Source organism: Schistocerca cancellata, chromosome 6 (assembly GCF_023864275.1).
Source record: "Schistocerca cancellata isolate TAMUIC-IGC-003103 chromosome 6, iqSchCanc2.1, whole genome shotgun sequence".
NCBI lineage: Eukaryota > Metazoa > Arthropoda > Insecta > Orthoptera > Acrididae > Schistocerca > Schistocerca cancellata.
Window position 1 is genome coordinate 63980806 of NC_064631.1, and position 288358 is coordinate 64269163.

General features: G+C 44.1%; 1 protein-coding gene and 1 non-coding gene across 2 annotated transcripts; one reads left to right on the top strand and one right to left on the bottom strand.

The window, feature by feature from the left end:
* Window positions 1-20891: 20891 nt before the first annotated feature.
* LOC126088615 (UDP-glucosyltransferase 2-like) lies at window positions 20892-163902 on the top strand. The gene is made up of 7 exons (XM_049906844.1): window positions 20892-21008; window positions 90483-90748; window positions 104922-105176; window positions 113752-114072; window positions 142183-142405; window positions 149917-150136; window positions 163074-163902. Exons 2-7 carry the CDS (start codon window positions 90497-90499, stop codon window positions 163360-163362), a joined length of 1560 nt encoding a protein of 519 aa, XP_049762801.1. The 5' UTR covers window positions 20892-21008; window positions 90483-90496; the 3' UTR covers window positions 163363-163902.
* On the bottom strand, window positions 128528-128602 carry Trnat-ugu (transfer RNA threonine (anticodon UGU)). Its single transcript has one exon. It is a non-coding gene; the product is annotated as a tRNA-Thr (tRNA).
* Window positions 163903-288358: the final 124456 nt, after the last annotated feature.

Consider the following 288358-nt stretch of genomic DNA (forward strand, 5'->3'; position numbering starts at 1 on the left):
GAATTGTGAGTTAGAAACTGTAAAAACTGAGTCTTACTGTGATTTAGCATCAAATTATTTTCCACAAGCCACGAACTTATTTCATGAACTACAGTATTTGATAATGTTTCAATATTACACACAAGATCCTTCACTACCAAGCTGGTGTCGTCAGCAAACAGAAATATTTTTGAATCACCTGTAATACTAGAAGGCATATCATTTATATAAATAAGAAACAGCAGTGGCCCCAGCACCGATCCTTGGGGAACGCCCCATTTAACAGTGCCCCATTGGGACTGAACATCATTACCACTCTCAATATTGCGGAGAATTACCTTCTGCTTTCTGTTCTTAAAGTAAGAGGCGAACCAATTGTAAGCTACTCCCCTTACTCCATAATGTTCCAACTTCTGCAGTAATATTTTGTGGTCAACACAGTCGAAAGTCTTCGTTAAATGAAAGAAAACACCTAACGTTCGCAACCTTTTATTTAATCCGTCCAAAACCTCACAGAGAAAAAAGACTATAGCATTTTCAGTTGTTAAGCCATTTCTAAAACCAAACTGTACATTTGACAGCAAAGTATGTGAATTTAAATGCTGCAGTAACCTTGTATATACAACCCTCTCGATAACTTTGTACGTCCAGTTACGGTACTGGCACGCAATTCCAGTTTCCGTCGCCGACGAACAGCAGTCAGCATGGGTGCCTGAACCGGGCGCATGCTGCCAAGACCCACGTGCAGCAACGTTCACTGAACAGTCGTTGAGGAGACACTGTTGATAACCTGCTTCACCTGGGTGGTCAGTTCCCCAACAGTTGCACGCCTGTTCTCCCGTACACATCTCCGCAACCGTACTTCGTCCTTATGCTGTGTGAGCCGTGTGTGGTTCGTGTTCCCGCCATTATGTATTTTACACCCTGTTTTTAACGTACTTCCACCTCACTACGTTAATTTAAATTACTACTGTCACTGAGTTGCTGCTTTGTCTGACCGTGAGCGGCGTTACGAGCACATATCGATATATCCCCTCTCTGAGTATCCTCGCTTGACTGCTATTACTTCCCGGTCGTTGTCTGTCGTGAGTTCAGGTCCCGTGTTCGGGCTGCCGGTCAGTTGGAACGCGTCTGGAGCACACTCCGTTCCTTCCAGTCGGGGAGTTGTAATGCGGGCACCAGTGCAGTCGGGTTGGAGCAGTGAGGTCTGGTTCGACGTGGCTAGCCCGACCATTGCCGCCAAGCATCACTTGAGCCGGCTCAAGGTCTTGGCGCATCGTCGGTCGGTCGTCCTACCGCACGACTCGTTTTGGCTCGCCGATCGTTCATCAGTCGGCTGTGTTTGTGTGCACCGACTCCCGATTTGTCTTCCTGTGTGCTTAGTTGGGTATCGTTCAGGTCTTCTTGCAGTCTTTGTCAGGTTGTATGTGTAGTTGGCGTTATTTCCACTGACGACTATTTTAGATGTTGTCGGCATTGTGAGGGTAGTCGGTTGGTTGCTACGGATCAGGGAGGATATCTCTGCGCGCTGCAGTCGCCTGTGTCTGCTGGTGGCCCCTGCGCAGTGTCGCAGCATGTGTGGAGCTGTCCGATCGCTACGAGCTTTGTGGTTCACTGACCCAGGACGTCAAAGTTGAGTGCTGGTTTCAAGTAACCGAGCCACGTCCATACATGGTATGTGGTTCGTTTCGGTGGTTCGCTATTGGAGAGCTTCTCCTGTGTGCAAAACCAAGTGTTTCTATTGCTGAAATTTAACCACCATGTGGTGTAATCAACTATATTGGCTGACTACAATTCAAGTGCACCAGCGGAATTTTCTGCCTCGCGGCCGTTAGTGTTTTGGTTATCTGCCCTGGCCACTGACGTAAATTCAGGCATTATTCCTTTTGGGTGAAGTTAACTGTACTACCGTGTTTCAAATTCAAGTGTACCAGCGGAAATTTCTGCCTTGTGGTCGTTAGTGTTCCGAATATCTGCCCTGGCCACTAACGTAATTTCAGGCAGCGACCTTTCCGCACCTATTGTCGCTGTCCAACATGATGTGTAGTTTTGACAGCTAATACATATTTCATTGTGGATAATCACGTTCGTAACCTTTTGTTTTGAGTTCTCATGTATCGATTGGTGGTAAGCAAGTCGTTTTGTCGGTCGGTTCGTGGCTGTTCCCTGGTTGGGTTCCGACGGATCAAGTGTAGTTGGGCTCACCACCTGTCTTACCTAAGTGAACGAGGGCAGACCGACCTCCCTGGAGGATTCCGAGTGCCGTTTTCTTTATTGTCCTTCTCACCGGTGTTTAATTCTCTGTTTATAATCTATCATAGCCAATGACATAAAACAATTTTTTCTATTACTGGATTTTATGTATTTTTGAATTTTGGAAAATCAATTGTGGACCTTCAGCCACTTAAGACCTTATTAAAAAAAATGTGGCCTTCTACCTTTGAAAGGTTATGGAAATTTATTTTAAAATATTGAAAATTTTACTGTGGGACTTCAGCCGTTTGTATTGCATCTTGTTTATGTTTGTCTATTCACCCTGGCCTTGAGTCTCTCATTCTCGCTGTATATACAGGGTGTTTCAAAAATGACCGGTATATTTGAAACGGCAATAAAAACTAAACGAGCAGCGATAGAAATACACCGTTTGTTGCAATATGCTTGGGACAACAGTACATTTTCAGGCGGACAAACTTTCGAAATTACAGTAGTTACAATTTTCAACAACAGATGGCGCTGCAAGTGATGTGAAAGATATAGAAGACAACGCAGTCTGTGGGTGCGCCATTCTGTACGTCGTCTTTCTGCTGTAAGCGTGTGCTGTTCACAACGTGCAAGTGTGCTGTAGACAACATGGTTTATTCCTTGGAACAGAGGATTTTTCTGGTGTTGGAATTCCACCGCCTAAAACACAGTGTTGTTGCAACAAGACGAAGTTTTCAACGGAGGTTTAATGTAACCAAAGGACCGAAAAGCGATACAATAAAGGATCTGTTTGAAAAATTTCAACGGACTGGGAACGTGACGGATGAACGTGCTGGAAAGGTAGGGCGACCGCGTACGGCAACCACAGAGGGCAACGCGCAGCTAGTGCAGCAGGTGATCCAACAGCGGCCTCGGGTTTCCGATCGCCGTGTTGCAGCTGCGGTCCAAATGACGCCAACGTCCACGTATCGTCTCATGCGCCAGAGTTTACACCTCTATCCATACAAAATTCAAACGCGGCAACCCCTCAGCGCCGCTACCATTGCTGCACGAGAGACATTCGCTAACGATATAGTGCACAGGATTGATGACGGCGATATGCATGTGGGCAGCATTTGGTTTACTGACGAAGCTTATTTTTACCTGGACGGCTTCGTCAGTAAACAGAACTGGCGCATATGGGGAACCGAAAAGCCAGATGTTGCAGTCCCATCGTCCCTGCATCCTCAAAAAGTACTGGTCTGGGCCGCCATTTCTTCCAAAGGAATCATTGGACCATTTTTCAGATCCGAAACGATTACTGCATCACGCTATCTGGACATTCTTCGTGAATTTGTGGCGGTACAAACTGGCTTAGACGACACTGCGAACACCTCGTGGTTTATGCAAGATGGTGCCCGGCCACATAGCACGGCCGACGTCTTTAATTTCCTGAATGAATATTTCGATGATCGTGTGATTGCTTTGGGCTATCCGAAACATACAGGATTGGCCTCCCTATTCGCCAGACATGAACCCCTGTGACTTCTTTCTGTGGGGACACTTGAAAGACCAGGTGTACCGCCAGAATCCAGAAACAATTGAACATCTGAAGCAGTACATCTCATCTGCATGTGAAGCCATTCCGCCAGACACGTTGTCAAACGTTTCGGGTAATTTCATTCAGAGACTACGCCATATTATTGCTACGCATGGTGGATATGTGGAAAATATCGTACTATAGAGTTTCCCAGACCGCAGCGCCATCTGTTGTTGAAAATTGTAACTACTGTAATTTCGAAAGTTTGTCTCCCTGAAAATGTACTGTTGTCCCAAGCATATTGCAACAAACGGTGTATTTCTATCGCTGCTCGTTTAGTTTTTATTGCCGTTTCAAATAAACCGGTCATTTTTGAAACACCCTGTATATATTTGCAAGTTTAACTGCATGTTTTTACCACTTGACGTTTATCTTCTTGCCTTCTTGCTTAAAGATTTCTTGTTTGGAGGCCTTCAACCGTGAAATAATTGCCTCTTTGAAACTCGTGGTTCTAAAGGTTCAGCTACGTGTCGCTTTGGATTAAAGGTGTTATTAAATTGCAATAAATTACAATTTTGAGTGAATCTGACCGACACCTTCTTTGGCCCTTTCCACAATCCTAATCACCTGCCTAGCGGGTTTAGCAGACGTTTGACTGTGTATGGCCCACGGTGGACCACAGTCACCTCGGCTTTGGATAGCGCCATTTGGCCATGCACGGTATGCTTTTAACAATAATGGCGTGCGAATTGCTTACAAACTTAGCCGTTTCGAAAATGCTTCCACCCGTGGCCCAAAAGCTCGGACGACACATAAATCGCTCCGCTTGCGCACTACGAGAACGGCTGCACTGTTTACCGCGTCCCCCCGACACGCTTTATATACCGTGCCGGCTGCGATTGGTTATTGGACATTGACGTCGAACATTGGCGGTGGTCGCATTAATATAACTGGACCATGTAGCTGCGTGATGTTTTACAGAATTACCATTTATACATTAGATACTACTCTTAAACACGGCAAAACGTCTAAGTCATAAAGTCCCTTTTTAAAACGACAAATTCTTTACCAACAGTGTATGTTTTCTTCCTGAGTCAACTCAGTATTAAGGGAAAGAGCGGATATATGCGCCCTTAAAAGGGGCGTTTCCTGCGTTGAATACGCTGATCACCACGTGCCTGGTTTATAAAAGGATCGCGCAATGCAAACTCGTGTATTTCCAGAAGAGCATTAGCGTCATTTGCGTTAACGGTTACGTTTAGTTCATTGAAATATTTTCATTGGAATTTGAATTTAATTACAACATGCCAGTGTGTAATGAAGTTAATATCAAGGTGAGCTTTTAAACCTCAGTAATTCTGTGCTTCCGAGAGAACTGGCTGCGCTTTGACTGATGGAGATCATTTCACGTAGCTCTGTTGGTACTTACGTGCTGTACGTCATAGGCGATAAATTAATCGCCATCTAAACAGGTACTCATTACTTTCATATTTTTTTGCGCGTAAACCTAAAATCGTATGTACAAAGACGAATATGACGTCGTGTCGTGTTTTGATCATCTTTTTGAGAAGTATAGTCGTTACAGATGATCAATGCTTTGAAACTATAAACAACTGAAAGGCACAGAGATTAAGATTCAACGCCCCGTAGCAGATGAGGTTATAGAGACGGAGACGGGAGATCTCGGCCCCGTCCTTTTCATCTACACCTACATCCACAAACATACACGTTCGGTGCGTGGTGGAGGGCACGTTGTTGCTCTGCTGGTGGTACACATTCTTGTCTGTATGCCTCCCTACCACTCCTGATTTCTCTTACCTTGTCTGCTCACTTATTATGATTACAATTCGTGAAGAACATCACTGATTATTTTTTTTCTAGAAAATTTGATACAAATTTGATCCACTCCCCAAGACCAAATTTGATACAAATTTGATCCACTCCCAAAGACCAAATTACAATATTATACGTGCTATGTGTAATAGCAAAGAAACGAACCATTGATTGTTTAATAGTGGGATGGAGACTTGCTTCAGAAACATGTTGGAGAAAGTGTACCACTGACCATAAAAGATGAAAACTAACTTCACTGTGTTGGAGTCCTCTCGAGTTACCAACGGAGTCAAGGCCTTGTTCTGTGGCAACGTTTCGACGAGTTTCCCATTCATCATCTTCAGGCTAAGTTCGCAACTTTTAAATGCCAACATTCAGTTTATTGAAATACATAAATAGCTGCAACCTGTCACTTTCACCAGCTTTTCCATTAAGGGTTTCATGGGTGTAGAGCTGCATCATCTCGTGGACCTATCTAATTTAAGAAAATGTAGCGAACCAAAAAATACATTAGGACACATCTCCATTCAGCAAAGCACCAAGTTGATAACACAATCATTGGTATATTTCTTGTGTCGTCCCAGGGGTAAGTGATAAGGATGAGTGGCTCTCGAACACAAAAGAACGATGAGACGAACAACACTAAGTAATCAACTCGTGATATTACTTAACATTATTCGTGGTATTCACATTTGCTACTTGAAGTTAAAATCAGAAACGCAATGATTTTTCTGTTATATAATTATTGAGAAGCCACATCAGCCACTGTAATTTACGACAAGTTAAATAAATAATTAAAGATAATTGAGGGTCACTGTAGACCATTTTTTATAGTTTTCTCTTTTATGAAACTTAATTTAAACCTAGATTATAGATGTGATATGGCATAGGTCATCCTTCGATCCATTATAGAACTTGGAAACCAATTCAGGGAATATTCGTTCACGTTTTTGTTGAACGCATTTGGTTTTTATCACCCTGTATTAAAATATTTCATTTTATCAATAGTACAATTTATAAACAATGTTTGTGAATAGAATAAAAATTCCAATGGCAAACTTAACTGCTTTTTCAACGTTATTTTACCAGCTAACTAAAAATAGGAAAGCCTTTAACCCCATCCACTAAATTTAGTTAGTATTAAGATTCTTTTACAGGGAGTGCAGTGGAGCTGACGCTGAAATCATTAAGTATTTGATCATATCATCGCTAGTCTTATTGAACTCTTCTGAACTCTACATGTCATGTGTGGTCTGGCGTCTCCTTACCAGCAACAGGTCCCAGGTTGAAACTAGTCAATTCCCTGAAAAAAACATGCTCAGAGCGCCGTTGCGCGAAAGTCGTAGGGAGACGCGACTTAGAACAAACAGACACCACGCAGAATGTTAGAAGTGTTATGTAACAAAATTAATACTGAAAGCCGACGTCATTTATCTTCAACGATAAGCAGTGACCAGCTCGCTCTCCAGATCTGAATCGCGTATATCATGTGAATGAGGTGATCCAACTATCTTCTCCAGAACTTCACTGCGCTGAGATTTGCGTCTGAAGATAAAAACTGAAGTTAATTGTGGAAGCGTGTCGTCCTCTTTCTACAGAGATAATACCCCAAATCGATAACAGCGCCACATCTCGCTCTGTGTATATACATATTCTGCTATCAGTACGTCTATGACAATAACATGTTCTTGGCGATAACACAGGAGTTGACAGCAGAAATTTTGTGTTTTCGTCGTGGATAAAAATAGGTGTATTACCATACGTTTTAAAAGTTAAAACAGAGACCGCAAACAATATAGTTTCCTTAGTACATCTAATACAACAAAAAAACAAGATGACAACAGCAAAATCTATGAGAACCTGTATGATCATTGGTGCAATACTACCTGCAAAAAAATGGCTGCTAGCGACATATAAGGCAGAATAACAACAAAAAGCTGGACAAGTGCGAGTAAGAGTGGCGCTCTAAGGGTCCCATAGAAATTTAATTACATACTGTGTATTGATGACAGCAATAATAATTTCGTGCAGCTCAACAGCCTGGCGCAAGATTTTCTGTTGGTCACCACTTCTGTGACTCGCGTGTTCCTAGCCTAATCCACTTTTAGCACCAGAGAAAGCTGACGTGGCGTTTAATGTAGAAATAGAACCACGTCTTGTTTCTGGGAATTCCTCATATGGTTGACAGGTGAAGGCTAGGTTAAAACTAAGACTAAAAAATCACTGCTCTCACCGAGATGCGACACCATGACCTCTCGGGTTCTAGGCTGCGTGGCCGTTTTTTTTGTTTTTTTCCAGTGCTATAGAACAGAAATGCAAGATTATCCTTAGCTTCCCATTTTCTCGAGGCATTTTAATAAAATATGTGGCTTCTGTGAATTTATTACTACATCAGCAAGAAAAGTCAACAAAGAGGCCTACTTTACAGAGTAGCACATACACACAGAATTGCTTCCATGTGCTGAATCTGTTCAAATGTTCAAATGTGTGTGAATTACCAAGGCACCAAACTGCTGAGGTCATCGGTCCCTAGGCTTACACTACTTAAACTAACGTATGGGAAGAACAACACACACACTCATGCCGAGGGAGGACTCGAACCTCCTGCGGGAGGGGCCGCGCGATCCACGACATGGCGCCTTAAACCGCGCGGCCACTCCGTGCGGCTGCTGAATCTCTCTTAATTGCCCCTTTGTCACGAAAGTGTCACAACAGTTGGTAAGATTAACGTGTAGCCTATTTGCTGATGAGAAGGGAAGAGTTGAAAAGTTTAAAATTTTTGATCGCGCAGGATTTGGACCAGCGACCTATGGATACCTGTTGTTCATTCCACTACTGTCCACCCCTCTACCAACCTTTTTTCTGGCAGAAAAGCTTAGATACACACAGCTTCAGGGAGGGTGGAGACAAGGCGGGCAGGGTTCGAATCCCGAGGCCTGGGCACGATGTTTACCTCCTCCCCCTCCCTCCCTCCCTCCCGCTTGTCACTGTGCTGGTCCCTCACATGGTACCGGCCGTTTTTACATTTTTTTTTCTTATTCTCTTTCTTTTTTTGAATCCTTTCATCTTAATACACAGGATAAAGAAACAGAATCGAAGTTCATCCTATATGGCTCCCCCATTTAAAATATAAAAAATAATTATTTTCCGGTTGCTGTCTGCAACACTTTTTGTTTATTTTATTTTTGTTAATTATAGAAAAAAAACAAGACAAAGAGGGCCCACAAATGAAATAAACTAAGCAACAATACTCCTGAAAAGTGACAATGACGAGAACACAGCAAGGACGGGTTAACTGAACCAGCACCTTCGCGACGAAATACATGATTCAATATTTTGGCGAATAATTCGCGATACCGTGACAGGCGCAAACACTTCCAGTATCCAGTGGCCATGTATTGGTGGAAGGCGAGTGTGTCTCTATCGCCACGTTCATCTGCACTGTAATGAACGTGGTGGCCTAATAACCATGCAATGGTATTTGACTTGACCTAGGAAATTAGGAGACTCTGGATACAATAGGATATCAACCGGACAGACAGTTTCAACGCATCGAGCTAGAAACGCTAATTGTTTTTTAAGATAGTGTCAGTTCGCTTCATGAACATGACAGGTAATTATGTTGTAGGGTGTCTATGGTGGACCAGCAGCTACACTGATCCATGTCAGTAAGTCCAATACGAAAAAGGTGCTCATTGGTGGATAACAGATTGTGTACCTCGTGATTCCACGAGGACGCCACCGCCATTGGCAGAACAGGAAGGCTACGATGAAACCACACCGGCTGCCAAGACGTTTGCGGTGATGCCCGTTCAACCGGCGTCATACAATGTGCTAGTGAGATGCTCCCTCTATAGAACATCAGCCCCGAAATAACTGACGGCAATATAAAAATCACGGACGTGTTTTAACTGGAAACTCACTGGACCGTCATCGACACACAAATCGAGACTGCCAGGCCACACAGACCGTACAATAGCCGAAACGTGATGTGAGGATTGCGGGAGAGAGAATCAGAACGGTGCGCCGAAAAAACAACAAAGACACTTTCATTTGGATATTGGAAAGTCCCAAACCACCGAGAGAACGCGTAAGAGCAACCTCCTCGTATCGTAGTCTAAAAATGTGATACTTCTATGGAATACGACTAGAGAGCTGTTTTCGGTTCCTAGTCATCATCGCGGGAAGGAGAAAGATCTGAGCGAGGTAATAGGCTTTGCAAAAGACATAGTTATCCAGAATCCGAAGTTTCTGACGCAGCTTAAGTGAACGCAGTTGATGTTCCAGGACTGCTGCTTGTATCTTCTCCGTAACCGACTTCCAATTAAGTGTAACCATTTGTTATGGAGAGCGGTCAATTATTTCTGTCTATCAACCACCGCCACCCACAAAACGATAGCATTATCGAAACACGGCAATTTCAGCAATCGACATTTGCCTTCGTCCATGCCGTCACCTGATACAAGGCAAAAGACATCCAACGTAGCCTTGAACAATGGAACCTCAGTGGGAGAACTCACAAACACCATCCCATCATCGGCGTATGCGCGCATCGAGATTGTCACTCCCAAGAGTGTCAATCCTTGTAACTGAGCGACGGTTCTTCGAAGAAGGGGCTGAAGTGAAATAACAAACAATGACATGGAAAGTGGACTTTCCTGAGGAAAACCCCTACGGATGGCAATAGGGGTGTCAGTTGGCCATTGACAGTCAACACTGCTAGGATACCTGTAAACAAACTATACTCGACCCTGCGCGCGTCGATTGTGAACCCAACGCCTTCCAGTACGTGCAACAGGAAGCCGTGACTGACGGTCGAATGCCTTGTCAAAATACAAAAATGGCAGAGGAGCAAAAGTAACACCACCTGTCAATACAATACCATGACTTTCTGCTGCTGGGGTCAGAATAGCACGGCCAGGAATACAGCTTTGATGAACAGCAACAACTTACCCCAGCAACGCATACAGCCGGCGATTCACCACCTTCCGCACTATCTTAGAATCGAAATAATTTAATAAGGTATCCGGGCGAAATTTATGAATTGTTGCCGATCAGTACTTTTAGGAATTAACACCATTTAGCTAACTTTAAACGAGTCGAGCACAAACCGTCCTCTTAACACATCGTTCAAAAGCAGTATAAAAGTAGAACAGTACCCAATAAAGACCAAAATCGTACATGAAACTCCATAGACAGAACATCTAACCCCGGCGATTTGCGAGAAGGTCATAGATATCTCCATATTGAAAAGCTTCTAAAAACGCAGCATTGTGAGCATGTGAAAGTCTACGACCCAGAGCATGAACAAATAAATCAGATGGCCTATCGGCAGGAACTGTATCCTCATTCAGCCCAACTGATCTAGAGCATGAAAGATGTCCTTTTGTGCAGTCACAACATTGCCGTCTCTGTCTTGAGAGACGTGATACACAAACGTCGACGACGTGTATGATGTCGAATTACATGATGTAAAGAAGTCAATTCAACCGCTACCACGAATGTGCTTTGGATCGCAGCCTTAGCCCTTCCATTTGACGCTGCTTCGACCGTAATAATTGCACCTCAAGACGCCTGACGCCTGCAATCCGTAGCGGAGTCCGATGAGCACTCTCATAAATATCGCATAAGAGAGAGTAGCAGAATTTATGAAACCTCTGAAATTCGCGAGCTGTATCAGCGCAGAATCGTATCAGCGTTGGCCTGAGCTTCGGATTTGCCAGCTGATCCCCCCATTCCAAAATAGAGGCGTGCCAGACAGTTGAACGGAGACAACAGTCCCACACTTCCCGTATCACGTCATCCAGAGGGGGATCCTCCAAGTGCGCCACATTCAGCATCCAAGGCGATTTCACTGACTGTCGCGTGTGATTTAAAGTGACAGTCAGTGCTCAGTGGTCAGTAAAGCTGAGGGGATGGCGTCGACAGCCAAAATCCTACCACACTTCCTAACAATAAACAGAATCTGTCAAGTCTAGTGCTAGAAGTAACAGTGAAATAGATATATTTGACAAGAGTCGGCTATTTACAGACCCAAACATCTTGCAGTTTCAAGGAACGAACTAAATCATGCAGTTCCCGACAGAAATTAAATTTGGGAGAGTGATCTGCAGGACGCGACACACAGTTATATCATCACCTATCAAAGTATTTTGCGGACTTTTCCGTAACAAATAAATCACCTCTACCTTATGAAATCGAGAACGGTGTTACGTACGTCCGGTACCTGACGGTGGATAAAAGAGAATGAAGAAACGTACGTCCTATTGACGAATCAGAGGGGTGCGAAGAGGCTCCCATCCCCGTCTTTGGAATCTTTATTTTTCTTCTCTTTACGCCCTCTCAGTTTGGATGCGTTGTTTACATGGACTATGAGATAATACAGCATCGGCAGTCGGCGCCGTAGGCGCTTCTTGATCATGAAACAAAGTGTGTCACAATCGAGGAGCCACAGAGGTCCACGGCGTAGGATGGAATCCTTGCAATTCAGCTCGACCCATGAGAGAAGGGTCAGGCATCGCAACATCTGGGTCGACAGGTAGGATTTCAAGCCCACCAATCGCCTCCATTGGAGTAACAAGAGTTGGTCGTTCGTAACTCACCTCAATGGATGACATCAAGGGAATTTTACGAACGCCTGAATTTGCTTCTGTTGAATCAGTCAAACATCGGAAGGCTCAACGACTTCGCCACACTCCCAGAAATGTTACCTCAAGTGCAGGAGGAATATTAGGAGAAACGGTAGCGACCTCAGAAACTGTTCTCGCACTATCAACCCCATCAGGCAAGCTAGCATCAGCACAAGACACATCAATGGACAACGTCACTTCAGGGAGGGCTCGATGAAGAGCAGACGTATCCGACTCCTCACCACCCCTAGTACGACGTCTCTTACATTATACTGCAAACTCTGCCGATATGCCAACAATAATTTCAGCACCATGATGCGAGGGTGAAGGCGGAAATCGGGACCAGTAAGCACCAACCTCGCGAGCAGTAGAAAATGCGGCAAGTTGAAGGAGAGAGGGAGAGAGTGAGGTTGACACATACGTCAGAGCGTATCATATATCCTTTCTCTCGAAAATTTCTCTCATCCATACCTCCTCTGCGTTACCACATATGACGTTTCACTGATCTCATTTGTGCTAACATTGCAGCACATGCGAGGTGCCTAGTTGCTTCCACCGTCCTGAGTGTAATGCATAACAGAATGAGATTTTCACTCTGCAGCGGAGTGTGCGCTGATATGAAACTTCCTGGCAGATTAAAACTGTGTGCCCGGCCGAGACTCGAACTCGGGACCTTTGCCTTTCGCGGGCAAGTACTCTACCATCTGAGCTACCGAAGCACGACTCACGGCTTGTACTCACAGCTTTACTTCTGCCAGTATCTCGTCTTCTACCTTCCAAACTTTACAGAAGCTTTCATATCAGCGCACACTCCGCTGCAGAGTGAAAATCTCATTCTGGAAACATCCCCCAGGCTGTGGATGAGCCATGTCTCCGCAATATCCTTTCTTTCAGGAGTGCTAGTTCTGCAAGGTTCGCAGGGGAGCTTCTGTAAAGTTTGGAAGGTAGGAGACGAGATACTGGCAGAAGTAAAGCTGTGAGTACCGGGCGTGAGTCGTGCTTCGGTAGCTCAGATGGTAGAGCACTTGCCCGCGAAAGGCAAAGGTCCCGAGTTCGAGTCTCGGTCGGGCACACAGTTTCAATCTGCCAGGAAGTTTCATATCAGCGCACACTCCGCTGCAGAGTGAAAATCTCATTCTGGAAACATCCCCCAGGCTGTGGCTAAGCCATGTCTCCGCTATATCCTTTCTTTCAGGAGTGCTAGTTCTGCAAGGTTCGCAGGAGAGCTTCTGTAAAGTTTGGAAGGTAGGAGACGAGATACTAGTTTGGAATGCATAAGTTCTGAATAATGTTCACCAACCTGCAGTCCTCTACAGTTGTTGCCCCCTGTGCAGGAAACAGCACGTAGGTCGGGAATACTTTATCTTGAGGCTGTAAGAAACTCTTAGCAAGGAAGAAATATTTTAGAAAGTAATATCCAATTAGTTCATTTATACGGGATACCACTCGCTTTTTACTAGCAGAACACGAGAAACTGCCCAGTTACATTCCACTTTAGACTCACAAATAATTCCCATTCTTCAACAAAATAATGTGAACTGCGTACTTCCGTAATTACTATTACACTGTCGAAATAGCCGTACATTGCTAATAGTCTCAACCTGATGCCAACCGCGGCAGATATGTCTGTCCTTCGTCATTGCCGAAGCGGCTATGTTCCTACAGCGCAACCACTTCGCCCGCCATACAAGTTAGGCGCTATCCTATGATCACCGAAGTGCTTCGTCTGCCTTTTCGTTCAGCAGATGTTTATTATTCTGCAGGTTATTAGTGCTCGCAAAATAATGGAATGATAGCACGCTACTGAGAGACGCTTTACACTCAAATTCAAATAAATCTGCTGTTTTAATTTCTCTGACATTAACAACAGAAGATTAGCATTTTGGCGTGCAGCTTCCAAACGCAGCAGCCACTCGCGGGAAAGTTCCACAATGTAGGCGGTCTTTCTCACAAAATTGTTAAGGCTTTCGTGGCCACTTGTTGACAAACTGCCTATTGGCTTCTGTCTCGGGTTCATCGGCCGACGTTCATCTAATGATTTTTCTGACGTTTCGCCAGCACCAGTGGCTGGCATTGTCAAAGCTTCACCCTCCATTGCCGGTGGTGAACTGGAGCCGAGCTCGCGTCCGCAGACTATATGTTCCTGGCGCGCCAACATCCGAGGGCTTCTCCGCGGTCATTTCCGGTGCGGTTCTCCTCTTGCTACCTGCGACGGTCGTTCGCTGCAGTATGGGAAGCCAGGATCCGCTTACCTTAATGCTTTCCTCTTTCTTGTTCAAACTGTTCGCCAGCTTTCGTATTTCTACAGATTCTCTGAACATGCGCGTGTGATAATGCTTCTCTACAGCCAGAACTTCCGTATCAGCGAATTTTATTACGTGGTCGGTCTCATTCAGTGCGTGCTCTGCCACTGCCAATTTCTCCACTTGCCCCAACCTGCAATGTCGCTTATGCTCTTTGATCCTGGTGTTAATTGATCGTCCATTCGTTCCTACATAAACTTTTCCGCATGTGCATGGTATACGGTATATTCCCGACATTGCAAGTGGGTCTCTTTTCTCCTTCGCCGATCTAAGACACTCTTTGATCTTCCTTGTCGGTTTGAAAATCGTCTTTACGCCATGTTTGCGCAATATACGGCCGATTCCATCTGTCACTCTGGCAATGTATGGCAGAAAGGAGTGACGGACCAGATGTGAAACCTCTGGAACACGTCTGGCATGTGACAGAACGTGGCGTCAGAACTCATCGCTCCCCTTCCCAGAATTTACTGGTGACTTGTGTGGGCAGGTGTGGTACCAGCTCCTTCCAGAGATCTATTAAGCCCTCATTAGTGCTATGCCACGTTATGTCGCCGCTGTTATGCGTGATAAAGATGAACATACCGTCTATTAGGTAGGTGGTCATACTGTTCTGGCTGATCAGTGTATAGATTTCGATGAATGAATCTGCGGGTATTAAAATATGTGATGTATGTGGCCGTATATTTTTATTCTATTGACTTGTTGTTCTTGTTGTGGTCTTCAGTCCTGAGACTGGTTTGATGCAGCTCTCCATGCTACTCTATCCTGTGCAAGCTTCTTCATCTCCCAGTACCTACTGCAACCTACATCCTTCTGAATCTATTTAGTGTATTCATCTCTTGGTCTCCCCCTACGATTTTTACCCTCCACGCTGCCCTCCAATACTAATTTGGTGATCCCTTGATGCCTCAGAACATGTCCTACCAACCGATCCCTTCTTCTGGTCAAGTTGTGCCACAAACTCCTCTTCTCCCCAATCCTATTCTGTACCTCCTTATTAGTTATGTGATCTACCCATCTAATCTTCACCATTCTTCTGTAGCACCACATTTCGAAAGCTTCTATTTTCTTCTTGTCCAAACTATTTACCGTCCATGTTTCACCTCCATACATGGCTACACTCCATACAAATACTTTCAGAAATGACTTCCTGACACTTAAATCTATACTCGATGTTAACAAATTTCTCTTCTTCAGAAACGCTTTCCTTGCCATTGCCAGTCTACATTTTATCCTCTCTACTTCGACCATCATCAGTTATTTTGCTCCCCAAATAGCAAAACTCCTTTACTACTTTAAGTGTCTCATTTCCTAATCTAATACCCTCAACATCACCCGACTTAATTCGACTACATTCCATTATCCTCGTATTGATTTTGTTAATGTTCATCTTATATCCTCCCTTCAAGGCACCATCCATTCCGTTCAACTGCTCTTCCAAGTCCTTTGCTGTCTCTGACAGAATTACAATGTCATCGGCGAACCTCAAAGTTTTTATTTCTTCTCCATGGATTTTAATACCTACTCCGAATTTTTCTTTTGTTTCCTTTATTGATTGCTCAATATACAGATTGAATAACATCGGGGAGAGGCTACAACCCTGTCTTACTCCCTTCCCAACCACTGCTTCCCTTTCATGTCCCTCGACTCTTATAACTGCCATCTGGTTTCTGTACAAATTGTAAATAGCCTTTCGCTCCCTGTATTTTACCCCTGCCACCTTTAGAATTTGAAAGAGAGTATTCCAGTCAACATTGTCAAAAGCTTTCTATAAGTCTACAAATGCTAGAAACGTAGGTTTGCCTTTCCTTAATTTTTCTTCTAAGATAAGTCGTAAGGTCAGTTTTGCCTCATGTGTTCCAGTATTCCTAAGGAATCCAAACTGATCTTCCCCGAGGTCAGCTTCTACTAGTTTTTCCATTCGTCTGTAAAGAATTCGTGTTAGTATTTTGCAGCTGTGACTTATTAAACTGATTGTTCAGTAATTCTCACATCTGTCAACACCTCCTTGTTTGGGATTGGAATTATTATATTCTTCTTGAAGTCTGATGGTATTTCGCCTGTTTCATACATCTTGCTCACCAGATGGTAGAGTTTTGTCAGGACTGGCTCTCCCAAGGCCGTCAGTAGTTCCAATGGAATGTTGTCTACTCCGGGGGCCTTGTTTCGACTCAGGTCTTTCAGTGCTCTGTCAAACTCTTCACGCAGTATCGTATCTCCCATTTCATCTTCATCTACATCCTCTCCCATTTCCCTAATATTGTCCTCAAGTACATCGCCCTTGTATAGACCCTCTATATACTCCTTCCACCTTTCTGCTTTCCCTTCTTTGCTTACAACTGGGTTTCCATCTGATCTCTTGATATTCATACAAGTGGCTCTCTTTTCTCCAAAGGTCTCTTTAATTTTCCTGTAGGCAGTATCTATTTTACCCCTAGTGAGATAAGCCTCTACATCCTTACATTTGTCCTCTAGCCATCCCTGCTTAGCCATTTTGCACTTCTTGTCGATCTCATTTTTGAGACGTTTGTATTCCTTTTTGCCTGCTTCATTTACTGCATTTTTATATTTTCTCCTTTCATCAATTAAATTCAATATTTCTTCTGTTACCCAAGGATTTCTACTAGCCCTCGTCTTGTTACCTACTTGATCCTCTGCTGCCTTCACTACTTCATCCCTCAAAGCTACTCATTCTTCTTCTACTGTATTTCTTTCTCCCATTCCTGTCAATTGTTCCCTTATGCTCTCCCTGAAACTCTGTACAACCTCTGGTTCTTTCAGTTTATCCAGGTCCCATCTCCTTAAATTCCCACCTTTTTGCAGTTTCTTCAGTTTTAACCTACAGGTCATATCCAATAGATTGTGGTCAGAGTCCACATCTGCCCCTGGAAATGTCTTACAATTTAAAACCTGGTTCCTAAATCTCTGTCTTACCATTATATAATCTATCTGATACCTTTTAGTATCTCCAGGGTTCTTCCATGTATACAACCTTCTATCATGATTCTTAAACCAAGTGATAGCTATGATTAAGTTGTGCTCTGTGAAAAATTCTACCAGGCGGCTTCCTCTTTCATTTCTTAGCCCCAATCCATATTCACCTACTACGTTTCCTTCTCTCCCTTTTCCTACACTCGAAATCCAGTCACCCATGAGTATTAAATTTTCGTCTCCCTTCACTATCTGAATAATTTCTTTTATTTCATCATACATTTCTTCAATTTCTTCCTCATCTGCAGAGCTAGTTGGCATATAAACTTGTACTACTGTAGTAGGTGTGGACTTCGTATCTATCTTGGCCACAATAATGCGTTCACTATGCTGTTTGTAGTAGCTTACCCGCGTTCCTATTTTCCTATTCATTATTAAACCTACACCTGCATTACCCCTACTTGACTTTGTGTTTATAATCCTGTAGTCACCTGACCAGAAGTCTTGTTCCCCCTGCCACCGAACTTCACTAATTCCCACTATATCTAACTTTAACCTATCCATTTCCCTTTTCAAATTTTCTAACCTACCTGCCCGATAAGGGATCTGACATTCCACGCTCCGATCCGTATAACGCCAGTTTTCTTTCTCCTGATAACGACATCCTCTTGAGTAGTCCCCGACCGGAGATCCGAATGGGGGACTATTTTACCTCCGGAATATTTTACCCAAGAGGACGACATCATCATTTAATCATACAGTAAAGCTGCATGCCCTCGGGAAAAATTACGGCCGTAGTTTCCCCTTGCTTTCAGCCGTTCGCAGTACCAGCACAGCAAGGCCGTTTTGGTTATTGTTACAAGGCCAGATCAGTCAATCATCCAGACTGTTGCCCCTGCAACTACTGAAAAGGCTGCTGCCCCTCTTCAGGAACCACATGTTTGTCTGGCTTCTCAACAGATACCCCTCCGTTCTGGTTGCACCTACGGTACGGCCATTTGTATTGCTGAGGCACGCAAGCCTCCCCACCAACGGCAAGGTGCATGGTTCATGGTTCATGGTTTGACTTAAAAGGTCAATATTTTTACACCGTGAAGATACTGTAGACTTTAGTGTCTGACATAAATTTCAACTTGATACTTCTACCGATTCCTGAGAGAAAAGTACCTTAACGGTAGGATAGAGAGACAGACATGAAGACAAAGTGAACCTACGAGGGTTCCGTTTTTACCGACTGAGGTGTGGAACGCTAAAAATACTGAGGATACGGCATAAAGTGCTGAACCATATAGTAGGAAAAGGAAATTAAATGAATTCTGCGTTGCGTACTATGTATATTTTGCCAATTTATTTACACTACTGGCCATTAAAATTGCTACACCAAGAAGAAATGCAGATGATAAACGGGTATTCATTGGACAAATATGTTATACTAGGACCGACACGTGATTACATTTTCACGCAATTTGGGTGCATGGATCCTGAGAAATCAGTACCCAGAACAACCACCTCTGGCCGTAATAACGGCCTTGATACGCCTGAGCATTGAGTCAAACAATGCTTGGATGGTGTGTACAGGTACAGCTGCCCATGCAGCTTCAACACGATACCACAGTTCATCAAGAGTAGTGACTGGCGTATTGTGACGAGCCAGTTGCTCGGCCACCGTTGTCCAGAACTTTTCAATTGGTGAGAGATCTGGAGAATGTGCTGGCCAGGGCAGCAATAGAACATTTTCTGTATCCAGAAAGGCCCGCACAGGACCTGCAACATGCGGTCGTGCTTTATCTTGCTGAAATGTAATGTTTCGCAGGGATCGATGAAGGGTAGAGTCACGGGTCGTAACAGATCTGAAATGTAACGTCCACTGTTCAATGCGAACAAGAGGTGACAGAGATGTGTAACCAATGGCACCCGATACCATCACGCCGGGTGTTACGCCAGTATGGCGGTGACGAATACACGCTTTCAACGTGCGTTCACCGCGTTGTCGCAGAACAAGGATGCGACCATAATGATGCTGTAAACAGAACGTCGATTCATCCGAAAAAATGAAGTTTTGCCAATTGTACACACAGGTTCGTCGTTGAGTACACCATTGCAGGCGCTCCTCTCTGTGATGCAGCGTCAAGGATAACCGCAGCCATGGTCTCCGAGCTGATAGTCCATACTACTGCAAACGTAGACAAACTGCTGGTGCAGATGGTTGTTGTCTTGTAAACGTCCCCATCTGTTGACTAAGGGCTCGAGACGTGGCTGCACGATCCGTTACAGCCATGCGGATAAGATACCTGTCATCTGGACCGCTAGTGATAGGAGACCGTTGGTATCCAGCACGGAGTTCCGTATTACCCTCCTGAACCCACCGATTCCATATTCCGCTAACAGTCATTGGAACTCGAGCAACGCGAGCAGCAATGTCGCGATACAATAAACCGCAACCACGATAGGCTACAATCCCACCTTTATCAGAGTCGTAAACGTAATGGTACGCATTTCTCCTTCTTACACGAGGCATCACAACAACGTTTCACCATGCAACGCCGGCCAACTGCTATTTTTGTATGAGAAATCGGTTGGAGACTTTCCTCATGTCAGCAAGATGTAGGTGTTGCCACCAGCGCCAACCTTGTGCGAATGCTCTGAAAAGCTAATCATTTGCATATCACAGCCTCTTCTTCCTGTCGCTTAAATTTCGCGTCTGTATCACGTCATCTTCGTGGTGTAGCAATTTTAATGGTCAGTAGTGTATTTGTTTTTGCAAGCATGTATGTTAAGAATAGATTTAATATTCAAAACAAGATTGTTCAGTCCGAACAAAACTAATAGCACGGCCCACGACCCGTCCTCACAGCTTTACATCCGTCAGTACTTCGCCTCCGACCTTCCAAACTTCACAGAGGCTCTTCCGCGGAACTTGCAAAAAGAGCACGCCTGTGAGAAAGGGTATTGGGGAGACATGGCTTAGCCACAACTAGGGCGATGTTCCCAGAATGAAAATTTTCTCTCTGCATCGGAGTGAGCGCTGACTTGAAAGTTCCTGGCAGATTAAAACTGTGTACCGGGCCGAGATTCGAACACGTACACTCCGCACACTCGTGTTATATCCATGGGGAGGACTGTGATTCGCATCGTTGTTTAACAACAGCTTCCCTCCGAGTTCTGCACGGCAGTGTAATCCAAACAAAATCGTAGAATCGCGGGAAGGGCTGTGCCGGGGCTCGTTCTGTTACGAGGGCTCATTCTGTTACAAGAGCTTGCGTCTGAGTTGTGCCCGGCAAGTGCTGGCGAGTTCTGCTGTGCTCGGGGCGCCGTCAGTGCGGAAGGCGGACCGCTGAACTTGAACGTCTGTCGCTCGGTCACGAGAGAGAAGAGCCCAGTCGTGCCGTGTGGCCGCGCGTCCACACACGTGGTCCACATCTGCCGGCAGCGTCACGCAGTGGCGTTGCGTAAATCGCGCCTTGGCCCCCGAGGCGGCCTTGTGCCGATATTAGAAGCGAGGGTCGCGACCGGCCAGACTCGTCGTAACTGTTTTGTGCGGTCCGCAGTCGCCGCCTGCGTGCCCTGCCTCACCACACGCTCCCGCGTGCGTTCCTCAGCTGCGGGACACACGTGAGTCAACCACTCTCCTGCCGTCATCCTTACTTCACTGAGCAAACCATGTAGCTTTCTTTTGTCAGCCGCTACGGCTTCCGTACTTTATCTCGTGTACATGACATGTGCTTCCGGTTTCCAGTGCGGGGAACTATCAGCTGTGTAATAGAATGACAATGAAACTTGTGCCGGACTGGGGCCCGAACCAGAATTTCCCGCTGATCGCGAGCGGTTGCCTTGCCATTAGGCTGGACTCACGTCCAGACCCAAACTTCCACATCTCGTCAACCCTATGTCTACAACCTGTACTGGTACACCCATGATCAGTTATGTATATTCCCGTAGCATATACAGGGTGTTTCAAAAATGACCGGTATATTTGAAACGGCAATAAAAACTAAACGAGCAGCGATAGAAATACACCGTTTGTTGCAATATGCTTGGGACAACAGCAGTACATTTTCAGGCGGACAAACTTTCGAAATTACAGTAGTTACAATTTTCAACAACAGATGGCGCTGCAAGTGATGTGAAAGATATAGAAGACAACGCAGTCTGTGGGTGCGCCATTCTGTACGTCGTCTTTCTGCTGTAAGCGTGTGCTGTTCACAATGTGCAAGTGTGCTGTAGACAACATGGTTTATTTCTTAGAACAGTGGATTTTTCTGGTGTTGGAATTCCACCGCCTAGAACACAGTGTTGTTGCAACAAGACGAAGTTTTCAACGGAGGTTTAATGTAACCAAAGGACCGAAAAGCGATACAATAAAGGATCTATTTGAAAAATTTCAACGGACTGGGAACGTGACGGATGAACATGCTGGAAAGGTAGGGCGACCGCGTATGGCAACCACAGATGGCAACGCGCAGCTAGTGCAGCAGGTGATCCGACAGCGGCCTCGGGTTTCCGTTCGCCGTGTTGCAGCTGTGGTCGAAATGACGCCAACGTCCACGTATCGTCTCATGCGCCAGAGTTTACACCTCTATCCATACAAAATTCAAACGCGGCAACCCCTCAGCGCCGCTACCATTGCTGCACGAGAGACATTCGCTAACGATATAGTGCACAGGATTGATGACGGCGATATGCATGTGGGCAGCATTTGGTTTACTCACGAAGCGTATTTTTACCTGGACGGCTTCGTCAATCAACAGAACTGGCGCATATGGGGAACCGAAAAGCCTCCATGTTGCAGTCCCATCGTCCCTGCATCCTCAAAAAGTACTGGTCTGGGCCGGCATTTCTTCCAAAGGAATCATTGGCCCATTTTTCAGATCCGAAACGATTACTGCATCACGCTATCTGGACATTCTTCGTGAATTTGTGGCGGTAGAAACTGCCTTAGACGACACTGCGAACACCTCGTGGTTTATGCACGACGGACGTCTTTAATTTCCTGAATGAATATTTCGATGATCGTGTGATTGCTTTGGGCTATCCGAAACATACAGGAGGCGGCGTGGATTGGCCTCCCGATTCGCCAGACATGAACCCCTGTGACTTCTTTCTGTGGGGACACTTGAAAGACCAGGTGTACCGCCAGAATCTAGAAACAATTGAACAGCTGAAGCAGTACATCTCATCTGCATGTGAGGCCATTCCGCCAGACACGTTGTCAAAGGTTTCGGGTAATTTCATTCAGACACTACGCCATATTATTGCTACGCATGGTGGATATGTGGAAAATATTGTACTATAGAGTTTCCTAGAGTTTCCCAGACCGCAGCGCCATCTGTTGTTGAAAATTGTAACTACTGTAATTTCGAAAGTTTGTCTGCCTGAAAATGTACTGTTGTCCCAAGCATATTGAAACAAACGGTGTAATTCTATCGCTGCTCGTTTAGTTTTTATTGCCGTTTCAAATATACCGGTCATTTTTGAAACACCCTGTAGAAGTATGGGTCTTGCCGTCACTTGTGCTCGGATAGCCGAATGGTAAGGTGGCTGCTCGTGATAACCGGGAAATTCGGGTTCGAGTCCCATTCAGGCACAAATTGTCATTGTCGCTATTCCAGTATTCAGCTGTGGTTGTCCTTATTCGCAACCGCGAATAGATTTCATGTATTTCATAAAGGCTATAATCGCAACAGTGCCTGTTTCTTCGGGCATGCATGTACGGATCGTAATTTCGAATAACGCTGGCATTGCAATATCGTACTCATTTCCTGTGTCTCTTGGGGCTGGCGCTCCTTGTCTGGGTTGCGCCACTCTGAAAAGTATTTCCAACATTTCAGGATACAGTCCCATCGTTATCAGACCGTTCTCTACGGACCTGATCCACGTACTCGGTGGACGCCCAAGGTCTCTTTTCGGTTCGTTTGAGTCAAGTACTGTTTTTGTCATATAGTTCGGTTCACAGTGCACGGCATGCCCGCACCGGTGTAGGCGATTCTCTTGTAGTTCTTGCACTGTGTTTTTAGTCTCATTAAAATTCAAATGGTTCAAATGGCTCTGAGCACAATGGGACTTAACTTCTGAGGTCATCAGTTTCCCCTAGAACTTAGAACTACTTACACCTAACTAACCTAAGGACATCACACACATCCATGCCCGAGGCAGGATTCTAACCTGCGACCTTAGCGGTCGCGCGGTTCCAGACTCTAGCACCTAGAACCGCTCGGCCACTCCGTGGAGGAAGTCTCTGCCTCCAATCAGAGCGTTCAACGTCACTCCCGAACTGTTCGCCGTTGGCAAATTCTCACAGCAAATGGTTACTACACTTCCAGTTCCTCGTCTGCCCTTGTCTCTTGTTTTTGGATCCCGAATCCTGGGTCCGGCCCTTTTATTATGTATTTCATCATACTCGACAAACACACATACCATCACACAAGAAACAATCATAACGTACATTTCGTTTACACCTCTAGCCAAAGGCTACTGGGTTCTTTCGCACAAGATGCAGTTCGACTTCACATATTCAAGTATATCGCAGATATCAAATTACAGCAGGTAAACTTCATACGACGTAGCATGAAATCGAACTTTTTGAGCCGGCCTTGTGGCCGAGCGGTTCTAGGCGCTTCAGTCCGGAACCGCACTTCTGCTACGGTTGCAGGTTCGAATACTGCCTCGGGCATGGATGTATGCGATGTCCTTAGATTAGTTAGGTTTAATTAGTTCTAAGTCTAGGGGACTGATGACCTCCCATAGTGGTTAGAGCCATTTGAACCATTTTCTTCGAACTTTTTGAATGCAGCAAATGATCGTGTTGCTGGTTCTATAAACTAATAAACGTAACGTCCTGTCCTGCAAGTCGTGAATCTTGGAGGTGCATAATGTTTTTTTTAAAATTTTTATGAAAATCTCTATTATTATTTTCAGTTAATTGGTTTCAATGTAATTCTTTATTTTTTTTCCTTTGTCGCATCATTGTCAACATCGTATTGACATTTTCATTTGTTCTTATTTTTCTTCGTATAATTCATTTTTCGTCCCAATCTGCCTCTGTCACCTATAACCTGTAAATGAGTTCCAAGCATGTCTCCTCACCGGCTGGTATCGTTTCAGCTCGCATACCAAACAGTGAGATGTTACAGTTCGCTTTCGGCGCTGAAACTTAATCTTTTGTCTTGATTTTGCTCGTAAAAATTAGCTTTAGTCACCGTGAACAAAACGACTGTGATTTTAGTTCTGCCGCAGATTGCTGACCGCCCTTTTCTCGGGTACACTGCAAACATAACAAGGTAGTGGTTAGCTTAGGACACGAGTTCAGATTCAGGGCTACAAAACGCGTCGTCTGCCGCATTTCAGTCACTGGTCGCTCATAATCAGTGGTCGAGGAAGCATCTGGCATACCCCGCGGCGGCCACTTAGAACACTGCGCCCGCGTTACACCAAGTAATTTTAATCGCACAATAGCGCCTGAAGCAAACGTCGGGTGTGGTCGGTTCTTACTTCTTTTATTGTGAGTCCACCAGACCAGTCTCTGTCACCTGCAGCCCTCGTTCACCTGACGTGCGCATGACCACCATTCTGAACGGTAGGTCTTCTCGCTCGTTTTTCCTTTAACTTTGCTAGTTACTTCCACATTCAGATGACTCCTGTCAGTCACCCCCAACATAAAACAATTAATCCTTATAAGATTTTTCAGTGTCCTTATCTTAGAAGCTGTGGACGTTATCACCGATCCGAGGCACTCCAGCTGACCGATTGGTTTTATAAAGGTATTAAATGTTGTTCCGATTTGGAACTGGTAGCAGTTGATACACTGTGGCGCTACTAGTCGTAGAAGTTCTAGCGCCATGCACCAAGCATTAAAGGGGGGGGGGGGGGGGTATGCATAGTTGAAATATGTGGCAGCAAGAGATGACACACAGAATTGCTGAACTCGAGCGTGCACATTTGCAAATGCTTAACAACTGTGGCACGTCTGTTAGGAACGTGTACGGTAATGAGAATATTACGTACAGTTCATACCAACAAAAAAGCGATTCGGAAAGAGAAAACAATTGAATGTTGCATGGAACATAGACATGATCTGCCAAACGGATAGTAAATGTCGTATCTTTTTATTTATTTATTTATTTTTAAATAAAATTAGATCAATAGGAAGACCTTGTCAAATGAAGGTACGCAAGCTGTTCTACTTCATCCCGGATGACTGTGTGTGCCGTCTGAAGCGTTTGCACATCTTGTGCTATGTTGCTTACAATGTTCGGCAGTTCGGCTTGGGCTTTCTTTACTTCTGTCATTTCTGAATGTATCTTTTCGAACATTGTACCTATACTTTCTATTAAGACCTTTTCTCTTTCTTCATTTTGTTCTCTTATCTGATTGACTAGCTGGTGATTCCTCTCTTCCCTCAATCTCTCTCTTTCCTCGTTTTGTTCCCTTATCTGATTGACTAGCTGCTGATTCCTCTCTTCCCTCAATCTCTCTCTTTCCTCGTTTTGTTCCCTTATCTGATTGACTAGCTGCTGATTCCTCTCTTCCCTCAATCTCTCTCTTTCTTCGTTTTGTTCCCTTATCTGATTGACTAGCTGTTCGTTCTTTTTCTCTAATTTCCGTAAAAATTCAGCAAATGGATCCGGTATTGGTGAGCATACCGGTGTGGTAGTTGTTCTAATCATTGGAAAATTATCACTAGCCCTGCTAGTAGCACCTATCGGTTTTACTGTTTTCGTCTGCTGGCTACTTCCTGTCATATCACCGGAGACTACATTGTTTACATTTTCTCCCCCTCGATCACTATTAATATTTAGTAAGTCAGTGTCACTATCCACATCGCTCAATAATTGCACATTATTTGTAACATTGGACACATTATCTGGTTGCAAATCTAACACACGTCCAACTTTTCCCATAATGACGATAATTTTCACTGGGCTAACTACAAAAATTATTCCTAACTACAAATGCGGACTAAGTTCAAAAGTCAAACTGCTTATTGTTTCCAAAATCACACAATATTAATATCTACACCACTGTACACCATGTACCATCTATGATACTATACTTTGATGATACGGGCCTATGTAGCAAGCTTTTATGCATAGTGGTCCTTACCTTGATTTCTTTTTTCTTTTCTTTTCTTTTTGCTATCTTGTCCTCTCAGGGTCTATACAGTTCTTCTCCGCTTTCCTCGTTCAAGTTTATACATGAAATGGAATTTGATAGACATTAGAATACATACAATACATGTTAACAATTACATACATACAAACCCAAAAAAAAAATACTTTATCTCTTCGGGCCCCACGTAACAGGGCGCTATTTATTATATCTCTTATAAAAAAGTAATGTAACTATTTATTTTGAGGAAACACTCTCCTAGTAAATTCGTTTGTCCTTTGATTTATCGTGATCTGTTACTGATTTTTAGTGGAGTTAGTTTTTACTTCTGGCTTTCAAAAAAAAAAAAAAAAATACAGAAGACATATAATAAGCAAAATAATGAATTTCGTAGGTTGCCAATTACGTATTATATCTGGTTTTATCGAGCGCCAGGCTCCCTACAAATTACTGTAAATGCAATAGCGTAGTATTACTCAGCTCTGAAATTATTACTATCACAGAAAATAGACAAGTTTTAATAAAATTATTTCACTGGATTACTTCAATTAATCTCACAGAATATTTTTACTTAATTTCTTCCGCTCCGGCTATTAGACATAGTGCTGTGAAAAAATATTTTTAAATGTACCGCGTAATGGCGGCTAGTTGTTAACAGTCAGAGATTACTGTTACTCTCTCCGCAGCAGCTGGAAACATGCTAAATAATTTTCGTTAAATATTCTTTTCATAAGATAAATGTGGCGTAGGTTCTTGAAATAACACACGGAGATCACTTTATACTAATATATTCTTACTAGGACACAGTTTACACAGCCGGCCGAGGTGGCCGAGCGGTTAAAGGCGCTACAGTCTGGAACCGCACGACCGCTACGGTCGCAGGTTCGAATCCTGCCTCGGGCATGGATGTGTGTGATGTCCTTAGGTTAGTTAGGTTTAAGTAGTTCTAAGTTCTAGGGGACTTATGACCATAGCAGTTGAGTCCCATAGTGCTCAGAGCCACAGTTTACACCATTAAATATTTGCAATTACGCTACGACAGAAACAAATGCTAGCGCAGCACAATAGCTTGCGTACCTTATTCCTGCTAACACCAGAACGAACAGAACAAAACAGACTAGACCGAAGAATGAACATTGCATTGTGTTTTATACTCTTACAGAGATGATAATACTTCTTTTAATTACTTACACATTATAATCTCATACACTAAAAATAATGTCTTTTCTGCATTTATCGATATATATTGTATATTTTTACAGTTAAATCAATGATAAATCAACGTTTGCAATTCATTTTGAGTCACATACAGTCATTTTTATTTATTTTTCACCTCGATAATGGTGAATATTGCAATATATTAACTCAATTTGGCACAGTTTTCAAGGAACGTTATATGGATACACACATACGTTTTAATGCTTATTGAAGTTATACGTTTTCAGTTGTAAACAACTGAAATTTTTTCAACAAGGTGAGTACAAATGTTCCTTTTTTTGAAAAATCTTTCACAACGAAATTAATGTATGTTTGCAAATATACCATTATTACAGATATTTGTGGAACAGAGTATTGATATCTTCTTTTGCAAGAGTTTTGCAGCTCTCCAAACTTCTGTGAAAAAAATATATCAAATCTTAAGACTTTTCTCTTACACAAATGTCTTACTACTGTAGTAAATGAAAATTCCTTCCACAGAATGTTTTACTATAGTAATGACTAATTGCATGCCAAATTTGTGTACTATAATGTCAGCGGTTTGTGAGGAAAATGTACATAAAGTTGCCAAAATGTAAGTTAAGGTAAACCTGAATCTAAGGTTTGACAGTATATGTATTAGGCCTTACCTTATCTGGGTGAACTAGTGCAAACCATAGGCATTCTCCTCTTCATCTCCAGTCTTTTGTTTGTCTGTCGTCTTAAGTTAACCTGATTTTCAAACTGAGTAGCAACAATGTCAGCCGCATCGGTTCTCCTGTTATTGATTTCCTTCAGTACTGACAATGTGAAAGCTCCTAGATAAAATCCTAGACTCTGTAGAGTCCATAGTCTGCCAAGATTAGCATAGTTAGAAGAGAAGCAAGCATCATACGCTGCAACCTCATCAGCTGGTGTGGAAACAAGTGTTGTCTTGGGGCATGGTTTTCCTATCAGAGAGTTGTAACTTTCATTAGGATTTTGAGTTCTGCACACACTTTTGTCGAAGTTCTAGCTATGCTGAACACCGAAATATTGCCTACATTGCGACTGCATAAAACTGGAAGAAAACACCGTAGGAATAAATAATACGGGGAAATACAGAACAACAAAGGGGCGTGACGCCGTAGAAGCTTTTGTTAATTATTATTTTTATCACGCTTAGGTGTGGAACTGGAACGTAATATTCAGGAACTTAAATTTCAACACCGTATATCAAATGAAGATCCAATAAAAAAAATTTCACAGTTTTGGTCACTTTCGCGTACGTGCCCCTTTAAGACAGTCTTAAAATTCTGGTACATATTCTGTTATTAGAACAATGTCCTCGGCATACGAAAATGTTCACGGAGTTGATTTCTGTAGATGTTCTGTGACATAGTTCATGACTACACTGAATAGCAGGTGTCTTAATGGTTCAAATGGCTCTGAGCACTATGGGACTTAACATCTGTGGTCATCAGTCCCCTAGAACTTAGAACTACTTAAACCTAACTAACCTAAGGACATCACACACATCCATGCCCGAGGCAGGATTCGAACCTGCGACCGTAGCAGTCCCGCGGTTCCGGACTGAGCGCCTAGAACCGCTAGACCACCGCGGCCGGCAGGTGTCTTAAATCAGATCCTTGGTGGACCCGAAATTTTAACTGAACTGACACCTTCAGGGCTGACAACTTTTGTCTTGAAGTGCTCACACATGTGTTTGAGAATGCAGATGTGCCACCCTTTACGAGTTTAACTTTATGAATATCGATTATAGTTCCCACCCCGCTGTCAAAATCACATTGATTGGACGTAGTTTTTGTTATCTTATGCAGTCTGTTTGCCAGCACTCTTTTCAACGCCTTCAGTATTTGTGATGTTACCTTTATTGCATGACATCCCCTTTGTTTTTGTAGAGGGGGTTGGGTCACTTCATCCATGCACTATTCCTTTTAATAAGGTAAGATTGTTCAGCGAGCGATAATATCTTAGAGTTTAGAAGTTCAGCCGATGATTTACCAGGCTCCTTTGCTTTGCCGTTGTTCCTAGTTTTAAGTGCACTATTTACTTCTTCTGATGTTGCAGCTTTTAATGGGTAAATCATGTAATGCTTCATGGGGTACTTTTAGTTTAACAATTTCTATTATAATAGTAATTCCGTCATTCATTAATTTTATTATTGGAAGTCAGTAGTGTTCCAGAACTAGTTACAATATACTAAATGAGAAACCCGATGTTGGTCGGGTATTTATTTATTCCATTCTTCTATTAGACCATCTCCTCTTCTCTCCTATTTCTCTGTCCATTTCCCCCACCGTCTGCGCAACTCCGTCCCACTGTCTCCGTCTATCTCCTCCTACCCTCTCTCTCTGTGTATTACTTCCTCCCTTCTCCCGGTCCACCCCCTCCTCCTCCACCTCTCTATCCGTTCCACTTCTCTCTGTCAATCACCTCTCCCCCCCCCCCCTCTCTCTCTGCCACCCTCATCATCTCCCCTCTATCTGTCCATCTCCTTCCCGCCCCTCTATCACCCCTTCTGTCTCTGCCTGCCATTCTCCCCTTCCTCTACCATCTCCTCTTCCCCCTCCCTCTGTCTGTCACCCCGTTATTACCTCCCTCGCACCAGCCCTACTGGGAGGTACGTGGTTTTTAGCCCATAGTATTTGTTTCCAGACAGAAGGTAATGTGTGTACCAAGTTTGACTAAAATCGATCCAGAGGCTTAGGAGGGGACGTTGAACATATGGATGTGAGACATACCAGGTGGTTATAATGAAAGTACAGGTACACACGAAGGTCCAGTATGGGCTGTAATTATACACTCCTGGAAATGGAAAAAAGAACACATTGACAACGGTGTGTCAGACCTACCACACTTGCTCCGGACACTGCGAGAGGGCTGTACAAGCAATGATCACACGCACGGCACAGCGGACACACCAGGAACCGCGGTGTTGGCCGTCGAATGGCGCTAGCTGCGCAGCATTTGTGCACCGCCGCCGTCAGTGTCAGCCAGTTTGCCGTGGCATACGGAGCTCCATCGCAGTCTTTAACACTGGTGGCATGCCGCGACAGCGTGGACGTGAACCGTATGTGCAGTTGACGGACTTTGAGCGAGGGCGTATAGTGGGCATGCGGGAGGCCCGGTGGACGTACCGCCGAATTGCTCAACACGTGGGGCGTGAGGTCTCCACAGTACATCGATGTTGTCGCCAGTGGTCGGCGGAAGGTGCACGTGCCCGTCGACCTGGGACCGGACCGCAGCGACGCACGGATGCACGCCAAGACTGTAGGATCCTACGCAGTGCCGTAGGGGACCGCACCACCACTTCCCAGCAAATTAGGGACACTGTTGCTCCTGGGGTATCGGCGAGGACCATTCGCAACCGTCTCCATGAAGCTGGGCTACGGTCCCGCACACCGTTAGGCCGTCTTCCGCTCACGCCCCAACATTGTGCAGCCCGCCTCCAGTGGTGTCGCGACAGGCGTGAATGGAGGGACGAATGGAGACGTGTCGTCTTCAGCGATGAGAGTCGGTTCTGCCTTGGTACCAATGATGGTCGTATGCGTGTTTGGCGCCGTGCAGGTGAGCGCCACAATCAGGACTGCATACGACCGAGGCACACAGGGCCAACACCCGACATCATGGTGTGGGGAGCGATCTCCTACACTGGCCGTACACCACTGGTGATCGTCGAGGGGACACTGAATAGTGCACGGTACATCCAAACCGTCATCGAACCCATCGTTCTACCATTCCTAGACCGGCAAGGGAACTTGCTGTTCCAACAGGACAATGCACGTCCGCATGTATCCCGTGCCACCCAACGTGCTCTAGAAGGTGTAAGTCAACTACCCTGGCCAGCAAGATCTCCGGATCTGTCCCCCATTGAGCATGTTTGGGACTGGATGAAGCGTCGTCTCACGCGGTCTGCACGTCCAGCACGAACGCTGGTCCAACTGAGGCGCCAGGTGGAAATGGCATGGCAAGCAGTTCCACAGGACTACATCCAGCATCTCTACGATCGTCTCCATGGGAGAATAGCAGCCTGCATTGCTGCGAAAGGTGGATATACACTGTACTAGTGCCGACATTGTGCATGCTCTGTTGCCTGTGTCTATGTGCCTGTGGTTCTGTCAGTGTGATCATGTGATGTATCTGACCCCAGGAATGTGTCAATAAAGTTTCCCCTTCCTGGGACAATTAATTCACGGTGTTCTTATTTCAATTTCCCGGAGTGTAGTTCAAATGGCTCTGAGCACTATGGGACTTAACTTCTAAGGTCATCAGTCCCCTATAACTTAGAACTACTTAAACCTAACTAACTTAAGGACATCACACACATCCATGCCCGAGGTAGGATTCTAACCTGCAACCGGAGCGGTCGCGCGGTTCCAGACTGTAGCGCCTAGAACCGCTCGGCCACCCCGGCCTGCCCATAGTGTTAGAGAGGAATCTTATTCCCACAGTATTTTTATGCAAATAATACGTCATATATGTAACAAATATGGGTGAAATTTGACTAGGGGTTCCTGGGTAATGCTTCAATGTTACCCCCTTTTCATTCCCAACCCTATGGAATGTAAGTGGTCTTTAACCGCTCGGTGCTTCTTTCTGGATAGTAAGTAACCTGCTAACAGTAAATCCCTCTCGTCTCCCAGTCTTTAAAGAATTGAACAACCGCATATAAAACAGCATTACACTTCTGCTTCCTGTGCAAATGTATTAATGTGTTGCATAATTTACGTTACCGTGTAAGGGGGAAAAAGTTTAGAAAGGGTATGAAATGGTTTAAAGTTTGTTGGGAGTCGATAAACAGTCTCATTATCAAACACCGGATGAGTATTATTCTGTGTAATTCGCTTTCCGTTTTAATATAATCTAAAATTTCAGACTTCTCAGAGTTTATGATGTCATATCTTCTGAACTATGTGTCTCACAATAATATAATTTTGCAAGTACATGCAGTGGAACATGTGAATACCTTCTGCGAAATACGTTGCGAACAGAGGTAATAGTGAAGAAGTAAAAAAGTTAAAACGTCATGCCTGATGCGGCAGCTTTGCTGTATGAACAGCGAATGTAGTAATCGATAAATTCTTTTCTTTTCAACACTTTGTGGGAGGTGTCATCACTTTGTGGGAGGTGTCAGCGAGAAGGTGTTTTGTAAAGGTTTGCTATTACGTGTAAACTTTGTTGTAAGTCGCTACGTGCTCCAATTCACAAATACTGGATGAATATGGACTGGATATTTGTGCATCGTGCGTTACGCTTTATTTCAGCCCCCCTCCCCCCCCCCCGCTACCTCTCTGAGAGTTATTACCACTACTGTGCTTCTTTTGACATAGTAAGTGACATTGGTATCAAGTTTGGTTGAAATCGATCCAATAGTTTAGGAGGAGGTACTGAAGCTACGTAGATACATACGTGAATTTTTATAAGGTACAGATATTTATTGTGTTTTATTTGTTTTTCTGATTATTTCTAAATTTTGAGACTTTGAAAATTTTCCTCATCTGTTTCAGCTGTTTAGACTATTAGCTGGCTGTTGATTTCGGAACAGCAACTATACTCTGGGGATCTTTCTGGGTTGTATGTTATCAAGACTTTGTTAATCACGTCTAGTGATTATAAATGAGATATGCAGATGATTGGTGCTGGGCGTGGGTGAGAGTAGTGAGATTCGTGTAGCTTCACTTGTCGTTTGCAGCACGAAATTGTCACGCCACATTAGCCGCTAACAAGTCTTCCGTTTTAGGGAAAGTATCTGCACTGTACGTCAGAATAAGTGTGAGTAAATGCTTCCAGTCATATCCAACTTATAAACACTTCTCTGTTCACGATGTAGCGGTACTCAGCTAAGTATATCGTGGCAGTACCACTCCAACATTATTTACGTGCGATACATTTTACTAATGTTTGTAGAGATTTTCAGACCCAGTCATTGGTGAACTAACTCCTAAATATAAATTACTTCTGAAGGTAAATAAAAAACAAACATGAAGCTTTCACAGTAAGATCATTACGTCAAAAGACTTTCATCTTATCACGAATAGTTGACAAGTGGAATGTTTATATTGAAGTATACGAAAATGTCAGGAAAACAAAATGAATATGCACTTGAATTGCTAACTGCAGAATAATAACAGATCCACTTTTACTAATTTTACAGGAGAGACAGAAAGGTACTTTATCCAAAAACTCAAAATCAGAATTATTATACACTGTCTAAAAACATGTGGTTGTACAGTACTTTAGATAATGAACTTCATGCCCAACTGTGTGCTAGCAATAGCTTAAATTTTTTGCAGCTGGACGTGTACCCTATCATCAGCAAACAATATTGAATATAAATTAAAAGCCTCAGACTTATATCATCACTAAGGGAAGCTTTTTTGTAGAACTCTGGCCATCAGGTAATGTAATCTGTACAGTATTCTGTTTTCATGAGAAGAAAACTAAAACTGTCTTTCCTCTACGAAGAATGAAATTTGAGTTGTATCATCTCACTAACAGTATCATATAGTTCCTGTTCTGTCAGTTCCCTTCTGATTATGATAAAATCCCCATATCTCTATCACTTTTTGCAGTAACCGGCAAATTATGCGTGCTGCTAGAACCTCTTTATTGATGTGTGTAAGTTCCGTATATGCAGGAAACGATGCGGCTAACTAATTGGATTTCTTTGGTTCACAAAAAAAGAATTTTGAAAATTTTGGATATCTCCTTTCTGCACTTAGTGATTCAGTTAGTTGCAAAGGTAACTGAATATTATCTCTGCAGCAAATGTTTTAATGAAGTAAATGGGAATGGCAAATATTATTCCGTCGAATTAAGTGTCCAGCTACTCCCAATGCAAGCAAATTATGAAACTAGAAACGCTGTAAGCCTGTATTCTTCTCCCACCCCTCCGCACCCCAGGCACGTCATTCGTGATACTTGGTCAGTTCAAGGTATCGCTAACTTCACTTGAGGGTAGGTTAAAACGACGTAGATTCCGGTTTTGTGGGGTTAACCATATTAATGTTGTTGTTGTTGTTGTTGTTGTTGTTGGGGTCTTCAGTCCAAAGACTGTTCTTTTGCTGTTCTCCGCGCTAGTCTGTGTGGTGCAAGCCTCTTCATCCTGCGTAACTACAGCGGGCTACATGCATTTGAACCTGTCTTGGTCTCTCTCCACAATTTTTACCGCCCATGTCTTCTTGAAACCTCAACATGTTCCCTACCACCCGACCCCTTATTATATTCAAGGTGTACCAAAGACTCTTTTACGAAATAATAGTGCGTGTGGCATGCATGTTTGAAGGAACATTGCATCGCACTTCTTGATAACACAGGCACTGCTATTTCGTATTTATTCGCCAATACCAGGCCCTTGCCTCTCAAGAAACATATCCTTCTTGACCGTGTCTGTCAGGAACCTTAACAGAAGAACTGGCACCAGTTTCTCAAGTGACGCCAGTGGTGGTGCAGCACATTTACTACTAAACACTTCACAATATACATGCTTTGTTTATCGAATACAGCTACGTTCAGATGTCGGAGCCCAGATCAGCCACGGCGAGCGACATCTGTCGGATACCAACGATCGAAAGACACACCAACCCTAGCGACAGTAGGCATCCATATGTCAATTGACATGTGGTATGGCTGTAGATACATTACATTTTCATAGGCACATAGACGTGCAATAAGTCCGCCGCTGGCGCGCTGCCAAGATGACGTCGGCCGGTCTTATCGGCCGGGGTCAAAGGTCAACTGGTCAGTGTGATGACGTAACATGCTGTTACATACTCTATGCCGACAGGTTCTAGATGTACCCTTGTCCGGTTTTCAGCTACGCTACAGATCACTTTATTTATGAAAATACAAAGTACAATCTCCAACAAACTTTACATATTCACACACTCCTTTACCTTTAATCCAAATGAATACAGACTCATTGGCAGATATTTTTCTTTTGTTACGAGTATACAAAGACAATGCTGAAGTAGACATATAAGCAGATTTACCAAAGTCTTTATTTGCAAGTTCAGCCATATGGTAGGTACGGTAGGCAATAATGTCTCTATCAACAAAGCTTTCAAGTCCACCAACACTAGGTACTCCACTACCACCTCGTACGATGGCTACAGTAAGCCAACCATTACCGTGTGAAAATGTATCACTCAGATCAATGCTAAAGTTGAGTCTACATCCACAGAAAACACAGGGTCCGTCGACAAGTGCAGAGGCGGCAATGTTCTTCACAGCATTCTTCTTCTTGTCTGCAGCAGATGTTGATGAGAATTCAATGTTCTCGATGGTTTTATAGACTGTTTGCTTAGAGCGACGACGGTAACGTCTGTATGGCATCTTGTGACCCGATACTGACTCCAAGCGATTCAAGTAACGAATTCGCCGTTACGCCCTCAGTCCCAAACTCTGAACGACGGTGAGTACCGCCTCACACGCGGTCCCTCAGCAGACGTTTGGCGCTTGGTGACATAAACGATCGCTTTCTTCCAGTGAGGCAACACGACAGTGGACAAGCGACTGTATTCTGCCCAGACGGAACGTACTGTCTACGTACTACAACGAATGCCGTAACGTGACTTCGAGGCCAGACGTGTTCTTGCGTAGACGTGTCTGGGGACGCCCCCGACGACGGTCGGATATCAACCTGACAGCCAGGTGCGATGGTCTGAGGTGCCATCTCTCTTCGTAGCAGGACTACTTCTATTTGTCATCGCGGAACCCTTACAGCGCAGCGGTAGTCGCCGATTTTCTAAGTCCCTTTTTGTTGCCCTTCTTGGCAAGCCATCGTGGGTTTCAATTTCAGTGGGATACTGCCCAACCGCACACGGCGAGAATTTCTACTGCTTGTCTTCGTGCTTGCCGAACCCTACCTCTGCCAGCAGTGTCGCTGGATCTCTCCCCAGTTGAGAGCGTTTGGAGCTTTATGGGCAGGGCCCTCCAGCCAGCTCCGGATTCTGACGATCTAACACACCAATTAGACATCTTTTGGCACGATACCTATCAGGAGAACATCCAACAACTGTATCAGTCTATGCAAAGCCGTGTAACTACGTGCATAAGGACCAGAGGTCGACCAATACGTTTTTGACATGCTCAATTTGTAAAGCTCTTGCTCTTGAATTATGCATTCAATTTTTCTGGAATTGTAATAATTCTTTTGTCTGTACATGTACGTTAGTATACCGATTTCCACCATTCTCAGATAAGTCCTTCGTGGTACGTATATTTTTTTTTGTCTTTGAGTGTAATAATAATTAAAGTAGTAGCCGTGTCTCGGTAATACTGTTCTTCTGTAACTGTTGACCCGATACCCGATGTTGGCGATGCAGCAGCTTTTTCCATCGTCATTCGGTGAAGGTCATTGGATGAAACATGAAACATGAAACATTGCAATAAATAGCAAATCAAGTGTAGTCCCAATAAAATATTTGTGGACATTAATCACTGGTTCCTAGCCAATTCTTTGTCACTAAACTTTGAAAAAACACACTACATGCAGTTCAGAACTTGTAAGGGGTGTCCCAAGAGTATATGTCTAACATACGATGACAAGAAGATAGAAGAAGTGGACAGTGTTAAATTCTTGGGATTATATCTTGATAATAAATTCAACTGGGAGGAGCACACCACAGAACTGCTGAAGCGTCTTAACAAATCTCTGTTTGCAATGCGAATTTTGTCAGACATAGGGGATATAAAAATGAAAAAGCTGGCATACTATGCTTACTTTCATTCCATAATGTCATATGGGATTATTTTTTGGGGTAATTCATCAAGCCAAGCTAAAGTTTTCCGGGCACAAAAAGGTGCAGTAAGAATTATATGTGGTGTGAACTCAAGAACATCCTGCAGAAGCCTGTTTAGGGAACTAGGGATACTAACTACAGCTTCCCAATATATTTATTCCTTAATGAAATTTGTCATTAAAAATATATCACTTTTTCAAACCAACAGCTCAATTCATGGAATCAATACTAGAAATAAGAATAATCTTCACAAGGATTTAAAGTCACTTAGTCTTGTACAAAAAGGTGTGAATTATTCAGGAACACACATTTTCAATAACTTGCCAGCAGCCATAAAAAGCTTAACAACCAATGAAATTCAGTTTAAGAGAAGCCTAAAGGATTTATTGGTGGCCAACTCCTTCTACTCCATTGATGAATTTCTTAGTAAAACCAACTGATTTGTATATAAGTACAACATAACTTCTGCACAGTTTCAGTGCAGTAATGTGTTCACTGAAAATGTGTGTGTGTGTGTGTGTGTGTGTGTGTGTGTGTGTGTAAGTGTGTAAGTATAATCTAACTTCTGCACCATTTCAGTGCAGTAATGTGTTCATTGTAAATAAGTATTACAGTAGTTGTATTACATGTTTATTACCTTATAAATAAATAAAAAAACTTTTTTATTTTAAATTCAGTGCATTAGTATTTGTAAAATGACTCTTAGTGTTCATTAAAAAATGACGATCATTCCACTTGGGACCTGTGGAATGGTACATTAGCTTATTTGTTTTAGTTGTAAATATTTGTCATGTATTGTTGTTTTTCTGACATGTTCCACATCCTGGAGGACCTCCTCACTACGGATCAATTGGAATGAAAGTAAATCTAATCTAATCTAAAAACATTTAAATTTCTGAGCCATGTAATGATTCTTCTTCTTCCTCCACGTACAAGTCTGAGAAGCATTATACACCACTGGCCAATAAAATTGGTACACCATGCAGATGACGTGCTACAGACGCGAAATTTAACCGAAAGGAAGAAGATGCTGTGATATGCAAACGATTTGCTTTTCAGACCATTCACACACAAGGTTGGCGCCGGTGGTGACACCTACAACGTGCTGACATGAGGAAAGTTTCCAACCGATTTCTCATACACAAACAGCAGTTGACCGGCGTTGCCTGGTGAAACGTTACTGTGATACCTCGTGTAACGAGCAGAAATGCGTACCATCACGTCTCCGACTTTGATAAAGGTCGGAATGTAGCCTATCGCGATTGCGATTTATCGTATCGCGACATTGCTGCTCGCGTTGGTCGAGATCCAATGACTGTTAGCAGAATATGGAATCGATGGGTTCAGGAGGGTAATACGGAACGCCGTGCTGGATCTCAACGACCTCGTATCACTAGCAGTCGAGATGACAGGCATCTTATCCGCATGGCTGTAACGAATCGTGCAACCACGTCTCGATCCCTGAGTCAACAGATGGGGACGTTTGCAAGACAACAACCATCTGCACGAACAGTTCGACGACGTTTGCAGCAGCATGGACTATCAGCTCGGAGACCATGGCTGCGGTTACCCTTGACGCTGCATCACAGACAGGAGCGCCTGCGATGGTGTACTGAACAACGAACCTGGGTGCACGAATGGCAAAACGTCTTTTTTTCGGATGAATCGAGGTTCTGTTTACAGCATCATGATGGTCGTATCTGTGTTTGGCGACATCGTGGTGAACGCACATTGGAAGCGTGTATTCGTTATCGCCATACTGGCGTATCACCCAGCGTGATGGTATGGGATGCCATTGGTTAGACGTCTCCGTCACCTCTTGTTCACATTGACGACACTTTGAACAGTGGACGTTACATTTCAGATGTGTTACGACCCGTGGCTCTACCCATCCTTCGATCCCTGCGAAACCCTACATTTCAGCAGGATAATGCACGACCGCATGTTGCAGGTCCTGTGCGGGCCTTTCTGGAAACAGAAAATGTTCGACTGCTGCCATGGCCAGCACATTCTCCAGATCTCTCACCAACTGAAAACGTCTGGTCAATGGTGGCCAAGCAACTGGCTCGTTACAATACGCCAGTCACTGCTCTCGGTGAACCGTGGTATCGTGTTGAAGCTGCACGGGCAGCTATAACTGTACACGCCATCCGAGCTCTGTTTGACTCAATGCCCAGGCGTATCAAAGCTGTTATTACGGACAGAGGTGATTGTTCTGGGTACTGATTTCTGAGGATCTATGCGCCCAAATTGTGTGAAAATGTAATCACATGTCAGTTCTAGTAAAATATATTTGTCTAATGAGTACCCGTTTATCATCTGCATATCTTCTTGGTGCAGCAATTTTAATGGCCAGTTGTGTATGTAAATGATCTAGTAGAAAGCGTCGGATGCTCTTTAAGGCTATTTTCAGATGATGCAGTTGCCTATGCCAAAGTAGCAACTCCAGAAGATAGTATGAATTTGCAGAACGATCTGCAGAAAAGTTATGAATGGAGCAGGTTCTGGCAATTGACCCTCACCGTAAATAAATGTAACATATTGCGCATAATTAGGAAAAGAAATCCATTACTGGACACCTACACTATTGATGACAAACAGTTTGGAAACAGCGTCTGCAGTAAAATATTTAGTCGTATCTATCCAGAGCGACCTTAAGTGGAATGACCATATAAAACAGATAGTGGGAAAAGCAGATACCAGACACAGATTTATCGGAAGAGTCTTAAGGAAATGCAGGTGATACACGAAAGGAGTGGCTTATAAGGCGGTTGTTCGCCCGATTCTTGAGTACTGTTCATCTATCTGGGATCCCCATCAGGTAGGACTGATAGAGGAGACAGAGAAGATCCAACGAAGAGCCACGCGTCTCGTTACTTGATCGTTTAGGTGGCGAGAGAGCGTTACGGAGATGCTGAAGAAACTCCATTGGCAGACGTTACAAGAGAGACGTTGTGCATCACGGGGAGTTTTACTACTGAAATTTCGGGAAAGTACTTTTCAGGAGGAGTCGGACAACACATTACTTCCCCCCCACAGACATCTCGCGTATTGACCACAAGCAGAAAATTCGAGAAATTGGAGCCAATACAGAGGATTACCGATAGTCAATCTTCCCATGCACTATTCGCGAATGGAACAGGATCGGAGGGATCACATAGTGGTACCGGAAGTACCCCCCGCCACACACCGTTACGTGGCCTGCGGAGTATGATGTAGTTGTAGATGAATACTGAAGTAAGTGATTTTATGCATGCTTCCTCAAATACTTCTGTATTTGTACGGTGCGGGTTTTCGTGCAGGGGGTGCACAAAAATATGGAAAGAGCAAGAACACAAGGCAAAATCATGCCCAGTAGGATGTAAGAAACCCACCAGTATTCAAAATTGGTTTCAGACGTCTCGGAATGGGTAAATATAGGTCCTCTGTCGCGTTCAAGGGAATCTTATGTTGTGGCGTTGCAAGACAGCCACGCCACTCGGAAGTAGCCGAAATGCACGCGTACACACACGCCGGCTGGCGTGAGGTCTGAAACAGGATACTTAATGAATGCTATAAAGAAAAGTACGTAGCTGCGTTAATACTTAACTTTACTCCATCATTTGTATACAGCATTCATGATTATACAAGTGAGACTCTCTATAGAAATGGTTAATGGCGCCTTTCTAGGTCGTAGCCATGGACTTAGCTGAAGGCTATTCTAACTATGTCTCGGCAAATGAGAGAAAGGCTTCGTCAGTGTAGTCGCTAGCAAAGTCGTCGTACAACTGGGGCGAGTGCTAGTACGTCTCTCTAGACCTGCCGTGTGGTGGCGCTAGGTCGGCAATTACTGACAGTGGCGACACGCGGGTCCGACATGTACTAATGGACCGCGGCCGATTTAAAGCTACCACCTAGCAAGTATGGTGTCTGGTGGTGACACCACATCTTATGCCGTCTTTCGTGGAAAATAGTGACATGTTCAGGTGGATAAGGATCACGAGCCTTCCTCTCCAAAGCAGGCCACACGGCTCAATAATATTGATATCTGGTAATTGTGGAGGCCAATGGAGATGCGAAAATTCATCCAGTCCTGGACGATGCGAGCTGTATGAACGGACCCTCTCATCTTGGAACACAGCTAACCACTGGGGAACAAACATTGTACCATGGAATGGACTGGTCAGTCAAAATGGTCACGTAGTTATTGGCCGTAATTCGACCTTGCAGCGTAACCAGGGAGCGCATAGAATAGCACGATATGGTTGCCCTGTCCATGTTCCCCTCTTGCGACTTAAACTCGGCCAGAAGTTGGAAACAGTATGAAACACGACTCTTCCGACCAAAAGATTTTGTTCCACTGCTCGATAGTCCAGGTTTTATGACTTGGGCACCACGTTTCCCTGTTACGGCATTCGCACTGGTGAGTGGTTTTGGGATTTCAGCTCGCCCTCCAATTCCCCTCCCTGACCTCCTTTCGTGTAGTCCTGCTGCTGACAGTGTTCGCGAGTGCGACATTCGGTTCTGCAGCGACTTTTGCAACTGCCGTCCTCATATTTTTCGTCACAGTGCTCTTCATTGACTTCATTCACTCAACACACATTTTCGTTGTCGTTCTGACTTAGTGGATGATGTTTTTCCGCTTTCCTGTATGTGGTATAAATCTTCGATACGGTGCTTCTCGGAACACCAAACAGTTTGGCTAGCTTGGTTACAGAAGGACCCACCTTATGAGGGCCAACAATTTGGACACGTTCGGATTCACTCAGCTCCGATATAATGCACTCATAACTGCAAAGAACACCATTTTGATCACAGCAGACACTTGCAAGGTATTGGGGACATTGCGCAGGCTCTGTTCATTGTCAGATACAACAGTGCAACTTTAAGGCGTGGCTAACATTTGCATTTATGTTCAAGCGTGCAACTCTCGTGGTGTTTCCGCGATTGTCCAACACCTGCATATGATCTAATCGGACAAAGACTAGCCCTGAACACCACTAGTAATGTTCGCAGCCTTTTCAGTCTGCCGGTGAGTTTGTAACCTCCCCCTTACTAATCGGCCTATTCTGCTTGCGATATAAAATATGACCGTGGATCGCGTGTATACAGAATGGAATTTTTCTAATTGGAGAAGGCTATCTTTCCTGAAGAAGGAATACCGGTAAGTAGGGGGGAAAGTGTACAACGGATCTTTCTCATAGAAAAGTAATTAAAAGTAATTAAACCGAACAGGGCTACAATTTGGAAAAATTAAAGTTATTTTGTGCATACACTCACGAACAAACTGGATAGAACAGGGGTACTACTGATCATGAATCCAAAAGTTACGCTAATGAACGAAAAGGAAATAATTACGGTCGCCAGCTCACTAGGGCGATTTACAACCAAAATCCTGTACAAGACGATGGGAAAGAAAAACGTTTTTTGACAGTAATTTTAAGTGAGTATGTAATGATAAAGAAAACTGAGAAGTCACTTTTACTTTAAGTTTGTCATTAAATTTTGAAAAAGGCAATCGAGTAATGATTTGAAAATATCCACTTACACTCTATGTTAGTACTGAACTTCGTTACACGAACAATGACTTTCAGAGACCTCAACATGTCATCAAAGAAACTTAGAGGAAGGCAAGCACTTTTTACTTTGCAGTTACTTAATTTTTAAATTGGATTTCATATTATCGTCTGAACAACTGAGCCTTTTTTTACTGACTTGAACAGAATTAAATACTAGAATACGTACCAGACCAAACAGCCATGAGCTCCAAGCTACATGTAAAATAAATAAAATCTAAGCCGCTGCAGTCATGGACTGCGCGGCATGTCCCGGCGTAGATTCGAGTCCTCCCTCGGACATGGGCATGTGTGTTCGTCCTTAGGATAATTTAGGTTAAGTAGTGTGTAAGCTTAGGGACTGATGACCTTAGCAGTTAAGTCCCATAAGATTTCACACACACACACACAATAAATAAAACTTCCGCGCTCTTAATTTGTGCATTTTCTTTAGATTTGGATTTTTTCTACTGATAGATTCTCAAACTTCGGTTAGCATATAAGAAAAAAAAAAAAAAAGGGAACAAGGAGCCTGCTTGGTAACAATGTCTGGGGACAATGAGGACACAATCGCCCAGAATAACTGATTATTATTTAAATAAAGTTCATTAATCAAATCACATTCAGTTGTGCTGCTGGGTTAGCCTTTAATACTTTCTACCAATGAACAGTCTTACTTCGATGCTGTGCGTGCGACGAAACTCGGCGCCGACGGCGAATCTGTGTTGCTGGAACTGCTGCTGCTGTTGAAGACGGTAGCATCTTGTGGAGCCACAGCTAATTACAGGGACGGGCAATCGTAATTAATACAGCCCCTTCCGCCCGTCCACTGTCCATACTCCTGCTACTAGTCATCTGGCCAGAGCGCGTACATGATGCCGCCGAAATGGTACTCTCTACTGCGAGAGCGTTAACACCACACTTCCGCACACTACAAGCGCTGGAACCCGTCTCTCTCTCTCTCTCTCTCCGCGCGCTCTGCGCAACAACCCCTTACCCGAAGATTTTACAATGCACAAGCACTGCTATTATCGTTGCTAGTCGATGCAGATAACAATTCCTTTGGCTTTTCCGCAGAGCTTATAAGTTTCACAGTAAAGCACAGATAAATACAATAGAACGTCAGCAGAATTCTACCTAAATGTACACATACAGTGAAGCAATGTCCTTACTCATTAAAAGAAGCATTTAAATTACAAATATTTACATAAAATTTAAAAAAAATTATATATCGGTAGCAGGTGCCATGCATCGTGCATTTTTGGTGTAACAAGTTCCTCTTCAAGTCGTGTGGATCTATAAATATTTTTAATTACGTTCTTCTCCTGTATCGGTAGACAACAGAACAGCTTGAGAGGTGTCATTGCAAGATATACAGTGATACATAACTCGCAACATTCTGTTTCGCTGGGCCCAGTTTCGTCGTAGAGCACGCAGAGGCGTAGCAGTGAGTAATATCCGAAAGAAAATTTCTGCAAATAGTTTGAATACCGCCGGCAGGATAACGCTGAGTTAACGCTATTGCGGGAGTTTTCTCGGCAAGTTATAAGAACTAACAAGTCAGTGTGACTGTCGTTAGCTGATTGCATCACTGAAAAACAGTGGGCTGTAGGAGAACAGCATGCCTGTTTTGACAGTCAATTTTCATGTTTTGCATTAGCACACACAGCTCAGCTGGCAACTCTACAGAGCGGAAAGAAACAATAACCGAAGTTGCCCAGTGCAGCCTATAATTAGTTTTCTTTTTTATTTACTGTTTCCTTTAGCTGTTTAAGGACCTTATCCTCTTAGAATCTCCGTGAGTTAGTTTTCTGATGTTCCATATGGCGTGGAAAAGTTACTTCCGTCGATGTTCTAAGCAGAAGCAGAGAAAGCAGAAAGGTTGAAGGAGTATATAGAGGGTCTGTGCAACGGTGATGTACTTGAAGACAATATTATGGAAATGGAAGAGGATGTAGATGAAGATGAAATGGGAGATATGATACTGCGTGAAGAGTTTGACAGAGCACTGAAAGACCTAAGCCGAACCAAGGCCCTGGGAGTAGACAACATTCCATTAGAACTACTGATAGCCTTGCGAGAGCCAGTCCTCACAAAAATCTACCCTCTGGTGAGGAAGATGTATGAGACAGGCGAAATACCCTCAGACTTCAAGAAGAATATAATAATTCCAATCCCAAAGAAAGCAGGTGTTGACAGATGTGAACTTACCGAACTATCTGTTTAATAAGTCACAGCTGCAAAATACTAACGCGAATCCTTTACAGACAAATGGAAAAGCTGGTAGAAGCCGACCTCGGCGAAGATCAGTTTTTATTCCGTAGAAATTTTGGAACACGTGAGGCAATACTGACCCTACGACTTATCTTAGAAGAAAGAGTAAGGAAAGGCAAACCTACGTTTATAGCATTTGTAGACTTCGAGAAAGCTTTTGACAATGTTGACTGGAACACTCATTCAAATTCTGAAGGTGGCAGGGGTAAAATACAGGGAGCGAAAGGCTATTTACAATTTGTACAGAAAGCAGATGGCAGTTATAAGAGGCGAGGGGTATGAAAGGGAAGCAGTGGTTGGGAAGGGAGTGAGACAGGGTTGTAGCTTATCCCCGATGTTATTCAATCTGTATATTGAGCAAGCAATAAAGGAACCAATAAGAAAAGTTCGGAGTAGGTATTAAAATCCATGGAGAACAAATAAAAACTTGGAGGTTCGCTGATGACATTGTAATTCTGTCAGAGACAGTAAGGGACTTGGAAGAGCAGTTGAACGGAATGGATAGTGTCTTGAAAGGAGGGTATAAGATGAACATCAACAAAAGTAAAACGAGGATAACGGAATGTAGGCGAATTAAGTCGGGTGATGCTGAGGGAATTAGATTAGGAAATGAGACACTTAAAGTAGTAAAGGAGTTTTGCTATTTGGGGAGCAAAATAACTGATGATGGTCGAAGCAGAGAGGATATAAAATGTAGACTGTCAATAGCTAGGAAACCGTCTCTGAAGAAGATAAATTTGTTAACATCGAATATAGATTTAGGTGTCAGGAAGTCGTTTCTGAAAGTATTTGTATGGAGTGTAGCCATGTATGGAAGTGAGACATGGACGATAAATACACTCCTGGAAATTGAAATAAAAACACCGTGAATTCATTGTCCCAGGAAGGGGAAACTTTATTGACACATTCCTGGTGTCAGATACATCACATGATCACACTGACAGAACCACAGGCACATAGCCACAGGCAACAGAGCATGCACAATGTCGGCACTAGTACAGTATATATCCACCTTTCGCAGCAATGCAGGCTGCTATTCTCCCATGGAGACGATCGTAGAGATGCTGGATGTAGTCCTGTGGAACGGCTTGCCATGCCATTTCCACCTGGCGCCTCAGTTGGACCAGCGTTCGTGCTGGACGTGCAGACCGCGTGAGACGACGCTTCATCCAGTCCCAAACATGCTCAATGGGGGACAGATCCGGAGATCTTGCTGGCCAGGGTAGTTGCCTTACACCTTCTAGAGAACGTTGGGTGGCACGGGATACATGCGGACGTGCATTGTCCTGTTGGAACAGCAAGTTCCCTTGCCGGTCTAGGAATGGTAGAACGATGGGTTCGATGACGGTTTGGATGTACCGTGCACTATTCAGTGTCCCCTCGACGATCACCAGTGGTGTACGGCCAGTGTAGGAGATCGCTCCCCACACCATGATGCCGGGTGTTGGCCCTGTGTGCCTCGGTCGTATGCAGTCCTGATTGTGGCGCTCACCTGCACGGCGCCAAACACGCATACGACCATCATTGGCACCAAGGCAGAAGCGACTCTCATCGCTGAAGACGACACGTCTCCATTCGTCCCTCCATTCACGCCTGTCGCGACACCACTGGAGGCGGGCTGCACGATGTTGGGGCGTGAGCGGAAGACGGCCTAACGGTGTGCGGGACCGTAGCCCAGCTTCATGGAGACGGTTGCGAATGGTCCTCGCCGATACCCCAGGAGCAACAGTGTCCCTAATTTACTGGGAAGTGGCGGTGCGGTCCCCTACGGCACTGCGTAGGATCCTACGGTCTTGGCGTGCATCCGTGCGTCGCTGCGGTGCGGTCCCAGGTCGACGGGTACGTGCACCTTCCGCCGACCACTGGCGACAACATCGATGTGCTGTGGAGACCTCACGCCCCACGTGTTGAGCAATTCGGCGGTACGTCCACACGGCCTCCCGCATGCCCACTATACGCCCTCGCTCAAAGTCCGTCAACTGCACATACGGTTCACGTCCACGCTGTCGCGGCATGCTACCGGTGTTAAAGACTGCGATGGAGCTCCGTATGCCACGGCAAACTGGCTGACACTGACTGCGGCGGTGCACAAATGCTGCGCAGCTAGCGCCATTCGACGGCCAACACCGCGGTTCGTGGTGTGTCCGCTGTGCCGTGCGTGTGATCATTGCTTGTACAGCCCTCTCGCAGTGTCCGGAGCAAGTATGGTGGGTCTGACACACCGGTGTCAATGTGTTCTTTTTTCCATTTCCAGGAGTGTACTTGCGTGTTTAAATCTAAGTTAAAAATATTTAAGAACTGCGTGTGCAGAACTTCAATTAGAGACACATTAGAGAAAAGCACTTCCACGTGGTGAGTATAGTGTGAGTCTCAACCTATGACAATAAAAAAATAGAAGTGCTTTTCCAAGCTTTCAGTTGGGGATCCGTGTGTGAGATAATTAAAATACCAAAAATTTCCATGATGTTTTTGATTTGTGTGACGCTTGCTTGATATCCTAATTAAGATGAGTCAGCCATCTACCTGGCAACACCATGTGGGTTGCACTGCACAGGGAGATGTGCATAAATCCTCCAGAGTTTGTGGTAGGGAAATTTATTGCGTGGGTCAGTGACGTGTGAATCTGGGATGACTATTGATTTATGTGGGAAAGCAGAACAAGTAGATAACCAAACATTTAGTTTCTGAGATGTGTTTTATACTGCCAATGTGATTTATTTTGTATATTTAATCTGTGTGATTTGCATGAGACAGTAGCAAATTAGTTTCAAATACGGTGGGTCAAGCATGATTTTCCTTAGTATAGCCTGTCAGTAAATTCGTTATGTTGCTAAAGAAGGAGGTTATGAGAGTATGGAAGAGGATGAAGTAGGGGAAGATTCCTTACCAATCCAGAAAGTGCACAGTAGCAATAAACAGAAACATTACGAGACCATAGAACAGTAAAATGCTTATGTAATGTCATGCCCATTGGGTGGAGAATCCCTTGTTTAACTATTGTGTTTAAGTGTAATGCAATGAATTATGAACCATTAGCGTGAAAAAATTTATTATAATAAAAGAGGAGATATATGAAACAAATGGTGGACTTGATTATTGAGTTGTGGGTAGCCATTTTGTTGAGGCATTAGACCATAAGCTCCATATTGTGCTAGTATGTCCAAGCTTTGATTAAAGTATATGCCACAGGAAGGAAATGTGGTCTTTCCAAGGTGGAGTGAGTCCATCAGAAATGTGCACAAGCTATTAGTCAGATGCGTTATCCATTCCGTTGCGTTAAGAAGTAGAAACGAGAATAAATTACAGCTCAACTGATAGGCACTAGGGCCCTAATTTCAAGCATAGTTGCAGTGGGTATGATAAATCATGAAAATATTTCTGATGTACGAATAATAATTGCACTCGCTTGGCAGGCCACTCATCTAGTAGGCCTGACTACTAGATGCCACAGAATGGGGTAGGAACCTCCCACCTGTACTGCCAAGAGTTTTTCCTTGGTGGGTGGACTGGAACGACAAGCATCCAGCTTCTTGATCCCAGCTAAGCAGCTATTTGAGCAAGCAGCAGCGGCTCCAGGACGCGAAAGCCGGCAGCGGCCGCTAGACCGGTGCTCTCTGCGCCCCCCCCCCCCCCTGCCCACCCCCCCCCTGTACCATTGCTGAGACAGCTTTCGGTCGGTACAGATGGGTTGGCGGGTAGAGTTCACGTACTGGTGGTCACAGTATAGCGCTGCTTCAGGGATGTAACTCTTAAAAGCGCTTCTTTGTCGTTTACATACTGAAATAAGGAAAAATGGGGAAAAATGTCTTCGAATCTTGTCCAAGTTCATTTCATCACTGCTAATCTGAGTTGTGCATCTGTATTCGTAAACAAAAATTTAACGATATAAAGTTAGTGCGACATTATAATCACCTAACATTTTCAATGTTGTAATTGGCGATCTTTAAACATAGTGTTGCACTACTCTTTGTAGTATTCTTTAGGAGAACTTTTTACTCGCCGAGATCGCTAGAAAGGAAAAATCGATTACTAGTTTCAACCAGTTAAATGGCAATCTTCAGATCTGAAAGTATACAGAAGGCTATAGCTAATACTCTCAACATAAAGAATAGAAAACTATCCAGCTGACACCAATACGGAGCCTGCCAAGTAGCAGTTCAGTAAACGTACAATACTTTTACAGAACAACATAAAATTTAAAAAAAGGAGTATTTATAAATATGAAATGAAATGTAGAGCACATTACTATACACAATATCGGTCAGTGTGCCTACTTGTGTCTACTGGATAGCTTCATCCGATACTGTCAACCGACAAAATCGCTTCTTATGTTGTCTCATTATATCAGCGTGATGTATCTGTTACACTACACAATGAAATGGTGCAGAATGTATCTAATACGTATATATTGTATCCAGATGTTTGAGTTATGTCTTATTCAAAAAAATCCTTATGTTCAATTTTTTACCGAAGACTGTGGATCATTTCCAAAAATTTTATCCGACTTTATCGTACAGTTTGAAACTGTAAATGTGATTTTGACAAAGCACCTTGTTTCAGTCGATGCAGGCATTGCTTTCTACTACGTTGGATGCACTCTTAGAGCTATTATGATGTCTTTAATATCGTCTATTCTTTGTGTTATGAGTATTGAACTGTAGCCTTCAGTATACTTTCAGATCTGAAGATGGCCATTTAATTGGTCGAAACTAGTAATCAGTGTATCTTTCCTTGCGCTCTTAAGGGATAAAAAGTTTTCCTAAACAAGGCTGCAATACTAGTACGAGATTAGTGACCCGTAGCGTTTCGTTTAGAAGATGAATCACTAATCGCCAGAGTTAAAGCAGTAGAGGACCCAGCGGGTTGCTACAAAAACACAACAACCGTTTACGGCACACCGCTATGGCACCAGTTAAGTATAGCGATAATTTCGTCACTACACACTTGCGCGTCGCTAATTTGATGAGGAGGCATTCAGCGTGTCCGACAAGAGACGCTAGCGTGGAGTTGTCAGCTGTTACGGCACAACAATATTCAATATGTTTAAACTCTCTCCCTTTCAAACACGTATTTACACACTAATATCTTGCCTTGCGGCTGTCAAGGTCTGGTACACTCCTGGAAATGGAAAAAAGAACACATTGACACCGGTGTGTCAGACCCACCATACTTGCTCCGGACACTGCGAGAGGGCTGTACAAGCAATGATCACACGCACGGCACAGCGGACACACCAGGAACCGCGGTGTTGGCCGTCGAATGGCGCTAGCTGCGCAGCATTTGTGCACCGCCGCAGTCAGTGTCAGCCAGTTTGCCGTGGCATACGGAGATCCATCGCAGTCTTTAACACTGGTAGCATGCCGCGACAGCGTGGACGTGAACCGTATATGCAGTTGACGGACTTTGAGCGAGGGCGTATAGTGGGCATGCGGGAGGCCGGGTGGACGTACCGCCAAATGGCTCAACACGTGGGGCGTGAGGTCTCCACAATACATCGATGTTGTCGCCAGTGGTCGGCGGAAGGTGCACGTGCCCGTCGACCTGGGACCGGACCGCAGCGACGCACGGATGCACGCCAAGACCGTAGGATCCTACGCAGTGCCGTAGGGGACCGCACCGCCACTTCCCAGCAAATTAGGGACACTGTTGCTCCTGTGGTATCGGCGAGGACCATTGGCAACCGTCTCCATGAAGCTGGGCTACGGTCCCGCACACCGTTAGGCCGTCTTCCGCTCACGCCCCAACATCGTGCAGCCCGCCTCCAGTGGTGTCGCGACAGGCGTGAATGGAGGGACGAATGGAGACGTGTCGTCTTCAGCGATGAGAGTCGCTTCTGCCTTGGTGCCAATGATGGTCGTATGCGTGTTTGGCGCCGCGCAGGTGAGCGCCACAATCAGGACTGCATACGACCGAGGCACACAGGGCCAACACCCGGCATCATGGTGTGGGGAGCGATCTCCTACACTGGCCGTACACCACTGGTGATCGTCGAGGTGACACTGAATAGTGCACGGTACATCCAAACCGTCGTCGAACCCATCGTTCTACCATTCCTAGACCGGCAAGGGAACTTGCTGTTCCAACAGGACAATGCACGTCCGCATGTATCCCGTGCCACCCAACGTGCTCTAGAAGGTGTAAGTCAACTACCCTGGCCAGCAAGATCTCCGGATCTGTCCCCCATTGAGCATGTTTGGGACTGGATGAAGCGTCGTCTCACGCGGTCTGCACGTCCAGCACGAACGCTGGTCCAACTGAGGCGCCAGGTGGAAATGGCATGGCAAGTCGTTCCACAGGACTACATCCAGCATCTCTACGATCGTCTCCATGGGAGAATAGCAGCCTGCATTGCTGCGAAAGGTGGATATACACTGTACTAGTGCCGACATTGTGCATGCTCTGTTGCCTGTGTCTATGTGCCTGTGGTTCTGTCAGTGTGATCATGTGATGTATCTGACCCCAGGAATGTGTCAATAAAGTTTCCCCTTCCTGGGACAATGAGTTCACGGTGTTCTTATTTCAATTTCCAGGAGTGTATATTGCACCACATTGCATTTAAACACAACTTTTCGTTTGCTTCTATTACAACTAATATAGAGGGTGATTTTTTCCTACGTGTACCAACTCTTAGGATTCATCGATAAGAGGATACGGAACAAAAAAAGGTGTGATGAACTTCTGTCCGGAAATGCATGGTTTCCGTGCTAAATACCTTTAATTCAGTCATATACTGTTACAGAGCCTGCGGTCTAAACATGCGCTGTACATGCATCCACAGTTACAGTGTATCTTGAAAATGGTCTCCATGTGCCATGCGTGTACTCGCCGTAGCATGTTCTGCCTCACACATTCATTCGGCCAGGCTGCATCCGAACAGAGTCAAGGGCAGCATTAATGCGCTGCTCCTGCGTCTCCACATCTGGTATGGGCTCTGCATACATGATATTTTTGGGATGGCCTCTTAACCAGAAATTGCACGGAGTGAGATCCAGAGAACAATAAGTCCATGCAGCTGGACCCCGTCGTCTGATCCGTGGACCATGGGCCGGCCGCGGTGGCCGTGCGGTTCTAGGCACTTCAGTCCGGAACCGCGTGACTGCTACGGTCGCAGGTTCGAATCCTGCCTCGGGCATGGATGTGTGTGATGTCCTTAGGTTAGTTAGGTTTAAGTATGAAACTTCCTGGCAGATTAAAACTGTGTGCCCGACCGAGACTCGAACTCGGGACCTTTGCCTTTCGCGGGCAAGCGCTCTACCATCTGAGCTACCGAAGCACGACTCACGCCCGGTACTCACAGCTTTACTTCTGCCAGTATCTCGTCTCCTACCTTCCAAACTTTACAGAAGCTCTCCTGCGAACCTTGCAGAACTAGCACTCCTGAAAGAAAGGATATAGCGGAGACATGGCTTAGCCACAGCCTGGGGGATGTTTCCAGAATGAGATTTTCACTCTGCAGCGGAGTGTGCGCTGATATGAAACTTCCTGGCAGATTAAAACTGTGTGCCCGACCGAGACTCGAACTCGGGACCTTTGCCTTTCGCGGGCAAGCGCTCTACCATCTGAGCTACCGAAGCACGACTCACGCCCGGTACTCACAGCTTTACTTCTGCCAGTATCTCGTCTCCTACCTTCCAAACTTTACAGAAGCTCTCCTGCGAACCTTGCAGAACTAGCACTCCTGAAAGAAAGGATATAGCGGAGACATGGCTTAGCCACAGCCTGGGGGATGTTTCCAGAATGAGATCTGGAAACATCCCCCAGGCTGTGGCTAAGCCATGTCTCCGCTATATCCTTTCTTTCAGGAGTGCTAGTTCTGCAAGGTTCGCAGGAGAGCTTCTGTAAAGTTTGGAAGGTAGGAGACGAGATACTGGCAGAAGTAAAGCTGTGAGTACCGGGCGTGAGTCGTGCTTCGGTAGCTCAGATGGTAGAGCGCTTGCCCGCGAAAGGCAAAGGTCCCGAGTTCGAGTCTCGGTCGGGCACACAGTTTTAATCTGCCAGGAAGTTTCATATCAGCGCACACTCCGCTGCAGAGTGAAAATCTCATTCTAGGTTTAAGTAGTTCTAAGTTCTAGGGGACTGATGACCTCAGATGTTGAGTCCCATAGTGCTCAGAGCCATTTGAACCATTTTTTCGTGGACCATGGAAGACACGACTGAGACGCGTCCGGATGTTAACGGTGTGGTGGGCTGGAGCAGCATCATGTAGCAGCCACGTAACCCTTCAAATCATCACTGGTACTTCTTCCAGCAGCGGCAGGAAAGTCACCCGCAAGAAACGCAGGTAGTTCCCGCCTGTTAGGCGACGTGGAAGGAAGATTGCATCCAAAATACAACTGTCCCGGCCCGTACATTTCTCTGCACCGTCGCTGATGATTTGCTGTCGCCATACCATGTGGGGATTCTGCATACCGTCCCACAGATAACTGTTATTAAAGCTGAAAATACCACTCCACGTAAAGGTGGCTACATTTGTGAATACGATGGATGATACAAATCGCGGAATTGGTGATAGTCTGGTGAATAAATCAGTGACAAAACTGCTCCCTATGTGGAAAGTGCTGCCCACTCTGTAAGTGATAACGGTAGTAGCAATTGTGATGGAGAATGTTCCACACGGTCCTCCGGCTTACCCTGTAATGGCAGTTAATCACATTTTCCTCCAAGTCTGGTGTCCGAATATTTCGCGGACGTCCTTCATGATTTTCTGCTTCCTGAAACGACGCTGACCCAGACAAACGGCGAAACCCGGGGATAGGTCTCTTGTTACAACCTTGCTGTCCACCGCCCGCTGCCATTTGCCTTTCCATAAATAAACACCTTGTCGGCGAGCTCTCAATTTGAATACGGAACCATTGCGCACAAGACTGTATCACATCCAATACAAGGTGAATCAGCAAGAGAAGTGAACCGCAGGCAACATTAACAATTACTATGGCAGGAGAGGGCACTAGGGCATGACGTATGAGGAACAGTACCTCCCTCTAGGAGGAAACCAGGCACACTGTAACAGTGGCTGCATGATACAGTGCGTATTAGATCGCCGTCTGTGTAGCAAAGTGGGATTAAATAAAGGGTCTCTAGCATGGAAACCATGTATTTTCGGACGTAAGTTCATTCGCCTTTTTTTGTTCCGTACCCTCTCATCGATCAATCCATGAAGTTTGTACACGGTGGAAAAAGTCACCCTGTACTTCTAATCCTTTCGACTGTGTAGAGTTGAAGGCAGCCTATGAATATTGATTTTATAATAGGAGCAGCTAAGGCTCACTTCGTTTTCCATTTACTGTTCATGTTTTAACGAATGTACCCCCAACCCCCATTATACACTGATGTACCGAATACTATGAGCACCTGCTTAGCAATATAGCGGTTCACCTTTGGATAGCAGTACAACAGCGAATCTGCGTGGCATGGATGCGTTAGGTCCTTGCTAGTTTACCAGACGTGTTTAACCGAACTTTTGTCTAATAGTTCTTTTTGTGGATGGTATTAGTATTGTAATCAATCAAGCTTACGCACAGAAGCTGAAGATATGGTAAACAATGTTGTTAAATTGTATGACAGTATGGTATCTGTTCTTTTGGGCATGTCCGACCCCCTGCGAGAATCTGAGCGAAGCGAGCACGGAAGGCATGGACGAGGAATGCAGAAATGTGGCGCTAGGAGGGATTGATAGTCGGCTGGGAGGACTGCCAAGATAGTCCGCGCATTTGCGATAAACGCTGTGTCCAGATGCCACAGTGGTTAACGCAACTGAATAGTAAGCAGGAGATCCTGGGTTCGAACTACGGTTCAGCACACATTTCCACTCGTCGCCACTGATTCCCATAAAATTCCGGTGCAGCTGATATCAATAGTTCCGTCCCTTCCCTTTCTTTGCTCCTCCATCCTCTCCAATTTACATAGTATGTATCGCAGCTGCGGATCTTTCTAATGTGTACGAAAAACAGACACCTTGCATTCCTACGAGGGTGAGTCAAATGAAATCCTTAAATATTTTTTTTAAATATTATTTATTGTGCAGAAGTGGTACAAAGCTGTATCACTTTTCAGCATAATCTCCTCCACACTCAATGCAAGTCCTCCAGTCCTTACAAAGTGCATAAATTCGTTTAGAAAAAAATTCTTTTGGTAGTCTGCGCAACCACCCATGCACCGCGTGGCGTACGTCTTCATCATAACGTAACTTCTTTCCTCCCATTGCGTCGTTTGAGTAGTCCAATCATATGGAAATCACTTGGGGCAAGGTCTGGTGAGTATGGTAGATGCGAAAGACACTCAAAATGCAGGTCTGCTGCAACTGTTGTACGGGCAGTGTGGGGCCTTGCATTGTCATGTTGCAAAAGGACACCTGCTGACAGCAATCCACGTCGCTTTCATTTGATTGCAGGCCGCAGATGATTTTTTAGGAGATTTTTGTGTCACCCTCTGGTGACAGTGGTCCCTCTAGACATGTAATGCTCCAAAATGACGCCTTTTTCGTCCCAAAAGAGAGTCAGCATAACCTTCCCTGCTGATGGTTCAGTTCGGAACATCTTTGGTTTTGGTGATGAGGAATGGCGCCATTCATTGCTCGCTCTCTTCGTTTCCGTTTGGTGCAAGTGAACCCCGGTTTCGTCACCAGTAACGATTCTTGCAAGGAAGCCATCACCTTCTCGTTCAAAGCGCCGAAGAAGTCATTCACAAGCATGAACATGTCGTTCTCTCATTTCAGGAGTCAGCTGTCGTGGCACCCATCTTGCAGACACTTTGTGAAACTGGAGCACATCATGCACAATGTGGTGCCCTGACCCATGACTAATCTGTAAACATGCTATGCTGCAATGTCATTCAGTGTCACTCGGCGGTTTTCCTCCACTGTGGCTTGAACTGCTGCAATGTTCTGTGGAGTCAAAACTCGTTGTGCCTGACCTGGCCGAGGAGCATCTTCCACTGAAGTCACACCATTTGCGAACTTCCTACTCCATTCGTAGACTTGCTGCTATGACAAACATGCATCACCGTACTGAACTTTCATTCGTCGATGAATTTCAATAGGTTTCGCATCTTCACTACGCAAAAACCGAATAACAGAACGCTGTTCTTCCCTGGTGCAAGTCGCAAGTGGGGCGGCCATCTTTATACTGATACTGCGACGATATGAATGCATCTGCACTATGCTGCCACCTACAGGCCATTCTGCAAGCAGTTTGTATGAGGTGCATTCAAGTTCTAAGGCCTCTGATTTTCTTTCTCCGGACTGGAAAGAGATAGAAACATGCGCATTGTTTTAAAATGAGGCCGCATTCATTGTCAATACCTCCCAGAGATGGCAGCACCGTACGGCAGATGGAATTTTACCGCCAGCGCCGAGAATGAGAACTGTTTTAAATACTGAAAATGGCGACGTTTTCCTTACTTGAACAGCGTGCAATCATTCGTTTTCTGAATTTGCGTGGTGTGAAATCAAATGAAATTCATCGACAGTTGAAGGAGACATGTAGTGATGGAGTTATGGATGTGTCAAAAGTGCGTTCGTGGGTGCGACAGTTTAATGAAGGCAGAACATCGAGTGACAACAAACCGAAACAACCTCGGGTTCGCACAAGCCGGTCTGACGACATGATCGAGAAAGTGGAGAGAATTGTTTTGGGGGATCGCCGAATGACTGTTGAACAGATCGCCTCCAGAGTTGGCATTTCTGTGGGTTCTGTGCACACAATCCTGCATGACGACCTGAAAATGCGAAAAGTGTCATCCAGGTGGGTGCCACGAATGCTGACGGACGACCACATGGCTGCCCGTGTGGCATGTTGCTAAGCAATGTTGACGCGCAACGACAGCATGAATGGGACTTTCTTTTCGTCGGTTGTGACAATGGATGAGACGTGGATGCCATTTTTCAATCCAGAAACAAAGCGCCAGTCAGCTCAATGGAAGCACACAGATTCACCGCCACCAAAAAAATTTCGGGTAACCGCCAGTGCTGAAAAAATGATGGTGTCCATGTTCTGGGACAGCGAGGGCGTAATCCTTACCCATTGCGTTCCAAAGGGCACTACGGTAACAGGTGCATCCTACGAAAATGTTTTGAAGGACAAATTCCTTCCTGCACTGCAACAAAAAACGTCCGGGAAGGGCTGCGCGTGTGCTGTTTCACCAAGACAAAGCACCCGCACATTGAGCTAACGTTACGCAACAGCTTCTTCGTGATAACAACTTTCAAGTGATTCCTCATGCTCCCTGCTCACCTGACCTGGCTCCTAGTGACTTTTGGCTTTTTCCAACAATGAAAGACACTCTCCGTGGCCGCACATTCACCAGACGTGCTGCTATTGCCTCAGCGATTTTCCAGTGGTCAAAAGAGACTCCTAAAGAAGCCTTCCCCGCTGCCATGGAATCATGGCGTCAGCGTTGTGAAAAATGTGTACGTCTGCAGGGCGATTACGTCGAGAAGTAACGCCAGTTTAATAGATTTCGGGTGAGTAGTTAATTAGAAAAAAAATCGGAGGCCTTAGAACTTGAATGCACCTCGTAGTACACTTACCAACTTACAGGGTAACGACGCGAAATTTCGATTGGGTATTACAAATTTAAGGTTTTCATTTGACTCGCCCTCGTATAATTGATTTACCTCAGTGAAAAATGAATATACGACCTTCAGTGCGAAGGCACAGCTACGTTCGATCTCCTGGAGGAACCTCGAAGTAGCAAGCGAGGGGGCATGAACGGGAACTGCGGATAGCTGGCGCTAGGTGGGCGTGTGCGTCAGCTGTGAGGTATGCAGAAACAGTCCGCACAACTGCGATAGACCCAGTGTCCGGAAGGCACAGTGGTTAACCCAACTGCCCAGTAAGCAGGTGATCTTCGGTTTGAATCACAGCCCGTCACTAATTGTTACTCATCGCCGCCGATTCTGCATAAAGTTCCAATGCAGCTGACGTCAATACTGCCTTCCCTTTCCTTTCCTTTATGCCCTCTCCACCGACAATTTACATAAAATATTCTTAAAAATACTATTGACTGGTTTTCTGTGAATGGTCGCACTCTCAGACCCAAAATATTACTTCTGAACATCTAAAGGTACTACACGAACGATATGTGTAAGACAGATGGTCAGTAAATACATTTGTAACTTCACAAATAGCTTAGTTAAGCCACATTTGCACTTCAGTTCACTGGACAAATCAACAATTTGACTGTAAGGTGGCAGCATTTTCCACCATACATTTAATATTTATTGTTATTTAATATTACTTAAATTTTTTTCGATTTTTTTCAGCATTAGACCACTGTTTACGATGCACAATCAGATTGTTAATCCCAAGCTGCGACAATGTCGCGAATAAAACAGTGACCCGTATATACAATAAGTTTCCTTTTAATTTACGTCTATGGTCACAAATCTTTTGGTAACAGATTACCGGTTTCGGCGCCGGCCGTGGTGGTCGAGCGGTTCTGGGCACTACAGTCCGGAACCGCGGGGCTGCTACGGACGCAGGTTCGAAACCTGCCTCGGGCATCGATGTGTTGATATCCTTAGGTTACTTAGGTTTAAGTAGTTCTAAGTTCAAGGGGGCTGATGACCTTAGAATTTTAGTCTCATAGTGCTCAAAGCCATTTGAACCATTTGAACCTGTTTCGGTCTATAATGACTATCATCAGATCTGTTTTATAAAACAATTTCCTAATGTACATTAGGACAAAAGTTTGTGACCCTAGACGTAAATTAAAGGAAACTTATTACATTATAAATCGTTTCATTGGCGGATACTGGGTAGCACCACATACTAACAATTTCTGTAGCGCTACACGTCTGGGAATTATTCAAAGCTGAGCACTGACACAAAGGGCAACGTGAGCAACACATTCCTCAGAAACCGCTACGGGTTAAATATGGGCTGGGAGGAGTGTTGCTGTGTTCTGCAGGAGTGGACACTCACTGCCCTGAGAGAGAGAGCAGGGTTAGGAGGCGGCAGTTTGTAACGCTGGAGGCTACAGAACGGCCTTAGTGTGGACAGTATGGGTAGGAGGTTGCACTCCGGTGGGCCGAAAAATATTTAAAACAGCGTACCTGGTGGAAGAGCATCGGCGGCGGAGCAAAGCAAAAACATATCCTTTTTAGTGCAAATGAATGTGTGGGGTCGCAAACGATGGTCACCAGCTTCTCACGGTAAGAGCCAGGGCACGCTTCCCACCGAAAAGCAGAGACGTGCGTCTGATTGGCAGACTGCTAAGCATGTCGGAGGGAAAATGGAAATTGTCACACAGTCTTCCAAAATGAGTATGTGCTTCAAGTGATTGGCTCGCATATTCATGGCCTATGTAGCGAGAGAACGTTTCTCTATCGTTGTTTCTGTAACGGCCACTGGGATTCGTCACCTGAGCTCAAACATAGACGTGATGTGTCCAGGAGGTAGCAGGCGTATCAAGTGGAGACACTTTCCTGTGGGAACTGATCGAAGGCACTTCCCTCTAGGGATCGGCTTGGAAAGTTCGCTGGCGAGAGCCACAATGGAGAATGACAAGTTTAGATTTTGAGAAGTGTTGACTTCGCCACGAGGTGTGCATGGAGTCATTTCTCTGTGAACAGAGTTACTAGTCTGTTTACTTGAGTGGAGTCTGAAAGATTGAACTGATTCTTTACAGAAAAATACTTGAGTCGAATTTCTGTTCCCAGCCAGAGAGCAAACAGGAATCTTGACGTGTGTTCTATCTTGTACTGAGGTAAGTTAAGTCCTAGGAGTAGTTTTCAGACGGCACGCTGCGTCCACTGTGTAGCCATAGAATTACTGGCACGCCACTTACACCATCTGCATAGTGGCAGACAACCAAATGAGCAGATCGTCGGCGCAGTGTTAGTGCTGCCCGTACTGTGCTGTAGTTGACATGTGCACTTCAGTTCAGCGGTTAGGGAAGCACTCACAGAAAATGAGTTCCGTATGCTTGCCCACTGAGCTTTTCCTGAAAGTGCCAGTCGGGTTGCGGCTCTTCTGTTTCTCAGCACTAATCACTATCAGTCAACACTGTGTCCGTCTAACAGAATGGGATGTGGTCTAAGGAAAGTTGCCTGCCATCTCGAAATTACACTTAGGGTAGAATCCGATATCGCGTACTTCATATTTATACAATTTTTGCGCTCTACATTTTTTTTTTTTTTTTTTTTTGAGAATAAACCATTGATCATATCCAAGTTGTCATTCATTCTAGTAGCATCCCGATAGAAATAATTGGTTTGATTTCCTAAACTGAAGTGAAGTAAAACTACTGCATGATACTTATTTTATGGAAACCCATAGGCGTACGTTGTCAACGGCACTGTCTTTTTAATCATTTGAGAATTCCATTGCGGAGACAGCATTGGGAAACCATAAAGACATACGCTATACGTTACACATTTTGCATACTTTCATTCAAAAATGTCACACGGGAAAATATTCTGTGACGACTCATTTTCAAGATAGAAAGTCTTCATTGCTCAAAAACAGACTGTAAGAATAACATCTGGTGCCCAGTCACGATCATCTTGTGGGCATGTATTTAAGGAATTAGTCATTGGGACTACTGCTTCACATTGTATTCATCCCGTCATGAAGTGTACAGTAAGTAATACATTGCAGTTTGAAAGGAACAATAAGATACATAGTTACAGTACCAGTAGAAAAAATGACATTAATTACTCCATATTAAGGTTGTCTTTAACATAAAGAGGTGCACAATGCTACAACCAAAATTTTTGATAACTTACCCAGTGATAGAAAATGTCTGACAGAGAGCGAAGTAAAATTTGAAAACAAAATGAAAAAGTTTCTCCTTGACGACTCCTCCTACCATGTAGAAGAATTCCCATTATTGTAATTCGTAAAAGGTGGTGGGTAGGAATCGCAAACTCACATGTGCATATGTATATATACAGACTGACCTAAAAGTCCGTTAACGTTTGAAAATTCAGTACTTCACGGAATAATGTTGGTAGAGAGCTAAAAATTGACACACGCTTGAAATGACATGGGGTTTTACTGAAGCAAAAGAGAAGTGCACAAAATGATCAACAGATGGCGCTTCATATGATACAAAAGCAATAATTCGCATAACAATTTTTTTTTACAAAGACGATGTTCTTTATAACAAATGTGAAATGGAACATCCAGGCTATATATATCCTAAAGAGGAATGGAACAAGTTAGGGCTCTTAATTGAGGTCCGATATTAAGCACTCAAAATGTGGCGTAGACTCTCTGCAATTTTATTCATTTTTTTTTTTTTTTTGGCGTAAGTAGCCTCTACATGCTGACGAGGAAAGGCATAAGTCATTCCATAATTTAGTGCTGGTAATTCCGGGCCCAAAGCAATGTCTAACCGGACTGAAATTTCCGATCGCCTGGGCTCCTTTAAATAAAAATAAAATAAGTTAGAGAAATACAAAATCTCTTAGGAAAGCCAGCTATACGCTTTAAGTAATAAAACATGTAGAAGTACGGCACAATGCCCCGATAAATTACAGTCAAATGATAGCTTGATATTGAAGCTTAAATTCAACTCGGTGGCCGATTGATTAGAAAAATGCAAAAATCATTTAAAAAGTAATACAAACGTACAAACTTTTAAAAAAAAGATACGGCACCATGGGCCAATAAACATGTACCCAAAAAAAGGATTTAGACTTAAAACTAAACTCGCCCTAATGGCGAATTCAATGTAATTTCAAAGTCATAAATTTTTAACGAAGTATATATATAGGAGCAGTTAGAGAAATGCCGAAACGTCTGACCAAAGGGTGTCTATAGACCTTAAGTGGTAATATTTCAAAGCGTACGGCACAGTGGCCAACTATATTCCAGAAGGGAGGCTAAGTTTTAAAGTTGTTGTCAGCACAGGTGACGAAGAGTTGAAGAGAAAATTACAGCAAGATCAAATTGGAACAAGTAATGCTTTTAGACACTGAGAACATTAACGTTTTTATATTTTAGACAGAGTGGCAGGACAAATTTCAAAGTAAATTCGACCCAGACGTCAACTATGACTAACGGAATCAGCAGATCAGAAACTAATAAAACCTCCTAAAGGCTCAGGGCATGCGACACTTAAATTACAAATAGAACAACAGTTCTAATTTTCACGTTAGACACTGTACAGTTTTAAGCAAGTAATCATTAGAATTTACTCGAGGTCCGTTTGAGTTCTAAAGTTAGTCTGGCTCTTCGTAGTAATAACCTATAAGAAAACAAGAGACATACACTATACTTTAAAAATACATAACTTTCAGAGCCTTACAGCTGCTCTCTGAACCGATCCAGCATCGGTGTCCCATTCAAAACGCGTTAAATCAGGTGTTGGTTCCAATAAGACCAAAACAAGCAAGTTAACCGCCACACTCTTGACACTGAAACACACTATGCGTGCGTTTGGGGCTGCTATTTGCCGGTACCACACTCACGCACTCAGTGAACCCACAGTAAGACAACCAAGCAGACTAAAACTACAGGCACAATACGCAGTATAATCAATAACAATAATCGAAGAAAACGGCAGAGAAAATACAGACTCATTAAAATTCCATGAACACTGCTGAACACAGGCAGAAAGGTGGGACACAGTTTACCAACGACTTCATCCGAGATCGTCAGAATACGAAATATGGAGGACAAGGAGGTCGGCAATGCGATGGGGCCACATTCTTACAGACCGAATAAGGCAGTTTCCGCTACTAGGAGAAATCAACCGACACTCCCATGAAACAAATGACTCAGAATGAGGAATCTGAACCCGTCGGTCGCTATTAAGGTCACACGTTGGCAATCTTACATGTTTGTTGCCGAACCAGAAACAGCCGCCAGGCAAAACCCATAACTCACCAGGGAACATCCCCATCGCACCCCCCCCAGATTTAGTTATAATTTGGCACAGTGGATAGGCCTTGAAAAACTGAACACAGATCGATCGAGAAAACAGGAAGAAGTTGTGTGGAACTATGAAAAAAATAAGCAAAATATACAAACTGGGTCGTCCATGGCCAAGATAGGCAATATTAAGGGCAATGTGGAGCGACCAGCTCCGTGGTCCCGTGGTTAGCGTGAACAGCTGCGGAACGAGAGGTCCTTGGTTCAAATCTTCCCTCGACCGAAAATTTTAACTTATTATTTTTAGTTTATGTGAAAAACTCTTATGTTTTCATCACTTTTTTTGGAGTGATTATTACATCCACAAGAAAACCTAAATCGGGCAAGGTAGAAGAAACTTTTCACCCATTCGCCAAGTGTACTAGTTAGGTGGGTCGACAACATATTCCTGTCATGTGACGCACATGCTGTCACCAGTGTCGTATACAAAATATCAGACGTGTTTTCCTGTGGAGGAATCGGTTGACCTATGACCTTGCGATCAAATGTTTTCGGTTCCCATTGGAGAGGCACGTCCTTTCGTCAACTAATCACACGGTTTTGCGGTGAGGTCGCAAAACACAGACACTAAACTTATTACAGTGAACAGAGACGTCAATGAACGAACGGACAGATCATAACTTTGTGAAAATAAAGAAAGCAAAATTTTCAGTGGAGGGCAGATTTAAACCAAGGACCTCTCATTCCGCAGCTGTTCACGCTAACCACGGGATCACGGCGTTCCTCACCTCACATTGCCCTTAATATTGCCTATCTTACGCATGGACGACCCAGTTTGTATATTCTGCTTATTTTTTCATAGTTCCACACAACTTCTTCCTGTTTTCTCGATTGATCTGTGTTCAGTTTTTCAAGGCCTATCCATTGTGGCAACTTATAACTAAATCTGAGGGGGGTGCGATGGGGATGTTCCCTTGTCAGTGCCAAGAGAAAACCGTAAGCTCAAGCGCACACACATCAACCCGCACGCCCGGTACCGGAAGAAAATTCACTCCACGAAGGGTCGGGATCACCTTTCCACTTGTCGCCTGGACCTGAGACGGCCTCCGTCCAAACGCCGTCGTTCCTGTCACTCGCTTCTCGCCTCCGCTCCTTCCTCAGGTCGCCACTACAGAGCTTTAACCGGTACGCGGCCACAGCGCCCCTCTAGCCCGGCAGCGCCCTCTAGGAAACTCGACGTGAAGCCGCAGACTCGGGACTACGAGACGGACAATTCAAACACGAACGAGTCGGTACTGCTCAAAATACCTAACATGTCCGCCATCATTCATCAATAGTATCTGTAGTCGAGGAACAATGTTGTGAACAGCACCGTACAGAATATCACTTCGTTTCATGAGAAACTGACGTCGGATGTTGTCTCTTAGCATCCGTCATGAGGTCGGACGATCGCGGTAGATACGCGACGTCAGGTAACCCCACAACCGATAGTACGCAGATTAAGATCTGTGGACCTGGGAGGCTAACAAGGGAACCTCCCCATCGCACCCCCCTCAGATTTAGTTATAAGTTGGCACAGTGGATAGGGCTTGAAAAACTGAACACAGATCAATCGAGAAAACAGGAAGAAGTTGTGTCGAACTATGGAAAAATAAGCAAAATATACAAACTGAGTAGTCCATCTGCAAGATAGGCAACATCAAGGACAGCGTAAGCTGAGCAGCGCCGTGGTCCCGTGGTTAGCGACAGTAGCTGCGGAACAAAAGGTCCTTGGTTCAAGTCTTCCTTCCAGTGAAAAGTTTATTTACGCAAAGTTATGATCTGTCCGTTCGTTCAGTGACGTCTATGTTCACTGTAATAAGTTTAGTGTGTGTGTTTTGCGTCCGCATCGCAAAACCGTGCGATTAGTAGACGAAAGGACGTGCCTCTCCAATGGGAACGAAAACAATTGATCGCAAGGCCATAGTCAACCGATTCCTCCAAAGGAAAACACGTCTGATATATTCTATACGACACTGGTGACGGCATGTGCGTCACATGACAGGAATATGTTGTCGACCCACTGAACTTGTACACTTGGTGAATGGGTAAAAAGATTCTTCTACCTTGCCCTGTTTAGGTTTCCTTGTGGATGTGATAATCACTCCCAAAAAAGTGATGAAAACATAAGAGTTTGTGACATAAACTGAAAATAAAAAATTACATTTTTCACTCGAGGGAAGGCTTGAACCAAAGACCTCTCGCTCCGCAGCTGCACATGGACTACTCAGTTTGTATATTTTGCTTATTTTTTCATACACTCCTGGAAATGGAAAAAAGAACACATTGATACCGGTGTGTCAGACCCACCATACTTGCTCCGGACACTGCGAGAGGGCTGTACAAGCAATGATCACACGCACGGCACAGCGGACACACCAGGAACCGCGGTGTTGGCCGTCGAATGGCGCTAGCTGCGCAGCATTTGTGCACCGCCGCCGTCAGTGTCAGCCAGTTTGCCGTGGCATACGGAGCTCCATCGCAGTCTTTAACACTGGTAGCATGCCGCGACAGCGTGGATGTGAACCGTATGTGCAGTTGACGGACTTTGAGCGAGGGCGTATAGTGGGCATGCGGGAGGCCGGGTGGACGTACCGCCGAAATGCTCAACACGTGGGGCGTGAGGTCTCCACAGTACATCGATGTTGTCGCCAGTGGTCGGCGGAAGGTGCACGTGCCCGTCGACCTGGGACCGGACCGCAGCGACGCACGGATGCACGCCAAGACCGTAGGATCCTACGCAGTGCCGTAGGGGACCGCACCGCCACTTCCCAACAAATTAGGGACACTGTTGCTCCTGGAGTATCGGCGAGGACCATTCGCAACCGTCTCCATGAAGCTGGGCTACGGTCCCGCACACCGTTAGGCCGTCTTCCGCTCACGCCCCAACGTCGTGCAGCCCGCCTCCAGTGGTGTCGCGACAGGCGTGAATGGAGGGACGAATGGAGACGTGTCGTCTTCAGCGATGAGAGTCGCTTCTGCCTTGGTGCCAATGATGGTCGTATGCGTGTTTGGCGCCGTGCAGGTGAGCGCCACAATCAGGAGTGCATACGACCGAGACACACAGGGACAACACCCGGCATCATGGTGTGGGGAGCGATCTCCTACACTGGCCGTACACCACTGGTGATCGTCGAGGGGACACTGAATAGTGCACGGTACATCCAAACCGTCATCGAACCCATCGTTCTACCATTCCTAGACCGGCAAGGGTACTTGCTGTTCCAAAAGGCAATGCACGTCCGCATGTATCCCGTGCCACCCAACGTGCTCTAGAAGGTGTAAGTCAACTACCCTGGCCAGCAAGATCTCCGGATCTGTCCCCCATTGAGCATGTTTGGGACTGGATGAAGCGTCGTCTCACGCGGTCTGCACGTCCAGCACGAACGCTGGTCCAACTGAGGCGCCAGGTGGAAATGGCATGGCAAGCCGTTCCACAGGACTACATCCAGCATCTCTACGATCGTCTCCATGGGAGAATAGCAGCCTGCATTGCTGCGAAAGGTGGATATACACTGCACTAGTGCCGACGTTGTGCATGCTCTGTTGCCTGTGGTTCTGTCAGTGTGATCATGTGATGTATCTGACCCCAGGAATGTGTCAATAAAGTTTCCCCTTCCTGGGTCAATGAATTCACGGTGTTCTTATTTCAATTTCCAGGAGTGTAGTTACACACAACGTCTTCCTGTTTTCTCGACTGATCTGTGTTCAGTTTTTCAAGGCCTATCCACTGTGCCAACTTATAACTAAATCTGAGCGGGGTGCGATGGGGAGGTTCCCTTGTAAGTATGATGAAAGTGGCGGCTCATCAAGCAATCCGCTCCCAACGATGTGCGCAGGAGACCTTAAAGCGTGCAGCAGTATGGGTGGAGAGGTACCCTGCACTAGAGCCGTACCTTCCGCCAGGTGTTTACCAGCCAGGCTAGCGATACTGCTATTCTGTAACGTATGAGCGTACCTGGCTCTCGTCAGACTGACAGTTTGAAAGCAGTTCCCCACATTTCTTCGAAGAAAACGGTTGCAGTCGTGGTAGAAGTGGTAATTCCACAGCATATGTTGACTTTCTCGTCATGCGGAGGGATTTCAACGACAGTTCTCGGATTTTCGGTAGCCCAAATTCTGCAGTCTTGGGTGTTGACAGACACTCGGAGTGTAAAACGGGCTTCGTCGGTCCAGAACCCGTTAGACAACCAGTCATTATCACCCCCCTCCCCCCCCCCCCCCATTTTTTTAAAGGGCCCACACCACAAATGCTCTTCGCGTCATAAAATCAAAGGCTAATAGTTTATGATGGCACTGGATTTTGCGCGGACAGCACTGGAGTCTACGTCTGAGTGTCCTACGAACAGTAGTGCTTGGAATGCTGGTGCGACATGCGGAGATGAACCAGCTAAAGTCTCCATTAATTCCTGAACTGTGCGAACGGCGGTACACTTGTTTCTGGTCGTCCACTACAGGGCTGATCGTCTACACAAGCCGTGGCTTCGAACTCCGTGATAATTTTCTTCACAGCGACACTTGTCACAGCGCCTTCTTACGGTGATATCACCATACAGGTGCTGTAGCAGATTCTCCAGTCTGATAGTAAATCTTCACTAACCGAGCCTTTCCTAGTAAATTCAAGATGCCGCGACTGCTGGCTCATCTGTCTCCTTCTCTCACTACAGATCATTTTATTCATGATTCTTATGCGGCCTCACCGACATGTTGCAGTCTGGCACCGTCTGTTGCCACTCGTTTAAGGTTCAAATAAAACTCCATGTCACTTCAGGCATGATTGTCTAGTTTTAGCTTTCTACACACATTATTACGTGAATTGCGCGCTTTCAAATGTTTACAGACTTCAGGGTCACCCTGAATATTCTTGTAAGTGGTGAACATGTAGCCATATTTACAAGTTAAGGTGCGCTGCGTGATGTTATTGTAAAATGACACGATCCACACCATTAAGATGTATCGTTCAAATGATTCACGAAACATGAAACACCAAGCCGATGTGCCAAATCCATCTCGTCCTGTTCTTCTTCTATGCCGATGATACTGCCTTCCTCGCCCTCTACCCTAGCCTCTAGAAATCCCAGCGGTCCGTCCAGAACTAAATCAGTTCACCTCCTGCTGCAATCAGTGGCTCCTCAGAATCAACCCTTCCAAAACGCAGGCAGTAATTGTAGGCAGAGCCACCCGCAGCTTTCGCCCCCACAAACTATACCTTACCATTTACGGCCGTACGATCAAGCTAACTAGCACAGTAATTACGTCAGACTAATGCTTGATTGCCGACTAACATGGAAGCCTCATCTATCACCGATTCAGCAGAGAGCCCACAATAGACTAAGATTACTTAAACTACGAACTAGCCGAACATGCAGTTGCATCCTTTCACCATCCTCCTATGAATCGCTGTAGATTCTTGAACGCCGTTCACTCCGTCTAGCCTTTCGGATTCTTTTACCCTTTTCCCCACCCGAATCCTCCACAAACTTATAAAAATCCCCGCCCTACTCTACCATCTTGAACATCTCCGAGCATGCTACGTTACCTGTAAACTCGACACCACCTACCCGCTAGTTCTGCCCCCCCTCCCCTCCCCCCACCCCCTCCTTGTACTCTGCTGCACCTCTCACCACATTCGTCTTACGCTACACCTCCACACTCTCTACGTCCTGTCCCAACCGAAATTTAGTCTCGTTCCCTTACCCGACCATGTAACCCACCCTGATATAAAACCGTTCTACCAGATGTAGGAGAACCGATCCCTTGCTAGGCCACCCTTCCTCTTCACTCCTTTCCAACCACATCCACATGTGAGCAGAGGACCACCTTCGGCGTTTCAGATATGCTCACTCCATAGCGCCCTTTGTGAAACTCCCTTACTGAATTTCCCCATTTGTATCCGTATGATCGCTAGAACTGTTCCCCGTTCACCTCTGGTCCGCTTATATACTTCCCGTACCGTGAGACGTGTCCGCAACACCGGAGGCGGCGTTCTCCCTCGGGGTGATCATCATGTTTTGGCTCATAGGTGAATGGTGTAAAAAAATCTAAAGTATTTTGAGGGGATGAAAAGGGACACTATTTTCATGTGAAAGAAATGTCACAGATGAACCGTTTCCGTAGTAGGTGTCCGTGAAGACTTTGACGCTAGTTATGTTCAGGACGCTGATCACACAGTCGTGTGGTGATAATCGTTTTAGTAATGATGCTGAAAATCTCGTCTATTTACTGGCATGTGAGTGGTTTCTGCAGCCCAATAGCCATATCTGGAAGTTTAGAAATTCGAAAGCAAATCGTGTGTTCTACTATCAACAGAAATTCACCATAAATGTGTCAGTTGTTCAAGCATCTGATTGGGTCGTATCTTCTGCCTAACTCACTCCGTGGATGAAACTGTCGGATCTTTCTCCTTGAAGACATACCTGAAACTTAATGTAGTTTGCTGGAACAACGAAAGAACCTAGCGACTGGAAAAAAAGCGCAGGTCATTTCCTTTTTTCGAGAAGATCATAGCACAGATTCACATAATTATAGGCCTATATCGTTAATATCAACCTCTTGTTCAATTATGCTCAAAAATTGTGAGGTTCTTGGAGAACGAAAATTTGCTCCATAAAAATCAGCATGGATTCCGCAGACAGAGATCCGGCGAAACTCAGCTTGCTGTGTTCCTCCTCGAGCATTTAACGGGCGTTAGTAGGAAAAGCAAAGCGTTAATGTCCGGATACAGCATTAATAGTGTTCTGCTTAACACAGTCATGTTTAAATATGAGGGACGGGGATGCGAAGTCTGTAGTTGGAAAGGCGAATGATCGACCTCAGTTTGTTGGGAGAATACTAGGAACCTGTGGTTCACCTGTAAAGGAGGCCGCGTGTGGGACGCAAGTGCGATCTGTTCTTGATTACTGCTCGGGCACCAGGTCAGGTTAAAGCGTGACACTGAAGCAATTCAGCGGTGGGCCGCTAGATTTGTTACCGATAAGTTCAAACAAATCGCAAGTGTTACGCAGATACTTTTGGGAGCTCAAATGGGAATCCCTGCTGGGAGTGCGACGTTCTTTTCGAAGAACACTATTGAGGAAATTTATAGAACGGGCATTTGAAGCTGACTGCCGCCAACATACAAGCTGTACAACTTCGCTTCCGCCGTTTTTCCCCAACATTTGAGGCTTTAATGAAACAAATTAGTTACACATGTATCATTCAAAGTATTTCCCATCGCTGGCCACTAATTTCTCCCATCTTTCGGGCAGTGTACGAATCCCGCGTCGAAAAAATTGTTCATCTTTTGAAGCGATCCACGAATCGATCCAATTTGTGACTTTTCATGAGATCGGAAGTGTTGGTCAGTCAGGCCTTGCGCCATTGATCTGAACAGGTGATAGTCAGAGAAGTGTCTCGAGAATACGGCGGGTGGGGTAAGGCTTCCCATTTTAACGTTTCCAAGTGCGTTTTGACCTCTTTTGCAGCGTGGGGTCGAGCGTTGTCGTGCTACAAAATCACTTTATCGTGCATCTTACTGTATTGCGGCCCTTTGTCTTTTAATGCTCTGCTCAAACGCATTAATTGAGTTGTAAAAGAGCATCTGTGATTGTTTCACTTTGTTTTAACACCTCATAGTACACGACGCCAAGCTGGTCCCACCAAATGCAGAGCATGATCTTGGAGCCGTGAATATTCGGTTTGACAGTCGAAGTGGAAGCTTGGCTGGGATATCCCATGATTTTTTGCGTCTAGGGTTATCGTAATGAACCCATTTTTCGTCCCCGGTCACACTGCGTTGCAGAAATCCCTTCCGTTTTTGTCTCTGAAGCAACTGTTCACAAACACACAAACGCCGTTCAACGTCTCTTGATTTCAGCTCACACGGGACCCGAGTTCCTTCTTTCTGAATCATGCCCACAGCCTTGAGACGTTTTGAAATGGCTTGCTGTGTCACTTCCACTAATCGTGCAAATTTTTCTCGAGTTTCACACGAGTCTTCACTCAGCAGTCTCCAATTCTGCATCTTCGAAAACATCCCCTCTTCCTCCACTATGCCAGTCTACGACGTTAAAATCACCGTTCTCGAAGCGTTGAAACCACTTACGACACGTTCTTTCACTAATAGCGTCTTTACCATACGTACCTGAGAGTATTCGATGAGACTCGGCCGCTTTTCTTCATTTTGAAACAAAACAGTAACATCTCCCGCAAGTGACGAGAATTAGGCTCGCAACCTGACATTTTCAATCAAGATTTTATGATGCAGACAGAAATAGAATAATTTTTGAATGAGGTTATGTTGACCGAGGTCCAAGCGAACTGCCTGACGTCTGCGATCTGTTTCTTTCGACCGGTACTTACCGTTGTCGCCACCTATCGGCAAATGGCGGAAGCAAAGTTGTACGCCTTATACATTTCGCTTAAGGACCACGAAGATAAGATACGAGAAATTATGGTTTATATGGAAGCATATAGACAGTCGTCTTTCCCTCACTTTGCCTGCGAATGGAACAGGAAAGGACACGACTAGTACAGGGTAGTTTCCACCACACAACGTACGATGACTTGTGGACTTTATAGGTAGACGTATATGTAGATACGAGATCCATAGCGCTGTAGATAACAGTGCCCGGGTTCATATTGTGTGCCTTGACGTTAGGAATGTATTTGACACCGACAAAAAAATACGAACTTACCTAGTATGGGACCAGACCGGCGACTGGATTCAACAGTTCCTTGCAGTTAGAACTCAGCACGTAGCTCTTAACGAAACAAAATCGACAGATGTAATGGCCTGAACCGTAGTAAAAATTGCTGTTTTGAAGAGCGCGCCGCAGCGCGTAGTGTGAAGCAGTCGCCCTCCGTTTCTGGCGGTGACGCCGCTGTCGCAATCGCAGCTTTTGTGTCTCCCTCCGGTGGGAAAGGGGAAATGTTGCCTGTTCACGTGCATTTAAGGGGCGCTATGAGCTCGCCAGTGGGTCAGTCTGGGTCAGTCTCTCGTCCCCAGTTTGCTAGTCTGTCTCTCGTCCGCATTTGTTAGGCAGTTAGTGTGTGGCTGTCGTCCGGAGTGCTAGTATGTCTGTCGTTCGGATCAACCTTTAAAGCCGGGAAAATAACAGTATTTCCACTCCACCAGTAAGAGAACTCAGCGAGTGGTCGCCCGGTCGGGGCTTAGTTCCTGCATCTGAGTCTGCGCGTTAGGCCGCCAGTCTGCTCGAGTTTGCTCACGCAATGGCGGTTGGATCGGTCGGTTGGTCGGTCGCGCACTGAGACACAAGGTGACTTGTCCGTCTTGAGCGTCGGCGCATGTGAGGTCGCCACGTGAGTCCAGTCGGCCGCGGCGTATAGCGAGGGGTAGTGAGTTCGCGGTCGACACGAGAGCAACAGGAGTCAACCCACGACATCAGTCTGGCCGGTGCGAGCTGCGACGCCGTGAGACGGGAGATCAGCGCGCCTTCCTGCGTCCGTTGAAGCGGCTGGCACCGGACGGTTCGGGAGAGCGATTTGGGGGTGCTGTGCCAGGTCTTCTCGAGAAATCGCAGTTTATTAGAAGTTAAGTGATTGGTGATATGTTGTTTGATTTGCTCTTGTTAAACTCTACTTGTTTTCTTGTTGAGGTCACCAACCGTTTTGCTTTGGGGTCGTCCCACCATTTTTCTCCGTTTGCCCACCCGCGGGAAGGTGGTTGTTTATAAATTGGGTGGTCCATGTTTCCCTTGTGGAGTAGGGGCGGGTTAGAGCAACCTGCGGTTCGGGTTGTTCCCTATCAATCTACCGTACGTTAGTAGCTGCCTCTGTCATGTTTGTCAGATTTGGTGTGTTAACGAATTTATTGCTTGGAGTGTAACGGCCTAATACCTGAAATATGTTTTGATCTTTGGAAACTTTGGTATTATTGCCTATGATCTTGAGAGGTGGTGTCTGTGTACTGTAGAGCATCTTAACTATTGTTTGGCCAACCTTATAGAATTTTATATAAGATTGCATTTCATGGGCTTTTATTTAAATGATCATTTTAGTATATAAAGTTGCCACCCTTTCACCGTAAGACTTTTCTTAGAACTTAAAATCAAGTTGCACTTTCGGTGGCAAGGTTCATATTTTAATTGTTAGTGTTTTGTACCATTTCCATCGCTCATACATGGGGTGCATAGTTTGTGTGCTTGTGTAAATTGTTAAAACTCTTAGTTTAAAGTTGTCTGGTGTGTTGCAGATTTGCACCAGTGTAGTCTTTCAGAGGCCGTTGCGAGCAGTCGTAACTACGGCAGTGTCAAAAGGGAAAGGCAAGGTTCTCTACCCGAAAGCTCATACAGTCAAAACTTGTTTCTTTCCGCCTCAGAATAAATTGTAATTTTGATATGTAGAGGGTGTTTACTGATTATAATTTTAAATCTGTTTCTTTTTAAAAAATGCTTTTAGGCACTATTAAAGTGAATAAAATTCCTATTTGTTAAAAGGAATTTGGTTACGATACCATCAGTTACTCCCTGGCAACTACTTCCACGCTTACATAATGTGATTAAATGTGTTAATGTTCTTGGTGAATCGCTAGTAAATAAAATAAATTCTTAAGAATATTCTTTGAAAATAAGTCACGGTTCATGGTCATTGACGGAGTACGCAAAGAAAGTGTGATAGGATCGTTACTGTTTACAGTGTATGTTGGTTGATTTAGGGGAGGGGACCAAACAGCGAGGTCATCGGTCCCGTCGGATTAGGGAAGGATGGTATTATGTCTGCATGCTTATGAAATATGGGGTGTCTAGGAATCCTTCGTACTTGCTTTGCTAGACAATCAAATCAAACAAGTCGTATTAATCGTATTAATGAGTTTTATTACAAAAGGGAAAGAGACAATATTTAACTTTTGACAATTACACAGGTGTGTCGCAAGCAAACGGCGACATACAAAATAAGCAATCTCTCTTCAGTATAATACGAGGTGCATTCAAGTTCTAAGGCCTCCGATTTTTTTTCTAATTAACTACTCACCCGAAATCGATGAAACTGGCGTTACTTCTCGACGTAATCGCCCTGCAGACGTACACATTTTTCACAACGCTGACGCCATGATTCCATGGCAGAGGCAAAGGCTTCTTTAGGAGTCTGTTTTGACCACTGGAAAATCGCTGAGGCAATAGCAGCACGGCTGGTGAATGTCCGGCCACGGAGAGTGTCTTTTATTGTTGGAAAAAGCCAAAAGTCACTAGGAGCCGGGTCAGGTGAGTAGGGAGCATGAGGAATTACTTCAAAGTTGTTATCACGAAGAAACTGTTGCGTAACGTTAGCTCGATGTGCGGGTGCGTTGTCTTGGTGAAACAGCCCACGCGCAGCCCTTCCCGGACGTTTCTGTTGCAGTGCAGGAAGGAATTTGTTCTTCAAAACATTTTCGTAGAACGCACCTGTTACCGTAGTGCCCTTTGGAACGCAATGGGTAAGGATTACACCCTCGCTGTCCCAGAACATGGACACCATAGTTTTTTCAGCACTGGCGGTTACCCGAAATTTTTTTGGTGGCAGTGAATCTGTGTGCTTCCATTGAGATGACTGGCGCTTTGTTTCTGGATTGAGAAATGGCATCCACGTCTCATCCATTGTCACAACCGACGAAAAGAAAGTCCCATTCATGCTGTCGTTGCGCGTCAACATTGCTTGGCAACATGCCACATGGGCAGACATGTGGTCGTCCGTCAGCATTCGTGGCACCCACCTGGATGACACTTTTCGCATTTACAGGTCGTCATGCAGGATTGTGTGCACAGAACCCACAGAAATGCCAACTCTGGAGGCGATCTGTTCAACAGTCATTCGGCGATCCCCCAAAACAATTCTCTCCACTTTCTCGATCATGTCGTCAGACCGGCTTGTGCGAGCCCAAGGTTGTTTCGGTTTGTTGTCACACGATGTTCTGCCTTCATTAAAATGTCGCACCCACGAACGCACTTTCGACACATCCATAACTCCATCACCACATGTCTCTTTCAACTGTCGATGAATTTCAATTGGTTTCACACCACGCAAATTCAGAAAACGAATGATTGCACGCTGTTTAAGTAAGGAAAACGTCGCCATTTTAAGTATTTAAAACAGTTCTCATTCTCGGCGCTGGCGGTAAAATTCCATCTGCCAAACGGTGCTGCCATCTCTGGGACGTATTGACAATGAACGCGGCCTCATTTTAAAACAATGCGCATGTTTCTATCTCTTTCCAGTCCGGAGAAAAAAAAATCGGAGGCCTTAGAACTTGAATGCACCTCGTAGTTACCAAGTCTGCGTTACACAGAGTGTGCAAGCGAAGTACCGAGCGTCGACGCTTCTGTCCAAGTCACCAGTCTTGAAGCTGCCATTACACTGGGGCGTCGCCAGTCGGTCGCGGCGCTTACGTCCTCTTCACACAGGGGCCGCTGCTGCCGCGTTGTCGTCCTGCAGAGGGGTCGGTCAGCGTGCGATTGGTTGACGTCTTCTCACAGCCATATCTTCTCTCTCGATCCAGACTGGCGTGAAGGCGCTTGACTTAACGCCGTAACAGAAGGGGAAGGAAGTCGGTCGTGCCCTTTCAAAGGAATCATTCCAGCATCTGCCTGGAACGATTTAGGGAAATCACGGAAAACCTAAATGAGAATGGCTGGACGCGGGATTTGAACCGTAGTCCTCCCGAAAGCGAATCCAGACAGTGTCCGTAAATGATCTAGTACAAAGCGTTGGAACCTCTTTATGGTGGTTCGCAGATGATGTGGTTTTCTATAAGAAAGTATCAACGCCAGAAGGCAAGGTAGATTTGCGAAGGTTTGATGAAGCGCGCAGCCTCTGTCACGCGACCCTGAAGATAAGAAAAAGGTAACATACTGGGCATGTACATAGGAATAGAAGTCCACTACTGTACAACTACACTATTGACGACAAAACGCTGGAAATAATATCTACCACAAAATATCTATGAATAACCATACATTCCTAGGAAGAACCTTTAGGAAATGTAACTCATTCGCGAAGGAAGCGGCTTACTAGGCCCTTGTTTGGCCGATTCGTGTATTCTCTCCATCTTGCTGTGACCCTTACGAGGTAGGACTGATAGAAGAGACAGAGAAGGTCCAAAGAAGAGCGGCGGGTTTCGTCACAGAATCGTGTAGTCGGCGCGAAAGCACAGAGGTGCTCAACAAACGACAGTGGCAAAGGCTACTCGAGATGCGCCGTGCAGCACGGAGAGGTTTACTACGGAAATTTCGAGATAGCACTTTCTGAGAAGAGTCGGCCAACACTTTGATTTCTCCGACATGTTTCTCGCATAATAACTTAGGGCCAACACAGACGTTTGTCAACAATCATTCTTCCCACCCGCCATTCGCGAGTGGAACAGGGCAGAGGGTATAAATTAATGGTAGCAGAAGTAATATCCGCCACACGCCGTTAACTGGCTTGCGAGTATTGATGTAGATGTAGATGTAGAGTGCTGGAGAATGTCCTGCTAGCAGTCAGGCAGCTATTATGATTCCAGTATGGCCCTACCGCACTTCGCCGTTGACGACAGAAAACATTTACATCACGTTTTCCGCCATTGGTGTAGTTGTAGTGGTGGGTCTGGCCAGTAACGTGGCTCACTTCTACCAGACCTCACTCCAGCTGAGCTCTTGTTGTGCAGGAGATGAAGCGTTTGTTATAGGAGGCACCGATAGACACTCCAGATCAGATGATTACCGGTTTAGTTGGAGCTGCAGCCATTGTTTCTGAAACACGAGGTTGGTCTGAGAGTGTAAAGGAGAATCAGTTCCTTCAAGGACACCTAGCGACGGAAAGGTGCACCTGTGACATTTGTGTTACTTAACAAAAGTGTTTCTTGCTATCTCCTCTAGTACCTCAGCATATCTATGTACGTAGATTTTACTCTCTGTACGTGAAACTTTACTTACTCAAAGAAACTCTCACTTGTTATGAACACATAGCCACACTAACGCACACTACATCAGTCGTAAATTACTCTGCGAGCTCTTTGTACGCAAGAACTTAGGCTGGTAAACACACATTACATAAGTTTTACTGTTTGCTTGGCATTCTCATTTTGAATCTCTCCATCCCATCGGCTTATTCCGCTTCGCTAGTTTTAACACATAAGCCGCTTTATTCACTCAAGAGTGCTGATAACTTCGGCCTTGCTCTCTAGTTATCTTCAAGGATTGTTACAGCACACGAGCGAAGAGGACGCTTCAATAACATTTTTCTTGTTTTTATTTAGCTACCACTGTTCAAGATTTTCCGTTCCGTTTGGTCTTAAACTTTGCACGACAACGTAGTGGGCTCAAGTGTCACACAAATGGTCTCAAATATTAGCTATATTACAATTAACTTCTTTCGTTTTGATGACGATGTCTTACAGACAGAAACTCCGGTTTGTGTGGCCGAGCGGTTCTAGGCGCTACGGTCTGGAACCGCGCGACCGCTACGGTCGCAGGTTCGAATCCTGCCTCGGCCATGGATGTGTGTGATGTCCTTAGGTTACTTTGGTTTAAGTAGTTGTACCTCGCTTAAGTTATTTGGACCATACAAAATAAAATGGCGCCCATTTGAAAAAAATAGGGGTTTTTCATAGATTTTTCGACTTTGTAGGCCAAGTAAAAATATTTATAGGTGATGGATCGGAATAAAAGTGGTACAACTCCTAGACAATTTAGTCAGCTTCGTCAGAAACAAAGAATCATGCCAATCGGTTCAGTAGATTTGAAGTTACCATACCGCGCGATAAAAAGGTAGTCATTTCGAGAAAAACGCGTTTGAAGTTTTGATTACATATAATGCAATATTAGGCAACTTACGTTCAATCTGTTATTCTGAGTCCATAAAGTAGTCGTTCCTCTTTCTCATAGAGGGCGTTCTGCTCGATCTGGGCCATCCTGCGCTGCTGTACAGCCGCATGTACGGCCGGTGACAAGCGGTTTTCGGCCCCTTGAATCCGGTGGTCGTTCGAATGCTTGGCGAACTGCTTCGAATAGAAGAGTCCCAGGGTGACGTCCATCGTTGTCATGGTCTTCAGAATTGCTGAATACCCTTCGTTGAATCTGCTCCTTGCCAGGAAAGTCGTAATCTCCACAGTCTTCGCACCAGAACGCAAATGCTTGGGGGCTAGCTTCCAAACACATGCGTTCAAACTTTCATTTGTATTTTGTGTGTTTGCTCTCAAGCACCGGTGCAATAACTCGTCCTCCGAAAGAAAAAATCTGGTGCGTGAAAAAAGCCCATTTCAGGCAGGTGTATTTTTTGGTTCAACCGCGAATAACAAACATTTCCGTTCCGTATTCGGAAAACACCGTTGCAGGGTTGGATTCTAAACACTTTTATGGATCCAAAAATGCAATTTAAAAAAATAGATTTTTTGAACCAAAAGATAGTGTGGTGTGCGTACTGTAAGACCTTCGGTACACACACCATCAGATTACTTGACTTGTCGCTCTAACGAAGTAGGCGAGTGTCAGCAATATGTCTCATGGTATTATCGTGGCGTGTTTATCTTCTGCCCTTAGGTCAGACGACAGAAATGCCACTTGCACGCTTAGGCTAGCTGATTGACGGTGACCAACTTTAAACAGAACTTGATTAATCTTCACACACCTTTATTAAAATAATAACAAGCATAAAAATAACTTAACTTGGTTCTGGATGCTGTTTACAATTGACAATCTGAAGTTCCTTTGGTCTTGGTACGTTAATCTTATTCTCACATATCTCTGATACTTGACAAAGTGTCTAGTCATTTATCTTCATGGCTATGTACAGGAATATGATCATCTTATTAGGCTCAGACTGAAACTTGACTACAGACTAATGCAGACTGACTAATCGGAGGTCTGTACACTCGTTATAATACCTCGAGCGTTCAGGTATCACTGCGCGAGTGTGATCCGCGAGGAGAAAAGGTTCTACGTTAGGAGCAATCTCATTGGCTGCGTTACATATGAATACGCGGATCGGCGGAAGTAGAATTTGGTCCGTCTTTATGGGAGCGCCATCTCGTAGTGCGGAGACGGACGAGCGCTGCGCCTGCGCTGTTGTGCTTAGCGGGGCGCGCTCTAGTGGGAAAGTTGTGTACGCGCTGACTACGCGGAACTATGTGGAGGATGGTGAGGAGGAGATTAGTGTTTAACGTCCCGTCGACAACGAGGTCATTAGAGACGGAGCGCAAGCTCGGGTTAGGGAAGGACGGGGAAGGAAATCGGCCGTGCCCTTTCAGAGGAACCATCCCGGCATTTGCCTGAAAGGATTTAGGGAAATCACGGAAAACCTAAATCAGGATGGCTGGAGACGGGATTGAACCGTCGTCCTCCCGAATGCGAGTCCAGTGTGACGGAACTATGTACACAACAGATAGTAAACGTCCCCTTAAGGACTTCCACGTAGACGTACCTCAATCTCTCGTTCTCAATGGGGCGCAGTCGTCATATATAAGAGTAAGTTCTGGGACAGACTTATCTGCATGGGTTTTCGTATTTGCACTCCGAGTGTCCTAATTTTTCATTTATTGCTATTTCTGGCCAAAACTGCTCACCAGTAGTAACCTCAATTATTTTTTTTGCTTTTGTCTTTGTTGAAATGACTTTTATCTCGTCTACTGCTTCTAAGATTTTGTATCTACTTATACTTCCTAGTTTCCTCTACATTTTTTAAAGGTTTTCAACGTTCTATAAAATCTTTCTGCCCTGATCACACCTTTTCAAGGATCTCTTCAAGATCTTTTTGACCTGATTATATCCCATTTCCAACGATTTATGTGAAATAGTTTAATGGCGGTAATATTTTCCCGAGGCTTACTAACAAACTGTTCAATAGAAAGAAGTGTTTGACTGACCTATGGGTGCTCTTGAATCTACAAATTCTCCAACTGTAGTCTTATATTTCACATTGTCTGCCTCCTGTATGATTTCTACGCCTCTTGTACCAATTTCTGAATTCTGTCGCTAAATTCCTCTTTTATTTTCGTTTTGCCTTTTATTTCTGACAATTTCTGCTTGCATTAAAAACAACTAGTTGCAGCACAAATTTTCCGATATTCTGACACATTCCTTACCCTTGAGTTGTTGAGTTCTTAAATAAAAAAAGAGAGAGAGGAATACTATGCTTTGACCCGTCGATGACTAGGTCATTAGAGCGCAGCACAAGACTGGATTGTGAAAGGGTGTGGAGGACAATCGCTGTACACTTCCGATGAATGTAGCCCCGCATTAACGTTGACCATTTAAGGAAAGGCATGGAAAACCCAAATCTGTCCGGTAGCAAAGCCCAGTGAATGTTTCGCACCTGGAATTTGTAGGAACCTTCCTTGTGCCTCACAGCATTGTCCACTTAATTATTGCAGACTAAAAAATACAGTTACAAAGTGGTTTTCTTGTCTGCGTTTCGGAATAACGTCTATTTTTTTCAGGTATATTGCATATAAGGGGCGATCAAAAAGGTTCCGTTCGAAGGCCGTAAAGTCCAGATTCAGTATGGTGATCTGGAAAAATCGCCGTGAGCAGTGACACATCTGACAGAGGCACCAGGTTGAAGGTGCCCGTGTAGTAAGACAGCCCGTCCCGCTGCTTGAAGAAGTCAGTAGCTGCCTGCTGCACATCTTTGTCCGACAGGAATATTCGACCCTTCAGGGTCTTTTGTAAGGGACCGAAGGCCGTGATAATCGCATGGAGAGATGTTAGGACGGATAGGCGGCTGCTGGAGTGAGTCACACTTGAGTTGGCGTAACTTCTGCGTTACGACACTTGCGATACGGGGACGTGCGTCACGATGAAGCAGCAGAAACCCTTGGCACTCCATTACGCAACTGTGGTTTTCGACAGAAATGCTGCCTCATACATATTCTTCATTCTCCGATGGATGCATATCGGTGTTTTTCCTTCAGGAGCCAAGAAAATAATACAGTAACAAGACGCTGCTCCCGTTTGGCCGCATTTGATAATAATGTCGCCATAGTTCACATTTATGCATATACAGCGCACACGTCGTAAAGACAGGAATGCCACGCTCTTCCCTGCACACATGTCGGTGCTTATATACCCGCTTCAGAGTTGCGCTTCTTTGCATATCTACTGCAGCGACGCGGTCTAACGGAAACTTTTTTAAATCGCCCCTTGTATTTAAATAGCTCCATATTCAAACCCCATATTAAATTCGCAGGAGATCTTAATTTTAGATGGTGACAAGAACGCAGTTTTAGCATTTACAAATCACAACAGACGACCAGAGTGTTAAGCTCGTGTGCTCATGATATAACGGCCGACGTCTTGTGACAAAATTTTCTCTATAGGTAAGATTGCTACATGCAGTAAATCGTGAGCTACTGGCTTGTTTTCAAAAAAAAATTGCCGTCTTGAATACTAAGTATATTCTACCAGATCCTCTCATTTACTGTAGGTTATAAGCATCCGTTACCGGAAATTAGTCAGCCGGCCGGAGTGGCCGAGCGGTTCTAGGCGCTTCAGTCTGGAACCGCGCGACCGCTACGGTCGCAAGTTCGAATCCTGCCTCGGGAATGGATGTGTGTGATGTCCTTAGGTTAGTTAGATTTAAGTAGTTTTAAGTTGTAGGGGACTGATGAGCTCAGATGTTAAGTCCCATAGTGCTCAGAGCCATTTGAACCAACCGGAAATTAGTCGTCTGCGCGACTAACCTCGCCAGTAGCATGAGGTAGACTGAGTTCGGCGAGAGAGATTCCACGAGTCTTTCCAGGCACGTCACACGCAAATGCAAGCTAATTAGACGCAATACAGATACTTACTGCAAACAGTCGCAGACTTTTGTATGGGATCAAGATCAGACCAGACGCAATGTCATAGGGATTCTGAGTGTTACTAAATAGGAACGTATCCCTGCAGCTCTATAAGCAAGGTTGTTGTAATCTCCGAAAGTGGAACTATCCATAGCGTGCCGACATGAAGAAACAACAACAATGGTCACCAATAGAGATGAAATAAATGTTCACTGTGAAATGAGTCAATTGGTCCTTTCCCACGAAATTAAGAGTCCGCTGTAAGCAAGAACCACCGCACACGGGTTAAACACTTCAATGGAGCGTCGATGCACTCGACTCTTTGCCTTATTTGTAAAGAGTGAACGATTACCGTTCGTTTCTGATTCGCTCCTCTGCATTTACAGGGTGTTTCAAAAATGACCGGTATATTTGAAACGGCAATACAAACTAAACGAGCAGCGATAGAAATACACCGTTTGTTGCAATATGCTTGGGACAACAGTACATTTTCAGGCGGACAAACTTTCGAAATTACAGTAGTTACAATTGTCAACAACAGATGGCGCTGCGGTCTGGGAAACTCTATAGTACGATATTTTCCACATATCCACCATGCGCAGCAATAATATGGCGTAGTCTCTGAATGAAATTACCCGAAACCTTTGACAACGTGTCTGGCGGAATGGCTTCACATGCAGATGAGATGTACTGCTTCAGCTGTTCAATTGTTTCTGGATTCTGGCGGTACACCTGGTCTTTCAAGTGTCCCCACAGAAAGAAGTCACAGGGGTTCATGTCTGGCGAATAGGGAGGCCAATCCACGCCGCCTTCTGTATGTTTCGGATAGCCCAAAGCAATCACACGATCATCGAAATATTCATTCAGGAAATTAAAGACGTCGGCCGTGCGACGTGGCCGGGCACCATCTTGCATAAACCACGAGGTGTTCGCAGTGTCGTCTAAGGCAGTTTGTACCGCCACAAATTCACGAAGGATGTCCAGATAGCGTGATGCAGTAATCGTTTCGGATCTGAAAAATGGGCCAATGATTCCTTTGGAAGAAATGGCGGCCCAGGCCAGTACTTTTTGAGGATGCAGGGACGATGGGACTGCAACATGGGGCTTTTCGGTTCCCCATATGCGCCAGTTATGTTTATTGACGAAGCTGTCCAGGTAAAAATAAGCTTCGTCAGTAAACCAAATGCTGCCCACATGCATATCGCCGTCATCAATCCTGTGCACTATATCGTTAGCGAATGTCTCTCGTGCAGCAATGGTAGCGGCGCTGAGGGGTTGCCGTGTTTGCGTTTTGTATGGATAGAGGTGTAAACTCTGGCGCATGAGACGATACGTGGACGTTGGCGTCATTTGGACCGCAGCTGCAACACGGCGAACGGAAACCCGAGGCCGCTGTTGGATCACCTGCTGCACTAGCTGCGCATTGCCCTCTGTGGTTGTCGTGCGCGGTCGCCCTACCTTTCCAGCACGTTCATCCGTCATGTTCCCAGTCTGTAGAAATTTTTCAAACAGATCCTTTATTGCATCGCTTTTCGGTCCTTTGGTTACATTAAACCTCCGTTGAAAACTTCGTCTTGTTGCAACAACACTGTGTTGTAGGCGGTGGAATTCCAACACCAGAAAAATCCTCTGTTCTAAGGAATAAACCATGTTGTCCACAGCACACTTGCACGTTGTGAACAGCACACGCTTACAGCAGAAAGACGACGTACAGAATGGCGCACCCACAGACTGCGTTGTCTTCTATATCTTTCACATCACTTGCAGCGCCATCTGTTGTTGAAAATTGTAACTACTGTAATTTCGAAAGTTTGTCCGCCTGAAAATGTACTGTTGTCCCAAGCATATTGCAACAAACGGTGTATTTCTATCGCTGCTCGTTTAGTTTTTATTGCCGATTCAAATATACCGGTCATTTTTGAAACACCCTGTAGTTACGTCCGACTGTACTGTATTCCTTTGCGCCGAACACGTAGGGCGATCATTGCCAGACTGTATGAACTTGCTTCCCAATGAGGATTTCATAAAAAGCAGTCGGTCCAATATATTTATTTGACTGTTAAGTGAAGTACAAACTGTTAATCTGTGCACAACAGGAAGTGAATGAGAGGGCTCAAGCAACAAGGAAATTAGCGGATATTTGCCTTACAGTAAGACACGATATATCTTTCGTTGACTTTACCAAAAATATTTACTGATTGGTTGTAAGTCATCAGTTGAGCTAACTAATCAGGGTTCCTATCAGGCGTGAGTTTGGGGCTGAAATGTATAGACTAAGAAACAAAAGATTCTCAACTGAATGTGCAATATATTGTGGCACGGAAGCCGTGACTCATTTAAAAACGGAACATCATTTATTGCCTTTTATCGCGCTTATGGCGCCTACCTCTAACGTAGTGGTCTCGTAATTTAAAATATGCACGGGAACAGAGAAGGAATATTACGTTGTCACTGTTCTTTCTACTGCTCTCACATGCTTATCATGTCCGTCATCCATCCAAAATCTACTGGAAATTCTATGAATTAAATAGCAACTGAGCTCAATTAATGACACTATTTGATTTCGCAGGGAGACACGCGATGCAATATCATAATGTGGAACATGGGGCTAAGAAGACAAAAACATTCTTAAATGAGGCACATATAAAATTTATTACATTCTACTAAATTCTTCACACGCACGCATTTGTCCCAATATGAATTTCAACAAGAACGATCATTTTACAGTGACTATGGAGCCAACACCAAGTTGGAAGTCAAAGCGGTACACTGGAACTCACCTTTTACTATCGTTCTTGGAACATAATCAAAACCTCACAAGAGACACACGCAAATCCTAGACCGAATTACCTCAAGAACGTCCTTTGCTCATTGATATGTGCACCCAACTCTATCTGGGCAGTCGGAAGTCAATGAATCTTATGTTTTCTCACCCATGTGGAGTGTTCTCGGTTTCATTACAAGATGAACTTCATACGCATTTCCTGTCTGAACCTGCTTCAGCATACAGGTGGTGAAGTCTCCTTGCAGAACTGCTCACGTGGCAGTATGGAGAGAATGACCAGCATACCAGAAATAAAGAATTAGCAAGGAATCTCACACGCCAGTTGACTTAAGTATCTCACATAATTCACATGCAAACTCCCTAACCAGAAATCGTACTAAAATCTCTGCTATCTTTTGTTGTACGATGGCGACCACATGGTTGTGCCGAACACACTGGGTAAGGCCAATACTACAAGGAAAATTCGTTTAATATTTGGCGAACTTATTTACATTAATCATTAGAGACAAGATAATTGATGACCAATTCAGATATCGTTAAAGGCAAGATAATTGATGGCCAATTCAGACAAGCAGCTGAAAGCACCTCAAGATTGGCTTTGTATTACTGTATTGAATTGTGCCCCATGCTCTCGAGAAAATACCAGACCTCTAGCCATTGAATTTGCCTGTAAAATTACTACAAGTAGTGATCGCCACGTAATTTCACTGAAAAAGAACGGGTTAGTAACCTTAACAATAATATATTTATCCTCTTCAACTTTAGCAAACTGCATGACGGAGCCCATCACATCTTCCGTCCACCCACTAGCCACACCATGAGCCGAATCCTGAAAAATAGTAGAGCGCCCCTAACGGTCACTCTGATCTTCCCTGAGGGGGAGCGGGACGGGGATCCTACCAATCCTCGAAGACTACAGATGCGTCTTCTTCAGTTCCCTACAAGAGTTAGATTGGCATCAAAATCCAAGTACAATCCTACAGTCAAAACAAAGTCATTCTGTAATTTGTTGCAACACAATAAGGACAGGCGAAATGATGTAGATGATGAACGAAGTAGGTAAATGAACACAGTGACGTTCATCCCTTTTCAAGAGGCTCGCTGTACCATTGTAAAATTACAACAGTGACTAATTCGTCATATAAAATCACTACCACGGAGTAAAATGTGGCACAGTAATCAAGCGGAAGCGCTAGTTCCGTCTCATTATGTGTTATTTATGAAAGCAGCATATAATAATGATCTTTACCTCAGAAGCTGTAATTCACCTTTCTCATTTATAATATTTTCGATGGTTGGACAGCAGACATTATTAAAGAATTACCAAAAAATACAATAATTTGTAGTCCTGGAGTGACAAAACGAGGCAACTATAATTCCGTTTTTTAAGGCGTACTGGAATACGCAAAACCAGGAATACTGTGACGTTTGCAGATAGCGCTTGGACCTGTTCGACGGTCTTTGAAATGGTAAGCTGTGATTTTTTTATAATTCTGGTATAACATTAGTGTCGTAGGACAGTGGGCAAATTTCTAATAAGTCCAGCGCAAATAATTATGACGCACCACAGACTTTGAAACAGTATTCCAGTGCTATGTAGAACTATTCTCAAAGTTGAACTTCTATGATATCGAAAGCATTAAATTAAGGAAGGTAGCAAAAGTAAATGCCTTCATTGGAAAGCGAGTGCTTAAAGTCTGGTAATGATCTCCCTATGACTTCGACGCAAAGAAATACAGTACAGTCGGACGAAACTAAATGCAAAGAAGCAAATTAAAAACGAAAGGTAATCGTTCAATAGTTCGTCTTTTTTGGCATAGAACTGGAAATTTACTAACAAGGGGAGTCCCAGGGTTGGGAAATGAAGTTAGGAGTGGGACGGCGCGTGTTTGCAGCACTGCCCCATAGAGTTACAATGCCCCAGCCATACGGCCAGATGGCCAGCCATTCACGAGAGAAACGTTCCGAAACTTTCAGTCCTACACTATATAATACCCATGCGTCCGCTCACTGAACCGAATGGCGCGGTTGCCGATGCAATATTGGTAACAATTCGTGCTTCGTATTTTCAAAGTATCTATTTGGTTTTAGTTTTAAAAAAATGCAATGACGTCCAAATGGAAAACTTCTGTTTTTCAACATTTTCAACTTTTCCAACCAAATTATTTCCTTCAAATATGCGTTCGTATTGTATATTGAATACTGTGTGCATGGGAGAATAATATTCGTATTGTGAAGACTATGAATAATGATATGTTTATAAGCTGGATTCCGAAATTACACAAGAGCCAGAATGATATTTGTCATAAAAACACTCGAAACAAAAGATGTTTGAAGAATTTGCGCATCGAATAAATGCAGATTTTTTACACGAGCAGCGAGTTTTGAGGATATCTGTCGAATAGCAGACCTCGTAAACATTTATAAAGATGAGTGTTTCTGCGGTTAGTTTCGACGCGAACCATGCGTACTGGATCATATTGTGGAAAACAGGAGATGATAACTGATGGTGAACGAGCGAGTGAATTTTAATACAATCTTCTCATGAATTAATCCCTCGTTCCTGTTCAATTAACGTGGCTCGATTTTGCAAGAGTCGACGATGAGGAGTAACCTTTTGTTCCCAAAATAGGGCTTCAAAGATATTTTAAGGAACTCGTACGTGTTTGTAGTCAGCTTTCCAGATTTTGATGACGTCATAATGACGTTCTTGTGTGTTTTGGCGTATTCATCGATCGCCTTCTGGACTTGGGGTTCAAATGCACCTGTTGTCTCATGCAGGCATACGCAAACACTCGGCAGGACACGTCCAGAAAAAGTAATAGCGTATTGTGCTGTATATGAATGCGTAACTTTCTTCATGTCCACTCTCTTCACAAGTACGGTCTTGCTTCCTTTGTGGGTGAGAGTCCGGTTGAAAGTAGACTGGTACTGACATCCTGGATAGCAAATGAAGCAGCACGATATTTAATGACGACCAATGGAAACGTGTCAGCCCTTCGAATGAATCGCATTTAGGCTACACTAAGTCGACGCTCGTCTCCACAAACGCCGTTACCGAGGTGAACGGCTGCTCGAAACGAGCAGCACGCCACGGCCGCAAGTTGGTGGGAGCAGTCTAATGCTGTGGGAGACATTCTGTATGGGACCTGAGCCAGTAATCGAAGACACTCTTGACAGCTGCGAATCACTTGCGCCCCTTCATGCTTGATGACTTCACAGTATAGTGTCTCGGAGCCAGAAACGTTCTGCAGTAGTTTGATGAGCATTAGCGTGATCTCATGTCGATGTCTCGGCGACGAAATTCGCCAGATGTAAATCCTAGGGGACCGATCTGGATCGTTATCGGGCGCCACCACCGCGTACGCAAATCAGTGACCCGTTATTTACGCGATTTACATTACCTGTGCGTGGACAGCTAATGCCAGATGTCTCCACTAACCTACCAACAAAGAGTCGGATCCCTGATATCCCTCAGTGATAAACTTCGTTCCAACAATCTGTTAAGCAGGTGCTCATAAGGTTTTCGCTCATCGGTGTAGATATTCTTATTCATATGTACTGGGTGATCAAAAAGTCAGTATAAATTTGAAAACTGAATAAATCTCGGAATAATGTAGATAGAGAGGTACAAATTGACACACATGCTTGGAATGACATGGGGTTTTATTAGAACCAAAAAAAATATACAAAAGTTCAAAAAATGTCCGACAGATGGAGCTTCATCTGATCAGAATAGCAATAATTAGCATAACAAAGTAAGACGAAGGAAAGACGATGTTATTTATAGGAAATGCTCAATATGTCCACCATCATTTCTCAATAATAGCTGTAGTCGAGGAATAATGTTGTGAACAGCACTGTGAAGCATGTCCGGAGTTATGGTGAGGCATTGGCGTCGGATGTTGTCTTTCAGCATCCCTAGAGATGTCGGTCGATCTCCGATACACTTGCGACTTCAATAATCTCACGGACTGAGGTCTGGGGACCAGGGAGGCCAAGCGAGACGAAAGTGGCGGCTGAGCATACGATCATCACCAAACGACGTGCATCTGTCGAATATTTTGTGACCTTTGCCTTTTTTTGGTTTCTAATAAAACCCCATGTCATTCCAAGCATGTGTGTCAATTTTTACCTCTCTATCTACATTATTCAGTGGTTTATTAAGTTTTCAAATTTATACTGACTTTTTGATCACCCGGTAGATGCCGAAAAGCGTGATTGAAAAGTGGCTCTCCTGATTCCCGATACGATTTACCTGACTGATACACTGAGTCCTCCGTCCTAAGGAATATTTCGAAAAATGCAGTTTCTGCAGGCAAGCTACTCTCCTGGAAATTGAAATAAGAACACCGTGAATTCATTGTCCCAGGAAGGGGAAACTTTATTGACACATTCCTGGGGTCAGATACATCACATGATCACACTGACAGAACCACAGGCACAGAGACACAGGCAACAGAGCATGAACAATGTCGGCACTAGTACAGTGTATATGCAGGCTGCAATTCTCCCATGGAGACGATCGTAGAGATGCTGGATGTAGTCCTGTGGAACGGCTTGCCATGCCATTTCCACCTGGCGCCTCAGTTGGACCAGCGTTCGTGCTGGACGTGCAGACCGCGTGAGACGACGCTTCATCCAGTCTCAAACATGCCCAATGGGGGACAGATCCGGAGATCTTGCTGGCCAGGGTGGCACGGGATACATGCGGACGTGCATTGTCCTGTTGGAACAGCAAGTTCCCTTGCCGGTCTAGGAATGGTAGAACGATGGGTTCGATGACGGTTTGGATGTACCGTGCACTATTCAGTGTCCCCTCGACGATCACCAGTGGTGTACGGCCAGTGTAGGAGATCGCTCCCCACACCATGATGCCGGGTGTTGGCCCTGTGTGCCTCGGTCGTATGCAGTCCTGATTGTGGCGCCCACCTGCACGGCGCCATACACGCATACGACCATCATTGGCACCAAGGCAGAAGCGACTCTCATCGCTGAAGACGACACGTCTCCATTCGTCCCTCCATTCACGCCTGTCGCGACACCACTGGAGGCGGGCTGCACGATGTTGGGGCGTGAGCGGAAGACGGCCTAACGGTGTGCGGGACCGTAGCCCAGCTTCATGGAGACGGTTGCGAATGGTCCTCGCCGATAGCCCAGGAGCAACAGTGTCCCTAATTTGCTGGGAAGTGGCGGTGCGGTCCCCTACGGCACTGCGTAGGATCCTACGGTCTTGGCGTGCATCCGTGCGTCGCTGCGGTCCGGTCCCAGGTCGACGGGCACGTGCACCTTCCGCCGACCACTGGCGACAACATCGATGTACTGTGGAGACCTCACGCCCCACGTGTTGAGCAATTCGGCGGTACGTCCACCCAGCCTCCCGCATGCCCACTATACGCCCTCGCTCAAAGTCCGTCAACTGCACATACGGTTCACGTCCACGCTGTCGCGGCATGCTACCAGTGTTAAAGACTGCGATGGAGCTCCGTATGCCACGGCAAACTGGCTGACACTGACGGCGGCGGTGCACAAATGCTGCGCAGCTAGCGCCATTCGACGGCCAACACCGCGGTTCCTGGTGTGTCCGCTGTGCCGTGCGTGTGATCATTGCTTGTACAGCCCTCTCGCAGTGTCCGGAGCAAGTATGGTGGGTCTGACACACCGGTGTCAATGTGTTCTTTTTTCCATTTCCAGGAGTGTATTTGTGAAAAGAGTCGGAAGGGAACTGTTTGTGATCCGTAGGGTGAATATACGAATAACAGAAACTGTATGGCTAACCATTCACTGCCGGACCTTGCCCTCTTCCCGTGTGCATATTTCTTGCAGAGGCACTGAAGACAGCGCCTGCTCCTGTCCTCAGGTGAGCGTCCAGCCATGAGGGCGTGGTTCGTGGCCTTCAGCGTGGCGGCGGGCCTGCTGCTGGCAGACGAGGGCCAGGCGGCCAACATCCTGGCGCCCATCTGGTTCCCCGGTCTGAGCCACTTCCTCATGTTCCGCCCGCTCTTCGTGGAGCTGGCCGCCAGGGGCCACAACGTCACCGTGCTGGGACACCACCCGCCCAAGGCTCCCATCGAGAACTACAACTTCATAAGTCTCCAAGGCAGGATGCCGCAGCTGCACAACAACGTAAGTGGACACTTCTTTCCGATTACGTCCGGCAAAAATATTTGGAATTTGCACCTTTTAACCGCACCAAATGCGCAGAACGTCTACATCTACATCGATAGTCCGCGATCCGCCGTGCGACGCGAGGTGGAGGCCACACAATACCACTGCTAGTCATTTCCTGTTCGACTCGCTAACACATTGAAGAGCCAAAGGAACCGGTACACCTACCTAACATCGTGTAGGGTCTCCGTGAGCACGCTGAAGTGCCGCAATGCGACGTGACATGGACTCGACTAATGTCTGTAGTAGTGCTGGAAGGAACTGACACCATTAATCCTGCAAAGCTGTCCATAAATCCGTCGGAGGACGAAGGAGGGAGATCTACTCTAAAGAGCACGTTCCAAGGAATCCCAGATATCCTCAATAATATTCATGTCTGGTGGCCAGCGGAAGTGTTTAAACTCAGATGAGTGTTCCTGGAGCCACTCTGAAGCGATTCTGGATGTGTGGGGTGTCGCATTGTCCTGCTGGAATTGCCCAAGTCCTCCGGAATATACAGGGTGATCAAAAAGTCAGCATAAATTTGAAACCTCAATAAACCACGGAACAATGTAGATAGAGAGGTAAAAATTGACACACATGCTTGGAATTACATGGGGTTTTATTAGAACAAAAAAAAAAACACCCCATATTGCTAGACGCGTGGAAGATCTGTTGCGCGCGTCGTTTGGTGATGATCGTGTGCTCAGCCGCCACTTTCGTCATGCTTGGCCTGCCAGGTCCCCAGACCTCAGTCCGTGCGATTATTGGCTTTGGGGTTACCTGAAGTCACAAGTGTATCGTGATCGACCGACATCTCTAGGGATGCTGAAAGACAACATCCGACGCCAATGCCTCACCATAACTCCGGAGATGCTTTACAGCGCTGTTCACAACATTATTCCTCGACTACAGCTTTTGTTGAGGAGTGATGGTGGACATATTGAGCATTTCCTGTAAAGAACATCAACTTTGCTTTGTCTTACTTTGTTATGCTAATTATTGCTATTCTGATCAGATGAAGCGCCATCTGTCGGACATTTTTTCAACGTTTATATTTTTTTGTTTGTAATAAAACTCCATGTCATTCCAAGCATGTGTGTCAATTTGTACCACTCTATCTACATTATTCCGCGATTTATTCGGTTTTCAAATTTATACTGACTTTTTGGTCACCCGGCACAATGGACAAAACTGGATGCAACTGATCAGACAGGACGCTTACGTACGTGTCACCTGTCAGTCGTGTCTACACGTATGAGGTGTCCCATATCACTGCAACTGGACACGCCGCACACCATTACAAAGCCTTCACCACCTTGAACAGTCCCCTGCTGACATGCAGGGTTCTTGGATTCATGAGGTTCTCTCCACACCCGTATATTTCCATCCGTTCGATACAATTTTAAACGAGACTCGTCCGACCAGGCAACATACAGGGTTATTACAAATGATTGAAGTGATTTCACAGCTCTACAGTAACTTTATTATTTGAGATATTTTCACAATGCTTTGCACACACATACAAAAACTCAAAAAGTTTTTTAGGCATTCACAAATGTTCGATATGTGCCCCTTTAGTGATTCGGCAGACATCAAACCGATAATCAAGTTCCTCGCAAACTCGGCGCACCATGTCCCCATCAATGAGTTCGAAAGCATCATTGATGCGAGCTCGCAGTTATGGCATGTTTCTTGGTAGAGGAGGTTTAAACACTGAATCTTTCACATAACCCCACAGAAAGAAATCGCATGGGGTTAAGTCGGGAGAGCGTGGAGGCCACGACATGAATTGCTGATCATGATCTCCACCACGACCGATCCATCGGTTTTCCAATCTCCTGTTTAAGAAATGCCGAACATCGTGATGGAAGTGCGGTGGAGCACCATCCTGTTGAAATATGAAGTCGGCGCTGTCGGTCTCCAGTTGTGGCATGAGCCAATTTTCCAGCATGTCCAGATACACGCGTTCAACCGTTTCTTCGCTCACTGCAGGCCGACCCGTTGGTTTCCCCTTACAGAGGCATCCAGAAGCTTTAAACTGCGCATACAATCGCCGAATGGAGTTAGCAGTTGGTGGATCTTTGTTGAATTTCGTCCTCAAGTGTCGTTGCACTGTTATGACTGACTGATGTGAGTGCATTTCAAGCACGACATACGCTTTCTCGGCTCCTGTCGCCATTTTGTCTCACTGCGCTCTCGAGCACTCTGGCGGCAGAAACCTGAAGTGCGGCTTCAGCCGAACAAAACTTTATGAGTTTTTCTACGTATCTGTAGTGTGTCGTGGCCATATGTCAATGAATGGAGCTACAGTGAATTTATGAAATCGCTTCAATCATTCGTAATAGCACTGTATTTCCAGTCATCAACAGTCCTATGCCGATTTTGATGGGCCCAGGCGAGGCATAAACTTTATGTCGTGCTGTCATCAAGAGTACACGAGTGGGCCTTTGGTTCCGAAAGCCCTTATCGGCGATGTTTCGTTGAAAGGTTAGCACGTTGACACTTGTTGATGGCCCAACATGGAAATCTGCAACAGTTTTGCGGAAGGGTTGCACTTCTGTCATGCTGAACGATTCTCTTCAGTCGTCATTGGTCCCGTTCTTGCAGGATCTTTCTCCGGCCGCAGTGATGTCGGAGATTTGATGTTTTACCGGATTCCTGATATTCACGGTACACTCGCGAAATTGTCGTACGGGGAAATCCCCTCTTTACCACTACCTCGGACCTGCTGTGCCCCATCAGTCGAGCACCGACTATGACACCACGTTAAGGCTCACTTAAATCTTGATAACCTGCCACTACAGCAGCAGTAACCGCTCTAACATCTGCGCTAGACACTTGTTGTGTCATACAGGCGTTGCGGTCCGCAGCGCTGTAATCTACACTCCTGGAAACGGAAAAAAGAACACATTGACACCGGTGTGTTAGACCCACCATACTTGCTCCGGACACTGCGAGAGGGCTGTACAAGCAATGATCACACGCACGGCACAGCGGACACACCAGGAACCGCGGTGTTGGCCGTCGAATGGCGCTAGCTGCGCAGCATTTGTGCACCGCCGCCGTCAGTGTCAGCCAGTTTGCCGTGGCATACGGAGCTCCATCGCAGTCTTTAACACTGGTAGCATGCCGCGACAGCGTGGACGTGAACCGTATGTGCAGTTGACGGACTTTGAGCGAGGGCGTATAGTGGGCTTGCGGGAGGCCAGGTGGACGTACCGCCGAATTGCTCAACACGTGGGGCGTGAGGTCTCCACAGTACATCGATGTTGTCGCCAGTGGTCGGCGGAAGGTGCACGTGTCCGTCGACCTGGGACCGGACCGCAGCGACGCACGGATGCACGCCAAGACCGTAGGATCCTACGCAGTGCCGTAGGGGACCGCACCGCCACTTCCCAGCAAATTAGGGACACTGTTGCTCCTGGGCTATCGGCGAGGACCATTCGCAACCGTCTCCATGAAGCTGGGCTACGGTCCCGCACACCGTTAGGCCGTCTTCCGCTCACGCCCCAACATCGTGCAGCCCGCCTCCAGTGGTGTCGCGACAGGCGTGAATGGAGGGACGAATGGAGACGTGTCGTCTTCAGCGATGAGAGTCGCTTCTGCCTTGGTGCCAATGATGGTCGTATGCGTGTTTGGCGCCGTGCAGGTGAGCGCCACAATCAGGACTGCATACGACCGAGGCACACAGGGCCAACACCCGGCATCGTGGTGTGGGGAGCGATCTCCTACACTGGCCGTACACCACTGGTGATCGTCGAGGGGACACTGAATAGTGCACGGTACATCCAAACCGTCATCGAACCCATCGTTCTACCATTCCTAGACCGGCAAGGGAACTTGCTGTTCCAACAGGACAATGCACGTCCGCATATATCCCGTGCCACCCAACGTGCTCTAGAAGGTGTAAGTCAACTACCCTGGCCAGCAAGATCTCCGGATCTGTCCCCCATTGAGCATGTTTGGGACTGGATGAAGCGTCGTCTCACGCGGTCTGCACGTCCAGCACGAACGCTGGTCCAACTGAGGCGCCAGGTGGAAATGGCATGGCAAGCCGTTCCATAGGACTACATCCAGCATCTCTACGATCGTCTCCATGGGAGAATAGCAGCCTGCATTGCTGCGAAAGGTGGATATACACTGTACTAGTGCCGACATTGTGCATGCTCTGTTGCCTGTGTCTATGTGCCTGTGGTTCTGTCAGTGTGATCATGTGATGTATCTGACCCCAGGAATGTGTCAATAAAGTTTCCCCTTCCTGGGACAATGAATTCACGGTGTTCTTAATTCAATTTCCAGGAGTGTATCTGTCTACATATCTGTGTATTTGAATACGCATTCCTATACCAGTTTCTTTGGGGCTTCAGTGCAGAATGAGGGAAAAATGAGTAACTATGTGCCTCCATATGACCCTAATTTCCCGTATCTTATAATTGTGCTCCTTACTCGCAACGTATATTTCAGGCAACAGAACCGTTCTGCAATCACCCTCAAATGACGGTTCTCCAAATTTTCTCGATAGCGAGATTCAAGCGAGTTTGAACGCGGTGTAATAGTCGCCGCATGAGCGATGGGACACAGCACCTCAGAGGTAGCAGTGAAGTGGGGATTTTCCCGTACGACAATTCCACGAGTGTAGCGTGAATATCAGGAATCCGCCAAAACATCAGATCTCCGATATCGCTGCGACCGGAAAAAGATCCTGCAAGAATGGGACCAACGACGACTGAAGAGAATCGTTCAACGGGACAGAAGTGCAGCCCTTCAGCAAATTGCTGCATTTTTTAATGCTGGCCCATCAACAAGTGTCAACGTGCGAACCATTCAACGAAACATCTGTCGGCTTTCGGAGCCGAAAGCCCAGTCGTGTACCCTTGATGACTGCACCACACAAAGCTTTACATCCAGTCTGGGCCTGTCAAAACCGATATTGGGCTGTTGATCACTGGAAACATGTTGCCTGGTCCGACGAGCCTTGTTTCAAATTGCATGGAGCAGCGGATGGACGTGTATTGGGATGGAGACAATCTCATGAATCCATGGACCCTGCATGTCAGCACTGGACTGTTGAACCAGTTGGAGGCTCTGTAATGGAGTGGGGCGTGTGCAGTTGGAGTGATGTGGGACCCCTGATACATCTAGACACGATTCTGACAGGTGACACGGACGTAAGCATTCTCTCTAATCACCAGCATCCATTCATGTCCATTGTGAACGTCAACGGACTTTGGCAATCCCAACTGGACAATGCAACACCCCACACGGCTAGTGACTCGAGGAACACTCTTCTGACTTTAAGCAGTTCCGCTGGCCACCAACCCCCCCAAACATAAACATTACTGAGCGTATCTGGGATGGCATTCATTGTGCTGTTCAGAAGAGATCGCCACTCTGTCGTACTCTTACATAGTTATGGACAGACCTGCAGGATTCAAGGTGTCAATTCCGTCCAGCATTCCTACAGACCTGTCGAGTCCATGCCACGTAGTCTTGCGGCACTTCTGCGTGCTGGGGTCTGCCCTAAACGATATGAGGCAGGTGTAACAGTTTCTTTGGCTTTTCATTGTACGTTCAAGTAATTTAATTCAGCTATAACTGTATGATGCAAGAGATATTTAAATATTGTTTGCATAAGAGGACTTAAAAATTTTAATTTTAGATATGTGCGGTATGGTTACAGAAAATCCGAGGCATGTTCCCTTTTTAAAAGCAGTTGATTTATCCACTACTGGCTTGCTAGGCCTATCGCAGCTTCACCAGAGCCCCGTTAGCTGTCACAAGTGGTAGAGAACTTCAAGTACCTGGGAAGCGTGATTGAAACTAAGGGGCGAAACGCAATGGAAATAAATGAAAGGTGCAGAAAAGCAGGGCAGTTCTACAAATGTATTCGGGGGCTTGTTTGGAGCAAGGAGGTGCCACAGAAATCCAAAGGAATTATATACCGAACCTACTTTGTCCCCATATTGGCATACGGAAGTGAGACATGGGTAATGCACAAAAGCGACAAAAGTAGAATACAGGCTAGTGAAATGAAGTTCCAGAGGAGCAGGTTGGGTGTAACAAGACGAGACAGATTGCGAAATGTGTATGTGAGGGAAAGACTAAAGGAGGAACCAGTACAGGACAGGATAGAAAAATCAAGACTGAAGTGGTATGGACACATGAAGAGAATGGATGAGGGAAGAATTCCAAAGAGGATGTTTGATCTGCAGCTGGAGGGGAAGAGGCCCAGAGGAAGACCAAGGGATAGATGGGTGAAGGGAGTGAAGGAATGTGTGATGAGAAGAGGAGAGAACTGGACGAAGGTGGAAGACGGGGAATGGTGGAAAGACAGAACACGATGGAGAGGCTTGTGTTCCCGACAGACCCAGCCAGTGGCTGGAAACTGTCCAAGATGATGATGATGATGGTTACAGAAAATGAAAAGTAGAGAAAAATATAGCTTACTTTTTGCTGTGGTGAAGCGTCCTTAAATACACTGATGTTCAGAAAAAAAAAACAGAACTAGTGATAGGACCGTCATATTCGAGGGACGTGTACAATAGTATGTTCTGCAGAAATGATTAGCATCTGAACCATGTCGGTCCGCGGATGCAAGGTCACCATCGACATTGCGGCGCGACACCACCTACCTGTAGGATGAGCCTGCGGCTCTCGCTCTCGCTACAAGCCGAAGGTAATGGATCAGTGTGACTTGAGCAGATGTGCAAGATTCCTCGCAGACATATGCGCGGAGTGGACCGACAAATCAGTGAGTCTGAAAGAGGGCGAGTTATTGACGAGAGACTGTGATACATTCTTCCGGGAAACTGCAGTTCCTGCGGAAGGAAGTTTGCTAGTGCAACGGGTGTGTGCAGAGTGGTTCACGGAAGGCCGTAGAACACGACGAGATGGGGCAGGTCGCACCACCGAGACCTCCCGAGCCCCCGCTCCGCTCACCGCCCTGCCCCTCACACCCCCTCCTCACGAAGGTCAACACCTGATCCGAGTGGCATCGCTGGGCAGATCTGTACCCTCCTTGGATCTGGCGCAACAGTGGAACTGTGTACACACATCGTACACTACCGGATGTGAGAGTCAGTCGCCGTTTTTACCGCACGGGTTACGTGCACGTCGTCCACTTATCTGCCTACCTCTGACAGATTTGCAGAAACATGCTAGACGGCAATGTTGTATGGAATGACATCAGCGGGGACGGGAATGGCCTCAGATAGTGTTTTCGGAGGAACCGCGTTCTGTTTGTTTGAAAATGACCGGTGCATTTTGGTTCGCCACAGATAGGGGGAGCGGCACCACAACAACTGCACTCACACAAGATGTACAGCGCCAACTCAGGACCTTATGGTGTGGGGTGCTACTGGTTGCAACCAAATCACAGCTGGAGAGTGTCCAGGGCACTGTGACCAATGTGACCTACGCGAATGACACCATGCGACTGGTAGCCGTACCCTTTCTGCACTCCTGGAAATGGAAAAAAGAACACATTGACACCGGTGTGTCAGACCCACCATACTTGCTCCGGACACTGCGAGAGGGCTGTACAAGCAATGATCACACGCACGGCACAGCGGACACACCAGGAACCGCGGTGTTGGCCGTCGAATGGCGCTAGCTGCGCAGCATTTGTGCACCGCCGCCGTCAGTGTCAGCCAGTTTGCCGTGGCATACGGAGCTCCATCGCTGTCATTAACACTTGTAGCATGCCGCGACAGCGTGGACGTGAACCGTATGTGCAGTTGACGGACTTTGAGCGAGGGCGTATAGTGGGCATGCGGAAGGCCGGGTGGACGTACCGCCGAATTGCTCAACACGTGGGGCGTGAGGTCTCCACAGTACATCGATGTTGTCGCCAGTGGTCGGCGGAAGGTGCACGTGCCAGTCGACCTGGGACCGGACCGCAGCGACGCACGGATGCACGCCAAGACCGTAGGATCCTACGCAGTGCCGTAGGGGACCGCACCGCCACTTCCCAGCAAATTAGGGACACTGTTGCTCCTGGGCTATTGGCGAGGACCATTCGCAACCGTCTCCATGAAGCTGGGCTACGGTCCCGCACACCGTTAGGCCGTCTTCCGCTCACGCCCCAACATCGTGCAGCCCGCCTCCAGTGGTGTCGCGACAGGCGTGAATGGAGGGACGAATGGAGACGTGTCGTCTTCAGCGATGAGAGTCGCTTCTGCCTTGGTGCCAATGATGGTCGTATGCGTGTTTGCCGCCGTGCAGGTGAGCGCCACAATCAGGACTGCATACGACCGAGGCACACAGGGCCAACACCCTGCATCATGGTGTGGAGAGCGATCTCCTACACTGGCCGTACACCACTGGTGATCGTCGAGGGGACACTGAATAGTGCACGGTACATCCAAACCGTCATCGAACCCATCGTTCTACCATTCCTAGACCGGCAAGGGAACTTGCTGTTCCAACAGGACAATGCACGTCCGCATGTATCCCGTGCCATCCAACGTGCTCTAGAAGGTGTAAGTCAACTACCCTGGCCAGCAAGATCTGCGGATCTGTCCCCCATTGAGCATGTTTGGGACTGGATGAAGCGTCGTCTCACGCGGTCTGCACGTCCAGCACGAACGCTGGTCCAACTGAGGCGCCAGGTGGAAATGGCATGGCAAGCCGTTCCACAGGCTACATCCAGCATCTCTACGATCGTCTCCATGGGAGAATAGCAGCCTGCATTGCTGCGAAAGGTGGATATACACTGTACTAGTGCCGACATTGTGCATGCTCTGTTGCCTGTGTCTATGTGCCTGTGGTTCTGTCAGTGTGATCATGTGATGTATCTGACCCCACGAATGTGTCAATAAAGTTTCCCCTTCCTGGGACAATGAATTCACGGTGTTCTTATTTCAATTTCCAGGAGTGTAGTTTTTCTCGCCACTGCGCCGAGTATTTCGGCACTCCTCTCGGCCGATCCGCACTGCCACTCAGCGCCAGCTGTCCACAGCAGCCCCTGTCCGTGTCCTCCATGCTCGCTGCTCCGAGATTCCCGCAGGAGGTCGGACATAATTGTGCATCCGCACTGAAGAACGTGGAATTTTTGCCCATGGAGATGAAGTTAGCTATTTGTATGAATGTGTGGTACGTGTTCTTTTGCACGCGTCCAAAAGAACAGACACCACGTATCCCCTCCACCTTCAGTTTACATGTAATTTATAGCAGCTGCGTATTCCGCCTGGTGTCTGTCCAATAGAACAGACGTCACTCATTCGTATAAAAGTACTTTACATGTGTAGTACTTTATTCAGCAATTCATTTCTGTGGCCCAAATATGTTTTAGTGTATGGAAAGATGATTTAGCCCTTTTTTTGTATTTTAACCTGATCACCAAGTCTTGGTATATTCAATACTCTTGTCCTCGAATAATCAACGTCGCTTTGAGGTACTGAACTAGGGTTTATTTTTACAGGTTATCTTTATCCTCTTCTGTGCTTCTCTCCCTCTCTTCTTTTCCCCTTCTTTGCTTCACTTTTCTCCTCGTTCCCTCCCTTTCTTCTCTTCCTTCTTCTCATTCCCCTACCCTTTCCTCTTCCCCTACATAACCTTCTTCTCTTTCTCTTTCTCCTTCTCCTCATGCTCATTCTATCTCTCATGCTCCTTCACTGTCACCTTCTGGTTACTATTATTATTATTATTATTATTATTATTGTTGTTGTTGTTGTTGTTGTTATTAGCAGTAGTGGTTTTCAAGTTTTCACTTGTCTCTAACTGATTACATACCTCGAAATTTAGGAGCTTTTACGTTTCTAAAAGGTTCTTATACAGGGTGTCTGTTAACTTGAGGCAGCTAAATTTCTCGAAACCGATGTGTTGTACGGAAAAAATGTTCTCGGTGAAAAGTTGTTAGTAAAGGGGACAACTGGCCGTCTCCTAACCTCTCCTCCAGCGTGACTGGAGCATATCGGAAACCCCCTTCTTTTGTCTATTCATATTCTACACCAAACAATACCTACCGTCTACTCAAATCATTGTTTTCAATTCGTGGTGTATGGCGCAGTTATCGACGAATATCAAGTGTAGCTGTTTTTGCAATTAAGACCCGATGTTTTTGATGCTACATGTCACCTATGATGCAAATGTAACGTTGTGCTCTAAAGGTTGACATTTATGTTCGAAATTTACTTTAGTTGTGCAAATTTGATTGTACAGTACAATATGGTTAGCAGTTTCAATAGTTGGTTAGAAACTACGTTTAGCGCGATCCAAAACAGTGACATGGATGTGATAGTGTTTCTTCCCATAGGCATGCTCGATTTCGGTGAGACCCCTTGCCTGTCACCATCGGAGTGTTTGATTTCGATTACAGTGACATCTACTACTACTGGGAAAGAATGGTTTGAGTAAACCGTACTTTTTTGGCGTAGTCTGAATATGCAATGAAAATGAGGGGGTTCTCATTTGAAAATACAATGTTAACCCCACCCACGCAGGAGAGATGGTTAGGGAGATGACCAGTTGTAGCACATACACAAATGTCCCCTTAACTTTTCGCCCATAACCTTTTTTTCGTACGATGCGTCGTTTTCGAGATATTTAGTTGTCCCAAGTTAAGACAAACATCCTCTGTGTACTGGGTGATTAAAAAAGAAGCAATAGATGTCAATTGTTTATTAGAGACAAACTATAAAACATAGAGCCACATTGCTCACGTTACTGGATAGAGCAAGGTTCTAAGTTTCGACGAAGCTGCGCTGATTGTAGCAACATGTCGACTACACCAGAAGATAAATCATTTTGTGTGTTGGCATTTGTGTGATGTCTATCCATTGTGCATATCACCGTCGATTCAGCAATACGGCTCCTCTGCACAAGCAGATTTATTACTGGCATACAAAATTCTTTGAAGTTGGTCGCATATGAAAAGGGGAAAGCGCTGGTCGGCCACGCAAGTCTCGTAAAAATGTCGAGTGTTTTCGAGACGCGATCACACGGAGCCCTCGGAAGTCCACAAGACGGGCAGGCCAGACGAGTTCTGAAACGACGTTTCCACATGAAGCCAAATTGCACTTACTGCAGCAGGTGCGTGCCGACGACCATAATGGAAGGTACTCGTTTTGCAGTTCAGTTCTCCAGGATATGGCAGAGGACGTTTTTTTCCAAACGTCTCCGCTTTTCGGACGAATAAATGTTTCATCTGTCGGGTAAACTACACCGCCATAATATAATAATTTGGGGGGTCACAAAATCCTGACGTCGTCGTCGATCATGAAAGAGACTCAGCGAAACTGAATGTGTTTTGTGCCGTTTCTGTTCAGAAGAGCTTATGTACTTTTCTTTTTTACGGAGTGACAGGAGTGTCATACATGCTAAAAAACTGAGTTTCCTCAATTTCACCAAGATTCCAATGATTTCATATTTAAGCATGACGGCACCCCGCCTGACTTTCACCTTGAAGTGCAGTGTTATCTTAAGAACACCATCCCCAAACGTTGAGTTGGAACAGGTGTACAGAGATAAATTGTTCATTGCTTTTGGTCTCCCAGATCGCCAAATCTCACACCTGGCGATTTTTGTCCCACCTGTGGCAGCTACTCTTCAAGGGCTGAGAAATCGAATTGTCGAGGCTGTCGACCCAATAAACAGGAACATGTTAACTCATGTTGGAATGAAATCGACTACCGTTTCGATAATTCTCAAGCAACGCTTGGTGCTCATTTTGTGTGTGTGGTATAGTGTCTTTGAGCCACTATCAAGTGACACGCACAGTGTGTTTCTGTGGCTCTGAGCACTATGGGACTCAACTGCTGAGGTCATAAGTCCCCTAGAACTTAGAACTACTTAAACCTAACTAACCTAAGGACATCACACACATCCATGCCCGAAGCAGGAGTCGAACCTGCGACCGTAGCGAACACGCGGTTCCAGACTGTAGTGCGCAGAACCGCTCGGCCACTCCGGCCGGCTGTGTTTCTGTCTTTCATAGTTTGTCCGTAATAAACAATTGAAATTTGTTCTTTCTCTTTGAATGATCATGTGGTTTGTAAGCTAAAGTACAGGGTGGGGGAAATAAAAGTGGCCTGGATGTGAATGTAAGCATACAACCACACCGCGTGACTTGCACACCACACGTACGCCCGCAACGTGATTCACACCGGTTGAGAGCGTACTGCGAGCTGTGTCAGCATGAGTGGAGCAGTGCAAAAAGTACGTTGGTATTCACAGTGGAGCAGTGCGATTTCGTCTCGCGAAAGGTTACGTGACAACAAAGTCGTGGAAATGGTGAGGTCAGTTGGTTGATGAGAAGTTTAATGGTACCGAAGTTCCAGCAAAGAGTTCCATGCAACGTTTGGTCCCAAAATGATGTCAGACAGGCTCTGTTTTGAACAAGTCTAAAAACATTCCAAAGCTTCGCCGCAAACCAGGAAATGTGGGTGCAGCTCACCAGAAAATGCTTTACAGTCCTACGAAATCAACGTCACACCTGTCGCGAGAGACCGGCATATCACGTCGATCATGCGGACGAATACTCCATCTGGACCTGCATATACATCCCTACTGAGTGTGTAGTGTTCATACAATATAACCGCCAGATGCTCCTCAGCGCCTCCAATTTTGTGATTGGCTGTTGACTGAGGTAACAAGGGTTGGGTTGGGTTGTTTCGGGGAGAAGACCAGACAGCGAGGTCATCAGTCTCATCGCATTAGGGAAGGACGGGGAAGGAAGTTGGCCGTACCCTTTCAAAGTATCCATCCCGGTATTTGCCTGGAGCGATTTAGGGAAATCACGGAAAACTTAAATCAGGATGGCCGGACGCGGGATTGAACCGTCGTCCTCCCGAATGCGACTCCAGTGTGCTAGCCACTGCGCCATCTTTCTCGGTCTGAGGTAACAATCAATGGCTTGGACACGGATATGTTCTGATGAAGCCTGGTATCACCTGAATGGTTGTCAATTCACAGACTCACGGATAGTGGAGAATCTGTATGACTTCCACCATTCCATCATCAGAAAGTAGGGGTTTGATGTGCAGTATCAGCACGCCTCATTTTTGGTCCCATCTTCTTTCGTCAGACGCTGACCGGTGCGCTACATTGCCGACATCATCATCATCATCATCATCATCATCATTTAAGACTGATTATGCCTTTCAGCGTTCAGTCTGGAGCATAGCCCCCCTTATACAGTTCCTCCATGATCCCCTATTCAGTGCTAACATTGATGCTTCTTCTGATGTTAAACCTATTACTTCAAAACCACTCTTAACCGAATCCAGGTACCTTCTCCTCGGTCTGCCCCGGCTCCTCCTACCCTCTACTGCTAAATCTATGAGTCTCTTGGGTAACCTTGCTCCTCCCATGCGTGTAACGTGACCCCACCATCTAAGCCTGTTCGCCCTGACTGCTACATCTATAGAGTTCATTCCCAGTTTTTCTTTGATTGCCGACATTTGAAACCATTTCAAAAAATGGTTCAAATGGCTCTGAGCACTATGAGACTCAACATCTGAGGTCATGAGTCCCCTAGAACTTAGAACTACTTAAACCTAACTAACCTAAGGATATCACACACATCCATGCCCGAGGCAGGATTCGAACCTGCGACCGTAGCAGTCACGCGGTTCCGGACTGAAGTGCCTAGAACCGCACGGCCACCGCGGCCGGCTGAAACCATTTGTGTCAGCATTAGCGGTGGAGTAAAAGTCCTACAGTTGCTTCCAAAAGAATGGAGTAACTGCCCATACAACTGGCCGAACCTTGGGACACATTTACCCAGTCTTCGTACCTGACAGAGCTGTTAGTAGGTGACAGTCTGATCACGGCCCTACCTGGCCACCCAGGTCACCTGAACTGTCAGTGTGCGATTACTCTGTGTGAGGGGGCCCTCAGGTGTAAGACGTACCGCAACAACCCTCATAGTCTTCAAGAACTGCAGCAGAACATTTCGGATGAGACTGGAGCAATTCCAGCAGCCCAGCTTGGATCCGCCTTCAGCCACTTGCTCACCAGAACCCAAAAGTGCCAATAGATGAATAGTGATCAACATCTGCTATAGTAAGGTTAGTACTCTGCTTTATTTCCTTGTTGCGTGGATATCTGTTCTTCGGGCCACTTTCATTTGCCCCACCCTGTAGGAGTTCTTCATGGGACCTGATAAACAGTAAACTAGGGAGTAAGGTAACATAAAAATGAATTTCAGATGACGATGGACTTCGTGAAGGCGCTGCAGCCCCCCTTGAAGGGCCTGGTGCTACTAAAGTCGTTCACCAAGGGCATGTGTCTGGAGACGCTGGATATACCCGAAGTGCGGCAGCTGGCCACGTCGGGCGGCCACTACGACGTCGTCATCTCCGAGTTCTTCCACGTCGACTGCCTGGCGGCGTTCGCTCACAAGTTCAGCGCCCCCCTCGTGGGGATCACATCCAGCAACGCGCTGCCAACCGTCCACGACAGGGTGCGTAGATCTTCCCTTACGCTTCACTGCATTACCTATCTCTCAAAATCTCTTATACACTGTATCTGTAATTTTGATTTTTTTATGAAGAAAGTCGAATTCATGAACAACCGAGAGACGCTGATGAAATAAACTTTCAATCGCTATCACTTTCCGTCGCACCACGGAACCCGTGCATAATACGCATAAACACATGACTACACTGGTTAGCCAGAACATTATGACCATCGCCCATCGCGACGTTCCATACCGCCTGGTGGTACTGCGGGCACGAGACGAGGTAGCCAAAGTATTCGAGCGGAGCAGACACGGACGGGGAATCACCCTAGCGAAGATGTTGTTGTTGTTGTTGTGGTCTTCAGTCCTGAGACTGGTTTGATGCAGCTCTCCACGCTATTCTATCCTGTGCAAGCTTCTTCATCTCCCAGTACCTACTGCAACCTACATCCTTCTCAATCTGTTTAGTGTATTCATCTCTTGGTCTCCCCCTACGATTTTTACCCTCCACGCTGCCCTCCAATACTAAATTGGTGATCCCTTGATGCCTCAGAATATGTCCTACCAACCGATCCCTTCATCTGGTCAAGTTGTGCCACAAACTCCTCTTCTCCCCAATCCTATTCAGTACCTCCTCATTAGTTATGTGATCTACCCATCTAATCTTCAGCATTCTTCTGTAGCACCACATTTCGAAAGCTTCTATTCACTTCTTGTCCGAACTATTTACCGTCCATGTTTCACTTCCATACATAGCTACACTCCATACAAATACTTTCAGAAATGACTTCCTGACACTTAAATCTATACTCGATGTTAACAAATTTCTCTTCTTCAGAAACGCTTTCCTTGCCATTGCCAGTCTACATTTTATATCCTCTCTACTTCGACCATCATCAGTTATTTTGCTCCCCAAATAGCAAAACTCCTTTACTCATTTCCTAATCTAATTCCCTCAGCATCACCCGACTTAATTCGACTACATTCCATTATCCTCGTTTTGCTTTTGTTGATGTTCATCTTATATCCTCCCTTCAAGACACCATCCATTCCGTTCAACTGCTCTTCCAAGTCCTTTGCTGTCTCCGACAGAATTACAATGTCATCGGCGAACCTCAAAGTTTTTATTTCTTCTCCATGGACTTTAATACCTACTCCGAATTTATCTTTTGTTTCCTTTACTGCTTGCTCAATATACAGATTGAATAACATCGGGGAGAGGCTACAACCCTGTCTTACTCCCTTCCCAACCACTGCTTCGCTTTCATGTCCCTCGACTCTTATAACTGCCATCTGGTTTCTGTACAAATTGTAAATAGCTTTTCGCTCCCTGTATTTTACCCCTGCGAAGATATGGGCTTCAAATGGGGAAATCCATTTAGGTAAACGACTTTGACAAAGGGCAGATTATTATTACGTACAGCCTGTGAACAAACCTCCCGAAAACAGCGAAGCTGGTCGAATGTTCACAGGCTACTGTCGTGAGCATCTGGGAAAGAGGTAGAAGGACAGTGAAACAACCACTAGGCGTTAACGGTTGGACGTCCAGAACGTGCGGTTCCGAGACTTGTCTGCCCTGTAAAGAAGGATGGATGGTGATCTGTGGCATCTCTGCCGAAAGAGCACAGTGCAGTGTACACACAAGCGTTTCGGAGTGCACCATTCATCGGACACTGTCGAACATGGAGCTTCACAGCACACCACCCCTCTGTTCACATGTAGACCCGAGCACACCGTCAGTTGCGACAGCAGCCGGAATGGAACCATCGTGATTTGCCGGTACACCACTGGAAAGGTGTCGGCTCTTCGGGTGAATCGCATTTTTGCCACACTTGGTCACTGGTCCTCTCTGCGAACGCCGTCACCGAGGTGAACGGCGGCTCGAAACGTACAGTGCGCCACGGACGCAGGCTGGTGGGAGCACTATTATGCTATGGGAGACATTCTCCTGCGCTTGCATGGGACCTGTGGTAGTAAACCAAAACACGCTGTGAGCTGCGAATCATCTGCATCTCTTCATACTTGATGTCTTCCCCGACGCTGGATGTCATCTTTCAGCAGTATAACTGTCCGTGACTCGGAGCCAGAAATGTGATTTGAAGAGCATTATAGTGAACTCACGTTGATGTCTCGGTGATCAAATTCGCCTGATGTAAATTCTAAGGCAGCAATCTGGGTCGCTGTCGATCACCATCACCCAGTACGCAAATCAGCAGCCCGTTATTTACGCGGCTTACATGACCTGTACATAAACATCTAATCCTACATACCTCCACAAACCTACCAACAAAATGTCGGATCCCTGCACAATCAGTGATGTATTTCGTTTCAAAGACTGACAAACGTGGACGTAATGTTTTGCTCATCAGTGTATCCCTACAACGATATGTGGAGAACCTTCTCATGGAACTGTCATAACATAATTCAACATAGACAAAACACTAACGCGAGTCTGTGCAGTGCAACCTTATCATTACGTCCATAAAAATGAAATAAAAAAACATCCTCAGTTGCTTTACTTTCGAAGCCTATTAAACGTTTTCGTCAGTGTTTATAGCTTCGCGTCAATTTCATAAATCCATCAAAGAAAAGATCTATTTCGATATATGTGTGCCAAATGAACAACTAAAATTTATCAGCTCGGGGTGTGACATGGTCGCGAACGGGACAGTGACCCGAAAATGTAGACTAAATTTCTTTTATTTCACATGTATGGTCACAAACTTGTAGGTCCTCAGACGACCGGTCAGCAATGACCATCTACAGATTTGCTTTATAAAAATATGTCCTAATATGCTGGAGCCAAAGTGGCATCGTCGAAAGCTAAGCAGAAAATCAGCGTCATCATCGTCAAACATGTATAAATGATAGTATGCACAAGAGTCATCTTGCCAGTATGCGGCGGCGCAGTTTCTTTCGTCCTTTACCTGCACCTACCTGTCAACTCGTTATCACCGGTAGGAAAGCCGAGCAGAGATTAACCGTACTGCAACTCGCAGCAGGCTGCATACAACGTAACTGTTCCAAGAATCTGGAAATGGTCTTAAGTTTGAATCAAAGTTGTAAATACTGGCAAAACGTCATATATTGTGAACCTTGATAATGTACACGTTCGCTACTAAGTCCGTGCTAGTCTTAACACAGTCATGCACAAAACCTTTCATTCGCCTTAGCAAGTTTATGGTAACTACACTCCTGGAAATTGAAATAAGAACACCGTGAATTCATTGTCCCAGGAAGGGGAAACTTTATTGACACATTCCTGGGGTCAGATACATCACATGATCACACTGACAGAACCACAGGCACATAGACACAGGCAACAGAGCATGCACAATGTCGGCACTAGTACAGTGTATATCCACCTTTCGCAGCAATGCAGGCTGCTATTCTCCCATGGAGACGATCGTAGAGATGCTGGATGTAGTCCTGTGGAACGGCTTGCCATGCCATTTCCACCTGGCGCCTCAGTTTGACCAGCGTTCGTGCTGGACGTGCAGACCGCGTGAGACGACGCTTCATCCAGTCCCAAACATGCTCAATGGGGGACAGATCCGGAGATCTTGCTGGCCAGGGTAGTTGACTTACACCTTCTAGAGCACGTTGGGTGGCACGGGATACATGCAGACGTGCATTGTTCTGTTGGAACAGCAAGTTCCCTTTCCGGTCTAGGAATGGTAGAACGATGGGTTCGATGACGGTTTGGATGTACCGTGCACTATTCAGTGTCCCCTCGACGATCACCAGTGGTGTACGGCCAGTGTAGGAGATCGCTCCCCACACCATGATGCCGGGTGTTGGCCCTGTGTGCCTCGGTCGTATGCAGTCATGATTGTGGCGCTCACCTGCACGGCGCCAAACACGCATACGACCATCATTGGCACCAAGGCAGAAGCGACTCTCATCGCTGAAGACGACACGTCTCCATTCGTCCCTCCATTCACGCCTGTCGCGACACCACTGGAGGCGGGCTGCACGATGTTGGGGCGTGAGCGGAAGACGGCCTAACGGTGTGCGGGACCGTAGCCCAGCTTCATGGAGACGGTTGCGAATGGTCCTCGCCGATACCCCAGGAGCAACAGTGTCCCTAATTTGCTGGGAAGTGGCGGTGCGGTCCCCTACGGCACTGCGTAGGATCCTACGGTCTTGGCGTGCATCCGTGCGTCGCTGCGGTCCGGTCCCAGGTCGACGGGCACGTGCACCTTCCGCCGACCACTGGCGACAACATCGATGTAGTGTGGAGACCTCACGCCCCACGTGTTGAGCAATTCGGCGGTACGTCCACCCGGCCTCCCGCATGCCCACTATACGCCCTCGCTCAAAGTCCGTCAACTGCACATACGGTTCACGTCCACGCTGTCGCGGCATGCTAGCAGTGTTAAAGACTGCGATGGAGCTCCGTATGCCACGGCAAACTGGCTGACACTGACGGCGGCGGTGCACAAATGCTGCGCAGCTAGCGCCATTCGACGGCCAACACCGCGGTTCCTGGTGTGTCCGCTGTGCCGTGCGTGTGATCATTGCTTGTACAGCCCTCTCGCAGTGTCCGGAGCAAGTATGGTGGGTCTGGCCCACCGGTGTCAATGTGTTCTTTTTTCCATTTCCAGGAGTGTATTTCGATATATGTGTGCCAAATGAACAACTAAAATTTATCAGCACGGGGTGTGACATGGTCGCTAACGGAACAGTGACCCGAAATACAGACGAAATTTCTTTTATTTCACATGTATGGTCACAAACTTGTAGGTCCCCAGGCTACCGGTCAGCAATGATTATCTTCAGATTTGCTTTATAAAAACATGTCCTAATATGCTGGAGCCAAAGTGGCATCGTCAAAAGCTAAACAGAAAATCAGCGGCATCATCGTCACACATGTATAAATGATAGTATGCACAAGAGTCATCTTGCCAGTATGCGGCGGCGCGGTTTCTTTCGTCCTTTACCTGCACCTACCTGTGAACTCGTTATGACCAGTAGGAAAGCCGAGCAGAGATTAACCGTACTGCAACTCGCAGCAGGCTGCATACAACGTAACTGTTCCAAGAATCTGGAAATGGTCTTAAGTTTGAATGAAAGGTGTAAATACTGGCAAAACGTCATATATTGTGAACCTTGATAATGTACACGTTCGCTACTAAGTCCGTGTTAATCTTAACACAGTCATGCACAAAACCTTTCATTCGCCTTAGCAAGTTTATGGTAACTATTTCCCGAAATCTGAACAGCTACTAAGCACGTATTGTTCTTAAATTAAAATACTCGCCATACTATTAAGTTTATCGATGTCTAATGCACTCAAGTTTTTAGTCACCGATCTGCTCAATATGTCACGCGGAATCACTGTCTTTTCTTATACACAGAATTAATTAAAAATCCGTGCCTTCTGAAAAACTCACCGGAATAAATACTCCTTCACTTTAAAACACTTTCGAAATATGTAGTACAACTGAAACCGGCAAATTATAACTTCCTTCGGAGGTCATACTAAACACGATTGTACCATTGAAAGGCTGGGCCCCGACTCTAGACTACTGTAAGCATGCTATTTCTCCAAGAGAAAAGACGCGACAAGAATACTTCATTCTGATTGGTCAGTTTTCTTTAAGGCCAATAGAAAAACATTATTCTCCCGCGTTAGACCAGGATTTTCATGACTTACCAATCAACAAATAACACGCTTTCGAATGTACTTTTTCCCGAAATAAATATTTAACATTCTGATATTTTGTTTATACTTTGCGTTATTAACTATTTTCATTTGCACTCGAATTAGCTTTCCTTTTACCATAAACTTATTTAGCATATTATGATACAAAATTCCCCGTCGTCTGCGTTCACACTGTCTTAAAGCTTTCTCACACTAGACCGTACAGCGTTCATCAGGAGAACAATGATCTACATATTTACTTTAGACCACATTCACGCATAATTCACACTACTAAAAGCATATACAAAACTGTACAAACATAAATAAACAAAAAAGCCTTCAAGAAATAAACAGAACAATTCACAAAAACATTCTCTTGACCTGTTTCTTGAATGTCTCTGTGCGCTACTGTCCTCTAACAGATGAAAATTAGAACTACTTACTCGACTGAACCCGCTGCAGACTATCTGTCACTGTGCACGCATGAGTCATTCTCTAGACAGGGGCGATGTACGGCGCCACGCCTCAAGTAGCATTAACGTTCAAAACAAACTGCCGCATAATGACTGTACGGCAGTTTGTTTTGAACAGTAGTGCTGTTGACAAGAATACTCTTATGTATACTATTATTTATGTGCAAATGTTCAAATGTGTGTGAAATCTTATGGGACTTAACTGCTAAGGTCATCAGTCCCTAAGCTTACACACTACTTAACCTAAATTATCCTAAGGACAAACAAACACACCCATGCCCGAGGGAGGGCTCGAACCTCCGCCAGGACCAACCGTACTATTATTTATATATGCGTGACGATGCCAGTATGGCTCCAGTATATTAGGACATGTTTTTATAAAACAGATCTGAAGACGGCCATTGCTTACTGAAACCGGTAGTCTGAGGACTTACAAGTTTGTGACCACAGACGTGACATGAGAGAAATTTATTCTAAAATTTATCTTTCCATCTTTCAACTACAAAACTGGCATCTTGCAGAGTTAGCCTGATTCGGCTCTAGATACGTTCTGAAGAGAAATATTTAACCTGGAGTTACCGTCATCATTTATAATTCTTCCCCTTAATGCAAGGGGCGTTCAATAAGTAACGCAACACTTTTTTCCGAAAGCAGATAGGCTTTATTCAGGATTCCAATACATCATATTATTCCCCACTCTTTTAGCTACAAGAGCCTGTTTTTCAATATAATCTCCATTCAATGCGACAGCATTACGCCACCTTACTGTGTGCCTGCATTGTACAACTCTACTGGTCGACGTCGAATCCAACGTCTTGCTGTATCAATATGCTCCCCATCATTCATGTAATGCTTCATTGGGTAAACTGATGGAGGTCGAAAGTGCGAGATGCGGGCTGTAAGGTGTGTAAGGGAGAACAGTCCAATGAAGTTCTGTTTGCTCCTGGCGGGTGCGCAGACTTCTCTGAGGCCATGTGTTACCATGGAGAAGGAGAAGTTCGTTCGCGGTTCTGTGGCGACGAACAGGCTGAAGTAGTTTCTTCAATTTTCCGAGGGTAATACAATTGACTTCAGAGTTGACAGTTGCACCATGAAGGACATCATACACAATAAGCACTTCAAACTTCCAGAAGACTGTCGCCATAACTTCACCGGCTGAGGGTGGTTTTTGAACTTTTCCTTCGGAGGAGCGATGGTGCGGCGCCACTCCACGGATTACCGTTTTCTTCCGGTTCGAAGTGATGAACCCATGTTTCGTCACCTATGATGATACTCAACAGGAAATTGTCACGATCATCCTCGAAACGCGCAAGAAATTCTGCACAGATGATCCTTCGTTGCTCTTTACGATCTTCTATTAAGCCGCGAGAAACCCAGCGGGCGTTCATTCCAGTTGGAGGAAGTTTGTGGCAACACAACCAACAGAGACGCCCATTTCAGCAGCCAATTGTTTGACTGGGTTCCGTCAGCCAGCTCGAACAGAGGCGTGCGCACGCTCCAACACTGCAGGAGTCACATCTGCGTGCGACTGAACGGCACGCACGAGATCGAACAGGTTTGCGAGACCTTGTTGCGATGATAGCAGACGACTCACCGTGCTTTTGTTCACTGAGAGGTCTCCGCAGACATTCTGCAAGCTCATGTGAACATTTGCTACGCTGTGGTTTTCCGCCGAAAGAAACTCAGTTACATATATCGGCTTGGAATGGACCTCCGTTACAGACGCCATTTTGAAGCCCACGTATATCGTCGCCACCCATTGGAACTTCATGAAACTATAGGGTCTGAAGCAGGAACATTCCACGACGTCCCACAACAAATTTTGAATTTTTTCAACTGAAACTGGCTGAGAAAAAAAAGTGTTACATTACTTACTGAACACAACGTGTAGTCCGACGAATGTGGTTGAAGTTTTAAAGTTCTGTGCCATGTCAAATGTTTTTACAAAGATTTTAGGGAGAGGGTCTTAATTTGCTCTCTGTGTGACAAGCTCACCCATATTTTATAAAAGTGGCCAGCCAATGAGAGTTTCCTGTGGCATTCTTGCTGCTACGTTTTCCCTTTCCTTACGTTCTACTTTCTTATGTAGCATTTTCCTTCTTTTCCTGCTTCCTTTGCGTGTGTGCTTCAGTTTTATTAGGTCTGTCCACAATCGTTCCTTTTAATGTGTGTCAGGGCGCTGATGACCTCGACGTTGAGCGCCCATAAGCCCTAACACACACACACACACACACACACACACACACACACACACGCGCGCGCGCGCACACAACGTATAGCGTCGCCACCCACTGGAACTTCACGAAACTATAGGGTGTGAAGCAGGAGTATTCCACGACGTCCCACAACAAATCCTGCATTTAACTGAAACTGGATGAGAAAAAAAGTGTTGCATTACTTACTGAACACCACTAAGTATTTTGTAATGACCCAGTACATTTCCGTTTCTCTTTTGCAGGTTGGTAATCCTGAGCATCCTGCGTACACAGAACAATACGACCTCTCTCTGAAGGCGCCGTTCAGCTTCTGGGAGAGAGTCTACGGCACAGTGATGCACCAGGCGTTCCGCATGCTGGACTGGTGGGCGACGGGCGCAAGCGTCGACAGCAAAGTGCGGGAAGTGTTCGGTGAGGACACGCCTCCACTAGAACAGGTGTTCCGGAACACGAGTCTGGTGCTGGTGAACAGCCACTGGAGCATGGACCAGCCTCTCCCCACGGTACCCGCCTTCGTCGAGGTGGGCGGACTGCACTTGGAAGAGCCCAAACCATTGCCAGACGTGAGTACACTATTGCCAACTGAAAATGTAACATCAGCAAGGCTAGCAAATAAAAAAATTTTATTTATCCTGCGTGCACAGAATCGTAGGAATAACACACTACTACCTTTGTATGTGATTTGCGGGTACTCAATACCAGAGCTGCAGCAACAGGTCTAACGCAGCTGGGAATCCAGTCGTAGTGAACTTGAGTGACAAACACAGGTAAATCAGCTCTTGCTATTTCACCTCTACACCAGAATTCTTGAATCGTAGTGGTTGGTGAATGGTTGTGTGCACCTCTCCCGGTACCCCGAGACCAGATGTTTTCGGTGGTTAAGAGATCCAGAAGGCAACAGTAGAACACCCTGTGTATCGAGGTAGGTCAAGACAGCACCGTTAGCATGCGGTGTTGCGTTATCTTGTTGAAATATGATGTCCTGGAGACGTAGAAGGCAGGGCACAGCCACAGACCTTATTGTTGTTGTTGTGGTCTTCAGTCCTGAGACTGGTTTGATGCAGCTCTCCATGCTACCCTATACTGTGCAAGCTTCTTCATCTCCCAGTACTTACTGCAACCCACATCCTTCTGAATCTGCTTAGTGTATTCATCTCTTGGTCTCCCTCTACAATTTTTGCCCTCCACGCTGCCCTCCAATACTAAATTTGTGATCCCTTGATGCCTCAGAACATGTCCTACTAACCGGTCCCTTCTTTCTGTCACGTTGTGCCACATACTCCTCTTCTCCCCAATTCTATTCAATACTTCTTCATTAGTTATGTGATCTACCCATCTAATCTTCAGCATTCTTCTGTAGCACCACATTTCGAAAGCTTCTATTCTCTTCTTGTCCAAACTATTTATCGTCCATGTTTCTCATCCATACATGGCTACACTCCATACAAATACTTTGAGAAATGACTTCCTGACACTTAAATCTATACTCGATGTTAACAAACTTCTCTTCTCCAGAAACGCTTTCCTTGCCATTGCCAGTCTACATTTTATATCTTCTCTACTTCGACCATCATCAGTTATTTTGCTCCCAAAATAGCAAAACTCCTTTACTACTTTAAGTGTCTCATTTCCTAATCTAATTCCCTCAGCATCACCCGACTTAATTCGACTACATTCCATTATCCTTGTTTTGCTTTTGTTGATGTTCATCCTATATCCTCGTTTCAAGAAACTATCCATTCCGTTCAACTGCTGTTCCAAGTCCTTTGCTGTCTCTGATAGAATTACAATGTCATCGGCCACAGACCTTGGTACCACTGAATTGTAACGGCTGTTGTCTGAACTACCGGCTGTAGGGACCAGAAGACGTCGTGCTACGTATTCAGTGGCACTGCATACCATCGTGCCAGCAGCTGGGCCCACATGACGACGACGCTTACAGTGTGGCAGTAGTTGTTCTCCTTGGAGCCGTCATAAACTAATCCGTCCGTCTTAATACTGTATGCAGAAGCAAAACAAGCCTCAAAAACTGACGCGGTGCCATTACTGTGCCCAGTCCTGCCGTTGGCGCACCGTTGTCGATTCGCCTCCCTCTGCTGCCTCGTCAGGGAAGCTACGGCGCTGTTTACCGGACTGACAGTCGGCGGTGTTCCAGACACCATCGCACTGTCTGTACGTTGTTGCTGCTACTGATGAAAACAAATCCATTTCCGCAGTCAAGGCATGTGACGTGCTTGTGTGAATGGCTGAATGAAGAATATCTGTCCTTTTAAGCGCTAGAGGGTGAGATTCCGAATAACGCGAGCACCAACATCGAGGAACGTTAAATCATAATGTCGCTGGGCCATGATCCTGCTGCTGTCAAATTCCGGGTTTTGGTATTAGACTTTTCTCCTTCTTATAAGCCGCACAACACAATCTGCTTACAATCAACCAACATCTAAATACGATTTTCGAATGATTAACTTACGCTATGGAGAGAAAAGTCATGGGATACCGTTAGGCACATATACAGACGAGGGTAGTATCGCCTACACAAGATATAAAAGAGCAGTGCATTGGTAGATCTGTCATTTGTACTCAGGTGGTTCATGTGAAATGGCGTCCGACGCGATTACCGCCACACGACGTAAATGATACTTGGAGATAGACACATGAGACATACCATTTCGGAAATCGTAGGGAATTCAATATTACGTGATCCACAGTGTCAATAGCGTGCCGAGAATAACATATTTCAGGCATTGCCTTTCACGCACATAACGGAGTGGCCGATGAACTTCATTTAACGACCTGGAGCAGTGGCGTTTGACTAGAGTTGTCAGCGCTAACAGACAACCACCACTGCGTGAAACAACCGCAGAAATCTATGTGAAACTTACGACGTACGTGTCCGTTAAGACATTGCGGCGAAATATAGCGTTAACGGGCTATGGCAGCAGGATCGACGGAAGTGCCTCTGCTAGCACCACGACATCGCCTGCAGGGCCTTTCCTGGGCTCTTGACCATATCGGTTGGACTCTAGACGCCTGAAAAATAGTGGTCTGGTCAGATGAGCCCGATTTCAGTTGGTAAGAGCTGATAGTGCTGTTCGAGTGTAGCGCAGCGTTGTCAATAAGGCAATGTGCAAGCTCATGGTGGCTCCAGAATTACACTCCTCGAAATTGAAATAAGAACACCGTGAATTCATTGTCCCAGGAAGGGCAAACTTTATTGACACATTCCTGGGGTCAGATACATCACATGATCACACTGACAGAACCACAGGCACATACACACAGGCAACAGAGCATGCACAATGTCGGCACTAGTACAGTGTATATCCACCTTTCGCAGCAATGCAGGCTGCTATTCTCCCATGGAGACGATCGTAGAGATGCTGGATGTAGTCCTGTGGAACGGCTTGCCATGCCATTTCCACCTGGCGCCTCAGTTGGACCAGCGTTCGTGCTGGACGTGCAGACCGCGTGAGACGACGCTTCATCCAGTCCCAAACATGCTCAATGGGGGACAGATCCGGAGATCTTGCTGGCCAGGGTAGTTGACTTACACCTTCTAGAGCACGTTCGATGGCACGGGATATATGCGGACGTGCATTGTCCTGTTGGAACAGCAAGTTCCCTTGCCGGTCTAGGAATGGTAGAACGATGGGTTCGATGACGGTTTGGATGTACCGTGCACTATTCAGTGTCCCCTCGACGATCACCAGTGGTGTACGGCCAGTGTAGGAGATCGCTCCCCACACCATGATGCCGGGTGTTGGCCCTGTGTGCCTCGGTCGTATGCAGTCCTGAATGTGGCGCTCACCTGCACGGCGCCAAACACGCATACGACCATCATTGGCACCAAGGCAGAAGCAACTCTCATCGCTGAAGACGACACGTCTCCATTCGTCCCTCCATTCACGCCTGTCGCGACACCACTGGAGGCGGGCTGCACGATGTTGGGGCGTGAGCGGAAGACGGCCTAACGGTGTGCGGGACCGTAGCCCAGCTTCATGGAGACGGTTGCGAATGGTCCTCGCCGATACCCCAGGCGCAACAGTGTCCCTAATTTGCTGGGAAGTGGCGGTGCGGTCCCCTACGGCACTGCGTAGGATCCTACGGTCTTGGCGTGCATCCGTGCGTCGCTGCGGTCCGGTCCCAGGTCGACGGGCACGTGCACCTTCCGCCGACCACTGGCGACAACATCGATGTACTGTGGAGACCTCACGCCCCACGTGTTGAGCAATTCGGCGGTACGTCCACCCGGCCTCCCGCATGCCCACTATATGCCCTCGCTCAAAGTCCGTCAACTGCACATACGGTTCACGTCCACGCTGTCGCGGCATGCTACCAGTGTTACAAGACTGCGATGGAGCTCCGTATGCCACGGCGAACTGGCTGACACTGACGGCGGCGGTGCACAAATGCTGCGCAGCTAGCGCCATTCGACGGCCAACACCGCGGTTGCTGGTGTGTCCGCTGTGCCGTGCGTGTGATCATTGCTTGTACAGCCCTCTCGCAGTGTCCGGAGCAAGTATGGTGGGTCTGACACACCGGTGTCAATGTGTTCTTTTTTCCATTTCCAGGAGTGTATGTGAGCTGTGTTAAAATAGTATAGAATGGGTTCTCTGGATGTTCGACTACTTGGAGATCATTTGCAACCATTCATCAAAGTCATATTTCCAAACAACAATGCGAATTTTAAGGATGACAATGCGCCTGCCACAGGCCACAGTTGTTAGCGATTGGTTTGAACAACAATCTGGACAGTTCGAGCGTATGATTTGGCCACTCAGATCGGCTGACATGAAATTCATCGAACTTTTATTGGACATAATCGAGAGTTTAGTACGTCCACAAAATGCTGCACCGGCGGTACTTTCCAATTACGACGTCTATAAAGGTAGCATGGCTGAACATTTCTGCAGGGGACTTCCAAAGAGTTGTTAAGTCCACGTCACGTCGAGTTGCGAAAAAGGAGGTCCGTCACATATTAGGAGATATCCCACGACTTTTGTTACCCCAGTATATTGCATAATCTGTCCTTATGTGTCCAGAATGAGATTTTCACTCTGCAGCGGAGTGTGTGCTGATATGAAACTTCCTGGCAGATTAAAACTGTGTGCCGGACCGAGACTCGGACTCAGGACCTTTGCGGGACAGTGCTGTACCAAGCACGACTCACTGGCAGAAGTAAGTGATTACGGAGCGTGAGTCGTGCTTGGTAGAGCACTTGCCCGCGAAAGGCAAAGGTCCCGAGTTCGAGTCTCGGTCCGGCAAACAGTTTTAATCTGCCAGGAAGTTTCATGCCCTTATGTGCATAATATATATGGCGTTAACTCCTTTGCGCAGTTCGGCTAAAATGCTAGTCATCTGCATATCCAAGCGTGTTGTACATTACATGCCAATTTGACTTGAGTTACATGCAGCCTTCACGATGTTGCAGTCATAGTGGCCACCTTCGAAGATAATATTTGGGGGCCATCTTTTAGATCCGGTGTGACCGTTCTCATGGCTATGCATTGCCATTTGAAGGATTTTTATTAATTTCACTTCAAGTAAATGCCAGGTAATCGTAATATAGCACAGGGGAGCATTATTCACTTGAATCAGCAATGTAAGGTGCAACTGGTTGTGTCAACGGTACTGGGACATACGGGTGGCAACTAACGCTGTCTGCTTGCATCGCATCTATTCCAGCTCTATTGTGCGGACTTTCGATGACTTTTATATTGGCCAAGTACGCTCTAAGTTTAATGTTGGAATCACTCCAGTTAGCGTCCTCCATGTAAAACTTGATAAGAAACTTACTTTTCTCTGGAACAGTTGTTTCATGGTATATGATATGGAACTGTGTGACTATAACCTTCCCTTCACACAGTTCCTTAAGCTATCAATAAAAATTACAAGGGTAGATGTGTCACAGTCCTACTGTTGGTAATCAACCGATCAGTCCTCTAAATTCAAGTCTTTTATACTAGAAATCATCTTACTGTGCACCCTCTGAAGGGCTTTTGTAAGGGGAGAGATGTGTTACAACTGGATTGCAACACTTTTATAGAGAGCTCTTGCTGGGGTACAGAGCTGCAGTTACGGAGCACTGACTGTTCTGGTTATTCCCACAGATAGGTGAGCACAGAGTTGTTCAAGTAGCCGAGAGCAGTGGAATGGGGACCGGACGAGCTCGTGAGAAAATCTGTTGGCATGAGTAGCCGTGCGGCGATGTTTTCTGTTTAGGTCATAATGGAAAGGTTCAAAAATGGCTCTGAGCACTATGGGACTTAACATCTATGGTCATCAGTCCCCTAGAACTTAGAACTAGGTTGGTTGGTTGGTTGTTTCGGGGAAGGAGACCAGACAGCGAGGTCATCGGTCTCATCGGATTAGGGAAGGACGGGGAAGGAAGTCGGCCGTGCCCTTTGAAAGGAACCATCCCGGAATTTGCCTGGAGCGATTTAGGGAAATCACGGAAAACCTAAATCAGGATGGCCGGACGCGGGATTGAACCGTCGTCCTCCCGAATGCGAGTGCAGTGTCTAACCACTGCGCCACCTCACTCGGTACTTAGAACTACTTAAACCTAACTAACCTAAGGACATCACGCAACACCCAGCCATCACGAGGCAGAGAAAATCCCTGACCCTGCCGGGAATCGAACCCGGGAACCCGGGCGTGGGAACCGAGAACGCTACCGCACGACCACGAGACGCGGGCATAATGGAAAGGATTTCATAAATAATAACTACATTACGCAGTTTACAGTGCGTAAGTACCTCTTTTTCATCTAGGGCAATTAGAGATCACGTCAAGTAACTATGAGTCACCTCTGGAATAATGGTTTGTAACTGGGAAGCGCTGCGTCTCTAGTCGTCTGACTTCTCTCCCTAGTCCACCGACTGTTCTGTTTTTGCTCATCGCGGAAGCCGTTAAAGTTGTTGATCAGTTACCGGCAGTTTGATCGGTTAGATACATCTTCCTGATACAGTCCGATACTCTTGTGGACCTTCCTTACTTCCTTGAACCATTTATCAGTGATTTTAGGTGTGTTGCTCAGTACGTTAAAAAGTCTGTTTGTTAGTCAGGTTGGATCCGTCGTGAACAGATGTCCGTAAAACTTTAGCCATTGTCGCGCGGAGTGGCCGCGCAGTTAGAGGCGCCATGTCACGGATTGCGCGGCCCCTGTAACCGGAGTTTCGAGTCCTCCCTCGGGCATGGGTGTGTCTTGTTGTTAGCATATCTCTAGAAGAGCGTAGCGTTCCAAAGGATTGGAAAAGGACACAGGTCATCGTCGTTTTCAAGAAGGGACGTCGAACAGATGTGCAGAACTATAGACCTGTATCTCTAACGTCGATCAGTTGTGGAATTTTGGAACACATATTATGTTCGAGTATAATGACTTTTCTGGAGACTAGAAATCTACTCTGTAGGACTCAGCATGGGTTTCGAAAAAGACAATCGTGTGAAACCCAGCTCGCCCGATTCGTTCACGAGACTCAGAGGGCCATAGACACGGGTCCCCAGGTAGATGCCGTGTTTCTTGACTTCCGCAAGGCGTTTGATACAGTTCCCCAAAGTCGCTTAATGAACAAAGTAAGAGCATATGGACTATCAGACCAATTGTGTGATTGGATTGAAGAGTTCCTAGATAACAGAACGCAGCATGTCATTCTCAATGGAGAGAAGCCTTCCGAAATAAGGGTGATTTCAGGTGTGCCGCAGGGGAGTGTCGTAGGACCGTTGCTATTCACAATATAAATAAATGACATTGTGTATAAGTTCACTGAGGCTTTTTGCGGATGACGCTGCAGTACATCGAGAGGTTGTAACAATGGAAAATTGTACTGAAATGCAGGAGGATCTGCAACGAATTGACGCATGGTGCAGGGAATGGCAATAGAATCTCAATGTAGACAAGTGTGAGGTGCTGCGAATACAAAGAAAGAAAGATCCTTTATCATTTAGCTACAGTATAACAGGTCAGCAACTGGAAGCAGTTAATTCCATAAATTATCTGGGAGTAGGCATTAGGAGTGATTTAAAATGGAATGACCATATAAAATTAATAGTCGGTAAAGCAGATGCCAGACTGAGATTCATTGGAAGAATCCTAAGGAAATGCAGTCCTAAAACAAAGGAAGTAGGTTAGAGTACACTTGTTTGAACACTGCTTGAATGCTTCTCGCCGGTGTGGGATCCGTACCATATAGAGTTGATAGAAGAAATTGAGAAGATCCAACAGAGAGCAGCGCGCTTCGTTTCAGGATCATTTAGTAATCGCGAAAGCGTTACGGAGATGATAGATAAACTCCAGTAGAAGACTCAGCCGGAGAGACGCTCAGTAGCTCGATACGTGCTTTTGTTGAAGTTTCGAGAACATACCTTCACCGGGGAGTCAAGCAGTATATTGCTACCTCCTACGTATATCTCGCGAAGAGAGCATGAGGACAAAATCAGAGAGATTAGAGCCCACACAGAGGCATACCGACAATCTTTCTTTCCACGAACAATACGAGACTGGAATAGAAGGGAGAACCGATAGAGGTACTCAAAGTACCCTCCGCTACACACCGTCAGGTGGCTTGCTGAGTATGGATGTAGATGTAGATATGTTAGTTTAAGTAATGTGTAACATCAGCAGTTTGGTCCCTTAGGAATTCACACACATTTCAACTTAGTCGTCGTTTCCTTTACGATCTCCATCAGCCGTCCATTTACGCTGTATGAGTTCCTCACTGTCTCTACTATCATTCTGTAATATTAGGACCCATTACTCATCCTAGACTGTTGGCTAAAACTTGATCGGTAGCTGAGTGGAAACTCGGTGTGTTCGACCGGAGAGCTGGGTGCCCTGTGTAATGAAAAGACTGAATGACGTAGTAAATGATGAACTTGATATGATGAATAAGCGATGTCCACCCCGACCAAATGACGAGAACAAGAATTCGCTCTCGGGGGCTGTGTGTTGTGTTGTCCTCATCAACATCATCATCGAGGCGCAAATCGGCGAAGTGGCGTACAGTAAAAAAACTTGCACCAGGCGACCGAATACACATAGATGGGGATCTCTCAGCCAGTAATGCCATGCCATCATTTAGCTTTCATCCTCTGCTTCTCTAAGTCGAGACTTTCCTATCGAACGAAGAGTACATACGTTCGGGTTTGATCACCGTGTTATAGTAACCGAGCTTAGCTTTTTCTGAGATGCAGCCTACAGAAAGCAATGGTCATCTTATCTCTTCTGCTGTACTTGGCTTATTTTTCAAGAGTTTTTACCTGTAATGTTTCACAAAGCTATCTGAGACTCCACATTTTCTTTTTATTTGTACTCTGTCGTTAAGTGGTGAGGCACTGTCTCGACAGCTTCACCTGCTTGTTCCTTGAAGGTATTCATCTGTTTCACAGCTTCTATGTGTTTCTTGATAGGTTCGTAAAGTCATCGGCGAATGCGAGGCAGTCCACTATAACACCGTTCTTTGAACCTCTAATGTGAACTTCGTTCAGTAATCATTTCCCAGCTAATTCCTTTTCCCGTTTTGGGATGACATTCTCTAACACGAACATAAAGAGAACGAGGGAGAGTCCGCGTCTTTGAGCACCTTAGTTTTAATTAAGAATACTTTGTGCTGTTCTCCTATGAACCTTACTTATGAATGTGTCTGTGTTAGGACTTGCCTGGCAATTTGTTCTGTTTTTGGGTCCATTCCAAACTCTTTTAAGATGTCAAACCATACTTCTCGGTTTACCGAATCATAAGCTTCCTTCGACTTGACGGAGAAGATCACCCCATCCTTAGAGACGTAATTTTCTAGCACACTTCTCAGACCGCAGACCTTCTCGACGCAGGACGCCACTTTCCTGAATCGAGCTTGCTGTTTGGTAATTTGATAACTTACTTTCTCCAGTAATCTAACTTACAATACTCTAGAGACTACCCTGTAAGTCAGAGGTACGATGGAAGTAACGCAGTAATCCTTTACGTCTGTTCTGTCTCTCTTTTTGTATAAAGGGTGAATCAATGTTGTTTTCCAATCACCAATTACCTTTCCACTTTCGCAAATATTTTCTATTTTTCTACTCAGAACACTAATGAGGATTCCTCCTCCATTTTCCAAAATTTCTACTGTGATCAAGCCTTCCCTGGTGGCTTTGTCCTCCTTCAGTTCCGCGCTTACCCTCTTAAGTCCGTCTGGAGCACAAGGAGACGATCTGTTTATTTGCTCTGAGACTATTCTCGGCCATATTCCTCTTGGTTATTCGCAATTAATCAGTTCCTCGCAGCACTTGGCTAGCCTCTCACACTTTTGCTTTATTGTTCACTACCAGTTTCCTCCCGTTCCTCTCGAAGGTCAAACTTGCTGATTGATTGCTATATACAGGGTGGTCCATTGATCGTGACTGGGCCAAATATCTCACGAAATAAGCGTCAAACGAAAAAACTACAAAGAACGAAACGTCTAGCTTGAAGGGGGAAACCAGATAGCGCTATTATTGGCCCGGTAGATGAGGTTGCCATAGGTAAAACGGATATCAACTGCGTTTTTTAAAATAGGAACCCTCATTTTTTATTATATATTCGTGTAGTACGTAAAGAAATATGAATGTTTTAGTTGGACCACTTTTTTCGCTTTGTGATAGATGGCACTGTAACAGTCACAAACATATGGCTCACAATTTTAGACGAACACTTGGTAACAGGTAGGTTTTTTAAATTAAAATACAGAACGCAGGTACGTGTGAACATTTTATTTCGGTTGTTCCAATGTGATACACCTACCTTTCTTTGTGAACTTATCATTTCTGAGAACGCATGCTGTTACAGCGTGATTACCTGTAAATACCATTAATGCAATAAATGCTCAAAATCGTGTCCGTCAACCTCAATGCATTTGGCAATACGTGTAACGACATTCCTCTCAACAGCGAGTAATTCGCGTTACGTAATGTTCGCCCGCATCTCGTGGTCGTGCGGTAGCGTTCTCGCTTCCCACGCCTGGGTTCCCGGGTTCGATTCCCGGCGGGGTCAGGGATTTTCTCTGCCTCGTGATGGCTGGGTGTTGTGTGCTGTCCTTAGGTTAGTTAGGTTTAAGTAGTTCTAAGTTCTAGGGGACTTATGACCACAGCAGTTGAGTCCCATAGTGCTCAGAGCCATTTTTTTTACGTAATGTTCGCACATACATTGGCAATGCACTGACGCATGTTGTCAGGTGTTGTCGGTGGATCACGATAGAAAATATCCTTCAACTTTCCCCTCAGAAAGAAATCCGGGGACGTCAGATCCGGAGAACGTGCGGGTCATGTCATGAAATATGCTATTCAATGCCGCTTCAACCGCACACGGGCTATGTGCCGGACATCCATCATGTTGGAAGAACATCGCCATTCTGTCGTGCAGTGAAACATCCTGAAGTAACATCGGTAGAACATTACGTAGGAAATCAGCATACATTGCAGCATTTAGACTGCCATCGATAAAATGGGGCCAATTATTCTTTCTCTCATAATGCCGCACCATACATTAACCCGCCAAGGTCGCTGATGTTCCACTTGTCGCTGCCATCGTGGATTTGCCGTTGCCCAATAGTGCATATTATGCCGGTTTACGTTACCGCTGTTGGTGAATGACGCTTCGTCGCTAAATAGAACGCGTGCAAAAAATCTGTCATCGTCCAGTAATTTTTCTTGTGCCCAGTGGCGGAACTGTTCACGACGTTAAAAGTCGCCGCCATGCAATTCCTGGTACATAGAAATATGGTACGGGTGCAATCGATGTTGATGTATCATTCTCAACACCGACGTTTTTGAGATGCCCGATTCTCGCGCAATTGGTCTGCTACTGATGTGCAGAGTAGCCTCGACACCAGCTAAAACATCTACTTGGGCATCATCATTTGTTGTAGGTCGTGGTGGACGTTTCACATGTGGCTGAGCACTTCCTGTTTCCTTAAATAACGTAACTATCCGGCGAACGGTCCGGACCCTTGGATGATGTCGCCCAGGATACCGAGCAGCATACATAGCACACGGCCTTTGGGCATTTTGATCACAATAGCCATGCATCAACACGATATCGATCTTTTCCGCAACTGGCAAACGGTCCATTTTAACACGGGTAATGTATCACGAAGCAAATACCGTCCGCATTGGCGGAATGTTACGTGATACCACGTACTTTTACGTTTGTGACTATTACAGTGCCATCTATCACAAAGCGAAGAAATTGGTCCAACTAAAACATTCATATTTCTTTACGTGCTACACGAATATATAATAAAAAATGGGGGTTCCTATTTAAAAAAAACGCAGTTGATATCCCTTTGACCTATGGCAGCGCTATGTAGCGGGCCAACCATAGCGAAATCTGGTTTCTCCCTTCAAGCTAGACGAGTTTCGTTCTTTGTAGTTTTTTCGTTTGATGCTTATTTCGTGAGATATTTGGCCCGGTCACTATCAAAGGACTGTCCTGTATATGCTGCTCGAAAGTCCCATGAAAGTACCTGTTGCTGTTCCCTTTGAATTATGACTCAGAGATCACGAATTATTGTGTGATTTCGGTTCTTTTGGCATGTGGAGCGTTTTTACGGTCTGTTTCCGTACTTTTTGGTACACTAAGAGCTTACCTATTGCTTTGTCTGAGTACTGTACCTTATAGGCCATTGCTCTTCCGTCAGTTCGTTCGTAAAGACACTATCTCTTTTGCGGCGTGTGCCACATTTTTCCTGATACCCTGCCGGGGCTGTTTTTCTGTTCATTGTAAAACTTGAAAATTCGCTTTATTTTCCCATAATTTTTCAGGGTCGATTCTTACAACTTCATTCCGAAATAATATAATGGAAACAATCTAATCTTTACGCTCACAAGCCGTGGGTTACGGGATGGACTACTCTGCCGTCTTCTACCTTCTCTAGAGTTGCAGGATCTCAGGGTCAGGGCTCAGAAAAATTTCTGTTCGAATATTAGAAGATTCCCGAGCGCTGGTGCGTAAAAACATAAATGACATAAAATCAGGAACAGAGAATAGAAGGAGCTGCAAGAATGTTAAACAAAAGATTATGATTGGTAAAAAGTAAATAAGAGCAACTGATAATGATAAACGGCGCACAACAGATAAGGAAGAAACTCTAGAGTATATAATTACACTGCAAACTATATGAGAAAACGGGTGTATCACTAAGAGCACCTTACGCAAATAAAAATGACAAAGTCCCAGAAAACCTCCCAAAAGAAATAAGAAAAGCTGTAAATGAAATGCAGAATTGCAAAGTGTCAATGGCGGTCTGACGATTTAAATACTTAAGCTTATTGGTGAAGAAATAGAAAAACACGTGGCTATAATCTTTACTGATTGTATAAAAAAAGGTAGTGTGCAGTCCTAAAGCATCGATTTCACGCCGACCAGCGTGGAGCCGTGAAACGGCATCAACAAGGCGGTGGCGCGCGCGCCAGTGGAAAGAGCGAACAGCGCCACACCTCCAGGAAGACAGAGATCAGCGCCCCTGACTTAACCAACCGGTCGTCTTTGGTCGGTACAGTACGGTCGCAGACGTCGAGAGCATCACTATTAATAGCAAACCGATGCTTAGCCTGCGTTCTGCGAGTAGTGATTGTATGTAGGAGGCACAGGAAGCATACGAATCAAGTTACGTTCCTTCCCTTAATTGAAATAAAGTTTTCTATTATTTATGAAGTGTTTTGTGTATATGATTTTGGATTTCTACCACCAGCCATTGTTACTTTTCTCCCTATCCGTGCTACCGGCTATCGCAACTTCTCTACTTCCTTGTTTGTGTCCGTGCTGACTCCCACAGTGGCCGACATGACAGATAGCATTCCGAGGAAGTACTGACGATTTGGAAAATTACCGTCCCACCAGTTTACTCCCTCTTATCCACAGATTTTCACCACAGTCTTGAAAAATCGCATCAGCGCTATAGTGGATAAAGCACAACCCCTAGAAGAAGCTTGAGTCCGCACTGGTTATAGCACAGTTGGTCATACACACCCCATGCATGAAGCAAATAGGCCAGCCAATGAATACTAAATGGCGCTATACGTAGTTTTGCAGCCTTTTGAAAACGGTTTTGGGTCTTTCAGTCACATTGCTGTTACACAGGACTGACGGAACAAGGTGTGGAAACAAAATACATAAACATATTATGTAATATCTATTATGTCCGCCCGGTTGGCCGAGTGGTCTAAAGCACGGCTTTCCAGGCGGGAAGAAGCGCCTGGTCCCCGGCACGAATCCGCCCGGCGGAGTTGCGTCGAGGTCCGGTGAACCGGCCAGTCTGTGGATGGTTTTTAGGCGGTTTTCCATCTGCCTCGGCGAATGCGGGCTGGTTCCCCTTATTCCGCCTCAGTTACACTATGTCGGCGATTGCTGCGCAAACAAGTTCTCCACGTACGCGTACACCACCATTACTCTACTACGCAAACAAAGTGGTTACACTCGTCTGGTGTGAGACGTTCCCTGGGGGGTCCACCGGGGGCCGAACCGCACAATAACCCTGGTTTCGGTGTGGGGCGGCGGAGGGGTGAAGTGGACTGCAGTAGTCGTTGTGGGGTTGTGGACCGCTGCGGCTGCGATGGGGACTGAACCTCTCCGACGTTTCTAGGTCCCCGGTTAACATACAATACAACATCTATGATACCTCGACGGGTCCTGTCGGCAGAGGCAAATGCAGAAAGGGGTTTTCCACTGAAAGAGGAGTAAAGCGAGAGAACCCTAAGTCCCCGAAACTATTTATAAAACTTCTTGACAAGGCTATGTGCAAAAATAATTAGAAGGAAAGAGAAATTAGAATGAATGAAAAAAAAACCTCACTAAGTTGAGATCTGCGGATTATATAACAGTCATATCCAACAATATCGCAAAACTGCAATACTCTATAAAGGTATATATGACGGTAGTATCTGTTCCCGAAAGAACAGTTACCGTGGTGACCATGCAGCTTTGCTAGAAATGAAATGATAATTAAATGGACACCCTAGCTGCAAACAGGCGTTGATGTACTTCATTGGGGACATGAAAATGTGTGCCCCGACCGGGACTCGAACCCGGTATCTCCCGCTTACAAGGCAGACGCTCTATCCATCTGAGCCACCGCGGGCACAGAGAATAGTGCGTCTGCAGGGACGCTCCCCTTGAGATCCACATTCCCAACATGTCCACACCACTACATTCGTAGTGCGCCTAATAGATGTTTGCCCATCATACTCATTACTCGTGGCAGATTAATCTACCAAGTCCCGTACGAGTTCGGGCATAGCCTGTGCATTCGCAAAAGAAGGTCAATGGCCGGGAAGCCATATTTTAGCTATATATGACGGTAGTATCTGTTCCCGAAAGAACAGTTACCGTGGTGACCCAAGGCTTCATCTGGCAGAGAACAGCAGGAGACAGCGTGGAAAAAGCGGCTGAAATTGTATTTGATAGCTTAAGGTTAAAGAGGCTACACCTTGTAAAGACTGAATTAGCCGAACGAAAATAAATAAATAAATAAATAAATAATGGCAAAGAATTTGTCGGTAGGTCTGTGAGTCTTGTTAGTCTCTGGAACGAACCTGGAAATTAACACATATTTTTATTTCCATAACGGTTAGAAAAGGGAAATGTTAATTAACAATATCGAATCATAAATTTTAATGAAAATTATATATATTTTTAATTAACGCTAATAGTCGTATGTCAGATATTAAAATGTAATACAGACATGCGAAACGCCTTTTTTGAATGAAAAAAAAATGTGTGCAATAATCATCTTTAGAAATATAACAGTTTTTGCTTTTCTGTTTGATGTTTCGCATTTTTGTACGAAATTTTAATTTACTGTGAACACTGGAATTTTCATGCAAATATAATCAAATAAGACGTTATTATGATTAAAAGTTAGGATTTCATATCTGTCAATGTGGCATTTGCCTTTGTTAACAAATGTCGAATTAAAAGATGAAAAAAAGCTACCATCCAGACTCGAACCAGTGACTTTATAATTACAAGGCAATTACGTCAGGCGCTAATCTACAGACGAGTTCATTAATAATTTACAAATATTTTATGCTCCGCAGCGCTCGGACATTTTCTCATCTTCAAAGGAGACTTTTAGCTTTTGCTTAGAATTGTGCCGTGATGCTGTTGGACATTGATTTCCGAGTAGTGTCATTCAAATCCTGCAAGTATTGGGACGTGGTCAAACTGGAATTCGCCAAAATCTTCTCGTGGAGAGCGCCTAGCTTGCCTTCCCTTGGTATGTCTTTTAAAATAAGTAGACATAAGTTTAGCATCAAGACCATTACACCCGCCAACATGTCTTCTGCCATTTTTATTTGTTCTACTGTACGGCGTGTAGATGCCAACGATATTTCGAAACCGTCGTTCCTTTCCAACTCGTGCGTTCAAATCACACATTAAAATTTTGACGTTCACAGTCTGGCTTCTTTGTAATTAGCTCCCTACCTGCTCCCAGAATATGACTGCATTTTTAGTGTGTCTTCAGTTATCTTCTTTTATGGATGCGTGGGCACTGAACAACGTGTAGCTTTTGGTTGCACATTTCAATGTGACAGCAGAGTGTCTGGAGAGGGTTTGGGGTCTGCTACTGGTTTGTGAACATAGAATGCTGTGCCGATCTCCGTAAGGTTCACTCCTGATGCTTCGTCCACGTTTCCCTTTGAACATTTTGCAAAACTCTGAGTGAAAGATGTTTGAAACTGTAAATCGCGTCTCGTGTAACGAAAGATTCTGAATGTTCTGCTTTTCTGTGTCACTACAGTTCGTTCTGAAGTAGTGTCCAAGATCTTATACCAAGAAGCAACAAGTGTGTCAAGATATTAACGGTTCTTAACTAATACGTTACACGTGGCTTTATTGACCAGTGTGTTGCTCACATTTCTATTGCTTGAAGACCTCCAAATACCTCCCACTACACCCTTCTTGCCAGTACAACCCCCCTCCCCTCCCCCCCTCCTCAACCAAGAATCCGAAGACCTGTGTACACAGCCCAGATCGATGCTGGATCCCCGTTACCTGTTACCGCTTAGGGTAGTTCTCTCTGAAAGTGTGTGCATCATGAATACATGCTTTTACTTCATAGTATTTTTTTAAGGGGGGGGGTAATACACTGATAAGCCAAAACAGTATGACCACTGCACACAGCGACGTTGCATGCTGACGGGTGGCATTGTGGGCACTTGATGCGGTAACAAAAATATGTAAGCGGAGAAGATATAGGCCATAAATGGGTAAGACCATTGAGATAACCGACTTTGACAAAGGGCACATTAATACACTACTGGCCATTAAAATTGCTACACCAAGAATAAATGAAGATGATAAACGGCTATTCATTGGACAAATATATTATGCTGGAAATGACATGTGATTACATTTTCATTCAATTTGGGTGCATAGGTCCTGAGAAATCGGTACCCAGAATAACCGCCTCTGGCCTTAATAACGGCCTTGATACGCCTGGGCATTGAGTCAAACAGAGCTTGGATGGCGTGTACAGGTACAGCTACCCATGCAGCTTCAACACGATGCCACAGTTCATCAAGAGTAGTGACTGGCGCATTGTGACGAGCCAGTTGCTAGGCCACCATTGACCAGACGTTTTCAGTTGGTGAGAGATGTGGAGAATGTGCTGGCCAGGACAGCAGCCGAACATTTTCTGCATCCAGAAAGGCCCGTACAGGACCTGCATTATCGTGCTGAAATGTAGGGTTTCGCAGGGATCGAATGAAGGGTAGAGCCACGGGTCGTAATACATCTGAAATGTAACGTCAACTGTTCAAAGTGCCGGCAATGAGAACAAGAGGTGACCGAGACATATAACCACTTGCACCCCATACCATCACGCCTGAGGATACGCCAGTATGGTGATGACGAATACACGCTTCCAATGTGCGTTAACCGCGATGTCGCCAAACACGGATGCGACCATCATGATGCAGTAACCAGAACCTGGATTCATCCCAAAAAATGACGTTTTGCCATTCGTGCACCCAGGTTCGTAGTTGAGTACCCCATCGCAGGCGCTCCTGTCTGTGATGCAGCGTCAAAGGTAACCGCAGCCATGGTCTCCGAGCTGATAGTCCATGCTGCTGCAAACGTCGTCGAACTGTTCCAGCAGATGGTTGTTGTCTTGTAAACGTCTCCATCTGTTTACTCAGGGATCGAGACGTGGCTGCACGATCCGTTACAGCCATGCGGATAAGATGCCTGTCATCTCGACTGCTAGTGATACGAGGCCGTTGGGATCCAGCACGGCGTTCCGTCTTACCCTCCTGAACCCACCGATTCCATATTCTGGTAACAGTCATCGGATCTCGACCAACGCCAGCAGCAATGTCGCGATACGATAAACCGTAATCGCGATAGGCTACAATCCTACCTTTATCAAGGAAAACGTGATGCATTTCTCCTCCTTACACGAGGCATCACAACAGCGTTTCACCAGGCAACGCCGGTTAACTGCTGTTTGTGTATGAGAAATCGGTTGGAAACTTTCCTCATGTCAGCACGTTGTAGGTGTCGCTACCGGCGCCTTCCTTGTGTGAATGCTCTGAAAAGCTAATCATTTGCATATCACAGCATCTTCTTGCTGTCGGTTAAATTGCGCGCGTGTAGCATGTCATCTTCGTGGTGTAGCAATGTTTAGGGCCAGTAGTGTATTATGCAGTATCGCGAAAACGGAGAAGCTGGTCGCATGTTGATGTTCTACTGTCGTGAATAGCTACGGAAAAAGGTAGGACGACAGTGAAACTACTACTAGGTGCTAAATGTTTGGACGGCCACTACTCTTCACAGTTTGTGGAATTTGGAAGCTTGTCTGCTCTGTAAAGTAGGATAGATGGTGATCTGTGGTCTCTCTGCCGAAAGAAGTGCTGGTGCACTTACAAGTTTTTCGGAGCACACCGTTCGTCGTACATTGTTGAACATGGAGCTCCGCAGCAGACCATCCATTCAGATGGTAACCCAACGACATCATCAATTACTACTGCAGTGGTCGCGGAACCATCGTAATTTGACGGTTGATCAATGGAAACGAGTCCGTTGTTTGGGTGAATCACTGTTTTGCAACACTAGGTCGATGGTCGTCTCCGCAAACGCCATCACGAAAGTGAATGGCGGCTATAAACGGGCAGCGCAGGTGGTGGGACCAGCATTATGCTATGGGAGACGCATGGGACCTCTGGTCGTAATCGAGGATGCGCTGATAGCAGCGAACCACCTGCAACCTTTCACGCTTGATGTCTGCCCCGCCGGCGATGTCATCTTTCAGCAATAAAATTGTCCGTGACTCGGAGCCAGAATCGTGCTAAGTGGTTTGAGGAGCGTTATAGTGAACTGGCGTTGATGTATTGTTGGCCAATTTCGCTTGATGTAAATGCTATTGAACCCTCTGGGTTGCTAACGGGAGCCATCACTGCGTATGGAAATCAGCGGCCCGTTGTTTACGCGAGTTATACGACCTGAGCGAAGACATCTAACGCCACATTCCTCCACAAACCTATCAACAAGCTGTCGGATCCCTGATACACAAAGTCAGTATTTCGTTCCAAAGACGGACAAAACTGTCTGTTAAGCAGGTGGTTAAATGTTTCAGCTCATCAGTGTATGTGTGTGTAAGCCTCAGAGCCAATTCTTCTGCCCTTTCTGAGAATATTCTTCTTCCGCCTTCAGTGCCGTTTACCGATGTCATTTTCGGCTCAGTTGATCCGCGGCTATTTACTTGTCTAGGCTTTATTCGCACCTGTATATCTACAAGGACTTTCCCTACCCGCCGTTGGACCGCGTGGTGTCGGGGTTGAGACGCCCACCCTACTGTCTCACTGTACGCTGTTTTGGTTTTTATACTGGTAACGCCACGTAGCGCTCTGTATGAAAATCACTGGCTGTGCTGTGTGCAGTCTGTGGCTGGTTGGCATTGTTGTAATATTCGCTGTTGTAGTGTTGGGCAGTTGGCTGTGAACAGCGCGTAGCCGTTGCGCAGTTGGGGGTGAGCCGCCAGCAGTGGTCGATGTGGGGAGAGAGATGGCGGAGTTTTGAGAGCGGATGGTCTGGACGTGTGTCCATCAGAGAGAGTAAATTTGTAAGACTGGATGTCAGGAACTAATATATATATTATGACTTTTGAGCACAATTGAGGTAAATACATTGTTTGTTCTCCATCAAAATGTTTCATTTGCTAACTATGCTATCAGTAGTTAGTGCCTTCAGTAGTTAGAATTTTTTATTTAGCTGGCAGTATTGGCGCTCGCTGTATTGCAGTAACTCGAGTAATGAAGATTTTTGTGAGATAAGTGGTTCATGAAAGGTGTAGGTTATTGTTAGTCAGTTTATTGAAAGTCAGATTGCGTTGCGCTAAAAATATTGTGTGTCAGTTTAGTGTTGATCAGAATAAGTAAAGAGAGTAACGTCTGAGTACGTTCAGTTTTCATCAGAATCTAAACTGAAAGGCAATAATGTACTTAGTCTCAATAACCAACCGTTTCACGAGGCACAAGCGACCTAGAATTGACTCAGTCTACAGATAGCTGAAAACTGTGTTTTTCACCATCGTTATAGGGTCGGCAAACGCATGTTGTGCTAGAAATAGAGGGGAAAAAACTTTACAACGGCCACTCATGTGGCCATAACGTGAACACTGTACAACAGAAACGCTGTTGGCGTGACGGCTAAGGCATCTAGCTGAGGAGCGGAGGACCTGTGTTCGATTCGAAAATGCATTCTGCAGTTTTCTTTTTCATTTGTAGTTTTTACCACTTTGTCCTTGTTAGGAACAGAAGTGTTGAAACGGTATGTAAGGAATAATAATGCAGTAGGCAAATAAATTCTCGAACGACTTACGCCGATCATCCAGAACATTATGACGACCTACCCGATATGTCCATCTTTGCCACGGGTAACAGCGGCGACGTGGCGTATCATGGAATCAATGAGACGTAGCTGGACGCAGTTGGCACCACACCTGCAGACACAAGTCATCTAATTGCCTGAGCTCTGACGCCACATTCAGTCAGATCCCAGATGTGTTCGATTGGATTCACATCTGGCGAGTTGGCGGATCAGCGTACCAATTAGAACTCACCATTCTGTTCCTCGAACTACTCCATTACACTCCTTGCCTCTTGTTGAAAAATGCCACTACCGTCAGGAAACATGATCGTCATGAAGGAGTGTACTTGGTCTGCAAACAGTGTATTGCACTCCTTGGAGGTCATGGTTCGTTGCACGAGCTCCACTGGACCCATGGATTGCCAGGTGAATGTTCGCCAGAGCATAATGGAGCTTCCGCCAGCTCGTCTCCGTCCCGCAGTACAGGTGCCAAGGAGCTGTTCTCCTGGAAGACAAGGGATTCGCGTCCTGCCATCGGTATGATGAGGAAGGTATCCGGATTCGTCAGACCATGCAACGCTCTGTCACTGCGCCAACGTCCAGTGACGATGGTAGCGTGCCCATTTTAGTCGCAGTTGCCAATGTCGTGGTCTTAAAAATGGCTCATGCATGGGTCTTCGGCTGCGGAGGCCCATCTTTAGGAGTGTTTGGTGCACTGCGTGTTCAGACACACTTATACATGCTGCCCAGCATTAAGGTCTGATTTTAGTTCCTCCACAGTTCGCCTTCTGTCCTGTTTTAGCAGTCTGCCCAGACTACGACGTCCGACATCTGTAATGAGGGGCGGTCGCCGAACCCCACTACGTCTGGATGTGGTTTCACCTCGGTTTCGCCATGTGTTGAAGACATTCACTACATGCTTGTGCCGAGCCTCCAGGCCATTACGATCTGTCCTCGGTCAAACAGATAGATCGTGCGGTTTCCCCATTCTACACACGGACAGCACGGTCTCTGATACTACGTGCACCGTGCGTGTGTCTGACTAGCAGTCATTGCTCGCCAGATGGCGGTACTATTGCCCAGAGGAGTTTATATTGATAGTAGGTAGTGGTCATAATGTTGTGGCTGATCAATGTAGATGAGAAAAGATTTAAAGTTTTTCAACCTCAATATTAATTCCCGAAAACGAAACATTTTAAAATGTAAACCAGGTTTTTTTTTCCATCGAATCGGCGGAAGCAAGGATGTTATTGCAGGAAGACTGCATTCATGAGATACTGTTTGTGCCACTACTACATTTGCTTCAAATGTTTGTATGACAAGTGTCATCGAACTAGTTATTTGAAGGAAAATCAGAATATGTAATAGAGTGAGAGAAAGAGACATTGAAAAGCGACCAGAACTAAAATATTAATTCTTTACTAATCTACACCCTTTGCGAAATTTGTTTATTCGTTATTCATATACTAGCCTTATTAACCCTCCCATTCCCATCACTTTCGATGCCGAAGGAAATACAAACGAAAAAAGGGGCTGAATACATTTGGGAACTGAACACTGGTGCGCTCCCCCCCCCCCCTCCCCCATCCCCCCATTCCCCCCCCCCCCCCCTCCCTCAGCCAGATTCTTTGGCCTTTACGCCAACACTGAATAGCGTTTACCTCGATTTCTCGCAAAATATGCGTTTGCCGACCCAATGTACGATGATGAAAAATATTCAGTTTTCAGTTACCTATAGATCGCGTCAATTTTGATTCGATTGCTCGTCATGAACTTTAGGTGTGGGTTTCTCAGAAACCGGTTGGTATTGAGCCGAAAATATCTTAGTGTCTTTTATTGTAGGTTGTACCCATGTGACCTGCCACAGAGAAACCAAGTCGGTTGTCCATCCTGACGAGTTCCCCTTGTTAGTTCAGGGCTAAACCCCAAAATAGGCAAACTGGACAGATGTCTACTGTACATCTACATCTACATCTGTAGTACAAGTAATTTTAATTCTATTGAAACTGATATTTTAAGGTCGAAGAGGCAGTATTATTCCAGTCCAAGAAGAAGTTATCACGATGGCTTATGAAAATGTTGTACTGAAATTGAACATGCTTCACAGTTTTGGCACTAAGGTCTGGCAGCGGTAAAGTTGACTGTCACTTGCGAAAATTCTCTTGCGGGAACATGTATCTGAAATTCGGTGAGCGCTTAGTTCTAACTATTGCCACATTATGTGAGTTCTGATACATTTGTCAGAGAAGTCAAGCAGGTGGAGGAGACATTTGTACACCGTTGAAGTTCACGGGAGCAGTGCAGTGGGCTTTCTGCAATAAATAACAAAGAAATCTCATCTGTCTATTATTCTAAAACGACTGCACCGGAACCCAAACATTAAGAAATAGCCACCTACATTAAACACAGATTATTCCACTCTATTACGGCCTGATGCAGCAACAGTAGTCCGAAATTTAAAAAATAGAAAACAGTTTTTGTTGCAAGTGTTCACAATGAACACTACCCCTAAGATATTCAGCGAAAGAAAAATTTATTCTTACTCCGTTACTTTTAGGACTTTGTGGTTAGTGGCCATTGTGAACCGACGTCAGTTTCTCTCCAGATCGTACATGTAATACCTAAAAGGAAGAGTTTTAGATAACTAAATTTCTCAAGCAGTCGGAAAACTTGAGCCTCGATGATCAGGTGGGCACAGAAAACTAAATTTTCTATCATACCATTATGTCTGCTTTATCAAAACGTAGGTATATTTCTTTCTTCTTTTTCGTTTTCTGCCTTTGTCTCCTGCCATCGTGGCTTCATGTTCGGTTTTCCAATTACCCCAAAATCTTTTAAGCTTTTGTATGTTCTTTTCCTTTCCTCTTCTCCCTTTACATGTTTAGCGTTCCCTATCCTTGCCCCTATTATCCTCACCCAACCATCACCTCCTCCTTCTCCCTATTCATTTAGACTGACGTTTCGGTTCATCTTAATAGTTGGAAGTTCAGTGAAGGAGTTATTTTCCGTGTTACCACCAGTTTGCTTGCTTTTAAATTTTTAAGAATATTTCATTCATTTCATCATTTTTAATTGGCTCTGTTCAGCATGTCTCTACTATCAGCGCCGACACTGGGCGGTTTCATAAAATTTTGTTCTCATGTCAGCCTATTGCGCGACCCACTCGTTCCAGCATATACGTCGTCTAGTACAGTATTTGTTTACCAGTGCGATTCATGGCTGTAACCACTAACCTGTCTTTGCATCGCGTATTACTATGGTTAAATGCGTTTCTTTTTAGTTTCCAGTCCTGCGCTCACGCAGATTTAATTTCTTATTAATGTTGTAATTTTACGCCTTTAACTTAGAGATTTTCACACGCCAATCCACATTTGGCGATTGTGGTTTTCGCTTTAACGCCAATATAACATCGGCGTTCTCCTCTATTCAAGGCAAATGAATCACTTTACTTCTCACCTTTAGCTTAGCTATCCTGTTGATAGTTGCTGGCTTAGGATGGGGAGAATAGACCAGGTTCGGCAGATCACTGGTGTACCGATCGAGACAACACGCCAACTCAGAGCATGGCGAGTGGATACCTGGCAGAGCGAGTGGGCCAGCAGCGATAAGGGCCGCCGTGTATACAACTTCTTCCCTGACATCCGGGAAAGACTAAAACTAAAAGATATCGATCCCAGCCGCGGTATGGTACATTTCACCAGAGGACACGGCCCTTATCCCACGCACCTGTACCGCGTGAGCCTGCAGCAGACTAATAAATGCACATGCGGGGAAGAAGGTTCCCCTGAACACACTGTCTTCTTCTGCGGACAACGCACGAGCACAAGACACACAGTACACATAAATCGCCTGAACATACAGAACGAACTACATGCCAAAATACGCGACCCGGAAAGGTGGACTGAACTCAACAAACTAACTGACGAAATCTCGAAGATCCAACATATAAAATACTTGCTCAACAGACCCTACCGAAGGCAAGGCGGTCCAAACAGACACCATGATGCCCAGGGGGACACAGACATGATTAGCACCACGAGTGATGAAGAAGAAACAGATACAGACCAATGCACCAACACAGATATTGAAGCGCCCAGCGCTCCATAGTGTCAACCAAGTCCACTTCAAAGAACAGTCTGGAACAACCGACAAGAGGTGCACAAGTCACACACAATCCTAAAAACAGATTGCACCTTATATGTAAATAGTTAACAGCACCTCCATGTCTAATAAGAGCTTAAAGCTAAGTACCTCTTCAAGGGACCTAGGCCTTCCGTTAAGAGGCAGCTCACAGTCTGAATGGAAGGATCTTAATTGTGGTCCCTCTCTTTTGAGGCGAACCCGACGGATACCTATGGTAGATCGGGGAAAACCACCGTTCAGGTCGTGTTGTCGGCGGGATCTGGAGGTGCTTGCGCCTGATGTACTCTACCAGGAGCCTTGTAGGCTCAACACAAACCGTTAGCGTCATTACCTTATTACTTTTACCACAAGTACCCTTTCATCAGCAACTTTGAGCCAAGCACAAAATTAGTTACCTCTCTATTGTAAAAAGTTTAGCAGGCTGGACATGGAGGTCTTAGTCTTAGTTTCTAGCTTTAACGTACCCTAATCTCTTCTAGTTAAGTTAGTTTTTAGGATGGTAGATGTTAAAGGCATGGTGACCGACGGTTAGCGTCTTGAGGGTCATTCCAAGACCCGGGCCGCCGCCCACAACCAGGTGACGGGCAATATTACACCTATCTCTACTCTATTCAATTATCTTCCTTCCTGTTTTGTTTGTGTTGTCCTCATCATTTCATCATCATCCAGGAAAGTGGCGAAATTGGACTGAGCAAAGATTGGATAATTGTACGGGCGCTGATAACCACGCAGTTGAGCGCCCCACAAACCAAAACATCAACATCATATCTTCCTTCCTTTTTTCTAAATATTTAATTTCGTTTCGTTTATTAATATCTCACTTGATTTTGTATTAGTTATAAGTTTTTCTAATGCTGCACAAAAAAAAGATCTCAAATGGATGTAAACAAATAGAGCCCGCCTCCACGTGGCGGGACACGGGCAACGGTGTGAGTGGGGACGGGAGCCGGGGTAGTGTTACTTTCAGTCACACCGGACCCCGGACCCAGTCACAGCGGCTAAGTGGCAACATACGACCCACCATAAGAAATTAGACGGTGGGTCATAAAAAATAAGCAGCCAGTGAAAAAAAAAGTTGCTAGATAGGTTCGCGAATTAACTGTTATGTAACAGGATCGTTGCTATTAATTACGGATAATCTGAAGATGCTTTAACCGCACGAAACGCGTCATTATTAATAAACCATTGGCAACGCAGACTGTTTTCTCTTTTTGGCAACTACAGTAAAACTTTTACTGCATCCAAAGAACGATTCTTCTACAAGGCCCACCAAGAAGGTAAAAGTGCGCTACGTATCTTCCACTGACCAGACCGATGCCAGCTGCGAATCCGTTACAAGTAAGTGCATTTTCTACATGGCATCTCCCAGTACGGTATGTCCTTTAATCTAAATCGATGGCGACTTCAGAGCAGCCTGTGTGTAAACTGGTGGGACAAATCATTGAGGTGCACAGCAAGTGGCCATCAGATATTCTTTGTGCCTATATTTCCAGCAAATGCCCACCTCTGTAGAAAATTCTTTTCTTACAAAATGCATTTAACCATCAGCTGTTTATTCGTCCCGTTACACATCTACCAGTTTCGCTTATTAACCATCATCCAGGATACCCATCAACATCAACATTAAAAAATTATGAAAGTACAGTGCATACAAATATAGCAGAACTCTATAAATATATGGATGCAAAATTCCATTCGTATACTTACAGCGTACAACAGATTATTTAAAAACATCAGATATTACTTTGAAGCTGAAGAATGTCCAAATTATCTAGTGAAACTGTTCAAACACCTTATATATCCAGTGAAACTGTACAAACACCTTAAATAATTATGTCAGATGTTTGTACAATTTCCTGGATAATTTCGATATTGTGTAGCTTCAGAGTAATTTGTGATGTTTTTAGCTTATCTGTTGTACCCTGTAAGTATACAAATGGAATTTTGCACCCGTGTTTGTTGAGTGTTGCTACTTTTGTATGCATTGTACATTCATAATCTTTTAATGTTGATTTTGATAGACATCCTGGGTGATGGTTAATAACCGAAACCGGTAGATGACTAGTGGGACAAACAAATAGCTGATGATTAAAATGCATTTTACAGATACTTTACGACTGTTGGCCCTCACCTTACAAAAACATTATCTGTCGATAATGTTGCTATTTCACGGTAGATTCTGATGTAGCCTAGTGTAATCCTTATTGGAGGAAACACAATTATTCGGAGAGAAAAGGAAGGAAAAGAGGTGTTATAGTTTCTCATCCACAGGTCTCGCTTCACTGCTCTCCTCAGCGCCCCAAGCGGTGAGAGCGCGTGGCTCTGCTGACAATGATTCGACCGTCGCCTAGGTCGGCCACTCTGGTGCTATTCGGGAGGAACAGACTATGTGGCGACACCGGGTAACCATGTTTCTATTCTGTTTCGACGGCTATAACGGCACAGTACTTCGGACGTACTCATCATAACTTCGCTGTAAAGCTGCACTTAAGACACCATTCACACAAAGGTGCGACTACTGTCAGAGAAAGGAATCTTTCCCGTCCAGTCGGTTGTCTGTGTCGCTCATCGTCTCGCAGTCAACAATGCCATGTAACTTTACTCTTAATCAGCAGGTATGGAAAATTGCTCTGCATTTTCGTGTTTCTTTCTATTGATTTTATGCATTGTTTCGGGAGTAAAATCTATCAGTTAAGGTGTTTTATAACGTCCACAGAAGTACTGTGTACTGGGAATCGAAAATTAAATTAGGTGATACCTAGAAAAATATGTTGTTATCTGCACATGAAAGAACTAAAAAGGCGAACCAACGGACCATTTTTCAGCTGACGAAAGGAACATTATGAGGAACAAGAAGAAGAGGAAGAAGAAGAAGAAGAAGAAGATGATGATAATTACTTGTGTCTAAGGCATATGACATCTTGATCAGTGTAACAGTGTACATGTTTTAATACTAAACAACTATGTGTAAAGTAAGACAAGTAGAAGTCGTTTGCAAAGAGACAGAACACAAAAAGTTTATCTCTTCTCTAAACGCCTGCGCAAGTAATATTATTCGTAGTATCTTTGTGACATTCAACTTTCCTGCGTTGTTTATTCATTAAACAACACGTAACTCGATATATATATATGTGTGTCTCTCATTGAATGAGTCTATCCAATCCACCGAGCGAGTTGTCGCAGTGCTGACACACGGCAATAACATTCCGGAGGACGGTGCTTCGTATACCCTTACGACCAACGACACTCGGATTTTGCTAAATCGCTTAATGCAAACGCTGGAATGGTTCATCAGTATAGCATACTACCTCTTTCCTTCCCAAGTTTGTACTGCGTTTCAAGTGACGTGGGCATCGACGGGACATTCAACCCTACGTTCCCTTCCTTTTTTGTATGTTTCTAGGCTTATGTAATTTTATGTTTATAATTAGCATCAGTCTCTTATAGTTTCAGCTTCGTCAGCTGCCTCCGTTAGCTGGCGTATTTGGCTGCTTGGTTTGTGAAAAATCCTGTGTGTTATACGAACTTCTACGATTTAAGCGTTATATTAAACGCATAGTTGTACTAGAATTGAAACACCTGTGATCTACATGTCTGTTCTTTCGCTGGACAAAGGAATCTACCTACTTAACAGTAAGCTTGTCAAAAGTTAAGGAAAATGCGAAAACATCGGAGCATATCGTGTACATTGATTGTTTCTTTTGCGCAGGACATACAGAAGTTCCTGGACGACAGTCCACACGGCGTGATCTACTTCAGCTTGGGATCGATGGTGCGAGTTGAGACCTTCGACCCGGAGAAGTTCAAAGCGATTGTGGACGCCTTCGCGTCCGTACCCCAACGCGTTCTCTGGAAAGCCGACCCGGCCAACCTCCCGGGACTGCCGCCAAACGTCAGAGCTCAGACGTGGATCCCACAGAACGACGTTCTGAGTAAGGGACATCTCACAGCTAATTTAAGAAGCCTCTGCCTGTAAATGAACTAGCTGCGGTACCCGACTTCGCTCAGGGAGCTGATGCGAGATTGTGTGGTAGTTGCAATAAAAGGATAAACTTTAAATTATAAGAGGTAAAAAAAAATATTGAAAAATTGTTCTAACTGTTTACAGTGCTTGTTCACAAACAACAGTTTTCATTTTGGTATCCGTCATATATATGTACAAATTTTTCGAATTTCCTACTCTCGAGCCGGCTGTCTATAGTTGAGAGAAGGAGTTTTTGAAGCTGCTGCCGCAATATTTTAAAGTTTGTCCTTGCGCTTTGTTAATTGTAAAATTGTATGCTAATTTGATTGAAAATTGCAGTCTTTTAAATTTGAATGGCAGTCCAGTAGACATCAGTTGTATTCTAGTGATAAGTAGTGTGTGTCCTTTATACTTTCCAGTCATCATTTCGGCTTCAGTGATGTTATCCAATAGCTGTTCCATTACATAGTTTTGGTGAGTAGATATTTCTGAGTGGTGTGAGCGGAGATGCAATTTTATGTCGAAGGCAGTGTAATGACAGTCCTGATACTTGCAAAGAGTTTAGAAATTCTGCACGGAAGGTCACACTTTCTTCAACGTTTATTATCGTCTCGATCGATTTGTACATTCTATCTTCAACGGGAATTTTCTTTTCAATATTTATGTTGACATCGTCCACAATATTATTTTTAGTTGCCAAAATTGCCCTTTCAAATAGCCAGTCCGGATAAATTTGGTCGATGAGCTGACCCGACGGCGAGGATAGGCAGAAATACGAAGGCCGTCGTAAACGACTCGAGAATTGATCCTGACACAGCCAAGAGACTAATCACCAAGGTGCCTGTTCCTCCTAGAATCTACGGAGTGCCTAAGCTCCATAAGGAGGTTTATCCGCTGAGGCCCATAGTGAACGGAATGCATTCACCTACTTATTATGTTGCGAATCATCTGGCACCTAAGTTACGCCGTCTTGTGGGACAAACAGACTCCTACGTGAAAGACTCTTCCCACTTCATACAACTGATTAGGGAACAGCGAATAAAGCCATCAGACATTATGGTCAGTTTTGACATCAAGTCTCTCTTCACTAACGTTCCTATAGAGGAGACTATGCGCATTCTACAGGATCGTATCCCACCACATATCTGTGATCTGGTGCGCTTATGCGTGTCATCTACGTACTTCACCCCTGGCGGGGAAAATATTACGAACAGTTAGATGGAGTGGCAATGGGTTGCCCGCTCTCCGCTGTAGCTGCGGACATCTTCATGGAAGCCTTTGAGCAAACGGCCCTAGCTTCTGCTCCGTTACGTCCCAGCTGTTGGCTACGATATGTGGGCGACACATTCGTTATCTGGCCTCACGGTGAAACGGAATTGCGAACTTCCTCCAGTATTTAAGTAGCCTGCACAAAAATATAAAGTTCACACATGAGACTGAAAACAATGTTTCCTTGCCATTTCTGGATGTGGAAGTATACAGAGTTGCCGGAGGTAAACTGGGACACAAAGTGTACCGGAAACCAACGGATACTAATCGGTACCTGCACGCGGAGAGCCACCACCACCCAGCTCAAAAGTATCCTGTCCTGCATACGTTAACTGCCCGAGCCTACCGGATAAGCGATGAAAATAACATCAAACAAGAATTAAAGGAGCTACAACACACGTTTCGTACCAACGTCTATGATGACAAAATCATAGGCAAGGTAGCTAAAACCAAAGCGAGCAGAACACGAGGAGAAGGCAAAGAAGAGAAGCTTCCACTGGTACACTTACCATATTGAAACGTCCCCTTGGAACAATTATACAAGACTGTGCTTAAACTGACATACAATATTTTTAGCGCAACGCAATCTGACTTTCAAAAATCCCTACAAAAGAATGGCCCTGACTAACATTAACCTATACCTTTCACAAATCACTTACCTCATAAAAATCTTCGTTACTCAAGCTACAGCAATACAGCGAGCGCCACTACTGCCAGCTAAATAATAGATTCAAACTACGGAAGGCACTAACTACTAGTAGGCATAGTTAGCAAATGAAAGATTTTAATAGAGAACAAACAATGTATTTACCTTAATAGTCATCAAAAGTCATAATATATACAGCCGGTCGCGGTGGCCGTGCGGTTCTGGCGCTGCAGTCCGGAACCGCGAGGCTGCTACGGTCGCAGGTTCGAATCCTGCCTCGGGCATGGGTGTGTGTCATGTCGTTAGGTTAGTTAGATTTAAGTAGTTCTAAGTTCTAGGGGACTGATGACCATAGATGTTAATTCCCATAGTGCTCAGAGCCATAATATATACAGCAGCTCATGACACCCATTTTTACAAATTTCAAAACTCCGCCATCTCTCTCCCCACATCCACCACTGCTGGCGGCTCACCTCCAACTGCGCAACGCTACGCGCTGTTAACATCCAGCTGCCCAACACTACAATAGCCAACAACAATGCAAACCAGCCACAGACTGCACACAGCACAGACAGTGATTTTCATACAGAGCGCTATGTGGCGTTACCAATAAAAAAACCTATACAGTCTGCTTACAATATGTAAAAGGTGTCAGTGAACGGCTAGGCAATGTCCTCCGCCGACGAGGTATCAAACCGATTTTTCGAAGCAATCACAGGATCCACGAAATGATAGATTCCACCAAGGATATAGTCAACATTCTTAACACTGCAGGTGTTTACGAACTACGGTGTGAGTGCGGAGCTGCCTATATAGGAGAAACATGGAGACCTGTCAGCTTACGAGTAGCAGAACACGAACGCTATGTACGATTACAACAACATAATAAATCGGCGTTAGCGGACCACCACCGTGACTGTGGACAACCTATCAGGTTCCTGGAGGCCCGAGTACTGGCGGAAGAATCGTAGATGCGAGAACGCAAAATACGGGAGGCGATCGAAATTATTAAGCAACCTGACAACATCAACAGAGAAGATGGCTACAAACTCCCGGCGTCCTGGTTGCCGGCCATCCCTGTGCAACGGGCCGCGAGCGGTCGCGGGGCAGAAACTACACGAGACACGGAGGTATCTGCACAAACAGCTGCAGAGCAACTGTCAGTCCACTTCCGCGCACACTAGGAGGAAAACTTGCCGACCAGAAGCCGAACGCTGATTGGCGGACAGCTACCAATCGTTGACGACATGGACATCCACAAATAGCCTCTTTCCTTCCATCTTCCCTTACGTCATGACTAGCCTATCATATTAGAGGACCAATTAAAAGTTTTACGACAGTGACGTCAGACATCGATAGTCTGTAATAAATAGAAGCACCTATCCGATGCAAAACCAGTCGAGCCCTGAGGAAGGCCGTTGCAATTCGGCCGAAACGTCGGTTTTAGTTTATTATTGTTGCTAGTTTTTAGCAATGACGCGGCATAAAACCCAGAAGAATTTTAATCACTATGACACCGGCCGCGGAAGCCTACGTTCTTATACCAATTCAATTCACTGTTTGACTTGGAGGAACGTTCCCATGGAGAACTAATCCTTTACTCTCAAAGAATGCGATCAACATTGTCTTTACTTCACTTAAAACTTCCGGGCTGATAGGCCGTGGTCGAAGTATAAAACACTCTCCTGACGTTTCGTCTCCAACTGCGGGAGACATCCTCGGAGGTAAAGCGGCGAACTGCGAAGAGAACTCGACGAAGCGCTGATTATATAGGCAGTACACAGGGCGCCACAGTCGATCACGTGGCGTCGGCGATGAGATTGTCTCTGGTAATGCCAACATTCTCGATTAAAAGTAATCGATCGTCACGCTTGCGGTGCAACGCTGACATCCAAATTTTATCCAGTTTAACACCTTCGTCTTTCCTGTTAAAATTATTACGATGTTTAGCAATCTCGATAGCCTCTCTATACAAGCGTGCATAATAATGCGCGGTTTTTGATATGACGCTCGTCTCGCTGAATTTTATTTCATGATCACCTTCCTGGTAAACATGTTCCGCTACGGCCGATTTATCCGTGTGACCCAGGCGGCAATTCCTCTTATGTTCAACAAGACGGGTGTTCACACTTCTCTTTGTGGTACCGATGTAAACCTGTCCACAACTACAAGGAATTTTATATACCCCCGGTGTAGCCAAAGGGTCTCGTGCATCTTTTGCCGACCTTAAAAATTCTTTTATTTTTCTGGTGGGTCTGAAAATAGTTTCCACCCCATACTTGCCTAAAACTTTCCCAATGCGGTCTGTGACCTTACTAATGAACGGAAGAAAAACTTTGCCCTTGGACGACTGTTGTTCGTCGTTACTCCTGATTCTCTGCCTAGAGCGAAGTGCTCGATCTATATCCTTGCTAGAATAGCCATTCTTCACGAACGTTGACCGTAGATGTTCAATCTCATCTTTTAAATAAACAGGTTCACAAAGTTTGTACGCCCTGTCTACCAAAGTTTTCATTACAACTCTTTTTTGTCTAGGGTGGTGGTTTGATTCTTTGTGTAGATAACGATCAGTATGTGTGGGCTTTCTATGCACCTTATGGCCCAACGTTCTGTCCCGTCGTTTAATCACAGACACATCCAGGAAGTTCAATTGCCCATTCCTTACATTGTATGAACATTGTCTTTGTTCTCGAAAGTTGTCATTAGACTTCTTTTGAAGCTGGTAATCCAGGACACCGCCGTTCAGTACTTTCACGCCTCGTGTGAGACTCATACTGCCAGAACCAACTTTCATCCCTCACAATAACCTTTGACACAAATGTAGAATCACATCTTGCTCTATCCAGTAGTTCAGCAGAAATTCTTCGTCTTTCGTCTTCCTGTTCGACAGTTAGTGGGTGAGGGATGACTTTTGCATTAAGTTTCACTTTCGCTAAATTTTCGCATCAAATCTTATGACACACGGCACGATTCACATTCAGTTCTTCTGAAACTGGAAATTTGGAAATCTGTAGTAAGTTCCTATGGGACCAAACTGCTGAGGTCATCGGCTTACAGACTACTTAATCTAACTCAAACTAACTTACGCTAATGGCAACACACACACCCATGACCGAGGGAGGACTCCAACTTCCGACGGGGCGAGCCGCGCGAACCGTGTCAAGGTGCGCAGACCGCGCGGCTACCCCGCGGGGCAGTTCTTCTGATATCGCAAGCACAGTTAGATGGCGGTTTTCTTGCAATGACTGCCTTAGACGCTTCACATTTGCGCCGGCCGTGATGGCTGAGCGGTTCTAGGCACTTCAGTCCGGAACCGTGGGACTGCTACGGTCCTGCCTCGGGCATGGATGTGTGTGATGTCCTTAGGTTAGTTAGGTTTAAGTAGTTCTAAGTTCTAGGGGACTGATGACCTCCGATCTTAGGTACCATAGTGCTCAGAGACATTTGAACCATTTGAACCACATTTGCATCGGTATCTGCTCTCGACGGGCGCCTAGCTCTGCGATCGGCTTGCACCGAATCTCTGCCTTCACGAAACCTTTTGTGTCATTGTCAAACACAACGGCTTGAAAGTCCCTCGCCTGCAGACGCTTGCTTCACCACTATCCAGGTTTCACAAGGGGTTTTCCAAAGCTAGAAATGTCCCCTGTGCTGGTAAACTTCTTACGTAATTTTATTTTCAAACAGCTGAGCAGACCTGAACGTACTCAGACATTTCGCTCTTTACTTATTCAGATCAACACTAAACAGACACACAATATTTTTAGCGCAACGCAAAATGACCTTCAATAACCTCTACAAAAGAATGGCCCTCACTAACAATAACCTATAGCTTTCATGAATCACTTACAAAAATCTTCGTTACTCGAACTACTGCAATACAGCGAGCGCCAATACTGCCACCTAAATAAAAGATTCTAACTACTGAAGGCACTAACTACTGATAGGCATACTTAGCAAATGAAAGGCTTTGATAGACAACAAACAATGTATTTACCTTAATAGTGTTCAAAAGTCAATATATATATATATATATATATATATATATATATATATACAGAGTGTTACAAAAAGGTACGGCCAAACTTTCAGGACACATTCCTCACACAAAAAGAAAGAAAATATTTTATGTGGACATGTGTGCGTAAACGTTTACTTTCCATGTTAGAGCTCATTTTATTACTTCTCTTCAAATCACATTAATCATGGAATGGAAAAACACAGCAACAGAACGTACCAGCGTGACTTCAAACACTTTGTTACAGGAAATGTTTAAAATGTCCTCCGTTAGCGAGGATACATGCATCCACCCTCCGTCGCATGGAATCCCTGATGCGCTGATGCAGCCCTGGAGAATGGCGTATTGTATCACAGCCGTCCACAATACGAGCACGAAGAGTATCTACATTTGGTACCGGGGTTGCGTAGACAAGAGCTTTCAAATGCCCCCATAAATGAAAGTCGTAAGGGTTGAGGTCAGGAGAGCGTGGAGGCCATGGAGTTGGTCCGCCTCTACCAATCCATCGGTCACCGAATCTGTTGTTGAGAAGCGTACGAACACTTCGACTGAAATGTGCAGGAGCTCCATCGTGCATGAACCACATGTTGTGTCGTATTTGTAAAGGCACATGTTCTAGCAGCACAGGCAGAGTATCCCGTATGAAATCATAATAACGTGCTCCATTGAGCGTAGGTGGAAGAACATGGGGCCCAATCAAGACATCACCAACAATGCCTGCCCAAACGTTCACAGATGTCAACACAAGCACCGAAATCAACATTACCTTCCTTCAATTGGGTCAACTGGCGGTGAATCGAGGAAGTACAGTACGTACTGACGAAACTAAAATGAGCTCTAACATGGAAATTAAGCGTTTCCGGACACATGTTCACATAACATCTTTTCTTTATTTGTGTGTGAGGAATGTTACCTGAAAGTTCGGCCGTACCTTTTTGCAACACCCTATATGTATATATATATATGTTCCTGACATCCGGTCTTACAAATTTACTGTCTCTGATGGTCACACGTCCAGATCATCCGGTCTCAAAAGTCCGCCATCCCTCTCCCCACATCCACCACTGCTGGCGGATCACCTCCAACTGTACAACGCTACACGCTCCCCAACACTACAACAGCGAATATTCCAACAATGCCATCCAGCCACAGACTGCACACAGCACAGCCAGTGATTTTCATACAGAGCGCTACGTGACGTTACCAACATAAAAACCTAAACAGCCTAGTTACAAGTTTAACGCAGATGTTCACTCTGTGCTCAGATTGAGCATCCACTGTGTCACTGTAAGTAATGCGCCAAGAACCCAAACAGTGTGTTGCTAAGCACAGGTATGCCACCTAGTCAGTTTGTGCGGAAGCATGGCCAAGGTCATTTCGAGGACCTGCACACTCAGGAATAACAAACACATGTCCTGGAACTTTTCTGACAAAGGGAGTATTTAGGGTGCGCTACTGAGACGGAAGAGACGCTTGCACTACTCGCTGCCGTAGCACTTTGCCTGGTACCTTGCGGGCGCCTGCAGAATGCCGCCCTGCCTTGCAGACCACCCCAACGTGCGGCTCTTCATATCGCACGGCGGGCTGCTGGGCGCGCAGGAGGCGGTGGCTGCGGGCGTGCCGACCCTGACGCTGCCGCTGTTCTCGGACCAGTTCGTCAACTCGGCCAGGGCGGTCGCCGCCGGCAGCGGCCTCCAGCTGCTCTACGACGACATCGACGACCGCTCGTTCCGGGAGGCGCTCCAGCGGCTGCTCAGCGACTCCAGGTGAGGCCTGCGGAGAGGTGACCCTAGAATTGTCAACTTAGGATCGCGCTGCAGCTTTAATCTGTTTCCCTTTCCTTCATTTGGGGGTTCCTTCGTCTCCAGTAGAGGAGAGCGTTGAACCTCAAAACACTGTTCAGACTTTCTCGTTAGCCCTGCAGCCGCGTAATAGAATTTTCTACGTCTGTATCTACATCTACTTCAACATGAGTACTCTGCAGGCCACTTTACTGTGTGCGACATGAGAACTAGGTGTACCACTTCCCTCTTTTCTTGTTCCAAATGTATTCGCATTTGCGGATATGGACTATCGTCAGATGTGTAATGGAATGGTGACAGTGATAATTTGTGCCGGACCGTGACACGAACGCGGGATCTCCTTCTTACATGGCAGACGCTCTATCCATTTGTGCCACCGAGGACACGGAGGATAGCGCGACTGCAAGTATTTATCTGTGACACGCCTCCCGCGAAACCCACATTCTCAACGTATTGTCCCGCACTACATTCGTAGAGCCCCCGCCCATTATACTCATTACTCGCGGCGCGTTGCCGATTCCGGTAAAGAGTTCAGGCACTGTTTGTGCATTCACACAGAAGAAGAAGATGGTCAAGTGGCCGGTGAGCCTTAAGTATATATATAGGTTCACATCCTCATTGAAGTGCCCTGCTTAGCCGGCAGGACAGGACAGACAGAATAAATTGTGGAAAGAGGCCAAAATAAGGGGCCATCAGTTACATTCGAACATACAACTTTATTATTTAATCAAACATTATAAGAAAAAACATTACAAAAAATTTTTAAACACACAGCTTTAATCTTTGGGACTTAATTATCGGCTGAAAGCCACTTTAATTTAAAAACGGCTGAAGGCCAATAACTTAAAACGCGAGCATAATCAAGAATTTAAAAGGCAAGCATTATCTTAAAACAGTTTTTCGGTTAGGCTGAAGTAAACAAGTTAAATTCAAATCGGCTGAAGGCCGAAGACTTAAACATACAATTTTTTTAAATGCAAAAGGGCCTACGTGAAACAGTACTTTAAATTAGGCTGAAGGCTTTAAGAGTAAAACAACTCTAATTTAAAACACAAAACCGGCTAGAAGCCATACAAGTATCAACAACAAGAACAAATTTTTTAAAAAGAAGGTATTACATTCAAGAGCGCCCACATGTTCGAGGGTCGGCCTGTAATTCAAGCGCCGGCCGGGGTGGCCGTGCTGTTCTAGGCGCTTCAGTCTGGAACCGCGTGACCGCTACGGTCGCAGGTTCGAATCCTGCCTCGGGCATGGATGTGTATGATGTCCTTAGGTTAGTTAGGTTTAAGTAGTTCTAAGTTCTAGGGGACTGATGACCACAGATGTTAAGTCCCATAGTGCTCAGAGCCATTTGAACCCCTTTTTTTTTTTTTTTTTTTTTTTTTTTTTTTTTTTTTTTTTTTTTTTTTTTTTTTTTTTTTTTTTTTTTTTTTGTAATTCAAGCACGCTAGCTTAAGTGAGTCAGACAGTCGGGCCAACCATTTACGATCCGACAACATTCCAACCGACCGACAGTCAACGGACCCACCGACAAGATAACTTCCACTTCACCCTACCTGGGCACAACAGGGAGTTCAACGGATCAACGTAGAAGATATTGGCGCCCACAACCAATCATAGACGGAGCTGTCAAACTACACACCGTGCTGGACGGCAAAAACACGATGAGGAAACTGCCTGAAATTTACGTCAACGCCCCGGGGCAGGTAACCGGAACGTTATCGGCCACAAGGCAGAAGATTCCGTTGGTTCTCTTCAATTCAAATAAGCAAATTCAGTGAAACTCCACCGGAGGGTGGCTACAACAATTTCCCAACTTGAAAATCACACTGTTGCTCGCTGGAATATCCCAACAGCCGACAACGAACTCCAAATGACACAATGTGAGCAGTAATGACTTGCTGGTGTGTCAAATCAAAACTCAATTTTCGTGTCACCGCGTAGAGACCGCCAGTGGGCCCCGGCCAAACAACGAAACCCCCCCCCCCCCCCGCCGAGAATTCCTCACTGCTCCGCGCCAACCGACCGTCTCCTCATAGCCAGTACGCCGACAACATTTAAAATAACTTGTCAATCAAAATCTCACAAACTACACAGAGTTCCACGAACGCTTGCACGAAGAACCAGACAATGTAAACAGGGACGAATCACGAGTCGGCACACACAGCCAACCCATAAGCGATAGCGGGCCAAATACACGTCGTCCGGCAAGACGACCGACCGACGACCAACCAAAGTCGTCCCCACTCCAATCACGCGCGTCGGCAACCGTCGGGCGAGCCATGACGGTCCGGACCCCACTGCTGCCGCGCCACGACTGAACTTGTGCCGCGTGCCAACTCAAACCGTGCCAGGTCCGAACTAACTCACAACACTCGACGACCGGAAAGTAATAGCAGTCCAGCAAAGATAATACGGCAGGGCTTATATCGATAAGCGCTGCTGGTGCCGCTCTCGGTCAGGCAAGGCAGCAACTCAGTGACCCCAATAATTGAAAATTAACATAACGAGTCGGCGTTACGGTAAAAACAAGATGTAAAAGAAATGGCACGAACACGAGCCACGCACGACTAACTCATAATCGATAAATTAGGTACTGCCGTAGACACCAGGAACCACTAGGCTCGAGGTTGTGTTTTGCAATTGTGTATTTTTTACGTCATCAGTGGCGTTCATTTCTATTTCTAGTATCGGTAGTGTAGGTCGAGAAGTTCTACCTAATCCCGTACTTTCTTTCGTTCAGATGTCAGGTTCTTCAAATGTTACGATGTTACAGTACCTGTATTATTCAGAATTACGATGCATGTATGTCCGAAAGAACCGGCACTACGGTGAGCACAGCCGTTATGGTTCAAATGGCTCTGAGCACTTAACTTCTGAGGTAATCAGTGCCCTAGAACTTACAACTACTTAAACATAACTAACCTTAGGACATCAAACACAGCCATGCCCGAGGCAGGATTCGAACCTGCGACCTAGCAGTCGCGCGGTTCCAGACTGTAGCGCCCAGAACCACTCGGCCACCCCGGCCGGCGCACAGCCGTTATGTCTTCAAATGTTCTGCTATTAAGTTACCATAACATTAATACTTGTCAAAAGTACACTCCTGGAAATTGAAATAAGAACACCGTGAATTCATTGTCCCAGGAAGGGGAAACTTTATTGACACATTCCTGGGGTCAGATACATCACATGATCACACTGACAGAACCGCAGGCACATAGACACAGGCAACAGAGCATGCACAATGTCGGCACTAGTACAGTGTATATCCACCTTTCGCAGCAATGCAGGCTGCTATTCTCCCATGGAGACGATCGTAGAGATGCTGGATGTAGTCCTGTGGAACGGCTTGCCATGCCATTTCCACCTGGCGCCTCAGTTGGACCAGCGTTCGTGCTGGACGTGCAGACCGCGTGAGACGACGCTTCAACCAGTCCCAAACATGCTCAATGGGGGACAGATCCGGAGATCTTGCTGGCCAGGGTAGTTGACTTACACCTTCTAGAGCACGTTGGGTGGCACGGGATGCATGCGGACGTGCATTGTCCTGTTGGAACAGCAAGTTCCCTTGCCGGTCTAGGAATGGTAGAACGATGGGTTCGATGACGGTTTGGATGTACCGTGCACTATTCAGTGTCCCGTCGACGATCACCAGTGGTGTACGGCCAGTGTAGGAGATCGCTCCCCACACCATGATGCCGGGTGTTGGCCCTGTGTGCCTCGGTCGTATGCAGTCCTGATTGTGGCGCTCACCTGCACGGCGCCAAACACGCATACGACCATCATTGGCACCAAGGCAGAAGCGACTCCATCGCTGAAGACGACACGTCTCCATTCGTCCCTCCATTCACGCCTGTCGCGACACCAGTGGAGGCGGGCTGCACGATGTTGGGGCGTGAGCGGAAGACAGCCTAACGGTGTGCGGGACCGTAGCCCAGCTTCATGGAGACGGTTGCGAATGGTCCTCGCCGATACCCCAGGAGCAACAGTGTGCCTAATTTGCTGGGAAGTGGCGGTGCGGTCCTCTACGGCACTGCGTAGGATCCTACGGTCTTGGCGTGCATCCGTGCGTCGCTGCGGTCCGGTCCCAGGTCGACGGGCACGTCCACCTTCCGCCGACCACTGGTGACAACATCGATGTACTGTGGAGACCTCACGCCCCACGTGTTGAGCAATTCGGCGGTACGTCCACCCGGCCTCCCGCATGCCCACTATACGCCCTCGCTCAAAGTCCGTCAACTGCACATACGGTTCACGTCCACGCTGTCGCGGCATGCTACCAGTGTTAAAGACTGCGATGGAGCTCCGTATGCCACGGCAAACTGGCTGACACTGACGGCGGCGGTGCACAAATGATGCGCAGCTAGCGCCATTCGACGGCCAACACCGCGGTTCCTGGTGTGTCCGCTGTGCCGTGCGTGTGATCATTGCTTGTACAGCCCTCTCGCAGTGCCCGGAGCAAGTATGGTGGGTCTGACACACCGGTGTCAATGTGTTCTTTTTTCCATTTCCAGGAGTGTATTCATATACAATTTTTCATAGGTTTATAGGTTGTTTCTTCCTGCTTCGAGACACTCTTCGCGCTAACATGTTCGAGGACTAATACTTGACGCTCATGGCACCACGCTTCAAATTTTTATTCGCGTAATCCTTAAGCAGCATGCTATATGACTGTAAGCATCTACAAACTTAAGCGAGCTTTCTTTGGAGTCAACGGACATTATTGCACAGAAACCGTTTTAAAGCAACACACTACACTGCACCTCGAAACACACGTGGGCGCCAGCTCTCTGACGTCTGGAACACAGCGCAGGAGATTCTCACCGAACCTCCCCGCAAAGCAATGAGCTTTTACGCACGGCCTCCATTTTGAGGAAATGAGACGTGCACAAATGCGCATAAATAGTTGCGCTTATGGAAATGTTGATGCGCGCCAAACTGAACAGGAAAAAAAAGACATCGCGTGAACGCTCCTTTACTACATTTTTTTATATTACTCCTAATTTCAATGAATCTGATATTTTCCAAAACAGTTGCTGTTGTTATGAAAATCTGATGATGTCTCGATGGTGCACCAATGTACAGTAACTGGACTCAGCCGGTGCTCGGGTGTGATTCAGGCCATGTCTTCACTTACTATTGGGATTTATTTATTTATTTTTCAATAGATGAACGCGTGGTGAGCGCCAATGTGTGATTGCACATTACGATTTTCATTGATGATGATGGGAGATCAATAACGTATAGAGTATGACTAGAATACATCCATTGAGCAAGCAAGAAAGACAACAAAAAAGAAATTTGGGAAGACAAAGTTCAGGGAGAAGATACGCCGGCCGGGGTGGCCGAGCGGTTCTAGGCGCTACAGTCTGGACCCGCGCGACCGCAACGGTAGCAGGTTCGAATCCTGCCTCGGGCATGGATGTGTGTGATGTCCTTAGGTTAGTTAGGTTTAAGTAGTTCTAAGTTCTAGGGGACTGATGACCTTAGAAGTTAAGTCCCATAGTGCTCAGAGCCATTTGAACCATTTTGGAGAAGAAATAAAAACTTCTATGTTTGCCTGTTAAATTGCAGTTCTGCCACAGACGGTAAACGAGTTTGAAGAGGGATGAAGGGTGTGAACACCGTGTTAGAAACAGGTTATTAGATGAACATCAAGGAATGGAAATCAAGGTTAGTGGAATAAAATTTGGCGATACTAAGAGAATTAGATTAGCAAACGAGACAGTATGAAATGGTTCAAATAGCTCTGAGCACTATTGGACTTAACATCTATGGTCATCAGTCCCCTAGAACTTAGAACTACTTAAACCTAACTAACCTAAGGACAGCACACAACACCCAGCCATCACGAGGCAGAGAAAATCCCTGACCCCGCCGGGAATCGACAGTATGACTAGTCGATGAGTTTTGCTATTTAGGCATCAAAATAACTGACAGTCGCTGAAGTAGACAGGATATAAAATGTGCACTGGCACCAACATGGAAAGCATTAATGAAAAAGGGAAAACTTTTAGCATCTAAATATAGCCTCCGGGTGTTGGTGGATGTAACTGCAGCGGATTGACGAAGGTTCAAATGGTTCAAATGGCTCTGAGCACTATGGGACTCAACATCTTAGGTCATAAGTCCCCGAGAACCTACAACTACTTAAACCTAACTAACCTAAGGACATCACACACACCCATGCCAGAGGCAGGATTCGAACCTGCGACCGTAGCAGTGCCGCGGTTCCGGACTGCAGCGCCAGAACCGCTAGACCACCACGGCCGGCGATTGACGAAGAAGCATCGACTAAACTGTTCGCTAGCAGATCACTGACCTGCGGTTTTTCTGTCCCAGGCATCAGACGTTGTTCCTTACAGCATGTATTTCACTTCCTAATAAGGAACTGATTTACGGAAGGGTCAATAGGGAAGCTACAGAAAATGGAAGTCGGGATAATCTGGACGAACATACATTCGAAAATGAACAAATAAATGAGAGTTAGTGCTGTCTAAAGTTTCCATAAATTATCACTCTCGGAATGTAGCCGCTGGCGAGAAAAAGACTTGCTGTAGAACAAGTTGAAAGCACGCAAATTCACACAATAAAACCGTCTTCAGAAGTAAGCGTTGTAGACACATGGTTGTTTTCGTATGGAAGTTTGGTTCTTACCGTGAGCCGTGCTCGGATAGCCTAATGGCAAGGCGACCGCTCTCGATTAGCGGGAAATCCTGCTTCGAGTCTCGGTCCTGCATAAATTTTCATTGGCGTCTTTCCATTATACAACTAATGGTTTTCCATATTCGCAATTGCGAATGGGTTTCATGTACTTCCGATTTGCGGCGCTGCAGAAGAACGTTCAAAATTAGATGGTGACCACCGAATACGAAATGACGTGGCACAGAACAAACATTTATAGCACATTTTGACAAAAAGAAGGGATAGGCTGTTAGGACAGATTTTCAGGCGTCAAGAAACGGTCAATTTGAAAATGGAAGTAAGTGTGTGAGGGTAAGAATTATAGACGGAGTCCCAGCTTGAACGCAGTAAACAGGTTGAAGTAAACATAGGATGCGCTAGTCATGCACAGATGTAGAGGTTTGCACAGGACAGACTACCATCGAGATCTGCATCAACAGCACAACAGCAACATCAACAACAACATGAAGGGGCATGGGGTGCGCACACTGTGTTCCCGGCCGTTGCTGGTATGTAGGCTTTCAGTAGATCCTCAGTTGCAGCTTCGAGGCTGAGTGTACCCCATCAGAGGACAGTGCTTGGTAGTGCCGGGAGCTGAACACGGGTGCGTCGCATGGCAGTCAGATGCGCCGACCGCCGAGCTACTGCCCGGATCTATGGGGGGAGGGGAGGGAGAGGGGCAGACCGGGGCATCTGCCCCGTACGGCACAATTTCATGGGGCGCCAAATTCATATCCTTGAAGAAAAAATCTTGTTTCACGAAGTACCTAGCATCCAGCGCAATTGGTCTATCGATTGTTCATCTGCTGTTGAAACGCATCCCTGTTGGTGTTTGAATATTTTTTAATACATTATAAGTTGATTACAGGACGAATTATTAGTTTATATTGTCACGTAGAAGAAGGTGTAATTAGATGAATGACGAAAACTAACTTCACTTAACGAAGGTTTATTCAGCACTTGCACATAGAAGAATGCGAACTCCCTCCGGCCAGAACACATACGCTATATATACAGTTACAGAACATTCCAGTACAATGATTCTCAAATTTGTGTATACTTCTAGAATGTCCTCGAACCGAATATAGAAATTAAGATTTTACAGTTCAGGTGAGTTTTGAACTCACGACCCTCCATGCAACAGTCCAGTATCACATCCACTACACCACAGTGACTGTGCTACTCAGCTTATTCTGCGACATTGCTCCCTTCTTAAGAGAACAGCGTCTCGGTGTTACGTCGTCCTAGTCCGGGAACGAGTCATCGGTCCTGCATACTCCGACTCCTGATGACTGATCTTCTTAGAAATTCCTTTGCTGCTACGCTCTTCGTCACCTTACCGCTTGTTGCTTGTCGATGGGAGGACTCTGACGGATTTGACGTCCATTGGATCCCACGGCTGGCCCACAACAGTGGTGCCCATCTACTGCTGCAGTCTCAAGCTGTGTATTTGAAGCCAGTACAGCCTGGAGCTGAGAGCGAAGTGTCACCAACTCTGCTCGCATCCGAGCACTACAATCACAGTCCCTATCCGTACTAAAGCTCGTGGAAAACTAAACTACCCAGATAATCGGACTATCGGCACTGTGCCTAGTCAATTAGTTTAATATGCAGAGATTCAAAAACCTAACTACTGAAGTACTCAGGCGAAATTATATAATTCTCCCCTGATTAGGAACGTCAAAAAATCGATTTATTTTCCGACGCAAACGAAAACGCGAGAACTGTGGGTATTAGATATTAAATTAACACGCAGAAACTCAAGAAAGTAAACTACTAAAGCACAGATATGATATTATAAAATTCGATTATGATTAGGAACTCGTAAAAGTCACAAGAAAGGTTACTTCCCTGTTGCTGCGTGCGTCTCGGCCGGCTGTTGCTGCCTGACTGGCTGACTCAAAGAATCCTACACGATAACTGACTAAGACAGTCCAAGGATGGGTTTCCTTAATCTCCGCAAAACTCAGATGCAAAAACACGGACAGATACACTGTACGCCTCTTATACCATCCTCTACGGACTCACGGATTAAACTGAAATATTTCAGGAGTCTCAGTAAAAGTGAGGGGTTCTTACAAAAGTTACAAGATAAGGAGAGTATATAAGTGGAGTAGAGGCGAATGGGGAATTATTCTAGTGACGGTACGGACAGCAAGTGGGCATACCCAAAGTGACGTAAGGCTGATTGTTGTGGCCCAGCGCCTGGGTACAGGCATGTCGGAGATGGCGAAGGTGATCTGCTGTTCGTGTACTACTGTCGTGAGATTCTGTGGAATGTGGCTGTACGAGTATGTGACAAAGTGCTGAATGTCCTCACGTCAGCACCGAACTTGGAGGGCGGGGGCTTGAAGTAGAGAATGGTATGCTGCGATCTGTGAGAAGTACGGCGACCCATCACAATGGTGGTGCAGGCAAATGTGTTTCTCAGAACGCCGTCCAGAGCACATTGTTGGACATGGGGTTCCACAGCAGGCGAACCTCAAGTATTCCCATGATGAGTAGGTGACATCGGCAATTACCATTTCAGCGGGCACGCAATCATCGACATTGAAATGTGGATCAACGGAAATGTGTCGCCTGATGGAATGAATGGCGTTTTTGTTACACCAGGTAGATATTGGTGTCTGGGTATGTTACGATGCAGGTGAATGACTGCTCGAAACATCCACTACGCCGCGGCCGTTCACCCTACGTGGCAGTATTGTGCTGTGTGGGACATTCTCTTGGGCTTGCATGGGGAATGTGGCGCAGATCGAAGGAACGCCGTTTAAATATCTGGCCGTAACATTGCAAAGTGATATGAAATGGAACGATTATGTGAGGATTGTGGTAGGAGAGGCGAATGGTCGATATAGGTTTATTAGGAGAATTTCAGGGAAGTGTGGTTCGTCTGTAAGGACCATATATAGGACGCTAGTGCGATATATTGTTGACTACTGATCGAGTGTTTGAAATCAATACCAGGTCGGATTAAAGGAGGTGGGCTGCTAGATTTCTTACCAATAGGTTCGAACAACATACAAGTGTAATGGAGATGCTTCGGGAACTGAAAGAGGAAACCCTGGAGGGAAGTTGGCGTTCTTTTCGAGGAACGCTATTGATAAGAGAACCAGCGGTTGAAGCTGCATGCACAGCGATGCTATTCTCGCCAACATAGATTTTCCGTAAGGACCACGAAGATAAGCTACCAGAAGAGATCATACGGAGCTATACAGACAGTCGTTTCTCACAATCTCTCTCTCTCTCTCTCTCTCTCTCTCTCTCTCTCTCTCTCTCTCTCTCTCTCTCTCTGTCTACTTATGGAACAGGAAAGCAAGCGTCTAGTAGTGGTACAGGATAACCTCAGCGATGCACCGAACTGCGGCTTGGCTAGTATGTATATAAATATATGAAACATGACAAACATTGTTGGGGACCAGGTTGGTGCCTCCAAGATTGACGTATTCCCCGAAGGCAGCTACCTCTTGCAACTGGATAATTGTTCATGCCGCAAGGCGACAATCATCATACAGTGATTTGACTTTTTCTTGTGGCAGTTTACTAATGCACAGCGCCACCGGTTCAGATCCGGTCCAACTGCCTCGGTGGACAAGTGAGTGGAGACTCAAAGCAACGGCTGAATAGCAGCCCAGCTTAGCATGTTGAAGGTGTGGCGGTGGAACTTTAAGTTCCGTGCCACCCTCCGACAGTGGAAGTACAGAAAAGTGGTGCAGTTATGCGCCAACTCTATGGTCAAAGCAAAAAGTGGCTGGACGAGAACAGCCCACTGCTAATGACTGTACGAAAACGGACAGAAAAACGTGGTCGTATTGAGTGGTTTGACGAGCATGATGATGAAGAAGTCTCGTTCATTTTTGGCCACCAAATTCGCCCAGTGATCTCTATACAACCTGGATGTGGAAGTCTGGTCTCTGAATACAGAACTGCAGCGTGTCTGCAAATACACGTGCTATGCATCGTCCGCTATATTGTAGTTCGGCAAACAAATTTCCATCGGTCTGCATGTGGCAAAGAATTGCACACTGATTTATTGTTTTGAACTTTATGTCAACATATGAAGTAATAGGCTTATGAGGGAGAGGAATGGAAAAGTATTTTCTTTTCTGTTCTAGTGACATTTCCTAGAAGCCATGTTGTAGTTGGGCAAGAAACGAAATATGAGCATTTATGGCTGTCACGATAGAATGGGTGAAGTTCAACATCCAGGTAGCATAGAGATCACTGAATTTGCCTATCTGCACCTGATGGAACACGTCTGAAACTCTGTCATCTGACAGCTCCGCGGACGCGAAACCACCGGCCAGCTGACTACGGGAACTGCGTTATCTGTGCGTGGGCAGCCGGTGGCACATACCTCCCGAAACCAACCGAGGAGTTTTCAAATATATTACACGCAAATCGCTCCAGTATTGCGCACTTGAGGTCCGCCTCCGCGGACCTCGCCTGGTACCAGTACCTGCTCATGTATGTCACCGCCTTCCTGCTGGCTGCGTCGTGCTCAGCTGTACAAGTGCTGTATAAGTGCTGTATCGCATCAGCAGATCTGTGTGCGACTTGTCCGCCACGGTAACTCGACAGCTTATATACACTATTGGCCAATAAAATTGCTACTACACCGATAAGAAATTCAGATGATTAACTGGTATTCATTGAGCAAAGATATTAGACTACGACTGACATGTGATTACATTTTCAAGCAATTTGGGTGCATAGATCCTGAGAAACCAGTACCCAGAACAACCACCTCTGGCCGTAATAACAGCCTTGATACGCCTGGGAATTGAGTCAAACAGAGCTTGGATGGCGTGTACAGGTACAGCTGCCCATTCAGCTTCAAGACGATACCACAGTTCATCAAGAGTAGTGACTGGCGTATTGTGTCGAGCCAGTTGCTCGGCCACCATGACCAGACGTTTTCGATTGGTGAGAGATGTGGAGGATGTGCTGGCCAGGGCAGCAGTCGAACATTTTCTGTATCCAAAAAGGCCCATACAGGACCTGCATGATGCAGTCGTGCATTATCGTGCTGAAATGTAGGGTTTCGCAGGGATCGAATGAAGGGTAGAGCCACGGGTCGTAACACATATGAAATGTAACGTCCACTGTTCAAAGTGCCGTCAGTGCGAACAAGAGGTGACAGAGACGTGTAACCAATGGCACCCCATACCATCACGTCGGATGATAACGCCAGTATGGCGATGACGAATACACGCTTCCAATGTGCGTTCACCGCGATGTCGCCAAACACGGATGCGACCATCATGATGCTGTAAACAGAACCTGGATTCATCCGAAAAAATTCGTGCACCCAGGTTCGTCGTTGAGTACACCATCGCAGGTGCTCCTGTCTGTGATGCAGCGCGAAGGGTAACCTCAGCTATGGTCTCCGAGCTGATAGTCCATGCTGCTGCAAACATCGTCAAACTGTTCGTGCAGATGGTTGTTGTCTTGCAAACGTGCCCATCTGTTGACTCAGGGATCGAGACGTGGCTGCACGATCCGTTGCAGCCATGCGGATAAGATGCCTGTCATCTCGACTGCTAGTGATACGAGGCCGTTGGGATCCAGCACGGCGCTCTGTATTACCCTCCTGAACCCACCGATTCCATGCAATGCAGCAATGTTGCGATACGATAAACCTCAATCGCAATAGGCTACAATCCGACGTCATCAAAGTCGGAAACGAGATGGTACGTATTTCTCCTCCTTACAAGAGGCACCACAACAACGTTTCCCCAGGTAACGCCTGTCAACTGCTGTTTGTGTATGAGGAATCGGTTGGAAACTTTCGTCATGTCAGCACGTTGTAGGTGTCGCCACCGACGCCAACCTTGTGTGAATGCTCTGAAAAGCTAATCATTTGCATATCACAGCATCTTCTTCCTGTCGGTTAAATTTCGCGTCTGTAGCACGTCATCTTCGTGGTGTAGCAATTTCAATGGCCAGTAGTGTACAATGTGTTAAAGCATTAGTGGACCCAGAACTGTGTGCTATCTATCCATCTCTTTCTCTCTCAATCTACAGCACCGCAGTGATATTCACCTCTGTCCGCTGTTTGTTGATACTATCTGTTTCATACCTTCTAAATGTGAAAAGTAGCATTATTGAGAGTGACCTGTAATTTCGTGATATTCCAACTTATACAAAAGAAGTATAACGGAGACGATAGGCTGTTTCCTGTATGGGGCTCAGGTCGTTGTTTCTGTTGCAGGTTCCGCGAACGCGCCAAACACCGGTCGCAGCTGTTCCGGGACCGTCCCCGACCGCCGCTGGAGGAGGCGGTCTACTGGGTGGAGTACGTCATCAGGCACCGGGGGGCGCCGCACCTGAGGTCCGCCGCCATGGACCTGGCCTGGTACCAGTACCTGCTCATAGATGTCGCCGCCTTCGTGCTGGCTGCGTCGTGCTGCGTCATATCAGCTCTCTACCTCTTCTCGAAACTAGTGCTGCGGGTCTTATTTCGAGGACAGGAGGAAAACGTCAAATTAAAACTGACATAATAAGTACCTCGAGAACTTCACAGGTTACCGCCTTTTCGAAACAACTTCGGTGTCGATCGTAAAAGGCCTGGTCCCGGCACAGTGAATAACCGTAGTTCCTGTTGCGAAACTTCTGTGAACTTATATATAGTAGAGGAACAATTGCGTGAACGCAGTCGATCCTGAAGAATGTCTGATGGTGTGATTGGGGATGTGTCTAAAGAATGCTTTGCATTCCTTCGTGTGAAGTTTCGCAAATACACATAAACAGATTTCACTAGTTATCCAGCGTATCATCTCGTTTTAAATGCGTGGGAAATATATTTTTCCCAGTTGACAATTCCTCTGCCTGCTACTGGGACGTTTGACTCTGCAATAGGCCGCATAACGGATCGCTCTGTTCATTTCAACAGAGGATTAACAGTGAAAAACAAATAAAAATGTTATAAATAATCCTAATACAGTGGTCGCTATCCATCGCAACAGCTGCGATCGGTAGCGATATAGGCACACTTTACATATAGAGCGAGTCATAGATTTCAGTCTGTAGACACATGACACACACACCACACATACACACACACACACACACACACACACACACACACACAGATATATATATATATATATATATATATATATATATATATATATACACTGCTGGCCACCGTAAATGCAACACCAAGAAAGACAAGAGGTAGCACAATAAAATTTATTTTGTAGATAACATGTTGACCAAGTATCAAATGATTACGTTTACAGACGTCTGTGGCATGTGGTTCCTGCCAGAATCAGTAGCCAGAGTAGCCGCCATTGTTGGAGATCACCGCTGCCACACGTCTCGGCATTGAGTCAAAGAGACGTTGGATGTGTTCCTGGGGTACAGCAGCCCAAGCAGCTTCCACACGTTGCCAAAGATCACCTGGTGTGGCAGCTGGGGATGTAATTTGGGTCACTCGTTGGGCAACCATGGACCACATGTTTTCTATCGGCGAAAGATCCGGAGAGTGAGCCGGCCAGGGAAGCAATTCCATCTGGTTATTGACGAAGAACCTTTGGACAATGCGTGCCACGTGTGGTCGCGCATTATCCTGTTGAAATATGGCTGTGGCCGAGCCCTGAAGGTAAGGAAGGACAACTGGCTCCAGCAACTCGGATATGTAGCGCCGGCTATTTAAAGTACCAGCAATGCGTACTAGAGGCGTGCGAGAGTAATATCCAGTACCGCCCCATACCATAATACCCGGTGCAAGACCAGTGTGGCGGTGCATAATGCAGCTGTCCAGCATCCTCTCTCCACGATGTCTCCACACTCGAATCCGACCATCGTGGTGCTGCAGACAGAAGCGTGCCTCGTCAGTAAAGACAACGTCATTCCATTCTGCCGTCCACATCCGTCTGTCATCACACCATTGGCGACGGAGACGTCTGTGATTCTGCGTCAATGGTAGACGAAGCAATGGACGTCATGCGGACAGACCACTCTGCTGTAAACGGCGTCGAATGGTACGCGCAGACACTGGATGATGCGTTACAGACGCAGTGTGCTGTGCTATGATTCGGGATGTCACTGAGCGATCCGTCGCTGCCATGCGCACAATTTGCCTATCAGCACCGTGGTGCACCGAGGTGAATGCGATCGACCACGTCGGTCCGTCGTACCATCCTGCATCCAACGGTCACATATCCGCATTACAGTTGTTTGGTTTCGTCCAACACGACTAGCGATTTCTCTGTATGATAATCCACAATCTCGGTAAGCCACTATCCTTCCTCTGTCGAACTCGGATACTTCATCAAAAGATGTTCGCTGTTGTCTACGAGGCATAACTGATCGTCTTGTGAAACAACCACAAGGTAAACACACGTGCCGAACGTACACTCGTCGAAATCGCCAAGCCTTAAATGGCGCTATGAGGTGGCGCCACAGGCGCGCGTGATGTGCGGATGCTTGATTCGGATGCTTCCTTCAGGGTGTTGCATTTACGGTGGCCAGCAGTGTATATATATATATTCTGAGACATATTGTCTAAGCGCTGAATATAGTTCCCATACCTCTGTTCCAACTTTTCCGGCAGGTTTCGCACGATTGTAACACAAACGATGGAACATACAATCCCATCCTTCCAAATGTTTCCGGTACGGAGTCCGTCTGCCCATTGCTCCACTACCATCTCGCCTGAGAAGACTCTGAGTCTGCAATGGACTCAGCATCGAACCGCACACTGTGTACTTAGGGATAGAAAATGAAGAGTGACGAGAAAAAGACAACAAAAGTAAAAAAAAAAATGTTTATTTTTGGTGCAGAAATCTTCCACAAAGGTAATTATTTCCAAAAGTTCCATAGTTTTTGGATTTACAGTTAATCAATCTTTTACATTCCCTAAAAACGAAGATCATTGTTCGTGCGTTGGTGTACAGATCTGAATACAGTATTAGAGCCTCTCTCTTTTCTTCATGGTCTCCCTGAAGCATTAGACTAATCGGTCCTTTGCGACTTCTTGATTCAGTCATCTTCTGTTGAGTCTACCAACGTTCATTCTTCCTCTAGAAATGTATTGCAGCAGTTGTTTTGCACCACTTCCATCCTTCATTCCCTCTATATGTTCTTCCATTCCTTAATCCTTTCATTTAAATTGTAAATTGTTACATTTCTCCAGATGATCTCATTTTTTCATTCGCCTCGTCTTGTTACTGCCTGGACTGTTGTCAACAATCTCATGTCGGCTGCTTGGAGTCGGCTAATGTTTGCTAGAGTGCATAGTCCAGTTTTCACTTTCATACAATCCACAGTAAATTGCAATAACTTTATAAAATTTTAGCATGGTGTCCTTTCGTACTTTTGAGAGCACCATACATCACATTAAATCTGTAATTTTTTTTTTCATTATCCACTTTGCCGAACTATAGTATGTCACAGCCCAAGAATCTGAAGATCTTAACTTGCCAAATAATTCTTTTTAACATCAGTTTGCATCTTAAACGTTGTGAGCTTTGGAATGCCGTAGACTTCGTTTTATCTCTCGATATGTTTCAATTACGTTTCATTGCAATTTTAAACAGTTCACAAAGTGCTCTCTGTAATAATAAACTGAACGAATTTGTAGCATTGCTGTAATATTTGTATACACAGCAAATTAAAAGCATTTAACCACAAAAGGACATTACTTCAGTGCATGTTTAAATCAGAGTGGAATGACGCACAAAGCTTGTACAATACAAATTTGTAGTCATTTATGCTCAAAGTTTAATTCTCAAGATAAACGTTGTGAATCTGTATAAGGAGTGGCTAAGCCGTTGTGTGAAAACGAAAAAGGTAACAGGTAGTTAAATAAGACAAAAAATGTTCATTTTCAGAAGTGAAAATGCTGTTCAGTCCATGTGAGGAACGAACAGCAAATGGAAGGCTCAGGATGTGTGTACTGAGTTGAGTGAGTAGATGTACACTCGAAAATGTCTTACAGTAATTACTCTATACAGTCTTCCTGCTTATTATACACTGTTAATCAGTCGCTTTCAGACTTAACACCACGTGTCATTCTGATGTGAGACCCATTCTCAGATGCAGCTACCCAGTAGCTGTGTACCTGCAACGCGTGAATGAAACTCGTATCTTATGTCATTGTGGGTGCCAAAAACTCTGTGGTTGTTCTCACCCACCTGAAGCTGTAACAAAAGTATCGCTGGCAGCAGTTCATGTGAGCAAATGAGCATCAGACTATACGATGAGCTAAGAATTAATAGGATGAACCACGCTGACGAAATATCTGGTAAATTAAGTGAAATTTTTCTGTACATTTCCACTTCTTGAGCCCACTGAAAGCTGCTTCAGTAATTTGCTGTGATAATAATACGAAATTTTAAACAAAAGTGAATGTGGTCAAAGAACGTATAAAAGGTTCCAACTTGGGTACAAGTATGTCAGCCATTTGATGCTCTCATCTTGGAAATGATATTAAAACTATGTAGTGAAATACTGAAAGCCAATCATTAGGTCAAAATTGTAGTATCAAATCTGTAAGCTAAATTTGTAGTTCAACATTCATCTCAGCGTATCAGACATTTTTAATTCCAGGGCTTTGTTATCCACTTCAGATGAGATTCCATATATGTGAAATACTGGATTTAAGAAATATATAGAGCGTTCTAAAACAAGTACTTGGTATGTCAAATATGAAATGCAATGTCTACAGCTTCAGAAAACAATAGTGAACATGTGATACAATTCTATTTAATGTTGTATACTCTCCTCAACATAAAAATAATTTTCTCAGTTTGCTCTTCAGAGCTGATTATGTAGAAACATACAAGTTATGGTTGTATAATTCCAGCAAAGAAATTAAAAACTATAATAATTACAACTTCCTGGTTAATTGAAACTGTCTGCTTGATTTTATCTCAGACCTGAATCCTACCTCTCAAAGAGAATGCTGAACTATGTTTCATTGGATTTAGTAGTCCATTGTCATATAATACAAATGTTGATACATTGTTAAACCATTATCAACACATCCTTGAGATTTTTTTTTCAAATAAATAAGGAGTTAAAAAATGGAAAATGCTGTATACATTCCTTTGTCAGAAAAGGCATATATTTAGTTTAAATAATATTAATAAATTATTTTCATTATGTGTATGAGAGTAAATATCAATGAACTTATTAGGCATCATAAGTAAACTATAAAATAGAGATAATTCTTTAAATGTGCACATTTTTATTACATCACTTATCTTTTGTATTTGCTATTCTTTTTGTGTACCCTTGACTCTTGTGTAGATACTGGATGACCGTAATATGAATTTCCAAGTAACTATAGTGTGGCGGTGGGTATACGAAAACAACATGTAACATGATAGTATGGTAATGATAAATAACAACTGTGTAACTGTAAATAGTTAAATAGACTAAATATGCACCAGGAAACACATGACTCGTATCAAACCGCGCAGAATCAAACAATTATCGTTTATTTCATTGACTACAGATGATACTTAATATTAGTAGCTACAACATGTTTGGTTAAAAACAAAATATTCTGTTGCAGAAGATTAATAATATTTACTATTGTGCACATTGGGAACATAACTGAAACACCAAAATAATGGCTGCAAATATTAAGAGTGTCAACAAATTAATTAATAAATTAACTTAATTTCTTTCAAACAAAAGATTTCTTTGTGCTGTGTTGATGTATCATTGAACTGATCTATTTCATTTTTTTTAAACAGAAGCAGTCAAGTTTACTGCAAGGAAGATTAGAAGTGATATTAATGTTGAAATATATATAATTCGTTCAAATTTGTTGTTGATAAGACTGATTTACACAAATTCTAGTTGACTAAACATAACGTATGCTAGAATTAAGACCTGAAATACAATATGTAGTATCCTTCTCATCTTTAGAGGACAAGAACCGGAGACAATGAAAATAGTATTCTTCTCTCCATTTAATTCACATTAAAAAACGTTTCCATTTTAATTGTTTGCATTGTAATATATTGAAATTTCCACCTCACTTGCGAAAATTGTCTGGTGTTTACCCAGTTTCGGCTAGAATAATCTAGCCTTGTTCAGAAGCATAAAATTGCTATAACATGCCAGAGTAAGGCATAGTCAACATTAAAAATTAAAACCTATAGTACCATGGTACCATGTCGAATTAAAACTACTTAACTGAAGTCCAGCCCCAGCATCACTTCTCCACTCCAACCGACCTTGAATGTGGGTCTCACGGGAGACGTGCCAGAGATAAGTCCCTGCAATCGCAGTATCTTCGTGTCCTCGTTGGCTGAGATGGATACAGCGGACATGTCTCAAAGAACAGATATCATCTTCATATATATTTGTGATTGTTATGAAGTATCAGTTTAATAACTCCTAGTTGCAAAATAGAAACACGAATTCTCTACAGAAGAAATGGAAAAACTGGTAGAAGCCGACTTCAGAGATTAATTCGGATTCTGAAGAAATGTGACTACACACGAAGCAAATACTGACCCTACGAATTACCCTTTGAGAGGTTAAGGATAGGCAAACCTCCTCCTAGAACATTTCTGAACGTAAAGAAAGTTTTTCACAATGTTGACTGGAATATCTCTTTAAAATTCTGAAAGTAGCAGTGATAAAATGCAGGGAGCGAAAGGCCGTTTACAACTTGTGCAGAAACCAGACGGCAGTTGTAAGAGTGGAGGAGCATGAAAAAGAAGCAGTGGTTGAGAAGGGAGTCAGACAGTGTTGTAGTTTATCCCTGGTGTCATTCAGTCTCTACATTGAGTAAGCAGTAAAGGAAACCAAAGAAACATTTGGATAAGGAATTAAAGTTCAGGTAGAAGAAATAAAAACATTGAGATTAGCCGATACATCGTAATTCTGTCAGTGACAGCAAATGGCTTGGAAGAGCAGTTGAACGGAAAGGACAGTATCTTCAGACTTGGGTATAAGAGGAACATCAACAAAAGCAAAAGAAGGGTGATAGAATGTAGTTCAGTTAAATCAGGTGATGCTAAAGGTAAAGCACCAGTTTGCTTTTGTTCTACAATATTATTTTTATTGCTAACCGGTTTTCGGCTTACAAGGCCATCTTCAGGCATTTACTGAGTATTATCACCAAAGAAGTTAAATGTTAGCAGACAACATTGGAAGAGAAGTAACACATCTAGAGTGAAGTAGAAACATACAGTGAATAACATCTTTGCAATGAAATAGTAAAAACTGAACAGTACATAAATAACAATGGAGTTGATAGGAAAACCTTTAGCACAAAATAAGAATAGCATGCCCACATAACAGTTTCTATTGATAAACAAAACTATTGAAATAAGATAAAATTAGTACTAGGCAAGGCTGCATCAAGAGGTATGAAACATGGAGAGTAATACACAACCAATTAAAAAAGAAGAGACAGTTATCAATGTAAATACAGAATACACGAGGAACTTAAGCCATATCAATACAATAAACAGAAATTAATAAATGCAGGAAAATTGAGGTGTTTGAGGGAACCTACAGTTTGAGAGTGTGGTGGTACTGCATTTTAACATTAACAATATAATCAAAGCAGTGGCTGTATACCAGTTTACATTAAATAAATGAGCAAAGTAAAATATGAACAGTATTTGATGAGACAACTATAAGTGGAGTTAAACATGGACAGTAATACAAGTACAAGTTAAAATCAAACCCTTAACTATTGAAACTACAGCATATGTGGAATACAAAGACAACTGCAACAAATAAAACAACTTAATGACTACAGGAAAATGGGAATATGTAGGAAGAGAGGGTGTGGGAAGTAATGAACAACAAAGATGATTATATGAAGTTTAGGAGAGGGGAAGTGTTGAGTTGTGTCTGGTCATTTAGGATGAGATCTGGACTGTGAGCAAGATGTTTGTTAATTTCCAGGGCCTCCAGCAGGTTGAGTTTATGGCCTTTGTTTGCTAAGTGAAGTACATGGGAAACTGGCTGGTAGTTGTGACCCTCACTCAGTACATGCTCAGCAAATGTAGAGTCTGAATTCTGCAACCTCCAGCTGCGTTCATGTTCAGCCAGCCTAGTTGATATGTCTCTGCCTGACTGACCAATGTAAAATTTGTCACAATCAGAACAGGTGATTTTGTATACCCCACTGTTGGCTAATAACTGGATCTTATCTTTGCTATTAAAAACACACTGGGCTGTAGTGTTCCTGACATAGTAGGAAACCCTATACTTGCAGGATTTCAGTGCTTTGGCTATAGTCTGTGATACCTGACCTAGAAATGATATAGTACACCATTTCTTGCAGACAGTGGATGGGGAAGCAGGTGGGGCATAGAGGAGGGGTATAATTTTCCGTTTTTGTTTCCTGTGCAAGATGTGGTCAATAAGAACTGGATTGTAGCCATTGGCTGAGGCAATAAATTTTATTGTATCTAACTCTGCTTTAAAATCATCTCTGGACATGGGGATGGATATGAGACGGTGTACCATTGAGTGGAAAGCTGCATGTTTGTGAGCTATGGGGTGTTGTGAGCAAGAAGGTATTACTGTGTCTGTAGTAGTTGTTTTTCTGTAAATTTTGAAACAATGTGTGTGTGTACTGATGTCAATGGTGAGATCTAAGAAGTTTATGGATTTGTTGCCAATTTCCATAGTGAACTGGATATTTTTATGTTGACCGTTTAAGTTTTTCAAGAATGTGTTGAGTTGTCTTGTAGTACCAGTCCACATACACAGGACATCATCTACATATCTAAACCAGTATTTGATGTTTGCACTCACCATTGACATCAGTACACACACACATTGTTTCAAAATTTACAGAAAAACAACTACTACAGACACAGTAATTTTGGTAGGATTCCGTCAAGACATCGAGCCAAATAGCTCTGATGTTCGTGGACAAAATCTTCACCTAGAAATTTATCCCAACTTGTGGCTTTCATTGAGTAAACTTTGTGAACATCGAATGTACAGTCAAATATTGATAGACTCTTGTGGAGGGCCGCAGTACCGTGTGCTCGACTGTGTGGCTCATTCTATGTAGACATGATTGACAATCACTGCCCACCGATTCACTTACTCCGGTACCTCCCTGCTGCTTCACGCAAGGTGTCCTGCATCTCTTGCTAGTTCAGCACTTACAGAAGAAAGAATGTTCCTGGAAATAATCACCTACGCTGTAGTTCAACGGCTTCTCCGGAGTACCCTTTTCCCATGCAATGCTCGTGCAGAAAACTATGCTGGAGAGCTTGAGTGAAGCAGCTGGAAGGTACTGGAGAAAGTGAACCTGTGAGGGGCGAACCTTGAATTGTGGCTGGAGAGATCTGGAGGTGGTCGCGTCAGGCGCAGCTTAGTTCAGTGGGTGTACATAGTGTGTGTTCACCAGAGAACCAGTAAGTGAGCTTGCAAGCATTGCTGTGGAAAAACCTGTGATAAGGGTACACTGAGAGTGTCGTTCCCACATCGAAGACACAGTTACAGACTGATTATTGGTTATGGAAAGACGGAAGTTGGATTATGATATTGTGACTTCTTACAGGTTCAAATATAACTTCGAAATGAACTCTATACATCCATAGATCAGCCAGAACATTATGACCATTTACTTAATAACCTATACGTCCACCTTTGGCGAGGATAACAGTGGTGACGCATCATGGCCTAGAAGCAATGAGGCCTTGGTAGGTCGGTGGAGAGAGCTGGCACCACATCTGCATACACGCGTCACCTAATTTCTGAAAATTCCGGGGAGGGAGAGATGCGTTCTGACTCAGCATTCAGTCACATCCGATATGTGTTCGATTGGGTTCAGATATGGCGATATTGAGGGACAGCATATCAACTGGAACTCACCATTGTGTCCCTCGAACATCACACTCATGGCCTTGTGACGTGGTGCATTATCTTGTTGAAAAACGCCACTGCCATCACGAGACCATTGCTTTACACAATATATATATAAATGACCTAGTACATAGTGTCGGAAGTTCCTTGCGGCTATTGTATGATTATATGATAGCGGAACAAACACTGGTAGCAGTTCTTCTGTAAAATATCTGGGAGTATGCGTACGCAACTATTTGAAGTGGAATGATCAAATAAAATTAATTGTTGGTAAGGCGGGTGCCAGATTGAGATTCATTGGGAAAGTCCTTAGAAAATGTAGTCCATCAACAAAGGAGATGACTTACAAAACACTCGTTCGACCTGTACTTGAGTATTGATCATCAGTGTGGGATCCGTACCAGGTCGTGTTGACAGAGGAGGTAGAGAGGATCCAAAGAAGAGCGGCGCGTTTCGTCACAGGGTTATTTGGTAAGCGTGATAGCGTTACGGAGTTGTTTAGCAAACTGGCTCTGGCTCTGAGCACTATGGGACTCAACTGCTGTGGTCATCAGTCCCCTAGAACTTAGAACTACTTAAACCTAACTAACCTAAGGACATCACACACATCCATGCCCGAATTTACCAAACTCAAGTGGCAAACTCTGCAAGAGAGGCGCTCTGCATCGCGATATAGCTTGCTGTCCAGGTTTCGAGAGGGTGCATTTCTGGATGAGGTATTGAATATATTGCTTCCCCCTGCTTATAGCTCCCGAGGAGATGACTAATGTAAAATTAGAGAGATTCGAGCGCGTACGGAGGCTTTCTGGCAGTCGTTCTTCCCGCGAACCATATGTGACTGGAACAGGAAAGGGAGGTAATGACAGTGGCACATAAAGTGCCCTCCGCCACACACCGTTGGGTGGCTTGCGGAGAATAAATGTAGATGTAGATGTAGAGACATGATCGTCGTGAAGGGGCGTAAGTGGTCTGCAGCCAGTGTATGATACTCCTTGTCCTTCATAGTTCCATGTACGAGCTCCACTGGACCCATGGATGCCCACGTGAATGTTCCCCAGGCCATAATGCCACCAGGTTATCTCTGTCCTGCAGTACAGGTGTCACGGAGCTGTTGGCCTGGAAGACGACGGATCCGCGCCCTCCAATAATGAAGAGGGTATCATGATTCATCAGACTATGCAACGCTCTGCCACTGCGTCAACATCTATTGACGATGGTCACCTGCATATTTAAATAGTAGTTGCCGCTGTCGTGGTGTTAACATTGGCACATGCATGGGTCGTCGTTTGTGGAGGCTCATCACTAGGAGTGTTCGGTGCACTGCGGGCTCAGACACACCTGCACTCTGCCCAGCATTAAAGTCTCAAGGTATTTCCGCCAGAGTACACAGCCCCTCCTGTTTTTACCATTCAGCCCAGCCTACGACTTCCGACATCTGTAACGAAGGGTGGCCGCCCAACCCAACGGTGTCTGGACGTGGTTTCACCACTGTTTCGTCATGTGTTGAAGACACTCACCATGGCACTCCTCGAACACCCAAGTCATGTAGGATTCCAAATGCTCGTGCCGAGCCTCTGGGCCATTACAGTATGCCCACTCAAATTCAGACAGATCACATGCCTTCCCCATTCTACACGGAGACAGCGCGCTCACAGATGCTACATGCACAGTACTTGTGTCTGAGAAGCACTCACTCCTCGCCAGCTGGACGGGCTTATATCGATAGTATGTCGGTGGTCATAATGTTCTGAATGACCGGAGTATAAAACTCATAGAAACCAAACGTGAGTGATGAATAGTGAATAGCGAACATATATTTTTGAGTCATCAGTCTCCTGACTGCTTTGATGTTGCCCACCACGAATTATGCACCTCAGTAACCTCTTCATCTCAGAGTAGCACTTGCAACCTAAGTCCTCATTTATTTGCTGGATATATTTCAATCTATGTCTTCCTCTACAGTTCTTGCCCTCTACAGCTCCCTCTAGTACAATGGAAGTCAGTTCCTGGTGTCTTAACAGATGAGCTATCATCCTGTCACTTCTTCTTCTCAGTGTTTCCCACATACTCCTTTCCTCTCCGGTTCTGTGCAGAACCTCCTCAATCTTTACCTTATCAGCCCACTTAATTTTCAACATTCGTCTGTAGCACCACATCTCACAGTCCTTATTCCATTCCCACACAATGCTGTGCTCCAAACGTACATCCTCAGAAACGTCTTCCTCCAATCAAGGTCTCTGTTTGATATTAGTAGACTACTTTTGGCCACGAATCCCCTTTTTGACACTGCTGGTCTGATATTGATGTCCTCCTTGGTCCGTCCGTTATTGGTTATTTTGCTACCTAAGTAGCAGAATTCCTTAAACTTATCTACTTCGTGACCGTCAATCCTGGTGTTAACTTTGTCACTGTTCTCATTCCTCCTACCTCACATTACTTTTGTCTGTCTTCGATTTACTCTCAATCCATATTCTGTACTCATTAGGCTGTTCACTCCATTCAGCAGATCATGTAATTCTTCTTCACTCAGAATAGCAGTGTCCTAAGCGAATCGTATTGTTGAGTTTCCTTTCACCTTGGACTTTATTTCCACTCGTAGACCTTTCTTTTATTTTCATCATTGCTCCTTCCATGTGCAGATTAAACAGTAGGGGCCAAAGACTAAATCCCTGTCTTACAGCCTTTGTAATCCGAGCAATTGGTTCTTGGTCGTCCGCTCTTATTATTATTCCCTTTTGGCTCTTGTACGTGTTGTACACTACTGGCCATTAAATCTGCTACACACGAAGATGACGTGCTACAGACGGGAAATTTAACCGACAGGAAGAAGATGCCGTAATATGCAGATGATTAGCTTTTCAGAGCATTCACACAAGGTTGGCGCCGGTGGCGACACTTACAACGTGCTGACATGAGGAAAGTTTCCAACCGATTTCTCATACACAAACAGTAGTTGACCGGCGTTGCCTGGTGAAACGCTGTTGTGATGCCTCGTGTAAGTAGGAGAAATACGTACCATAAGGAGGAGAAATACGTACCATCACGTTTCCGGTTTTGATAAAGGTCGGATTGTAGCCTATTGCGATTGGGGTTTATGGTATCCCGACATTGCTGCTCGCGTTGGTCGAGATCCAATGACTCTTAGCAGAATATGGAATCGGGGCTTCAGGAGTGTAATACGGAACGCCGTGCTGGATCCCAACGGCCTCGTATCACTAGCAGTCGAGATGACAGGCATCTTATCCGCATGGCTGTAACGGATCGTGCAGCCACGTCTCGATCCCTGAGTCAGCAGATGGGCACGTTTGCAAGACAGCAACCATCTGTACGAAGAGTTCGACGAAGTTTGCAGCAGCATGGACTATCAGCTCGGAGACCATCGGTGCGGTTACCCTTGACGCTGCATCACAGACAGGAGCCCCTGCGATGGTGTACTCAACGAAGAACCTGGGTGCACGAATGGCAAAACATCATTTTTTCGGATGAATCCAGGTTCTGTGTACAGCATCTTGATGGTCGTATCCGTGTTTGGCGACATCGCGGTGAACGCACATTGGAAGCGTGTATTTGTGTTCGCCATACTGGTGTACCACCCGTCGTGATGGTATGGGGTGCCATTGGTTACACGTCTTGGTCACATCTTGTTCCCATTGACGGCGTTACATTTCAGATGTGTTACGACCCGTGGCTCTACCCTTCATTCAGTCCCTGCAAAACCCTACATTTCAGCAGGATAATGCACGAATGCATGTTGCAGGTCCTGTACGGGCCTTTCTGGATACAGAAAATGTTCGACTGCTGTCCTGGTCAGCACATTCTCTAGATCTCTCACCAATTGAAAACGTCTGGTCAATGGTGGCCGAGCAACTGGTTCGTCACAATACACCAGTCAATGCTCTTGATGAACTGTGGTATCGTGTTGAAGCTGCATGACAGCTGTACCTGTACACGCCATCCAAGCCCTGTTTGACTCAATGCCCAGGCGTATCAAGGTCGTTATTACGGCCAGAGGTGGTTGTTCTGGGTACTGATTTCTCAGGATCTATGCACCCAAATTGCGTGGAAATGTAATCACATGTCAATTCTAGTATAATATATTTGTCCAATGAATACCCGTTTATCATCTGCATTTCTTCTTGGTGTAGCAATTTTAATGGACAGTAGTGTACATTACTTGTCTCTCACCACAGCTTACCCCTATTTTTCTCAGAAATTTGAACATATTGCACGATTTTACATTCTCGAACGCTTTTTCCAGACAACAAATCCTATGACCATGCCTTGATTTCTCTTTAGTCTTGCTTCCTTTTCAACCGCAACGTCAGAATTTCCGCTTGTACCTTTACCTTTGCTGTAGCCAAACTTATTGTCATCTAATACATCCTCAATTTTCTTTTCCATTCTTCTGTACATTATTCTTGTAAGAAACTTGGATGCATGATCTGTTAAGCTGATTGTGCGATAATTCTCGCACTTGTCAGCTCTTGCAGTCTTCGGAGTTGTGTGGATGATATTTTTCCTAAAGTCAGATGGCATGTCACCAGACTCATACATTCTGCACACCAACGCAAATAGTCGTTTTGTTGCCACTTCCACCATTGACTTTAGAAATTCAGATGGAACATTATCTGTTCTTTCTGCATTATTTGATCGTAACTCCTCCATAGTTTTCTTAAATTCTGATTCTAATACTGTATATCCTATCTCTTCTATATCTACACCTGTTTCTCCTTCTATCACATCAATCTCCGCCCTCGTAGAAGTTTTCAGTGTACTCTTTCTACCAATCTGCTCTCTCCTCTGCATTTAACAGTGGAATTTCCGTTGCACTCTTAATGTTACCAGCCTTGCCTTTAATTTCAACTAAGGTTATTTATACTTTCTTATATGCTGAGTCAGTCTTTTCGATATCTTTTTCGATTACTTCACGTTTTTCATGTAGCCATTACGTCCTAGCGTCTCTGCACTTCCTGTTAATTTCATTCCTCAGCGACTTGTATTTCTGAATTTCCCTGAACGTTTTCGTACTTCCTTCTTTCATCAATAAATTGAAGTACTAATAGTGATAAGGGAAACAGAAAAGACTACATTTGTGTGTGGGGTTAGCGATGAGAACAGGTGACACATACGACATAATATTCGAAGTAGCACATAGGTGTTGTAAGTACAGTAATAGAAATGATTCCATAGTCAACAGTCTCTACATTTTCATCACCATCTACAGTCAGCAAGGTACCTTACGGCATGTGGCGGAGGGTAGGTTGTGTACCACTTTCACTTCCTTCCTCTCCTGGGCAAGTGGCGACAGGTTCGCTGGAAGAAACATTGTTGGTAGGCCTCCCGTGTGAGTTCGAAGTTCTCTTATTTTATTTTCATGGTCTTTCCGCGAGATACACGTAGGAGGAAACAGTAGTTTGGATGAATCATGTCTGTGACGCTTTCGTGTTTGCTAAAAGAACCTGCAACGAAACGTGGCTGCTCTTCCTTGCATCTTCTCTATTTTATTTATGAATCTTGTCTGATATGGATCCGATACTGAGCAGCAGTATTCAAGTGTTGGCAGAAAGAGGCTTGTGAGACTATCTCCTTCGTGTCTGGGCTAGATTTTCTGAGGATTCATCCAATGAGTGCCAGTGTGGCATCTGCTTTACCTGCTATGAGTTTTATGTCGTTGTTGCACTTTCAGTCACTCCGTACGCCTCTCCTATATACACTCCTGGAAATTGAAATAAGAACACCGTGAATTCATTGTCCCAGGAAGGGGAAACTTTATTGACGCATTCCTGGGGTCAGATACATCACATGATCACACTGACAGAACCACAGGCACATAGACACAGGCAACAGAGCATGCACAATGTCGGCACTAGTACAGTGTATATCCACCTTTCGCAGCAATGCAGGCTGCTATTCTCCCATGGAGACGATCGTAGAGATGCTGGATGTAGTCCTGTGGAACGGCTTGCCATGCCATTTCCACCTGGCGCCTCAGTTGGACAGCGTTCGTGCTGGACGTGCAGACCGCGTGAGACGACGCTTCATCCAGTCCCAAACATGCTCAATGGGGGACAGATCAGGAGATCTTGCTGGCCAGGGTAGTTGACTTACACCTTCTAGAGCACGTTGGGTGGCACGGGATGCATGCGGACGTGCATTGTCCTGTTGGAACAGCAAGTTCCCTTGCCGGTCTAGGAATGGTAGAACGATGGGTTCGATGACGGTTTGGATGTACCGTGCACTATTCAGTGTCCCCTCGACGATTACCAGTGGTGTACGGCCAGTGTAGGAGATGGCTCCCCACACCATGATGCCGGGTGTTGGCCCTGTGTGCCTCGGTCGTATGCAGTCCTGATTGTGGCGCTCACCTGCACGGCGCCAAACACGCATACGACCATCATTGGCACCAAGGCAGAAGCGACTCTCATTGCTGAAGACGACACGTCTCCATTCGTCCCTCCATTCACGCCTGTCGCGACACCACTGGAGGCGGGCTGCACGATGTTGGGGCGTGAGCGGAAGACGACCTAACGGTGTGCGGGACCGTAGCCCAGCTTCATGGAAACGGTTGCGAATGGTCCTCGCCGATACCCCAGGCGCAACAGTGTCCCTAATTTGCTGGGAAGTGGCGGTGCGGTCCCCTACGGCACTGCGTAGGATCCTACGGTCTTGGCGTGCATCCGTGCGTCGCTGCGGTCCGGTCCCAGGTCGACGGGCACGTGCACCTTCCGCCGACCACTGGCGACAACATCGATGTACTGTGGAGACCTCACGCCCCACGTGTTGAGCAATTCGGCGGTACGTCCACCCGGCCTCCCGCATGCCCACTATACGCCCTCGCTCAAAGTCCGTCAACTGCACATACGGTTCACGTCCACGCTGTCGCGGCATGCTACCAGTGTAAAAGACTGCGATGGAGCTCCGTATGCCACGGCAAACTGGCTGACACTGACGGCGGCGGTGCACAAATGCTGCGCAGCTAGCGCCATTCGACGGCCAACACCGCGGTTCCTGGTGTGTCCGCTGTGCCGTGCGTGTGATCATTGCTTGTACAGCCCTCTCGCAGTGTCCGGAGCAAGTATGGTGGGTCTGACACACCGGTGTCAATGTGTTCTTTTTTCCATTTCCAGGAGTGTATTTCATCGATGTGGTTACTTCCAGTGAGTAGTCTGCACCCGTGTAATCAAACAACAATGGGTCTTACTGCCCATTTATTCGCAGTACGTTACATTTGTTTATCCTGAGACTCAACTGGCAATCGCCGTACGAAGCGTCGAGCGACTGCAGGTCTTCGTGCATTTCCCTAAAATGTTCTAGCGCAGTAACGTCTCTGTATGTAACAGCAATCTCCGCGGAAACCGTCAAGGAACATTCAGGGTTAGTCACTAACTCATCTATGTATGCTGCCAAAAGTAGTGGACTAATAACGGTCGCTTCGGGTATGCCTCTAGTTACTTGTACATCTGCAGATTTCTGTGGTGTACTGTTTGATAGGAACTCACCAAACCAGTCGGACAGCTAGGCGGATGTCGGTAAGCATGCGACAATAAGACTATTTAACATTGTCAGCTTTCTGTTTTTATTTGTCGCGCGTAGCATACTGAGTTCATTGGCCCAGTTATTGAAACGCATCTCTGCGGAATTCGCTGCATTTTTGTCTTATCTTTTACTAAATAATTGACGGACGTTCGTCATAACATCTTCGACATTCAATAAATATAGAGGATACCGTGACTCACTTGGCAACATCTTACTACACTGCAGCACTTCCAATACAAGTTCTATTAATGTTGATCACATAATTTCCTACGTAATAATTAAGATTTAAATGGAACTGTGAAAAATGCATATGCTGATGACATCGCACTCCTGGTAGATTCGGAGGCTGAGATGATAGAGATAGAAGAGGCCTAGCCCAAAACGAAATCGAAGTCGTCCTGAAAACCAACGCTCAGAAGACGGAAGTGACGGCGTTGTCCAGGAAGACGTGAATGCAGACCCACTGCAAGCTGGAGATTTGCAGTTCGCTGAACTGGAAATCTCTGAGTAGTACCTGGGCACCTGGTTTAATGAAGACAATAATTTACGGCTGAAAATCAAACAAGAGATTATTCACGCGCCTAAAAGATACTGCAGCATGGAACAGATAATGACATCATGCACAATCTCAACCAAAGCGCCACCGATAAGGAAATATATTAGATGTAATGGCAACAAATTAGCCGGACCTCTTTTAGGATGTCCGCACTGAAACTGGTAGCAGGGACCATGAGACTATTTTGACAACAATGATTAACAAAATACAGAGAACAGCTAACTAGAGTCATATCTCAGTGAAGAAATTGAAACTTTCAGCACAGGGCAGAAACATGCAGCGGAACTATGGGTCAAATTTAAAAGAACAGTTGACAGCACACTGGACAGATGTGTACCTAGTAGACCAGATCATAATGGGAGCAATCCCCCTGGTACACCATCATTGTGAAGAAACTTCTAAAGATACACAGACTGATGTACGAGGGCAGTTCAATAAGTAATGCAACACATTTTTTTTCTGAAACAGGGGTTGTTTTAGTCGGCATTGAAATACACCAGGTTATTCCCCAATCTTTTAGCTACACAACACTATTTTGCAACGTAATCTCCATTCAATGCTACGGCCTTACGCCACCTTGAAATGAGGGCCTGTATGCCTGCACGGCACCATTCCACTGGTCGATGTCGGAGCCAACGTCGTACTGCATCAATAACTTCCTCATCATCCGCGTAGTGCCTCCCACGGATTGCGTCCTTCATTGGGCCAAACATATGAAAATCCGACGGTGCGAGATCGGGGCTGTAGGGTGCATGAGGAAGAACAGTCCACTGAAGTTTTGTGAGCTCTTCTCGGGTGCGAAGACTTGTGTGAGGTCTTGCGTTGTCATGAAGAAGGAGAAGTTCGTTCAGATACGAACACGCTGAAGTCGTTTCTTCAATTTCTGAAGAGTAGCACAATACACTTCAGAGTAGATCGTTTGACCATGGGGAAGGACATCGAACAGAATAACCCCTTCAGCGTCCCAGAAGACTGTAACCGTGACTTTACCGGCTGAGGGTATGGCTTTAAACTTTTTCTTCGTAGGGGAGTGGGTGTGGCGCCACTCCATTGATTGCCGTTTTGTTTCAGGTTCGAAGTGATGAACCCATGTTTCATCGCCTGTAACAATCTTTGACAAGAAATTGTCACCCTCAGCCACATGACAAGCAAGCAATTCCGCACAGATGGTTCTCCTTTGCTCTTTATGGTGTTCGGTTAGACAACGAGGGACCCAGCGGGAACAAACCTTTGAATATCCCAACTGGTGAACAATTGTGACAGCACTACCAACAGAGATGTCAAGTTGAGCACTGAGTTGTTTGATGGTGATCCGTCGATCATCTCGAACGAGCGTGTTCGCACGCTCCGCCATTGCAGGAGTCACAGCTATGCATGGCCGGCCCGCACGCGGGAGATCAGACAGTCTTGCTTGAACATGCGGCGATGATGACACACGCTTTGCCCAACGACTCACCGTGCTTTTGTCCACTGCCAGATCACCGTAGACATTCTGCAAGCGCCTATGAATATCTGAGATGCCCTGGTTTTCCGCCAAAAGAAACTCGATCACTGCCCGTTGTTTGCAACGCACATCCGTTACAGACGCCATTTTAACAGCTCCGTACAGCACTGCCACCAGTCGGAAGTCAATGAAACTATACGAGACGAAGCGGGAATGTTTGAAAATATTCCACAAGAAATTTCCGGTTTTTTCAACCAAAATTGGGCGAGAAAAAAAATGTGTTGCATTACTTATTGAACTGCCCTCGTATAATACAGGTAAAACAAAGCATAGGACTATAGACGGCGAGGTGCTGAATGAAAAGCTTTTGGCTGTCAAGAGAGGAATGCGTGGAGCCTTCAAGGTCTGCTGTAGCAGAATATTGTAAATGATTTGCCAGAAAACTCAAATAAATTATGACTGTATGTAAAGCCTGTTAGTGGCACCAAAGTTAATGTCCAGTCACTCGAGAATGGGGTAGGAACAGAAACTGATGGTAGCGAAGTAAAAGGTGAAAGAAGTTATAAGAAGTTCCTTTACAAAGGAAAAGCAAGAAGAACTGCCCCAATTTAATTCTCGTAGCACTGAAAAGATGGGCGAAACATGTGTTACAGTCAGTGGTGTTGAGAAACATCCGCGATAGTTAAAGTTGAACAGAGCTCTAAGGCCTGACGGAATCCCTGTCAGATCCTATAGTGAATTTGCGTATAAGTTAGCTACTGTTTCAACTATAATCTATCGTAGATCCCTCGAAAAAAAACTGCGCTCAGTAGTTCGAAGAAAGCACAGATTACACCTGTTTACAAGAGGTTTAGAAGAAATGATCCTCAAAACTATCGTCCAATATGCGTGACATCGATGAAAATATCGTAAGCTTAAACATAATATCTCGAACAAAATGACCTCCATGCCAGTCAGCAGGGAATCCGAAAGTATAGATCATGCGAAACCCAATTCACATTTTTCTCACATGACGTACTGATAGCTTTGCATGAAGTCAGTCGGGTGGGTAGGTGCAGTATTTCTTGATTTCGAAAAGCGTCTGACTCAGTTCCACATCTATGCTTATTACAAAAAGTACGATCAAGCGAGATGTGTGCAACGGTAAAAATTTTTAATTCTGCCACGCAAATGTGCATGGATTGTGTTATCCAGGTGACGGATGTCAGCGTCACTTGGATAAATAAAGGTTAACTAAACCTTTTGCGTACTGTGTTACTTGCACACTTGCACACTTTCCTACGACAGTTCCCGCGCCATTCTGTTGTCCTCCTCACCTTACCGTTGTGTGCGAGGTGGTATACAACACTCACTTCTTTTTTCTAGCCTTTATACCGTATCTCCATGGGGTCGCCATTTTAATTTTTACATTTAGCGACGTTAGTGGTAGAGTGTGGTCTGATGTCCTTCCTGCCACCAGCCGTTTCCGTCAGAACAGAATCTGTGTACCCCAACTGCCTGTGTCTAGTGCGGTGGTCGTCAAACTGAGGACCCTGGGCCACAGACGGCCCCAAGCAAGTATTCGTGCAGTCCGTGGTTCTCAGTCGTATTTTATAATAATACGTATCTCGCAACTAACACCCGAATCCGAGCGCGTCAACTAACTTTAAGGGTGGGTAGGACGTCAGACTGCCCGACTTGGGGCGGGAGAGGCACCACAGGACATTTTAATTTCCACTGTTTATACTTTTTCAAATAAATTCAGAAAACATTGTCAGCAAGACCAGGAAGGATTCAGGATTGACACTCATAGCAGTGTAACTCTTCTCTCCTGATATATAATCCTCTCTATAATAACTCACTAAAGGAGAAATATACATAACAAAAGATATAAAAATAAGAGATATTCAGTCAAAAATTAAAGTTATAACATATGAAATTTCATCTTTTTTTGACTTACTATTGGCTGCCTTTGTTGGTATAGGTACACTTTTCTTCATTAAGTAAAACAGATTCTTCGATGAATTTTGCACAGCATTCAAACCATACTTAAAGGAATATGAAGCTCTAGAATTTATTTAATGTATGAAAAAATGAATGGGCTTTTACACTTTAAACTCAATGTTTAGAAATAACTCAATTTTTAAAGTTCATTAGCTCAATCTTTCCCATAGTTTTCAACAGACTTGAAAAATTCTAGAGTTTCACAGACCTGTAAGTATGGTTTATATGCTGTGCTAAATTCACAAACAATCTCTCTTATTTATGAAGAAATGTGTACTTATAGCAACAAATGTAGCCAATAGTAAGTAAAAAATTATGAAATTTCACACGTAAAAAATTATTTTGTGACGTTTTTGAACTTCCACTGCTATGAGTGTGAATCCTCAATCTTTCCTTCCTGGTCATGCTGACAAAGTTATATGGATTTATTTGTAAAAGTATAGACAGTGAAAATTAAAATGTTATGTGGTGCATCTCCTGCTCCAAGTCGGCCTGTTTGATGTCCTGCCACTCTTTGACATTCTTAAGAGTGTTGTTTTCCTGATCACTAACAATCAAAAATAGTTAAGAGAGACAGTAATGTTTTAAGATACGTCTAATTGTAGATGACGTTGGTCAATTCGGCCGTGAGCTATTTAAAACTGATCTCTCACCTCAGGGCCAGAGGGGTAAGCAGCGCGGCAACTGCGGAGTTACAGGATGTGAGAGGGGGAATGATAATATACTGTTTGTCTTCCAGTGTTGACAACTCAAGGGCATGCGCGACGCGTCCAATCAGCTGCTGTGGTGTAAATTTTGACATGTAAGTAATGTGGATTTGTGAATGCGCGTTATTTGTTTGTAGCAAGGAATTTGGTATTATATTAAGGCTGTTGTAATGAAATACAGTAAGTGGAAGAAAAATGACGATCAAAACATTTAACAAACATATTGAATCACGTCTCTGACTGCGTAATGCGTTCATATAAAAGTAAAATTCCTGTTATTAATCAGTTAATAATCCACTCACACAAGCAACACAAAAACAGTTCGTGAGGCAATTACATAGCTGAGGGTGGCAGCGATTCGATACGGAGAACAGCTAACGTGAAGCTTCTGAATGGTGCCGACTTCTTACGATCTGCACCTGGAGGCTGGCGGCCGTCGTATCACGCCCTTACTATAGCTAGTCCATTGGGGGCTCATGAAATACTGAATTACATAGACGACCAGTTAATAATTAGATCGGTATATGTGCGGTCCGAGGCTCTTGATTAAATATTTGACGAGCACCATTCTAGTGTTATTCGATGGTAAAGTGTATAAATGTTATTCTAAACATTTGCTAATCTTATAATTGAGTTGTGACATGGGTAATAACATGTTATTCACCTGCTCTGATGTGGAAAACCGCCTAAAAACCGCATCCACGATGGCCCTCCTTTGCTGGCCAGATTCGATCCGGGGCCAGCGCCATTCTTCTTATCGCGCGAGCGACGTGTTAATGCGCGCTGCTATCTGGATGTGTTCGCAACAATATCAAATCATTGCTGTTTTTGAATTGCTGGTGGATTATTATTTAGATGCACACACTGGAATTTTTCATGGATACAGTATCTGCATCTGCAAGATGTTTCAATACAGTTATACTTGAGATGTGGCTTTGAGTTGATCATCAACATGGTATTAAATGTCAGTCTTGAATACGTATCTCCATTTTTTAAAATTTCTCAGATAAATGAAAAGACTTTGATCCAGTTTCTTAAATGACATACATTCATCTGTGTGGTCAGAATGGTAACTACCATATATCTCATGTACAATAACATCAGGAATAAGTATGGTAAGCATCAAAATAGCAAATTATTGTAAACACACTCTCAGAATAGGAAACCATAGTAGAGAACACTTAATGTCACTCATGTTTCAGTCAATTTTTTATACTATTGGAACAAAAATCTTAGGTGGAGCATCATCTTAGCGTTTGTCAAATTCACTGGTATCTTTATGACTACAAAACCGTTGTCATTCCTGATGTTAACAATATTTTCATTAACAAGCTGCAAGTTCCTGAAAATTCAAAGATCAGATATCCGCCACAACGTAGCACTATTATCACAATGACAAACATACAGAGTAAAGTACTGAAAGAAAAATGTTCATGTTAAATGTATTTTGGTTCCTGATTCCACTGTTACACAATGCACCTGTAAAGTTAATACATCCCTAATTGGATACCTGGAGTAATAATCCATAAAAGATCCACATACATCGCCACTACTGCAATAACATCACCTTGTGCTCCTCATTGGCTTCCTGAAACACTTAATCTTGAAAACATGTCTTCACACAGATACACATCATAATAAAATACATATTATTCCTTTATTACTGCTCAGCATAAGAACCATTTACAATACTGAATAATATCAACATATTATTTCATCACAAAAGTACAGCTACATCATAATCACATCACTTCTTACCATTTGGTTTCAGTATTTTTTTTTTACATAAATGTCATAGTATACACTATCTGTGTCATTCTTTATGCAGTCTCCAGTGTCTCAAAATATACATATTCAGTTGAAATTGTCAATTAATATCTCTGTAACACGAATAGTCAATAGCTGAGAATTGTTAATTTCAAGTGTTTACAAAATAGCATCAATACAGTAGACCTCTAAAAACATCATTCCCAAACTACCAAAAATTCATAGCAAATTACATATTTACCAGTTAGAAAACAATTTTTTTTAGTAGAAGGTCAACTAGTTCCGAAACTTACTTTAATATACTTGGGGAGAGAGTCATTTACAATTATTACCGAAATGGGACAATAAAAGAAATGGAGTGCACCATGGAATAAAAGACGAAATAGGGCCATTTCGAGGAGGCATCTGTCGCCAGCTGATGTATCCATCGTGTGGCCGAGTGGTTCTAGGCGCTACACTCTGGAACCGGGCGACCGCTACGGTCGCAGGTTCGAATCCTGCCTCTGGCATTGATGTGTGTGACGTCCTTAGGTTAGTTAGGTTTAAGTAGTTCTAAGTTCTAGGGGACTGATGACCTCAGAAGTTAAGTCCCACAGTGCTCAGGGCCATTTTTTCGATGTATCCATCATAGAGAGATTGATCCTTTACCTACACTGAATCTCATTTTTTCCTTTTTCCCCGTGTATCAATGGAATAGCATAAGGTGTACCAAAGAACTTCGTGTGCTCCTTGACTTTAAATTCACACAGAAAATTTCATATTGTAACAGTTTGTTCACAAAGACTGCACAATGTGACTGCATGATATCCAATAACTCTTGCCTATCTGCTTCAGAAGCTTTCTGTACACACTGTCTACTTTATCATGTATCATTTCAGAGGTATCAAAAGACTGTTCCATTTCGCGAAATGTAATTGATTTATGACTGATAGGTTCAGTGGGAGGTTGTGATTTTGACGAAAATAAAAATTTCAAACAGTTGATTTCTTCTTCCTCCTTTGAAAGCCAATCCTCGAACTGCAAACAGACCAACTTGCCATCAACTTCAGCTTTCGCCTTAGCATCGTTTAAGTTTAGAATAACCTTGTATTCAGTCAAGAAATCAACACCTAGTATCCTTTCCGTAGAACGAAGGGGCACAATTAAGATATCGGTAGAAAACTGATAACCTTGGCAAATGAAATCTCTTTCTTAACTTCTATAGTTTTACCAGTAATAACACCCTTAATTTTGGTTCGTTGGAATGGAAATGATGGACAACTGATCCCTGACATTTACTGAAAACTACCTAAATCGTAACTGAAATAGGGCAAGCCGAGTCTAATACCGGTGATAAAAAACTTTTCCAACAGAAATTGACACTGTAAGAGGCTTAATGTCTGCCTTCTCTTCCAACAAGGTATATGTAATATCATGAAACTGGACAAACCTTATTCGTCTCTCCTCTGAATCCATGTCGCAAAATGCTTCTCCAAGGGAACTGTCACCAAAATCCACTACCACATAAGTAGTTATGTTCCCTACTACTCGTGGATGTACATCTCAAATTCACGGTCATCATCTGACCCAGGCATGTAATAGTTATCCAGTCAAAAACACTGATTTCCTCAACAGCGTCAATTATGGTCGGTTTCAACCAACATCTTTTCCTTATTTTGGTTACTAATGGCCTCATACTATTCATTTTGTTCACTAACCGGTTCACAACCTATGATTTCTGTGGTGTGAATGGAGGTATTCGCTGTATAGACAAATGAGTCATTAGATGCTCTAATGAATTCTCTTACTACTTTGGTTTTGATGAAAGTCTATGTGTGTGTTAATGCAGCTAGCCGCTAACTTGGTGTAATGTTTTGTCTGTACAGAAGTGTATCTGTCGCCTTTATCGCTCTCTCACCCTCACACACAATTCTGTACAATAAAGTCAAGGGCTTAGGTTTTCTTATCAGGCTTATCCGTGCAAAGACAGACAAAACATTATACTAATGGGAGGATTCTGAGTAACTTCCAGAATTCCATTCGCTCTCTCTCTCTCTCTGTCCTTTATCTGTGTACAGTTCAAATATAATTTACATGAAATCAGCCTAGTAGAATCTCTGGTGGAGCCCTTCTTCTTAATATTCAGCGGCTGGCTTGATAGAAAAGATCTTTACATACGTTATTATTATTAAGCGCTGCATTCAGTTGGGAAAATCGATCGTTTGAATACTTCGTTCAGTTTACGACAGATCTAAAATTTCAGATGTGGACGAAGCCTTTTTGGACGATTTCAAAAAAACTCAGAGATTGCAGGCTCTCTTCGTCACAGCTGAAACTTCCCAATTAATTACAGGGCCCAGACAATCATCAACGATTCAGACAGAGAACGCATTCGTCATTCACTCTAAAATAAAATGGTCACAAACCTTATTTCTGAGGAAAATTGTATATTGAATCCATTTCCGTACATGTTCCGTTTCCGTGGATTTTAAGTCTCATGCAATTTACTTTTACAAGTCCTTCTTTCTCTTTATCTACCACGTTAGCGGCACAAACTTTCCTGTCTCGCTTTAGCGCGAAGAAGAGTAAATAAATCTCCTTTAGCAATCCGAAAATCTTCCAACCGATACTTTCCGAAGCTGTTCCTTTCTCTCTCTCTCTCTATAATGACCATGAGCATATATCTCTGTACCTCTGTTGTTCCAAAGAATAAACGTACTAGAAAAATACCTTGGCGTCGACGAGCTGTCGGCGCATATATTACTAGAAAATCTGCTCAGATACTTTTCAAACGTAAATAAATGTGGATGATTTGATTGACCATTATTAATTATTGCGGGGTAGAGGGTAATTTTCCGTGGGGAGATTACAATGCCCCTCGCAGCGAGCGAAGTTTGTGAGGTCAATTTTTATTCACCGAACACACTTCGCGAGCTATCTATTAGCGTGGATAACCCGGAAGTGATGATTGTCAGTCCTCCGACTGAAAAAGAATATTATGTTTGAACTAGACGAAGAAAAGAAATGTTGAAGACAGAAGAAATGAAGAGACCGGTTCCGCGGCTGTATTACTTTTACGTGCATCTAGGTGTTATGTTTGCTGTGCACAACCAAGGAAGATGATCTTTCATGAACTTATGTCAGGGTCTACCCATTCGGGAACTTTCTTAAGCAGGGAAACCTTGGAAAACCTCTTAAGCTTAGACCCCCAGCCTACGGTACATAGAAGATAGGAAAGCCTATAGAAGAACAAAAATAATTTTGAAATCTATCTCTAAAGGAAAGATAGGGCTTAATTTGTATCACGATTTGGAAAAGAGAAGTTTGTGCCTCTAGCAAAAAAAAACGTTTTACAATAAATAACGTGAATTCGCGTTTTACAATCTTGCTCCTAGGACAATATCTTGCGGTGCTAAACTCCCCCGGGTCTTGCATGTCCCCGACGTCCACATTTGTAGTCGGTCTTCTATGCGGCCCCCTCTGTCGTTGATCTTCTACGCGGCCCACAATGGGAAGAGTAGAAGGGACAGGGATACTCGAATTCACATGCAACATTCATTCCAAAAGAATTAGCAATGATCAAAAGGGAAACTCTTCCTGTAAGAGAACTGATTAGGTTGCACCGTCCAAGATTCTCCTTTTTGAAAGCAAAATCCTTGTGGCTTCATGGATCCTTTTTGTTACGACGTACTTCAAGGAATTCAACTCTTAATTAATGATGTTGCCAAAAGCATCAACCGATTTACTCTCGTTTGAATACTCCTTTTGACTTTGCCTCCCCACTTGTGCTTATAAGTCCAAAAGTTTTAGCAGATTTTCTATGACTGATTTGTTCTTCGTAATTTAAAGGATTCATGTAACTGACTATAGATTTTGGATTCAAATCATCGAATAATGGAAAGTGTAGTTCATTTTATTCCAAGACATCATCCATATTTCCTTGATAAGTCATATAATTTAGCTATACTCAAAAAAAACTTTTTATTCTAAATACATATATTTCTACGCTTGAGTGCTGAAATGTAGAAGTTATTAGCATTGAGGAATGCGGATTCACTTCTTTCATTTACTCTCTGATTCATACGGCGTTCATCCATGCTCATATATGGAAATGGATTTTTCACACAAAATTCCCAAACGAACACGAACCATTAAATTACTACTGAATCTATGAATACTACTTTCTTTAATCATTCATTAATAAATTAAAACTCTTAACTTCGAATTATACCACCTATTCCTTTTAACGTTCAACATGAATCAGTTTATCCTCGCGTTTGGTGCGAGTCTCTTTCAAAGGATATCTGTATCGTCTATATCGATTTTAATTCTCGCGCCGACGTCAACTGTTTTGCGCGGGAAATAATCTTTGCGGCGTTAACCGTCACTCACGATTCACTACCACAACACATCCCTTCACATATTTACACATTTAAGCGTTCACATGAGATTATATATGAATCTTCACTCGAACCTCTTTAGATTATTCAGCGTCATTTGCGGGGAAACATTTTATTCTTCTTGAAGGTCAGTCAGATCCTTTATACATCTTGATAACATTAGCGATGCTAAAGTTCTATGTTCACCCAAACCACAGGTGAAGCCTATCTCCACTATCTTTTTTACAACACTCAATAGTACTAATTAGTCACTATTTCTATACTCTATGTCACTGACTAACTATTTCAATTTAAAGGCTTTTAACACTACACACACACACAGTTTATTGTTATATTTTTTACGAGCGTTCATCTCTGTCACTCGGAACACCATTCCTCCCTATCTTCTAATCTTCATTGTATCTTTTTAAGTCGTTATGAGGAAATAACCCTTTTATTTTGTTCGATCCCGGGTATGCTAACAGATAAGCTCCAGGATTCGGAATTTGTAGGATAATGTATGGTCCAGTATATAGTAACTCCCATTTCTTTATACTTTTCTTTATTACGGATGATTTGGTATGTCGTTTAAGTAGTACCTTCTCGCCGACATGGTATGTCTGTACCCTCTTGATTAATTTGTCATATCGTTATTTTCTTTGATCAGCCTTTTTCGTCATATTTATGATAGCCTGTCTTATTTTTTCTTCCCAAGGCATCTCGGTTTCCTGAATTTTGGGGATATGGTCAGTCCAGAAGTTTTCCTCTTTTGCTTCGAACATCAATTCACGAGGTGTATATCCAGTTGAGGAGTGGGGCATGTTATTCTATATTTGCTCAAACTCTTCTACATAATTTGCCCACGCAGTTTGCTTATTATGGCAATACGTCCTCATAAACCGATTGAATTCTCTAAAAATCCTCTCCACCAAATTACCTTGTGGGTGGTAAAATGATGTTAGTACGTGTTTCACACCGACTTGAGACAAAGTCTGCTTCCACCGGAGTCCCGTGAATATTTTAGCATTGTCAGTTATGATCGCCTTTGGTGTACCAACATGTGGAAGATAATCTCTTATCAATCTTAATACAATTACTTTGGCTGTAGCCGTCTTTATCGGGTACAGCTTTACGTATTTCGTGCACACATCTAGAAATGCTAACACATATTTAACACCACCTCTTGAAGTAGGTAACGGTCCACACAGATCGCACGAAATTAATCCTTTTGGTTCTTGTACTAATATAGAGCATAATGGGTGCTTAGTCCCTTTTGAATCCGGCTTTGTTTTTTGGCAGATTATGCACCTCTTTAAGACCTCATGCACTCTGCGCTTTATGTTGGGGAAATAACAGTACCCACTTATCTTGTCTGCACATTTTGTCGCACCGAAATGTCCCCAGGTTAAATGAGTGAACCAGACAAGTTTCTCTATTTGTGCCTCAGGTATACAAACACACCAACGGACTTTGTTTGGCCTTCCACAGCGGAAAAATAATACGCCATTTACCAGCTTGTAATAATTTGCAATCTGATCCGAAGGTTGCTGTTGTAACCTTTGAATGACACTTCCCCATTGAGCATCCTTTTTCTGTAACTGGGCCATATGCACACACAAATTGATGTAGTACGTCTTATATGGATTTTCCTGCAGCAGCAATATCGGGAATTCTGAGGAATTATTTACTTCAATCTCTTTGGTTAAACCCTGCGGTGACCTTGATAGAGCGTCCGCAATAATGTTTTGCTGCCCTGAGACATGTACGATCTTAAACTGGTATTGTTGCAGAGCGAGAGTCCATCTAGCCAGTCTGGGGTGTAACAGTTTACACGTTTGTAAAAACGTTAATGATTGGTGATCGCAATATACGATAGTCTTCGACCCATATAAATAATAATGAAATTTTTTAAATCCCCAGACGACCGCAAGAGCCTCTAATTCTGTCGTCGTGTACGTTCATTCACAGTTGGACAAAACACGACTAGCAAACGCAATAGGACAAAAGGTAAGCTGTCCATTTATCTTGCGTACTTGGAAAAGGCACGCTCCAAGACCCACATTTGACGAATCTGTTGACAAGTAGAATTCCTCTTGCATGTCCGGATGGTACAAAAGCGGTGCATTTACTAATTGCTTCTTTATCTCTTCAAACGCTTCTTGACACTCTAATGTCCAGAGCCAGGGCACATCCTTCTTCAGCAAACTATTCAGAGCTGCTGCATTCATGGCCTGATTCGTTATAAATCTTCTAAAAAATGATGCAAGACCCATAAACCCTTTTAATTGCCTCCTATTTCTTGGTGTTGGAAACTTACTAATCGCCATTAGCTTCTCCTTGGTCGGTAAAATTCCCTTTGCGTCAATTATATGCCCCAGGAACTTGATTCTATTTAGTGCAAAATGTGATTTCTGTAAGTTAGCAGTTATTCCCATGGCTTTGAAAACGTCCAACACCCGACTCAGTAAAGTAATATGCTCTTCCCAGGCCTTCGATGCAATAAGCATATCATCAACAAATACTGTTATCCTGCTTCTTAGTTCTGGGCCTAATGCGTAATCTAGCGCTGCTATAAAAATTCCAGCACTTATGTTGAGTCCGAAAGGAACTACAGTAAATTGGTAACTTCTTCCTGCATAAATGAAAGCTGTATATCTCCTTGATACCTCATCCACCTTGACTTGCCAATAAGAACTCCGCAAATCGATGCTCGTCAAATATTGGACATCCTGGAACCGTTGTATCAGTTCGTCTATGTTTTCCGGATGTGTCCTCACTGGAATTATAATTTTATTTATTTCCCTGGCGTCGAGTACCAGTCTCACAGTTCCATTTGCTTTTGGCACAACCAACAATGGGGAGCAGTATGGGCTTGTAGAGGGTTCGATCAAACCCCATTTCAACATGCGATCTATTTCCTTTTGAACTTGAGCCTTTAATCTCCAGGGAACAGGATAGAAAGTTCTACAATACGTTTCGTGCGGCTTAACGTAGAGATGGCATATGTATCCTTTAATCACTCCTGGCCTTTCATCAAACACGTTTTCATACGCTGATAATAATTCTTTGAGCTGCTTCTTCTGATCTTCAGTGATGCATTCGGATTCATTTAACTTCTCATACACTAATTGACCGAAATCTCCTTTGACTTTGAACTCATTATTCACGTGCTGTTTAGAATTTTGTGCAGTCCTGATTACTTGCACACTGATCCCACTATTACATTTTCTGGTAAGGCTTTCTTTTTTCAACAAGTCCAACTCAATTTCTTGTTTATTTACATTTAACCAAATTTTTCCTGTTTTAAAATCTATTCTGCATCCGTATTGACGTAGGCTGTCGACTCCGATAATGCAGTCTACCACCAAATTTTTCACAACAAGGAATGTGCTTAATATTGCTACCTTTCCTACTTCTACACTAAGTAGTGACTGCACTTTTACATTCGCCGATCGAGCCCCAACGGCGCCTATTATTTTGCAATTTTGAACTGGAAAAATTGGTAATCGTCTTATATTTCTGATCTTGTTGAATAGAGCCTCCGAAATAACATTTGTGGTTGCAGCTGTGTCTAAAACCGCCACTATAGGTACAGTTTCCAAAATGACTTGCACTTCGGCTACTGCCACCTGTTCCTTATTCTCATCTTGGGGTTCTAAGTCCTCGGTCAATTCATCTGCCAGTAATGGTCCATCATTATACGTTAGCATGGGTGCACATATCCTGTTGCCCCTCAACCTATTGTTGACCGCTCCTCCGGGGCACGAGTGGGTCCTTACAAGTTTGTTGGATTTTGATTCCCCTGGTGGTTGACCTCATCCGTCACTTCGGTAATTACCGGTTGATTCGCGGATGTCCGTCCCCACTGATGTTGGTTATTTGAGTTTATTCCCCCCGGTTGGTTCCACTTTCTATTACTGTTATTGTTCCAAGCTTGTGGTCTGAAATTCCTTTCGTTCCCCCATACGGGATTGTATCGTTTCCCATTCCTGTTGTTCCTTGGATAGCCCCTCGCAAGAATATTGCCGGTATTATTATTGAGATTTTGAGGGGTTTCTCCACTATTTATCGATCTCTGTGCGTTCCCTTGCCTACCATAGGGCGGAGGTTCTATCTCCCTATATTGGAATCTGTTGTTACGGGCTTTCTGGTTGTTCTCTTCTATAATGTCTATATGATCTAACGTCGTGAGGAACGACTCCAGGTCTTTATCGTTGCCGTAAATTAATTGATTCCGGATGCTAGTTGGTAATCTTGCCTTAAGTATGTTTATTATGTCTGGCAAAGGCATAGGTCTGTCCCAATATCTAGTTTTATTTATATATTTTTCAAAATACTTCCTAAGGCTTCCTTTCGAAAAAGAGAAAGGCTCTGGGTAGAGCACCTCCTGCCTTAGGCGTTCCTGTACTCCTTCTGACCAGAACTTTGCTAAAAACGCTTTCTCAAAATCGTCATAGGTCGAGCAAACAGAAGTCATGTCCGAGGCCCAGATCGCCCCCGAACCTTGTATACACCCAGTAACGAAACTGATCTTCTGCCACTCCGACCAATTTCTGGGTAGAACTCCTCTAAAACTTCGAATAAAAACAATCGGATGGACCCCCCTTTTGTCAGTGTTAAAAATCTGAAATTGCCGATGCTTTATCATTTTTTCTTCGGCATGGCAAAGGCTTTCGTAATCTCCGTCAGATAAAACTTCACGCGAACAACTAGCTCGTGGCAATTTAATATTTGAGTTACTCACACAAGTCGGTATTGTGTGCGAATGTGCAGTAACTGGCTCTATAGTCGCTGGCAACTTCTGCTGCTGGCCTGTATTCATTTGTTCCGAGCCTTGTTGTGAAACGCGTATCGACTCTGCTATCGTTTGTTTCCAATGCTCGAGATCAGCACCTAACTGCTGTCGCACTTCCTCTAGTCCTTTCGCAAACAAATTCTCTTCCTGTTTGCCGCACAGACTCTGGAATGCTTCTTTAACATTTTGCTCAACGTTTTCACACATTAGCCTTTTGTTTTCTAATGTGATTTCGGATAATTTACCCGTTAATACACTCCTGGAAATTGAAATAAGAACACCGTGAATTCATTATCCCAGGAAGGGGAAACTTTATTGACACATTCCTGGGGTCAGATACATCACATGATCACACTGACAGAACCACAGGCACATAGACACAGGCAACAGAGCATGCACAATGTCGGCACTAGTACAGTGTATATCCACCTTTCGCAGCAATGCAGGCTGCTATTCTCCCATGGAGACGATCGTAGAGATGCTGGATGTAGTCCTGTGGAACGGCTTGCCATGCCATTTCCACCTGGCGCCTCAGTTGGACCAGCGTTCGTGCTGGACGTGCAGACCGCGTGAGACGACGCTTCATCCAGTCCCAAACATACAAGATCCGGGGATCTTGCTGGCCAGGGTAGTTGACTTACACCTTCTAGAGCACGTTGGGTGGCACGGGATACATGCGGACGTGCATTGTCCTGTTGGAACAGCAAGTTCCCTTGCCGGCCTAGGAATGGTAGAACGATGGGTTCGATGACGGTTTGGATGTACCGTGCACTATTCAGTGTCCCCTCGACGATCACCAGTGGTGTACGGCCAGTGTAGGAGATCGCTCCCCACACCATGATGCCGGGTGTTGGCCCTGTGTGCCTCGGTCGTATGCAGTCCTGATTGTGGCGCTCACCTGCACGGCGCCAAACACGCATACGACCATCATTGGCACCAAGGCAGAAGCGACTCTCATCGCTGAAGACGACACGTCTCCATTCGTCCCTCCATTCACGCCTGTCGCGACACCACTGGAGGCGGGCTGCACGATGTTGGGGCGTGAGCGGAAGACGGCCTAACGGTGTGCGGGACCGTAGCCCAGCTTCATGGAGACGGTTGCGAATGGTCCTCGCCGATACCCCAGGAGCAACAGTGTCCCTAATTTGCTGGGAAGTGGCGGTGCGGTCCCCTACGGCTCTGCGTAGGATCCTACGGTCTTGACGTGCATCCGTGCGTCGCTGCGGTCCGGTCCCAGGTCGACGGGCACGTGCACCTTCCGCCGACCACTGGCGACAACATCGATGTACTGTGGAGACCTCACGCCCCACGTGTTGAGCAATTCGGCGGTACGTCCACCCGGCCTCCCGCATGCCCACTATACGCCATCGCTCAAAGTCCGTCAACTGCACATACGGTTCACGTCCACGCTGTCGCGGCATGCTACCAGTGTTAAAGACTGCGATGGAGCTCCGTATGCCACGGCAAACTGGCTGACACTGACGGCGGCGGTGCACAAATGCTGCGCAGCTAGCGCCATTCGACGGCCAACACCGCGGTTCCTGGTGTGTCCGGTGTGCCGTGCGTGTGATCATCGCTTGTACAGCCCTCTCGCAGTGTCCGGAGCAAGTATGGTGGGTCTGACACACCGGTGTCAATGTGTTCTTTTTTCCATTTCCAGGAGTGTACATTAATCTGGTGGTCTATAACGTCTTGACGTTCTGTCAGATGTTCCACACTTTCCTTTAGGTTCGTCTGCGTACGTGCCAATTCAGGAAGTTGCGCAACTGCACATGACATGGCATCTTGCTTTTGTACTAATTGCGGAACCATTTCCACCTGTTCACGTACGGTATCTATCTTAATAGCCACGTACTCCTTCATTTCTACACGTACGCGTTGAGTAGATTCCTCACATTGAGCTTTAACCAATTCGATTTGTGCAGTTAATTTTCGTTCCGTCTCTTCGGCCTGATCTTTAAGTTCCTTTGTCTTCGCCTCTATCCGTTGTTCTAATTCGGAAAAACTGTCATGTAACTGCTGCTTAATCTCAGCTTTTCCTGCCCTTCCGTAACTGAGGCTAACTTCGTATTCAGATCATTTTGCCCTTCATTCAAATGGTTTTGCCCTTCAGTAACTGAGGCTAATTTCGCGTTAATGTCGGTTTTCATATTTTCCTGCCCTTCAGTAACTGAGGCTAATTTTGTATTCATATTATTCACGGTTTCCGTTAACATCTGCATCTGCCTCATGATGATGACCAATGGGTCTAATCCATGTTGCATACTGGCTGTTACATCTCCAGCCGTGTCTACCGGGCGTTCTATTGCGCTATCTGTAGCGATCGGTTCTACAACACTTCTTACTACATCATTATCATCAGTGCTCACAGCTGAAGGCTGTTGCGTGTTGCTCTGCTCTGCTTGACTCATCTTAAACATTGCCCTAGTTAAAAGCATATAAATGTTCTACAGTCAAGATGTATATATATCTCCCTTCACAAGAATACTTTTGTGGCTACTTTGTTATAGTACTTATACAGGTAAATGCAACTAGGGCAGATCAATCAAACTACCTCTGTTATGAACACAATTAGTAAATGTTCCAATCTACGTCTACTTCCTCAATACTAGCAAGCTTTGACAAAAAAAGTATAGATCTGGCCTTTTTTCTGCTTTTTTGTTTTAAAAAAGTGGACATGTAGTCTGTCCAGCGTGCTGCTTTTATTTGTAGATCAAATAATACGACTGCGAGTATTTCTTCTCTTTTCCATGTTAAGTTGTCTCGTCGTAGTTCACATGAAACAAAGAACAAAATTATTTTAACAACGTCCAAAAACGTGTCCTGTCACGGTCGCCATTCTAATGAATTCTCTTACTACTTTGGTTTTGATGAAAGTCTATGTGTGTGTTAATGCAGCTAGCCGCTAACTTGGTGTAATGTTTTGTCTGTACAGAAGTGTATCTGTCGCCTTTATCGCTCTCTCACCCTCACACACAATTCTGTACAATAAAGTCAAGGGCTTAGGTTTTCTTATCAGGCTTATCCGTGCAAAGACAGACAAAACATTATACTAATGGGAGGATTCTGAGTAACTTCTAGAATTCCATTCGCTCTCTCTCTCTCTCTCTCTCTCTCTCTCTCTCTGTCCTTTATCTGTGTACAGTTCAAATATAAGTTACATGAAATCAGTCTAGTAGAATCTCTGGTGGAGCCCTTCTTCTTAATATTCAGCGGCTGGCTTGCTAGAAAAGATCTTTACATACGTTATTATTATTAAGCGCTGCATTCAGTTGGGAAAATCGATCGTTTGAACACTTCGTTCAGTTTACGACAGATCTAAAATTTCAGATGTGGACGAAGCCTTTTTGGACGATTTAAAAAAACTCAGAGATTGCAGGCTCTCTTCGTCACAGCTGAAACTTCCCAATTAATTACAGGGCCCAGACAATCATCAACGATTCAGACAGAGAACGCATTCGTCATTCAATCTAAAATAAAATGGTCACAAACCTTATTTCTGAGGAAAATTGTATATTGAATCCATTTCCGTACATGTTCCGTTTCCGTGGATTTTAAGTCTCATGCAATTTACTTTTACAAGTTCTTCTTTCTCTTTATCTACCACGCTAGCGGCACAAACTTTCCTGTCTCGCTTTAGCGCGAAGAAGAGTAAATAAATCTCCTTTAGCAATCCGAAAATCTTCCAACCGTTACTTTCCGAAGCTGTTCCTTTCTCTCTCTCTCTCTATAATGACCATGGAGCATATATCTCTGTACCTCTGTTGTTCCAAAGAATAAACGTAGTAGAAAAATACCTTGGCGTCGACGAGCTGTCGGCGCATATATTACTAGAAAATCTGCTCAGATACTTTTCAAACGTAAATAAATGTGGATGATTTGATTGACCATTATTAATTATTGCGGGGTAGAGGGTAATTTTCCGTGGGGAGATTACAATGCATGTGCCTTATTTATTACGGGGCTGAACTCGTCATGTACATCGTGCCTAATCTGTTTCTTCTCAGCCTTGAAGCACTTAGTCTCTTTCTAAACACATTCATTAATCACTTCTGTCACGTTCTTTAAATTTCTATCACGATCTGCAAATTTTCTATCCTGTTCTTCCTTTTATTCTGATAACACCTTCATAAGTTTTCTGTCATGTTCTTTATTGTGCTCTGATTATACCTTTAGAATACTTTGCAAAGTATCATTGTTCCCATCTTTGGCATTACTATGCGAAGGGGTAGAGTCAACAGTAGCGGAGGCAGAACCTGAATCTTTAACTACGAAATATGACTGTTGTGACAAATTACAGCCTACAAACTCAGTTTCCAAAGCAGAATCCCCATCTGCACTTCTTTGCTCCATGTCTAATAATGACAAATTATCCTGACCAATTCTGTCAGGCATTGTCCTATCTGTCTCAGTTAAATCAATATTGTGAGAGGATCCCTCTTTAATTATGCCTTCTCTGTCTACAGAATTACGAGAAGTTACATCAGCTGCAGCTCTGGCATTTGACCTGCCTCTGGTAGCCTTAGATATTTCAATGCAGTTACAGTAACACAGCAAGCAAGAAAGAAATCTCTCACGCACAGAAGATGTGCACAGCCTAGATAACTACTAAAATCAATTCCTATAAATATTAATGAAAACATAAATTATTTAAATTATCATTCACATAATTCACTGAATACGTGCAAATCCAAGCTTCTTATAATATCACTGTCGCAATGGAATACCTACACTTCAGTAAAGGACACAAAGGAGTATGTACCATAAAAAGTCACTGTCTGTCTAACAATATAACACTTCAAGACTCAATAAAGAAGAACAATTTTAACAGGAGAGTTGTCATTAGCAATAGCAAATATCACTTGCAAAAATCACTTATTCTAAGGACAAATGCATAAAATGAGACACTCTCACTTGTAATACAGTCTGTAAAATACTTACGAAAAACCGGTGTTCAAAATTGCAGAAAATACACAAAATTTCTAGTCCTTCACAAGTAAACTTTAGCTGTTCTCCAGAAAATTAGTCTATATTGTTTAATGGCAATAAATACGCAAAACAAACAGTGTTACTCTAATGGCATAGAGAGTAAAACAACATTAATTGTTGCATCAAAAACCTTGAAAGTAATTGGTAAGTCAAAGCATATAATTGAAATTTTAATTTGTGGTTTCAGAACAGATCTTTATCTGACTGCAGAAATCAGCAGACTACATATAAATACGTATCCTGACAGAAAAGGTCGCCAGCAGAAAATTTGTTGTTATATTTCTAAACTCATGTTTGTAAGTGTCTAGTCGGTATCTAAGAAATGTGTAAAACGTATTTTGATGTATGGGAAATCCAGACTAACGGTTACATCAAACAATTCTGCTGGAAAGCAACCCGTTTTCAATTAAATTTACATATGCTATCTGACTGCAAAACAAATTATTTAATTAAAATATTGGTCATAAAATAGCTAATCTTTATTTTAAACCTGTAAACAGTCACAGTACTATAGCTTTTATTGTAATTACAGAGCAAATAACATAAAAATTAACGCATCTGTCTTTCTGATAAAACCGCTTGAAAATTCAGAAGATAGGAATCTACGGAAATCTGTTACTGGTATTAAGCGTCAGAACCGATACTGATATTTTATCAAAAGCAGTCTTACAGTCACTGTGCTTTACAGTGGACACACTGTTTGGCACACCTGTGCACAGGGAACACTTGTCTGCTCTGCAACGTATCACTTTTAGGATAATGATGAGACTGACAAAAATCAGATTTCATTTACTGTACTTGCGATGTGTAATGCAAGACAGTATCTAAACAAATTTCATAAAAATCCTTCTCCGTACACAAATCGCTATATGAAGTGTGGTTATACATAACACAGTCATGAAAGTAAAGAATGAAAAATGAGAAATTGAACTTTACGACTGATAACTGAGAACAAATACTCCAAGTATAACTCTGCTTCATTAAGGAATAACAATATTACACCTTTTCATAAATTTCTCACACCTAGACAAGTAAGCAAAAACATTTCTTAATAACTCTATTGTGTACAACTGCTTTCCTAGACACTTATTTGAGCTATCAGACAAATCCATGTGCTTCACTGTAAAATTTCTGCAGCAAATTTTAACCATACACAATGTTCTAACAATAAGACACTACAGAGTTACATATAAATACATAAATAATTGGATTATGTTAACAACTGGATTTATGTCTTACGCTCATACAGTCTCTTTTTCTCTCCTCGTAAAATCTTAATGACAAATGAGACAGCTAACTTTCAACCTACTACGTTATGCACATCCAATTGCGCTCTACATAGACTACAGTGCTTTAGAGGGAAGCAGTGGATGGTTGCATACTTCAAACAGTGCCACAGAACTGCATGGCGTAAGATAACGAAATTTCAGACGAAGCACCAACGTGACGATGCACAGCAAACTGTGGAGTCGGCCGGAATATTTGTAGATGAGATATACAGACTTATCCTATCGTTCAGTAAGAAATTTGTTTTCAACTCCGAGCAATCGCGATTTGAATAGCAACCGCATATGAAAGAAACCCTGGAAATAAGAGATACGAAGAGAGTTGTATAACGGCCAACTGACACCAATGTCTTAACCCATTCGTATGCAATTACGCCGACTGTTAATCTGGATATTAAATTGGCTGAAAAGTTATTTATTGTGCTGCGAGAAGTTAGAGGTTCTCTGCCCCTACAGTTCTTTCTCGTGTGCGTCAACTTGCAAGAGCAGTAGCGAGAATTTACGTCACAGCAAGCAACAGTGGGAAAATGGGCATAAGAGAATCTGCAAGTATGGTATGAACACTATTTCCGAAAATATAAAAGATTTGTTCAGTTTGTTAATCAGTAAAATAGATACCCAGCTGGCAAAAATGAATGCTAAAATGGATGCTCAATCAGCAAAAATAGATGACCAGAATAAAGCAATTAAAACTGTTAACAGTAATATTGGAATTGTTAACACCTAGGTAGATAAAATTGGAGCAGAAGTAGTAGCATTGAGTACCGAAATCGGTAATCTGAAGCGTGACGTGGAGTAAGCCCAAACAAAGATAGGATACATAAATAGTCGTTTCGAAACTGAAGTAAGGAGAACCGAACAGAAACTGGTAGAAACTGTTAGTCCCACAATAGAGAGCAAAGTAGTTGAAAAAGTGCAAGTAACTCAAGAAGAGGATGTAGGGAAAATAGCGAGTTTACATACTTTAGTATCTGACATAGGTGCCAAAGTAAATAAACAATCGGTTTTGTGTAATGAAGGGAAGCAGGAAGTGGAAACGTTATCAGTTACCACTTGCCAAGTAGTTACAAGGATAAATGAGTTAGAGAAACGATTAGGAGAAAATCAACACTATGTATCATACCATGCACATAGCGGTGAAATATTAGCGAAGAAGGGGCGTTTCGATCCCCTCAAAAAGCAGGGCGGACTGCGCGCTACCGACGTCATTAAAAATTGTGAAAGGGTATTGCCGGAATCATGGACAGACAAGAGAAAAATAAGTGCAGTAATCAATGTGTTAGCTGACGAGCCTAGGCGATGGGGCTTAAACACTGATATAACAAACATGAGGTTTCAAGAGTTCAAAAATGCATTCTTGAAAGAGTGTTGGTCAGAGCAGAAACAAGAGTGTGTATGGCACGATTTCGTAGTGTCGAGGCCCTACGATGTAAACACGCGCGGCTCCATGAAAGAATTTTGTGAAAATTGGATCCCCTAATTGGAATATTTGCGCAATCGGAAACTGAATCAGCGACTGTCTGGGAGCTGTGCAAGAAGCTTCTACATGACTCCAAGAGATAGATCGGTAGTAGTTCGAGAAGAATTGCTGCGTTTTTAGAGAAAGTGGAAGACGAATACAGTTGGCGGAATAGCCGCGAAAATGTTAAAAGCCATGGTAGTGGTAACAATTACCACCATACTCACAACCAAAACAATAACAATAACCATGGCAATAATGGTAATAACAATCCACAGCACTATAACAGTAATGGTTATAGTAACAATAACAACAACTGTAGAAATGATAAAGGCCAGTATCAAGTAAATATCGTACGTGGTCCTTGGAGGAATCATAGTAGACAGGAGCAGATTGATACATCACGGCAGTATGGTAGCAACAGGTCTGTCGAAAGTAGTCAGGCAAACAACTAGCTGCGCCTGTTAGGGGCCCACCGGGCGTGGGGACACCTTGGCGGCCCAAACCAAAACCTAGACAATACCGCTACGATAAACCAAAAAGGATAACTCAGCGATGGGAGATGTGCGAGAGAGTAAAGAGAGCGACGCACATAGAGTAGTGATAACTAAGCTGGAAACGGCAGTCAACGCAGCTGTCACTGCTCGTAAAAGTAATAATGATATTAGTGTACTGGTGGGGGAGAAAGAAGCGGCTGCAGTTAAAGCAACAACGGTTATGCAAGTTTCAGTAGAGTATGAGTCGCCAGCGGAAGTAAGAGAGCCGATCTTGAATTAAGTTTTCGTTATCGAGCAGGAAATGTGGAATGTGAAGAGGTGTGGTGAGGTCAGTTCGGTCTGAAAAGTTATAGAATATTGTATGGGAGGTGTGCTAATGGGGAGAGTGGACAGAAATTGACGTTTGTCAGCCCACAAGAAATTACGTTTTTGAAACGGAAAGCTCTCTACCTGAACCTCAGGCTTGTCCAAATGAAGTTCTTGAAGTAGCCAACCCCAGCAACACTAGTCCGATTGAAAACTAAGGTGGATGTTACGAGGAGGCGCAAGATCAAATTGGCGATAATGACCAGATACAACTAATTGAAAGCCACATGGATTACAATATCTATGAGCTTGAGCTCGGAAGATAAGATAGAAAGGAGAACAGGGCTCATTTCTCCAAAAATCTTGAAAGATGACAGCCATCTCTCTGGAGATGTTGCTTGAGCTCGGAAGATAAGACAGAAAAGAGAACAGGGCACATTTCTCCAAAAATCTTGAAAGATGACAGCCAACTCTCTGGAGAATACCTACCTGACATGACAATTTGCGAACTATTGGTTAAACAAAGTTCATTAATCGATGAAACATAGTAAGATTACGATGCTGAGACCAAAACAGGTTCAACTACTGCAGGATAGACAAATAGAGATCAAAAACGTTCAAACACAAAGAACTAGAAAACCGCTGAATAAACTGCTGTTAGTATCGGAACCGGTTGGATTTTTCTGGGACAGCGTGGATACAGATGGGGATTTGTTGTGGGAAGACCAAACCATTGATAATGACAGGTATAGACAAATTGTTGTGCCCATTAATACGCATGGCCTACAAATGAAAATTTTAATTGATACAGGGGCAGAGCTAAGTGCTATGTCGGGAAAAACTTTTGAATTACTGAAAGATAAACCAATAGTAGTAGTAATGCCAGTAATGGGAGTCAAAATATTTGGTGCTACTGGAAGGAATAGCAAAGTGATAAGAAGCCAAATGTTTGTATATTTTGAGATTGAAGAAGAACCATTCGAACAGGAATTTATCGTTGTGCCAGATCTGTGCACTGGTATTATTGTGGGTTTAGATCGGTTGTTAAAATATTGCACAATTATTAACTGCAATAATAAGACTATGAAGTGCATTTCCAAAGACAAGACTGTAGTAAATGTGAGTTTTGATGAAACGAGTGATGATGTGAGTAGTGAATACAAACCTATTCATCTTGTTACTTGTCCTAATGTGATTGGTTTAGGCAGAAAAATGGAATAATACGGTATCTCCAATATGAAAACCGACAATTGTTTGGATGACGTACAAGAGAGCGTTGTAGACAGATAGCGAAACACCCCACCTGAACAAAAAATAAGAAACAATAACATGTTTTCAAATAAACCAGAGCTTGTTACTGGGTATCAGTGCAAGTTAAATGTAATATGCCATAAATCATTGTTTGTAAGACCATATGCAGTACCGCTAACCAAGAAGGAGGCTGTCCAACAAGAGATAGATGTAATGTTAGAATGGAACGTTATAGTGAAGAGCACCACCACCTACAACAATCCCTTAATAATAGCAGGAAAGAGAGATGGTAGTGTCAGGATTGTGACAGACGCACACACATTGAACAAGTTCCTTCAGCGTGAGATGGATAGACCAAAAAGCATGTACGAGATACTGCAAAGATTTCGCAATGTTCAGTGTTTGACTAGCCTGGACCTCAGCCTTGGGTACTGGCAAATAGCCTTGGAAGAAGAGAGTAGGAAATACACGGCGTTTTTATACATGGACGATTTGCTGCTGACGAATTAATCATATCGAGAATATTGCAAATTGTTAGATGAAGTTTTCAGTGCGTTACGCAAAGGTGGAATGATGCTGAAATTGAAGAAGTGCGAGTTTGTGAAGAAAGAACTGAATTTTCTTCGTCACATTGTCACAACAGAGGGTATCACTAAAAGATCCACAGAAAGTGGAGGCAAGAAAGAACTGTCCTCCACCGAAGATAGGAAACAGTTAGTTTCCTAGGGCTCTCAGGATTCTATCGCAAGTTCGTGCAAGAGCATGCGTTCAACAATCCAAACCTGAACAACTTTTTGCGAAAAAATACACCATTTGTGTGGACTGACGAGTGTCAGGCGGCATTTGGAAGACTGTATCATCCTGACCTTGCGTTGACCTTTTCTTATGGAAATGGACTCATCTAATTATGGCTTAGGAGTATAATCGTTTCAAGAGGTAGGAGAAGGAGGATATAAAGAACACAGAACAGTTGTGTTCACAAGCCGAGTGTTGATGAAATGTGAGCGAAACTGTACGATTTCTGAGAAAGAATGTCTCGCTATCATATGGGGTTTCAGAAAATTTTGGGACTGAAAGATGATAATCCACACGCATCACAAAGCGCTCATTTATCTAAAGGATTGTCATTTACTGTATGAAGGATTGATATGGTGGTCTCTTTTCTTGCAGCAGTTTTACCATGACATTTGTTACGTGGGAGGGTCAGACAACTGTATATTGGACGTGGTGTCACGTTTGCCTGAAACCGATCATCGGCTTGTGGAGGACGAGTCTGAAGGCGTACTGAAATTGTACAGCTTTCAAGATGTAGAAGGTCGTAAAAGAGTAGAGAGTATCTGTAAAAACATACGTCTTCATCAAAACTAGGAAGATTGTCTGATAATTGTTAAGAACAAGTGGAATCTGGTTTGCAGGACAGAGCGTATCAGGTTATGGTTGTGGAAAGGGGCCAAAATCAGTTACTGTCAGTTGCACAAAAAACACAAACTTTATTTTCCTAAAAACACTTACTCACACATGCCCTTAAAAGGATTCAAAACAATACAGCTGAAAGCCTGAACACAAGTTATTACAATTGCTTTAAGGAATACATGCAGCTCAAAGCCTTACTTAAAAAAAAAATCTTACATAAATACTCTGCTGAAGGGCACACACTGGACACAGAAGAACAGAGGCTTAAGGCCTGGATAACAAGAATTTCAAATAGAGAAGAAAATTTAAAACGGTTTTAAACAAGCGAATTTTCAAATTTTAATTGAAGACAGCTGAAGGCCTAATCTTAAAAATTTTTGACATAAAAACTTGGCTGAAGGCCACATACTAAGCATAGAACAACTCATGGCTTAAGGCCTGGATAACAAGGATTTGCAATAGGGCAAAATTCCCCTTTTTATTTTAAAGAAAATTTAGTTCAAACAAGAATTTTCAAAGTTTTAACGTAAGACGGCTGAAGGCCTTATTTTAAAATTAAAACAAACTAAATTAATAGGCGGCTGAAGGCCTTGCACCGTACTTGAGACAAATATCACAATCTAATAACAACAGAACAATGGTGAACAGAAGTGTTCCAGGGGTTGGCCTGAGGAGGCAACTCAGACATAAGTTTAGGTGAGACAGGCAACCAAGTGTAATACTAAATAATCAGATGGCAACCTGACCCAGGGATGGCTGAAGGACCGAGCAACAACGTAATCAATTCCCTTCCCCCCGACCAACAGCACGACAATGGAAAAACCAGCGGGGACCAGGATACCACCGGTACTACGTCTTGAAAATTGGCGTCTAAATACACTCAAGACACAATAACCACTCAAAAATATGAACCACACCAAAAGCTGTCGAACTACACACCCTGCCAGAGGGCATCAACACGACGAGGAAAAACACAGTGCCGGAAAACTACACTAATGACAAGGGCAAGTAACTGGAATGTTAACTGCCACAAGGCAGAAGATACCGCTGCTGCACTTCACTAATAAGTATCAACCAAATCAATAGTTAAACACCATACAGGAAGACGGCTGCAAAATTTCGCCGGCACACCATATATTGCTGCTTGCGGGAACGGCCCAGAAAGCAGCAATCGGCAATGAACGAAGAGATGTCACAGCAGTTGAGGTGTCATAACAGGTTAACTGATCACTCAACTCCAGGTTCGGTGGGCGACGAACTTTGTAGCTCTCGCAACTAGCGCCTCACGATACGACAGCGTGTGCACGCCGCCAGTGGTCCCGGCCTGACCTCATGCTGCGGAGACTTCCTCGCTGCTCTGCCCCTGACTGGAATACTCTCTTTCAAATTCTAAAGGTGGCAGGGGTAAAATACAGGTAGCGAAAGGCTATTTACAATTTGTACAGAAACCAGATGGCAGTTATAAGAGTCGAGGGACATGAAAGGGAAGCAGTGGTTGGGAAGGGAGTAAGACGGGGTTGTAGCCTCTCCCCGATGTTATTCAATCTCTATATTGAGTAAGCAGTAAGGTAAACAAAAGAAAAATTTGGAGTAGGTATTAAAATCCATGGAGAAGAAATAAAAACTTTGAGGTTCGCCGATGACATTGTAATTCTGTCAGAGACAGCAAAGGACTTGGAAGAGCAGTTGAACGGAATGGATGGTGTCTTGAAGGGAGGATGTAAGATGAACATCAACAAAAGCAAAACAAGGATAATGGAATGTAGTCGAATTAAGTCGGGTGATGCTGAGGGTATTAGATTAGGAAATGAGATACTTAAAGTAGTAAAGGAGTTTTGCTATTTGGGGAGCAAAATAACTGATGATGGCCGAAGTAGAGAGGATATAAAATGTAGACCGGCAATGGCAAGGAAAGCGTTTCTGAAGAATAGAAATTTGTTAACATCGAGTATAGATTTAAGTGTCAGGAAGTCATTTCTGAAAGTATTTGTATGGAGTGTAGCCATGTATGGAAGTGAAACATGCACGGTAAATAGTTTGGACAAGAAGAGAATAGAAGCTTTTGAAATGTGGTGCTACAGAAGAATGCTGAAGATTAGATGGGTAGATTACATAACTAATGAGGAAGTATTGAATAGGATTGGGGAGAAGAGAAGTTTGTGGCACAACTTGACCAGAAGAAGGGATCGGTTGGTAGGACATGTTCTGAGGCATCAAGGGATCACCAATTTAGTATTGGAGGGCAGCGTGGAGGGTAAAAATCATAGGGGGAGACCAAGAGATGAATACACTAAGCAGATTCAGAAGGATGTAGGTTGCAGTAGGTACTGGGAGATGAAGAAGCTTGCACAGGATGGAGTAGCATGGAGAGCTGCATCAAACCAGTCTCAGGACTGAAGACCACAACAACAACAACTGCCCCAACCGACCGACTACCACACACACACCAAACACGGAAATACAGCCGCCACACCAAATATGGTACAGCAGTACTAGTTTCGATAAGTGCTGCTGCTGCCACTGACGGAGGCAAGTCAGCAACTTGTTATGGCAGTAACTCAGGGAGAAATGAGACGCCACTCGATTGTGACAAATGCCAAAGAAAAAGGCATCAACGCGAGCTGGTCATGAGTCAACAAGTGTGACGAAAAGAGCAGAGAAGGGGAGAAACTGAGAAAGTATTACAAACTGTATAACCATATCTTGTACATACGTAAAGCTAAAGATAGCAACAACAGGCGAGTGTGTTGGTCAGGCAAGTACGTCACAGAGATGACTACTATCATTTAGCTTATGGTCATTGCGGACCAAACAAGTGTGCTGAGAAGCTAGTGGAAGTGACAAATTTTAATAATATGCGAAAAAGAGTTACTGAAAGAATAAAGACGTGTGGTAAGTGCCAGAGGGTGAAGGTAACAAATTGCACGAACCGTGGCTCTATGCAGAGCATAACACCTAACGATGTGCTGAGCTTGTACGGACCTCTATGGTCCACTGCCTAAGACTTTAGGGAATTTCGCGCACATTTTAATGGTGCTACAAACATTTTCTAAGTTCATCAAGCTATATCCGATAAGAAAGGTAACAGCTAGAGTGGTTTACAACAGATTTGTTAATGATTACTTTGTGCACTTCGGCAAACCAAAAGCGGTTTTGTCCGTTAACGGAGCGCAATTTACTTATGGAATGAAGGATTGAAAAGTAATGGACTTGAAGTAATACACATTTGAGCCTATTTCCCGAGCGGGTATCCTGCGGCACGGTACATGCGTGAATTAGGTCGGCTTTGCCGAAACTTATTGTTACCACAATCACAGATCGTGGGGCAATTACGTCGGTGAATTCGAAAAAATAACGAACGCCTTGACGCATGAATCCACGGGCTACAGCCCGGTGGAAATGTTATTAGACCATAAGTCTAAAAGTTTAGTGGCAGAAATGATTGATTTCCCTCCAAGAGTTGATATTAACCTTGAAGTAAAGAAAGTACGAGAAATGATGAAAAAGAAGGCTGAAGCACGAAAACGGCGTCGTGACGGTAAAGCGCGGTTTGCCAAATTTGCTATAGGCCATCATGCACTTGTCAGAGCACACGACACGTAAAGCGAGATCGACCATGAAATTTCAAACTTTAAATTAATTTACAATGGACCATTTGAGTTTATCATGTACCTCATACTGACTGTTTAGTTGGTCCTAAATCAGGCAAGCTGTTAGGTGTGCGTAATATTGTCGATTTAAAATTGTACCGGTCAAGGACTAATTAGTCCGAAATGAGAAAAGAGAAACCAAGCCATTATGTGCTATTTCAGTATTAGTGAAGTTCGTGAACTTTTTATACGTATGTATGATATTAAAATTTTATTGTAATCTGTATGATGTGAGTTATTACCGATGCACTTAGACGAACTGTAAGTTTCAGGTCTGTGTACACGTGTGTTCAAAAATGGTTCAAATGGCTCTGAGCACTATGGGACTTAACTTCTGAGGTCATCAGTCCCCTAGAACGTAGAACTACTTAAACCTAACTAACCTAAGACCATCACACACATCCATGCCCGAGGCAGGATTCGAACCTGCGACCGTATCGGCCGCGCAGTTCCCGACTGTAGCGCCTAGAACCTCTCGGCCACAACGGCCGGCTACACGTGTGTTATAACGGACAGTGTTGAGTTGTCCACTGTGATGGAATTAAAAAGAGGACTCATTGAGATTACTCGGGATCGAGTAACAACAATTTGAGGCAGGTGGACGTCCTGGAATGCCACCGTACACTCAGACACGGAGATCGAGCGTGTCGCTATGGCGCACGCAACAATGCTACGTTTGAACCGAGTCGTTGCCGGCTCTTGTAGCACTGCGGCGTTCTTTGTGAATGTGCGTGTTGTAACGGAACATATTTAAAGGCTTTACTGTACCGAAGTATGCGATACCCTCCAAATTCAACCAGTTTAACGAGTATTTATGATTATAGATAAGTTATTGTGTATGTTAACAATGATTGCATAACATGTCTCCACAAACAGTCAACCCATTAAATTATACTGAATAACTGACCCACACAAAAGTTAATATCACTTGATCACTGATACAGCAAATGTCATCATGTAAAAACACTAAGTCCATCTTAAATAATTAATATGAAGTACGAAAAATAGTGGCCAACTTAGGTATTTTGGATCTCCTTAAATAAAAATCACCCAGTGAAACCTATTTGTTCACTAGGAGCGTTTTTACTCAGTATTCATGTAATCAATCCTATTTTAGACGAAAACCAATGTAATTCTTAATAATTCATGTTATTTACTTATTTATGCAAATTAGAGAAGTCAATTGACAAACTTCTAAAAAACGGCCTTTTTGTAACAAAGAATTATTCTGTCAAGTCAACAAATCTGTCTGTCATTTTAATAACATGTTAAATTATGTCACTCGATGCAAATTAATAACTTTTCTGCACAAATTATGATAACAGATGTACATGTGACTTATAAACTATATCTCTTTTTAGTAGTTCTTTGACAATGTTATAAATACAAGCAGCAAGAAGGGTCGGGAGGCAGTCGGAATGTCACTTTGGTAAAGTGTGTTTGTGTGTTATTGTTTGAGGTGGATAAACAATGCAGAGAACATGTAAAGGAAGTACTACTTTGTGTTGTGTCATGGTCTTTGGTGGACTGTGGAATTAAGATGGCCACCAGAGTAATAAATAATTGATGTTCACATATTTGTTGGTTTCGCTCGTTCTTTATCATCAAAAGCACATAAAAAACACGGGACCTCATGTTTTTAACCCTAGACAACCAGATTTAGAGCCAGCATCAGCATCGAGACACGGCAGCGATCCAGCAAGTAGCAGCGATTACCACAACACAATGCATTTTAATGGCGCCAACCTAACATCAAGTGCTAACAAGCTCCGTAAATGGGAGTGAAATAGTGCGATTATAGCAATTAGCAATATCTACGACAAGGCGACCATTACAGTGTACAACACAAATTGTTTTTGTTTCAGCGCCAGCCGTTAAAGGTTTTGATGTAAATGTTTATGTTTGGTACTGACGTTATTTAAAACACACTTACTCGCGCAATGAGAGAGGACACTTGAAAAAATTTTATGTTCATTATACACAATTATGTAATGAATTTTTGTAATTACTATTTCTTATCCTGTTCTGAATTTCTTTTCTTTTCTTTATGTACCTTTAAATGATGTTTGAATTTTTCTATGCCAATATTGAGTATGCTTTTCATAATATTTGTAGTAATTTTAAACTTACTGATTTCTTGAAGGAAGTGTTTGTTTTTAAGATGTGTTGTCATACTATAATGTTTTGAGTAATAATGACACAAGGTTGTCACGTAAATAAGATGCCTCCTACATAACTATAATAATTATTTGAATTGATAACCTAGCGATTAATGGATTTTATGCAGACAAAATTGTTTAACTGTATGCATCTGCATTTCCATTTGTTTAAATTTTAGGACATTCCCTGAATTTCTTTCCCCCCAAAAAGAAGGTCATGAAATGTGGGGTATGTGTAACACCGAAAATGCAGGATGCATGGCACCTGCTACCGATATATACATCTTTTGCTGAATAGTATGCTTTCCTTTAATAAGTAAGGACATTGCTTCACTATATGTGTAAATTTAGGTCTCCGCCTCCGCGGCGGCTATTCCACGCAGCGGCTCTCGCGCAGCGAGGACGCCACCGCTAAGCCACGTGCAGACAGCGGCCAATTGCCGCTCCCTCCAGTTTCGCATATAGGGACCTGCTCTGCCCTAGTCCAGCCAGTCTGGTACTCGCTCTGGATGTCGTTTCTATCTCGGCGGTACTGCGTTCTGGTCATTGCTCGTTGTTGACATTTGCCTGGCTCTGGTTCCGAGTGGATTTACGTTTGGTGTTGTGGTTTCCAAAAGCCTCCGTTGTTTATCTCTTCCATGTTGTGTCGCTCATAGTCGGTCGTGGTCGGGTGTTGTCAGTTGTCGTTGGTCTGTCGTCCTACGGGTAAACACAGAACTTTACCCGTTGGTGCGTGCTCCACCGCCGGTGGCTTCCCCGCCTGGCGGCTCCGATCCGCAGCCCTAGGCGATCCCGTTGTTGGTTAGGGTTACTACACATGGCGACGGGGTAGACGGAACATAGGAGTATGGAAGAGAAATTACTCACTCTGTTAGAGCAGCAGCAGCAGTTGGAGGTCTTACAGACCTCACTGCAGTTGCTCTCGGACAGGGTCAATAAGCGGGATTCCCTCCCATCTCTTTCCCCAGGTGCCTCGCTTTCAGACACGTTCCCACGTCTGCCGTCGTTCCCAACGTTCAACGACGCAAAAGATGGCTGGGAAATGTACCTGCATCGTCTGAAGCAACATTTCACGGCCTTTCAAGTGTCGGATGACACTCTGCAGCGGTCGTTGGTCTTGTCTTGGGCCTCACCGGACACGTTTTTCTTGCTCCACAAGTTGGCACCGTTGGCCGACCACGTGGCTCTCTCCTTTCACGAGATTTGTGTGTTGCTAACTAACTATTATTCCCAGTGATACCACGTGGTTGTGTCTCGCTTGGAATTCCATCAATACCACAAGCAGCCGGGTCAGTCCTACCGTTCCTGGGTGACGGATTTGCAAGGCCTCAGCCGCAAATGCAACTTCACGTGCACCAATCAGCAGTGCAAGGCGACATATGCAGATTCGTTAATTCGGGATGTGGTCGTTCAACTGGCGCCCGATCCAGAGGTCTGCACTGCGGCGTCAAAGTTGGACAACCCCTCGTTGCAAGACATTCTGCGTATTGCCCATTCCTTCGAAATTGCTCAAGCGGCGAACGAAGTCTCATGGCGCGGCCCCAGGTGGCAGCGGTCGAGTCCACTTCCCACTCCACTCCTTATCGCCGTCGACGGGGCGCAGTCTCCAGAGGGCACCGCTGTCGAGATTCCTCGCTGTCTGACGTCTCTATGGCGTCCGAACCGCCGGTCACCCTTCGACGTCGGCCGCGTGGCCCCCTCCCGTCGGGTCCCCAGTGCTTCTCGGCCCACACTCGAGCTGACTCTCCCCATCGCTGGAAGACCTGTTCGCTTTGTGAGAAAGAGGGTCACGTCTGTCGTAGCCGCTCGACCCGCCCCCTTCCCGCCCCTGCGGGCCAACAGGAGGCCGTCCGTGCTTAACACGCAGTTGCCCCTCGGACCGACACATTGGCTCAAAAGTTATTCCTCACCCTACGCATCTTTAACGAGGGGCCACAGTTTCTTTGGTCAATCTGACGACGTATGCACGTCTCGGGTCTCCAGAATTGTCCTCACCCTCTCGGAGGTTTGTCGCCTACGGCGACGGTTCCATCCCTCTCGGTGGGCAGTTTTCCGTGATGGCCATCTACAAAAACGTTCCCCGGCCCCTTACCCTATTTGTGGTGGACCATCCGTCGGCTTCGGACATTTTTGGACTAGATGCGTTTACACGGTTTGGCTTTTCCATTCAAGACGAAGTGCAGTTCGTTTCAACTACGGTTCCATTTCACGACCTAGGCGATCTGTGCGCGTCCTTTTCCTCCCTGTTTTCGGCAGACCTGGGCTGCGCTTCCGATTTCCAGGCACACATCACTTTACTACCGAACGCACGGCCTCGCTTTTGTCGGGCTCGGCCTATCCTGGTAGCTTTGCGTGTGCCCGTCAAGCAGGAACTCGATCGGCTTCAGGCTGCGTGGGTTATCGAGCCAGTACAATCGAGTGCCTGGGCAACGCCCTTAGTGGTCATCAAGAAACCCAATGGATCGCTTCGTCTTTGTGGGGATTTTGGGGCTACGGTCAATGCTCAGTCTTTGGTCGAAACTTATCCCATTCCTCGACAGGAAGACCGTCTCGCTAAACTGGCAGGTGGCGAGTACTTTTCTAAGATTGATCTGGCAGAAGCCTATCACCAATTGCCGTTGGATGAGGAATCGCTGGCCATCGTCGTCATCAACACGCCTTTCGGTCTCTGTAAATACAAGCGTCTTCCGTTTGGTATTTCCTCTTACCCTGCGATTTTCCAGCGGTATCTCGAGCAAATTACGCAAACAATACCGGCTTGTGTCAATTACCTCGATGATATCTTAGTCACGGGGCGCACGCGCCAGGAACATCTGTGCAACCTCAGTACCTTATTTCACGCCCTGCAGGCAGCGGGTTTACGTTGTCGACTGGAGAAGTGCAGTTTTTTTTCAATCGGAAGTGGAGTGCTTAGGACATTGGCTCAGTAAAGATGGCATTCGCCCTTCGGACTGCAATGTCGCAGCCATAGATGCCCTTCCCCGTCCACAAAACTTATCCGAACTCCAGGTATTTTTGGGGAAAGTCAATTATTACTTAAAGTTCTTACCCCAAGCCGCCCACGTCGCACATCCCCCGAATCGCCTGCGGTCGCAGGTTCGAATCCTGCCTCGGGCATGGATGTGTGTGATGTCCTTAGGTTAGTTAGGTTTAAGTAGTTCTAAGTTCTAGGGGACTGATGACCTCAGATGTTAAGTCCCATAGTGATCAGAGCCATTTGAACCATTTTGAATAACACCAGCATCATGACGGTTTCATGGAATAGTAGACTGAAGAAACTGTAATAAATATTTGTTTGGATTAGCAGTGGTGGCGACGTTATCAGGAACTCAAGACCGTCACAGAAAGGAAATTGGATCATAGCTCGACCAAGACCCACACAGAAAGATAGAAAGCTAATACAACTGATTAACTTACAAATTTGATTTCACATGATACTCAAGGATGCTTTATTGTAAAATGTATGTGGGCTCCGTTTAATTTTATTTTGTAAATGACTTTAATTTACTTTCACTTCACTTTAAAGCAAAAGGATAAGTGGTATTACGCTGGTTTCTACGTTGACGAATGTTTGGTGTCAGTAACGATGAGATAAGGAGTGTTCTGTCCCCACTCATTTCAGTAAACATATATCAGGGCACTCAACATGTAAGCCACAATGAGTCTTGTAATGAGTAGAGTATTAAAACGTATTTACTTATAACACTGTCAATGGTACTTAGCGAGCATTTCGTTCAATTTTTGAATCACTTTATCAGAGTGTAGTAGCTTTGACAGATTTGATTTAATTTCCAAGGTCCCCGAATCTGTAAGACGTTGTTGACGTATAGCTGATCTAAGACAGTTTCATACATGAAGTTAGTAGTGAATAATCTTCCTCCTCCAGCTACAGTCACTGGTTGATGGTAAAAGATGCGCAGAGCTACACATACATTACGAAATAAGCTTGAAATTTTAAGCTCAAGTATCTTATTCAAGAAGTATAACGATTCTAAAGTAATGTCTTCAAAGTATGAAGTATGAATAGTTTTCAAGTATTCTATTTCTCCTTCTACATCTGTTGTGACATCATTATGGTAACTTGTTGTTTCTGCGACTTAAACGTCAGTGACCTTTTAGTGTCTCCATAAAAAACGAAGTGTCATCTAACATCTTCACTGATTTATATCGGGTTTTCGAGTTAGATGCTAGATTTTCAATAACGCCGTAAAAACATTCGTCTTGGATAAATTTTCTGAATCCAAATGTGCCATTTCATTCCTGGTTTCATCACGAATGATTTCCGCTTCTTAGTGCGCAACTCTGTGAATTTGGGAGCGCTGCTAACTGCACTAGCAACAACTTCAGATTGATTTTTCGTGAAAATATTTTAAGTCATTTAATAAGCTCTCGATGTTTCTTACCTCAGCATCAATGGTAGTATTTCGAGTTTGCAATAATTTTCCTCTCTACTCAATTGGTACCAACAGCTGATGCCAAATTGGTGCCGTGATTAAACCCTTCAAAAATCTCACTTAATCAAAGTCATCCCTTACGGCAGGATGTGTTTCAGGTGACAAATTTATCATATCCAGGGGAGACGGAACTGGTCTTACAGCGTGAAATCGAGTACTCCAACGGGTATCAGACATGGAGTATAAAGAGTTCCCTATTGCAGAGCTCCTCCTGAACAGGTTGTGAAGCTCCTTTAGCAGCTCCTGTTTTTTGACTGAAATTTGCACATTTCATAAACTGTTCATGTATTTAATTTTTATTAGTTTTGCTACTGAGATAAATATAAAGCAGGATCAGTGTTGTCTGTTCACCACGATTTGAATCAGGAAATGCATCAACAATAATCATATAATAATTTCTCTCTGGTACAACATGGCACTCCTAACATGATCGGCACAACTAGAAATGAATTCATTCTAATATCACCAGATTGATAATGCACTTGTATACTGTTTCCAGCTTCTTGTTCATGTATGACCTTTCTAGTGAGTTTCCCTAGAATTGGATCATACTGACTGAAGATCTCTAATATTCCGAAGAAATTTGCATTATTTTGATCTCCCATTTTCTGATATAAACCTCGGAAGGCCAAGTGTCTTTCACTAAGAAATAATGTTACATCAAGTAATCGTATTAGGATCTGTTTTCAACCAAATTTCCATCTTCAATCTGCTTCTGGATGCCTTGGAATATAGTACCGAAGAGCTTTAATGGAATCTCATTTAAAGTAACATTCTTTAGAAGGTCGCTAGACTAATATTCTGGGCTCCTCTCATATAATTTCTTCCACTTTACTTAATATGAATTTCCTGATTTTGAACGAACCGTTTAAACGAACTGTCTTCACCTAACTAGATAAATTGTTGTTGTTGTTGTGGTCTTCAGTCCTGAGACTGGTTTGATGCAGCTCTCCATGCTACTCTATCCTGTGCAAGCTTCTTCATCTCCCAGTACATACTGCAACCTACATCCTTCTGAATCTGCTTAGTGTATTCATCTCTTGGTCTCCCTCTACGATTTTTATCCTCCACACAGCCCTCCAAAGCTAAATTTGTGATCCCCTGATGCCTCAGAACATATCCTACCAACTAGTCCCTTCTTCTTGTCAAGTTGTGCCACAAACTCCTCTTCTCCCCAATTCTATTCAATACCTCCTCATTAGTTATGTGATCTACCCATCTAATCTTCAGCATTCTTCTGTAGCACCACATTTCGAAAGCTTCTATTCTTTTCTTGTCCAAACTATTTAACGTCCATGTTTCACTTCCATACATGGCTACACTCCATACAAATACTTTCAGAAACGACTTCCTGACACTTAAATCTATACTAGTTGTTAACAAATTTCTCTTCTTCAGAAACAATTTCCTTGCCATTGCTAGTCTACATTTTATATCCTCTCTACTTCGACCATCATCAGTTATTTTGCTCCCCAAATAGCAAAACTCCTTTACTACTTTATGTGTGTCATTTCCTAATCTAATTCCCTCAGCATCACCCGACTTTCGTTGATGTTCACCTTATATCCTCCTTTCCAGACACTGTCCATTCCGTTCAACTGCTCTTCCAAGTCCTTTGCTGTCTCTGACAGAATTACAATGTCATCGGCAAACCTCAAAGTTTTTATTTCTTCTCCATGGGTTTTAATACCTACACCAAATTTTTCTTTTGTTTCCTTTACTGCTTGCTCAATATACAGATTGAATAACATTGGGGAGAGGCTACAACCCTGTCTGACACCCTTCCCAACCACTGCTTCCCTGTCATGTCCCTCGACTCTTATAACTGCCACCTGGTTTCTGTAAAAATTGTAAATAGCCTTTCGCTCCCTGTATTTTACCCCTGCCACCTTTAGAATGTGAAAGACAGTATTCCAGTCAACATTGTCAAAAGCTTTCTCTAAGTCTACAAATGCTAGAAACGTAGGTTTGCCTTTCCTTAATCTTTCTTCTAAGATAAGTCGTAAGGTCAGTACTGGCTCACGTGTTCCAACATTTCTACGGAATCCAAACTGATCTTCCCCGAGGTCGGCTTCTACCAGTGTTTCCATTCGTCTGTAAAGAATTCGTGTTAGTATTTTGCAGCTGTGACTTATTAAACTGATAGTTCGGTAATTTTCACATCTGTCAACACCTGCTTTCTTTGGGATTGGAATTATTATATTCTTCTTGAAGTCTGAGGGTATTTTGCCTGTCTCATACATCTTGCACACCAGATGGTAGTTTTGTCAGGACTGGCTCTCCCAAGGCCGTCAGTAGTTCTAATGGAATGTTGTCGACCCCCGGGGCCTTGTTTCGACTTAGGCCTTTCAGAGCTCTGTCAAACTGATCATGCAGTATCGTATCTCCCATTTCATCTTCATCTACGTCCTCTTCCATTTCTGTAATATTGTCCTCAACTACATCGCCCTTATATAGACCCTCTATATACTCCTTCCATCATTCTGCTTTCCCTTCTTTGCTTAGAACTGGGTTTCCATCAAAGCTCTTGATATTCATACAAGTGGCCCTCTTTTCACCAAAGGTCTCTTTAATTTTCCTGTAGGCAGTATCTATTTTGCCCCTAGTGAGAGAAGCCTCTACATCCTTACGTTTGTCCTCTAGCCATGCCTGCTTAGCCATTTTGCACTTCCTGTTGATCTCATTTTTGAGACGTTTGTATTCTTTTTTGCCTGTTTCATTTACTGCATTTTTATATTTTCTCCTTTCATCAATTAAATTTAATATTTCTTCTGTTACCCAAGGATTTCTACTAGCCCTCGTCTTTTTACCTAGTTGATCCTCTGCTGCCTTCACTACTTCATCCCTCAGAGCTACCCATTCTTCCTCTACTGTATTTCTTTCCCCCATTCCTGTCAATTGCTCCCTTATGCTCTCCCTGAAACTCTGTACAACCTCTGGTTCTTTCAGTTTATCCAGATCCCATCTCCTTAAATTCCCACCTTTTTGCAGTTTCTTCAGTTTTAATCTACAGTTCATAATCAATAGATTGTGGTCAGACTCCACATTTGCCCCTGGAAATGTCTTACAATTTAAAACCTGGTTCCTAAATCTCTGTCTTACCATTATATAATCTATCTGAAACCTGCCAGTATCATCAGGCTTCTTCCATGTATACAACATTTATGATTCTTGAACCAAAGTGTTAGCTATGATTAGGTTGTGCTCTGTGCAAAACTATACCAGGCGGCTTCCATTTTAGTTTATTACCCCCAATCGATATTCACCTACTACGTTTCCTTCTCTCCCTTCTCCTACTCTCGAATTCCAGTCACCCACGACTATTAAATTTTCATCTCCCTTCACTACCTGAATAATTTCTTTTATCTCATCATACATTTCATCAATTTCTTCATCCTGTGCAGAGCTAGTTGGCATATAAACTTGTACTACTGTAGTAGGCATAGGCTTCGTGTCTATCTTAGGCACAATAATGCGTTCACTATGTTGTTTGTAGTAGCTTACCCGCACACCTATCTTTTTATTCATTATTAAATCTACTCCTGCATTACCCTTATTTGATTTTGTATTTATAACCCTGTATTCACCTGACCAGAAGTCTTGTTCCTCCTGCCACCGAACTTCACTAATACCCACTATATCTAACTTTAACCTATCCATTTCCTTTTTTAAATTTTCTAACCTACCTGCCCGATTAAGGGATCTGACATTCCACGCACTGATTCGTAGAACGCCAGTTTTCTTTTCCCTGATAACGACGTCCTCTTGAGTAGTCCCCGCCCGGAGATCCGAATGGGGACTATTTTACATCCGGAATATTTTAACCAAGAGAACGCCATCATCAGTAAAGCTGCATGCCCTCGGGAAAAATTACGGTTGTAGTTTCCCCTTCCTTTCAGCCGTTCGCAGAACCAGCACAGCAAGGCCGTTTTGGTTTGTGTTACAAGGCCAGATCAGTCAATCATCCAGACTGTTGCGCCTGCAACTACTGAAAAGGCTGCTGCCTCTCTTCAGGAACCACATGTTTGTCTGGCCTCTCAACATATACCCCTCCGTTGTGGTCGCACCTACGGTACGGCCATCTGTATCGCTGAGGCACGCAAGCCTCCCCACCAATGGCAAGGTCCATGGTTCATGGGTTGGGGAGGGGGGGGGGGGACTAGATAAAGTACGCCATGTAAAAAAAAAATAGTGTTAGTTGACTTTCTTTCCTGAGTGAGCAATCAGAGGCCATACATTCATTGTTCGGAGATTTGCACTGAACTAGAGAGGTAGGAAATAGAGGGGAACTAGCATCCGCTAGGAAGAGTTTGAATAGTTTTACTGCGTCTTAATTTATCTATAGAATTTAAAGTGTTTAAAACTATAACACCAGAATCTTTAAGGGCACTAGTAGATTGTTCATCTGGCCAAACAAGAAAACAGCTGAACTGCTAGATCTGTCTTTCATGAATGACATAAATCTTAAGAAAGTTTACTATAAAATGAACATAATTATCTTGTAGCAAATATCTTCGGCAAGATTTTTAATTTGGTTCATCTGAGTAATGATCACAACCGATCATGATCACTGGAGTCTGTTCAGTGGCACATTCTTCCTGTTCCAGTGGGTCACGACTCGCTGAAAGCTGTTCGATTCGATTTCTGGCCATTGGACGGTATGACAAGTCTCGACTCGTCACAGTTATTCAGTCACATTTAACGACCTTGCTTTTTGTGTTTAGTCTCATGAAAACAGCTAGTAGGTTCCTGCTAGCCTTTTAAACGGATGATACATGTAAACCTTGTGAACACTTAGTACGTCCTAGTACAATTTTATTCCCGTGAGAGAGTTTCCAGCAGAAATCTGTTGTGTACAGTATATGGACCCACGGATATGGAAAGCAAATGTCGTAATGAATAATGCTCCCCTCTTCCTTAAAAGATTCAGCTCGCAATATCCGACAATTGTGGATCACATACCAAACTCGTTGCTATAAATGACATGAACATATTAACTTGGCTAACTTTCAAGAGAAAGAGGCACAGGTAGCTAGCTATAAGCTTGCGATACTGTTGCTCACATGTCGGTGAAATTATAGAGCACATTGATTCATAACCACTGATGGCAGTGACCACCCAAAGCACTATCTGCTCAGAACATCTGCTTATGTAAACGTGCACATTTAAAACCGTTTGTAAGGCAGCAGAGCTGTACAGAAAAAAGTAATATTTGCTTATTGTTTTCTTCACAATGATAATTACTCTTCCACTGATTTAGAGGAAAGAGTAGAAATATGGAATAGCACTTTGTTTTTCGTTCATAAATTTCTCAATTTTTTCATATCAATCAAAATATCTGTAGCAGATACTTGCGCGATGCATTTTAATGCTTATTTTGTTTTGGAATACATACAACGTTTGCAACATGTCTAAATTAGGCTTAACACAAAGCTGAACAATTTTGTTCTTCAGAATATGAGGTTAAGTATGGAACAGTCCATTCGTTTCAATTTTGTTAAGGTTGATATAAATAATGAACAATCTAATAACTCAGGATCAAAGAGAAGTTTAGGACCACTAAGGAAACTACGTCTCTCCCCTGGTGCTTGGACTTTTCTTCTTTTGTACAAAAGGCAGGACTTGCCACGGTATAATTTCAGATGTGGCGGAAGTTGGTGTTGTCTTGATTTCGACATTAGCCTTTCCATTTGCATATGGTTCATTGCTTCTATAACTGGGTAAACTCTCAACTATCCCTTCACTGTGCGCAATCAAATATGCATCTGTGAAAATTTGAGAATTTAATGGGTATGTTCTTTCCATCTAAAACCCATTCACTATCTCCCCTGTCTGGCTCCTGAGATAGGTTTTTCCAAACATTTCTCTGATGTCCATGTTTGTTACTGGACGTGCATTTTGCCTCATGCAGACGCGTATCTGCTCAGAGTAATAGGCTTTCCAATGGCTTATGAAAACTCTATCCAGGTCTAGCATCTTGTGGTAGGCAAAAGGAGGCAGGCACAAGACGCTGACATGGTTTTCGCATGCGAGATTTATAACATCCAGATTTCTGGAGTGGCTAAAATGCCCATCCGGAACCAGAAGCACGAGTCATTTTGGTATGGATCCACCATACGTCTAAAGTATTGAGACCAATCAGTGAAGAGCTAGCTCTGAATCCATCCAGAGAGATATCATGCAGGAATGGATCCAGGTGGAGCACCTCACATTAGCTGACTGCTGAGGTCCTTACGGGGGAATATCGCCATGGGCTCGACAAAATTTCCTTGTAGCACTCATGCAGTGATCCACGTTCTGCAGAAGAGATGGCCGTTACTGGCGCAAATCTTTCTCGCAATAACGTGGGGGACCTCACTAAGCACAGTGCTCGGATCAGTTTCGTCGACGTTGTGTATTCTATCCGGTGGATAGCTGTTTTTCTGTATTTATTGCGAAAGCAGGTAGAAAAATATTTTTACATTTGGTCTTGTGAAGTCTACAGATCTACTGAATAAGGGTGCTGCCGGTTTTCTAGTCGAAATATCTTTTTTATGCCACTTCAAGAAAAAGTGTATCCACCGTTTTCCAGCTCGTCTACCCAAAAATAGGTTTTGGATAGTATTGCCTTTGGCAAATTGAAATGCCATCTGTTATACTTTCGGGTAATTCCAAAAGATTTACTATTTATTGTAACCTTATCTTCATTTACTGTTCGTGAAAGTTCGGTCTTTGTTGCTAAATTAGCTGGTAAATCAGATTTGTCAAGCTTTTACCGTCTTCAAGAAGCCCATCTTCTCTTATCTAATATTTTAACCACTGTCTGTATAGAAGATTCATCACACTGCTTTCGAGCTCGTAGAGTCACTTCTAAAGCAGTGTCTACGAATAGAACAAGTTCAAATGGTTCAAATGGCTCTGAGCACTATGGGACTTAACATCTGTGGGTATCAGTCCCCTAGAACTTAGAACTACTTAAACCTAACTAACCTAAGGACATCGCACACATCCATGCCCGAGGCAGGATTCGAACTTGCGACCGTAGCAGTCGCGCGGTTCCGTACTGAGCGCCTAGAACCGCTAGACCACCGCGGCCGGCTAGGATAAGTCATGAAAGTGTGGTACAAATATGGAATACCAGGGTAGAAATAAGGAACACTAGTCGTCTTTACAGAAAATATATTAGTAATTTTCGTAAGTAGGCTGTTTAGGTTCTTATATTGGTAACGCCACCTCCACGTAGCGCTCTGTATGAAAATCACTGGCTGTGCTGTGTGCAGTCTGTGGCTGGGTGGCATTGTTGGAATTTGCTATTGTAGTGTTGGGCAGTTGCTGTTAACAGCGCGTAGCGTTGCGCAGTTGGAGGTGAGCAGCCAGAAGTGGTGGATGTGGGGAGAGATGGCGGAGTTTTGAGAGCAGATGTTCTGGAAGTGTGTCCATCAGAGACAGTAAATTTGTAAGACTGGATGTCGTGAACTGATTATATATATATATATATATATATATATATATATATATATATATATATATATATATATATATATATATATATACTCCTGGAAATTGAAATAAGAACACCGTGAATTCATTCTCCCAGGAAGGGGAAACTTTATTGACACATTCCTGGGGTCAGATACATCACATGATCACACTGACAGAACCACAGGCACATAGACACAGGCAACAGAGCATGCACAATGTCGGCACTAGTACAGTGTATATCCACCTTTCGCAGCAATGCAGGCTGCTATTCTCCCATGGAAACGATCGTAGAGATGCTGGATGTAGTCCTGTGGAACGGCTTGCCATGCCATTTCCACCTGGCGCCTCAGTTGGACCAGCGTTCGTGCTGGACGTGCAGACCGCGTGAGACGACGCTTCATCCAGTCCCAAACATGCTCAATGGGGGACAGATCCGGAGATCTTGCTGGCCAGGGTAGTTGACTTACAGCTTCTAGAGCACGTTGGGTGGCACGGAATACATGCGGACGTGCATTGTCCTGTTGGAACAGCAAGTTCCCTTGCCGGTCTAGGAATGGTAGAACGATGGGTTCGATGACGGTTTGGATGTACCGTGCACTATTCAGTGTCCCCTCGACGATCACCAGTGGTGTACGGCCAGTGTAGGAGATCGCTCCCCACACCATGATGCCGGGTGTTGGCCCTGTGTGTCTCGGTCGTATGCAGTCCTGATTGTGGCGCTCACCTGCACGGCGCCAAACACGCATACGACCATCATTGGCACCAAGGCAGAAGCGACTCTCATCGCTGAAGACGACACGTCTCCATTCGTCCCTCCATTCACGCCTGTCGCGACACCACTGGAGGCGGGCTGCACGATGTTGGGGCGTGAGCGGAAGACGACCTAACGGTGTGCGGGACCGTAGCCCAGCTTCATGGAGACGGTTGCGAATGGTCCTCGCCGATAGCCCAGGAGCAACAGTGTCCCTAATTTGCTGGGAAGTGGCGGTGCGGTCCCCTACGGCACTGCGTAGGATCCTACGGTCTTGGCGTGCATCCGTGCGTCGCTGCGGTCCGGTCCCAGGTCGACGGGCACGTGCACCTTCCGCCGACCACTGGCGACAACATCGATGTACTGTGGAGACCTCACGCCCCACGTGTTGAGCAATTCGGCGGTACGTCCACCCGGCCTCCCGCATGCCCACTATACGCCCTCGCTCAAAGTCCGTCAACTGCACATACGGTTCACGTCCACGCTGTCGCGGCATGCTACCAGTGTTAAAGACTGCGATGGAGCTCCGTACGCCACGGCAAACTGGCTGACACTGACGGCGGCGGTGCACAAATGCTGCGCAGCTAGCGCCATTCGACGGCCACCACCGCGGTTCCTGGTGTGTCCGCTGTGCCGTGCGTGTGATCATTGCTTGTGCAGTCCTCTCGCAGTGTCCGGAGCAAGTATGGTGGGTCTGACACACCGGTGTCAATGTGTTCTTTTTTCCATTTCCAGGAGTGTATATATATATATATATATATATATATATATATATATATATATATAATGACTTTTGAACACTATTAAGGTAAATACATTATTTGTTCTATATCAAAATCTTTCATTTGCTAACTATGCCTATCAGTAGTTAGTGACTTCAGTAGTTAGAATCTTTTATTTAGCTGGCAGCATTGGAGCTCGCTGTATTGCAATAGTTCGAGTAACGAAGATTTTTGTGAGCTAAGTGATTCATGAAAGGTATTTTGTAGGGATTATTGAAAGTCAGATTGCTTTGTTTGAAAATCAAATAACGTAAGAGGTTTACCAGCACAGTCATTCACTAATTTTTCTAAGGAGACGTTTCACAGTATGTACGAATAGAAAAAGGCATGAATGTATGGTACAAATATGGATTGCTAGGGTACAAATAAGGAATACTAGTCGTCTTTACAGAAAATATATTAGTAATTTTCATATTGTAACAAGAATGAAATTGAAAATAACCAACCTGCAACCATTATTCTGCCCAATGAATCGTTAAAATAGCTTCACTGATTCGCAGTGACTGTAAATTGCAATATGAATGAATCCCAAGGCAGTCTGCAGTTGCTGAACGTAGTTTTAATGCAGCTTACCAGAGAACAGTACTTGCAATGCGGGAAACCATAATATTTCACATTACTACTCCTCTTTCGTATCTGTACCTCTTCCTCTACATGCCATAAAAGGCCTGCTAGCACAATGACAAAATTCTGAATGAGATGCAGGTGACAATGTAGGGGAGAGTTGGGGAAAAACACACACCTAAGGAAAAATCGATCTAAACCATTCGTTATGCCAACCTCACCTTCACGAGTTGCAGCCAAGGATTGCTGCACGGTACACCCTGTTACCACTAACGAGGATATGGCGACCGAGTATCTCCCGGAATAAGGAGACACCCTCTACCAAGCGAAACGGCCTCCTAGGAGGGCGGATGAGCAGGTAGAGGCAGGGCACTCTCTTGTCCTTGGGATGGGAAACTGTCCCTAAAGGCGGAAGAGCCACATGATGGCCAACGGCATAGAATGAAGAAGGCAAGGAGAAACCACTTCATTAAAGATCTAATTAGATTTCTCAAGTATCAGCAGCCATAATATGAATATGAAACAAGCTCTAGTAAAAATGCAATCCGGAGTAATAGCCCCTCATTCGGATCTCCGGGAGGGGACTACCAGAGATCTCGTTTCAACAGTTCATAGGAAGAAAGGAAATAAAAAGAGCTATAGTAGAATTGGAACGTGGAACGTCCGCACCTTACTGCAGATGGGGAAGCTCGAAAACCTTAAGCAAGAAATGAAGAAAATGAAGTTGGATATACTAGGAGTGTCTGAAATGAGATGGCCTAGCTGCGGAGATTTCTGGAGTGATGAGTACAGGATAATTCACACAGGAACGATAGAAGATAGACCTGGAGCAGGTGGGGTTGGAGTAGTTATGAGTCGAAAATTGGGGCAGAGAGTGAAGGGATATATACAATATGGAGGAAGGATAATACTTGTCAGTCTGGATACCAAACCTACAGAGACGGTTGTGATACAGGTCTATATGCCTACCACAAACCAGGAGGATGGGGAAGTTGAAGCTGTATATGAAGATTTAAATGGAGCCATGAGAGGAATCAAAGGAGAAACAAATTTAATAATTATGGGAGACTGGAACGCAATAGTAGGAGATAAAGAGGTACAGCCAGCTGTTGGACGCTACGGCCTTGGTAAAAGGAATGATAGAGGAGACTGACTTATAGAATTTTGTAACAGGAATCAACTGATAATATCGATCACGTGGTTTCAACATCACCCCCGTAGAAGATACACCTGGAAGTCACCAGGGGATAGAGAACGATACCAAACTGATTACATTCTAGTCAAAAATAGATTTAGAAATCAACGCAAGCCCAGATATTGTGAGTGATCACAACATGGTTGTTGCGGAATGCCGACTCAAGTTCAAATGCATAAGGAAGAAAATAGGAAATGGAAAACTGGATATAGGAAAGCTTGGAAACCGGGAGACGCAGAAGGAGTTCCAAGAAAGGGCTAAGGATCTAACCCAACAGCATCCTATAGATAATGTAGAACAACATTGGGAAAATATGAGAGATGGCCTAATAAAAGCAGCTGAAGAGATAATTGGAAAACAAAAACCTGAAAAGAGGAAGGAGTGGATAACTGATGAAATAATACTTATGTTTGAGGAAAGAAGGAAGCTCAAAAATAATGAAACGGAAGAAGGGAAAACGGCATACCGAGTGCTTAGGAACAAAATCAACAGGAAGTTGAAGCAAGTAAAAGAAAGATTCCTTGAAGACAGATGCAAAGAAGTTGAAGACCTTCTGAAGAAAGGGAACCTTGAATTAGCATACAAAACAGTGAAACGCTTCTTCTCAGGAGGACAAAGGATTAGATGTAATGCCCTAATAAGAGAGGATAATAAGATGGTGTATAATCATGAAGATATAGCACTTACGTGGAAGGAAAAGCTAGAGAAATTATATGGAGGCAACGTACAAGATGACATGATTGAAAGTGAGGACGAAGTAGATAAAGATGAACTAGGAGACAGCATACTAAGGTCTGAATTTGATCAGGCACTACAGGCACTTAAGCACGGAAAAGCACCAGGAATTGACTCATTGCCTGCAGAAATCATCAAAGCAGCTGGAACAGAAATAAAAGATAAATTGTATAAATTAATCTGCCAAATATATGATACTGGAGAGCTGCCTGAGGACTTCAAAAAGTGTATTATTGTTCCATTACCAAAGAAAATGCCAGCAAAATCGTGTGCACAATACAGAACCCTCAGCCTAACATCACATGCATCAAAAATTTTGACGACCATCCTCCTCAGAAGAATTGAAGGGAACGTGGAATGCATGCTCACAGAAGACCAGTTTGGCTTTAGAAGAGGGAGAGGTACGCGAGAAGCCATTATGGCCCTAAGGCTCATAATAGAAAAAAGAATGGAAAAAGGAAAGGACACCTACATAGCATTTATTGACCTCGAAAAAGCATTTGATAAGGTTGAATGGAAAAAGCTATTCCAGATATTGAGGGAAACTGGAGATAAGTATAAGGACAGGAGAACGATATGGAACATATACAAAGAAGAGGTGGCAATAGTGAGATGTGTGGAACATCAACAACAAGCAATAATTTAACAGGGTGTGAGACAGGGATGTGCACTCTCCCCTGTCCTCTTTAATATGTACATACAGAAAGCAATGGACGAGGTCAGAGAAAAGTTAGGACAAGCTAATGGAATCAGGATCCAGGGAAAAATAGTTGATATGCTGCGTTTTGCGGATGACATTGCTGTCCTAGCGGAAAATGAGGAAGAATTACAAGTAGTGTTGGAGGAAATGGAAAACACTCTTGCTACACGGTACAACATGAAAATTAATAAGTCAAAAACAAAAATCTTAGTTGCAAGCAAACAAAATAATCAAGCAATTACGAATATAAGGCTGAATGGAGAGAAGCTGAAAGAAATACAAGACTTTGTCTACTTGGGAAGCAGAATAACATCAGATGGTCGTAGTAGGAAAGATGTAATAAGTAGAATAAATCAGGCAAAGATTGCATTCTATAAAAGGAAAGGACTCCTCACATCAAATATGATAAGTCTGTCGTTAAGGAAGCGGTTAATAAAGACCTTTGTTGGGAGTGTGCTTCTCTACAGCAGTGAAACCTGGACACTTGGAGAGGACGAAAGAAGAAGGATTGAAGGATTCGAAATGTGGTGTCTGCGAAGGATGTTAAAAATTCCATGGACGGCCAGGATGACAAATGAAGAAGTCCTGCAGAGAGCGGAGGAAGTTCCAGTTCTTTGGAAGACGGTCAAGAAGAGGAGAGATATATGGATGGGACACATTCTGAGACATGAAAGTCTTCTCCACACTATAACGGAAGGCCTTGTGGAGGGCAAAAGGGCAAGAGGCAGACCTAGAAGAAAGTACATAAGCCAGATAATGCAGGACCTAGGATGCGGAAGTTTCACGGAATTGAAGAGGCTGGCCGACAATCGCACTGAATGGAGAGCTGCTGCAAACCAATCTTAGGATTGGCAACTTAAGAAGAAGATGTCATTAAAACCTACGAAAATAAGTACATACAATTCAATGGACATTTTTCTGCATATTCCAATCGTCTGTAAATACTTATACACAGTACCTTAATTTTGAACATTAAAATAAAAAAAAGTGCAGCTGCGTGGTATCCCCCACCCGTAAGGGTAATGACACGCAAAATACTGGGTAATAACACGCAAAACAAACAAACCATAAAAGTGTCCAATACTTGCTTTTTTTATTTGCTTCTTAGTTACTACAGTATATTTAAGAACGAAATAATGTAATTCTACAAACATCTCTTACAATTTTCGTTTTTTACATTTATTGATGTGAAAAGAGTTCATTTTTTCATACAGCAAAGATCGCACTTGTAACCTTTTGGAGTGTTCCAGCCACTACATTCTTCATGACTCCAGCTGCTACAAGAAATGCGTCGGTACCATAGTTCTCCATCTTTCCCAAACTCTCCACAGACATCTTCTGAAATCGCCAATGAATCAATATCATCCATTTCATCGTCATTACAAATGTTCTACAAGTACAGATTTAGGTCATCCTCGCTGCTACTTTCACTTTCTTGGTGGTATTTCTTCTTATATAATGTCTGTTTCTTCTTCGAGACTTATTTAAGTTGCAGATTTCTGCACTTATCTGCTTTATCCTTAAGATTTCTTTTCTTGCTTCCTTCGGCTTTCTTTTTCATGGCTTCTTTTTGTTTCCTTTTTGATAAATACGTTAGCAGTTTATTCTTCTCTGGAGTCGCTGTAAGGATCACTGACTTTCCCTTAGGCTTTCCATTGCCTTGTTTCGTCTCACGAAGAACTTGTTTTTGTTTTGGAACAGGAGGTATGTCGAATACACTAACGTGCTTGACACATGCACTTTTAGTTGATATTGTTGTGATCTCTTCTGGGCCTACTAGAAGTGGAACATCTTCTGCTGAAGATCCAAGAATCTGTTCTTGGGATATGTGGCTCGTTTGTAGATGCAACCACTTCATTTCCATTTGTTGCATTCGGAACATCTTCATCTTCATGGACAACGTCTCTGAAGATCTCACATTCTTGTAAGTCGTCATGCTGAAATTTGTTTGGATTGAAAGGGCAAATCCCACATGCCTTAAGCCCTGACTGCCCTTTGTCCATGGTAGCGACTTTAATGTATGCCTTATTAAAAAGTTTCGCTAACTCATATGGTGTAATTTTTTGACAGACCTGTGACGTCATATACATGTCACATTCCCGATTGAAGGCTGATTTCAAAGATGAAAAGAATGTAACATCTAGTGATTGAAGCTTGTGAGAAGTGTGTGGAGGTATGGTTACCATGACAATAGAATTTTTACAAAATTCAAAAATATCAAGTGAAATGTGGGTGCTGTGATTATTTAAAATCAGCAGAACAGGGTCATCAATAGTTGATTTTACATTGCTCTGAAAATGTTGGATCCATTCGAAAAGAATGACTCATTGGACCAGTCATTGACGGAACAACCATATATTGCTCCAACTCGCCCACCTTTCCTTAAGAGATTTGAGATCCTCTTTCTGGGGAAGATAAACATAGGGGGGATGTAGGTACCAGCAGCACTGAAACATCATATGACATTCACGTTTTCCCCCCTTTCCCAAGACGTGGCCTCACCTATTTGTTTAACACCTTTAGGAGCCAAAATTATCTCGGGCTTTTGTACAGTATTTATGCCCGTTTCATCGACGTTGAATACTCGCCTCTCTTTAAATTTATATTTTTCAAAGACATGTTCTAAATTTTCAAAATATACATTAACCTCTTCTTCATTAAATGCCTATATTTTGTTAATGCTAGTTGCTTCAGGTTTTCTCATGCTAATACTTGGGTTTCTTTTCAAAAATAGAACTGGCCAATCCTTTACAGCTAACCTAGATGACTTATCAAAATTGTTTGCAATGTTGTTAGCCTTTGCATACTCAAATGCAATCTTTCGCAGCTGTATGCGTGTAATGCCACAGAACAGCTTGGACATTGTAATAACATGATCCCTAATCTTATTTTCCTGTTCTGTCGAAAATGTTGGGTTTCTTCCAAGTTTTGAACCCTCAGTATTTTTAACGTTTAATCTCGTTCGCAGAGTAGCTTCATGAATCCCGAAAGCTCTTGATACTTCTCTTATTTTCCTTCCAGATTTGATGCCATCAAGAGCCTTACAAAGTTCCTCTTGCAGCCATTTTGCTTTCTGGGTTTTTCTTTTATAATATCTACCCATCTGAAATTAAAAAAAAACCTCGTTAGTATTGAAAATATAACCTGCAAGGGGAAATACCACGCACTTCAACAGCTGTGTGGAGTTACCCCACTGTAAAATTGATGACTAACCTAAGCATAACTCGGCACCTAATTCAAATAGCAGGACAAATCTACAATCAAATTACAGGTTTCATCTAGAGTTAGTAGTTGATACGCAAGAATTATATTGAAGCAACTTATAGTAGCACTTACCTTGAAAAATACAGGTGACCAAAATTATATGAGACACACCGAAAATAAACAATACTTCACTGCTCCAACAATGCCATTGGAAAATGGTTGGCGTAAGCCGCGTAGTATTTTTTACTCCTGCCGACAGGGTGTAGCACAAACTGGGAACATCTTGCGCCATTAAAACTGCGTAAATCAGGCTGCGTGGGATTACCCACACGTGTGTAATTCCCCCACCTTCCCCTACTTGTCAATAGCATGCGGAGATATTGACCTGACCACTTGAACTGTTGTTACATTATCTGTTTATGACATTATAAACACAAATACCTTCTCCATATGAAATTAATTCATTGACAGTAGCGTTAATATACTTAACGCCAGTGGGGCCAACCATACGTTTATATGCTGGATACGTTCCAGCCACTCTCCACTAATTTAATTAGGGATACTTTTTCTTGAAATAAGATAATTTTCAGCAACTATAAAGGTTGGCCACTTACTGTAATCAACAGTGAAATACATAGAAGAAAATTAGTACCAATCTGTAACAACATTACATGTTACCAAAACTAATGAGTGAATCTTACGAAATTGTCAGAATATGAGTATAATCAAAATATGCAAAAAATAACATGATCTTAATGAGGATGTAGTTACTGACAGGAATAAATCAGAACTTCTGTAGCTAACATTTGCATCACTGCTGCTCATGGTGTTAGATGATCGCTCCACGAAATGCCAACCACAAGTGGGAAGTGGAAACGTTCGAGCAATACAGAGAGAGCAAACGTGTTAAGTAGCGCTCAGTAGCGATACATGTGGACAAACAACGGAACACACTGAATATGCGTTCGACTAACGGAACTGAAATGCAGTTGTAGGGGAAGGAGTAGAAGAAAAGGTAGCAGGAGAATATAGGCTTAGGACAAGAGATGAGAGAAGAGAAAGACTAATTGAGTTCTGTAATAAATTTCAGCTAGTAATACCGAATATTCTGTTCAAGAACCACAAGTTGAATAGTTATGCTTGGAAAAGGCTGGATGATACGGGAAGATTTCAGTTAGATTACATCATGATCAGACAGAGATTCCGAAATCGGATACTGCATTGTAAGGCGCATCCAGGAGCAGATATAGACTCAGATCAGGAGGTAGTAGTGATGAAGAGTAGGCTGAAGTTTAAGAGATTAGTCGGGAAAAATCAATATGAAAAAAGTGGGACGCAAGTACTAAGGAATGGTGAGATAAGCTTGAAGTTTTCTAAGGCTGCAGATAAATCAATAAGGAATGGCTAACTAGCCAATACATTTGAAGAGGAGTGAACATGTCTAAAAAGGGCAATCACAAAAGTTGGAAAGAAAGACATAGGTACAAAGAAGGTAACTGCGAAGAAACCAAGGGCAACAGAAGAAATACTTCAATTGGTCGATGAAAGAAGGAAGTACAAAAATGTTCAGGGAAATTCAGGAATGCAGAAACACAAGTATCTGTGGAATGAAATAAATGGGAAGTGCATGGAAGCTAAGACAAAATGGTTGTAGTAAAAATGTAAAAAAATCTAAAAAGTAATGATAGTTGGAAGGACGACTCAGGATACAGAAAAGCCAAAACAACCTTCGGTGAAATTAAAATCAAGGTAGTGCGACGGGAATTCTACTGATAAACGCAGAGGATAGAGATAGGGCACCGAGTAAAAATGGTTCAATTGGCTCTGAGCACTATGGGATTTAACATCTGAAGTCATCAGTCCCCTAGTACTTAGAACTACTTAAACCTAACTAACCTAAGGGCATCACACATCCATGCCCGAGGCAGGATTTGAACCTGCGACCGTAGCGGTCGCGCGGTTCCAGACTGAAGCACCTAGGACCACTCGGCCACACCGGCCGGCGGTATCGAGTAATAGACTCAGAATTTAAAAGAGGTTTGGAGCACTTAAGATCAAATAAGGCAGAAGGGATTGATAATATGCCATCAGAATTTTTTAAATCATTGGGGGGAGATGGTTCAGCACGACAGTCTGGCGATATCCTATCTGGCTTTCGGAAAAATATCATTCGCACTATTCCTAAGACTGCAAGAGCTGACAAGTGCGAGAATTATCGCACAATCCGCTTAAAAGCTCATGCGTCCAACTTGCTGTCAAGAATAATATACAAAAGAATGGAAAAGAAACTTGAGGATGAGTTAGATAACGATCAGTTTGGCTTTAGGTAAGGTAAAGGCACAAGAGAGACAATTATGATGTTGCGGTTGATAATGGAAGCAAGACTAAAGGAAAATAAAGATACGTTCATGGGATCTGTTGTCTGGAAAAATCTGTCCACAATGTAAATTGGTGAGAGATTTTCAAAATTCTTAGAAAAATAGGGGTAAGCTGTGAGGAAAGACAGGCAATATACACTAAATGCAAGAGTCAAAAGGGATTAATAAGAGTAGCGACCAAGAACGTAGTGCTCGGATTTTAAAGGGTGTAAGAAAAGGATGTAGTCTTTCGCCCATACTGTTCAATCTGAACTGTTGAGTGGTACTTAAGTGAATAAATTAGTGAAATCAAAGTGAAGTAGAAATTAGAATATAAATGAAAATCTTGGTTTAGTTTAGAGAGTTACATACTGGCAAACAGCGGGCAGAACAGCAGAACAGAAGAGACAATGACGGTGAAGTCAGCAAGTTCCACATAAGCGGGCGCGGTCGATTCAGCCGTCAGGGCATCGCCCGACCGGCTCACGTGTTTCTCAGTTGTCACATGTGAGCAAAGGCCCTCGCCTACATTCCAAGAGCCAATGACCGACGTTAAGAAGATTCTCCGAGAAGCTTTTCAACGTGACAGACGAGGCAATGTCCGTGAAGTCGTTCACCTCCAGTAAACTGAAGTCAATAAATACGAGAGACGCAGTGTGCCCGACAGACGAGAGACGAAGGAAGACGAAGGAAGAAGAGAAGAGTAGCAGTAGTTTTCAGTCAGTTTCGGTGCTGAAGGCCGTCGTGCAAGAAGAGACTACATCATGCACAGACGCACCAAGTCCGCCGCTGTAATGGAATAGCAAGCAGCAGCCACGGCGCCAGAAGACAGAAATTAAAAGGTATTTGATGTCTGATTTTTACGTACCCGGGTGACTCGTGAGGACGGGAAGGAGACGGCCTCATATCAGCAGTCACCTGTGAGCTGGGATAAAGATCTGACAGCCGAAGAGTGGCAAGCGGGAGTCCGTTGTTCGAGTCCGGGACACTGGCCTTCCCCCGCCGCTCCGCTCCGCTGGCCGACGCACAACACACGCGGCCGCTTAGAGAAGAGAAGCACTGGGACGCCACATCCAAGGTATCACCATCCGATGCACGACTTCGCTCGCAATAATTAAACGGGCCACTTCGCGCTGCGCGTCTCCAGTCAGCTGGGCGAGACGGCGACACGAGATACACACCGCTACGCGTAATCAGACGCCGTCGCCGCCGCCGCCGCCGCCGTCGCTGCCGCAGCAGAAGGCTACGCAAACGACACAGCTGCCGCTCTCCGAGCCAGTACAATCCAGTAAGAAAACCGTTGTACGAAACTTGCAATAAAAGTTATCTTATGTAAAAATGCTGTTTCATTCTACCTCATACCCGAGCCAAGGAAGAACCCACCCTGCCCACATGTTGTTAAGAGAGAGAAATTGATTAATTTAATATTTTCACCCTGACAGAATGCTTTAGAATGCTCATCCTGACAATTGACAGCGTCAAAAGAGAAAACCCAGTTACATTTAGTGACAGAAGTGTTACATTTAGTACCAGAACTGTTACAGTACATCGAAGAAGCAATGATGGAAATAAATGAAAGGTTGAAGGAGTGGAATTAAAATTCAAGATGAAAGGATATCAGTGATACGATTCGATGATGACATTGCTATCCTGAGTGAAAGTGAAGAAGAATTACATGATTTTCTGAATAGAATGAACAGTCTAATGAGTAAAGACGAAAGTAATGAGAATAAGCAGGAATGAGAACAGCGACAAACTTATCATGAGTGATGTTCACGAAGCAGATGAAATTAAAGAATTCTGCTACCTAGGCAGCAAAATAATCAATGACGTACAGAGGAAGAAGGACATCAAAAGCAGACTGGCATTCCCGACCAAGAGAAGTCCACTAGTATCAAACATAGGCCTTAATTTGAGGAAGAAATTGCTGAGAACGTACGTCTGGAGCACAGCATTGTATGGTGGTTGAACTTGGACTGTGGGAAAACCGGAACAGAAGAGAATCGAAGCATTTGAGAGGTGGTGCTACAGATGAATTTTGAATGTTAGGTGGGCTGATAGGGTAAGGAATTAGAAGGTTCTGCGCAGAATCGGAGAGGAAAGGAATATGTGGAAAACACTGACAAGGAGAAGGGATTGCATGGTAGGACATCTGTTAAGGCATCAGGAAATGAGTTCCATGATGTTACAGGGAGCTGTAGAGGGCAAAATAGAGGATGATAGAGATTGGAATGTATCCAGCAAATAGTTAAGGACACAGATTGCAAGTAGTACTCTGGGACGAAGGGTTTGGCACAGGAGAGGAATCCATGGCGTGCAGCATCAAACAATCAGTGAGAAGACTGACGACAAAAAAAAAAAAACCATCGCACAGGTATTACGGCGATAACGACAACCAAGAAGATCTGCATCTCGCAGGTGCATTCATGTCTGTCACTCAAACATTGTCTCTCTCCTCGTTATTTTGTACCATCAACGAAAAAAACTAGAAACCATAAAAACTCCGCTAAAGTCACCCAGTAGATAACTCAATAACATATTACCAAAACTTTCTCTTCCGAAAACAAATACCGTCTGCGTGTTGACATGGAACAGGCGACCAGTAGTAGAAGACACTCTCCTTTTGCCTCCAGCATTAGCCAGTAGTAATACAGTATCCTGTGGAGAGATGAAAACCTCTGTCTGCGTCTTTGGAGATATTGGTTCACACAGACAAAGAGGGAGTGGTCTCTTGAGATAGACAAAGACAGGAAGCGAGTCTGGAATTTCCCGATCAATAGAATACCGCCATGTGATGCTTCGTTTGGGGCTGCGAGATCAAAAGGGGACAAAGTCCTGTTCGTGGTTGGTAGTATTTAGTAACGTGATCTATAATTAGGATTAGGATATTGCGAGGTTTTCACCTTCCTGGATACGCCCTAACGATAGACACACACTCAGGAGACTCCAGATGGGCATTTCATTGCAATCATGATCTGTATACCACTTATGCAGGTAACTGTCGGTGCTATATGACTGCTGTATGTTCGTCGATCTGTGCAAAATAGTCTGCCTCTGAAATCCTCATAATTAGCCTGTCTGCAGCATTCCCCCACCAGCAGTAGCAATTTGGTGAGTAAATTCAGTAAGAACCAATCAGAATGTTCCATTCACAGGAAGTTCCATGACATCAGAGAGCCACAAGACATCTTCTATGGAGTGGAATCTCTACAGACTGTTTCGAAGAAGGCAGGGGCAGAGAAAGGTATGTACATAAAGTTCCTTGACATCAGAGAGTCATATGATGTTTTCTTTGTTCGAGTCCAAGTAGACCAGACTCCTCTGGTTTGAACAGGTGAGATACTGTCCCTCACACACCATTGTGGCCTTAAAACATCTCCAGACCAACTTTTATAGGACATCGAAAATTCACCGAAAATTACAGCAATTTTTCTCGTCTGTAGGACAGTGCTCCAAATTCTGCTTTTGTTTTTCCCTTTCATAATCCGTTGTGGATTTCAAAGTACATCATGAACATTTCGATATGTAATTGTCCTGATTTTCCTGGTTGTAATTAGACATTAGTGTGCTTCAAAAAGTGGGGAAAATAAAAGAAAGAAGTGCTTCAATATGCCCTACTCAAGCAGAAAATATAAATATGCTTTGTATCCCATAAACTGGTTAAATTAACAGTATACCACACATTGCCTTGTGTGTGAGAAATTGTTTATGCAATATTACATACACTGCAATCGATTTCCCGCCAAATGGCCGGTCAACAGAGTCTTTTTCCCGCCAGTTTTCAGGAAGGGCCGGGCTGGGTGATTTCCTAGAGGTAGAGAGATTAATTAATTGATGGATTTAATTAATTATTCAATGAAACTGATTGGGTGGGAGGAGGCTATTTGAATAACTCAGGCATGGAAGTGTATCAGCAAGGGAAGTTCCCAGAGGTATGGGGGAGGAGGAGGGGAAAGAGGAGGGGAAGGAATGGGGGGGAGTTTCTTAGAAGGAAAGATTATCTCCAGGGTGTCATAACTCACTTAGCAGAACAATAAGTTAAGGACCTGTCAATCAAAACACTATGACAGGTTTGCCCCTGAATGTATGCTTCCCGTGCTTGCCACTGATGTAGGCAACCTGCACCAATGAATTGTGCTCATGCTCCTCTACTGACAAGCACTGTCTCCTCCTTCAAACCTGATCTCATAGGCTTAGTTTGGGTGAAAATGCTCATTTCTGATTGGCTGAATCCTAACACAGGCCATCAGTTACCGCTTTTGATCTCACCATCCCGCGTTTTCTGTTTTGAACCGCTCATGCTACTGTGTTAATTTAGACAGATTTATTCAATAATATGTTTCAGATAAATGAGGCAAATTATTCCACTTTTTAAAAGTCGCTGAGAACAGTTTTGCAGCTGGAAAAGGTCCTCACCTCATCATAGGACAGCACAGGAGCATATTTTAAGGCAGCATTCTTAGAAAGACTGTCACTAATTTTGCACATTGTTGATGATCCAGAACTCCTCTTGTGAACACATTGCAATATGTATTTCATTTGGTCAGCCACTTGACCACAAGCCTGATCCAACTCCTCTACACTATATGGAGGTTGTCATACAATTCCGTAACAGCAGCTTCCAGTCGTGTGATGGCTTTTGATACAACTGAAATTTTGGCATTGATGTATGCCAAGTTTCTAGGTAAGGAACTGTATCTGTAAAGACCTTTTTACCAGTTTCGATAGTAGTTGGATGATCACTATCGAGCTCACAAACGCTTGTCTTTATTTTGGTGTAATTTGTGCCATAATACTCAGCAGCATAATACCAAGAGCCTCATAATCGTGTAAGAAAGGGTTGAGGGAGTGGGGGCGCGGAGAGAGGCAGTGTAGAAGCTTGTTCCTTGAATTTCTGCATCCGTATTGGAGCTTTCAGATACATTCTCTTACCACAGGAGGTTAGTTTGTCCACACCAAGATAATATTTTCGCACCTCTTCTGCATGACTGTGTAGCGAATTTGCAAAGCAAGTGACGTACACTATACTGGCGCAGATAGTTTGAAGCCTGTTGGCTGCTTTACTCTTGTATGAGGCATCATCTGTTATTAACAGCAAAGCATTGTCTCTCTTCATACCGTGCGGCTACAGTAGCTTCGCAGAGTTATCAAACAATCTCCATCCACATTTATGGTTTCATTCAAGGTCACCCAGACCTTTGTGTCAACAACACTAATTTGTATTTAATTGAACACCTTCTCGTAACAGACGGATAAATAATGCTTCTCAGTGTAGATTCAACTGGAACTATATGTGTTGTGTACTTCTCCAAGAAGAGTCTGCAGTGTGGATTCTTCAGCTTCTCCATTGGAATGTTGCAAGACACCATCGTCTCACAAAAGACCTTGAAGAATGATTGCACTGTCGAAGGCAGACCTAACTGCTCGAATAACAGTGTTTGTCTGCTGATTTTTCAGCACGGCTCTTCACACGGCTGCTCCGTTTTGCGGTATTATATTAAGGGGAGTTCGAATGCCATCTTTTGACAATGTTAAATGGTTCAAATGGCTCTGAGCACTATGGGACTTAACTGCTGTGGTCATCAGTCCCCTAGAACTTAGAACTATTTAAACCTAACTAACCTAAGGACGTAACACACATCCATGCCCGAGGCAGGATTCGAACCTGCGACCGTAGTGGTCACGCGGTTCCAGACTGTAGCGCCTAGAAACGCACGGCCACTCCGGCCGGCTCAATGTTAAATTTTGTCCCGCTATTTACAGGACATTACATGTAATGTTCTGAGTTTCTGAACATCAACCATTGCATTTTAGCCACGGCTTTTGAAAATAAAAATTTTTAACTACATGGTTAAAATTTTATGTACTTTTTGTACTTTCTACGAAATAATTTTAATTATATCTGACATTATGTTATTCTTTAAGTTCACTGGACTCAGGATCTATACTTTGCTACTACATGAAAATCCGAAACTCTGGTGTAAATGGTTTCTGAGATTTAGGGAAAAATGCAACAAAAAATGTAAATTTCGGGGAGGTCGTCTAGAAGAGGTCGCCTGGAAGAAGCCTGGAGATACTGACAGGTTTCAGATATATTATATAATGGTAAGACAGAGATTTAGGAACCAGGTTTTAAATTGTAAGACATTTCCAGGGGCAGATATGGACTTTGACCACAAGGTATTGATTATGAACTGTAGATTAAAACTGAAGAAACTGCAAAAAAGTGGGAATTTAAGGAGATGGGACCTGGATAAACCGGCTAAACCAGAGGTTGTAGAGTGTTTCAGGGAGAGCATAAGGGAACAATTGACAGGAATAGGGGAAAGAAATGCAGTTGAGGAAGAATGGGTAGCTTTGAGGGATGAAGTGGTGAAGGCAGCAGAGGATCAAGTAGGTAAAAAGACGAGGACTAGTAGAAATCCTTGGGTAACAGAAGAAATATTGAATTTACTTGATGAAAGGAGAAAATATAAAAATGCAGTAAATGAAGCACGCAAAAAGGAATACAAACGTCTCAAAAATGAGATTGACAGGAAGTGCAAAATGGCTAAGCAGGGATGGCTAGAGGATAAATGTAAGGATGTAGAGGCTTATCTCACTAGGGGTAAGATAGATACTGCCTACAGGAAAATTAAAGAGACCTTTGGAGAAAAGAGGACTACTTGTATGAATATCAAGAGCTCACATGGAAACCCAGTTCTAAGCAAGGAAGGGAGAGCAGAAAGGTGGAAGGAGTATATAGAGGGTCTATACAAGGGCGATGTACTTGAGGACAATATTATGGAAATGGAAGAGGATGTAGATGAAGATGAAATGGGAGATATGATACTGCGTGATGAGTTTGACAGAGTACTGAAAGAGGCCCCGGGAGTAGACAATATTCCATTAGAACTACTGACGGCCTTGGGAGAGCCAGTCCCGACAAAACTCTACCATCTGGTGAGCAAGATGTATGAGACAGGCGAAATACCATCAGACTTCAAGAAGAATATAATAATTCCAATCCCAAAGAAAGCAGGTGTTGACAGATGTGAAAATTACCGAACAATCAGTTTAATAAGCCACAGCTGCAAAATACTAACACGAATTCTTTACAGACGAATGGAAAAACTATCAGAAGCTGACCTCGGGGAAGATCAGTTTGGATTCCGTAGAAATATTGGAACACGTGATGACTTATCATAGAAGCTAGATTTAGGAAAGGCAAACCTACGTTTCTAGCATTTGTAGACTTAGAGAAAGTTTTTGACAATGTTGACTGGAAGACTCTCTATCAAATTCTGAAGGTGGCAGGGGTAAAATACAGGGAGCGAAAGGCTATTTACAATTTGTACAGAAACCAGATGGCAGTTATAAGAGTGGAGGGACGTGAAAGAGAAGCAGTGGTTGGGAAGGGAGTGAGACAGGGTTGTAGCCTCTCCCCGATGTTATTCAATCTGTATATTGAGCAAGCAGTGAAGGAAACAAACGAAAAATTCGGAGTAGGAATTGAAATATATGGAGAAGAAATAAAAACTTTGAGGTTTGCCGATGACATTTTAATTCTGTCAGAGACAGCAAAGGACTTGGAAGAGCAGTTGAACGGAATGGACATTGTGTTGAAAGCAACATATAAGATGAACATCAACAAAAGCAAAACGAAGATAATTTAATTTAGTCGAATTAAATCAGGTGATGCAGAGTAAATTAGACTAGGAAATGAGACACTTAAAGTAGTAGATGAGTTTTGCTATTTAGGAAGCAAAATAACTTATGATGGTGGAAGTAGGGAGGATGTAAAATGTAGACTGGCAATGGCAAGGAAGGTGTTTGTGAAGGAGAGAAAGTCTTTGCTGAAAGTAGTTGTATGGAGTGTAGCCATGTATGGAAGTGAAACATGGACGATAACTAGTTTAGACATGAAGAGCATAGAAACTTTCGAAATGCGATGCTACAGAAGAATGTAGAAGATTATGCGGATAGATCACGTAACTAATGAGGAGATACTGAATAGAATTGGGGAGAAGAGGAATTTGTTGCACAACTTGACTAGAAGAAGCGATTTGTTGGTAGAACATGTTTTAAGGCATCAAGGGATCATCAATTTAGTATTGGAGGGCAGCGTGGAGGGTAAAACTTGTAGAGGGAGACCAAGAGATGAATACACCAAGCAGATTCAGAAGGATGTAGGTTGAAAGCAATTACTTGGAGAAGAAGCTTGCAGAGGATAGAGTAGCATGGAGAGATGCATCAAACCAGTCTCTGGACTGAAGATCACAAAAAGAACAACATTTCTAACCGCCATCGCGTAGTTCATCAATAATTTTGTCTGTCAGCCTGTCTCTTATGGTTTACCATCAGAAACGTAGTTTCAGTTTCCTCAGCCTGCTTACCATCATATTCGGGACATGACCAACACGTTACAGTATTGTGATAATCTTATCACCATAAGGCTGAGAGGCTGCAACACTGAAACAATCTGGAAGTGTATTAGCTTTCCAATGTCCATACTGTCACTGTAGCAAAAGAATTCTTAGAACTGTGGCCGCGCTTCTGCCAAGTACTATCAAAAACTACTGGTATGTCAGTCATACCGTCATTTATTTCAACAGCTTCGTTTGCAGCACCTTTCATTGACTCACATACAACAGATTCCACGGTAGCTCCTATAGGTCGTGTGTACTTGTCGATTTTACAAGCTGGACATGGCACATTCATCACAGCTCACGTAATTCCTGCTGCAGTGTGTCCTTTGTCAGTAGCTCCCAATCCATAAAACCTCTTAACATTTTCTTGGAAAATTTACTTTACCCTCCTTACCACAATTCAAAAATGAGTGAGCGTATTTCCAACTAGCACAATCAATTATAACTTTCCTGGCTAGTCCACTTGTGACCTCACAGTCTACAAGTAAACCAAATGGCCGTCCACGTATAACACACACATTCACGTAACACCTCGTTAGGCTGTTTAAATCTATCAGAATACATCGTAAACTACCTTTTCATCACTTTCTTTTTCAGAAAACTGTCTTTCAGAACATTTTATTTTAATCCTCGAAGCACTAATGTGTGTTTCTCTAGATACTGACTAGCTGGGCTGTGTTTTGATGTGTGTAACTTTACACGTGACAATGTTTCCCTTTCTCGAAAATCTTATTAGCATGACACCCAGGTTTCTTGAAAACGCTTCGTTATTGCGTCATACATTACTTGTTGAGGGATGTACCTGCTTCATCTCGATTTTTCCTTGAAAAAAACGTTAGGAGTGCCACATATAACGCGTGTTTATATTATGAAATAATACAATACTGTTTTCGTCAGTGCTACCAACACCAACAACGTAATTTCGCCCTTTATAACACTGAAGTCCATAGCCATCTATATAAAAAGTTACCTATTTCATTAGATCTTGAAGCAATAATGTAAAAATTCACGAAGCAGTATTTACCGTAACATATCTAGAAGGAACCTTAAACTGGAAGACCACATAAAACAAATAGTGGAAAAAGCAGAAGTTAGACTGAGATATATACGAAAAATCTTAGGGAGGTGTAAATCATTCACGAAGGAAGTGACTTACAAGGCGCTTGTTCGGCTGATTCTTCAGCGTTGTTCATCAGTATCCTTGCCATTTACGACTAACAGAAGAGAGAGAGAGAGAGAAGATACAATGAACAGCCGCGCGTTTCGTCACACAATCGTTTACTCGGAGCGAGATCGTCCCCGAGGTGCTCAACAAAGTCAATTGGCAGACTTTACAAGAGAGGCGTTAGCATCACGCAGAGGTTTACTATTGAAATTTCGCGAGAGCACCTCCCAGCTAGAAGCGGACGGCATATTACTTCTTCCCTCATAGACCTCGTGCAAAGGCAACGACCAGAATATTTGAGAAATTAGAGCCAGTACAGAGATTACCGACAAGCATTCTTCCAACGTCCCATTCGCGTCTGGAACAAGGTGGGGGTGGGGATGGGGGAGTGGGGGGAGGAACAATTAGTGGTACCAGAAGTGCTCTCCGCCACGCACCATTAGGCTGCACGGGGAGTGTGATGTAGATATAGACGAGTAAAACCTTGCAACTTCATGCTGTTGGAGCACTTGACTTCTGTCACTTTGAACCAGACTGAGTTTGTATTCATACTGAGTAGTGTGACCAAGTGTACGATGTTCGTTACGTTGTAAGCCGCCCTTGGCTGCGATAGCATTTCGTCGACGCCGCGCAACAACGTGTTACGTAAACGAAACGACTAGTGTTACGCTGCTTGTCTACTATAGTGCTGATAAATAAAGCTTTTTCGTAAATGTTGTACTTATTTGTGACAATATCATATGTAGAATGGTCATCTAAGCAACAGTTACATTTTTTTGTGTTCTGAAAAATACGACGAGAAGATTGATTTTTGGCAGAAGTTGGTCGAAGTATGACCTTTTACTGAAACTGGTGCGGATATGACTTTACGTGCACAAAAAAAACAGATTTTTCTACACTACAATACCTGTATTCGTGCATAAATTGTTGTAAAAATTACCTTGAAGCTTAGGGAAAAAAGTATGACTTGTCACTAAAATCAGGGCCCGACTCAGCACATGTGTGACGTCGGCTACATTCTGATTCTATAAGGGCGTTGTACCATGGTACGCTACAAAAACTCTTGTACGCCTGAACACAATAGAGCTAAAGCAGACGGTTCAGTGGAATACACTAGCTATGGAGATCCAGGCAGAAAATGATGGAGAGCGTCTTAAAATACTTCCGGCAGCTGCGGATTGAACCGTAATAGATGCGGACATCTCAAGAGAACTATACCTGCAGGCATTTTTCGAGTGTGGCACATTATGTTAAAGATTGGTAAACGCCCAGACTAGATCAATAAGTAAACATTTGACTTTTATTGATACACAGAATGATAAAATATTCATCGTGATTAATAATAACATTCTACCGACTATCCGCGAATCCTTACCTGCTGTTCCGGCACATGTAAGATAACTATCGTATTGAACAGACAACTAAAGAATAATTTTAGTAATTGACAAATCTCGTTTTGCTTCGCACATTGCTTTGCTGTAGATGACAAATCACTCTTTTGTACATTCAGGCCGGCCGCGTTGGCCGAGCGGTTCTAAGCGCTACAGTCTGGAACCGTGCGACCACTACGATCGCAGGTTCGAATCCTGCTTCGGGCATGGATGTGTGTGATGTCCTTAGGTTAGTTAGGTTTAAGTAGTTCTAAGTTCCAGTGGACTGATGACCTTAGAAGTTGTCCCATAGTGCTCAGAGCCATTTGAACCATTTGTACATTCAAAATGTTCACCAATATGATAGTGCAAGCAGTAGGAATGGGCGTCATAGACTGTGGTACGCTTAAAGCTGATGCAGGAGAGGACCGGACTTTTCCTCATCATAGACAAAACATGCGATCATGCCCGCAAGTGAGTCATCTGCGCTTTGCATGATCCAGTGCAACAATTAGATTCACTAAGTGGCTTTCTTTTGTGTTTCAGTGGCCGTTTGTCACAATTTTTTGATTGCATGTTTGCAACAAGTGCCCCATTGTATGATCCAGAACCTAGCATTTGCAATACAAGTCGTAAATTGGCACAACAGGAAATCATTTTAAAATGAAATAAATTGTATCCTCTGTTTTCCAATTTACAATGAAAATTGTTCGACTCTTTGAAATAATACGGTAAAGTCAAATTCGCACTGTGTATGTAGGAAAACATTAAAGCTTTATACAATTTGTGTGAATGGTCGGATCACACCTCGTTGATGAGCATACGAAGAAGGTCCCGGGCCGGCCGGGGTGGCCGAGCGGTTCTAGGCGCTACAGTCTGCCACCACGCTACCGCTGCGGTCGCAGGTTCGAATCCTGCCTCGGGCACGGATGTGTGTGATGTCCTTAGGTTAGTTAGGTTTAAGTACTGCTAAGTGTAGGGGACTGATGACCTCAGAAGTTAAGTCCCATAGTGCTCAGAGCCATATGAACCATTGAACTGTTCCGGTTACACACAGTTGATTGGCACACGAACGCGGTTTGAATTCCTGCATATAATTTCCTTCCTCTAAAAAAGGATTGTCATGTTGTAATTAACTGTACAAACTCTGTTGCGTAGAGTGTAATCCAGGGACGTTGTACAACTGAAATTACTGCTGGATAATTTTCGATCCAGCCTACACTGTAGGAAACGATCTTTCTCATAACTTTTCTTATCGCATATGAAATCATTTATTTTGTGCGAGGGAGTGACTTTACAGGGCTCCAAAACTTGCTGACATTCTCTGTTGGGTAAGAAACGAACAGTCACGCTGATCCAGCCTTTTAGCTCAGATGCGCCGTCTGAATCATTTGGGTTATCCCGATGATAACCCGCCGTAGGTCAAGTAACCAGCGGCGACTCGATCTCTGAACCGCTACGCCTCCGGGCGCTTGTTCTGACTGTAGTATCTGTGGCAGCGATCGCTGACTCAGAAGACGGCAATTTAACGTATCTGCTCTCCCAGGGGCCGCTGGGAGCTGTACTGGGCCCAGGGCGGGATACGGGACTGGTCGCATCCCCAAATATAGTACTCCAATTTTATTGTTATTTAAAAAAAAAGGTTTGACACTGCAAGATCTGAGTCGAAACAAGGCCCCGGGAGAAGACAACATTCCATTAGAACTACTGACAGCCTTGGGAGAGCCAGTCCTGAAAAAACCCTACCATCTGGTGAGCAAGATGTATGAGACATGTGAAATACCACCAGACTTCAAAAAGAATATAGTAATTCCAATCGCAAAGAAAGCAGGTGTTGACAGATGTGAAAATTACCGAACTATCAGTTTAATAAGTCACAACTGCAAATTACTAACGCGAACTCTTTACAGACGAGTGGAAAAACTGGTAGAAGCCGACCTCGGGGAAGATCAGTTTGGCTTCCGTAGAAATGTTGGAACACATGAGGCGATACTGGCCCTACGACTTATCTTAGAAGAAAGATTAAGGAAAGGCAAACCTACGTTCCTAGCATTTGTAGACTTAGAGAAATCTTTTGACAATGTTGACTGGAATACTCTCTTTGAAATCCTAAAGGTGTCAGGGGTAAAATACAGGGAGCGAAAGGCTATTTACAATTTGTACAGAAACCAGATGGCAGTTATAAGTGTCGAGCGGCATGAAAAGGAAGCAGTGGTTGGGAAGGGAGTGTGACAGGGTTGTAGCCTCTCCCCGATGTTATTCAATCTGTGTATTGAGCAAGCAGTGAAGGAAACAAACGAAAAATTCGGAGTAGGAATTAAAATATACGGAGAAGAAATAAAAACATTGAGATTCGCCGATGACATTGTAATTCTGTCAGAGACAGCAAAGGACTTGGAGCAACAGTTGAACGGAATGGATAGTGTCTTGAAACGAGGATATAAGATGAACATCAACAAAAGCAAAACGAGGATAATGGAATGTAGTCGAATTAAGTCGGGTGATGCTGAGAGAATTAGATTAGGAAATGAGACACTTAAAGTAATAAAGGAGTTTTGCTATTTGGGGAGCGAAATAACTGATGATGGTCGAAGTAGAGAGGATATAAAATGTAGACTGGCATCGGCAAAGAAAGCGTTTCTGAAGAAGAGAAATTTTTTAACATCGAGTATAGATTTAAATGTCAGGAAGTCGTTTCTGAAAGTATTTGTGTGGAGTGTAGCCATGTATGGAAGTGAAACATGGACGATAAATAGTTTAGAGAAGAAGAGAATAGAAGCTTTCGAAATGTGGTGCTACAGAAGAATGCCGAAGATTATAAGTGGAGTTTGTGGCACAACTTGACTAGAAGAAGGGATCGGTTGGTAGGACATGTTCTGAGGCATCAAGGTATTACCAGTTTAGTATTGGAGGGCAGCGTGGAGGGTAAAAATCGTAGAGGGAGACCAAGAGATGAATACACTAAGCAGATTCAGAAGGATGTAGGTTGCAGTAAATACTGGGAGATAAAGAAGCTTGCACAGGATAGAGTAGCATGGAGGGCTGCATCAAACCAGTCTCAGGACTGAAGACCACAGCAACAACAACAACAACAACATGACTGTGATAGGTTCATATTTCTCTTTCAATTTTGTTGAGTGGCAAATTGGAATGGGTGAAACGATGTTACTGTTCTGAAGTAAGACACATTTCAGGCTTCTGGTGGAACTGTCTACCAAAAGCCACCAGTTTTTTGGTCAGTATTACTGAAACCCCATCTGAATGAGTAGACCGAGAATGTTACTACAGCATACAAGCGTCATGGCTGAAGTTTGCAGAAGACCTTCTTCCCTTGCACAGTATCCCTTATTGTATTATTATATGATAGCGGAACAAACACTGGTAGCAGTTACTTCTGTAAAATATCTGGGAGTATGCGTGCGGAACGATTTGCAGTGGAATGATCATATAAAATTAATTGTTGGTAAGGCGGGTACCAGGTTGAGATTCATTGGGAGAGTCCTTAGAAAATGTAGTCCATCAACAAAGGAGGTGGCTTACAAAACACTCGTTCGACCTATACTTGAGTATTGCTCATCAGTGTGGGATCCGTACTAGATCGGGTTGACGGAGGAGATAGAGAAGATCCAAAGAAGAGCGGCGCGTTTCGTCACAGGGTTATTTGGTAACCGTGATAGCGTTACGGAGATGTTTAACAAACTCAAGTGGCAGACTCTGCAAGAGAGGCGCTCTGCATCGCGGTGTAGCTTGCTCGCCAGGTTTCGAGAGGGTGCGTTTCTGGATGAGGTATCGAATATATTGCTTCCCCCTACTTATACCTCCCGAACAGATCACGAATGTAAAATTAGAGAGATTAGAGCGTGCACGGAGGTTTTCAGACAGTCGTTCTTCCCACGAACCATACGCGACTGTAACAGGAAAGGGAGGTAATGACAGTGCCGCGTAAAGTGCCCTCCGCCACACACCGTTGGGTGGCTTGCGGAGTATAAATTTAGATGTAGATGTAGATGTATACTGAAATTTTCGCTTCTGAACTAAGACAGTTGTTTTCCTTTAGCCTGGATGCCAGACGTTGTGCTCCATTCTTTGCAAATTAAGATCTCGTACCAGATCATCTTTAGTTTATCTTAAATGAATAATTTAGGTGTAGAAATTTCTCACTCGTATTCACTTCCAATGCTGATGCTGCTTTTGAACTCCAAATCGTGTATTTCCTTAGGTTCTGACGTTACAAGCTCATGTAGTTTAGTAAACGCAGGTGTAGGAACTTGTTCACTGTGTGCCACATGTCTTCTGGTTGATTCTAAATTTAGTTATTCCCATTTAGGTTTTTTGAATCGATTGAAACCTTTGACATAGACAACACAAAAGTAACAGTCATCGTGGTGGTTTTTTAGCTCTCGCCAGACGATCTCTTTGTCCATTTTTTTCACTGTCGAAGACACACTACAAAGTTTTTTCAAAGCGTGTCGGGATCCCTATCGTGGTCTCCGAGCTGTGTCACAACATTGCAAGAAATACCTTCTTTACGAAGTCTGTGAGCCGGCCGTTGTGTCCAAGCGGTTCTAGGCGCTACAGCGTGGAACCGCGCTACCGCTACGGTCGATGGTACAAATCCTGCCTCTGGCATGAATAATTTTTTTAGAGCTGTGTAATACGTTTGGATCCAAGCTAGCATTTCTTGCGGATTTCGTTAGTGAAATATACATATATGCTTATCCTCGGCTAGAGTATTTAATAGCGCAAGGTGAGATAGCTGTATTTCTTCCCATACTGGAGCTTCACCAAGGCAGGGCTAATTCTGAGATCGTGCCGATTTTCCCAGAAGTGACTATGATGCTCAACGTAGACATGAAAAACTCCTTATTAACAGGCGAACCTAATCTTAGAGAACTAACGAAGAAAAACAAACTTGTGTGACCAGATTTATTCGACGCTAACACAAAACCGAAGGGCAGAAATGTAATACGCCTTTTAACCATGGCAGTGTGGTGCGAAGGAAGGGTCACTGCGTTTCTATAAAATGCCTTTAACGCATATAAATAAAATGTTACTCTTGTTCTAGTGAAGTCCATTGTGGAGATGCAGTCACCCCAAACAAATATTGCTTTTATGGGTTTCATGTAACAACCTGTCGGTCTGATTCACGTTAACAGTGTTTTTCATTAAAGTGAGATTTATGTTCCAGTTTGAGAGGGCAGTCACCGATTAAGTATTTACATTCTTTGGATAATGCAGGGTTTCGTAGATATCTACAGCAGCATACATTCTTCGCAAGCTACCGTATGGTGCATGACGAAGTGTACCTTGTACCACGCGAGTCATTTCTTTCATCTACATCTGCATCTACCTGATTACTCTGCTATTCACAATAAAGTGCCTGGCAGAGGGTTCAGTGAACCACCTTAACGCTGTCTCTCCACTGTTCCACTCTCGAACGGCACGCGGGAAAAACCAGCACTTAAATTTTTCTGTGCGAGCCCTTATTTCTCTTATTTTATCGTGATGATCTTTTCTCTCTATGTAGGTGGGTGCCAACAGAATGTTTTCGCAATCGGAGGAGAAAACTGGTGATTGAAATTTCATGAGAAGATCTCGTCGCAACGAAAATCGCCTTTGTTTTATTGATTGCCACTCCAATTCACGTGTCATGTCTGTGCCACTATCTCCCCTATTTCACAATAATACAAAACGAGATGCCCTTCTTTGTACTTTTTGAATGCCATCCGTCAGTCCCACCTGATGCGGATCCCACACCACACAGCAGTACTCCAGAATAGGGCCGACAAGCATAGTGTAAGCAGTCTCTTTGGTAGACCTGTTGCACCTTCTAAGTGTTCTGCCAATGAATCGCAGTCTTTGGTTTGCTCTACCCACAATATTATCTATGTGATTGTTCCATTTTAGGTTATTTGTAATTGTAATCCCTAAGTATTTAGTTGAATTTGCAGCCCTCACATTTGTGTGACTTATCGCGTAATCAAAATTTAGCTGATTTCTTTTAGTACTCATGTGAATAGCTTCACACTTTTCTTTATTCAGGGTCAATTGCCACTTTTCGCACCATACAGATATCTTATCTGAATCATTTTGCAAGTCGTTTTGATCATCTGATGACTTTACAAGACGGTAAATGACAGAATCATCTGCAAACAATGTAAGACGGCTACTCAGATTGTCTCCTGTGTCATTAATATAGATCAGGAACAATAGAGGGTCTGTAACACTTCCTTGCCGAACGTCGGATATTACTTCTGTTTTACTCGATGATTTTCCGTCTGTTACTACGAACTGTGACTTTTATGACAGGAAATCACGAATCCAGTCGCACAACTGAGGCGATACTCCGTAGGCACGCTGTTTGGTTAGAAGACGCTTGTGAGGAACGGTGTCGAAAGCCTTCTGGAAATCTAAAAATATGGAATCAATTTGACATCCCCTGTCGATAGCACTTATTACTTCATGAGTATAAAGAGCTAGTTGTGTTTCACAGGAACGATATTTTCTGAATCTGTGCTGACTATATATCAATAAATTGTTTTCTTCGAGGTACTTCATAATGTTTGAATACAGTATATGTTCTAAAATCCTACTGCAAATCGACGTTAGTGATATAGGCCTGTAATTCAGCGGATTACTCCTACTTCCCTTTTTGGGTATTGGTTTGACTTGAGCAATTTTCCCGTCTTTAGGTACGGATCTTACTGTGAGCGAGTGGTTGTATATAATTAGTAAATATGGAGCTATTTTATCAGCATACTCTGAGAGGAACCTGAGTGGTATACAATCTGGACCGGAGGCCTTGACTTTATTAAGTGATTTAAGATGCTTTGTTACACGGAGGATATCTACTTCTATGTTTCTCATCTTGGCAGTTGTTCTTGATTGGAATTCAGGAATATTTACTTCGTCTTCTTTGGTGAAAGAGTTTCGGAAAAATGTGATTAATATCTCTGCTTCTCTGCCCCACTCGCAAATAAAACGACGAAAAAGCGGCTCTTTACATGCCTCCGTAAGGGCCCCAATTTCTGTTATCGTATCTTCGTGGTCTTCACACGAAAAGCCCCATAGGCGGCAGTAGAATCATTCTGCAGTCAGCTTCAAACGCTGCTTCTCTAAATTTCCTCATTAGCGTTCCTCGAAATGAACTCTATCTTCCATTCAGGCGTTCCCATTTGAGTTCACAAACCGTCTCTGTAACACTTGCGTATTGATCGAACCTACCGGTAACAAATCTAGCTGGTCGCCTCTGAGATGAATCGATGTCTCCCTTTATCCTGATCTGGTAGTGGTCCTAAACAATCGGGAAGGACTCAAGAATAGTTCGCACTCCTGAGCTAGACGCGGTCTGCTGTATGGAAGGGCTACTACTTTTTTCCCTTGCGCGCTCGTTCAATTTCAGATCACTTTGGAACATTACGCCTAGATATTTAATCTGACTATCAATTAGCAAACTAACAGTACTGTATTCGGTCACTACGGAATTATTTTTCCTACTCATCTACAGCAACTTATTTTTTCTACACTTAGAGCAACCTGGCATTCATCACACCAACTGACTCATCTTTTATCCTCCGTAGTCACTCAACAATGACAAATTTCCGTATATCACAGCGTCATCAGCAAACAGCCGTGTATTGCTCCCATCCCGTTCGTCAGATCATTTACTTGTATAAAGAGTAAGAGCGGTCCTATAATACTCCCCTGGGGCACTCCTGACGGCACCCTTGCTTCTGCTGAACACTCGCCGTCGAAGACAACATACTGGGTTGTTGTTGTTTGTTGTGGTCTTCAGTCCTGAGACTGGTTTGATGCAGCTCTCCATGCTACTCTATCCTGCGCAAGATTCTTCATCTCCCAGTACCTACTGCAACCTACATCCTTCTGAATCTGCTTAGTGTATTCATCTCTTGGTCTCCCTCTACGATTTTTACCCTCCACGCTGCCCTCCAATACTAAACTGGTAATCCCTTGATGCCTCAGAACATGTCCTACCAACCGATCCCTTCTTCTAGTCAAGTTGTGCCACAAACTCCACTTCTCCCCAATCCTATTCAGTACCTCCTCATCAGTTATACGATCTACCCATCTAATCTTCAGCATTCTTCTGTAGCTCCACATTTCTAAAGCTTCTATTCTCTTCTTGTCCAAATTAGATGTCGTCCATGGTTCACTTCCATACATGGCTACACTCCATACAATCACTTTCAGAAACGACTTCCTGGTACTTAAATCTATACTCGATGTTAACAAATTTCTCTTCTTCAGAAACGCTTTCCTTGCTGATGCCAGTCTACATTTTATATCCTCTCTACTTCGACCATCATCAGTTATTTCGCTCCCCAAATAGCAAAACTCCTTTATTACTTTAAGTATCTCATTTCCTAATCTAATTCCCTCAGCATCACCCGACTTAATTCGACTACATTCCATTATCCTCGTTTTGCTTTTGTTGATGTTCATCTTATATCCTCGTTTCAAGACACTATCCATTCCGTTCAACTGCTGTTCCAAGTCCTTTGCTGTCTCTGACAGAATTACAATGTCAAGTTTTTATTTCTTCTCCATATATTTTAATTCCTACTCCGAATTTTTCTTTTGTTTCCTTTACTGCTTGCTCAATATACAGATTGAATAACATCGGGGAGAGCCTACAACCCTGTCACACTCCCTTCCCAACCACTGCTTCCTTTTCATGCCCCTCGACTCTTATAACTGCCATCTGGTTTCTGTACAAATTGTAAATAGCCTTCCTCTCCCTGTATTTTACCCCTGCCACCTTTAGAATTTGAAAGAGAATATTCCAGTCAACATTGTCAAAAGCTTTCACTAAGTCTACAAATGCTAGAAACGTAGGTTTGCCTTTCCTTAATCTTTCTTCTAAGATAAGTCGTAAGGTAAGTATTGCCTCACATGTTCAATATTTCTACGGAATCTAAACTGATCTTTTCCGAGGTCGGCTTCTATCAGTTTTTCCATTCGTCTGTAAAGAATTCGATTTAGTATTTTGCAGCTGTGACTTATTAAACTGATAGTTCGGTAATTTTCACATCTGTCAATACCTGCTTTCTTTGGGATTGCAATTATTATATTCTTCTTGAAGTCTGAGAGTATTTCGCCTGTCTCATACATCTCGCTCACCAGATGGTAGAGTTTTGTCAGGACTGGCTCTCCCAAGGCTGTCAGTAGTTCTAATGGAATGTTGTCTACTCCCGGGGCCTTGTTTCGACTCAGGTCTTTCAGTGCTCTGTCAATCTCTTCACGCAGTATCGTATCTCCCATTTCATCTTCATCTACATTCTCTTCCATTTCCATAATATTGTCCTCAATTACATCGCCCTTGTATAGACCCTCTGTATACTCCTTCCACCTTTCTGCTCTCCCTTCGTTGCTTAGAACTGGGTTTCCATCTGAGCTCTTGATATTCATACAAGTGGCTCTCTTTTCTCCAAAGGTCTCTTTAATTTACCTGTAGGCAGTATCTATCTTACCCCTAGTGAGATAAGCCTCTACATCCTTACATTTGGCCTCTAGCCATCCCTGCTTAGTCATTTTGCACTTGCTGTCGATCTCATTTGTGAGACGTTCGTATTGCATACTGGGTAGTCGAGCCTATTGCATATCTTCGAACGTAGTCCGTATGGTTGGACCTTTATTAATATTCTGCACTGAGGCACCGTGTCAAACGCTTTCCGAAAGCCTAGAAATGTGGAATTTGCCTGTTGCACTTTGTCCATGTTTTTTTTTTATTTTTTGGCACTTGGAACATTATATAGACATGAACAATGCCAGTCAGTTCTAGTGATAAAAAGTGTTCCCTATTCAACTTATATGATTGTCCTGGATACAGCATACATCACACAAATGCGGTGACATTGCTACCATATTTAATGACACAGCATTAGCTCCAAATTCATTGTTCTCAATTTATTTTATCTTGATTAATAAATGTTGCAAAAACTATTGCAGAAAGCGTAGGAATAGTTGTTTCAAAAGCCTCAAATGTTTTCTTATTCCTGTAGCAATGTAATGAAGTCAGTACCTACGATCTACGCAAAGAACGTACTATGATTCATTTTGTTTCACAAAGCTTCATCAGCACAGGATTGTCTGTAATTTTCGCAGGTCGTTCAGGAACTGTTGAAGACAGCGACTGACCGTTTGCAACACTGCTCGCGTGCTCCTGTAGCAAGCGATCCAAGGTCCGACTCATTAGCAGCATTCTCATGCACTTTGCACCTCGTACTCGCAAACAGACGCAGGTCGTTACTAGCCCAAGTGGTCAGAATGTAAACTCTCGGAGAAACCAGTGATAGATGCTGGCAGCTGCAATGGTATGTCTTAAAGAGGACTAGAGACAACAACTAAAAAGCAGTTGTGGTACATCGCGAATCACACGTTGGAAACCTACTGATGGTCGAGACATGATATACGAGTGAGAAACTTCGGAGATTTACACATTGAGCTTCTGAATGCAAACAGGAAAAGATTGATCCACTAGAAACCAGCCTGAAACCTCACATTAATTTATTATTCCTGGTTTCGAATATGATCACCACTTTGCTATTGGGGAGGTTCATTTATCATATATCTAATTTTGAACAACGTTTTCAATTTCATAACGCAGCACTTCGTTTAACCTGCAGTTGCAAAACTGCATCTTCTACACAGTTACATCATGAAGAAGCGCCGTCAGCAATATGGAACGAACCAGTGGTATATTAATTACTGTAGCATCCCTTTATGCGACACTATCTTCACTTAGCAACTGTTTAAAGTTCATGAACACATTTGTTATGGCTTTTAGTACTACGTACATTTATTAGCCGCGTCAACACTGGATTTTTAATTCATCTATAGAAGCTTCTATGAACACAACGCCACTAAATATCCTTAAATAATTGAATTTTCTCATACAAAACAAGAATATGAAGTACATTACATCAGTAGATTGGTTTGGCGGACCTTCTGCGTAACTGTCATTATTTTCTCTCATAAGCCTTATATGTTATCTCGGAGAGTCACGCATACATTCCGCGTTTACAGTGATTAATGGCTGCAGTTGCAATTCGTTTTCGAGCAATTTAATTTCTCCAGATACTAAGAGAAGAATGAATTAAAATCGTAATCCATGTTCATTATAAATAACAATATAGTTTGTAAAAGCTAAAGAAAACTGAATTACTCTCAGCAGAATGATTTTGATAGTCTCATGTTACGGAACACAGGAAACTAAATAAACTGCCATCTTTCCACACACATAAAGGGCTTCGTTACAAAAGAATATTTCTCTGTGGGTATCGCGTACTCATAATCCATTTTCGTTACCGAAAATGTGCAATATGATGACTGGACTTCTCATTTGTCGCAAAAATATCTAACTAAGAAAGTGTTCACCTCGCCAGGTTAACTCACTGCGTCGGCGGAACAGACTTATAGATATTTAAGCTGCAAGTCTTCAGACCCAGCCTATGTATATATGACTACGATTGCCTTCTGGGAATTCGATTATATCAGAATATTCAACAGCGTCATATTCTTGAGAGGTTTTCTGACGGAGTGATGGAGATTAAGATTTTCGTTGGTGCCCCTAAAACGATGACGACAGTTTCTGAGATGATTCCCATGAAAATTTTAGGGCCGATTTCTTTTTCATCCTTGACTATACCCATTGCTGTACCTGTGCGTCCAGCCCTTTGGGATCACCAAACGAATAAGTTCCTTGTCCTCAGCTATAAAGCTCTAAAGTCTAAACTGTTCTTTCACATTGAATACTGACTTACCTTTCTCTCTTACGGTCAATAATTTCGCTAGTATGAAGTTCTTTAGACAACTGACAACTGTCTTCGAACTTCAAGTCCAAAGAAAAAAAATTGCACCCTATCGATCGCATTCGTGACTATATATATAATAACTGACAAGGAAAATGCGAAGCTCGGATTGGTCAACTGAACTGAATCGCAACCTGTGCAGATGCGAAAGAGAGAACGACTTCAGTTTTTTCGTCCGTTCTTGGTTTAATTCGGTTTCAACTCGGTTTGCGCAAACATTCAGCTCGTTTTGACGTAAACTCGAATTGGCCAGTCGCTACTACTGCCAACGCCAATCTACTGACTACCAAAGATCGCATAGCTTGTACTCAGAACCTCTGTGACGAAACAAGTCGACTTTTGAAGACCTTTGTTTGAAAAATATCCAGTGTAAAGTATGCACATCGAATAAAAAGAGATCTCATATCACTTTTATCAAATACAAAAAATAAGCTGTGTGTGTGTGTGTGTGATGGTATCGTTGGTTCCCCTGTTGTGTTATATAATGGTTATACCCTCGCAGCTGTTGTGGTTGTGAAGAGATGAAAGTTTGAAGTGGTCGGAAACGCATGGTGGATGTGACTAGTACATCTGCCTTTTTCGTATCAATCTATCAATCTATTCTTCAGGGGAAACTATTAGAGATTGCTGTATAATGTTCTCGAGAGTTTACGAATATTCGCGAATTCTAACGAATGCTTTCGAATGCTGTACAGTATTCACGAATGTTTGTGCCTTCATGAGAAGGCAATTGAGGGAACGCGTGGACAGCGTTGAGTGTTTTGACTAGTCGTGCCTGCTGGTCATCTGGGCGAGAAATGGGTGCAGGTGTGGAATTTATCTAAGGCGCGCCCGCCTTGAAAGTTGAAATGATTGGTTGAAATGCAAGTTTAATACAATATTTCCAACGAAGCTATATTAGAGGTCCTATGTATGTTACACAGAAGAACAAAGTACACCCAAAAAGACAGAACGATACAACAAGCTCATTGGAACTTCAAGCATGCTTCTAGGATAAATATCGAAAAAATTTAAATTATGATAGATTACAAAAAGTTACAACCGCTGAACCTCTGGAGCATCTCGTCATCTGCAACATTAAAATGAAAAGTGGCAATATCAGTAAACACCACAAGAAGCTATTTTAAAACAGGAATGTGTGTAAAGAATTACAGATGGGCTTATTAAAATTTGCACGCAGATGTTCCATTACAATAAATTCCTAGTAGATGAAAACCCACAGATTACTATTTTATATACACTCCTGGAAATTGAAATAAGAACACCGTCAATTCATTGTCCCAGGAAGGGGAAACTTTATTGACACATTCATGGGGTCAGATACATCACATGATCACACTGACAGAACCACAGGCACATAGACACAGGCAACAGAGCATGCACAATGTCGGCACTAGTACAGTGTATATCCACCTTTCGCAGCAATGCAGGCTGCTATTCTCCCATGGAGACGATCGTAGAGATGCTGGATGTAGTCCTGTGGAACGGCTTGCCATGCCATTTCCACCTGGCGCCTCAGTTGGACCAGCGTTCGTGCTGGACGTGCAAACCGCGTGAGACGACGCTTCATCCAGTCCCAAACATGCTCAATGGGGGACAGATCCGGAGATCTTGCTGGCCAGGGTAGTTGACTTACACCTTCTAGAGCACGTTGGGTGGCACGGGATACATGCGGACGTGCATTGTCGTGTTGGAACAGCAAGTTCCCTTGCCGGTCTAGGAATGGTAGAACGATGGGTTCGATGACGGTTTGGATGTACCGTGCACTATTCAGTGTCCCCTCGACGATCACCAGTGGTGTATGGCCAGTGTAGGAGATCGCTCCCCACACCATGATGCCGGGTGTTGGCCCTGTGTGCCTCGGTCGTATGCAGTCCTGATTGTGGCGCTCACCTGCACGGCGCCAAACATGCATACGACCATCATTGGCACCAAGGCAGAAGCGACTCTCATCGCTGAAGACGACACGTCTCCATTCGTCCCTCCATTCACGCCTGTCGCGACACCACTAGAGGTGGGCTGCACGATGTTGGGGCGTGAGCGGAAGACGGCCTAACGGTGTGCGGGGCCGTAGCCCAGCTTCATGGAGACGGTTGCGAATGGTCCTCGCCGATACCCCAGGAGCAACAGTGTCCCTAATTTGCTGGGAAGTGGCGGTGCGGTCCCCTACGGCACTGCGTAGGATCCTACGGTCTTGGCGTGCATCCGTGCGTCGCTGCGGTCCGGTCCCAGGTCGACGGGCACGTGCACCTTCCGCTGACCACTGGCGACAACATCGATGTACTGTGGAGACCTCACGCCCCACGTGTTGAGCAATTCGGCGGTACGTCCACCCGGCCTCCAGCATGCCCACTATACGCCCTCGCTCAAAGTCCGTCAACCGCACATACGGTTCACGTCCACGCTGTCGCGGCATGCTACCAGTGTTAAAGACTGCGATGGAGCTCCGTATGCCACGGCAAACTGGCTGACACTGACGGCGGCGGTGCACAAATGCTGCGCAGCTAGCGCCATTCGACGGCCAACACCGCGGTTCCTGGTGTGTCCGCTGTGCCGTGCGTGTGATCATTGCTTGTACAGCCCTCTCGCAGTGTCCGGAGCAAGTATGGTGGGTCTGACACACCGGTGTCAATGTGTTCTTTTTTCCATTTCCAGGAGTGTATATAGCAGTTCAATTTCAAAACTTCCGCCATCTCTCTCCCCTACATCCACCACTGCTGGCGGCTCACCTCCAACTGCGCAACGCTACGCGCTGTTCACATCCAGCTGCCCCTCTACAATGGCAGACAACAATGCAAACTAACCACAGACTGCACACAGCACAGCCAGTGATTTTCATACAGAGAGCGCTACGTGGCGGCGTCGTTACCAATATAAGAACCAAACAGCCTACTTACATAAAGAAAACATAAACAGCCTACTTACACATATACCGTTCATGTACCATATATTCATATACCATGGAGGGCTCCGTCCTTTACGAACTGTCCTAATCGGTACATATCTCTTCCGTACGTGGTATACCATTCTTTTAAACTTGAGTCATTGTCTCTCTATCTTTTCCTCCTCTGATCTAAAAGTTTCAGGTTCCTCATTGAAATACTGCTTCTTAATCTAGTTTACTGAACATGTAAATCGTTCTACTTGTTTTAGTTGCCCTTTGTTACTTTGGTAATCACTGTTGCTACCACTGCCTTATGGTCACTGAAACCAGTTTCGATGTGGATATCCCCTAAGAGGTCGTGCCTGATCTAATGCGAGGGGCTCCGAACCAACTGTTTTAGGTAGTTTTCATAGTAGGCATTTAGTAATGTTTTACAGGATGTCTTTTCACGCCCACTACTGACAAAACTATAATTATACCACCTGATAGTTGGATGACCGTTGAATGCAATATGACTGGGGAACTTATGAACCAGGTTTTCTCTTAAGGAGTCTAGTGTCAATAGAAGGATCCAGTTATAATTTTATGCCCACTCCTGATCCTAATTATTGTGCAAACAATACCGCATGCGGCTTTAATTTAGTTTTTGTTTTTACTGCGAGAGATTCACCACCCACAGTTACCAATAGCATGTACAGGGTGTTTCAAAAATGACCGGTATATTTGAAACGGCAATAAAAACTAAACGAGCAGCGATAGAAATACACCGTTTGTTGCAATATGCTTGGGACAACAGTACATTTTCAGGCGGACAAACTTTCGAAATTACAGTAGTTACAATTTTCAACAACAGATGGCGCTGCAAGTGATGTGAAAGATATAGAAGACAACGCAGTCTGTGGGTGCGCCATTCTGTACGGCGTCTTTCTGCTGTAAGCGTGTGCTGTTCACAACGTGCAAGTGTGCTGTAGACAACATGGTTTATTCCTTAGAACAGAGGATTTTTCTGGTGTTGGAATTCCACCGCCTAGAACACAGTGTTGTTGCAACAAGACGAAGTTTTCAACGGAGGTTTAATGTAACCAAAGGACCGAAAAGCGATACAATAAAGGATCTGTTTGAAAAATTTCGACGGACTGGGAACGTGACGGATGAACGTGCTGGAAAGGTAGGGCAACCGCGTACGGCAACCACAGAGGGCAACGCGCAGCTAGTGCAGCAGGTGATCCAACAGCGGCCTCGGGTTTCCATTCGCCGTGTTGCAGCTGCGGTCCAAATGACGCCAACGTCCACGTATCGTCTCATGCGCCAGAGTTTACACCTCTATCCATACAAAATTCAAACGCGGCAACCCCTCAGTGCCGCTACAATTGCTGCACGAGAGACATTCGCTAACGATATAGTGCACAGGATTGATGACGGCGATATGCATGTGGGCAGCATTTGGTTTACTGACGAAGCTTATTTTTACCTGGATGGCTTCGTCAATAAACAGAACTGGCGCATATGGGGAACCGAAAAGCCCCATGTTGCAGTCCCATCGTCCCTGCATCCTCAAAAAGAACTGGTCTGAGCCGCCATTTCTTCCAAAGGAATCATTGGCCCATTTTTCAGATCAGAAACGATTACTGCATCTCGCTATCTGGACATACTTCGTGAATTTGAGGCGGTACAAACTGCCTTAGACGACACTGCGAACACCTCGTGGTTTATGCAACATGGTGCCCGGCCACATCGCCCGGCCGACGTCTTTAATTTCCTGAATGAATATTTCGATGATCGTGTGATTGCTTTGGGCTATCCGAAACATACAGGAGGCGGCGTGGATTGGCCTCCCTATTCGCCAGACATGAACCCCTGTGACTTCTTTCTGTGGGGACACGTGAAAGACCAGGTGTACCGCCAGAATCCAGAAACAATTGAACAGCTGAAGCAGTACATCTCATCTGCATGTGAAGCCATTCCGCCAGACACGTTGTCAAAGGTTTCGGGTAATTTCATTCAGAGACTACGCCATATTATTGCTACGCATGGTGGATATGTGGAAAATATCGTACTATAGAGTTTCCCAGACCGCAGCGCCATCTGTTGTTGACAATTGTAACTACTGTAATTTCGAAAGTTTGTCTGCCTGAAAATGTACTGTTGTCCCAAGCATATTGCAACAAACGGTGTATTTCTATCGCTGCTCGTTTAGTTTGTATTGCCGTTTCAAATATACCGGTCATTTTTGAAACACCCTGTACTTTAGATACAGCGTTAAATTTCCCGCATAAATCTCACTGCTGTCAACTTCGTGCTTCAACCAACTTTCTGTACCTAACATTATGTGAGCTTCACTGCTTTTAGGAACACTTTAAATTTCGCCACTTAGCTCTGAATGCTTCGGTATTAAACCTCTGGGATTTCAGTACTCTCGTCTGTGGGGGCATTTCTAAGGGTCTTACACTGATACTTTTGAGTGCCCTACGGGTATCATTTGGGCTGGCTGAAGAGTCACCTAATCTAAAAAAACGTTGTGTGCATCCCACACACAGTCACCTACCTTGGTAGCAGCCTCTGATGTGTAGTTCACATCTGCCCCATTTAAGAGGACTCTACAGTTCTCAATCCTTTGGCCCAAGTCCAGGTACTTACAGCCCACCTTATCACAGAACCCTCGGAGTCTCTGGTTCCAGCTTCCCACCCAGAACCAGGAGCCACGATCTGATCTGGGGACAATGCTGCAGATTGTGAGCTTCGCTGAAGGTCTGTGGGCAAGGCTGGTATTCCCAAGCTTCTCTGTAAGTCGCTGGAATGATAGAAGTATGAACTCGAAGCGAAAGTGACATGCATCATTTGTCCCAACATGTGACACAATCTGCTGATGGTTAAGCCCTGTTCCCTCAATGAGTGCCTGAATTGTCTCGAAAGCATTTTCAGTGAGGGCCCTAGGTTCAAAATGGTTCAAATGGCTCTGAGCACTACGGGACTTAACAGCTGTGGTCATCAGTCCCCTAGAAAGAAATAGTTAAGGGGCTCCGGAACGCAATATACTTGCAATGTTAAAATAACGCTTATAAATTACATCTTTCCTCACAAAGTATTTGAGGTAGGAAGTTGAACTTTTTACAGATTATTTATTGGAATATGGGCTACAACTTAACACAGGGATTTTACAAAATTTTAGTTCAGTTATTAAAGATGATTTTTTTGAATTGTAATGAAAATTCACAACATTTTTTTGCAATTTTTTATTTATATATTCAAAAATATACAGTTTTTTGGAAAAAGGCTGTGTTAAATTATGCAGAAGGTACTGTGTAACATTTACTGAAAGTTTGAAACAAATATGTTTGGAAGATCCTTAGAAAACATGTAATTAGTATGAGAAAATAAAAGTTTTGGGAATCGAGCGACAAAGATTGGATTAACTTTTTAGTGCATTCCAGGTCCATAGGATGGATTATCTTCATCCTCTGCAAACTCCTCCTCCAGCTTTCTCTTGTTCCTCCTCCTGTTTACTCTTGCTTGTATTTCTAGACTCTTTACAGCCCTGTCTGCAGCCCGAAGGCGTTCCTTCTCTAAAGCAAGCATCGCTCGTACCATGTTAGAACCTATCTTCATTCCCATATTTCTAAATACCTTGCACCTTACAATGTTGCCATCATTGAAAGTCGCAACAGCAACTTTACTTTTACTCATTATTATACTTCAACAAAACAGAGACTCAAGAAACAGAATTAATTACGAATATTTTCGAGATAACGACAGAGTAAATAAACATGAAACAATCGACAATCACACCAGCGATATATATTGAACCATCACAGGTTAGCCACAACACATACTTTATCTCACATCACTAAAATGTACCTGATGAACACGGACGTTAATAATAACACCATTTGACAGCAGTTTAACAGCGCCACAGTGGGTCACACCCATGTAGAACACATTTAAAAAAAAAAATTAAAAATAGTTGTAGTCTTCGGAATTGAATAAATTATATATCTATTAAAAGGTAATAGTCTGCAGATTCAGAAAACGCAATAAAGTAAAAATTGAACTTTTAATGATTTTGAGCCTTTCCGGAGCCCCTTAAACCCAACTAACCTAAGGACATCAAACACATCCATGCCCGAGGCAGGATTCGAACCTGCGACCGTAGCAGTCGCGCGGTTCCGGACTGAGCGCCTAGAACCGCAAGACCACCGCGGCCGGCGGGGCCCTAGGCATACGCACAAGGTGCACATGATGTTCCTTCCCATCCCTTACTGCCATTTCCTTGGTGGTATCGTTATTCGCTGTATGTTTGAACTATCAATGATTAATAGACCGCTGCTCTTTTGTGTTTTCGTCCTTATGACAAAGGACTCAGCACGTTTCTCAACAGCTGAAGTGAGTCTCAGTGGCTCAGTTTCGATTTCAGCGTAGGACAGTGCCTCAGACCTGTTGGATAGGGGGATCTGTGTGACACCCTGGCATTCCCCTGGCCCGTGTCTCCCCCGCTCAGTATGCCTAGGCTTGCCATTGACACGCCACTCAGACTGAAGCAGATGTGTAGTGATAGGCAGTTTACGAGGTGCATTCAAGTTCTAAGGCCTCCGATTTTTTTCTAATTAACTACTCACCCGAAATCGATGAAACTGGCGTTTCTTCTCGACGTAATCGCCCTGCAGACGTACACATTTTTCACAACGCTGACGCCATGATTCCATAGCAGCGGCGAAGGCTTCTTTAGGAGTCTGTTTTGACCACTGGAAAATGGCTGAGGCAATAGCAGCACGGCTGGTGAATGTGCGGCCACGGAGAGTGTCTTCCATTGTTGGAAAAAGCCAAAAGTCACTAGGAGCCAGGTCAGGTGAGTAGGGAGCATGAGCAATTACTTCAAAGTTGTTATCACGAAGAAACTGTTGTGTAACGTTAGCTCGATGTGCTGGTGCGTTGTCTTGGTGAAACAGCACACGCACAGCCCTTCCTGGACGTTTTTGTTGCAGTGCAAGATGGAATTTGTTCTTCAAAACATTTTCGTAGGATGCACGTGTTACCGTAGTGCCCTTTGGAACGCAATGGGTAAGGATTACGCCCTCGCTGTCCCAGAACATGGACACCACATGCCACACGGGCAGCCATGTGGTCGTCTGTCAGCATTCGTGGCACCCACCTGGATGACACTTTTCGCATTTTCAGGTCGTCATGCAGGATTGTGTGCACAGAACCCACAGAAATGCCAACTCTGGAGGCGATCTGTTCAACAGTCATTCGGCGATCGCCCAAAACAATTCTCTCCACTTTCTCGATGATGTCGTCAGACCGGCTTGTGTGAGCCCGAGTTTGTTTCGGTTTGTTGTCACACAATGTTCTGCCTTCATTAAACTGTCACACCCATGAACGCACTTTCGACACATCCATAACTCCATCACCACATGTCTCCTTCAACTGTCGATGAATTTCAATTGGTTTCACACCACGCAAATTCAGAAAACGTCGCCATTTTAAGTATTTAAAACAGTTCTCATTCTCGCCGCTGGCGGTAAAATTCAATCTGCCGTACGGCGCTGCCATATCTAGGACGTATTGACAATGAACGCGGCCTCATTTTAAAACAATGCGCATGTGTCTATCTCTTTCCAGTCTGGAGAAAAAAAATCGGAGGCCTTAGAACTTGAATGCACCTCGTATTTCCTGCAGAAGAGAGTGTATCCTTAACAGAAGATAGTACTTGAAGATCCTTTGGTGTCTGTGGTACCTGACCGTTAGTGGCCAACGCAACATTCACATTCGCTGAAGCTTCCAATCGCTTGACAGTAGTCAGAATGATTTCCTGCTGCTTACGAATAGCAGCCAACTCATTCCCTACCTGAGAACAGCAAATACTGCATTGTGCCTGATGCAATATTTTACAGAACAGTAAAGAAATAATTTTTAATTAAGCATGTTGATTAAGAGAAAACTAATGTGACACGATATGTAGTAATTTACTGTAATTTAAGTCAAATGGCTCTGAGCACTATGGGACTTAACATCTGAGGTCATCAGTCCGCTAGAACTTAGAACTACTTAAACCCAACTAACCTAAGGACATCACACACATCCATGCCCGAAACAGGATTCGAACCTGCGACCGTAGCGGTCGCGCAGTTCCAGACTGAAGCGCCTAGAACCGCTCAGCCACAATTGTAAGTCACTAAGACCGATTAACAACGAAATAGTTGTGGCGCAACACTTGCAGTTAACTAAAATTCTCGAAAATATACGAGTACGTTTGCAAGGGTCCGAAAATAAAAAAAAAATAGAAACAGTTTTTTGAAATAAGTATACAAAGAAATTAGGTAACAACTGCTTTTGAACGAGAATACTGTCGCCAAAAGATTCTAGAAAGATCAAATTAAGTTTACAATTGACGATATAGTATAAGTTTTTTCGCCACACTCGCAAATGTTCGGAAACCACCGTACACTCGGGAATATTTTCACAAATGAAAGATAATACTGAAACGACACGAAGAGTAAAATGTTAGAATCTAGAAGTTCTAATTCGAGCTACCTAGCACACAGAATGTTACACGGAGAAAAATTCGGAAGTCAGTTTTTTACAGAGTGGTCCATTGATCGTGACCGGGCCAAATATCTCACGAAATAAGCATCAAACGAAAAAACCACAAAGAACGAAACTTGTCTAGCTGGAAGGGGGAAACCAGATGGCGCTATGGTTAGCCCACTAGATGGTGCTGCTATAGGTCAAACGGATATCAACTGCGTTTTTTAAATAGGAACCCCCTTTTTTATTACATATTCGTGTAGTACGTAAAGAAGTATGAATGTTTTAGTTGGAGCACTTTTTTCGTTTTGTGATAGATGGCACTGTAATAGTCACAAAAATATGGCTCACCATTTTAGACGAACAGTTGGTAACAGGTAGGTTTTTGAAATTAAAATACAGAACGTAGGTACGTTTGAACATTTTATTTCGGTTGGTCCAATGTGATACATGTACCTTTGTGAATTTATCATTTCTGAGAACGCATGCTGTTACAGCGTGGTTACCTGTAAATACCACATTAATGCGACTACGTAGGCTTTCCCGGCGTAATAAGTCTTGAAAGTCTCTTCGGGTTTGCTGCCGCATCCTAAAATCAACTTGACTCGATATTTCGGCGATCCAACTGTTCGCCATCTTCAGGAAATGCTGCTTCTGCTGATGAGTGCCGCTGAGAACTGGCGCAAGATTGCAATTCGACGTCCTATATATGCCACCGTTCAGTACACGGCGCATGCGCCGCCCGTCACGGTTTCTGGCTTCCAAAACAGGGAGGTGGCGCCGCCCTTAGTGAAACACTGCTGGCAACGATATATCGCAATCAAGGCCGCATCGAAGAACGTTCAGTTTTGATGCGAGATAATACAGGATTCCACGTTTTGCTAAGAGGAAACCCATTGTCCCTGTTGATTAAATTATCAGCCAACCTAATTTCAATCGCCTCTTTATACACACTATTCCAAAAACCGGAGATGTTGGCAATTACAACAGTTTCCTCAAATTTCATTTTGTGTCCCTCATTTAGGCAGTGTTCTGCTACGGCCGATTTTTCCGGCTGTTGTAGCCTCGTGTGACGGCGATGTTCCACACACGCCTGTCATTCACTGTGCGAATAGAACGGCCAACGTAAGCTTTCCCACATTGACACGGGATTTTGTACACCCCGGGTTTCCTAAGTCCCAAATCATCCTTCACAGAGCCGAGCAGAGCCCTAATCTTAGAGGGTGGACGGAACACACTCTTGATGTTAAAACTCCTTAAAATGATGGTCTCTTCGGGTTTGTAACCACGACGAGAAGAAGTGGCCGACTATCTGTTACCTGTTGGGGTTGGAATTCTGCGAGAGGGGCGGGAATTCTTCACAGGATAGAAGGAACTCTGGACAGCGCGCAGTATACCCACATATTGGAAAATGTGATGCTTCCGTCAGTGCGAATGCTGTACGCAGAAGGGGACGTCACATTGGAAGAGGACCATTCTCCCATTCACAAGTCTGCATTTGTCTAGCAGCGGCTCTCCACGATTGGCGTCAACGTCATGGACTGGCCGCCACGGGCGGCTGATATGAACTCCATGGAAAACATGTGGGCTGAGGTCGCCAGAACATTAACAGAGAACTGGCCACGAAACCAACCAACTACTGCGGACGCTCTTTGGGACTGCGTCCTGGAAGCCTGGAAGGAAGTTGCTTCTTCAGGCTGCTACGTCCGACGGCTTATACAACAGGAGTTTTAACATCAGTTTCCTCAAATTTCATTTTGTGTCCCTCATTTAGGCAGTGTTCTGCTACGGCCGATTTTTCCGGCTGTTGTAGCCTCGTGTGACGGCGATGTTCCACACACGCCTGTCATTCATTGTGCGAATAGAACGGCCAACGTAAGCTTTCCCACATTGACACGGGATTTTGTACACCCCGGGTTTCCTAAGTCCCAAATCATCCTTCACAGAGCCGAGCAGAGCCCTAATCTTAGAGGGTGGACGGAACACACTCTTGATGTTAAAACTCCTTAAAATGAGGGACACAAAATGAAATTTGAGGAAACTGTTGTAATTGCCAACATTTCCGGTTTTTGGAATAGTGTGTATAAAGAGGCGATTGAAATTAGCTTGGCTGATAATTTAATCAACAGGGACAATGGGTTTCCTCTTAGCAAAACGTGGAATCCTGTATTATCTCGCATCAAAACTGAACGTTCTTCGATGCGGCCTTGATTGCGATATATCGTTGCCAGCAGTGTTTCACTAAGGGCGGCGCCACCTCCCTGTTTTGGAAGCCAGAAACCGTGACGGGCGGCGCATGCGCCGTGTACTGAACGGTGGCGTATATAGGACGTCGAATTGCAATCTTGCGCCAGTTCTCAGCGGGACTCATCAGCAGAAGCAGCATTTCCTGAAGATGGCGAACAGTTGGATCACCGAAATATCGAGTCAAGCTGATTTTAGGATCCGGCAGCAAACCCGAAGAGACTTTCAAGACCACATTAATGCAATAAATGCTCAAAATGATGTCCGTCAACCTCAATGCATTTCGCAATACGTGTAGCGACACTCCTCTCAACAGCGAGTAGTTCGCCTTCTGTAAGGTTCGCACATGCATAACGTTTGTAAACTAAACTTAATTACAATAAGTGACATTTCAAATGTTATGGGACAACTAGTTGTGTCACATAAATCGTTCAGTAATCCTTAGGCACAATTAAATATTTGAGACAGTATATTCACTTATAAAGTTGTATGGCAATTGGAAACAAGTTCTTTGCTGTCTAAAACGTCGTTCAACGTTCAACGGGGAGTGGTTTCGCATCACCTAAGCAGTTAAAAGAAAACGTGTCCGCAGCTCGTGGTCGTGCGGTAGCGTTCTCGCTTCCCACGCCCGGGTTCCCGGGTTCGATTCCCGGCGGGGTCAGGGATTTTCTCCGCCTCGTGATGATTGGGTGTTGTGTGATGTCCTTAGGTTAGTTAGGTTTAAGTAGTTCTAAGTTCTAGGGGACTGATGACCATAGATGTTAAGTCCCATAGTGCTCAGAGCCATTTGAACCATTTTTTTTAAAAGAAAACGTGATTAACGGCGGCAACCACTCTACGGAAATCCCAATATTAACAGCGAATCACAAGTAATATCATTGTTCACATTACTCATCAACAGTTACTTGTACACGAAGTTGTACTTTAAATGACATGACCAACGTCTTCGTTCTGGATCCGGATGCAAACCCAGAACTTAAAGCCACTGTTAACAAAGCAAAGCTTTGTGCCTTATCGAGACTCGATCACTAGGCAGAAAGAGACGTCAAATTTTGGCGTTTGGAGCAGTATCAGTTATCAATTCTCAACTTGAACGTAAATGGCGATAATGTTTGTACGAAAGCAGGAACCCTAACATCACAATTACCTTCTTGGTAATTAACCTCGAAAGACGTTGTATAGTGTTGCATTGTCAAGGAATAAAGGATGCACATGTTTAAAATTGAAATGACATCATGTAATGCTGGGGACAAGGATGCGAACCCAGCACCTATTCGGATTGTTGAATAAGTCCGTAAAATCCGAATGTAGATATTACAGTTTGTCACCAGTAGTGGGGTTGGAACCTTAAATGACGACTGAAGTTGTATTGCCTGACCGGGATTCGAACCCGGCGCCTACCGCCGTCGTTGTCTAACCAGGAACAGACGAGAAATGTCCAATGTTGGTCCACCATCAGCGAGATGTGCACACGTTTAACTAGAAATAACGTGACGAAAACGTCTATGCTGACTGAGAGTCGAACGCCGCACACATGGTTATGAAGACACGTTACTAATCAACTTCATATTTAGTAGTAGGTAGGAGTAGCATGTTTAGTTGCAAACCTTAATGCCTTACTCATCCCTAGTAACGTGTTGCCTAATATCTGCGATATCATGATGTTAATTTACAAGTGGATTGACTGCCGTATAGAGCAATGTTCTCTAGTTGTTGGTTGGTTGTTTTGGGGGAAGAGACCAAACTGCAAGGTCATCGGTCTCATCGGATTAGGGAAGGACGGGGAAGGAAGTCGGCCGTGCCCTTTCAAAGGAACCATTCCGGCATTTGCCTGGAGCGATTTAGAGAAATCACGGAAAACCTAAATCAGGATGGCCGGACGCGGAATTGAACCGTCGTCCTCCCAAATGCGAGTCCAGTGTGCTAACCACTGCGCCACCTCGCTCGGTGTTCTCTAGTTGTCGTGTATCATTGAGCTGTAAATGAAGTGCCTCAGCAGAAAGTAATTTCCGTCGTGCAGCACGTATTGTTTCAGAGACACTGGGTACATGTTATAAGTGCACAAAACGTGTATTATATACTAAGTATACACTATTATTTGGAGAAGCTGCCGCCAAACCTGTTTACTTTTACATTCCGCTTGGTTGTCGTGGTTGAATACAGGTTTTCTTAAGGCTACATCTAATGCACAGCGCTTACAAGAAAGTATAGTTTCCTGCGTCATGCTATTGGTAGTTAGATGAAATTTTTTTGGGTAGCTATGTTTAAAATGAATGTATTTTTGAAAGTATTGTTCGTCAAATATTTGAATAAATCGTCAACTGTAGGTGTGCCTGCACATGTTATAGCATAATAGCTGTAGCTGCGTTAGTTTGTACTACAGACTTGAGTAGGTTTGGTGTAACTTTTGATCCTTCAAGGGGTGATCGTGGCCATGCGGCCCGGGTCTGTACTAGCTGCGGCTCGCGAGCTACGGGCCAGCCAGGCTGGCCGAGGCGAGACGCAAGTGAGCGAGCTGGCGGTGGCGTTGGTGGGCCAACAGCCCGGGACGAGCCAGCACGGCTGCGCCGCATGTCTCTGCCTCTGCCGCTCCGTTTGACGTAAATACACTCCTGGAAATGGAAAAAAGAACACATTGACACCGTTGTGTCAGACCCACCATACTTGCTCCGGACACTGCGAGAGGGCTGTACAAGCAATGATCACACGCACGGCACAGCGGACACACCAGGAACCGCGGTGTTGGCCGTCGAATGGCGCTAGCTGCGCAGCATTTGTGCACCGCCGCCGTCAGTGTCAGCCAGTTTGCCGTGGCATACGGAGCTCCATCGCAGTCTTTAACACTGGTAGCATGCCGCGACAGCGTGCACGTGAACCGTATGTGCAGTTGACGGACTTTGAGCGAGGGCGTATAGTGGGCATGCGGGAGGCCGGGTGGACGTACCGCCGAATTGCTCAACATGTGGGGCGTGAGGTCTCCACAGTACATCGATGTTGTCGCCAGTGGTCGGCGGAAGGTGCACGTGCCCGTCGACCTGGGACCGGACCGCAGCGACGCACGGATGCATGCCAAGACCGTAGGATCCTACGCAGTGCCGTAGGGGACCGCACCGCCACTTCCCAGCAAATTAGGGACACTGTTGCTCCTGGGGTATCGGCGAGGACCATTCGCAACCGTCTCCATGAAGCTGGGCTACGGTCCCGCACACCGTTAGGCCGTCTTCCGCTCACGCCCCAACATCGTGCAGCCCGCCTCCAGTGGTGTCGCGACAGGCGTGAATGGAGGGACGAATGGAGACGTGTCGTCTTCAGCGATGAGAGTCGCTTCTGCCTTGGTGCCAATGATGGTCGTATGCGTGTTTGGCACCGTGCAGGTGAGCGCCACAATCAGGACTGCATACGACCGAGGCACACAGGGCCAACACCCGGCATCATGGTGTGGGGAGCGATCTCCTACACTGGCCGTACACCACTGGTGATCGTCGAGGGGACACTGAATAGTGAACGGTACATCCAAACCGTCATCGAACCCATCGTTCTACCATTCCTAGACCGGCAAGGGAACTTGCTGTTCCAACAGGACAATGCACGTCCGCATGTATCCCATGCCACCCAACGTGCTCTAGAAGGTGTAAGTCAACTACCCTGGCCAGCAAGATCTCCGGATCTGTCCCCCATTGAGCATGTTTGGGACTGGATGAAGCGTCGTCTCACGCGGTCTGCACGTCCAGCACGAACGCTGGTCCAACTGAGGCGCCAGGTGGAAATGGCATGGCAAGCCGTTCCACAGGACTACATCCAGCATCTCTACGATCGTCTCCATGGGAGAATAGCAGCCTGCATTGCTGCGAAAGGTGGATATACACGGTACTAGTGCCGACGTTGTGCATGCTCTGTTGCCTGTGTCTATGTGCCCGTGGTTCTGTCAATGTGATCATGTGATGTATCTGACCCCAGGAATGTGTCAATAAAGTTTCCCCTTCCTGGGACAATGAATTCATGGTGTTCTTATTTCAATTTCCAGGAGTGTATGTTTACCTCCTCTCCTGGAATCAGTATAAGAGCGGCAAGCAGAAATACACATCAGGCTGTCTGCCGTAATGGCTCACTGGGAGAGGTCTATTCGAGGTAGAGTCAAAAAATGGTTCAAATGGCTCTGAGCACTATGGGACTTATCATCTGAGGTCATCAGTCCACTAGAACTTAGAACTACTTAAACCTAACTAACATAAGGACATCACACACATCCATGCCCGAGGCAGGATTTGAACCTGCGACCGTAGCGGTCGCTCGGTTCCACACTGAAGCGCCTAGAACCGCTCGGCCACTCCGGCCGGCCGAGGTAGAGTCGTCGCTCTTATTGAAGAAGGAGGATGTTCCATCAGAGAAGCTGGCAGACGGTATGGCGTACCACATACCACTGCAACGAGATGGTGGAGGATCTACCTTGAGGCACCACCAACAGGGCTCCTGGCTCAGGCAGGAAGAGAGTGATCTCACAGCAGGAAGACAGGGACCTAGTGTCTAGGAGCAGAGAAAATCCCTTTCTTAATGCGAAGCACTTGCAGCGGGCGACCATCTTCCAGTGACACGATTCGCCGAAGGCTGAGGGACGCTGGACTGCATGCACAACGATCCGCCGTAAAACAAGAGCTCAGCGAAGACAACGTTTTTACCGGATAGCATTTGCGGAGCTCCATCTGAGGGTATCGTGGGAAAACGTCATTTTCACTGATGAGAAGGTGTTTTCCACCAATAACGACGGTCCACGAATCGTTTACAGGCCGCAAGGGACTCGCCATCGACGCGAATATGTAACCACGACGAGAAGAAGTGGCCGACTATCTGTTACCTGTTGGGGTTGGAATTCTGCGAGAGGGGCGGGAATTCTTCACAGGATAGAAGGAACTCTGGACAGCGCGCAGTATACCCACATATTGGAAAATGTGATGCTTCCGTCAGTGCGAATGCTGTACGCAGAAGGGGACGTCACATTGGAAGAGGACCATTCTCCCATTCACAAGTCTGCATTTGTCTAGCAGCGGCTCTCCACGATTGGCGTCAACGTCATGGACTGGCCGCCACGGGCGGCTGATATGAACTCCATGGAAAACATGTGGGCTGAGGTCGCCAGAACATTAACAGAGAACTGGCCACGAAACCAACCAACTACTGCGGACGCTCTTTGGGACTGCGTCCTGGAAGCCTGGAAGGAAGTTGCTTCTTCAGGCTGCTACGTCCGACGGCTTATACATTCTATGCCAAGACGCGTGGTAGACGTACAAAATAATGAAGGATTCTGGATAAAATATTAGAGTTCTTAAAATGTTTTGTAATGTCTTCTTTCTCGTCAATTTTCCTCATTGGGAGCTACTGGAAGATCGTGTGGCAACAGAAAAGATACAATATGGGTTAGCTTTCCTTTGAGTTGCCCTTTTAATTCAAGACATCCTCCGTCCTCCACTCAATACGCCAACGATTTCATATTACGTTCACTCGCCGCGCGGAATTAGCCGAGCGGTCTTAGGCGCTGCAGTCATGGACTGTGAGGCTGGTCCCGGCGGAGGTTCGAGACCTCCCTCGGGCATGGGTGTGTATGTTTGTCCTTAGGATAATTTAGGTTAAGTAGTGTGTAAGATTAGGGACTGATGACCTTAGCAGTTAAGTCCCATAAGATTTCACACACATTTGAACATTTATGTTTACTCGTTGTTAATATCTCTTCTATTCTCTCTCACACTCTCTCTCTCTGACATTATCGCCGCAAGTGCCCTTCTATTACACTCCCCCAAAACTTTGTAAACAAATCTAGCGGTTTCCAATGACCCTACATTTTCTCTTTTAATTGCTGGTATCTTTACTCTCTATCATTCCTCTCAACACCTATGAAACCGTATTCTTTGATCTCCCCTTCCTTATAACCCATTCTTCGTTCTGAGAACAGTCCTTCCTTATCTCTCGGTCCTAAGATAAAACGAACTGTGCCACACATCTAAGTAAGCAATACTTTGCAAGCATTTCACCCTTATATTTTGCACTTCTGCACTTCTATCCATTCCCAGATCCCGCCCTCCTTCCCGTTACGCGTCCCTTGACATCTGCATCTACGTCTAAATGAATACTCTGCAATTCATAATTATGTGCTTGGCAGGGGTTCTGTGGTCTGGTGGATTAATCTTGTATTGATGTGTAAAACGTGTAGATTCACTTCTCACGTCAGGCGTAGATTTTTAACACACACAAGTAGCTCTCCTTCACCCCTAGTAACGCCAAGTGCAGAACGCCAGTAAGCTCCGTAGTTCAATATCCGCAGTAAAGATAACATCCCTTCACTGCCGACTGGGCATCCGTTTGAGCTGTGACAGATGGAGAAATTCCGTAAGGCAGAGACTCTGTCACCAGCAAGCTGTCGTAAACTAGAAAACGTATTTCATTTAACCAATGGCTATGTAATTTCACAAGGCTCTTACTATATTTGAAACTGAGACGTTGAAAATTGTGGTGCTGGACTGGGATTAGAATTCGATTTCACTTTGTTCCCGAAGATTGCAAACTCTTCTAGGCGTCCTCTAAAGGTACCTATCTGGTTTCGAATCCTGATCAGCATAAAATATTCATTATTTCATTACAAGCCCTAGCATGTGCACTCCGAACTACTGGTGAAAAATAGTTGCATTTTCAACGTCTCTTCGTGCGTTGTTGTTGTGGATTCAACTTCTAGCCAGCAGAGTATTTTCCATCACATCATTGAAAGTACAAACATGCCATTCCTAGCTATTATTGGAAAAGAATTTGATAGTTAAAGTTTCTTCATGACTACATGTGCGGGGTTTGAATTCTATTCGGCACAGAACTTTTCGTCGCCTGATGTCTAGCTAAACATGCGCCCATCTCGCTACTGGTGAACCAACAATAGCTATTTATCGTCTGTTCCTGGCTAGAAAACGACGGTGCTAGATGCTGGGTTCTAATCCCAGTCAGGCAGAAACAATTCTATCGTCAATTAAGGTTACAGCATTTCGCTATTGGCGAAAACATTTGATATTCAGCTATAAGGTGTTCGTTTCAACTCACAGCCACATGATGAGCTTTTTATCACAACTTTACAAGATCAAACGTTTCCTTACATCTTTTCAAGTTGAAACATTCCTCTCCATCCTACTGGTGTAAACGGATTTGGGTTTGACGTTGGGCCGGCCGCGGTGGTCTAGCGGTTCTGGCGCTGCAGTCCGGAACCGCGGGACTGCTACGGTCGCAGGTTCGAATCCTGCCTCGGGCATGGGTGTGTGTGACGTCCTTAGGTTATTTAGGTTTAAGTAGTTCTAAGTTCTAGGGGACTTATGACCTAAGATGTTGAGTCCCATAGTGCTCAGAGCCATTTGAACCATTTTGTTTGACGTTGTGTTCGTTGTGATCACTAACGACGACATGTTGTGGATTCAACTTCTAGCCAGCACAGTATTTTCCATCACATCATTGAAAGTACAAACATGCCATTCCTAGCTATTATTGGAAAAGAATTTGATATTTAAAGTTTCTTCATGACTACATGTGCGGGGTTTGAATTCTATTCGGCACAGAACTTTTCGTCGCCTGATGTCTAGCTAAACATGCGCCCATCTCGCTACTGGTGAACCAACAATAGCTATTTATCGTCTGTTCCTGGCTAGAAAACGACGGTGCTAGATGCTGGGTTCTAATCCCAGTCAGGCAGAAACAATTCTATCGCCAATTAAGGTTACAGCATTTCGCTATTGGCGAAAACATTTGATATTTAACTTCTGATTTTATGTACAGTCGTGCTCAAAAGTATCCGAACGACCTGAATTGCATTTCATCTGATTCCCATGCTACCTACATAACGCAGCTGTCTAGCAGGTCCTCTAATCGCTACTTGGTACAGTCGTTTGACTATCGAAAATGGTTTCAACAAATCACCACTAGAAAACACTGCTCTGTATCGCAATAACTCAAGATCTAAAGTAATACCACGATACTACAAATATCAGGGAACACCTCATCACAGATAAGACTGTCCTTCAGGCTTGTAAGCTCACATTCATTGCAATAAATGACATACCTGAAATGTTAGCACTCTCATTATTACGTCAGATAGGTAATGCACGTAGTAAGTTCGTCGTATTCCTGATTTCCTCTTCAAAGTAACATACCATACTTGTTATTTAACACAAAATGTCATCAAAAATTTACGTTATTCACGAGCAGCTAGCTGAGAATATGTATAAACTTCAAATGACACGACGAACCGCCTCGTCCTGCATATGGATTCAAACCCATGTCATGCAGGCTAGACAGCGGCGGCCGTGCGGTTCAGGGACTTCAGTCCGGAACCGCGTGACTGCTACGGTCGCAGGTTCGAATCCTGCCTCGGGCATGGATGTGTGTGATTTTCTTAGGTTAGTTAGCTTTAAGTAGTTCTAGGTTCTAGGGGACTGATGACCTCATATGTTGAGTCCCATAGTGCTCAGAGCCATTTGAACCAATCATGCAGGCTAAGATTTCGTGGCTGATGTAAATTAACAGTCATTCCTTACTAGGAATAAAGAGAGTGATATACCACATTTTTGGACAGTATCAGTTAGCAAATATCAACTTTAAATTTCATAACGTAACATTTTTAACGGACGCGAATTCCTACCCAGCATCTATTGTCCCTGTTAACGAACTACGACAGATGTTAAATATTGCTACTTCACAAGTAACTTAGTTGAAATGCAGTGAGGTAAAACTTTGTGTTGGACAGGGATTGGAACCCAGAACCTAATCGGATTGTTATCGAAGCCCAATCAACTTTGACATATCGGATTTTCTCGGCAGTAGCTAGATGGATTAAATGAAATGACGAGACGAAACATTAATTTTTCCTTCCCAGGACTCCAACCCGGCACGTATCGCTGTTATATTCTAGAGAAAAGGAACGTTAAGTATGGGTTTGTTACACCAGCAGCGACATGTGAGCATGTTTGAACTAGAAATAATATGACGAAGTGTTCAGTGCTGACTGAGAATCGAACCCCAAACATATCGTTGTTGGCTACACACAAAGAGACGAAACTTTCCGAATTTTTCTCCACCAGCAGCTCGGAATCACATCCTTGAACTTACAGTGATCTCGCAAATAGTTCTGTGTCTCACTGGGAGTCAAAAACGTCCGATATCGTTAGTGCTGACAACGAAAGAAAATGCATTAAAAATAAAAATTATTATCCACCAGCAGATAGGTGTTCTAATGCTAGAGCTTGATAATGCATAGTGAAAAGTTTAGTGCTGGACAAGGATTCCAACCCATTCATGTGCAATATGTGGAGATGTTGAGGAATCTCCAGTTTTGAACAAACAACAAGTTGTAGTCGAGCTGTATCGTCACGAAGGGATCAAATTCCGCGTTAAGGGCAGTCTGAGTTGCATTCCCAGTTCAGAACCAATTTTGTCGACATCCATAAGCTGTCTTGTGACCATACACAGGGTTTGTTTCGTCACTAGAAATAAATAACTAGTATAAGAAAGGTTACTGGTGATAGAGTTTCTACATGTCGCCACTCCTTACTTTATTGTGGTTCCACCTAACGTCTACTTGGTAGAGAAGGAATATCATGTTTAATGTGATTTTCAGACCACAATGCCATTATACCTTCTTCACTTGGCGTAGCCAGAAGAGAAGAGAATCTGCCTCTCCCTATCAAAAAACATCGGAAGAAGTTGGAATCGAACCGAGACCATCATCATATGAAACAACCATCAGTCCAACAGACCACCAAACCCTCTTCTCTACGACTCATTTCTCTATCATAACACCGTTGCGGCACACAAGATGACAATTCTGACACAGAGGCTCCCTGTAGTGGTTTGCAGCATGTTCAGTACATTCATTTACTTGGTTGACCGAATCGCCTTGAACTAGCTGTCTTGGCTACCCAGTGCATACATTCGACTCTATTTTGTAATCACCGAAATAAAATAACGTAACTGCCACCTACACAGAACTGCCAACAGTTGAGGATGCAGAAATTTAAATAGGAAGTGATCCTTTCCATTTGAGCTACTCTACTGCGCTATCTGTTGAAACCATCGTGCAGTGCAAAAGAAATGCTGTAACTGTCTGTCTCTCAGAAGTCTATATCCGGCCATATGCATTATCTCACAGCACTGTGGAATGCCGAAGTTCTGGAGGAACTGTTGTTCACTTCCAGTGATGCTGTAGCTGCGTCGCAGCTAGTAGCGTAACGGTAAGCGTTGCGCACTGTTTATAAGACGTCGCGTGTTCTATTACATTCGCTCCTACATTTTTTTTAAACGCAATTCTGCTGCCTGCTGAAGTTGACAATTTAATGGAACTTTGAACATAATTCTCTTCACTTCTCAACCCAAAATAGTCTTATGTGGAAAAAAGGCTAGCTTCTGCGTCATTTTGTTCTTTTCAGGTTCAATAGACGGCCAGGCAGCAGATGCGTCTCGAAGCTTTTGTATTATGTATGGGGAGAGTGCATCGTGCCAAAATAGTCAGAAAAGTATTTTCTACATTAGCTGTCGTCTGGTAATGGCATTTTATTCTTCTTCAAACCTTGTTTGACAGCTTTAACTCAGAACAAGTTTTCTACATGCATATAATCAATAAACTGTATGTGTATTGTCAGACTGTTATAGATGACATCAGAGAATTCGCATATATCGTTGATGATTAATTTCTCTCTCATGTTTAGTATTGTTTTAACAACACTAAAAGAAACCTTACGAAAACTGTGCACTGTATTGTAAGAAATGAAATAAAACTACCCACGATAACCTTACGACGAAAGTAAGTCTGTTTTTTACAAAACTGAGTATCTGTACACAAGCTTGCCTCTATCTGCACGAATTAGTAAAACACTACTCACTTAGATTTCGATTGAGTCTGTGTTTAAATGGTATGCTGAGTCATACTCAACAGCTATGCAAACGTGGCATTACATAAATAAAGTTACGTATTCCTAGAAACCCAAAATTTGCTTGTCAGCAGCGGAAAGAGGCATTACCTGTTGTGCAACATTGTAAGTTTTTCACCATTGCACTTTGAGCTGAAAGTATTTTCTTGCGATTTGCTAATCAATTTATTTCCTTCATACTTACACCCTGGCATGGGAGTCTTAAGTGAAGAACATTATTGAATTTCGTATCGTTGACGGTCGGTTCGAATTCCTTCAGAGACGCTTATATTGTATAGCAGCCTAGCAGTCAGAAAGCCGAGATCTACGACCATTAACTTACTGAGTCGAGCTGCCAAGAGGATTTGATATGTAAAGGTTTTCTTCTGATTTTGTTACAGAGTTTTTTCTGGGAATTCGCAGCTCCATGAAACAATACACAAATAAAGCTCCCACGCGCTGCCCCTACCACGGTTAGAACTGACGATTTTCTTAACCGTTGGAACACGAGACACGGGCGGTACCACGGGGCTAAGGACACACTGCCGCCAGCACGCCGCTCTCGTCATGGTATTGGTCGCTCTGCCTCATAACGCATCGTGAAAGATATTAAAAGTTATCACTTATGTGAAGAATAGCATTTCTTTAGCCAAAAAATTAAAATTTCTGTCTCAGTGTCTTAGTTTACGTGAGGATTATATACCACGAGTCATTCAAATGGAAAGGGAATATCAAGTGAATTTAGCGAGTCAGTTCAGTAGCATACGCGGAAGTGATTGCACTGTCACAGTGTTGCCAAATGTTTGTGACGATGTTGCCAATTCTCAGCTGTGCTAGGAACAGCTCTGTAGCGGTATAGGAGGAGAATCCTGTGCTCGTGTCATTGGAGGATACGGAGAGGAGGCGCGAGGTTTGATTAATATGCAGCGTTTTCTCCTGCCACCTGTGTCAAACATTCAGGTGTGTAATCTTCCATCACGATTACAGTTTCCCACAAAATATATATATACGAATAAAACACTTACCTTGTTACTTTGTTACAAAAGATTATTTCAGTACAATAAAAAGTCTTTGGAAATCAACTTTGCCAACCTGTCACGAAAAGTAAGATAACAGACACTTTGCACCTCGAAATCGATTGTATCTATGTGCAGTCTTGTGATCATACAAGTAGAATTTCATGAATTGCAGGAGAATGTAGAAAAATGTTGGTGCGAATGGAAGCTGTAAGAAACACAGTTACCTAATTATTCTGTACCACGAAATAATCAATTCATTTGATAATTCAGAAGAGAAGAAACTAAAAATTTTGTCCATTAAGACAGAAACTAAAGTGCAGATGCGGGCACTGTGCAGATCTGCGCTTTTTCAATTTCAGATCTATACAAATAATGTATACTAACCAGCGTATTCATTGCTTTCGTAATGTTTCCCTCTTCTTTAGTCTTCTTATGATGAACTGGATCCACACCATGAGTCTGATTTTTTCTTTGTATCCTTCCATCTACTATCTTTGTGTCATATTGTTCGGTGTTCAAAAAGCAAAATATTATGCCTGCTCCCACGAGGTATTAAAATGAGGCCGCAAAAAGGCTAACGAATTATAATCAAGATACAGTGAGACGCCAATTTGTCTGTCGTCATGGTGTTAAGTGGACAGAAATAGTTGGGTGTTATTGTCTTCTTTTCTTATTGAGATTTTCATATTACCCTGACACAAGACGCCGAGAGAAACGTGTATATTCTCCGTGACGAAACATCCCACATTCCATTCATCCTGATCTATTCGTTACGTGCATCAGCGGTAATGAGTGGGGCGACGAACAACAATAACAATGGTAGTAATTACAAATCAATAATCAAGGATGTTTACTGCATTACAGACGATTAACAAAACAACCAAGAATGGCTGTTTGATTGGCGCACTGAGTAGGTGTTCTTACCACTTTGTTACTGAATTCTGTTCTAGTTATTTGCAGAGAGAAAACAAAGCACCCTGTAGCCATACATATCGCTAGTACAACGAGATATTACCTATCAACTATCCATGCTTTACATCACGAGACGAACATGGCGTCACTGAGCTGATATTTGAAATACATTTCTGTTTTCTCTCTTTGTCTCTCTCTCACTTTTTATATTTATGTTAATTTTTTGAGGAAAGCATCGAGAAGCGCGATAATAAGCAAGTAGGCACATAACCTGTTTACAGTTATTTTCATCGGGATACATGATGAAAAATTACAACTTTTAAGTGTGTTATTGCGTAATTCCAGTTATTGATAGTCTATTCGTGAGCTTGCTCGCATTCAGTGGAATGAAACCTATCACAGAAGCAAGCGAAACACAAATATTTATTGCACCATGCGCAAAAGATAAACGAAATCTCGCTGCACTGTCGTGTTGACCGATATACTGCACGGAAAACATATCTGATTCATGTTGCTAAATACAGCTCTACCAGATATCAATTTGGAAGCGTACCAAGTGTATAAAAGTATATCTTGAAATACGCAGAAAGGCCCATAGAGGTATTCGACTGAAACATAGCCATGACCAAAACTGTGACTGGGGTCGACAGCATCGTCGTCTACCACCTTGACAACTCGAACGGTGACAGTGCTCGGCCGGTTACTTACGTTTACTGGTATCAAAGCTACAGCATGAAAACACAAAAATGTTAATAATCCGAAGATCATTAGTTTTGGAACCCATAGAAAGTAAAGCAGTCATCAGTCGCAAGAGTGGTTTGAACACCACAGTGCTTCAATAGGCACGGATTTGTTGGAGGTGGTATGCTGTTGCTTTCATTCGACCTTTGAGTTGACTTACCTAGCCAGTTAATAGGGGAACCTACAGTTTTACGTGGCTTTCGGACCACAGTGCAAGTCGGCATTTTTCACATCAACAAACACTGCCCAAGGGGAAATATGTGTAAAACGGCACATAAATATCGTGTGACTGGTGAGGGATCGAACCGGAGACCTTCGTATCCATAGTCTTGCTCTTTATCACCTTGCCACCGTACAGCCAACACTGTGGTTTCTGCTTGCCAGTAAAATTAAGGATCTCTCGTTTGTGCCTGCGTTGGCACTTGAGTGTCCCTTAGGGGACCTTACCTTTGGGATTACCCTCGTACACGTGTGTGTAAACGAACGCCCACTCAAGGAAGACAAGGATACCTAGCCTAGCTTCAATATTACAAATACGCCTCTGTTTGTGGATCAACGCAGACTTAGGTTGATAATCATTTTGAATATTTATCAGTTCTGTACCCACTGGTGTGAAACTCGTTTTCTACCAATGATTCCCACAGCTACAGGAACACTACTTTAATACCTCTTACACAAAATGCTTACGCAGTGCTTTCAGACGAAAAGATCAACCTGACACAAACTGTGGGAAGTTTGTTTTACAACCTTCGTACCTGGATAAAGAGCTTTTCCTATTTGAGATATCTGTAAAAGTTGCTGCATAAGACGATTTAAGAAGAAACTAAATTCCTTCAGCTACGCAAATGTTTAAAGAAATCGTGTTAACGGCACTAAATCGTGGTTTGTAAATTTCGCTGGTTCGAAGGCAAAAAGCTTACTGACAAATTTCACAGAAGGAAAAGGGGGACGAAATGTCACCCACTCGAAGGTCATGCTGTTTTACTTAAATGATTACAAAATCGGGTAAAACTAACAATGAGGTTGTCAGTATAAGCACATTACTGTTGTCAATATGATGTTGCACCGCCCAGGGCCTGTAATGATAAAGGGCTCGTTTAGGTCAGGCATATTGTACACAGAAGTGGAAGAGAGAGCACCACTAAATTCTACAATCCGTATGCATTGCATACACACAGAAATTACTGTTACAATGTACTTATGGAGCCCAATCAGTGAATTGCATATTTTCCGATGAGAAAGAGCACTTGCCAACAGTCTTCGCTACATTAGGTTACTTATACTGGAGTCACTTTGAGCTAGAATTTATGGCCAGCGACTAAGTGTAAGGACAGTGAGTCGGATGCGGGTTTTGCAACTGTGAAATACTTTCCTTACATTATGGAAGCGAATATTAAATTTGAACTAATATTGCGAAAATTTTGGACTTATAGCTTAGAATGAAAATCTTTCTGTTTATTGCAAAGGAAAACAACTGATTTTCTAAAATATTCTGTGTCATACACAACTTGAAACAGGTCACGTCGACCAAATCATATGGAAGAACCGACAGAGACGTATATTGGAAGGCAGTAAGATCCCTTGGCTTTTGGTTTGGCAGTACTCGACAGCCGTTTCTAGGCGCAAGTAAATGAAGAAAGGCAGTGCGTTTTCGTTATCAAGTAACGTCTTCATCAATTACTTTACTTTTAATGTGATCTACGAGTAATTTATGATGTTTGATATTAACATGAAAAGGATTCCGTAGACAGGGAAAGAACTTGTTTTTGGGCAACTACTTCTATAATGAACAAAAGGACTTTAATGATCTTCAAGCACATGTGTTCCAGCAGCGGTATGAAGAAAATGATAGTAATAATGACGGTGATAATCGAATTATCCGGTAACTTCACACTTCACAATGGATTTCCTGGAACTAAGAAATTTCCTGAATTAGTGAAAATTTTAAAATGGCTTCAAATCGAGGCTATGACGCCTAGAAGAGTCTTTACATCCTGCTGACATGAGAATAGCATAATCTCCACGTCAGAAGCTTGCTTCTTCTTAACCATTTAATAGACTCGCGTTGTTTTCCACAGTGACTAGTTTAGTAAGCTAAGCACATCATCCATTACAGCACAGTCCTGGTGCTGGGAAATGTGGCCACAATGGTCTGGTGGACCGAACTATCACAAGTGCAATGCGTGGGTTCAAGCATTTACTTTTAAGAGGCACAAACAGATTTACTTTACCTCTGGTAACCTCAAGAGAAAACTGTTATAATCCAGAATCCGCATTAAACATCACGTTCTTTCATTCCAAACTGGGCAGAGCCGGTTTACGTTGGAAAATGACATAGGTGGAGGTCAGGGTAAATAGAAATACTGTCACCAGTAAACTTACTTACATTACAAAATTTTATTTTATTTGATGAACTTATAGCCGTCTAAAGGAATAGGGCTCTTATTTTACTTGTACTTGATTGAACTTGAGACGTTAAAAAATTTGGTGCTGGACTGTGATTCGAATTCGTATCTCCTCTTTCGAGGATATGAATCTCTCTGAACAGTATATTTTAATCATTTCAATCCTTTTCCCAATACTGCAGTCTTCTCTAGGTCTCCTCCAAAGGTAAATATGTGGGTCCTAATCCTGATCCAGTACAAAAATATTCATAATTTCATTTCAAGTCCTATCACGTGCACACCGGCCTGCTAGTGAAAATTAACGTGCATTTATAATGTCTGTTCATGTTGCCAACACATCTTACTGTTGGTAAGTAAGCAATTGATACTTAAGCAATATTCATGGACAATAAAGATGAACGATAGGTGTGCGGTTCGATTGTCGCTCAGTCACAAAAATTTGTGTCCTTATTTTAGATTAAACACCTAGCACCTGGCAAGAAAAACCGATACGTAACATTTGATTTTACTTAGTTAACAATCTGATAACGTCTTGGGTTCGTATCTACGTCGCAGAACTTCACATCATGCGCTTCATCTTTAAATTCATACACACTTCGTTACTTCTGAATTGAGCTATATCAGACATCTTTCATGGTTAGTTAACAGGGATGAAAGGGTCTTGATGGGAGTCCCGGTTTATTACAAAAACTGTCGTCTTTTATTTTCAAGTTTAGATTTGGTTACTGATATAGGCGAATATTTCGGTACTTCATGACTCTTCATGGATAGTCAGCAATATGAGATGATTAGATTAGATTAATACTTGTTCCATAGATCATGAATACGACATTTCGTAATGATGTGGAACGAGTCATTTTAATGAAAGATTTCTTTACATACCAGTATTCAATTTCTTTACAACAATTTTTTACCCTCTCTCTCTCCCTCTCTCTCTCTCTCTCTCTCTATCTCTCTCTGACACACACACACACACACACACACACACACACACACATTCTCTTTTTATTTTTATTTGTTTATTGTTGTGCTCGACTATCGGCGAGGCACGAAAACGTCCGTGAATGAGTTTCTTAGTTCTGAGTACAGTTACGAAAGAAATATAAAAACAACTATGAGAGTTACTGATTTATTATGCTTAGTAGCAGTCAGTTTTGAGTATTATTAGCAACTACGCTCCAGTCGCTAAACCTAGTTACAGAAATGCGAATCAGAAGCATTACGTATTCCAGGCTGTACCAGCCGCATCTTTGAGATGCCAGCTATGGTCACTTCCCAGCCCTCTGTAGGATCACATCGGTTCGTCTTCTTCCTGCTGGTACTGTAACTGAGATTTGGCAACAAGGCAAGGTATGTTTGGCAACTCTGTGATCGACGAGTTATTTCCTGGTGTGCACGGAATTAAGCATCAAAGTTCACTTGATTTTTCCTGTCATTTCCATTGAATAATTTGAGTTATTATCGCTTCAGGTGAAACAAAAGATTGAAAATATACGGTTTTCAGCCCAGGAAAGTCGTTGCACGTGGAAATCGCAGCTAATCTTGTCTTTTAAATAGCGATTTACGAGTTCTAGCCACTATTAGCCTCGTAATAGGAATCCCACGCATACACCTCTGTTCTAGCTAAGTGGTAGTGTGCTGTCCTGTAAGAAACGCTGGGGTTCTGCTTCGTGATTCCAGTCTCGCTGATTGCAACGTTTTTATCCCTTCTGTGAAAGAGCTACAAGCAGTCAGATCAAACATCGATAAGGAAAACGCAAGAAAATACTTTCGGGTCATAGTGCAATGGTGATAAACTTACAATGCTGCACAAGTAATGCCTCTTTCCGTTGCTGACAAGTAAATTGTGGGTTTCTAGGAATACATAACTTTATTTATGAAATGCTACACTTGCATACCTCTTGAATATGCCACAGCATACCAATTAAACACAGATATGCGATATGATACTCACCTCCGGCCCCAGTCCTGGGGGTATGCACATAGACGATGGTTCCCCATCCGTGGGGTCCACAGTCCATAACGCGTATTCCTGGTACTTGACACCCTTCGTTACCAATTGACAATTCCTTTTTGTCTCGTTTGTCTGTCAACGAAGTATTTCCTATAGTCACTATGCGCCATAAATTGATTTTTTTCCAATTACGTTCAGTATCTCCTCACTAATTATTTAGTATACCCATCTAACCCTCATCATTCTTCTGTGGCACCACATTTCAAAACCTTGTGTTCTCTCTTGACTACCATTCAACGCTACGCTCCAGGGAAATATCTTTCCCGATCACAACATCCTCCTGAGAACCAAATACATTTAGCCATACAGTACAGCTGCATGCTCTTGAAAAGTTTCTCGTTAGTTTCCGCCATTCGCAGTACCAGCACAGCGAAACCTTGTCGGTCAATGCTAGAAGGCCAGTTCAGTCAACCATCGAGACTGTTGCCCCTACAACTGCTGAAAAGGCTGATGCCACTGTTCAGGAAACAGGTGAATGTCTGCCTCTCCACAGATATGTCGCGGTTGCACACTGCGGAAGGTTCCAAATGATTGGAAAACAGCACAGGTAGTTACAGTTTTCAGGAAGGATCGTGGAGCAGATGCGCAAAACTATAGGCCTATATCTCTGACATCGATGTGTTGTAGAATTTTAGAACATGTTTTTTGCTCGCGTATCATGTCATTTCTAGAAACCCAGAATCTACTCTGTAGGAATCAACATGGGAAACAGCGATCGTGTGAGACCCAACTCGCTTTATATGTTCATGAGACCCAGAAAGTATTAGATAAAGGCTCCCAGGTAGATGCCATTTCCTTGACTTCCGGAAGGCGTTCGATACAGTTCCGCACTGTCGCCTGATAAACAAAGTAAGAGCCTACGGAGTATCAGACCAGCTGTGTGGCTGGATTGA

What these genes read in the sequence shown, in the direction of transcription:
- LOC126088615 (XM_049906844.1), top strand. Translation starts at nt 90,497, where the DNA reads ATGAGGGCGTGGTTCGTGGCCTTCAGCGTGGCGGCGGGCCTGCTGCTG. An exon ending in TGCCGCAGCTGCACAACAAC is followed by an intron (nt 90,749 to 104,921) that starts GTAAGTGGACAC and finishes AATGAATTTCAG; the next exon opens with ATGACGATGGACTTCGTGAA. An exon ending in CGGCTGCTCAGCGACTCCAG is followed by an intron (nt 150,137 to 163,073) that starts GTGAGGCCTGCG and finishes TTTCTGTTGCAG; the next exon opens with GTTCCGCGAACGCGCCAAAC.